Source organism: Lithobates pipiens, unplaced genomic scaffold (assembly GCF_037356315.1).
Source record: "Lithobates pipiens isolate NorthernLeopardFrog02 unplaced genomic scaffold, aLitPip1_a1.2 Scaffold_18, whole genome shotgun sequence".
NCBI classification, from domain to species: domain Eukaryota; kingdom Metazoa; phylum Chordata; class Amphibia; order Anura; family Ranidae; genus Lithobates; species Lithobates pipiens.
Window position 1 is genome coordinate 168291113 of NW_027507758.1, and position 288358 is coordinate 168579470.

General features: G+C 44.7%; 1 protein-coding gene across 3 annotated transcripts; it reads left to right on the plus strand.

Annotated features, from left to right (window-relative positions):
• Positions 1–54810: 54810 nt before the first annotated feature.
• Positions 54811–230504, plus strand: STRN (striatin). 3 transcript variants are annotated; one of them, XM_077486360.1, is made up of 19 exons: positions 54811–55353; positions 122040–122143; positions 130381–130454; positions 134201–134282; positions 134703–134870; positions 137130–137265; positions 138474–138609; positions 146765–146875; positions 162002–162088; positions 162438–162581; positions 177324–177460; positions 178695–178870; positions 197422–197469; positions 213395–213516; positions 213633–213800; positions 221904–222044; positions 222367–222474; positions 225912–225998; positions 229548–230504. In XM_077486360.1, the coding sequence occupies exons 1-19, from the start codon at positions 55081–55083 to the stop codon at positions 229715–229717; spliced, it is 2472 nt and encodes an 823-aa protein (XP_077342486.1). In that variant the 5' UTR covers positions 54811–55080; the 3' UTR covers positions 229718–230504. The 3 variants fall into 3 exon arrangements, with proteins under 3 accessions (XP_077342486.1, XP_077342488.1, XP_077342487.1); XM_077486361.1 differs by lacking the exon at positions 162002–162088 and having other exon boundaries at positions 54812–55353; XM_077486362.1 differs by lacking the exons at positions 146765–146875; positions 162002–162088.
• Positions 230505–288358: the final 57854 nt, after the last annotated feature.

Here is a 288358-nt window from a genome sequence, read left to right on the forward strand (position 1 = left end):
TTGGTCAAGTCATCAGATAGAAGATTGCTATCAGCTGAGCTAGCAGTTGGGGAGAGGGGGGTTACTAATGAGTTTGGCACAACTCCAAAAATAAAAAAAGGTCACTTTGCATGAATTGAAGCACACACATCACATTTGTAGACATTTTAGGGGGTGTTTAGAGGAAAGTACTACTATGGAGCTGACAAAAGACATTGTTAAGTGACTAGACTATAGTTTTATGGGCCAAGAAGAGCATGGTGGGGAAGTTAGTGAGGCAAATATGCATGAGGACAAAGGGGCAGAGCATATAAATTAGAGCATATTGCAATGATGGTAATTAGGGTATGAGGAAAGAAATGCAAGACATTAGCAACATGAAATACATAGAATGTGATGTTTAAGGATAAAACTTAGCTTCATATAGTCCTTCTGCAGGACCTGAATGATGGCAGAACAGGTCTCTGGAATAATGATCCCCAGAGCCTGGGGGGAGATGCCTGTAGAGAACTTGAGGTCCTGAAGACCTCTCCCTGTCGCCAAGTAGCACAACGTGGCGATGAGCCTCTGCTCCGGAGTGATGGCTTGCCACATGCAGGTATCCTGCCTGGTGATATAAGGGGTCAGCAAAGCCAGCAGACGGTGAAAAACGGGGTCCGTCATCCGGAGAAAATTCCTGAAATGATCAGGATTATTCTCGCGGATCTCACGGAGCAAAGGCATGTGTGAGAACTGGTGACGCTGGCGCAACCAATTCTTGGTCCACAAACGCCTCCCCTCCCTGTTCATGGACCGGGATTGTGTCAAAGTAAGAACCCCAGCACGAAGCCCCTGCACAGCACAAACTGTATGACGAGTACGTAGACGAAACATTGTTTGAAAACGGTCGGCTGGTCAGAACGGACACCAGAAAGCACCGATAAACAGGAAGGCCTGAAAGAACGACCTGAATAGCAGAAGCAAGCAGACAAGAAAAAATGCCTTTCAAAGCGTACTATACCAAGATATAGTCCACAATGATCAACAAATACTTAATGACTGCACGCACTGATTATCAGATACGCAAAGACAAGCAGAAACCGAAGAGCAGTAGCGATCTGAATCACTAATGTGAAAAGCGCGAATTGTCTCTCCCCAAACTTCTGCTAACACGAGACCAGCAGAAGGAGTCCAAAGGGTGCCGGACGTGGTGCTGAACTTCCCTTTTCTAGTCCCGCCGTACACGGCTTATGTCACCGCGTTCTTGGCAACCGCTAAATCCGACAACTGGGTCCGACCGTGTGTATGCAACAGTTTCGGACACAATCGGTGCCACGTCGGTGCCAGGAAACACACATTGGGTACGGGATTTGTTGGCTACATGTAGTAAGTTTAGGACCTTGGTGGTATTGTCTCTAGCTTCTCGGGTTGGGACGAATCCTACTTAATCTATATGGACTAGGTAGGTTAGATGAAGCTGAATCCTAGTTGCCAAGATTTTCGTGAAGAGTTTGAGGTCTAGATTAAGCAACAAGATATGTCGATAACTCCCAAAGGAGGGTGAGTCTTTGGAAATCACTGATATATGGGCCTGTAAGGTGTCTACATCAAATAATACCATGTTAAACAGTTTGACCATGAATAGGCCGAGAGAGGGTAGTAGGGCTTTAAAATATTGGATAGTAAGGCCATCTGAGCCTGGCGCCTTCCCTGGTTTAGTAGCCCCTATGGCTCCCTGGAATTCCTCTATGGTGGTGGGGTCTTCTAGGGCTTGAATATCCACATTCAATAGTTGGGGCATGTGGGGGGAAGACAGGTAGGAATTAATTTGTTCCTGTGATGGGGGCATAGTTTTCAGATTGTATAAGGAGTCATAACATTTCTGGAACGCCCATGCAACATCGTGGGACATTTTGACTTTGGGTCCATGGTGGTATTAGATATGGTACATAAGTTGCCAGTTTCTGTTCCCTCTGGGATCTAGCTAGAAATTTGCCACATTTATTCCCGGATGCGTACGATAGTTTTTCGACAAATCTGCAGTGCTGCTTTGGCTTTAAAGTGCAGTAGACCTGTAATTTGTGTACGCCGGGTGAGGAGGTCTTTCTCTAGGGAAGGAGAGGTGCATGTTTATGGTGCGCTTCTATGGCCTTTAAGTCCTCCAATAATGACGTCAACTGGTTAATACTTGTTTTTTGAGCCTTAACCCATGTTTGATAAGCACACTGTGAATGGCCGCTTTGTGTGCCTCCCTAACAATAACGGGGTCGCATTGTGACATGTTGTTGGTTCTGAAGTAAAAGTCTATCTCCCTAGTGACATCTGCAAGCACCTCTGTTTCTTGCAGGAGGCTTTCATTTAGTCTCCAGCACTTGGTCCTGGATGTCATGGAGTCAGTGAGAGCATAGCATAAGAACACCAGGGAATGGTCGGACCATGTAATGGAGCCTATGGTGGAGGCACGCACTGCATGTAGTTGAGCGTGAGGTACCAAAAAGTAATTAATGCGCGAGTATACCTTGTGAGGTAGAGAATAGAAATCCCTCTCAGTGGGATGTAGAAGACGGCTCTTATGCAAAGAATGAGCAATGCGTTTACGAGAGCCAGGGGAGACAGAGGACAGAGCCAAGGAGGTATCCCCAGATGGGATTAAGGGAACGTTTAAGTCCCCGCCCACAATTAGTTGCCCTTCAGTAAAATCCATTAGCTGAGCTAACGCCCCGCTTAAGAAGACATCTTGCTGGTCATTAGGGATGTAGAGATTCGCCAGAGTTACATGCCGTGTACACGTGACCGATTTTTCCGTCAGAATAAACTCTGACGTTTTTTCCAACAGATTTCCGACAGAGTTCCACTGAAACTGACTTGCTTACAGAAGATCACACCAAAATCTGATTGTTTAGAATGCAGTGACCTACATCTAGAAAAAGGAAGTTCAATTGCCAGAATCCAATAGTTGCCCTTGCATAGTTTTTGGTCTGTTGGAGCAGCATACAGATGAACGGTTTTACCGATAGAAATTGATTCCGTCTGAAAGATTTAAAACATGTTCTATTTCTAGGTCCGTCAGAATTTTCAAAAAAAAAAAAGTCCGCTGAAGCCCACACACGATCAGAATATCCGATGAAATGATTCCGTCTGACTTTTTCTGCCGGAAAGTTTGACCGTGTGTACACAGCATTACACTGCCAATCATACCTTTCAAGAACAGGAAACTACCTCCAGGGTCCATAATGGAATTTAGGCAGGACCATGGCACTCTGCTCGAAAGAAGAATAGACACCCCGCAACTTTGCCAATGGATTGGTTGACGGTAAGCCATTGGAAAAGATCGATTCTTGAGTATGGGCAATTTGTTGTCTCTAAAATGGGTCTCCTGGACAAAGGCTACATCTGATTTAAGATGATGTAAGTCATGCAAGAGTATCCGTCTTTTCTCTGGAACATAAAGTCTCTTAGCGTTGAGTGAAATCACATTGATAACCTCAATGGTTAGGGGTGGGATGGGACACAAAAAAAGGGAGGGGAGGAGGGGGGAGAGTAGAGAGAACAGATAAAGCGGTGAAGAGAAAGTAAGCAGAACAGAAGAAATATAACAGATCACTAAGATGGTAGCAAACTATTGCTAATACGCTCACCAGTTCGAAACTGGAGACTGAGCACTGGCCTATGTGGGGGTTTGGATAGACACAACCGGGAATGGAGCTCCGGCTGCCCCTACCCACCCCGACCTTGACACACAATAAAAACAGTTGAGCCAAATATCTGGTGCGTATAATTCAACATGCACAAACAATATGTGACAACATTACAGAAAGCAGCACATAAAACAAATTTGTTAAACAATGTTTCTAATAATGTGACAGGTGGTAAGATCATCCCCAGTATGTAACCTGATGCTCACAGGGGCTCGAGGCATATCAGCCCCCCAAGGCTCTGATCAGATGCATGAGAATACCCCCTCTCTCCAAAGGGAGAAGGGAACACCCACCCGCAGACAAGGATGTCCAACCCCCCTCATCTACAACAGGCAACTAGCAGTGTCTTAGAGGTATTTAGAAAGACCCATTGCAATTTTGAGGCATCTAAGGGAGGGGGAGGGAAATTGTAGAAGGTGGTGGGGTAGAGATGGAGGGAGAGTGGGTGAGGGGATGAGGGGGTGGGAGGGAGGGGTGAGGAAGGGGGAAGGGAGGGGAGGGGGGAGGGAGGGAGTGGTGGGTTAGAGGAGATGGTGCCCCAGAGGGTTGGGCTATTGCTTACAAGATACGTATCTCATACCAAGAGGGGAGCTACATGCCAGTCACAGGGCACGAGCATAGTAAGACGAAAACAGCCATGGTCAGCAGAGATACTATTCCGTGCAGTAACCCTTGGCAACATTGATGGCTGACACATACAACTCAACCCGTTAGCAGAGCTGGACGTGGTCTCATATACGGGACACAGGACCTGTACGTTAACGTTTGCAAAACTGCTAAACCCTGCATGAGCAGACCTAGGGGAGAATTCTAGCATAATGATAACTAGCAGGGACATTCAAACTGAAGGTAGTTAAATTTAAATATACACATGCAATGTCCCCGCAACACCAGCCCAGCATATATTGAGCAACTTATACCCCAGAATCAGCAGGTATAACCAAGATGTTATATAGACATTAAGCAAAGGCAATGAGATCACTGGAGGGCATCACTGGCGTGAAACATTAAGGCTCGAAGACCTTAAAAAACAGGTTGGAAGTCTCTGAATGTACTGCTGGATGGAAACCGTGTAGCAGAGGAAAAATTGGGGCACAAAGAACTTGCATTCATAATGGGTCTGGCATCTCATCCTGTAATCAGTATAAGGGTATATAGCTGTAGAGATCCATAGAGGGACAGGGGCATTCTAAAGTGCACTTAAGAGGGCAAGCCACCCCAGCCATATGTGAGTGACAGGGACTGCTAAGACCGTCCGCCATTAGTCCTGTAGTCACATACCTCACTGTAGCTGAAGTAGAATGGGTGCCAACTAGGATTCCTGGGGCTGCTCCCCGGAAGGGGCTCGGTACCTCCTCAATGTTCTTTGCTGGTATGCTTGAGGGAAACTCTGGGGCTAATTTGGAGCCAGTTCAGGATTTGGTTGGGTTCTACATCGAGGAAGGCAAATAACTCCGGTAAGTCTGCAGGTGTACGCAGGGTAAAGGAGGTTGAGGCCCTCTGAAAGGTGACCGGCAGCGGGTAGCCCCATCTGTAAGTGCAGCCCCAGTCTCTAGCCAGGTCAAGGACAGGGTGCAGACAGGACCTGCGCTGAAGCATTGCCCTAGATAGAGCTGGGAGAATTTTGATGGGGGCTCCGTCAAAGTCTATCTCTCCGGCTTCTCAGACTGTACAGAAGATTAGTTCCTTCTGGGTATAGTGATGTAGGCAGCATACCACATCCCGGGGCCTCTCTGGGCCATTAGATCTGGGGCCCAGGGCCCTATGGCTCCTATCCAATTCCACCATGATCTGAGGGGATTTTAGGACATTTTGAAAGATGGCACTCACCGTGGCTGGAAGATCTTCAGTGCCTGTAGCCTCGGGGAGGCCCCACAGGAATAACCTGCGGCTTCTGTCCTCTAAGGTCCTCCAGGTGGAGTTGAAGTTCGATCGCAGCTCAGTCCCAGCTCAGTCCCACTAGAATATCATGGCAAGCTCTAGACATAAGCAGCATCTCCGACTCAACAGTCCACATGCTGTCTCTCCTCACCCTTCACATGAGACTTATGCCCTGTAAACACAAAGTTTTTGGAATTTCCGATCGCCAAGAACGCAGTGACGTACAACGTGTACGACGGGACTATGAAAGGGGAGTTCAGTACCATGTGCACCACCCTTTGGGCTCCTTCTGCTGATCTTGTGATTATCGCGTGTTGGTAGAAGTTTGTTTTGAAGCCATGTTGCATGTACGTACTCGTTGTAGAGTTCGTGCTGTGCAAGGGCTTGGTGTTGGGCTTCTAACTTTGACACAAGCCCAGTCCATGAACAGAGCGAGGAGGAGTTCATGGACGAAGACTTGGTTGTTCCAGCATGGCCAATTCTCGCACATGCCTTTGCTTTGTGAGATCCAGGAGAATAATCCTAATGATTTCAGGAATTATCTCAGGATGACGGACTCCGTTTTTCACCGTCTGTTGACTTTGCTGTCCCCTTATATCAGCAGGCATCTCCCCCCAGGCTCTGGGGATCATTATCCCAGAGACCTGTTCTGCCATTATTCAGGTCCTGCAGAAGGACTATATTAACCACTTCAGCCCCGGACCAATTTTCAGCCTAAGGACCAGAGGTTTTTTTACAATTTCGCACTGCACTGCTTTAACTGGTAATTGCGCGGTCAGGCAATGTTGTACCCAAACGAAATTTGTGTCCTTTTCTTCCCACAAATAGAGCTTTCTTTTGATGGTATTTGATTGCCTCTGTGATTTTTATTTTTTGCGATATAAATGGAAAGACCGAAAATTTAGAGGAAAAAATGATATTTTCTACTTTTTGTTATAAGAAAAATCGAATAAACTCAATTCTAGTCATACATTTAGGGCAAAATTTATTCAGCCACATGTCTTTAGTAAAAAAAAATGTCAATAAGCGTATATTTATTGGTTTGCGCAAAAGTTATAGCGTCTACAAACTAGAGTACATTTTCTGGAATTTACACAGCTTTTAATTTACGACTGCCTATCTCATTTCTTGAGGTGCTAAAATGGCAGGGCAGTACAAACCCCCCCAAATGACCCCATTTTGGAAAGTAGACACCCCAAGGAAATTGCTGAGGGGCATGTTGAGCCCATTAAATATTTTTTTTCTTTTGTCCCAAGTGATTGAATAATGACACAAAAAAAAAAAAAAAAAAAGTTTACAAAAAGTTGTCACTAAATGATATATTGCTCACACATGCCATAGTTATATGTGTAATTGCACCCCAAAATATATTCTGCTGCTTCTCCTGAGTACGAGGATACCACATATGTGGGACTTTTTGGGAGTCTAGCTGCGTACGGCACCCCGAAAACCAATCACTGCCTTCAGGGTTTCTAAGGGTGCAAATTTTTGATTTCACTCCTCACTACCTATCACAGTTTCGAAGGCCATAAAATGCCAAAATAGTAGACACCCCAAGATATTTACTGAGAGGCATGTTGAGTCCATGAAATATTTTATATTTTGCCACAAGTTGCAGGAATATTACAATTTTTTTTTTTGCACAAAGTTGTCACTAAATGATATATTGCTCACACATGCTATGGGCATAAGTCAAATTACACCCCAAAATAAATTCTGCTGCTTCTCCCGAGTATGGGGATACCACATGTGGGGGAATTTTTGGGAGCCTAGCCACGTACGGGACCCCGAAAACCAAGCACTGCCTTCCGGATTTAAATATAAAACGCTACCAAAAAAAACTGTTTGTGTACCTATGTGTGCCTATGTGTTAGTGTAGTGTTGTTGCACACTTACTTTCACTTCTCATTGTAGTCCGGTCAATAAGACCGCCCCGAGGAGAATGACATCTCTTCCTCCCTGCCTGTGTTTACTATACACAGAGGGAGGAAGCTTCTCATTCGCCAGGAGCGATCGAGAGGGGATGGCCAGAAACCAACGGCCATCCCCTCATCCCGGATCGCTCCTGCAGCGAAACGGACTGCCGCATCCAGCGGGAGGGGGATCGATCAGACCCCCCACCCGCTGGAAGGCAAGCATGTACATGTACGTGCTTGTGCCTGTACATGCCATTGTGATGATGTACAATGGCATGCAGCGGTCCTTAAGTGGTTAAGGTAAGTTTTCTCCTTTTAACATCACATTCTATGTATTTAATGTTTGCTAATATATTATATTTCTTTCATCATTCCCTAATTACCATGATTGTAATATGCTGTAATATGCTGTGCCCCTTTGTCCTCATGCATGCTGGAATCTTTTAAAGTTCCTTTTTTGTCCTTCATGCATATTTGCCTTCACTAACCTCCCCAGCAAGCTCTCCTGGGCCCATATACATCTATAGCCTAGTCATTTAGCAATGTATTTTGTCAGCTCCATAGTAGTGTTTTCCCCTAAACACCCCCTAAAATGTGTCAAAATGTTATTGTTGCCCTTAAATTCATGCAGAGTGCCAGGGGCTTTTTTTTGGTGGCCCAAACTCATTTGGAACTCCCCCTCTCCCCAACAGCTGATACCAATCCTCTATCTGCTGACTTTGGAAACCCATACACAATATTCACCAAAGCATATGGTGCAAGGGCCCGCCTGAATACTTTCAAATAGTACCGTTTAAAGTTTGTTTCTCATATTATTATCTTGATAGGTAATAGCAGAATGTAAAAATGTGCTTCCATTTGTTCAGTGTGTATATTTATTTTTTAATTATGACACTTCTTACCTGTCCAGTGGGCTGCCAATAGTGTAAGTAAGGAGGGGCTGGCAAAAGTTCACACACATTATTTATGCATTCAGCTATCAATGAAGTGGAGAGGGTTACCTGTACAAAACATCTCCCCCCCCCTTAATTTTTTTAAATGGACCATCAGATGGGGCGAGGAATCTGATAAGTGGACCTTATACTTTTGTCTTTAAATACGAATTTCAATAAATGTTATACTTATGTTGGCCAAAAATGTTTGTGTATAATCTGCTTGCAATGTTTATGTGCAAAATTTTTTTTTTTTTCTTGTTTGACTCCACAGTTTCCCTCAATGCTACAGGAATGGCAGACTGTGGCCTTCCACTTTGCCACCCTTTGGGACTTTCCCAACTGTGGCGGTGCAATTGATGGGAAACATGTCCCCATAGTCCCACCCCTCAACTCGGGGTCATACTATTATAATTACAAGGGGTATAATAATCTAGTGATGTTGGCGGTGGTGTCAGCTACTTACAAGTTCCTCTATGTGGACATGGGGAAAAATGGGCAGTTGTCAGATGGTGGAGTGATCACCCAGACGGAGTTCTACTGGCGTCTCTAGAATGGCAGCTTGGGCTTGCCACCTCCAGAAGGCAATGTGGAAGGACTCCCCTTTGTCTTCATCGCGGATGAAGCCTTTGCACTGGGGGACCATCTTTTGCGGCCATTCCCTATGAGGACCCTCACCCCATTTTTAATTACCGGCTGGCCAGAGCCTGAAGAGTAGTGGAGAATGCTTTCAGGATAATGGCCAATCGGTTCCGCCGATTTTTGACAACGATCCACATGGTGGAATATAAACTGAATCATATTGTGCTTGCCTGCTGCATTCCGCACAATTTGAGGCCAACTTTGCAGATGGTACATCCCTGACAAACTTGAAGCTGGGCGCCCTGGCTTGCCCCCCCAAAGCGCCCACAAGGTCAGAAGAAGATACACAGAGCAATTTGCGGGTAGGGGTGCCATTGATATGCCAGACAATGTCTGAGACATTTTTTATATAGATTTATATTTTAAACTGGAATAATATTTTCTTTCATTTACTGCTTGGGTTTCTTTTAGCTGTCTCCTAGGTTTTTTTGGGGGCCTTTTTCTTCAACGGTGCAAACCAAATTTCTTTGAGACATGAGGTGACAGTCTCTTCTTCAGCTAATATTATTATTATGTTGTGGGTCTACTACACACACACCTTGTTTACGTTGTTAATGTATGTAGTTGTCAGGAAGATCCTGCCAGTAACAGGCATGCTGGGCTTGCCACTGTGCGTTCGCATGCCTGCGCACGTTCACGAGTGTGCGCGCACGGGCGCCAATGAGCGTGCATGCGCGCCTGTTGCAGTCAGACATTTAAACCTGACTGTCACTCTGGGTTCTTGCTGTCTGATATACAGCGTGTGTGTGCTCTGATCCTGAAAACCCATTTCCTGTACCTGAACTTTACCCGGCTTGTCTCTGACCATCCCTGTCTTCTGCCTGCATCCGACCACGGCTTTTCTGACTACTCTGCTGCTTGATCCTCTGGTACGTCTGCTGCCCGCCTGATAAACTGACCTGGCTTCTGACTCTCCGCTCTCTGTATCCTGGCTCCTGACACCTGCCTGCTGCTCTGCTCCCAGTTGTGGTCCAGCTCCTGCCTGCACTCCAGTTCCAGTCTGAGGTCCTGCTCCGGTGTCCCGGTTCCTGGTACCCACCTGCTGCCCAGTTCCTGTCTGCCACACCTGCGTGCCGATCCAGCTCCTTCCAGGCTCCTGCCTATCTTCTGATCCAGTCCAAGGTCCTGCTACACAGTGCTTCCTGGGTTCCTGATCCATCATTTCTGTTGATCCTGTCAGGCACTCGTGCCACTCCTGACTCTTGTGCTTCCTGTTCATGCTAACAGAGCCCTTGCGTCGGAGCCGCAAGAGAGATTACTCCCTGCAGGTCGGGCTTGTCCAATAGGTACATGACAGCAGTGCATTACTGACAAAAATATTCATCATTTTCAGCACCATGACAGAAATGTGGGGAGTCATGAAAATGGTGTGATTGGGGCAAATTAAAAAGCACCATAGGTGTTATTTACTAAAGGCATTTTGCACTACAAGTCCACTGCAAAAGTGAACTTGAAACTGCACTTGTAGTGTAAAGTGGATTTGCCTTTAGTAAATAACCCCCATTGTCACTGAAAACACCAACTTTACTACAAAAACTGCTTTTGAGCATTGAAAGAAGAAGCCACACATCTTTGATGATAATAAAACAAACCAACATTTTTGGTGTATGTAACATTATTTTTTGTAACATTAATACAACTAGCCTTTTTTATTAAAACAGGCATGTTTCAAAGCATAAATGTACACAACTCAGGAACTCAGAAGTTCAACTTTGAAAAGTGAAGGCAATATCAGTCATTAGTGATGGGCGAACTTCCGAGGGGACGCTTCGCGAATGCGAACCGCGAACCGCATTGACTTTAATGGCAGGCGAACCCTAAAAACCTACAGGTCATATTTTCAGCCACAAAATACTTACTAGCTGCGCACACATAGTCCCACGACATGGACACTGACATAACAAAAGTATTAAGTGAATCTGTTATTGACAACAACAAGCATTCTTTTTTTATCTGTGAAATTTTGACAATTCAGGAGTGCATGAAGGCCATGGATGAGAGGCAAGGTCAGGCCAGGCTATGAAGGGGATGCAGGAGATGATCAGTGCCACAATCAGGACAGCGCAGTCCTGTGCCAGTGTCCCAGTGTGCCAACCTGTGCTTGAGCGCCTCCCTCTGCCCGGCCCTAACCCCCACCTATGCAGGGCTCCACTGCGGTGGTCCGGAGGTGCCAGTCCAGTGCAGATCCTCAGCCATGGTGCTGGCACTGCCTGCTGACTGGCTTCTCCTCTGCTATCTCCCTCACTGTCTGAAACCAGCACCGCGATAGAGACTGAGCACTGACACCAGCACCGTGATAGAGAGTACTGACACCAGCACCGAGAGAGAGCACTGACACCACACCAGCACTGTGATAGAGAGCACTGACACCATCACCGTGATAGAGAGCACTAACACCAGCACCGAGATAGAGAGCACTGACACCAGCACCGTGATAGAGAGCACTGACACCAGCACCTTGATAGAGAGCACTGACACCAGCACCGAGATAGAGAGCACTGACACCAGCACTGAGATAGAGAGGACTGACACCAGCACCGAGATAGAGAGCACTGACACCAGCACCGAGATAGCGATAGAGCACTGACACCAGCACTGTGATAGAGAGCACTGACACCAGCACCATGATAGAGAGCACTGACACCAGCACTGAGATAGAGAGCACTGACACCAAACCAGCACCGTGACAGAGAGCACTGACACCAGCACCGTGACAGAGAGCACTGACACCAGCACCGAGATAGAGAGCACTGACACCAGCAGCGAGATAGAGAGAGAGCACTGACACCAGCAGCGAGATATAGAGAGAGCACTGACACCAGCAGCGAGATAGAGAGAGAGCACTGACACCACACCAGCACCGTGATAGAGAGCACTGACACCACACCAGCACTGTGATAGAGAGCACTGACACCACACCAGTACCGAGATAGAGAGCACTGATACCACACCAGCACAGAGATAAAGAGAACGCACTGACACCAGCACCGAGATAGAGAGCACTGACAGCAGCACTGATACCAGCAACTCGCTGCGGGACCCAAAAATATGACACCGCTCAACCTCTTCAAACAGGAGGGTACGGGCATATAGTACGGTGTGCTTTTTTTGTACAAGGAAGTGAGCCAAAGGTAGAAAAAAGGTCCGTGTGCTCGATTAAATAAATAGTTTATAGAGTTATGAATATACATGGTCTACTGGTCACATGTGTTGAACTCCTCCGAGATCCATACCTCATTAATTTTTTATAAATGTGAGGTAGTCAACACTGTCTGTGCTTGAGCCCCTCCCTCTGCCCGGCCCTAACCCCCACCTATGCAGGGCTCCACTGCGGTGGTCCGGAGGTGCCAGTCCAGTGCAGATCCTCAGCCATGGTGCTGGCACTGCCTGCTGACTGGCTTCTCCTCTGCTATCTCCCTCACTGTCTGAAACCAGTACCGCGATAGAGACTGAGCACTGACACCAGCACCGTGATAGAGAGTACTGACACCAGCACCGAGAGAGAGCACTGACACCACACCAGCACTGTGATAGAGAGCACTGACACCATCACCGTGATAGAGATCACTAACACCAGCACTGAGATAGAGAGCACTGACACCAGCACCGTGATAGAGAGCACTGACATCAGCACCATGATAGAGAGCACTGACACCAGCACCGTGATAGAGAGCACTGACACCAGCACCGAGATAGAGAGCACTGACACCAGCACCGAGATAGAGAGCACTGACACCAGCACCGAGATAGAGAGCACTGACACCAGCACCGAGATAGCGATAGAGCACTGACACCAGCACTGTGATAGAGAGCACTGACACCAGCACCGTGATAGAGAGCACTGACACCAGCACTGAGATAGAGAGCACTGACACCACACCAGCACCGTGACAGAGAGCACTGACACCAGCACCGTGACAGAGAGCACTGACACCAGCACCGAGATAGAGAGCACTGACACCAGCACCGAGATAGAGAGAGAGCACTGACACCAGCAGCGAGATAGAGAGAGAGCACTGACACCAGCAGCGAGATAGAGAGAGAGCACTGACACCACACCAGCACCGTGATAGAGAGCACTGACACCACACCAGCACTGTGATAGAGAGCACTGACACCACACCAGTACCGAGATAGAGAGCACTGATACCACACCAGCACAGAGATAAAGAGAACGCACTGACACCAGCACCGAGATAGAGAGCACTGACAGCAGCACTGATACCAGCAACTCGCTGCGGGACCCAAAAATATGACACCGCTCAACCTCTTCAAACAGGAGGGTACGGGCATATAGTACGGTGTGCTTTTTTTGTACAAGGAAGCAGGGCTGGTGCAAGGATCGTTGACACCCTAGGCGAAACCTAATTTTGCCGCCCCCCCCCCGGCTGCGCACATGACTCCACCTTACCCTGCCCTTGCTACACATGACCTATCTGACCCCTACACTGACCCCTTGACACAAACTAATCCACCTGACTCCTACTTCCTGCACTACTCACATCATGCTGACCCCTACACTGACCTACCTGATAATTACACCGACCTACCTGGCACCTACACTAACCCACCTGACACCTACACTGCCAATCACACTGACCATCACACTGACACCTACACTGACACATACACTGACCATCACGCTGACACCTACACTGACCATCACACTGACACATACACTGACGCATACACTGACCATCACACTGACACTGGAACATACACGTACACTGGCATGACATACACTGACACATACCCTGACATGACACATACCTTGACATGACACATACCCTGACATGACACATACACTGGCACTGACACATACACTGGCACTGACACATACACTGGCACTGACACATACACTGACACATACACTGACCATCATACTGACGCATACACTGACGCATACACTGACGCATACACTGACGCATACACTGACCATCACACTGACGCATACACTGACACATACACTGACCATCACACTGACACATACACTGACACATACACTGACACATACACTGACGCATACACTGACGCATACACTGACCATCACACTGACGCATACACTGACCATCACACTGACACATACACTGACACATACACTGACCATCATACTGACGCATACACTGACCAATACACTGACGCATACACTGACCATCACACTGACGCATACACTGACGCATACACTGAGGCCGCGTACACACGGGCGGACTGTTCGCCCAACCTTGTCCGCTGAACAGTGTTTGGGCGGACAGTCCGCTCGTGTGTGGGCTTTCAGCGGACAGTTTCAGCGGACAGTTGGACGGACAAAGTCTTTCGGAAATTCCGAAAAACTGTCCGCTGAAACTGTGTTTGAGCGAACAGTCCGCCCGTGTGTGGGCCTGTCCGCTGTACTTTCGAAATGAGCGGACTGTTCCCGCTCGGAAAGTCCGCCCATTTCGAGCGCGTGTACAGGTAGGCGGGGCCCGCGAGGGAGACGTCGCGGGCTCCGCCGCCTGGAATGGGCTTAAAGGGGAACCCCAACGCCGAAAAAAATCGGCGTGGGGGTTCCCCCCAAGTCCACACCAGACCCTTGTCCGAGCACGCTACCCGGCCGGCCAGGAAAGGGGGGCGAGCGAGCGCGCCCCCCCTCCTGAGCCGTACCAGGCCGCGTGCCCTCAACATGGGGGGGTGCCTTGGGGAAGGGGGGGCCGCGCGGCCCCCCCACCCCAAAGCACCTTGTCCCCATGTTGATGAGGACAAGGGCCTCTTCCCGACAACCCTGGCCGTTGGTTGTCGGGGTCTGCGGGCGGGGGGCTTATCGGAATCCGGGAGCCCCCTTTAAGAAGGGGGCCCCCGGATACCGGCCCCCCACCCTATGTGAATGAGTATGGGGTACAATGTACCCCTACCCATTCACCTGTGAAATAAAGTACAAAAAAAAACACAACACAGGGGAAAAAGTATTTTATTGCACAGCTCCGGGGGTCTTCCGTCTTCGGGGGTCTTCTCGCCGGACTCCTCCGCTATGTGTGTGTAGCTCTTTTACTAGCGGAGGAGTCCGGCTTTCTTCCTCCCCGCCGCCGGCCTCTTCTCCCGACTTCGGGGGTCTTGTCCCCCTCTTCGGTTCTTCTGCCGGGCCACCGCGCCTGGTCCGGTGGCCCGGTCTTCTGTCGCCGTCTTCCGTTCTTCTGTCGCCGCCTTCGGTTCTTCTGCCGGGCCACCGCGCCTTCTTGTAGCTCTTTTACAGGCGGTGGCCCGGTCTTCTGTCGCCGCTGTCGTCGCCGCCGCCGCCGCCTTCCGTTCTTCTTGTTCTTCTTCTTGTTCTTCTCCTGGAGATGTTGACTCGACGATCTCTCCGGCCGGAATGCCAGAGCCGCGCTGTGCGGTCACTTATATAGTGACAATGGGGCGGTGTCACATGGTATATGTCACATGGGTTGGTCACATGGTGACCCCGCCCCCTTACGATGTCATAGTCCCCATGTGACATCAACCCATGTGACCAACCCATGTGACATATACCATGTGACACCGCCCCATTGTCACTATATAAGTGGCAGCGGAGCGTGTCCCTGGCATTCCGGCCGGAGAGATCGTCGAGTCAACATCTCCAGGAGAAGAAGAAGAAGAACAAGAAGAAGAACAAGAACGGAAGGCGGCGACGGCGACAGAAGACCGGGCCACCGCCTGTAAAAGAGCTACAAGAAGGCGCGGTGGCCCGGCAGAAGAACCGAAGGCGGCGACAGAAGAACGGAAGACGGCGACAGAAGACCGGGCCACCGGACCAGGCGCGGTGGCCCGGCAGAAGAACCGAAGAGGGGGACAAGACCCCCGAAGTCGGGAGAAGAGGCCGGCGGCGGGGAGGAAGAAAGCCGGACTCCTCCGCTAGTAAAAGAGCTACACACACATAGCGGAGGAGTCCGGCGAGAAGACCCCCGAAGACGGAAGACCCCCGGAGCTGTGCAATAAAATACTTTTTCCCCTGTGTTGTGTTTTTTTTTGTACTTTATTTCACAGGTGAATGGGTAGGGGTACATTGTACCCCATACTCATTCACATAGGGTGGGGGGCCGGTATCCGGGGGCCCCCTTCTTAAAGGGGGCTCCCGGATTCCGATAAGCCCCCCGCCCGCAGACCCCGACAACCAACGGCCAGGGTTGTCGGGAAGAGGCCCTTGTCCTCATCAACATGGGGACAAGGTGCTTTGGGGTGGGGGGGCCGCGCGGCCCCCCCTTCCCCAAGGCACCCCCCCATGTTGAGGGCACGCGGCCTGGTACGGCTCAGGAGGGGGGGCGCGCTCGCTCGCCCCCCTTTCCTGGCCGGCCGGGTAGCGTGCTCGGACAAGGGTCTGGTGTGGACTTGGGGGGAACCCCCACGCCGATTTTTTTCGGCGTTGGGGTTCCCCTTTAAGCCCATTCCAGGCGGCGGAGCCCGCGACGTCTCCTTCGCGGGCCCCGCCTACCTGTACACGCGCTCGAAATGGGCGGATTTGCCTCCTCCTTACGTGGGCGAGTCCGTTCATTTCAAAAGTTGAGCGAACTGTTTGCCCAACCTTGTTCGTCAAACAGTCCGCTCGTGTGTGGGCAAGTCCGCTCATGCAAATTTTGAGCGGACTGTTTGCCCAAACTGTTTGACGAACAAGGTTGGGCAAACAGTCCGCGCGTGTGTACGCGGCCTGACGCATACACTGACCATCACACTGACCATCACACTGACCATCACACTGACGCATACACTGACCATCACACTGACCATCACACTGACGCATACACTGACGCATACACTGACACATACACTGACCATCATACTGACGCATACACTGACCATCACACTGACCATCACACTGACCATCACACTGACACATACACTGACCATCACACTGACACATACACTGACCATCACACTGACACATACACTGACCATCACACTGACGCATACACTGACACATACACTGACACATACACTGACCATCATACTGACGCATACACTGACGCATACACTGACGCATACACTGACCATCACACTGACACATACACTGACACATACACTGACACATACACTGACGCATACACTGACCATCACACTGACACATACACTGACACATACACTGACCATCATACTGACGCATACACTGACGCATACACTGACGCATACACTGACACATACACTGACGCATACACTGACGAATACACTGACGCATACACTGACCATCACACTGACCATCACACTGACCATCACACTGACGCATACACTGACGCATACACTGACGCATACACTGACGAATACACTGACGAATACACTGACCATAACACTGACCATCACACTGACCATCACACTGACGCATACACTGACCATCACACTGACACATCACACTGACGCATACACTGACCATCACACTGACGCATACACTGACCATCACACTGACGCATACACTGACGCATACACTGACGCATCACACTGACGCATACACTGACGCATACACATACCCTGACACTGACACATCACACTGGCATGACACATCACACTGGCATGACACATACACTGACACATACACTGACACATACACTGACACATACACTGGCATGACACATACACTGACACGACACATACACTGACACATACACTGGCACTGACACATACACTGGCACTGACACATACACTGACACACATCACACTGACCTACCTGACTCCTACTTCCTGCATTACTCACACACAAACCCCCTCCATACAGCTCAATGTAGATCGGGGATGATCCATCCTCCTCGGCTCCTCCTTACCTCTGCTCTTTGATGCTGCCTTCAGGGACCATCATCCGGGCCTCTCCGACTCCTCCGCACTGGGTGTGCAGAATTGTTCAGGAGTCCACGCCAGCGCCGTGCACCCGCTCCGCCTCCATCATATCCCCGCCGGGACCAGGCCAGCGCCGTCCACCCGCTCCGCCGGGGCCACGCCAGCGCCGTGCACCCGCTCCGCCTCCATCATATCCCCGCCGGGACCAGGCCAGCGCCGTCCACCCGCTCCGCAGGGGCCACGCCAGCGCCGTGCACCCGCTCCGCCTCCATCATATCCCCGCCGGGACCAGGCCAGCGCCGTCCACCCTCCTCCACTATGTCCCCGCCGGGCAGGAGGTCAGCTGACCGACGTCTCAATGCTCCCACCTCCACCGAGCCCCGCCCCTCCGCTGCACTCACACAGACACACAGCGCCGCTCCAGAGGGACAGGCTGGAGCAAAGGAGTCCCGGCTGTGAGATAAACACGTGTGAGCGCTCAGCGGGAAACATGGGGGATTGGTGGCGCCGGCGGCACACCACGGGGGGGGGGGGGCGAGAGAACACTGGACAGAGGCCGTGGTTGCGCCCTAGGTGGTAGTGCGCCCTAGGCGGCTGCCTACTTCGCCTAGTGGTAGCGCCGGCCCTGCAAGGAAGTGAGCCAAAGGTAGAAAAGAGGTCCGTGTGCTCGATTAAATAAATAGTTTATAGAGTTATGAATATACATGGTCTACTGGTCACATGTGTTGAACTCCTCCGAGATCCATGCCTCATTAATTTTTATAAATGTGAGGTAGTCAACACTGTCGTGAGCTAGGCGAGTGTGCTTATCGTCATGATCCCCCCCTGTTGTGCTGAACGTCCTTTCGGACAGGACACTGGACGAGTTGCAAGCCAACAGTTCCATTGCAAATTGGGCAAGCTCTGGCCAGAGGTCAAGCCTGCCCACCCAGTAGTCCAGGGGTTCATCACTCCTCAGAGCGTCCACATCGGCCGTTAACCCGATGTAGTCGGACACCTGACGGTCTAGGCGTTCCCTGATGCTGGATACGGATGACCTCATATCAGAAGTCACCAACACATCTTCAAACCGCCCTCTTCTTGCAGGCGCTGTTGGATTGGTACCCGCAACTCTTTCTCTGGGAGTGGGAATTCCTCCTCTGCCAGTGCACGCAAAAGCAGAATGCAGCATTTCTCGAAGCAAGGCATGGAAGTGCTCCATTCTGACAGCCCTCTGTGACGGTGGTAACATTTCTGCCATTTTGTGTTTGTACCGGGGGTCTAAGTACGTTGCCACCCAGTACTGGTCCTTGACCTTTATGCTTTTTATACGGGGGTCCCTTTTAAAACACTGGAGCATGAAGGCCCCCCTTTGCACTAAACTGGAAGCGGTGTGGTGGCCTGGCTCCTGCTCATCATCCAGGATAATGTCGTCCTCCTCTTTCTCCTCTCCCCATCCACGCACAACAACAGGGATCCCAGAAAGGTTTAAAGCATGCTCTTCTTGCTTCTCCTCATGCGCCCTGGCACCATCCTCTTCTGACTCCTCTTCAGACTCAGACTGTTGTTGACTTGTCTCAGATAGAGTAGCCCCCCCTGGGAATTCATCCAGCATTGCGACTTCCTCATCTTCCTGCTCCTCCATGGCTTGATCAATGACACGACGCAATGCACTCTCCATAAAGATGGCATCAGGTACGATGTTACTGATGGCGCCATGGCTGCGACTGACCAGTTTGGTGATCTCATCAAATGGCCACAGAAGTCTGCATGCGTCGCGCATGAGCAGCCACTGGAGCAGTGAAAAAAAAAACAAGCTCCCCAGAACCTGTTCTGCCAGAGAGTTCGTACAGGTAGTCATTCACTGCACATTTCTGCTGGAGCAGCCTATCCAGCATATAGAAGGTTGAGTTCCATCGCGTCGGGCAATCGCAAATAAGACGTCTGACCGGCAGATTGTGTCGCCGCTAATTGTCAGCAAGGCGAGCCATGGCCGTGTAAGATCTTCTGAAATGGGCCGAGATTTTCCATGCCTGCCCCAAGATGTCCTGGACCCGAGGGTATTGGACAACGAATCGCTGCACGACCAAGTTTAAGAAGTGTGCCATGCACGTGTGTTTAATTTTGCCCTGTTTCAATGCGCGTTGTCACACACCACTTTACCAACTGTCAAATTGAGCGGTCTTAGCCACTGATCTGCCTGTGAACGCAAAGCTGAAAGGAGTGCAGGGCCAGTGTGGCTCTTGGCCTCCAGGCACAACAGACGCAGCACAGCATGGCAACGTCTCACCTGGCATGTCGAATAGGTTCTGGGGATCTTGGGCGGCGCTGCGGAAGAGACGCTAGCAGCGGAAAAGGAGGAGTCAGCCAAGGAGGAGAGGGAGGAGGATGGAGTAGGAGGAGGAGAAGAAGAGGCAGGCCTGCATGCAATCCGTGGTGGTAAAACCAAATCTACACGGGTGCCACGGGTTACATGCTTGACGGCCATCAGAAGGTTCACCCAGTGGGCAGTAACAGTTATATACCTTCCCTGCCCATGTTTGCTAGACCACGTGTCTGTGGTCAGATGTATCTTGGCACCGACACTGTGTGCCAGAGATACATTCACTTGCCGCTGAACATGGCCATATAGCTCTGGGATGCCCTTCTGTGAGAAATACTTCCTTCCTGGGACCTTCCATTGTGGTGTTCCAATGGCCACAAATTTTTGAAAGGCCTCCGAGTCCATCAGTTTATATGGCAGTAGTTGGCAGGCTATCAATTCTGACAAGCCAGCCGTCAACCGTTGGGCAAGAGGGTTATCTGGCATCATCATTTTTTTACGCTCGAACATTTGGCCCGCGGAAGCCTGCCTTTTTGCAGAAAAACCTGAGGACAGCATGATGGAAGGTGGAGTGGAGGACAATTGTGAGGACAGAGGAGAAGTAGAAGACGAGGCTGGACCTATGCGATGCATAGTAGTCCATTATGCTTTGCCTTTGCAGGGAATGAAAGAGGAAGTAAACTCATCAGGGTTTACTTCCTCTTTAAAAGGACCTTTGTCGACCTAATAGTAATAGCTAGTGATTAAACTGACTGTCCCTGCTCCACACAGCATCCTGTCCCTGCACTGACAAAAGACAGCTGCAGAATTGGTCAGCAGTGCACTCAGCAATCATCAGCACAGCAGTCAGCAGCAGTGCACCAGAACCCTATATACTGTACACCTATAAATGTACTTTTGTGGAGATAATAGCTAGTGATTTGTGTCACTACAGTCTGCCCCTGCTCCACACAGCAACCTCTCCCTACACTGACAAAAGACAAAATGTAAAATGGCCGCCAGATCAGGTCTATTTATAAGGTAGGGGGAATGTCCAATTGTCCATGTGCTGAAATGTCTCAATTGGCTGTCCTGTACCCCATGATGGATGTGTCATCATGGGTCAAAGTTGTTTCACAATGTAAACGCATATATCAGCCGTGCGAACAGTGCCAGAAGTCCGCCGGTTTGGCGAAACGCGAACACGCTAAATTCCGACCGTCGGGCGAACCGCAAGGCCATCCCTATCAGTCATTAGTATGTCCAAACTGTGTTGATATTGCCTTCATCAGATGGGGTGATGTCACCCTTGTAAAAGCCAAATTTTGAAGATGCACACAAATTGGGATTCAAACTGGGCATTTTCCTGCTGATCCCATGCCTAATGTCAACATGTGCTATCTCCCATCATGGGGAATCAATGGATGTGTTTTGGGGGTGTATATTGATCTACCGTGATGGCAGATAGCACATAGCACATGTTGATACACTGTGTGTATCTTCAAAATTTGGCTTTTCTAAAAATTTTAAACTGGTTTTTAAAATCTCAAATCAATTCTAGATAGTTTTTTGTGTTTTAGATTCTCCCTAAAACATCAATTATATTCTTCATTTTTTGTTGAACATCATTGATGTTTTTCTTTAGCGTTTCGAAATCGCTATTGCACAAAATTATCTCCCCGATGAGGATCTAGGCAATTTCACTGGTAAAATTAGATTCTTCTTCCACAACATCCACATCACCTAAAAATAAACAAAAAATACAACATGTATTATAAAAATGCAGGCATTCATCTATTACCCAAAGCTGTGGTCTCAGACACTCACCTGTTGTGGTGACAATTTCGCCAATTTCATGAACCTCTCCCTCCTCCTCCTCGTCTGTTTGTGGTGTTGGTATTTCCCTTTCTTTGGAGGTGGGGGTTCTTGGTGTCCTCAGACATCCAGAGTCTTTTCTCCCCTATCAGAATTTAAAAAAGGAATGCTTAGCACACTGATATTTGAGGGCAGAAATAGGAATGTGAAACATTGCTTGGAAGTGTCGTACAATTGTCTTTTTTGGCAGAGTTTCAAGCTGAAAACATTATTTTTGACACTTTCTAAACTTGACTACTTACCTGTTTTGTGCAAGCTTCACAGATGGAGACACCCCTATAGTATCCACTGGAGCGAGTGTGTGGGACACCCTAATAAAAAGGGTGTTCTGGTGTCCCACGCTAGTGCTCCTGAGTCCAGATGTGTAAACTGCTGCTGAGTGTCCTCTCCTTTACACTGAATCAAGTTTGCATTTCATTCTAGTTACAAACCCATCTAGACAACAAACTTCTTTGAATAGAAATAAGCCTGAAAAAATGTAGCTAACTGCAACTTCCCAAAACATTGTATTTTAGTGGGCGTATGACTGAGGTTTATATGACCAATTGAACCAATGAAAGTTGCCATTTTAAACTGTACAACAGTAAAGAAAAGCACATGGAGCAGTATGCAAGTAATAATAATAATAATATGAACACACGACAAATACTTACTTTTTTGAAGAATTGCTTGATCTTTCTGTACTGATCGTGCTCCCTCAGTTTCTGGTCTGACTAGCGTTTCCTCAGTTGATCCTTGGATCGGCGTACCCCAAAATTCTTGTGCAGACTCTTCACAACTTTAGTCATGATCTTGGCCTGTCTCACATTTGGGTTTGGGTAAGGCCCATACTTCCCATCATAGTTGGCCCTCTTCAAAATGTCCACCATCTCTACAAAGGACATATTTGAGGCCTTAAATCTCCTCCTGAATCAGGACATTTCTGGCTCCGGGCTTTTCTTGTCCTCCTCGTTGCTGAAATTAGCACGCACCTGCTGTGTCTCCGCCATGTGCTCTCCCCACTGCGCTGAAAGAGAAGGGGTATATAGACTAGAAAGAACGTCATGGGCAGGCGGGCGGAGTTTCACGCATTCGCAGTGTATATAAAACGTAACGCGAGTGCGTCCTACATATGATCTGTGAGTGGAGGATGGAGTATTGGAATCGACGATCGTTATAACGAAGGTACAATTTAAATTTGGTGTATCACTGGCCTATACTGCTTATAAACAAGGGTGAACAGCGGAGCTAGATATGGTGATAACATAAAATTATATAACAACTGGAATATAGGTATACATAAAATGTGTGTGAATAAGCACACATGATATTAAAACATTTGTTTAAAACATAATGTCCATAAATGATCCGAGATCTTGTATGATTAGCACCTGGAGGCAGCTCCCTTAGAGTGAAGCGATGAGCTCTGTGTAGAAATGGGAACAGAGGGGCGCCAGACTGAGTGCAGTATAAATCATATATTTAATAAAAACAAGTAGTAACTCACAGGTTAAATTAGATGAGTTCAGTATGCAGTGAAAATCGCCAGTCCTGGAGTCTCATAAATGTCTTCCCTTTGCAGCCTGGGGCACTGGTGTGATCTTACAGGGATCCAGAAAATGCTGGGAACCAGGAGGCAGGAAACAAGAAGCAGCTGGTCGTGACTTCACAGGAACAGGAAGTGTGATTATTCACAGTGGCAAGGAATGGTAATGCATTTCGAAGCTACAGCTTCTTCATCAGACCATGGTACTTGTTTTTATTAAATATATGATTTATACTGCACTCAGTCTGGCGCCCCTCTGTTCCCATTTCTATACTGCTTATAGATTGAGGCCTATATTGGGTCAAGATTAGGAGAGTTTAGCCTGATATTAGGGTTTGTCTTGTGTTGTGTATTGCAGAGAAAATGGATGGGTTCAAAGACCACAGCTTCCTCCCAATCTTCATTGACAAGTACAGGGAGCTGCCCTGTCTGTGGCAAGTTAAACACCCCCATTATAATAATAAATTAAAGAGGCAGGCAGCGCTGAAGAAACTGCTGGAGTTGGTGAAGCCGGTGGTCCCCAAGGCAAACATACCCTATTTAAAAGCCAAAATTGGTGGCATGAGGAGCACATATCTTAGGGAGCGCAAGAAGGTCCAGGATTCCCAGAGGTCAGGAGCTGCAGCAGATGACATTTATGTCCCCAGGCTGTGGTACTATGAGAGACTGCATTTTCTGTTAGACCAAACTGAAGTCAGGGGATGCCTCTCAACCCTTCCTTCCATGCTTCCTTCCACCCCAGCTGAGGCTTCAGACACCCACCCTGGGACTTCCAGCCAGGAAGAAATGGAGGAGCCCATCTTGAGCCAGGTATAGTACTGTTCTACCAGTTTTTTTGGGTAAAAACTAATGATGTTAACTAGATGAGATTATTGATCACTAATTCCTGATTTAACAAAGTGTTTTACATATCAATAGACAGTAGTAGCCAAAAATAATTGGGACAAGAATGAAAAAAATGCTGGAGTCAGAATGATAGCCTTTTCTATTTGTTAATATTCAATTTGCAACAGTTATGAGCTGAAAATTGTGTGTGATTGATGAACCAAAAATGAAAAGTACCGTATTTCTCTGCGTATAACACGCACTTTTTTCCCGCAGGTGCGTGTTATACGCCGATCCTCTGCGATTTCTGGGCTCTGGGCAGATTTCAGCCGCCTTCGGCCCTTCTCTGCAGCTTTCGGCCACCTTCGGCCCTTCTTGTGGCTTTCGGCCGCCTTCGGCCCTTCTCGCGGCTTTCGGCCGCCTTCAGCCCTTCTCGCGGCTTTCGGCCACCTTCGGCCTTTCTCGGCCGGCGAGTACGGCCGAAGGTGGGCTAAATCCGCCGAGAACGACCGGGCACCGCTGAGATACACAGGACATCTCAGCGGCGCCATTTTTAAAAATGAAACCTAACACTGAGGGGATAACGATGCACAGGCTGCATGACAAGGCTGCAATGAGGACAGGCTGCAATGAGGACAGACTGCAATGAGGACAGGCTGCATGACAAGGCTGCAATGAGGATAGGCTGCAATGAGGACAGCCTGCATGACAAGGCTGCAATGAGGACAGACTGCAATGAGGACAGGCTGCATGACAAGGCTGCATGACAAGGCTGCAATGAGGACAGGCTGCATGACAAGGCTGCAATGAGGACAGGCTGCATGACAAGGCTGCAATGAGGACAGGCTGCATGACAAGGCTGCAATGAGGACAGGCTGCAATGACAAGGCTGCAAATGACACTGACAAGGCTTCAGATGGACACTGATAAGGCTGCATTGATGGACATTTAAATGTAATTTTTTTTTCCTTAAATTTCCCTCCTAAAAGTTTTTTTCCTTAAAATTCCCTCCTAAACTTGGGGTGCGTGTTATACACCGGCGCGTGTTATACACCGATAAATACGGTATGTCCCTTTTTCATACACAGGAAGACCTCAGCCAGGATGCCTCATGTGTGAGGAAATCATGTACCACGCACTAAATAAGGGGACAACTCACCAACAAAACCCACCTGCGTGAGTTGGACTATCCTCCTCCTCTTTCTGCCACACCTCCAACAACAGCCAAAGCCTGGAAGGAAGCGATAAAGGAAGACCAGAGAGTGATGGCCTGGGTTCAGTCTGGTCTGACAAAAGATGCAGACTCTTGTATGACCACAACCTGGGGACATGTATGCAGTGGCGTAACTAGAACCTTTAGGGCCTCGATGCAAGAAACCATGAAGGGCCCCCCTGAACCCCAGCCAGGGCCCTTCCCTCCGAGTCCGGCGGTGGAACTCCAGGGCGTGGTCACAGGTATGACCTTTGTGAGCCCTGTAGTTCCACCACTGGCATCAGTAGTTTTTTTTTATTATTACTTTTTTATTTTTAGGTGCCCCATTGGGGGACTGTCCCTAGGCAGGATGGGGTCCCGGTCCCCAGAAGAGATGAGGTCCTTTTCTCCAAGGCAGATGAAGTTACTGCCCCAGGTGAGAAGGGGTCCCTGTCCCCAGGGGAGATGTGGGTCCCTGTCCCCAGGGGGAGATGGAGGGGGTATGTAAGGGTGTGTGGGGATGGGGTCCTCTCGCTCACCATGACCAAGCTGCAGGCCACGCACTCATCAATGTTGGCCTGGGCTCCATCCATTGTGCTGGACGGGTGATCAGCATATCTCCCAGAAAGACCTTTCATCATCTGTGTATGACGGGGGAGGAGGGGGGCTGGCAGACAAGCCTGCAGTGTCCTCCGGGAGCCGGCTCTCATAGGGCTGCACTGCATCTGTGTGCTTAAAGTTTGTTTACCCAGGAGAAGTATGCAGTGCAGTGTGGGACTCGGGGGGAGCGGGACTCTGGCTGGGGAGAACAGACATCAGACTGAGCGGCAATGCATGGAGCAGGAGAGGGACAATCTGAGGAGCCAGCCGAGGACACAGGTCATGCGGGGAATGCACAACTAAAGAACAGCCAGTGCGATAGTCGAGCATGGAGCTCTGCTAGTCACCCTCCACCTCTAGCCACCCGTGTGCATGGTGCACTGGTACCCCTAGCTGCCTATGCTGCTGCCAGCCATATGTAGAGGGGGCTGCATGGGCCCCTTGCAGCACAGGGCCCAGTTGTGGTCGCGACTTCTGCACCCCCTATAGTTACGCCCCTGCATGTATGTCATCTGCTGCTGTTCCTTATCTCTTGGAATTCTGGATCAGATTATACTCCCTTATATATGGACTCCTTAGGCTACCAATTCTGCCTTAAAAGAGTTGATATGTGCCCTGGGGGCCAAAGGCTTTGCCAACTTCAGTAGTTTCTCCAGCGTTGCTTTCCTCTTTATTTGGTTATGACCCCTGATAAAGGTTTTTTTTGGTTAAAGAAATACTTGCCTATGTGTTTTACTTCAAAAAGGACAGTTTATTTGTGAGTAGGCAGGTACATTTCTAAAATACGAAGTCAAACTAACAAGGGACACCAACACCAAACAACCTCCTTGAGAATAAAAAATACAAGATAATAATGGTGTTGTAGTAACCCGACACACAAGACACACAAAAAAAATTATGGAGATCACCAAAATAAAAAAAAACAGTTGATCTTGATTAAAAAAACAACCACAAATTAAAAATAATATTAAAACATAACAATAAATTATTCGGGAGATCTGACGAATAAAAATATTATATTCATGAATTCAGGAGAAATAATAAAGAAAATAAGTTTGTGAGAAGCCTGTGTGAATGTGAGCAGCAAAAACAACATTCATTCTTTTAACATTATAGAGAAAAAGAGAATTAAACGATTATTTAACGATTTTTAACATTGCAGCGTGATCAATATGCTATATTCATTACAAACGCTAGTTTTAGCAGACCGACCGCTTCCATCTCGTAATTTATTGTGAGCATGCATGGCACTTTCTGCGTCGGACTTGTCTACACATGATCGGAATTTATGTGATCGGATTTTGTTGTTGGAAAATTTTAGAGACAGCTATCAAACTTTTTGTGTCGGAAATTCCGATGGAAAAAGTCTGATGGAGCCTACACACTGTGGGAATTTCCGACAACAAGCTCCGATCGCACATTTTCCATTGGAAAGTCCGACCGTGTGTACAAGGCTTTACCGAGGCTAGACTTCACTTTTCTTCTATCACCTCTCTCTAGCACACCTTTCTCCTGGGACTTGAAGTCCCTCTTAGTGTAGTGTCTCCAGGTGGGAGACCCACAAATTCCTGCTGTATCTAGCAGTGCTTCCACAGCTGGGAGGGCAACTATTCTCTTCCCAGACAGTGCTGAAACTAATCACTTGCCTCCTGTTGTGGTCCTGGGCAGTTGACAGAGCTAGAACAGGCAGCAACCAATGACAACCCTCCTGCCTGGTTGCTTGGGGTGGGTCCTGCCTCTTGCCTGTACTTACAGCCAATGATTTCTGTCATTCCTCTTCCTCCCTGCACTCAAGCATATAGGAGAGAAAAAAGAGCCCAGCCCAGTGCTACAGCTGCATGAGCAATGTGACTACAGTTATAGACATTCACAAGGAAAATACTGACTCCTACAAATTAGCAATTCAAAATCTTCATTGCACTGGAAAAACTGGAGGACATTGAAAATAGATCCAGATCAAATCTCCAGATAAGAGGTATCTCGGGGGCAGTAATTGACCTAAACGTTATGGTCACGGCATTATTTCAGGAACTTTGCCCTAAAATTCCAAGTGCAATACTGTAAATGGATAGGGTACACTGAGCTATCCTCAAGTGGATACCAGATGGACTGCCAAGAGACGTGGTGGAAAAACTCCATTATTACCTCACGAAAGATAGACTTATGCAATTGGTAAGAGGTTAGGACACCCTTTACTTTCAAAGCTACGCTTACCAGTTGTTTGCAGATCTTTCCCCATCTATATTAAAAAAAACAGCATGAGATGAGGCCGTTCATTCAGATCCTACAAAGTCACCAAATACACTATCACTGGGACTTTCCTTCCCAATGAAAGGACCACCTTCATTCATCCATCATCAGTCTGTCAAGAGAACAGGGCACTATATTATATGGACTGGGCAATTGAGCCATCCCACAATCCTTTTATGAGGGGATTTCATACTTTTCTAGTCTTTTGGGCCACAAAAGATTATGTTCTATACACAACCCAACAAGGCCTCCATCCTTTTCTAAGCGCTTAAACCAGCTCCACACAATTTTTATTTCTGCACATTAAGGGTCCAGTTTAACACTGCTGTAGCCATCCCTTTACTTAACTTTTATAGAACTAAATACTTTTGACAGGACTACCATTCACAAATTGTTATTCCATTTAAGAATTGAATTATTAAACAGCTTAGAAAGTTAAGCTCTCTAAAGCCTACTAGGTGCAGATTGTTTATGCCTATATTGATGGGTACTACAGCTTATTATTGGTTTATGCAGACCGATACCTTAAAGCTTCCCTGACTGTCCTGGGATCAATTAATGTTGTTCCTTCAGATAGTCAAGGAGACGCTAACTGGACTGTGAAATTATCTTCCCGGATGGTCCCCAGGACCAATCACATAAGCCTGTGTAAATTCACATAGACTTGTGAGTTTATATACTGTATTTTTCGCTCCATAAGACGCACCTGACCAAAAGATGCACCTAGGTTTTAGAGGAGGAAAACAAGAAAACAAATATTCTGAATTAAATGGTGTACTAAAATTTTTACCAGTGCCCATGAAATGCAGCCTGACCTGTGCCCATAGAATGCAGCCATACATGTGCCCATAAAATGCAGCCTTACCTGTGCCCATAAAATGCAGCCTTACCTGTGCCCATAAAATGCAGCCCGACCAGTGCCCATGAAATTCAGCCTTACTTGTGCCCATGAAATTCAGCCTGACTTGTGCCCATAAAATGCAGCTTGACCTGTGCCCATAAAATGCAGCCTGACCTGTGCCCATAAAATGCAGCCTGACCTGTGCCCATAAAATGCAGCCTGACCAGTGCCCATAAAATGCAGCCTGACCTGTTCCCATGAAATGCAGCCTGACTTGTGCCCATAAAATGCAGCCTTACCTGTGCCACCTCCACCTCACACAGACTGACATTCCTGTATGCATTCACCTGTCACTCAGATAGAAGACAGAGCAGCCCAAGTGGCGGCCGTTGCTCAGTATTCACTCCATAGGACCCAGAGACATTTTCCCAAATTTGTTTGGGGGAAAAAGTGTGTCTTATGGAACAAAAAATATGGTATATTTCATAGTCTTTACTTTACTTGAACCAGGGGAAGCTGAAACATCTCAATCATGACTGTTAAATGTTGTTAGTTCATAACAGAGTTACATTTGAGCATTGAAAATGCATGTTGTTAAATGGGCTTGCGGAGGAATAAGTACACTGTGTGGTGAAGCACCCTTCATAAGTTATGAAACTTGGTGCCTTATCACAGATATTATTATACATACTCTCAGTGGTACAAACTGTTGGCACTGGAGTGGCATCCTGATTAGGAGCAAGCCACATTTGAAAAACACAGTGGCCCTAGTTCCTGGACAAACATATGCAGCATGTGCCCTTAAAGAAGCTACTGAATAAATTGGATTCCCTGTTTCAGTACTCTGGTAGCAAAAGAGATACAAAACAAAAGCAATTATACTGCAAACAGTTGAACTACAGCAAGGAATATATTGCAAAAAGGGGAACAGTAAAAAGAAATATACTGGAAAACAAGCAATGGGTGTAGAAAACAGCTTCTCCTAAACCCTAAACTGGGGCAATTCTAACTAAGGAGAATTACGCCACTCTCATGCCCCGTACACATGATCGGCCATTGATCGGACATTCTGACAACAAAATCCATGGATTTTTTCCGACAGATGTTGGCTCAAACTTGTCTTGCATACACACAGTCACACAAAGTTGGTCGGAAATTGCAAACGTCAAGAACGCGGTGATGTACATGTATGACGAGCCGAGAAAAATTAAGTTCAATAGCCAGTGCAGCTCCTCTGCTTATTTCCGAGCATGCGTGGAACTTTGTGTGTCAGAATTGTGTACACACGATTGGAATTTCCGACAATGGATTTTGTTGTCGGAAAATTTGAGATCCAGATCTCAAATTTTGTGTGACGGAAATTCCAATGAAAAATGTCCGATGGAGCCTACACACAGTCGGAATTTACGACAAAAAGCTCCCATCTAACATTTTCTGTCGGAAAATCCGACCATGTGTAACAGTTCTGCAGTTTGTAATATACTATTTTCGACTGGCCAACTCATGGGGCCCAACTGTTAGGTTGAAGTGCTCAGGATAATGTATCTTTAAGCACTGATGATGACATTGACTTTGGACCATTTAAGCCAAGTCATTGACTCTGTGATACTTGCAGGCAACACCGTGCCTCTTTTGTCAAAGTGCAATGTGGATTTGGCTAGCAGTTTTGTAACACCTTCTTGTGATGGCAGGTGGTCTCCCTCTGTATACTGGGCAAAACACAGCCACCCTGCATCTGCAGCGCCCTTCCACCTTGATCAGCCAACAAGCTTTATCAGTATCCGTGGTACGCTCCAATGTCCCAGAATGTGTGGAACATTGGAATGTCTGGCAAAAAAAAAAAAGAAGAATTCCTCTCCTGTAGATTATTATTATTATCACTATACAGGATTTATATAGCGCCAACAGTTTGCACAGCACTTTACAACATAAAGGCAGACAGCACAGTTACAATATAATTCAATATAGGAAGAATCAGAGGGTCCTGCTCGTTAGAGCTTACAATCTACGAGGGAGGGTCCAGTGATACAAAGGGTAGTAGCTGTGGGGGGAGGAGCTGATGGAGAAAATTGTATAGTTGTTAGGTGAAGGCAGGATAGGCTTCTCTGAAGGGAAGGGTTTTCCGGGATTGTCTAAAAGCAAACAGAATAGGAGATAATTAGACAGATTGGGGTAGGGAGTTCCATAGGATGGGAGAGGCTTGGGAAAAGTCCTGGAGGTGAGAATGGGAAGAGATGACAAGGGAGCTAGAGAGCAGGAGGTCTTGGGAGGAACGAAGAGAATGATTAAGTTGGTATTTTCAGACTAGGTTAGAGATGTAGCTGGGAGCAAAGTTGTGGATGGCTTTGTAAGTTGTTGTTAGTATACTGTAGATGTGCCTATGTAAACGTCTCCTCTACTGCCAGACTCAGAATCCTTTTCTTGCCAGTGCTGCAAATTGGGCTGCACTTACGTAAAAAGGCAATGGCCTACACTTGTGAATGGCTTATATATTTTTAATTATTCCATATATATATATATATATATATATATATATATATATATATATATATATATATATATATATATATATAGTCAAAAGGGACATTTGAGGCACAACTTTTTATCTAAAAATATAGTTTTATGAATTAATATTTTTAAAATCTTGTAGGAGCATCATAATTACATATAAAAAATGTTATAACATCACAACACAAAATCATAAAGCATTTTTTTTTTTTGACAATATAATATATAATATCCAAAAGTGATGATCCTAAGTAGGGATGAGCCAAACACCCCCCCGGTTCGGTTCGCACCAGAACTTTCGAACGGACCCCAAATTCGTACGAACGTTAGAACCCCATTGAAGTCTATGGGACTCGAACGTTCGAAATTAAAAGTGCTAATTTTAACGGCTAATATGCAAGATACTGTCCTAAAAAGGGTTTGGGGACCTGGCTCCTGCCCCAGGGGACATGGGTCAATGCCTAAAATGTTTTTAAAAATGGCCGTTTTGGCAGGAGCACTGATTTTAATGACGATTAAAGTGAAAAAAGTTAAATATTCCTTTAAATATGGTGCCTGGGGGGTGTCTGTAGTATGCCTGTGAAGTGCCACGTGTTTCCCGTGTTTAGAACAGTCCCTGCACAAAATGACATTAAACGGAAATAACACCATTTAAAACTGCTTGCGGTTTTAATGTTATATCTGGTTCCTGCAATATGGTTGAAAATCATTGAGAAAAATGGCATGGGTAGCCCTCCCTGCCCATTACCAGCCTATTTGGGTCTTGTACGCATATTAAGGGGAACCCTGTACCCATATTAAAAAAAGGAAATGCGTGTGGCCCCCAGGCCCTATATACTCAGAACAGCAGTAGACAGGCGGTGCAAACAAGACAGGGACTGTTTAGGTTTGTTGTGTTAAGTTGAATCTGTTTGTAATTTTCAAATGGTACATTTTAAAAGTGTAGCTCCAGTCAAAAAAACTATTTTTAAGCTTTTTGGAAAACATAGGGAAGGGTTATCACCCTGTATAATTTGTTTTGTCGTCCATCTTTTTTCATCTCACTTGCTGTTGTCTCCTTCCGTTTGCAAGTAGGAGATGTTTGTAAGTTGGATGTTTGAAAGTAGGGGCCTGCCCTATATGCTCTGCAGAAATGGCGGAACAAGGTGTTGGTTTTGCCACAACATTGTAAGCCCTCAAAGTGACTCTTGGTGGGCGCTGGAGCGCCCTGCTGTGAACGATTATATCAAGAATTGTAATTACATGCCATTGTTGAACAGTGGTAGAAAAATTGACCTTTGGTGGTTGTGCTGCTGGTGTCACAACACTATAAGTCCTCACAGTTACTCTGGGTGGGCACAGGAACGGGCCCTCCTGTGAAATATTATATCAAGAATTGTAATTACTAGTCCCTGTTAACCAGTTGCCGACCGCCGCACGCCGATGTACGTCGGTAGAATGGCACGGGCAGGCATAAGGACATACATGTACGTCCCTTGCCTCCCGCAGGTCGGGGGCCCGATCGGGCCCCCGCCCGGTGCCTGCGGCGGTCGGTTTTCGTCCGGGAGCGATCCGGGACGAGGGGGCGGCCATTCATTCATGGCCACCCCCTCGCGATCGCTCCCGACGAATAGAAATCCCCGGTGACATCACTTCCTCTCCTGTAATGTAAACACAGGAGAGGAAGTGATGTATTCTCTCCTCCGTGTCTGTATTTTTCGTTCCGACACGGAGGAGAGCGGATCGGTGAGTTGCACCAACACTCTACACACACAGTAGAACATGCCAGGCACACTCACACCCCCCCTTTACCCCCCGATCACCCCCCCAATTACCCCTGCCCCCCAGTCACAGTGACACCAATGTCATTTTTTTTTTTTGCATTGGTGTCATTTGTGACTGTAATAACTGTTAGGGCAGTTAGGGTTAGCCCCCTTTAGTTCTAATGTACCCCCCTAACCCCCCCAATAAAGGTTTAACCCGTGATCACCCCCCGTCGCCAGTGTCACTAAGGCTGGGTTCACATTGCAGCGGTTTATGAGAACGAATGTGATTCGCACCGCACTGCAGTGCAAATCACATCCGATCTCTGTGCGATTCGAGTTCAGCCATTCGCCGCACCCGCCACACCCGCCGCACCCGCCTCAAATTCGCACGGGACCCTTTTTTTGGCCCGCAGCAGAATCGGATCGCATGGGTGTTCACACCATGCGATCCGAGTTTGCAGATCGCACTGCGATATGCGAACTGATCTGGGGGTGTCAGTAACATTTCACTGACACTCCCAGCAGTTGGCATAGGGCAGTGTGAACTGCCGCCGGGAGGCATGCGATGCGGGAACCCGCCGCGGATTCGCGGCGTTTCCGCATCGCTCCAGTGTGAACCCAGCCTAATAAGCGATCATTTTTCTGATCGCCGTATTAGTGTCACAGGTGACGCTAGTTAGGCAGGTAGGTATTTAGGTTCGCCGCAGCTTTTTATAGCGCCAGGGACCCCCATATACTACCGCATAAAGCCCCCTGATTGCCCCCTAGTTAACCCTTTCACCAGTGATCACCATATAACTGTTACAGGTGACGCTGGTTGGTTAGTTATTTTTTTATAGTTTCAGGGCACCCGCCATTTATTACCTAATAAAGGTTTAACCCCCTGATCACCCGGCGGGTGTCATTTGTGACTAATAACTGTTAGGGCAGTTAGGGTTAGCCCCCTTTAGTTCTAAGGTACCCCCCTAACCCCCCCAATAAAGGTTTAACCCCGTGATCACCCCCCGTCGCCAGTGTCACTAAGGCTGGGTTCACATTGCAGCGGTTTATGAGAACGGATGTGATTCGCACCGCACTGCAGTGCAAATCACATCCGATCTCTGTGCGATTCGAGTTCAGCCATTCGCCGCACCCGCCACACCCGCCGCAAATTCGCACGGGACCCTTTTTTTGGCCCGCAGCAGAATCGGATCGCATGGGTGTTCACACCATGCGATCCGAGTTTGCAGATCGCACTGCGATATGCGAACTGATCTGGGGGTGTCAGTAACATTTCACTGACACTCCCAGCAGTTCGCATAGGGCAGTGTGAACTGCCGCCGGGAGGCATGCGATGCGGGAACCCGCCGCGCATTCGTGGCGTTCCCGCATCGCTCCAGTGTGAACCCAGCCTAATAAGCGATCGTTTTTCTGATCGCTGTATTAGTGTCACAGGTGACGCTAGTTAGGCAGGTAGGTATTTAGGTTCGCTGCAGCTTTTTATAGCGCCAGGGACCCCCATATACTACCGCATAAAGCCCCCTAATTGCCCCCTAGTTAACCCTTTCACCAGTGATCACCATATAACTGTTACAGGTGACGCTGGTTGGTTAGTTATTTTTTTATAGTTTCAGGGCACCCGCCATTTATTACCTAGTCTCACTAGTGTACCCCTAAATTTAGGGGTGTCTACTTTCCAAAATGGGGTCATTTGGGGGGGGTTTGTGCCATCTTGGCATTTTATGGCCTTCAAAACTGTAACGCCCTTAGAAAGCCTGAAGGCGGTGCTTGGTTTTCAGGGCCCCGTACGCGGCTAGGCTCCCAAAAAGTCCCACATATGTGGTATCCCCGTACTCAGGAGAAGCAGCAGAATTTATTTTGGGGTGTCATTTCACATATGCCCATGGCATGCGTGAGCAATATATCATTTAGTGACAACTTTGTGAAAAAAAAAAAAAAAAAAAAAAGTTTGTAATTTTCCCGCAACTTGTGGCAAAATATAAAATATTCCATGGACTCAACATGCCTCTCAGCAAATAGCTTGGGGTGTCTACTTTCTAAAATGGGGTCATTTGTGGGGGTTTTGTGCCATCTTGGCATTTTATGGCCTTCAAAACTGTAATAGGTAGTGAGAAGTGAACTCAAAAATTTACGCCCTTAGAAAGCCTGAAGGCGGTGCTTGGTTTTCGGGGCCCCGTACGCGGCTAGGCTCCCAAAAAGTCCCACATATGTGGTATCCCCGTACTCAGGAGAAGCAGCAGAATTTATTTTGGGGTGTCATTTCACATATGCCCATGGCATGCATGAGCAATATATCATTTAGTGACAACTTTGTTAAAAAAAAAAAAAAAAAAAAAAGTTTGTAATTTTCCCGCAACTTGTGGCAAAATATAAAATATTCCATGAACTCAACATGCCTCTCAGCAAATAGCTTGGGGTGTCTACTTTCTAAAATGGGGTCATTTGTGGGGGTTTTGTGCCATCTTGGCATTTTATGGCCTTCAAAACTGTAATAGGTAGTGAGAAGTGAACTCAAAAATTTACGCCCTTAGAAAGCCTGAAGGCGGTGCTTGGTTTTCGGGGCCCCGTACGCGGCTAGGCTCCCAAAAAGTCCCACATATGTGGTATTCCCAAACTCAGGAGAAGCAGCAGAATTTATTTTGGGGTGTCATTTCACATACGCCCATAGCATGTGTGAGCAATATATCATTTAGTGACAACTTTGTGTAAAAAAAAAAAAAAATTTTTTTTTTTGTCATTATTTAATCGCTTGAGGCAAAAAAATAAAATATTCAATGGGCTCAACATGCCTCTTATCAGTTTCCTTAGGGGGTCTACTTTCCAAAATGGGGTCATTTGGGGGGGTTTTGTACTGCCCTGCCATTTTAGCACCTCAAGAAATGAGATAGGCAGTCGTAAACTAAAAGCTGCGTAAATTCCAGAAAACGTACCTTAGTTTGTAGATGTGACAACTTTTGCGCAAACCAATAAATATACAATTATTGACTTTTTTTTTACCAAAGACATGTGGCTGAATACATTTTGGCCTAAATGTATGACTAAAATTGAGTTTATTGGATTTTTCTAATAACAAAAAGTAGAAAATATCATTTTTTTTCAAAATTTGCGGTCTTTTTACGTTTATATCGCAAAAAATAAAAATCGCAGAGGCAATCAAATACCATCAAAAGAAAGCTCTATTTGTGGGAAGAAAAGGACGCAAATTTTGTTTGGGTACAACATTGCATGACCGCGCAATTACCAGTTAAAGCAGCGCAGTGCCAAAGTGTAAAAAGACCTCTGGTCATTTACCAGCAAAATGGTCCGGTCTGAAAGTGGTTAAACAGGGGCAGAAAAATTGGGCCTTAGGCACTGGTGCTGGTGCCACCACACTGCAACCTCTCCCATATACTCTAGTTTTATTGCAGGAATTAGCCCTGCTGCAAAGCATTGCATCAAAAATTGTAATTAAACGCCCCTGTTAAACAGGGGCAGAAAAATTGGGCCTTAGGCACTGGTGCTGGTGCCACCACACTGCAACCTCTTCCATATACTCTAGTTTTATTGCAGGAATTAGCCCTGCTGCAAAGCATTGCATCAAAAATTGTAATTAAACGCCCCTGTTAAACAGGGGCAGAAAAATTGGGCCTTAGGCACTGGTGCTGGTGCCACCACACTGCAACCTCTTCCATATACTCTAGTTTTATTGCAGGAATTAGCCCTGCTGCAAAGCATTGCATCAAAAATTGTAATTAAACGCCCCTGTTAAAGAGGGGCAGAAAAATTGGGCCTTAGGCACTGGTGCTGGTGCCACCACACTGCAACCTCTTCCATATACTCTAGTTTTATTGCAGGAATTAGCCCTGCTGCAAAGCATTGCATCAAAAATTGTAATTAAATGCCCCTGTTAAACAGGGGCAGAAAAATTGGGCTGATGGCATCACCCAGAGCCAGAAATGTTCTTCCAACATATCAGCGGAGGAGGAAGAGGATAGACAATCAACATAACAGGACAGTCACTCAGCATAGGCAGTCTTGAAGGGATGTGATATTTCAAAAAAATAATTTGGTTACATCAGCTTCAGGTGCTTGGTAGCTGTGGGTGATCCAAGACTGATTCATCTTGATGAAGGTCAGTCGATCAACTGATTCGGTGGACAGGCGCACCCTGTGATCGGTAACAAAGCCACCAGCAGCACTGAAGGTGCGTTCCGAAAGAACGCTGGATGCAGGACAGGCCAGTAGCTCAATTGCATACTGTGCAAGCTCTGGCCAGTGATCCATCCTCAAGACCCAGTAAGCCAGAGGATTTTCGGTGGGAAAGGTGTCCAAGTCTGACCTTGCCCCTAGGTATTCCTGCACCATGTAAATCAGACGCTGGCGATGGTTGCTGGAACCGATCATACCTTGGGGCTGCGGACTAAAAAATTGTCTGAAAGCATCAGTCAGACAGCCACCTTCTCCACCGCTCCTTCTGACCAATGCCTCAGCAACACGTTGTCCAGGACCAGGAGTTTGTAACCTCCCAGTCTCTGGGAACGCGTTGCACAGACCTTTCTGCAAGGCCTCCCGGAGATGTCTCATCCTCTGCTCCCTCTGCGATGGCAAGATAAGGTCGGCAACCTTACCCTTGTACCGTGGATCAAGGAGAGTGGCCAGCCAGTAATGGTCCCTCTCCTTGATCCGAAGAATACGAGGATCCTTCCGCAGGCTTTGCAGGATCAGGGAGGCCATGCAGCGTAGGTTAGCTGAGGCATTCGGTCCGGAGTCCTCTGGGTCACTAAGGGCAACATGATCCGCAGCTACCTCCTCCCAGCCACGTACAAGTCCACGTGTTTCTTGGGACTGTAAATCATCCCTACAAGACTGCTGCTGCTGCTGCTGATGCTGGGTGCCAGCCTCCACCTCCATGCTGACACAATCATCCTCCTCCTCCTCTTCCTCCTCCTCATCCTCTTCCTGTGTGATGGGTGGCACAGCAGGAACACTGTCTGGATAAAGGGGGCCTTGAGAGGCAAGGAAGTCCTCCTCTGGAGGTCCGGAGTCCTCTGGGTCACTAAGGGCAACATGATCCGCAGCTACCTCCTCCCAGCCACGTACAAGTCCACGTGTTTCTTGGGACTGTAAATCATCCCTACAAGACTGCTGCTGCTGCTGCTGATGCTGGGTGCCAGCCTCCACCTCCATGCTGACACAATCATCCTCCTCCTCCTCTTCCTCCTCCTCATCCTCTTCCTGTGTGATGGGTGGCACAGCAGGAACACTGTCTGGATAAAGGGTCCGGAGTCCTCTGGGTCACTAAGGGCAACATGATCCGCAGCTACCTCCTCCCAGCCACGTACAAGTCCACGTGTTTCTTGGGACTGTAAATCATCCCTACAAGACTGCTGCTGCTGCTGCTGATGCTGGGTGCCAGCCTCCACCTCCATGCTGACACAATCATCCTCCTCCTCCTCTTCCTCCTCCTCATCCTCTTCCTGTGTGATGGGTGGCACAGCAGGAACACTGTCTGGATAAAGGGTCCGGAGTCCTCTGGGTCACTAAGGGCAACATGATCCGCAGCTACCTCCTCCCAGCCACGTACAAGTCCACGTGTTTCTTGGGACTGTAAATCATCCCTACAAGACTGCTGCTGCTGCTGCTGATGCTGGGTGCCAGCCTCCACCTCCATGCTGACACAATCATCCTCCTCCTCCTCTTCCTCCTCCTCATCCTCTTCCTGTGTGATGGGTGGCACAGCAGGAACACTGTCTGGATAAAGGGGGCCTTGAGAGGCAAGGAAGTCCTCCTCTTCCTGCCTCTGTTCTGCCTCAAGTGCCCTGTCCATTATTCCACGCAGCGTATGCTCCAAGAGGTGGACAAGAGGTACAGTGTCACTGATGCATGCACTGTCACTGCTCACCATCCTTGTGGCCTCCTCAAACGGTGACAGGACAGTGAGCATCCCTGATCATGCCCCACTGGCGTAGTGAGAAAAAAACTAGCTCCCCTGACCCTGTCCTGGTGCCGTAGTCGCACAGGTACTCATTGATGGCCCTCTGCTGCGTGTGCAGCCGCTGCAGCATGGCCAACGTTGAGTTCCACCTGGTGGGCATGTCACATATAAGGCGGTTCTTGGGCAGGTTCAACTCCTTTTGGAGCTCAGCCAGCTGAGCACAGGCATTAAATGATCGGCGGAAATGCACACAGACTTTCCTGGCCTGCTTCAGGACATCCTGTAAGCCGGGGTACCTGCCCAAGAACCGCTGCACCACCAGGTTAAGGACGTGAGCTACACAGGGCACATGGGTCAGTTGTCCCTGTCGGAGGGCGGAGAGGAGGTTGGTGCCATTGTCACAAACCACCATTCCTGGCTTAAGCTGGCGTGGCATCAACCACCTCTTGGCCTGCCCCTGCAGAGCTGACCAAACATCCGCCCCAGTGTGGCTCCTGTCCCCCAAACAAACCAGCGCAAGCACGGCATGGCATCGTTTTGCCTGCGTACTTGCGTAGCCCCTGGAACGCCTACGGAGCACCGCTGGTTCTGAGGACAGAGCACTGGAAGAGGCCATGGAGGAAGAAGAAGAGGAGGGGGTGGAGGAGAGAGGTGTGTCACAACCAATAGTAGCATTTTGGAGGCGTGGTGGCGGAACAACCTCCAACACTACTGCACCTTGTCCTGCATCCTTCCCAGCTGCCAGAAAAGTGACCCAATGGGCCATGAAAGACAGGTAACGTCCCTGTCCATGCCTGCTGGACCATGAGTCAGCGGTAATATGCACCTTACCGCTGACCGCCCTGTCCAGCGAGGCAAGGACATTGCCTTCCACATGCCGGTAGAGAGCCGGATTCGCCTTCCGTGAGAAAAAGTGGCGTTTGGGGACCTGCCACTGAGGAACCGCACATTGTACAAACTCACGGAAGGGGGCCGAGTCTACCAACTGAAAAGGCAGCAGTTGAAGTGCTAGCAATTTAGCCAAGCTAGCATTCAACCGCTGGGCATATGGATGGCTGGGAGTGAACTTCTTTTGCCGGTCCAGCAGCTGGGGCAGGGACATTTGCCTGCTATAATCAGATGTGGGTGTACTGCTAGCAGAGTGCCCGGAAGCACTTGGCTGTGACACACCTAATTTTACACCTTCATTCCTCTCAGAGCAGGTTTCAGAGAGGACTGAAGGTCTAGTGGGGTTTGAGATGCCAGCTGTTGAGGAGCAAGGAGAGGTCCGCTTTGTTCTTTGGTGTGGGTCTTTGAGGTACGCTTGCCAACGAGCTGCATGGCAGGTCAACATATGTCTGGTCAAGCATGTGGTGCCCAAGCGGCTGATGTTTTGGCCACGCGAGATACGCTTGAGACATATGTTGCAAATAGCAGCGGTGCGATCTGATGCACTCGTCTCAAAAAAGGCCCACACCAAAGAACTTTTAGAATAACGCGCAGAGGTAGCGCCCTGCACAGGCGGAGCTCTGTGGTGTGATTCAGTCGGTGTGCTGCCCCTAAGCTGGCCCTCCTCCTCTCTCCTACCAGGCACCCACGTGGAGTCAGTGCCCTCATCATCCCCTCCCTCTTCATCGCTGTAGCATGTCAACATGTCCAGCTGCCGGAAAGAAGGACAAGCGTGTCCCATGGCCACGTGCTGATGACAATGCACCGCGTCCACGACCAGCACTGTTGTCTCTAGACACAGAGCCTGCTTGCCCTCTTTTATCGGCTCGCGCCTGTCTGCCTCTCCTTGCTGGCCTTCCAGACTGAAGGGAGTTGGGTAAAACAGCAGTGTAATGGAGTCACACAACACCCACTAAGCCCTGCAGATGGCTCTATTAGAGGACAGCAATAAACGGTAGATACAGGTGTATATTGTGCTGGAGTCACACTCCTGCAGATGCCTTTATTATAGAACACCAGAGATAAAGGGGTATACTGTAATTGAGTCACACAACACCCACTAAGCCCTGCAGCTGGCTCTATTAGAGAACAGCAATAAAGGGTAGATACAGGTGTATATTGTGCTGGAGGCCCCAAATACCCACTAACTCCTGCAGATGCCTTTATTATAGAACACCAGAGATAAAGGGGTATATACAGATGTATACTGTGCTGTGCTGGAGGCACACACAACTTCCAATAACTCCTGCAGATGGCAAGTGGGCTCAAATAGAGAAGAGCTATGTAGGTGGATATAGCGGTGTGTACTGGATACAGAGCACGCAGACAGCACGCACAAGCTCCTAACACTACTGACTGCAAGCTCTATTATAAAAGATAGATCACTAGCTATATAGGTGAGGTGAATATAGCGGTGTATACTACAGTCAGGGCACACAGACAACAACCACTACAGAAGAGCAAGATCGAAAATCGGCCGATAATGATCGGTGTGTACTGTGTTGAAGGTACACAGAACACCCACTAACTGCTTCAGACGCCAACACACTACACTAGGCCGCCGCGCTGGCGGCCTTATATAGTGTTGGGCATGTCTCTCCTCGCTGCTGGCGCTGTGATTGGCCAAGCATGCGGGGTCACAGTGCATGCTTGGCCAATCATGAGCCAGCAATGCACTGCGATGACGCAGTGCATTGTGGGCCGTGAGCGCCACACGAATTTGGTGCGAACGTTCCATAACGTTCGGAATTCGCCGAACGGGCGAACAGCCGATGTTCGAGTCGAACGTATGTTCGACTCGAACACGAAGCTCATCCCTAATCCTAAGGCTCAACACGTCCTGGACTTAAACCACTTCTTCAGAAGACATTGGTTTATTAATGCACCAAACAATCTAAATAGAATAATATACATCATTATTTGCCACTCATTATGGTATAATTAACAACATCCCATTAAAAATTTAGAGGAAAAACCCAGTGTGGCAAAAAAGGGGGGAGGGGAATTAGACCCATAAGAAGACAGCAATTTTGAGATCTCCCAACATACTGGCACCCCAAGTAATTAATACCACACTTCCCCTCTCCTTTACTTAAAATGTAGTTGTACATCCAAAAAACATATTGAAACTCATTATTACAAAACCCTGGAAATAGCCTAGTATATATAATGCTGTACTACCTTTTTTATGCAGTAGTTTATCACCATGAACAAGAAGCTCTCTAAATTGATCCAGAGGATAAAGCTTTCAAATAATCCTGCATATTTCAGATGTAAAACAACTCAGACTAGATCCAGAATAATCTACTTGGGGCTTATTTTAAAGGGATTGTAAAGACAGAAGGTTTTTTTTATCTTAAAGCGGTAGTAAACCCGCAATGTTTTTTTTTTTTTTTTTTAAACCTGCAAAGCAAAAGGCATAATGAGCTAGTATGCACCGCATACTAGCTCATTATGAAATACTTACCTTAGAACGAGGCCCCGACATCTGGCCCGATCCACGCCGAGGGAGCCGACATGCTCCCTCGGCGTCTCTTCCGGGTATCGCGGCTCCGGCGCTGTGAGTGGCCGGAGCCGCGATATCGTCACTCCCGCGCATGCGCGCGGGAGATTTCAGTCCGGCCGCACGAGCGCTGCCGGATTTTCACGGAGAGAACCCCCTTGTGCGCATGCGCCGCTGCAGTCAGCGGCGCATACCGAGGGGAATATCTCCTAAACCGTACAGGTTTAGGAGATATTTTTTTTACCTACAGGTAAGCCTTATTATAGGCTTTCCTGTAGGTAAAAGTTAAAAAAATGACCATACTACCACTTTAATGCATTCTATGCATTCTAGCCAGTGCCTCGGCCATTCGGAACTCTCCCTTCTGATTGGCTGAGATACAGCAGTGGCACCATTGGCTTCCTCTGCTGTCAATCAAACTCAGACAATCAGGGGGGGGGGGCAAACCGCAGCTCCCTGTCTGAATAGATACGCAGAGCTGCAGCTCGGCTTGGGTGCCCCCATAGCAAGCTGCTTGCTGTGGGGGCACTGAACCGGAGGCAGGGGACAGGAGCTCCAGCCAGGGACCCGAGAAGAGGAGGATCTGGTCTGCCCAGTGCCAATGACTAGGGTAGCCAGATAACTTACTACCCCAAAAATACATGTATACTATATTATAACTACTATTAAATAATAATGACACGGACACCTTCTTGGATGTAAATGGCCGGTTCGGCCTTTATTAACAATAAACCAATAAAATGTATTTAAACCATTTAAAATATATTCCAGTTCAACTCCAAGTAATTGGTTGCTGGTCCCTGATGACCCCCCTTTTACTTTTGAGTCTGTAATCCAGTGCCGAATTGCAAAAAGTACTATGGTCTACACAGACCATTTGGACACATTTTAAGGGGGGGGGGCTTATAAATTTAAGGACACACAGACCATTTGGACACATTTTAAGGGGGGGGGGGGGTTATAAATTTAAAGGACACACAGACCATTTGGACACATTTTAAGGGGGGGGGGGCTTATAAATATATTTAAGGACACACAGACCATTTGGACACATTTTAAGGGGGGGGGCTTATACATTTATTTAAGGACACACAGACCATTTGGACACATTTTAAGGGGGTGTTTATGGAGCTGACAAAATAGATCGTTAATTGACTAGACTAGGTGGATATGGGCCCAGCATAGCATGCTGGGGAGGTTAGTGAAGGCAAAGATGCAGGACAAAAAAAAAGAGCATTAAAAGATTAAAGCATGAATGAGGATAAAGGGGACATTCACAGCATATTGCAATCATTAGGGATTAGTGATTAGTAATTAGAGATTGAGGAAAGAAATACAATACATTAGCAAACATTAAATACAATAAAATGTGATGTTAAAGGAAAAAAAATCTTACCTTAATATAGTCCTTCTGCAGGACCTGAATAATAGCAGAAAAGGTCTCTGGAATAATGATTCCCAGAGCCTGGGGGTAGATGCCTTTCGAGCACTTGAGGTTCTGAAGGCTTCTCCAAATCGCCAAGTACCGCAATGTGGCAACTAGCCTCTGCTCCGGAGTGATGGCTTGCCTCATGCAGGTATCCTGTCTGCTGATATAAGGGGTCAGCAAAGCCAACAGATGGTGAAAAACGGGGTCCGTAATCCTGAGAAAGTTCCTGTAATCGTCAGCATTATTCTCCCAGATCTCACAAAGCAAAGGCATGTGAGAGAATTAGTCATGCTGGAGCAACCAATTCTTTGTCCATGAACTCCTCCCCACCCTGTTAATGGACTGGGCTTAGGTTGAAGAATGAACTACAACACCAAGCCCAAGCAAAGCACGAACTCTACAATGAGTACGTACACGCAACATGACTTCAAAGCGGTTGGCTGGTCAGAACAAACTTAACAGAACGCACTGAAGAACAGCAAGGCCTGTGAAGTGTGAGCTGAAAATCAGCAACAAGCGGAACAGAACACACTGGAAAATCTTTCCTTCACAGACCCTACTTGTAACTTCATACCTGGTCACAGCTCGATTTTACAAAGATGACATGTTGCTGAGAAGCGTAGTACAGGCAGATCACTGTCACACGAGGGGTGCACATGCACATAGTAGCCAGAGGTGGCAGTAAGAAGCTCGATGTCTAAAATCAATGACATGAGAACTGCAGAAATCGTGTGATCGTTTCTATACTGCACAGCACGTATCCCCTTCCTGTCCTGCCTTTTTCTGGCCCGGGCAGGCCCCTCGGGCGCCAGGGCCCCTTACAGTTGTAACGGCTATACCCCCTTGATGGCGGGACTGGGTGAATGTATACCCATCGATTGTTCTTTTGACAATTAATTTGTGGATACATTTTGCCAATAAGAGATAAACAGCTTCAGATACGTGACAGTCTGCTACATTGTTTATACATTATTTGGAGTGAGTGACAATTGCAGAATTTTTCACATTTTTTCACTTTAATGGTTATCAGTAGAGGTGTATACTAGGCATTTTCAGTTTGAAAGCCTAATCATCAAACACTTATATAATCGGAGTAGTAATAAGATGATGTACTATGTTGTTAACACACATAATTCTTTTTATTAGAGGGTCCGACTGTGCCTTGTAATGTGATGCTTTGACTGTCTTTTAAAATAGGGTTTTTGTTGTATCCTGAGAGATACATGAGGTGATTAATGGATCAATGTACTCGTTGAAACTATATTATCAATCTTCAGTTTACAATTTAATGCTTTTGTAATATTTTATCATTGCTTCATAATAATTTTTATATATGCATTTTAATATTAGATGTGGTCTTTTAGTATACGTGATACAATGTGATACATGATTTATAGATAGCATCCTGGGGTGAGGACCGGAGTGGAGCTGCACATTGTGTGTATGAGGAGTTAAATTACCCAAACACACGTATTATAAGAGTTGTGCGGCCGCCCCCTCTAGTCATGCCTATTGAGAGAGACGTTATGACGAAACGTGTCTAGGCGTGACCAGGCGGCTCTTTGTATCTGTCAGCTGCTACGATCTCCACCCGGGCATCACCATGGATGAGACATCTCCTGAACAGTCAGAGAGTATCGTTCTGTGCTGCACAGTCCAGATGATTATACCATGAAATATTTTTTTATATCTAACAGTTTGTAAGTGTAAATTTTAAAGGTGGGTTTGTTTTGCTGGAAATAAAACTTTTCAAAATGGTTTCACACTATGAGGATTTTTTTCTTTTTCCTTATATAATAAGCCTGTAAGACATGTGCATTAATTTTTGTCCGAATTTCGGGTACCGTATATACTCGAGTATAAGCCGAGATTTTCAGCCTCTTTTTTGAGGCTGAAAGTGCCCCCCTCGGCTTATACTCGAGTCATCGCTGTCTGCCCGCTCGATCAGCGTGTCGAGCAGACAGACAGCGGCCATTCTATAATTCAAAAGCCGCGCCTCCGGCTCCGCCTTCGCCTGTGATAGGCGGAACACTGAATTTCCCAGCAGCCTGTGTTCCGCCTATCACGGACATCGTATCATCCTCGTACTACGGACGAGGATGATACGATGTCCGTGATAGGCGGAACACAGGCTGCTGGGAAATTCAGTGTTCCGCCTATCACAGGCGAAGGCGGCGGCGCAGCTTTTGAATTTTACAATGGCCGCCGAGGCGCCGACGAAGAGGGCACGGGACGGAGGCAAGGCAAGGCACGGCACGGCACGGGACGGGACGGGACGGGACGGAGGCAAGGCACGGCGGCAAGGCACGGAGGCAAGGAGGCAAGGCACGGGACGGAGGCTCGGGACAAAGGCTCGGGACACAGGTAGGCTGGACACACACACACACACACACACACACACACACACACACACGGATGGATACACACACACACACACACACACACACACATGGATGGATACACACACACACAGGGATGGATGGATGGATGGAGACACACACACACAGGGATGGATGGATGGATGGATGGAGACACACACACACACAGGGATGGATGGATGGATGGACACACACACACACAGGGATGGATGGACGGACACACAGGGATGGACGGACACACAGGGATGGACGGACACACAGGGATGGACGGACACACACACAGGGATGGACAGGCATGTCTCACCCTCGGCTTATACACGAGTCAATAAGTTTGCCAGTTTTTTTGGGGGTAAATTGGGGGCCTCGGCTTATATTCGGGTCGGCCTATACTCGAGTATATACGGTATTCGGGTATTTTTGTTATCGTTTTAACAAAAGTTAACAAACGTGCAGAATCCAAAAACCAAAAGATCAGACATAAACAAATGCTTTATTTTTGTTGTGACAGCAGTTCCATATAGATAGGAGATTCGACATGACACTGACAATAGCAATCTGTGTCCATTGAACCTGTGGTCAAATGTGCCTAACCTTAGCTCTATTAGTCCAAGATTATTCTACATAGAGAGAAAAGATTTGACATGGAGAGAAAAGATTCAACATACAGAGAAAAGATTCGACATACAGAGAAAACCTTTGATATACAGAGAAAAGATTCGACATTATAGAGACAATAGCAAAAAAAGTCGAATGTGCCTAACCTAACTCTATTAGTCCAAGATTATTTGACATGGAGAGAAAAGATTTGACATGAAGATTTTACGAAGCAGTCACTGCGAGTGGACATTTATGGTCAAATGCTCCGCCCATAGGCTATAGAAGAATTCTAATGTTGGTTGACTAGTAACAATAATTAATAAATATAATTATTACTAGTGTCATACAACATTAGAATTCTACTATAGCTTGTAGGCGGAACATTCGACTGGAAATGTATGATTGCGGCGTTGTACAGTTTAGCTGCTCCATCGAATCTTCTTAGAACATTTCGACAGACACCATAAGCCTTCAATGACAGATCCAACCTTAATTATTTCGGATTTTTGGACGAATGCATTCTTTAATGAAACAAAATAAATAAAAACAAATTTCGGGAGTAACTAAATAAATTTATTTTTCGGATGAAAATGAAATTCAGACACAAAATATTTCAGTGTGCACATGTCTACCTGTAAGTGCAATTCCATTATGAGTGATCTTATCTGTCAGCAATGATGCACTAACCCCTTGTGACTACAAATAAAGACTTAAGGAAGTGGATTCACTGCTGGTTAAAGATCAATTTAGACACTAAAGCTGTGTTATCAGATCCTTCTGGTAAATGTTGAATTTGAGGGGAGCGGTGTCACGTGGTAAGGTGAAGGCCTGTCATCCTTTCTGACGAGATCCCATATGAACACTCTTTAGGATTAAAAAAAGTCTTTGCTAGACTTGCCCTTCACAAGGCTGTTTATGACAATCCGGTGTTTATTTATATCACCTTTAAGCGCTGCTTCAACCTATGAATTACATATATGAACTTCTTGTGTTGCTTCACTCTATATACTAGAACAGTGTTTCTCAACTCCAGTCCTCAAGCCACCTAAACAGCTCACGTTTTGAGGATTTCCCTCAGATGAAACCGCTGTGGTAATTACTAAGGCAGTAAAACTGATCAACTCATCTGTGCAAAATAATAGTAAGCCTGAAAACATGACCTGATGGGAGCCTTGAGGACTGGAGTTGAGAAACACTGTACTAGAAGGCCTAAAGATGGCCATGAGCCACAATTATTTTTGGTATAAGGCGGAATACTACACACAAACAAAAGTCGTGGCAATAGGAGTTAAACACGTACCCAGTGTAGCAAATCTGTTCTTGAACAAATGGGAAGAGAAGCAAATATATAGTGTAAAAGGGCCAAATCTGAAACACTACTGAAGGTACATTGATGACATTGTGATCACTTGGAAGGGCACAAAAGAATCGCTGCAAAGAGTTATATTCTGAAATGAATCAGAACATCCATTGTATTTCCTTCTCAGGAAGTTGGAGTAAGCATAGCATTGATTCTCTAGATTTACAAATCTGTAAGGAAAATGGAAGACTATGCATCAGAACCTTTTAAAAAAGACAGATTGAAAACGGATACATACTCACCAAAAGCTGCCCTCATCTCAAATGGATAGGAAATATACCCAAAGGACAATTTATTAGGATACATAGAAACTTCAGCAACCAAAAAGATTATGAGACCCAATCCAATGTATTAACGCAGAGATTTATTGAGAAAGGGTACAAGAAAAATGTCCTGTGAGGCCTTAAGGAAAAAGTGAGAAAGATTGATAGAGAAACACTGCTGGAAGGAAGGAAGAAAACTGAGAAAAACTAAAATATGGAGGTGGCTTTCCTCACAGGTTTCAACAGACAGTATAAGGCATTGAAGAAAGTTGTGAAAAAACATTGGCCAATTTTAAAAATCGGACAAGATATTAAAAACAATCCTTCCACAACAACCCACTTTTATTTAAAAAAAAGTGGCCACTTTAAGAAACAAACTTGTTCATAATAAACAAAATCCCCCAAACCAGTCAGTATGTTTACAAATCTGAAAGGGTCCTTCAAATGCAAAAAATGTCTACCACGTAGAACCAGTCAACAAACAAGCAGAAAAAAAGAAACCTTCAAATCTACAGTCACAGGCAAGGAATACAGGATTAGAGAGTTAATCACATGTAACGTTATGCATGTAGCTTATGTCATAGAGTGCCCATGCCGATTTCAATACGAGGGCAGAACAACCAGGCCACTATATGTCAGGATCCGAGAGCATATCAATAATATTAAAAAATAATTTAGTAAGCACACCGTATCTAGACACTTTAGAGAATTCCATAAAAAAATAAAACATCTGTCATGATGACCTGCTATGCAATAGACAAAATTAAAGGGCACTGGAGAGAAGATAATAAGAAAAAAATCTCACAGAGTGAGACAAAATAGATTTTTATGCTCAATACCCTCCAGCTAGAAGGCTTGAACACAGACATAGATCTGAATTGTTTTCTTTCTAATTTTTTAATAAAAAATATTTAATCTTAAATATGCCTGCTATTTTAAATAATTAACATAGATCTTTTAAACAACTAGCATAGACCTGGTAAAAAAAGGACCATCTCCGCCAGAAAATGGAAACCATCAGCGCACCTACGTGTTCTTGTTTAGGATACATTCCCCAATTAATCCTTAGTTTAGAAATAGTAGATATCCATTAATCCCATTCCCTCCTTTGACTTTTAATTATTAAAATTAATAAACCTCAAATCATTAATCCCATTTCCTCCCCTAACCATTTTAAAGCCAAATATTTTAAATAGAAATTTAAATGTATCTTATCACTTAATTATATTTTTCTTGTTATTTTTTTATGTTTCTTATATTTTATATAGTTGTAATTCATTAATGTGAAATCTGAAAAATTACACTTTATGAGATAAGTTCTGAAAGCTTATATAAGTAATAATGTATCTGCCTTTGTGGATCATAGAATTGAGTAATATATGTGGTGTCCCCTATATTAGCATGCATGGGACTCATTGGTTGTTTGACATGACTGGAGTGCCCTGTGCAGTATGCATTTTGTTCAGCTTGAATCAACATATCTAACATGAGAGCAGCATAAAAGAGTGGCTGTATACCACCAAGTCAAGTGGAGTAAGGTTAAACCACCAACAAATAGAAGAATGCTATCATAAAAACAAAAGTACAAATAAAACGGTAGTTTCGGCCTGGGACATCCAAACATGGCCACTGAATTTGCTTAGTTGGACTAACCAAAAATGGCCACCAATTATGCAGCGTGAAGTTGCTAGGTTACCACATACTATATATATATATATCCGGGAAGTGTAGCAAGATGGCGCTGCTCCTGATGACGTTGTGCTGACAAAACGCATAGGGCGGAGCTTCCAGCGTCATTGCGTCACTTCCTGCAGAAGCCGTGGAGCACATGGTGTCCTGGTTCTAAATGCTTATTGTTTCCTACAAAGTGTAAGTACATCTCCAACTGTTTGATTAATAAACACAGTGAAAAGGTACTGTGCTATTGGATATCATTTTTCTCTGCATGTGGAGGAAACAGAGAGGCTGAATCTTTATATGAGGAAGGAGAGAAAAAACATGATGATCTGGGTCTGCTACACAGTGGCATATACTGTGAATGCCTGATACCCCCTAGAGGTGAGTTTTTTCTGGTGAGTGCAGTACTATAGGGGGAGTACTACAAGAAGCACCAGCACAAGCATGAATTTTTGATTTGCTTAATTGAAGAGCACCTGTCACATAACCCATTGAGTATCCAATCAAGGAGATTTTACATTTACCAAAGACTTTTTGTTTACCTGTATATATTTTAACCACTTCAATACTGGACACTGGACACCTTCCTTCCCAGACCAATTTTGAGCTTTCAGCGCTGTCGCACTTTGAATGACAATTGGGCAGTCATGCTACACTGTACCCGAATGAAATTTTTATCAGTTTTTTCCCACAAATAGAGCTTTCTTTTGGTGGTATTTGATCACCTCTACGGTTTTTATATTTTGCTAAACAGATAAAAAAAGACCGAAAATTTTGAAAAAATATATGTTTTTTTTTTGTTTCAGTTTCAGAACTTTGTAAATAAGTATGTTTTCTCCTTCACTGATGGGCACTGATGGGGCTGCACTGACGGGCACTGATAAGGCGGCACTGATGAGCTGGCACCAATGAAGTGCCACTTATGAGGTGGCATTGATGGGCACTGATATGTGGCACAGATAGGCGGCACTGATAGGTGGCACTGATGGGCGACACGGATGAACACTGATAGGTGGCACAAATTGGCACTGATAGCTGGCACGGATTGGCATGGATAGGCGGCACAGATGGGCACTGATAGTTGGCATGGATGGGCACTGATAGGTGGCACGGATGGGCACTAATAGGTGGCACGGATGGGCACTGATAAGCAACATTGTATTGCATTGTTTTGTACTGATGGATGCCAATCAGTGCCAAACAATAATGCATGCCAACCAGTGATGACCATTGTGGGCACTGATTGGCATCCATTGCGGGCACTGATTGTCATCCATTGTGGGCACTGACTGGCATCCCTGGTGGTCTAGGGTGGATTACCTGGTGCTGGGCATTCCTGGTGGTCCAGTGTGGGCATCCTTGGGGGAGCTGTGTTGATAATCGATCAGCACAGACCCCCCCTGTCAGAGGAGCAGCCGATCGGCTCTCCTCTACTCACGTCTGACAGACGCGAGTGAGGAAAAGCCGATCATCAGCTCTACCTATTTACACTGTGATCAGCCGTGATTGGACACGGCTGATCACGTGGTAAAGAGTGAGACTCTTTACTGAGATCGTAGTTGCTGGGTGTCAGACTGACACCCCGCAACAACGATCGCCGCGATGCGCGCCCCCCAAGGGCGTGCAGCGGCTCAAAATCCTGAGGACGTCCTATGACGTCCGGTCAGGATTTTGAAACCACTTTGCAGCCGTTATTTGCCTATTGGCGGGCGGCAAGTGATTAAAGAGCACTGGATACTTTATTCTATAAATGTTTATTTAAAGTGGAGTTTCACCCAGAAATTTAACTTCTGCTTTAAGTGATGGGGACCCCCTGACATGCCACATCTGGCATGTCATTTTTTTTGGGGGGGGAGTGGATACCCTCTTTTTAGAGGCATCCAGCTCCCACTTCCTCCCGGGGCTCCACAGCACTGGAAGGAAATTCACCTCTCCCCTCTCCCTTCCTGCAATCTTCTGGGACACGTCGCAGAAGTTTGCCCGGCCATTCACATGTGCAGTGCGTGCCCAGCTATGAAGCCACAGCCGGGCGCACACAGTAAGAATGCCGGCGCCGTGGAGAGGAGGGGGAGAGGAGCGGGGCTTTGTACGCTCGCATCGCTGGATTCTGGGACATGTGAGTGTCCAATTATTAAAAGTCAGCAGCTACACTTTTTGTAGCTGCTGACTTTAAAAAAAATAAAATAAAAATTTTGGCGGAACTCCGCTTTAAGTAGTAGGTCCAGCCTCCCCACGAAAAATTAAAAGTCATCAGCTACAAATATTGCACCTGCTGACTTTTAATATATGGACACTTACCTGTCCAGGAAACCACAGTTGTTTACTCGAGGATATTTTCGGTAAAGTTCATCAAATTTTGCTGGTTTTATTCATTTTTTTTTTTTCAACTAAGAGCACCTGTCACTCTTTAATCTCATTAATAAGAGCAAATTCAAAATAAAAAAAAGCACCTTGAGGTATCAAACCGAGACGAATTAAACAGTAGACATTTAATTAAAGGGCACCACACATTTTAAACCAACAGAACAGTGCCATACTTACTACAGTTAAAGGTGTAAACCCTCATGATTTTTCACCTTAATGCATTCTGTGCATTAGGGTGAAAAACCTTCTGTACTGCAGCACCCCCCTAGAACCCCCTTTTACTTACCTGAACACAATCTTTCCAGTGATGGAGACGAGCCCAGCAGCTCCAGCTGCTGTCTCGGGTCCCCATTGGACAGATTGATAGCAGCAGGTGCCATTGGCTCTCGCTGCTGTCAATCAAATCCAGTGACATAGGGGACTGGGCCAAGTCCTGCTGTCTGTGTCAATGGACGCATCAGCAGGACTCGGGAGCACCCCCGCACGAGTGCCTTCTTGGAAAGCGGGTCTCTGAGAGGGCACTTGAGAAGAGGAGGAGCCAGGAGCACCGCTGGGGGACCCCAGAAGAGGAGGATCAGGGGTCACTCTGTGCAAAACCCTTGCACAGAGGAGGTAAGCATGACATGTTTGTTATTAAAAAAACAACAACAAACCTTTACGACCCCTTTAACCACTTGCCGACCAGCCGCTGTAATTTTACAGTGGCAGGTCAGCATATTCCCATAAATCGCCGTAGCTATACGGCAGTCCCTTTAACAGAAACAGCGGGGGCGCCCCCGCAAGGTGGAGGAGTCGATACGTGTGGCCGTGATGTCCACCGGCCACCCGCGATCGCTCTAAAGAGAGCCAGAATGGGGATCTGTCAATGTAAACAAACAGATCCCAATTCTGACAGGGGTGTTCAGAGTGATTGTCTGTTCCTAGCAATTAAGAACAGCGATCTCTCTGTACTCCCAGTCAGTCCCCTCTGCCCACAGTTATAAACACCTCCCATGGAACACATTTAACCCCTTTATTGCCCCTAGTGTTAACCCCTTCCCTGCCGGTGACATTTACACAGTAATCAGTGCATTTTTATAGCATTGATCGCTGTATGAATGTCAATGGTCCCAAAAAAGTGTCCTCAGAAATGTCACAGCCCCACTAAAAATCACTGATCACCATCATTACTAGTAAAAAAAAAATAATAATAATAATAAAAATGCCATAAATCTATTCCCTATTTTGTAGATGCTATAACTTTTGCGCAAACCAATCAATATATGCTTCTTGCGATTTTTTTACCAACAACATGTAGAAGAATACATATTGGCCTAAACTGATGAAGAAATTCTTTTTTTTACATTTTTTGGGGATATTTTTTTATAGCAAAAAGTAAAAAATATTGTTTTTTCTTCAAAATTGTCAGATTTATTTTGTTTATAGCGCAAAAAATAAAAACTGCAGAGGTGATCAAATACCACCAAAAGAAAGCTCTATTTGTGGGGGAAAAAAAGGACATCAATTTTGTTTGTCGCACGACTGCGCAATTGTCAGTTAAAGCGACACAGTGCCATATCAAAAAATGGCCCGGTCGTTAAGGGGGCAAATCCTTCCAGACTGAAGCGGTTAAGTGAGGTTCTGCTGATGTAACCAGAGCCTCACAGCTGCATCCTTGGTGGTTCCTGTCCTACATCCACAGCTCCCTGGGAAAACAATGGAGAGGGAAGAAAATGTTAGCAATAAAGAATATATAGTCTGCTATTATGTCTTAGCATCTGTTTGCAGATTGTTGTTACTAAACATTTTTAAAGGTTGCTGCAATGTTTCTAACAAGAGGGAAGTTCTCCCACCGCTTGTTGAAGCATTGTATGTATTTACGAGTATGAATAAAGTTATGTGAGAAAGAAAAAAAAAATCCAGGAAGGTTGGCGTGTAGGGTGGCTCCTAACCTGACGGCTTCTGGCCCTACGTGACGTCACGGCGCCGCTGTCAGAGAAGCAGGAGACCCGCCCAGGCAGCAGCAGCAGTAGCAGCGGCGGCTGGTCTCGGTTGGAGTGTGGGCGGCAGCGGAGCCCGGGGGTTGCGGCGAGAATAGAGCGGACTTATGTGACGTCAGGCGGTCATTCCGGAATCAGCCCCTCCCCGCCCCGGCCGTGTGAGGAGAGCGCTTCTTCCTGTCTCTTCCGCCTTCTCTGAAACCAGCGGCGGTCGGTCGCTGCTCACCGCGGCCCCTGCTGCGAAGGCTGCAATGGACGAGCAGGCGGGGCCCGGCGTCTTCTTCAACAACAATAACAATTCGCTGCTGTCCGCCGCTGCCGGAGGTCCTGGGGGAGCCGGCAAGGGATTCGAAGCCGGGGCTGCTGATGCGGCCTCGGCGGCCGGAGGAGCTGCAGGAGGCGGAGGAGGGACGGCCGGCAGGGCCCAGTACAGCATCCCGGGGATCCTGCACTTCCTACAGCATGAGTGGGCCCGCTTCGAGGTGGAGAGAGCGCAATGGGAGGTGGAGCGAGCCGAGCTGCAGGTAACAACCAGCACCGGGATGTGTCACCGATCATTACATATGCATGACACCCTGACAACACCGACTGCACTTGTCTCATGTGTATGGGGGGCAGAGATGGGGCATGTACATAGCTCCCCTGTCCCCCCTCTCCACGCCTCCCAACTATCCCCGATTTCTAGGCACCGTCCCCCCTCTCCACGCCTCCCAACTGTCCCCGATTTCTAGGCACCGTCCCCCCTCTCCACGCCTCCCAACTGTCCCCGATTTCTAGCCACCACCCCCCCTCTCCCCACGCCTCCCAACTGTCCCCGATTTCTAGCCACCGTTCCCCTCTCCACGCCTCCCAACTGTCCCTGATTTCTAGCCACCGTCCTGTCCCCCCCCCCCCAACTGTCCCAGATTTCTAGCCACCGTTCCCCGCCCCCCCCTCTCCACGCCTCCCAACTGTCCCCGATTTCTAGCCACCGTCCCTCCCCCCCCCCCCCCCCCCTCTCTACGCCTCCCAACTGTCCCCGATTTCTAGCCACCGCCCCCCCCCCTCTCCATGCCTCCCAACTGTCCCCGATTTCTAGCCATGTCTCCCCCTCCACGCCTCCCAACTGTCCCCGATTTCTAGCCATGTCTTCCCCCCCCCCTCTCCACAACTCCCAACTGTCCCCGATTTTCTAGCCATGTCTTCCCCCCCCCCCTCTCCACAACTCCCAACTGTCCCCGATTTTCTAGCCACGTCTTCCCCCCCCCCTCTCCATAACTCCCAACTGTCCCCGATTTCTAGCCACCGTCTCCCCCCCCCCCCCCCTCCACGCCTCCACCCCCCCCCCCCTCCACGCCTCCCAACTGTCCCCGATTTCTAGCCACCGTCTTCACGCCTCCCAACTGTCCCCGATTACTAGCCACCGTCTTCACGCCTCCCAACTGTCCCCGATTTCTAGCCACCGTCTTCACGCCTCCCAACTGTCCCCGATTTCTAGCCACCGTCTCCACGCCTCCCAACTGTCCCCGATTTCTAGCCACCGTCTTCACGCCTCCCAACTGTCCCCGATTTCTAGCCACCGTCTTCACGCCTCCCAACTGTCCCCGATTTCTAGCCACCGTCTCCACGCCTCCCAACTGTCCCCGATTTCTAGCCACCGTCTCCACGCCTCCCAACTGTCCCCGATTTCTAGCCACTGTCTCCACGCCTCCCAACTGTCCCCGATTTCTAGCCACCGTCTCCACGCCTCCCAACTGTCCCCGATTTCTAGCCACCGTCTTCACGCCTCCCAACTGTCCCCGATTTCTAGCCACCGTCTCCACGCCTCCCAACTGTCCCCGATTTCTAGCCACCGTCTTCACGCCTCCCAACTGTCCCCGATTTCTAGCCACCGTCTTCACGCCTCCCAACTGTCCCCGATTTCTAGCCACCGTCTTCACGCCTCCCAACTGTCCCCGATTTCTAGCCACCGTCTTCACGCCTCCCAACTGTCCCCGATTTCTAGCCACCGTCTTCACGCCTCCCAACTGTCCCCGATTTCTAGCCACCGTCTTCACGCCTCCCAACTGTCCCCGATTTCTAGCCACCGTCTTCACGCCTCCCAACTGTCCCCGATTTCTAGCCACCGTCTTCACGCCTCCCAACTGTCCCCGATTTCTAGCCACCGTCTTCACGCCTCCCAACTGTCCCCCTCTCCATGCCTCCCAACTGTCCCCGATTTCTAGCCATGTCTCTCCCCCCCCCCCCCTCCACGACTCCCAACTGTCCTCGATTTCTAGCCATGTCTTCCCCCCCCCCCCCCCCCTCCACGACTCCCAACTGTCCTCGATTTCTAGCCATGTCTTCCCCCCCCCCCCCCTCCACGACTCCCAACTGTCCTCGATTTCTAGCCATGTCTTCCCCCCCCCCTCCACGACTCCCAACTGTCCTCGATTTCTAGCTACCGTCTCCCCCCCCCCCCCCCCCATCCACGCCTCCCAACTGTCCCCGATTTCTAGCCACCGTCCACGCCTCCCAACTGTCCCCGATTTCTAGCCACCGTCCACGCCTCCCAACTGTCCCCGATTTCTAGCCACCGTCCACGCCTCCCAACTGTCCCCGATTTCTAGCCACCGTCCACGCCTCCCAACTGTCCCCGATTTCTAGCCACCGTCTTCCCCCCCCCCCCCCCCCTTTCCACGCCTCCCAACTGTCCCCGATTTCTAGCCACCGCCTCCCAACTGTCCCCGATTTCTAGCCACCGCCTCCCAACTGTCCCCGATTTCTAGCCACCGTCTCCCCCCCCCCCTCTCCACGCCTCCCAACTGTCCCCGATTTCTAGTCACCGTCTCCCCCCCCCCCCCCCTCCACGCCTCCCAACTGTCCCCGATTTCTAGCCACCGTCTTCCCCCCACGTCCTCCCAACTGTCCCCGATTTCTAGCCACCGTCTTCCCCCCCCCCCCCTCCACGTCCTCCCAACTGTCCCCGATTTCTAGCCACCGTCTTCCCCCCCCCCCCCCCCCCTCCACGGCCTCCCAACTGTCCCCGATTTCTAGCCACCGTCTTCCCCCCCCCCCCCCCCCTCCACGGCCTCCCAACTGTCCCCGATTTCTAGCCACCGTCTCCCCCCCCCTCCACGGCCTCCCAACTGTCCCCGATTTCTAGCCACCGTCTCCCCCCCCCTCCACGCCTCCCAACTGTCCCCGATTTCTAGCCACCGTCTCCCCCCCCCCCCCTCCACGCCTCCCAACTGTCCCCGATTTCTAGCCACCGTCTCCCCCCCCCCCCCCCCTCCACGCCTCCCAACTGTCCCCGATTTCTAGCCACCGTTCCCCCCCCCCCCCCCACGCCTCCCAACTGTCCCCGATTTCTAGCCACCGTCTCCCCCCTCTCTCCACGCCTCCCAACTGTCCCCGATTTCCAGGCACCGCCCCCCCCCTCTCCACGCCTCCCAACTCTCCCCGATTTCCAGGCACCGTCCCCCCCTCTCCACGCCTCCCAACTGTCCCCGATTTCCAGGCACTGTCCCTCCTCTCTCCACGCCTCCCAACTGTCCCCGATTTCGAGGCACCGTCCCTACGTCCCCCTCATTTTGCTCTGATCTGTATAGATGTATATAAAATGCACTTTTTATCTTTCAAAAAGTGTTTCCCAGTGCTAAACCTTTCATTCAAATTCTAAATTGCTACATGTGTAAATTTTAAAAGCCAATATAAAGGAATAGTAGAGGTGAAAAAAGCACTTGTGGATGTAATTAACTTTTTTTTTTTGTTATATCTCCTTTAAGGGGGTGTGACAGGGGGCGTGTCCTATGCTACATATGTTTGCTAGTAGGTGTCCCTCATTCCCATCTCAAAATGTTGGGAGTTATGCTTGTGGGGGGTGCACAGCTTCCTGTATAGTGAGTGGCACCTTCTGTCACATCTGCGGGGCAAAGAGGGTGGCAAAATTAGGTCTCGTCTAGGGTGGCAAAAAGAAGGCTCTCATCCTGTCATCTCTATCATTTTTAAAGTAGAAGTCCACCCTAACACTAAAATCCCTGCATCTATAGTTTTACAGGGACTTACACTTTAATACAATCGGGTTCAATAGGATTATTTATTTAAGCATCCTATACACAATACTATCACTACAATTGCTGTTGGCTTTACCAAAACTATTTAAGAAGGTCACATTTACTTAGGTGACCTACCTCAGTGCAAATGACAGCAGCAGCAATCTTCTGATTCCTGCTGCAGTTTTTCACAGGCTAGCTGCAACCACTGGCCCCTGTACATTTTCAGTGACAGGTTCACGGTGCCCGCAGCTATCCGTGGCTGTACCCAAAGCCAGTGATCACTGCTGATGCACTGGAAGGGTCCTTAGATCTACCATAAACTACATGGTAGAAGGCCATGCCTGGCTTGATCCTAAATCAAGGAATCGTTTAGGTTTTGTCTTATTTGGCTACATTCGCATGGGTGACTACCCCCGTTGTGAATGATGACAGCAGGAATCTGCTGTTTTTATCACCTGTGAATGGGTAGCTGTGGTCGTCAAGCCCTGTACGCTTTAATGGCAGGTTGCCGGTGGCCACCGCTCTCCTATGCTGTCAGCGCAGGCAACAATTTCCTGCACACTTTGTGTGCATCCAGCAGCAATCATGGCAGGTAATCGATGTGTAGTGCGAGTAGTTACAGAAAGCTGTGGCCACTGGCAACCTGTCTTTGGAGTGTACAGGGCTCAGTGGCCACAGCTAGCCACTCACAGGTGACCTGCTGGATACAGAATATTCCTTCCCCTGTCATTGGCACTGGGTCTAGTCGTCCAATTAAAGTTATATTTAAAAAAAAAAAAAAAAAAAAAAGGACTTTTTAAGTCTTGTGGCCCTACGTATGTGCAGAGTGTGTCGACATGCGGATTACAATTGCACTACACATGTTAAATATCGCTGTGGCTAGCAGTGAATGACTGGTCTGCGGTGACCGCAGCTATCTGTGGCTGTTTTCCGGAGCCAGTGATTACCATGCGATGATCACTGCTGGACACACCACAGGTCATCACTGGTTGGGCGGATAGCTACTACCGCCAAGGACCTGTCAATGAAGTGCAGATTCCTGCCGCTTTTGTTCACACTGGGGCTAGTCCCCTAAGTGAATGTTGCCAAAGACGACAAAACTTAAACAATCCTTGTATTTAGTATTAGACCAGACATGCCCTTCTGTGTAGTTCATGGTAGATCTCAGGGCCCTTTAGCATTGCAGTGCATGGTAAACATTGCATTTCAGCTTGCAGGCAGCTGTCAGTTTTTGGATGCAGGGAGGGAGTACACTGTTTACTTATTTTTAAAAGTTCACAAAGTCACACTTCCTTCATGACTTCACACAGCAGCACAGTGCTTTGCGCTGCTGTGCATTGACAGGTAGTGTCATCCAGTGCACTGTAGTAAAGTGCACCATGCCTTTTACCATAGCTTACTGCAACGCCGGCTTGTTACAGTGCACATAGAAAACAATTGTTTTCCATGTGCCCTAGTAGTGACTGGGGTTAGTGCAGTGACTGACATTTTTCCTCACTGGATCATGTGTATATGAGCCCTAAGGGCTTATTCAGATGGGCGCTGAGTCCCATCCTTCATGCAGAGCTGCTTTTTTCTGCATCCACCTTGAAGCTGCCTGCATGCAGGTTTGAAAGTGGTTGTAAACCCTTACAAACCACTTTGACCTACAGGTAAGCCTAGATTAAGGCTTACCTGTAGGTCCAATAAATATCTCCTAAACCTATACAGTTTAGGAGATATTTGCCCGAAGACAGGCACCGCTGTCTACGGCGCATGCGCCGTAGACAGCGGCGCGCAGGCGAACTGAGCGCGGCATTTCCAACAACGGTGCTGCCGCGAGTGTCGGCTCCCGTGCCCATGCGCGGGAGTGACGTCATCACGGCTTTGCCGAATGACAGCGGCGCAGCTGCGAGACCCCACCGAGAAGATGGATGCGCTGGACTACAGGGGACAGCGGTGACTTTGCTGGCTCCTGTGTCAGGTAAGTTACACATAATGGACTACTATACGATGCATAGTAGTCCATTATGCTTTGCCTTTGCAGGGAATGAAGGAGGAAGTAAACTCATCAGGGTTTACTTCCTCTTGAAGTGGATCCAGATGCAGTGACCACACAGACATGTCAAAATTGAATGGACGGGTGCATAAACCTGAACTCGGACACTGTTTGGGTCTGTGCACTTGCTCCTGCTCACATATCAGATTTTGACATGACTTTGTCCATGCAGCCATTGCTTCTCTATCCACTTCTCTGGGCTTACTGCATGCAGCTCCGAGATGGATGCAGCAAAAAGTGAGGCTACACTGAGTGCCCCTCTGAGTGGCTCTGTATATAACTTCCTGTTATGGGTCGCCAACGTTGCCCCTTAGATCCCTTTCACACGAGCACCTTCCAGTCTGCAACGCATGGGCTCTAAAGAGATCCCCTGCTGAATCGAACATCTGTATCCTTTCAGTGTTTATATTTTTAAAAGCCGGAGGTTTTGGGACACCTCTTAGATCTAGGGGCAGCTGGATGTAGACTGATTTGTATCCATTTACACCAGCCAATCTCTAATCCAGAATGATAGCTGAAAAGACAGAAAAGGGTGCTATACTTTTCCGTAATTTCTTTATTTTTTGTTTTTGGCCTTGAGAGGTAAGCAGATATAAACTTCCATTTACAAATGTTTGTCAATAAACATACGTGATGTTTTTACTCAGGCCTGCCTGAAAAACTGCTAGACATACCGGATTGGGCCACCAGTATGAAAAGGGGCCTTAATGTTACTTCATGAAGGCTCAGCATTGTCACCCCAGGATGCGTGCTTCTGTTGAAGTGCCACTGCGTAGCTGCCTGATGCTTTCGTCTTCTACTGAGGTTCTGCTATGGCGTCAGGAAGGCCCATGAGTAGCCATGAAGAACTGACATGTATTTTATGAACTAGGCTCTGGAGCTGAAGCACCATGCATGGACAGTCTCTTAACTATAAAAATGTAAATTCTGAAATTATTATTTTTTAAATAAAGGTAAGTGGGTCTTTTTAGAATAAGTTCACTATTTTGGCATGTTACATGCTACACCCTCATTTAAGGGTGTAACATGAAACCTGTTACTATGCATTGGTGAACCCTGTAAAAGTGGATCTTCTAATATTCTAAAAACAGCACAGCTGTGTGGAACTCCACCCACACAGCCACATCATTCATTCGCAGAGATATGTGAATAAATTAACTACAAGTCCCATGTTTGTGGCAGACGGCTTGTAGTTCTCAGCAAATTATGAGAGCACTGATTGGTGCCCTCCTAGTTTGTTGACTCTTCCTGCACAGTGCAAATAAATGCACGTTCTTTACATGCAAAATCATGTGCGTTTCTTTTATTTGATTTTTTTTAAGGTAAGCTTAGCCTTTAAAATGCTTTAAAGCCAGGAGTTGCAAAAAACCCACAATTGCAGTTCCACCCCCATTTGTAGAGCAATGACATGTAAAAAATACCTTATTCCCAACTCCAGCAGGCTTTGGTGCTCACCTCTGCTCCAGCTTGTGGGTGGACCCTCCATGTCCTTGCGTATAATGTAGATTGCTTGTGCATTGTACTTGATAACCTCTTGTAGAAGAGGCTTTGAGGGACCAGTTGCCCAGATGGAGGAAGCCTGCCACAACGAGGAAGAAGGTGAGTATTACACTTTGTTCCTCATCCCCTAAAGTTAACAAGCATGTAAGCCTTGCAGTACAGGGTGGAGGTGCTCTGTAAACCTCATACACGTGATCGAACTTCAGAAAAACGTTCATGTGGGCTTTTGTACAAAGTTGGTGTTGGCCTTGAACATGCTAAGCATACACACAATCTGACTTTTTCAGCCAACTTTCACCAAACCATGTGGTTTTTCTGCTCTTTACCGCCACCCTTTGGTCAACTTCTGTGTTGTTGTCTGATCTTTTGCATTGGTTCTGAACATGCGTGTTTGTAAAGTCTGATGGTTTTCTGTACACACGATTGGATTTTTCTCCATCAGACTTATATTGTCGAAAAGTTTGTCCGTTCGCACAGCCAACAAAAGTCAGATGAAAACAGAAAATTTTGTCTGATGGAGCGTACACATGGTTGGATGTTGCCTTTTAAACAGCTAATTTGGACAGCACAGTGGTGTAGTGGTTAGCACTTTCACCTAGCAGTAAGAAGGGTCGCTGGTTCAAATCCCAACCATGACACTACCTGCCTGGAGTTTGCATGTTCTCCCTGTGCCTGCGTGGGTTTCCTCCGCGTACTCCGGTTTCCTCCCACAATCCAAAGACATGCAGGTAGGTTAATTGGCTTCTGTCCAAAATTGGCCCTAGTATATGAATGGGGACCTTGGATTGTGGGCTCCTTGAGGGTAGGGACCAATGTGAGTGTGTAATGTACAGGGATAGGGACAATTGTAGACACTCAGGTTGAACTGGATGGACTGGTGTCTTTATTCAACCTAACTAACTATGAAACTATGAATTTGCATGTTTGTTGTCACAAAGTCCGATTGTGTGTACGGGCCTTAAGGGTGACTTATTTTTTTTTCCTAGTCGACACATAGGTCAAATCTGTAAACTAGTACCTTTTGCTGTGTTCAGTTCATTTTAAATGTTGGAGAATCTATTTGGGAAGTATAAACAAACTTTATGCTTCCCAGATCAAGTATAGTATCATATAGACAATGCATTCAGAGTATCTAATCTTCCCCTGGAGGCCTAGAATTCTATTTTCTCTAAACAGCTAAACTCGATAAACCTGTACTCGGTTAAAAGCACAGTGTGTATTACACCCTTTATTTAAAATATTACATGCATTTAGAAGTGTCCTGTAAATGCATATAAATGACTACTTCACATAGGTGAAAAGGCACAGATTCTTGCAGCTGGACATGCAGGTAGTTGCAGATAGCTGAGACTGCTCAGCCTGTACAAAACAATGACAGGCAGACAGAAGCCACAGCTGTCTGCCGATCTTTGCATGTATCCGTACATTGAGTGGTTTGGTACGGATATTCTTACCCGGGCAATCTGCATCTAGGCTTAAACATTGGTCCCTAACAGTGGGGAACTGCTGGGTGTGCAGTTACATGTGGACAGCTGTGACTCCTTTCAGCCTGTCGTTGCTTTGTATGGACTGAATGTCTGCAGCTGTCCGCAACCACCTGTCATGCTTAGCTGCGAGAATCCATTTATTCCCGTTACTGTTTGTGCCTATCCATGTCTGACAGTGTGCAGAAGGCCTCTTTGCTTCACTAATTAAAGTGAACCTGTGCCCAGACTGCATTTACTTATTCTGAACAAGCGGTAAAAGGGTTCTCATTCACCCCTGTACCTCCTAGGTACTGTAGGGAAATTGATGTTAAAAGTTCACAATACAGGCATTGAAATTGTGGCTTTATTTCCCCATTTTCTGTCATAGTAGCATGGAAGCCTGTCAGCACTCTAATGTAAACAAACAGCAGCGCTTGTGAACTGTTAGAAACCCACTGGAACTGATAGGGCCCCTCCATCACACTGATTGTGTCACTGGCGAGAACTCATTTGTAGTAGGGTTGCCATGCAGGACATGGCAGGCAATCAAAAAAACTCATCTGTTTCGTGTTTTACTGGCTGAATAAGTGAGGTGTCCCCTTCTTGCTGGAATCTTACGTTTTGCAGCACTTAAGTCGGTGATGGAGCAAAATGCACAAACGGGCAAGTGTTTTTCCCTGCACATTTTAGTCATCCTGGGCTGACGAGAACTCCTGGGCTTCATGTTTGTGTCATCGCAGTGTCAGCACGTCAGTCCAGGAGGAAGCTGTTGAAATGTGATCTCTGTGAGAGGTAATAAATACCTGGATGTTATTCTTGCACATTATTTAACATGCATGCACCTAACTGATGTAAAGTCCACTTTAATCACAACAAAAATCTTCATGTTATTTGACTGTCTTCTTTCAGGAAACCTTTGAGAGAAAGCTGGAGGCTGCCATTGCTCTCCTACTTAGAAAAATACTAGTTGCTTGGCTGTTTCAGTAAATGAGCTGCCTTTTCTCCTAGAAGGAAACACCCATTCACATGTTCTATGCATGCTTGATGTGGTGAAAAACCCTGGCCTTTCATAAAATTGTCTATACATGACCAGAATTATGGTACAACCCGGCTAAACAAAACTTGATTGAAAAATTTGAAGGAGACTGGAAGAAAACTTCCAGTGGAACAGTGGCTATGTTCTATCAGATGAAGTCACTGCATCTGATACAAATGCATTTCTGCATACACAATACAGACAAAATGCTAATGCTTTGTCTGAACCCAGCTTTATTAAAGCAGAACTATACTCATCTCAGCTCTAGAAATGCTGTGTCTCTGTGGCCAGTTTCTGGGTCTTGATAGCCGGGTGCTTTCATTGGGCGGGGATGACGTTGCTAATTAAGTCAGATTTGACATGCATAGTGAGCTGTTCATGCGCGGTTCACTGTTCAAAGGTGGACTGGCAGGTAAGTAACTTTAATGCAAAAGAGACAAAGCATGTGTCTCTTCTGCATTAAAATTCATACCTGCTCACCCATTTTTAATTTTGATAAAATCCTAATTAAAATCGTTGAGGGCTACCTAACAATCAGCAGCTTGAAAGACGAACACTTTGGTCAGTAGTATGTACTGTATGGCACAGCTTTCCGGGTGCAGCAGTCAGTAGTGTGTAGTGTACAGCACAGGTTGTAGCAGAAAGCATTGCACTCTGTGGAAACCTGTCCCTCTTATGTTGGTTGGTAAGGCCTCTAAGGACACTTTCACGTTCGCAGCACCTGGGTGTTGGCGGTAAAGCGCCACTATTTTTAGCGGCATGTATACACCGCTCTTAAAGCGCCTCAAAGAAGCTGCTAGCAGGTCTTTTTTTTATGTCCTGCCAGTGTACCGCTCCAGTGTGAAAGCCCTTGGGCTTTCACATTGGAGTGACAGTAGAGGCACTTTACAGTTGCTATTTTTAGTGCTATAGCACCTGTAAAGCGCCTCAGTGTGAAAGGTTACTTATCTTTAAGAGTACAGGCTTCATGTTTTGTGTAGCTGTTGTGCTCTGCTGAGTGTTGTCAGCTGGGAATCCTCTGCAGGGCTTATCAGGTGGGATCTGCTGATCATGTACCCCAGGTTCTGGTGACCCCAATGTAACCAGCTGTGGGCCTTTAAGATGTTTGTTTTTCTAACTGCAGTTTTATGATGAACTTGTCTCCTTTTGTGTTCTGGATAGATTTCACTGTGTGCCCTCCTCTCAAGACAGTACTGGACACCCTTGTGTGAAAAATGGTACTCCGGCGCACAAAATAAACTTAACCTACCAAAGCAACACTAGATTAATGTGTTTCTTAAAGAGGAAAAAAATAAACATACATATTCGATGTGATGCTGCAGATGTCCCCTCTTGGCTCTAAGACCAAGAACTAAGCAATCAATGACTATTGATTACTCAGTTCTCTGTCTTCACTGAGCATAGAGTAGTGACTGTCTGCTCTGCCCCTCCGGTGCTCACTGGAGCTCTGGACTGCGGAAGGGGCAGGAGAGTGGCTTTCTCAGGCTCTGTGGTATAATGAGGCTGAGCCAGCTGCTGGTCAGGCATCTGGGTGGATCCTGACTTTAAGTCAGGATTCTTCGAGGGGATTGGACTGGCTCTGTGACGTCAGCTATTTCGCTTTGTTTTAAATTGTATCAAATAAAAATGTTAGAAAAGTGAATAAAAAAAATGCTAGGACAGTATGAAACCCCCCTCCCCCAAATGCCCCCCTTTTGGAAAGTAGACACCCCAAGGTAAAGCCTTTTCATGTTGGTATTGAGGCAGCAGGATGAATGGGGAACACAGAGAACTTTTCAGGCAAGCGGCATCCGTAAATGTTCTTAGACAGGACTTTTTACACATAAATATGTAATACAATTACATTGACACGGTTAAATCAAAAGATCTCAGTGCTGTCCTGTGTCAAAATGAAGTAATGCCTGAGTGCATGTGTGGCAGTTACTTTATCCCGGCCAATCAAGAGTCCAAAGATGGAAACCTGGGAGAAAATGGAAGCAAAGACATTGCTGAGCTGGAGGATATTGCTTGCAAGGAAAGTCTTTTAGTGTATTCATGTTCTGTGTATACTAACACATTATGGCAAACAGCAGCTGGGGGCCCAAAATGTTTCTTTTGTTGTGGTGCTTTAGGCAGACTACATGTATTATATTACTGTTTGTAAGCCTCCCTGTTGCATTAAGATATTGATTCACCTGTGTTTTTATTATTCGTTTGTTTTTAAAATGATATGGGAGTAATGAGGTAGTGAGTAGCTTTTTTGTTTATCGATAAACGGGGAAGGCTACACTTGTCATATTTGGTGTTCTACTACGCAGTTGCTGTGTGTTTTTGATTTTTATGGCCTGGTGTGTTTTTCATTTGTCTATAGCATAAAAAATTCCAAGTCATGTGACTTTCCTGAACTGTGTGATCTTGTTTTTCAACTATATGCATGTTTGTTTAAAGATAGATGTGCTGGAGATTGCTGGGAATTTGTCAGGACTGGACAAATCTTACCTGAAGCTAGGAGCCAGCACTAAAAGCCACCATTACACAGCCTGCATATTTTACGGTTTATAGGTAACAGAAAGATGTGTAGTTTAACCTAAACTGGTCTAGCTAGAACCCATGTTGGTATCCATATCGGAGGGCCACTGGAGATGACAATCACTGTAGCAGTCTGCACTACGGCCCTGGTCATCTGGCTGCTGCTTCAGCAGCTTCTCCTCTGCACACTGAACACAGGGGGTCACTTGCTCAGCACTGGTACTGTTCAGAGACCTTGTATTTATTTATTTTTCTTCAATGAATTTGTGAAATTCTGATTTGACAAGGTGGAGATCATAACACCATGCTCTCCTCCTTGTCCATTCATACATTTTCATGTGTTCACATTGAATTCTGTGGGCCTCAAAACACATGAAAGCGGGCAAAAAAACAGACCTCCGCTACTTTCGTAAACGGTTTACTCTGATGGGAACAATCTCTATAACGCGGCCTTTGATTTCTGCATTTTAGGGCATTCTAATGTGATTGAATGTATAAGGCCTTAGTTTGTGTTCTACACCAGCTGGCAGGTTCTTATTTTTCTTTTCATCTTATGTATTTAGACTAGAATATATAATGTGTAACAATGATTATTAAGCCCAAAGCCTAAAAAAGATGAATTATGCTTATGTTCCCAGCTCTGAGGTTGGCATGTTCTGACCACTATTTTACAAAATGACAGCTGTACCAAAAAAGTAAGACTTTTGGCTGGCTTCATGTTTGGTGAGGCATAAGTAAACAATGAGATGTTGAATCTTGAGCCCACACAAGGCATAAAAGAAGATAAAAAGTGATTGAGCCAGGTTCAACATCGAAGTGAAATTAAAGCCTCGTACACACGATCGGATTGTTGGCCAACAGAGTGTCAGACTTTTGTCAAAAGGGCGTGTGCCCGGATCCATTGCAGTGGGGGGCAGGCACTTTGTGTCCAGTTATACCAATGTGCCCTGCAGATGACTTTGGTTTGGCATATGGTGTTTTGTATTGCTCTTGCTTATGACCAGAAGCAATTTGGAAATATATTATAGTGGTTGAATTTGGATCTGAAATGTTATGGAAACGGATACTGTATGGCTGGCGGCATTTGCTTTACTGTGCTTTTTTATTTGGAGTATTACAAACTTATAGTATCCCCTATGCTGCTGTTTTTGCACTGCTTCCCCCCCCCCCCCCTCAAGTCAGTGAAAATGCATTTCAAAGTATTATGCATTTGACTTGCTTGTGCTGTACAGCTTTCATACATTAGTCCTAAAAGTATGTACTGACTTGAATGGCATTGCAGCAGTTCAAATTCGAGCTGCATTTATGGCACTGTGGTCTATTACTTTCTGTGGCTCCTCTTACCAAGCTGAGTAGTCTAGATGTTTGTAGAAGACTGTCTTTGTAAAAGGCTTCTTGAATAAAACAAATGGTAGCAGCACGTGTACACCTCTGTCCAGCTGTCTTTGCAGGTTTAAGGGGGAGGCTGTCGATCTGAGGCTCAACCATCTGTTTTTATTGCAACCCCCCCCCCCCCCCCCCCCATATTCACAAATGTAAACAATCTATAAGATGCAAAAAAAATCATACTCCTTTTTGCATTTAGAAGGCAGTACCTCCACTAAACCATACACATTCAAGTGATTTGGGGCCACTTCACAACTGCCCTGCGAACACGGTTGAGGTGCAGTCACGCGGCATTTACAGGGGTAAAAGAGTTTTAACCACTTAAGGACCAGGCCTAGAAAATTACTTATAACCCCCAAACATTGTTTTTTTTTTTTTTTCCCTAACACCCTAGAGACTAAAATGGCGGTCATTGCAATACTTTTTTTCACATCGTATTTGCGCAGCAATCTTAAAAGCGCACTTTTTTTTTTTTTGAAAAATTCACTTTTTTGAATAAAAAAAATAAGACCACAGTAAAATTAGCCCTTTTTTTTTTTATTTTTTTTTTTTTTCATTTATAATGTTTTTTTTTTTTTTTGTGTGAAAGATAATGTTACACTGAGTAAATTGATACCCAACATGTCATGCTTCAAAATTGAGCCCGCTCGTGGAATAGCGTCAAACTTTTACCCTCAAATATCTCCATAAGCGACATTTAAAAAATTCTACAGGTTGCATGTTTTGCGTTAGAGGACAAACATCCCTTGTAATAGAAAAAAAGCATGACAGGTCCACTTAAATATGAGATCTGGGGTCAAAAAGTCCTCAGATCTCATATTTGGACTTAAATGCAATAAAAAAAAAAAGTAATTTGAAAAAATGACATTGAAAAAAAAATGTACCTTTTTAAGAGGTATGGGCAGAAGTGACGTTTTGACGTCGCTTCTGCCCTCCTATGGTATAGAGACGAGTGGGGGCCATCTTAGCCTCGCTCGTCTCCATACCCAGCAGCAAGAAGGACCCGATCGCCTCTGCTGCTACTGACAGCTCCGGTAAGCGGCGGGAGGGGGGTGGCACCTCTCCCTCTGCTGATAACGGTGATCTCGTGGTGAACCCACCACAGAGACCACCGTTATCGCACACAGGACCGCCTCCTGTAAAGAGAGAGATCTCGGTTGTGGCAGCAGCTGCTGCCGTTACCGAGATATCCTTCTTCAAAGTACCGACGTATATGTACATGAGGCGGTCCTTAAGTGGTTAAACTATGTAGGTTTTTTCACCTTAATGCATTCTAGCTATTAAGGTGAAAAACCACCTGTGGTGCAGCAGTCCCCCAGAGCCCCCTTTTTACTTACCTGAACAAGATCTTTCCAGCGACAAGAGAGCCCAGCAGCACCAGCCGCTGTCTTTGTTCCTCATTGGACAGATTAATAGCAGCAGGCGCTCCTGCTGGTGTCAATCAAATCCAGTGACATGGGTGGTGGGCCGAGTCCTGCTGTCTGTGTCGATGGACGCAGCAGCAGGACCCGGGAGTGCGCCTGCATGAGTGCCCCCTTGGAAAGTGGGTCTCTGATGGGGAACTCGATGTGGAGAGGTGCCAGGAGCACCGCTGGGGGACCCCAGAAGAGGAGGATCAGGGCCACTCTGTGCAAAACCCTGGCACAGAGGAGGTAAGTATACAATTTATTTTCTTGCTGCTCAATTGCAGCATCTAGTACAGAGGGAATCGGAGGCCTTTGCTGCTCTCTTGGTTTTCAGGGATGCCAGCCACTGCTAGCCCTGGAGGAGGCATTGTGGTGCTTTGCCTTCTCTAATATACCCACCCTGGTACTTGTATATAAGGTGTTTGGAATCTGTTGTGATTCAGAGACAAACTGCCATTAGATGGACCTCCCCCCCCCCCCCCCCCCCCTCTGACTGGATATCTGATTGGATATTCGATCTGAATAGATGCATTTTCTATATTTTCTTTGAGGAATTAATCAGAGGTTTGATACTGTGGAAGCCGTGGCTTGACCATATGGATACGGGATTGCGTTAAGAGCTACATTTGCCAGAATATAGATGTATGGAAAAAAATTGTTCTTGTAGGATAAAAGGATTGTGTATTGACTTGACAATGGAAAGTTTATTTTTTTATTTTTTTTTATTTTTTTTTATTTAATTTTTTGTGTGTACATGATCTTGTGGTATAAAATAATGGAAAATAAAATCTGATTTAAAAAAAAAAACAGAACCTTTGCAACCCCTTTAAAATGGGTAATGAGGAAGCGATCTCTCCCTGGCTGTCAACGTTGGTGAAAAGCAAGGTCTGCCACTAGTGTAAACGTATTCTAGCTGTACAGACCTATTTCATTCTTGGTTTAGTCCCCCCCCCCCCCCCCCCTTCTTCTGGGCCAGTTCACACCATGAAGCACGCAGGAACGCACTGTGTACTCCTGTGCGCTTCACATGCGATCTAGGTGCAGTGCGATTTCAGTATGTTTGTTTGAATGTGCTGAAAACTCCAACTCTCCAAAATCTCCAACCACGTCACTTCTGGTAACTCTCCAGCAGCAATAATTGGAGATTTTTGATGAGTTGCCTGTTAACACAGAGCAGCGTATACAGTATGGTACATGACTAGTTGCCTGTTTAGACAGAACACCGGGTAAAGAGAAAAAAGTTGTCAACACCTTGAAGGCGGCAATGTTGGTTAGTATTGGGCTGACTAACTATGTCTACTCATTATATGGTATACCGTAGTGTATACGCTGCCGCTGTTCTGTCAAAATGGCCATCTTGTCCAAATCTTCAATTATTGGTGCTGCAGAGTCACCGGAAATGATGTGGTTTGAGATTTTTGGCAAGCTGGCATTTTCGGCCGACTGCACCAAAAGCAGTGCATGCACTACTTTTATACGACTCAGGCATTGGATCACAGGGCACAATAGTACCATGCCATCCGGTTTCTGTGCAGGCAAACATGCTGTATTTGGGTTGTCATTGACAGACACCTGCTGCAGACCACAAGTGCAATGTGTGTGTTTTAAATGTGGTGTGGGAAACAGTGTTTTGTTGTGAACTGGCCCTCAGTACAAAAAATAAAGTACACACAAATCCTTTCATACTTAAATTAAGAGCTAACAGAACACAACGTGCCATACTAAGATTAAGATCATTCATTTGTTATATCATTTTCTTATCTCCTGTGTTTGTTAAAACGTTTATATCCTAGTTCAAAGCCAATTGCATTTTGCTGATGGAAAAGAAGTACACAATTTTTCATAACTTTTTTTTTTTTTATTTTTTTTATTTTTATTTTTTCTTTACAAAGTATATTACATGTTTTAAAAATTCTGGAGCATATCTGGTTTCCCTAGTAGAGTTACTGTATATCCTGTGACAGGTCATGAAATAACTTGTGTTTACTGTTTGTTTCACATGGACATGTTAATAGCAGCTGGCCTCATCTATAGACTTTGCAGCTGCCTTATGGTGCAGCTTGTGTGCTCCTCAGACCATTGTTTAGAAAACTGTTGGGGTGTTAGGCGTACGTTACAGGGACCAGTGGATATGTCAGTTCTAGAAGTTTATTTGTGGCTTTTTTTTTTTAGCAAGATCACGTTTGAGTATCAGCGTGAACTCTAGGATATTATGCATTTCTGTTTGTCAAGGTGACACTCCTTTTTGTGAGGCCTCTTTCACACCAACGTGCCGTTCAGGCCCGCCTGTCAGTTTTTCAGGCGGACCTGAACGGGTGCTCCATAGAGCTCTATGGAGCGTCGGATGTCAGCGGTGACATGTCCGCTGACATCCGACCCGCTCCGATCCGAAAAAGTGTGACGGAGGAAAAAGCTATTTTTCCATCCGTCTGCGGATCGGATCGGATGACGACGGGCACTGCGGTCCGTCGTCATCCGATCTCCCATAGGGGAGAGCGGCGCTGTGACAGGTCCGTCCCTGCACCCTGTCATCTCCCTGCTCAGCGGGGATCGGCGGAGTGATCCCCGCTGAGCAAACGGACATCCACGGGGCGGATCAGAACTGATCCGTATAAGCAGGGCACTGCAATTGTGTGTGACAGGGATTGCCTAAAATCAAACAACTATTCTTGGTAAACAAAATTTGAACTAGACTTGGTTAGTTATATGCAGAAGGTCGCTACTAATTTTTTGTTTGTAGCCTTTTTTCAAATCTTATAAAATGGGTCGGTCTTATCCCTATAGCATATTGTGATATAGCACATGCTTCACATACATATATGTATGAGTATGAAAACCCTTGGGGCGCCTTATTTCAGAAAGATATGATTAGTGTAAGAATGCCGGAGGTCTTTAGGACACAGTGGAGTATTAAAATAAGGTTTGCTGAATTCGTGAATGGACATGTTTGTTACTCACGGATGCCTGTTAAATTATGCAGGTATTATGTCACACTTGGTTATCAAAAGGTTTCATCAGTTTTAGAAAAGCTGTTAAGGACAAGCCCTGTTTTTAATCCCAAAAATATTTTGTATTTACTATTCAGTTTACTTCAACGTAATATAAAACAGTCACGCTTAACTGACATACAACATCAAACATCTCTAATAATGAACAGTCCTCCTTAATTGGAAAAGAGTGTGAAGCAGGGTGTTGAGTAGACAGTAGTGCCAAAATCTTAAAATTGAAATTTGTAGTCCATGTGTAGACTTTCAGACAAGTATAGTCCCCTTCAATCCCCTGTGTGATGGTCTCACTCTCTCTGGTGTAATGGCAATATGTCTGGGTTATTGGCTGCCCGCTCTGCTGTATGCAAGTTAGGGGGTGCAAATTACTTGGCTTGCCCCTAACGTTTTTAGGTGGCTCCTAGATAACAAAGCAGGTTTGTCAAGCCCAACATTAGACCTTACAACCTTCACACACCGGTCCAGAGCAAGAAGGGTAATCGGAGCTAATCTGCATATTTTGGTCGGTGGCTAAGTATATGCATTTAAAACTGCTGGTTTAGCATGACAGCCAGGCAACTAGCACAAAAAAAGGCTGGCCATACAGCAGTAGAATATTTTTAAAATATATATTTTTTTCCTAATGGTTAGTGGTGTCAATTCAACCTTTGTTTTCTACTGTAGTGATTGGCTGTCACAGCAGTCACATGATTGGAAAGCTCCCGTTCGCAATTATGCATCGGAGAGCTCACCGCTCCGCTCCCCACTGGTTACCGTGATGGGAGCGCGCTACACAGGACCGCATATATGCTTGCGACTGGCTTCAAGAGGTTAAAGGCAAACTTTTTTTTTTTTTTTTTTTTTTTTTGTACTTTTAAATATTTATCAAATCATTGAATGTACTGATAACAATTTTTGTACAAATATTTGTAAGAACTTCTAGTGTATGGCCAGCCTAACGGTCAGCAGACGCAGCCTCTACAACCTGGTTTACACTACTGTGCAGGAAATATTTGTATGCCTCTTACCATATCATAATAAACAGCCAATGCTGAGTATGTGAACAAAGCCTGAGGGTTTTTCCTGCCAGGAAGGGACAAAACGGGTCAAGCAGCTGAGGTGACATCCTTGCAATACATATGTTGGTGACTGTGTGGTATGTGGATATAGAGTATTGACTGCCTAAAAAGCACCAACAAATGTAAACTAAATGTTTGCTATATAATAGATTTATTTTGTATAGAAAACTGGACCAATGTGAATAACCAGAAGTGAATTTGAACCTTCTTCTTTTTTTTTTTATTTTTTATTTTTTTATTTTTTTTTAAACAATCTTTATTTATAGGAGATAGGGTATTACAGCTTGATATACAGTAAAAGAATGAAAAAAAATGAAAATGAACAGAGAGGTTAAACATTTGCTGTAGGTAATGCTGATACGTAATACTCCAGTCGTTCCTTTTTCGTTTTTCACTTGTAGTGGGAACAAGAACATGAATAGTCAACAGTCATAAATTAACTTCGTACTGATTAGGTTATTAAGAGAGTATTTACCACAGGGGTTGACAAATTTGCTTGGAATCTAGGAGCCAGCTTAAAAAGTTAGGAGCCAGGTCCGTGACGGCGATCCGGACCTGTTCCTGGCCTGACATGGAGACGAGTGAGGGGAAGATAGCAGCGCCGTCGCCGCCCCCCCCCCCCCCCCCCCTCCAAGTCATTGCCCATAGCTCTTAGGAGGGACATTTTATTTATTTTTTTCAAATGACAATTTTTTTTTCAATTGTATTTTAGTGTAAATATGAGATCCGAGGTCTCTCTGACCCCAGATCTCATATTTAAGAGGACCTGTCATGCTTTTTCTATTACAAGGGATTTTTACATTCCTTGTAATAAGAATAAAAGTGACACAACATTTTTTTTTTTAAAAGAACAGTGGAAAAAAAAAAAAAGTTAAAATAAGCAGAAAAAATAATAATTTTTAAACGCGCCCTGTCCTGCCCGCATATAAAATCGGTGTTCGAACCACACATAGGAGGTAGCGCCGTGATCGGTAGAGCGAGAGCAATAATTCTAGCCCCAGACCTCCTCTGTAACTCAAAACGTGCAACCTGTAGAATTTTTTTTAAACGTCGCCTATGGAGATTTTAAAGGGTAAAAGTTTGTCGCCATTCCATGAGCGGGTGCAATTTTGAAGCGTGACATGTTGGGTATCAATTTACTCGGCGTAACATTATCTTTCACAATATAAAAAATAATTGGGCTAACTTTACTGTTGTCTTATTTTTTTTATTAACTAAATTATTTTTCCCAACAAAAGTGCGCTTGTAAGTCCGCTGCACAAATACGGTGTGACAGACAGTATTGCAACAACCACCATTTTATTCTCTAGGGTGTTAGAATAAAAAATATATATAATGTTTAGGGGGTTCTAAATAAAGGGAAGAAGAGGCAGGTAATATAAAACAGGAAGCTTCATTAGCATTGCTGGTTTGTCATACCAACGGCGACCACAAGAGGGCGCCAGATTCCATAAGGAATCGTAGGACCGCAGAAGGCCTCAAAGCCGCGGCCTAAATTTTCGGCCGCCGGCGGAACGGCCCGACGCGATCACGCTGGGGGGGTCCACAGAGACAGGATACCCCCAGCTGTGCTGCCCCAGGTGCGAGGTCGCTATTTCTAGTCGCCAATGCGACCTGGCGCCCGGGTTTTGTCGAGCCCTGATTTACCAGGTGAAGGGTCAGCATGGTAGGTCAACTGATTGTTGGGCTGAGTAATCCCAGTCCGCAGTCTAGTTCGTGCAGTATAGGACTGGTCTGTCCTCTTGTAAGAGGTTCTCACGCGTGATACGCTTGGTCAGCTTTAACGTTCAAGGTAACTCACGTGGGGCCAACGGCTTCCTAGACGACCGCGTACTGGGGGAAGGGGGGCAGTCCTGCATAATAGCGGCACCAAAGTGCCATTTCCCTGTTCAAGTCAGGTTGTCCCATGGCGTCAGGTCGCCAAATTTTTGTTGGGCCACCCAAGTCCTCCATTCCTCACCCGTCACCTGGCACTCAACATATCAACCATCTGCCCGTAGGCAGCCATAACTATTCAAGTCATAAAGTGAATTTGAACCTTTTTAATATAGAGACCATCTATAGTTGTTGAGCTTTGTGGACGTTAAGGTTTTTCTTTATTTTTCATAATTTTGCTCTTTATTACAATTTTTTTTTTTTAATGCATTTTACACACGTGGAATAATGGATTTTCATTGCTTTATTTGTGAAGTATAGAGGTAACTTAGAGAAAAGTTGAAATGTTAATTTGAAAGTGAAATCATATAATATATAATATAATTTTTTTTTTTATTTGACCTGAGTTTGTTTTTTACAACATACATTTTTCTGTTCTAACTGCACAAAACGTGTAGAGGTAGCTGGAACAGTGGCAGTGGAAGATGCGGAATGCCATGCTTGCTTTAATGGCACAGAGAGCACTATATCTGTGCTGTTTTACACCTCTGTGGCCTATACAATACCACTGTGTGTACTGGGCTACAGATTACCACTGTGCAGAAATATCACTATAGCAATGCCCTGTTTTATAGTATACTATGTATTTTATAATATAACTGGTAAAATGGTATTGCTGCACAGAGGTGAATTATACAACAGTGCACTGATATCGTTTCTTTGAAGGTTTTCATTTATCCTTGTTCTAGTCTAGGCATTCACATTCGCTAAACTTATTCTGTAGTTTTGAAGATGTTTTACCACTAGCCTTGTAGCTTCCTTGGTTTATATAGTTACCAACAACATACATCAACAACATACACGCCTGCGCCGTGAGTCCAGGTTCAAGCCCCACCATCCAAGTGGACATAGAGTTAAAATAAAATAAAAAAGCCCTCTGTGCTCATGCACAGAAGCGAGCACATGCAAAAGTTGGGACCGCAAATGTAAACTGTCCAAACCACACTGACCATGATTGTTGAAGCGAGAGCAATAATTGCAGCGCAAGGCCTCCTCTAACTCTAAACTGGTAACCTGTAAAAACTTTTAAAGCCTTGCCTATGGAGTTTTTAAAGTACTGTACTTTGTTGCCTTTTCATGAGTGTCCACAATTTTAAAGCTCGACATGTTAGTTAACTATTTACTTGGTGTAACATCTTCCACATTATGCCAAAAAAAATAATTGGGTTAACTTTACTGATTTTTTTTTTTTTTTTTTTTATTTCTTTTTTTTTGTTTATAAAAGTATATTTCTTCCAAAAAAATACATTTGGAAAATCGCTAGGCAATTACAGTGTGGCATACAGTATTTCAACTATCGCCATTTTATTCTCTAGGGTCTCTGCTAAAAAATATACCTACTGTTTGGGGGTTAATTTTCTAGCAAAAATACTGATTTTAACTTTTAAGCAACAAGTATCAGAAACAGGCTTGGGCATGAAGGGGTTAATTACCGATCGCTTTAAATCTATATTTTTTTTGTTTAGATGAAGCAAAGAAGGGTTTACACACACTGCCAATATTGCTCTTAATAAACCATTCGTTAAATTTCACTCCGTTTTCTGTACAGCAATGCAACAGGAAGTTGGAGGAAATCCTCAAGTTAGTCAATTCCTTTTATAGACAGGTGTTCCCAGGAAGATTTTCCATTTTTGTTTTTGCTCTGGGAGTATCTCTAAAATACTGGATTTCCCCTAAAATCCTGCATACATGGATTGAGATTTGGCCAGTTCAGCGGGGACCTGACAAACTTCCATCCATGTATAGGTTAGCTGGTTGTACACAAGTCCACCTTTACAACCAGCAACACTAATCATTGTGTTTTTTTTTTTTTGCTAATCATACTTGCCTAGATGGATACAGCATCAGGCCGATGCTGCATCTGTCCCCCACCACCTCTTCACTGAGAACCGAGTGATCGAACGTCGCCGGTGGCTCGTTTCTCTCGCCTCCCCTTTGCAGAGAGATGCTGCCTGTCAGTCAGCATCTCTCCTGCTCCTCCATGCTCATTGGAACACTGAGCTGTGGAGTGGTGTGGAGCAGCTGTATCGGACGCTCGCTGAGAGGCTGAGATTGCCATCATTCCAGGCAGCTGGCCGATCCAGACTTCCTAAGTCGGGATGACGCTGTGCCTGGACTGATCCTGGTGATGTCAGCAGAGAGCGGACTTCAGACCGCTCACTGCTGAAAACGGGTCACAAGAGTGAAAAACGAATTGCAGAATTGCACTCCTGTGGCCCATAGGAGAAGCCCAGCCTTAAAAGCTCAGGCTGGACTTCACCTTTTAAGTGGCTGCATGTTAGGAATTGTGTAACCTTGAGGACATGTTAACAGCACTTTATTGTTGCAGTAACACATGCTGTGCAACACGCTTTATCCTGAATTGTGGTACCCTGTGTTATGGGCCCCTACAAAGAGCAACTGTTTCTAATCTCATTTGTTTTGACTGCAGGTATTCTGGAAAATGCAAAGTGTATTATTGTGCCCTGTGGTAATAGGTGTGTTTTACAGCTTATTACTGCAACTTGGCTGTGTGAATTGTTCTGCCTCTTAAAGTTCATAGTACTCATGGAGATGCTTTCATTTCCCTCTTATACAGAGGAATAGCACCATCTTTGTTTCCTGGAATATACTGGTGTCTATGCTATAGCCTTGATTTTTGCTGAGCTGTTTGTCACCTGTTGTCTTATGGTGGCCATACACACTTCAATTTTACTATCTGGTCAATGTGCAGTTTGTTTGAAATAATCAAATTCGCCAAACAATCCCCTAACGTCCCTTCTGATCAATTTTGAATTGGATTTGATCAAACTAGGTGATCAGGGTGGATGATTATCAATCGTTTTGCATTGATCAGCAGAGCAGAGATGCTTTGATTATATTTCGATCAATTGGTTCATCAGAATGCATGGTGAAACTGGAGATGGGATTGATGACTAACAATTTGTATCTTGATCAAAATCCACTTCCCCATTTACCTCATATTAATCAAACCGGTTGTCAATTATAGATCAGTTAGTCATATGGGGAGAGATCAATTTGAAAACAAATCCATAATTTATCAAAGCGTGTGTGGCTACCATTACACAGCCTCTGTGTCTGCCACTTACCTTGTGACTGTAAGGTTAGTGCTACAGTTACCAGGCGATCACTGGAACAACTGTGGAAATGCATTCATCTTGCCTGTAGAAGACCTTTTCCCAGAATGCACTACTTGGCCTAAACACCTGCAGCTCAAAGACTGCTTTTTAATGTAAAAAAAAAAAATGAACTATTCTAGACATCTCAGGATTTTTAGTTACTCTTAGTTACTGAAAGGTCCACTTTTTAAATCACCTGGAATAATTATTTTATTTAACCACTTTCAGACCAGACCATTTTGCTGGCTTAAGACCAGACCACTTTTTGCGATTCGGCACTGCGTCAATTTAACTGACAATTGCACGACGTGGCTCCCAAACAAAATTGACGTCCTTCTTCTTCCCCCCCACAAATAGAGCTTTCTTTTGGTGATATTTGATCACCCCTGCGGTTTTTATTTTTTGCGCTATAAACAAAACTAGAGCGACAATTTTGAAAAAAACACATTATTTTTCACTTTTTGCTATAATATACCCCAAAAACATAAAAAAAATAAAAATTTGTCCTCCGTATAGGCCGATACGTATTCTTCTACATATTTTTGGTAAAAAAATAGCAATAAGCGATTGATTGGTTTGCGCAAAATGTATAACGTTTACAAAATGGGGGATAGTTTTATGGCATTTTTATATAAATTAGTAATGGCGACGATCAGCGATTGTATATTTATTTTTTCTTTTATTTTTGTGATTGCGACATTATGGTGGACACATCGGACATTTTTGACACTTTTGTGACCCTTCAGTGCTATACAAATGCACTGATTCACTGCCAGTGTCATTTACACAGGAAGGGGTTAAGTGCCTAGGGGCCTGTTACTAACTGTGGGGGGCTGGGCTGTTAGTGAACACTGATCTCTGCTCCAATCACATAGAGCAGAGATCAGTGTCACTTGTTGCTAGGCAGAATGGGGAGATGCTGTTTACATTGGCATCTCCCCGTGAGGTGTTCGCGGGTATCCCCGCGGTGATCGACCCGCAAGCGGACTCGCGGGGGTCCCAAATGGCATGGGCGGCGTGCACACAGTGGCAGGGCGGCAAATACAAATGTACGTACCTGTACGCCAATTTGCCTGCCCGTGCCATTCTGCCAACGTACATCGTTGTGCATCGGTTGGGAAGTGGTTAAAGGCTTAATTCCCTTTTTTTTTTTTTATTTTTTTATTTTTTTTTTTTTTCATGTTTTTTTTATTTGGCATTGAACTTTTATTTGGCATTGAGCTAGTATGAGATGCATAATGGCATGTTATGCTTTTACTTTGCAGGGTAAACTGAAGTAGAACCCTTCCTCTTTAAAGTGTCACTAAACCTACATCATAAAAACTATAAAATAGTGTATTACATGCTGTTCATAATTCAGATATGTGGTGGCAACTCTGCACATGCAGTTTTCAGTGAGTTTCTATGCTAAGCATTTCCTCCCTATCCTATCTGAGCAGCTCATGTGACTATAGAAGAGGTGCTCCGAATTAAAAATTTTGGTGCCGAAACCAAAAATTCAGGATGCATTTGGCTGAAAACCAAAAATGACCTTTTTAAAAAATTTATATATTTTTTTTTATATGTAATTACCGTATATGCCGGTGTATAAGACGACCCCCCCTAATCTTACTGTTGTTTAAGCATTTTTTTCTTGTACTTACCGTATAAGACGACCCCCTTCCAAGGCTTCCGACGCTTGATATTCCGTCCTTGCTGGAGCAGGAGCTGGCGCCATATCCTTCTTCCTGCTTTTGCTGGAACCAATCACGGCGAGCGATGTATTCTATTAATGAATACAAAGCCTGCTTGGATTGGCAGAGGCTGTATCATCATCAGCCCACGCCTCTCTGACTCTCAAAGCCAATCCGAGCAGGCTACAGAGTAGCCTGCTCGGATTGGCAGAGGTTGTTACTCCAATCCGAGCAGGCTCTGTATTCATTTGAATACATCGCTCGCTGGGATTGGCTCAGCGGTATATACTGTATGTAGCCGAAGCTACATACAGTATTACCGAACCCTCAGCAGGCATCGGAGGGGCTGATCCGGCGTATAAGACGACCCCCGATTTTCGGCCAGTTTTTTTAAGTGTAAAAGGTCATCTTATACGCCGGCAAATACTATATATTTAACTTTTTAATTAATATCAGTTTAAATGAACATGAATTTGTTGGCCATTATTGGCACCTTTTTAGCCTAGGTTCACACTGACTGTGGGTTATAAATCGTGCAAGTTCATACCCACGTCAGTCCGACTGTGGGAGCAATTTTAGAGTCATCTGTGCGGGTTCTTGCACAGATGTCTATACAAGTCACCAAAAGTAGTACAGGAACTACTTTTGGGAATCGGTGCAGCGCTGCAAAGTCAGTGCAACACTGATTCGGATGGTGCCATTGCCAGCAATAGCCCCCAATTTTTGCATGAGATTTGACATGTCAAATCCCGATGTGAATATGGGCTCAGTGGAAGAAAAGCTAAAAAAAAAGTATCCCTTTTTTAAAGTGGAGTTCCACCCAAAAGTGAAACTTCCGCTTTAAGCACTTCTCGCCCCCTTACATGCAACATTTTGGCATGTTATCTTTTTTCTGGGTGGGAGTGGGTACCTAATTTTGACAGTTACCCAGCTCTCACTTCCTGCTCTTGTCACCTCGCCATCTGAGACTCCGCCTTTCCCCCTCCCTCTCTGCAATCTTCAGGGAAACGTTCCAAGATTGCATGGCCACTAAGAGTGCAGCGCAACTTACACCCGACTGTGAAGCCGCAAACTGTCACAGCCGGGTGCCCACACTTGCAGTGCCGGTGATGTTTCGGATAGTGTCCGCTCTGTACTGCGCTTGTGCAGTACGGAGGACAAGGAGACGCTGAATATCTCAGAAGATGAACGGCGCCTGTGCTGTGAGTCCAGGTTCAAGCCCCACCATCCAAGCGGACATAGAGTTGGAATAAAAAAAAAAGCAGAGCGTGAGTTTTTGACAGAACACCGGTGCTGCAGAGAGGCAGGGGAGAGGAGCGAGGCTTCAGGCGGCTGCATCGCTGGACCGTGGAACAGGGGAGTGTCTGCTTATTAACAGTCAGCAGCTACAAAAAGTGTTTTTAATAAACATATGAACAAGTGGAACTCTACTTTAAATTCTATGTATGTCTTCACACTAGCCCGTTGTGCTTCCATTGTGGTGTTAAAAATCCAGCTTGGTGTGCTCCCTTTTTTTTTTTTTTTTGGTCAATTAACCGCTTCCTGATCGGCGCACGCCGATGTACTTTGACAGAATGGCACGGGCAGGCATATTGGCGTACAGGTACGTCCAATCTTTATTGCCGCCCTGCCATTGCGAGCGCACCGCCCGTGAGTCCGGTCACGGGGACTCTATTGCCGCGGGCATACCCGCGATCGTCTCACGGGGCGGCTGAACGGAGAAATGCTGTTGTAAACATTATTTCTCCGTTCTGCCTAGCAACTAGTGACGCTGATCTCTGCTCCAATCACATGAAGCAGAGATCAGTGTTCACTAAATGAAAGCCCAGCCCCCCACTGGTTAACCCCTTCACTGCGAGTGCCATTTACACAGGAATCACTGCATTTATATAGCACTGATAGCCGTATTAATGACAATGGTCCCAAAAATGTCCGATGTGTCCGCCATAATGTCGCAGTCACAATAAAAATCGCTGATCACCGCCATTACTAGTAAAAAATAAAAATTAATAAAAATGCCATAAAACTATCCCCTATTTTGTAAACATTATAACTTTTTCACGAACCAATCAATTGCTTATTGCGATTTTTTTTTTTTTTTTTTTTTTTTTTTTTTTTTTTTTTTACCAAAAATACATATCGGCCTAAACTGAAGGAAAAATTTTATATATATATATATATTTTAAGGGGTATTTATTATAACAAAAATTAAAAAATTAGTTTTTTTCAAAATTGTCGCTCTATTTTTGTTTTTAGCGCCAAAAAATGAAAACCGCAGGGGTGATCAAATACCACCAAAAGAAAGCACAATTTGTGGTGAAAAAAAGGACACCAATGTTTGGGAGCCACATCGCATGACCGCGCAATTGTCAGTTAAAGCAACGCAGTGCCGAATCGCAAAGAGTGTTCTGGTCTTTGACCAGCAAAATGGTCTTGGGCTGAAGTGGTTAAAAAAACACACAAAAAAGCACCTCAGTTCAAATGTAATGAAAACGCAGTGAGAATGCATCTTTAACGCATCTGTTACGTTTTTGATGCTTTTTTTGAGTTGCGTGACCTATGATAAACACCATAAGCACAGTAATCATGGTAAAATCAGCGCAAAGTCTATATGAATTTGTAGTAAAATCGCAGCACGTTTTTGGGTGCCATTATCGGCACCTTTTCTCCTATCAGCATTCTGCCGATAACATCAGAAATGTTTTGAGGGCCGAAATTTTGGTGCATCTCTAGACCAGTGTTTCTCAACTCCAGTCCTCAAGGCGCCCCAACAGGTCATGTTTTCAGGCTTCCCATTATTTTGCACAGGTGATTTTATCAGTTTCACTGCCTTGGTAATTACCACAGCCCTTTCATCTGAGGCAAATCCTAAAAACATGACCTGTCGGGTGCCTTGAGGACTGGAGTTGAAAAACATTGCGCAACTATATAGAGTCACACCTGGGCATATACCCAGTGGTAAATTACAGCTCCCACCTCTTCTTCTATACCAGGGATATGCAATTAGCGGACCTCCAGCTGTTGCAGAACTACAAGTCCCATGAGGCATAGCAAGACTGACAGCCACAAGCATGACACCCAGAGGCAGATGCATGATGGGAATTGTAGTTTTGCAACAGCTGGAGGTCCGCTAATTGCATATTCCTGCTCTATACCCACTAACCAGCTAAACACAATGGTGGCGGGATATTTGCATGTAGATTGGAGGAGATATTACCTCCCTGTTATTTTAAGACGCAAGCTAGGGAGGGGTGTGACAAAGCCTGCCACAAAATAAAGATTTGCTTTCAAATCTAATATTTGTATGACTATTTATTTAAAATGGTTTATTTTTACTCTGTATCCCCAAGGCTTTCTTTTTTTATTTTTTTTATTTTTTTTATTTTTTTTTTATAACCTGTGACCAGCAGCTTAGGACTAGAGCAGGGGTAATGAATTAAAATTCAAGGAGGTCCGGTCGCCAAAATTTTCTTTGGGCCGAGGTCCGAATCTGAAGTCTGCGCTATGACTCAGAAAGATTGTAGTCACTGTATATCTATCAAAAACATGAGAAATGTACAATTTCCTTAGCATTTCAACAATATTATTGCTACGGTTTCCTCCACACACTTTGGTAATCTGTAAATGTAAATGTCCCCATTAGTTTTCCCCCTTACATCAGTTGCCCCTATTAGAGTAATTCATTAATTCATTGCCCCATCAGACTACCCCCAAAAATAAGTTGCCAAAGGCAGACTACTCTCTTACATCAGGCATTCTTGTCAGAGTGCCCACTTACATCAGGTTTCTGCAATGGAAAGCCCCCTTACAGCTGCTGTCTCCCATCAGTGTGCCCCCTTATACAATTTGTCACCATCAGAGTGCCCCATTATATAAAGGTGCCCTCTTGCATAGGGTGTCCACATCAGCGTGCTCCCTTACATTAGATGTCACCATAAGTGTGCCTCCTTACATCAGGTGTCCCCACCAGATCAGATGTGCCCATCTGATTGCACTTTAAATTAGGTGTGTTCTTCACAGTGCCCCTTTACATCAATTGTCCCCATCACCGTGCTCTTACATCAGGTGCCCCCATCACAGTGCCCCTTTACATCAGATGTCCCCATCACAGTGCTTCTTTAAATCAGGAGTCCCCATCACAGTGTCCCTTTACATCGGGTGTCGCCCCTTTACATCGGGTGTCCCCATCACAGTGCCCCTTTACATCGGGTGTCCCAACCACAGTGCCCCTTTACATCGGGTGTCCCAACCACAGTGCCCCTTTACATCAGGTGTCCCCATCACAGTGCCCCTTTACATCGGGTGTCCCCATCACAGTGCCCCTTTACATCGGGTGTCCCCATCACAGTGCCCCTTTACATCGGGTGTCCCCATCACAGTGCCCCTTTACATCGGGTGTCCCCATCACAGTGCCCCTTTACATCGGGTGCCCCCATCACAGTGCCCCTTTACATCGGGTGCCCCCATCACAGTGCCCCTTTACATCAGGTGCCCCCATCACAGTGCCCCTTTACATCAGGTGCCCCCATCACAGTGCCCCTTTACATCAGGTGCCCCCATCACAGTGCCCCTTTACATCAGGTGCCCCCATCACAGTGCCCCTTTACATCAGGTGCCCCCATCACAGTGCCCCTTTACATCAGGTGCCCCCATCACAGTGCCCCTTTACATCAGGTGCCCCCATCACAGTGCTTCTTTAAATCAGGTGTCCTCATCACAGTGCCCCTTTACATCGGGTGTCCCCATAACAGTGCCCCTTTACATCGGGTGTCCCCATCACAGTGCTTCTTTAAATCAAGTGTCCCCATCACAGTGCCCCTTTACATCGGGTGTCCCCATCACAGTGCCCCTTTACATCGGGTGTCCCCATCACAGTGCCCCTTTACATCGGGTGTCCCCATCACAGTGCCCCTTTACATCGGGTGTCCCCATCACAGTGCCCCTTTACATCGGGTGTCCCCATCACAGTGCCCCTTTACATCGGGTGTCCCCATCACAGTGCCCCTTTACATCGGGTGTCCCCATCACAGTGCCCCTTTACATCGGGTGTCCCCATCACAGTGCCCCTTTACATCGGGTGTCCCCATCACAGTGCCCCTTTACATCGGGTGTCCCCATCACAGTGCCCCTTTACATCGGGTGTCCCCATCACAGTGCCCCTTTACATCGGGTGTCCCCATCACAGTGCCCCTTTACATCGGGTGTCCCCATCACAGTGCCCCTTTACATCGGGTGTCCCCATCACAGTGCCCCTTTACATCGGGTGTCCCCATCACAGTGCCCCTTTACATCGGGTGTCCCCATCACAGTGCCCCTTAACAAAATGTGCACATCAGGGTGTCCCTTAACATAAAATAAGGGTCATGCTGATGGGCACATTTTATATTAAGGGGCACTCTGATGTGTGTGTGCCCATCAAAGTGCCCCTTTTAATATAAAATGTACCCATCAGTGTTGCTCTTAAAATAAAATATGCCCATCAGCATGCCCCTTAACATGAAATAAGGGTCACATTGATGGGCGCCTATTATGTTAGGAGGCACTCTGATGGACAAATTTTATTTTAAGGGGCATGCTGGTGGGTATATTTTTAATGTGCACATCGATGGGCATATTTTGTAAGGCACATTTTGTTGTGCCCCTTAACAAAATATGCCCATCGATGTGCACATTAAAAATATACCCATCAGCGTGCCCCGTAAAATTAAATTTGTCCATCAGAGTACCCCTTAACATAAAAGGTGCCCATCAGCGTGACCCTTATTTTATGCTAAAGGGCACTCTGATGAACACATTTTATTTTAAGGGGCATGCTGATGGGTATATTTGTAATTTGCACAATGCTGGGCTTTTTTTGTAAGGGGCATGCTGATGGGTATATTTGTAATTTGCACAATGCTGGGCTTTTTTTGTAAGGGGCATGCTGATGGGTATATTTTTAAGTGCACACTGATGGGCATATTCTGTTAAGGCGCACCTTAACAAAACATGCAAATCAGTGTGCACATAAAAAATATACCCATCAGCATGCCCCTTACAAAAAAAGCCCAGCATTGTGCAAATTACAAATATACCCATCAGCATGCCCCTTACAAAAAAAGCCCAGCATTGTGCAAATTACAAATATATCCATCACCATGCCCCTTACAAAAAAGCCCAGAATTTTGCAAATTACCAATATACAAATACAGTCATGAGCCCACATACCTCAACTGCAGGAGGGCACAACAGAAGCTGCCTCAAGGAGTCGGAGAGCCAGGACCCGGGAATTCGGAACCGCGGGCAGCATGGGGGGTGGAGCGCGCACCTGACGTCACACCCCCTACTGCCTGTGAGCGTGCGTGTCTTCAGCTCCGAGACGCGGGCAGGAGCAGGGGGCGGGCGCATGCGCACAGCGTCACTGGTTGCTAGGGAAACCCGCGGTCCCAGCAAACCAGTGATTGCTGTCATTTACTATGCTGGCGGCATAGCGGTCCGGGCGGAAGCCCTGCTCGGTCCGGACTCGGACCGCGGGCCGCCATTTGATGACGGCCGGACTAGAGGCTCCCCCTGCTTATGTTTCCCTGCAGACAGGATGGGTCATGTGACGGCTGTATATTGATTAGGAAAAAGGTACTTGGATGTGGTGTTTTTTTATTTTTTTATTATTACTAGGGCTGCAACTAACGATTAATCGAATAATCGGTAAATAACCTTAAAAAAATGGTAATTTTGCTGCGATTTGCATTTTTACATATTTTTTTTTGCCCGATTTGTGGGCAGATTAAAAACACAAATTGCCGCAAAAATGCATTATTACATGCTTTTCTGCAGCTTCTCCATTGAAGTATATTGAGGCAAAAAAACAAAAAAGCACAGTTTTGCGTTAAAAAAAGTCCTTATTTTTTCTAAATACGCAGCAGCTGAAAAAAATCATGGATGTGAACGTGTCCCACAGAAAACCATGTAAATGAACTGTAGTGCGTTTCTGCAAAAAGCACCAAACACAGAGGTGTGACCCAGGCCTGAGATGTTTAGTAAAATAATGGGGTTAAAAAAATTAAAATTAGTACAAAAAGAGCAAATAGTCGCTACTGTAAGGGGTTAATCTTTTACTATGGGACAGTGAAAGTAATATTTACAGTAGCGATTTGCTCATTTTGTACTATAAAGGGCTAATTTTAGATTTTTCGATTATGAAAATAGTAATCGATTCATTTCATAGTCGATTAGTTGTCGATTAATCGATTCGTTGTTTCAGCCCTAATTATTACAGTGCCATCCACATGCAAAAGGAGAAGGGATAATTTAAATTATGATAAACAGTGTGTGTTTTAATATTACCATAACTATGTGCCAGCAAAATTACATTGCTCCCTTTTCCCTGAATTGCGAAGGCAATGGTGGTGTGCTGAACCAGGCCCATACTATAAATCACTTCTTTTTTTTTTTTGCACTTATTGCCTTGGGGTTTGGTATTAAGTCAGATAAGTGTGTTTAGCTGCTTACTGCATAATTTATCTTTTAGCCATAAGAGCACCCAAACCAATTCTTGACTTGCCTTGCGTTTTGAATTTCTAACTGGTATCTGGATAGGTCGTCATGTGCACAATGCAGGATGGCAATGTCCAGAATTTCTGACTCCGGTCCACCCACCACCTTCGGCCACTGCTTCTGCCCACCTTGGAAGCATGGCAACTCTAATTCTGGGCTGTTCATTATATAGTCATATGAGAATGACACCAGGTCCAGGTCTCTGCATCATCTTCTTCCCTTTTTTTTTTTTTTTTAATTGACAGCAGACGAGATGCAGAGTCAATGAAGGGGGGTGGTGTATGCATATGCTGGTGCTAAGTGAGGGATATTAAATAGAAAGGGCTTGAGCAAAAATACTATACCAGCGGCTTTGTTACATACTTATATCTCCAATCTGGTACAAAAGGTGAAATATCTCTTCAAATACATGCAACGTTCTACCATTGTGACTCCTGGTGATTAAAAATGTATTTATAGCATGCTTGTTAGGGCTGGCTTCCTTCACAAACTACAGGAAGCTGACTGTCGTGTGCCTGAGGCAGGGTTTCAGATTAGTTATCACACCAAATATGTGTATTGTTTCCTCTCTATCCTGCAGTGAGCGGTATTTTAAAGCTGGTTGGTGAGACATCGCTGTTTTAGGGATGGAGAGGTGCTGGCTGATTTTTGCAAAACTTGGCACTTGGGTGGTTGGGAGTATTTCATTTATTTTACTCGGAGAATGGGCATATTTAAATCACTAGTGAGATCATGACTACTTTTTTTTACTTTATAATATCTGCGTTTGCAAAGGAATTTGGTGAATACATATATTTTGTGGCTACTGAGTTAATATATTTTGATATTTCTTGTGGCTGAGTTTGTTTTAACCAGGGTGGATTTGATTTTAAATCAACTGGGTTTTAAATTTTATAATTTTTAATGAGCAACTGTCATCTCTGTCCCGCAGGGGCTTCTCCTCTGATGTTGACTCACCGACGGTCCAGTTTGTAGTGTACATAGATTTGCGAAACAATGGGATAAAGGAGTATCTTTGTTTTATCTCATGGTTACTGTGAAATTGTGTGACTGCATCAATGCAGTGCATGTTATCTCAGCTTGCAGAGCTTGGATTCATTGGGTGAGTTTACCAAAAAATTTAATATTTCAGAATATACAGCCTCATGCTACATAACTAAGCTCCATTTCATGCGGAATAAACTAAATTATTAATGTATCTTTAAATAGAAAACTATCTTTAGATCGGTTTTTATTACAATACATATTTATTTTATTTTTTTATCATTAAAATTTTTTCACCCTGGGAAAGGGTGCAATCTCAAGGTCATTAAAAACCCTATCCCAGGCAAGGGCTAATGTGGGATGGAAAGGGTCACTTTAACCACTTGACATACACGATATGGCCGAATGACAGCCACAGGGCGGATGTGAATTCCCAGGAGGCCGTCATATGACGCCCTCCCCTGTGCATGCTCCCTGCGCACGCCCTACAGGGGGCGTGTGCGGAGCGCGCTGTGATCACTGAGTCGCTGAGACTCGGATGATCACTGATCCGAGTAAGGGGCCAGTCCCGACCCCTTACCATGTAATCAAAACAAAAGCTCGGTGTTTGCTTTTTTTTTTTTTTTTTTTCCTCTCCTCACGCTGACAGCGGAGGAGAAAAAAAGGCCAATCAGTGGCTCATCTTAAAGGGACATTGGTCCCAAAACGAAAGAGGCAATTATCCCTCATTTATGCCACCTATCAATGCCCACAAGTGCCACCAATCACTGCCACCCATCAGTGCTGCCTCATTAGCGTACATCAATGATGGACAAAAATTACCCGTTTTTAAAATTTTTATAACAAAATAAATTTTTTCATCGCACAGGTGATCAAATACCACCAAAAGAAAGCTCTATTTGGAGGAAAAAAAATGATAAAAATTTAATTTAGGTACGGTGTTGTATGACCGCGCAATGGTCATTCAAAGTGCATCAACGCTGAAAGCTGAAAATTTGTCTGGATAGGAGGGGGGTTTAAGTGCCCAGTATGCAAGTGGTTAAAGAATGTGGTCTGCGAGTGCACATGGGTTGTGAGTACCTGTGTATTGAGTATGTGTCAGCAAGCTAGTTGTTAATTTGGACAGGGTATAATCCCCCAACCTCATTAAATTAGTAGGTACGATGCCCGACGGGTGTGGAGCTGCGTCTCGATGTGCATCTTGTGTACATATGTGCGTTCCTTGATCAGCTGAGCGCGAATACTGTTGTGCAAAATGTAAGCGCATTGTTTCCCTGGAAGCTCAGATTCTGAATCTAGGGAAGCAACTGTCGGCACTGAGAGGACCCTCCACACTATAAAGGAGAGCTGGTAACATACCCGACAGGCGCAGGCAGGGCTCAGCTCAGAGGCCAGTGGAGACAAAGGTGCAGGCACTAGAAAAGAGTAGATGGGTGACAGGAAGGTTAGAGGGGAACTTGCCAAGGAGACCAATCCTGGGATGGAACATCCCAATAAGTAGGCTCCATTAAGTGACATTGATGAAACCAGTCAGGGACCAGCACTGTTGAAGCTGAGGTCCTCCCCTAGCTGCCAGGGGAAGAACTCTTCCAGTGAGAGTGGGGAGGGTGGTGGAGCGAGGGAAAGGAAAGACAGGTTCTGGTGGTAGGGGACTCAATTCTTATGACTGGGCAGTCTATGATGAAAACCTGATGCGCCAAACTGGCTGTCATGGTGCACATTGGCACCAATGACAGAAGCAGATGGAGTGTCCTATGGAAAGATTTTAGGGACTTAGGAGCTAAATTGAGTAAAAGGACCTTCCTTCAAAGTAGTGTTCTCAGAAATCCTACGGCTACCTCAAGCCACACCAGAAAGGCAGAGTTAGATTAGGGAAGCAAACAAGTGGCTGAGGAGCTGGTGTAGTAAGGAGGGGTTTGGGTTCCTGGAGAGCTGGGTCGACTTCAGTCGGTCACTAGTTCTATAGACGGGACGGAATGCACCCAAAAAAAATACGAGTGAAGATGGCCGAAAAGTTAGAGGGGTTTTTAAACTAAGGGGCGGGGGGGAGGGTCCAGAGGTAGAGATGGTCAGCAATGAACATATTCCAGAAGGTAGTATTGAGGGCATTAGTGGGTTGACCAAAACACATAAACCCAAGGAAAGTATAGTAACAAGTCCTATTTGCAATCTTGGAACATCCAATAAGAAGACAGTGTGCAACCGGTCTAAACTACATGACATGTTCACCAATGCCAGGAGCCTGGTGGACAAGATGGGAGAACTAGAGATACCATTGTACGAGTAGGATTTTTTTCAATTTTTGTGGGAATTTTAGAGAATTGGTTCAACAGCTCTCATAAATTGTCTGGCAACCGTTGAAGGGTATTTATTTTATTGCAGGTATAGAGGGGGTAAAAAAAAGGGGAAGGGGTATGCCTGTATATCAAGAATAATGTACAAGTTGATGTGAGAGATGACATCACTAAGGGAGCTAGGAAGGGGGTGGAATCCTTATGGGTAGGGCTCTTAAGGGATAAAACTAAGGGGAAAATACTGGGAGTATGCTATAGGCCCCCTAACCTGAGGGAGGAGGGGGAGACGGACCTCCTATCATAATTTTGATTAGCAGCAAGGATGGGAAGTGACATCAAATGGGGGGATTTTAATTATCCAGACAGACAGGACGGCAGGAACCGTGCTTTCATCTACGGCTTGCCAGTTCCTAATTGGGATAAAATCTTAGGAACAAAGAACATGGGGGAGTAATGTTTGCTTTAAGGGCATTGGCCAGTGCATCCCATTGGGAAATACCTTTTTAAAAGGGTGAGCAAAAGTCCTGGGTGGCTTAACTCCAATGTAAAAATGCATAGAAAGGCAAAGGAGAAGGCCTTCAAGAAATGCATGGCTCAGGGATCATCATCAGCATTCAGATTTTACAAAAAATGCAACAAGAAATGTAAGTGCGCAATTAGGGCGGCTAAGATGGAACATGATCGACGCATAGCGGAGGAGAGCAAAATCCCAAGTTTTCAGTATATAAACAGTAAAAGAGGGAGGACAGACCTTATTGGCCCCATAACCGCTTCAGCCCTGGAAGATTTTATTAAAATTTTTAGGTTTAATTTTAACAATTATTTAATTTTGTCATGAACGACCTGGGGGATGGGTTAAGCGGTTTAATCTCTATTTATGGACGATACTAAGCTAATCAGGGCAATAACTTATTCGCAGGACGTGGAAACCTTGCAAAAAGATCTGAACAAATTAATGGGGTCGGCAACTACATGGCAAATGAGGTTCAATGTAGAAAATGTAAAATAATGCATTTGGGTGGCAAAAATATGAATGCAATCTATACACTGAGAACCTCTGGGGGAATCTCGGATGGAAAAGGACCTTGGGGGTCCTAGTAGATGGCCAAAAAGTTCAATTTTAGTCTCACGAGACCAGAGTACCTTCCTCAATACATTTTTGGTATCTCCCACGTGCCTTTTCACAAAATTGGCCATTTTGTTGTTTGCTGAAAGTAATGGCTTTCTTCTGGCCACTCTGCCATAAAGCCCAACTCTATGGACCCTACGGCTTATTGTCATCCTATGTACAGATATTCCAGTCTCTGCTGTGGAACGCTGCAGCTCCTCTAGGGTTACCTTAGGTCTCTGTGCTGCTACTCTGATTTAATGCCCTCCTTGTCCAGTCCATGAGTTTTGGTGTGTGGCCGTCTCTTGGCAGGTTTGCTGTTGTGCCATGTTCTATTTGGTTATGATAGATTTGGTGGTGCTACTAAGGGATCATTAAAGATTTGGATATTTTATTTTTATAACCTAACCCTGACTTGTACTTCTCAACAACAGTGTCCCTTACTTGTTTGGAGAGTTCCTTGGTCTTCATGGCAGTGTTTGGTTAGTGGTGCCTCTTTCTTAGGTGTTGCAGCCTCTGGGGCCTTCAAAAAAGTGTGTATATGTAATGATAGATCATGTGACACTTAGATTGCACACGGGTAGACATATCACTAATTATGTGACTTCTGAAGGTAATTGGTTGCACATGCCAATTATCAGTTTTATTTCTGAAAAATAGTTTTATGTATATATTTTTCTAATTTTAGTTCACCAACTTAGACTATTGTGTTCTGATCCATTACATATAATTACACCCCCCGCCGCCGCTCTTCCTGGACTGGAACGAAGCCGGAAACAGCTTTGTTACAGTCTCCTGGATGTAAACATGGAAGCGATGTCGCAACATCACTTCCTGTTTACACGGCTGCCAATGGCGCCAGATTTTAAAAAATATACCGTATTCAGGTTCACCATTTTCGGTGATATGAATACTTTGAAGAGTAAGTGAGGGATTTGGAGTCTTTAAGACCCCCGATCCCTCTATAAAGAGTACCTGTCGCCATCTATTACTGTCACAAGGGATGTTTACATTCCTTGTGACAGCAATAAAAGTGATCCTTTTTTTAATAATTAATTTAATAATATAATAGAAAAAAAAAATATATTATATATATATATATATATATATATATATATATATATATATATATATATATATATATATATATATATATATATATATATATATATATATATATATATATATATTATAATTTTTTTTTTTCCCAAAGCATCACCGCGAGCTCGCGCTGCAAAGAAAACGCATACAGAAGTCATGCCCCCATTTGTAAATGGTGTTCAAATCACACATGTGAGGTATCACCGCGATCGTCGGAGCAAGAGCAATAATTCTAGCATTAGACCTCTTCTGTAACTCTAACCTGATAACCGTATAAAAAAATAAATATTAAAGCGTCGCCTATGGAGATTTTTAGGTACCAAAGTTTGTTGCCATTCCACGCGTGCGTGCAATTCTAAAGATTGACATGTTTGGTATCTATTTACTCGGCGTAACATTATCTTTCACATTTTACAAAAACAATTGAATAACTATACTGTTTTTTTGTTTTTTTACAATTCATGAAAGTGTCCCTTTTCACAAAAAGTTGCAGTTTAAAACACCGCTGCACAAATACTGTGTGACATAAAATATTGCCATATATAAACTACGGATTTTATCTTGTAAACGCCAAATGTCAGAAATGGGCTTAGTCATGAAAGGGTTTAAAAAATTGAACTAAAGGCAGTAGTGTAACAAAGTAGGGAAAAAGCCAAGGGGGATGAATACATTTGCAAGGCACTGTATATGTGCATGGCTACATAGGCTAACATAAAAGTGCTTTTTATAGGCATAAACTGCTGTGTGTTTGTTTATTTTTTTTGTTAAGTGCCATGTGCAAGAGGCCTCAAAGTATTGAAGTCAGAAATTTGGCAAGGCACCATTGTTGCATACAGATGTAGTCCAGCAATGGTAGGCTAATTTAGCTAATCCCATATTCTTTAAAGTGGTTGTAAACCCTTACAAACCACTTTGACCTACAGGTAAGCCTAGATTAAGGCTTACCTGTTGGTCCAAGAAATATCTCCTAAACCTATATGGTTTAGGAGAGATTTACAAAAAGACAGGCACCGCTGTCTACGGCATGATGGTGAGGGCAGTGTCCTGACTGGAAGCAAGGGATTACATTTCAGTAACCACAGGGAGGTTGCTTTCTTAAAACAAACTGCAATTAACCTTTGGGATAGGTTCATGTTTGCACGTTGCAGTAAGTGTGCAGTGTTGTGTGTTCTAGCAATGCACAAAAAAGTATTGCCCTTTCATTCTTGCTAGCACACCAATGCACCTTGGTAACTTTCCCTAAAGTGGTAACAAAATACCATGTGTTCTTTGGTGCAGTCCAATTTAAAGGAAAAAAACAAAAAAAGATTTCCACTTATTTTTGTTCTACCCCCCCCTTCTTTTTTTTTCCTTTGCTTGTAGGGTGGCCCATTGAAATGAATGGGTTGCCCTAATTGCAGCACACATGGATGCTCATGCACCACCATAGCTGTGAGAAGAGCCTTAGGATGTGTAGCGTGTCCAGCTTGAACTCTCTAAGTCAGCCTTTCTCAACCTTTTCTACAAAGAGGAAACCTTGAAAAATCATGTTCTTACAGATAGCTAAAAAGATCAGTGGTGTCTGTGGGAATTTATCTAAGAGGCAGAAATTAGTCGTTGCTCTAGCAATCTCCTGAAGGAACTGTGGTTGAGAAACCCTGCTCTAGGTCCTAGAATGCCTGAGTATGCTTGCTCCTCCTAGTGTTCACATTCCTTACAGTGATGGGAAAAATTATTTGACCCCCCCTGCTGATTTTGTACGATTGCCCACTGACAAATGATCAGTCTTTAATTTTATTGGTAGGTTTATTTTAAAGAGAGAGACAGATTAACAACAAAAATATCCAGAAAAACGCATTTAAAAAAAGTTATAAAATTTGATTTGCATTTTAATGAGTGAAATAAATATTTGATCCCCTATAAATCCACAAGATTTCTGCCTCCCGGGTTTGTTCTATATAGGGAACATCCTGAGATTAGGAGCTCTCTCTTAAAGTGCTCCTAATCTCAATTTGTTACCCGAATAAATGACACCTGTCCACAGAATCAATCGGATTCCAATCTCTCCACCATGGCCAATACCATAGAGCTTTTGAGGGATATCAGTGACATAATCATGGACATATCATCAGTGTCATGGTCTAGGCAGTCTCTAGACCTTAATCCTATAGAAAATATGTGGTGGGAGCTGAAGGGTTTGAGTTACCAAATGTCAGCCTCAACCTTAGTGATTGTAAAGCTTAGTTTATTAAAAAAAAAAAAAAAAAAAAGAAATTTTTACCTGCACTGTACAGTTCGTTTTGCATAGTGGCCCAAATCCTTGACTTCTGGGGTCCCCCGTGGGACTGGAAGCTCCTCCCCGCGTCGTATAGCCCCCTAGGAGAAGTGTTCAAGGGGGGGTGGTTACCTTGTGGGCACGCTCACGGAGTCCAGCATTTGCATCCATAGACTAGTGGTGCAACGGATCGTCGCCGATCCGTGATGTGAATGGGTCAACCTGTTCGGATCGGCACACCATGCGATCTGCGGAGCTCTCCGCTGCCTTGGCCTTAGGAAAGGCTGTGCCTTTGGCCTAGCCCTGGGGCGGTGGCCATCTTGGTACCCCCGGCAGCTGTCTGTGGATATACAGTGCGTGTGTAATGACCTATTCGGCTACATCTTGCTACACCCCACACTTGTCCACAGTAAGGATGCACTAAGAAGGGAGAAAGCAGACATGTTGCACCCTCCGGAGTTTTCCATTTTACACGTGTTTGTAACAGTAAACTGTGTTTTATATAGTGAAATACAGGACTTAGAATTCCGTCTGACTGGTTAGATGTTGGATTTTAAAAGCAGCAAACTTCTGTCAGATTAGTTAACTCTGAGGTGAGCAAGGATGCCGCTGATTTTAAAATTCAACATCTAACTAGTCAGACAAAGTTCCAAGTCCTGTATTTCACAATATAAACTCGCTATACTGTTATAAAATGTGTGTAAAATGCAAAACTCCGGTGGGTGTAATAAGATGTCCGCTTTCTCCCTTCTTAGTGTATCCTTACTGTGGACGAGTTTGGAGTGTAGCAAGATGGCAGCGAAGGAACGTCACGTAGCAAACTGAGATGGGTCGCCGAATATGTTACATGGGAGATGTCTGGATATTCCAGTGAGTGGGGGGGATGATGTGGATATTACAGTGGGGAGTCTTTTTTTATTTAATTTTTTTTATTTGCTGATCCAAAAAATGATCCGGTCCGTGACTCTGATCCGAGGAACTATCCGAAACGTGAGTTTTTTTTTTTTGATCCGTTGCACCCCTATCATAGACACAGAATGCCGGACTCTGCTCCGCCCCCCCAGCACCTGTCATTGGATTTGATTGACGGCAGTGGGAGCCAATGGCTGTGTGACACAAGTTTTTTTTTTTTTTTTTTATATTTTTTTTTATTTTTTTTTACCTTAATGCATGGTATGCATTGAGGGGAAAAAAACACAAGGGTTTACAACCCCTTTAATGACTTGGAGAGGATCTGCAAAGACAAGTGGGACAAAAATCCCTCCTGAGATGTGTGCAAACCTGGTGACCAACTACAAGAATCTTCCAACAAGAGTTTTGCCACCAAGTACTAAGTCATGTTTTGCAAAGGGGTCAAATGCATATTTCACTCATTAAAAGGCAAATCAATTTTGTTATTCTGTCTCACTCACTCTCAAACCTACCATTAAAATTATAGACTGATCCTTTGTTTGCCAGTGGGCAAACGTACAAAATCAGCAGGGGATCAAATGCTTTTTTTCCCCTCGTGTGTGTATTATTGAATTGATGTACATTTAGGCTGGGTTTACACTGCAGTTGGATGTGGCTGACAGCAGGGGGTCCGGTGTGTCCCTGTTCTCCATTTCAGTAAAGAATCGGGCCCAAATTTTTGCCTGGATTCAAATCTGAAACAGTCGGTCACAACCTCCTGTCATGCTAACTGGATGCGGAAGAATTCCACTTCCAATTTCCATAAGCATGTGGCAAGCAGTGCAAGACTATAAAAAAAAAAAATTAACATTGCTGTGGTCTCATGGTATGTTGAAGATATTGTGTAATGTTGATAATGGAAGCTGTCTGATGTTGAAAGAGTAAGTGATAAAACTTGTATTATATGTAATTTACTTTTATAATTAAAGGGCTGGAGGTGTTACACCCCGATTGTCATCATTCATATTTGCTTATGCACTGTCGAACATGAATGGTTGATGACCCATTCATACTTGTCTGTTTAACTGATAAAAGTGCATTTCAATTTACAAATCACATTCTTTTCTATTTGGCTAGTTCATATATATTCGCTGCAACTTGGTACGGCTGTGTGTGTGTGTTTGTTTTTTTTTTTTGTTTTTTAGAGCCGGGCCAGGTAGAAAAAAGATTCAAGGAAGCTTTGGTGGAGGGGATTGGGGTTTTGTGCTCTGTGCGCGACGTTCCCCTGAACCCTGCGCTCTGTGCGCGACGTTCCCCCTGAACTGTGCGCAACGTTCCCCCTGAACCCTGTGGGTGATGCACGATGTGCTCCTGATCCTCTGTGCCTCTCAGCTCTGCATTCTGTATGTAGCCCACCCCAGATATGACCGTCTCTTTGAGGGCAACCATACTGCTGATGTGGCCTGCAATTAAATGGTATGACATGACTGTACTAGTGTGTAGCCAACTTTAGGACTTGTTCACACTTTGTGGTGACAGGCATTTTTCTGCATCGGAAGACCGCCTGTCACTGCAAGGGCACATACACAGTTGCGGAAAATTCAGCATTTTTCTGTAGCACAGTGAATGTTGCTGCACTGCAGAACTGTGCGCAGTGGTATGAATGATGTCACTATATCACACTTCAAATAAAGTTAAGTAAATAGTTAAATGAGCTAAAATGTCATTGCCCCCTTGCCTGATGTCACACTGACAGCTGCCTACATGGTAAGGCTGATTTACAGTGCAGGCTAGTGGGATCAATCCCTTAAAAGACAGGTGTACCTTTCACACAACTTGTACTAACTGCCCCAAATCCTCTTAACTCTTTCCTTGCTCTGCACTTTAAACCTCAGGTAGTCAGACCATTTTTGCAATTTTTTTTCTCTCATGCAGCTTTAAGAGTTTATAAAAGACCCCCGAGCCATACATTCTCTGAATGCATAGGGCCAGTAAAATAAAAATATGATGCTACTGATTTTGTAGGTCCCGTGATAGTTGCACAAATCCTATATTTTCGATACAAATACACTAAAATCATTATTACTGTTCACAAACACAATGTAACTTAAAAAAAATATATATTTTTCCAAATCTTAAAGCTAAAACTGTATTGAGGTAATAAGGAACAAATATTTGTAAATGTTTAAATTGTGCCTTTTTGTGAAACTTTGAAAATCGAAGGTATTCAAACACTCTAAATAAGCAACACTAAAAATTGTGAGGGTGGGTTTGCAGTGCCATATGTGTGTTGTGATAAAATATTGCAAGCATAATACAATTTCTTTTAGGGTCCGTTCACCCAGGGGCAACTCGGATCCGACTTCAGGTCGCCCCTAGTCGCCTCAGGTCGGGCAACATTTAAAAATCAATGTAAGTGAATGAGAGCCGTCTTAATGCACACTACTGAAGTCTCTCCGACTTCAGAAAAGGTTCCTGTACAACTTCAATCCGACTTATAGGCGACCAGTACCCATTGATTTCAATGGAGGTCGCCTCCAAGTTGGATCTCCGTCTATACGGAGGTGACTCTGACAGAATTATCAGCTCTCAAGAGGGAATTCCACACCAAATTTCAAAAAAAAAAAAAATGCAAAAAAATGACCCCCGAAGTCGGAAGAAGAGGGCGGCAACGAAGAAGAATGCCCGGCTTCTCCGCTAGTTAAAGAGCTAGCAGAAGATAGCGGAGGAGTCCGGCGAGAAGACCCCCGAAGACAGAAGACCCCCGGAGCTGTGCAATAAACTATTTTAACCCTGTGTTGTTTTTTTGTTTTGTACTTTTTTTTTTTTTTTTTTTTTTCACAGGTGAATGGGTAGGGGTACATTGTACCCCATACTCATTCACATAGGGTGGGGGGCCGATATCCGGGGGCTCTCGGATTCCGATAAGCCCCCCCGCAGACCCCGACAACCAAGGGCCAGGGTTGTCAGGAAGAGGCCCTTGTCGTCATCAACATGGGCGCGGCCCCCCTTTCCCAAGGCACCCCCCATGTTGAGGGCGCGCGGCCTGGTATGGCTCAGGAGGGGGGGGTTGCGCTCGCTCGTCCCCACCCCCTTTCCTGGCCGGCCAGGTAGCGTGCTCGGATAAGGGTCTGGTATGGATCTGGGGGGGACCCCCACGCCGTTTTTTCGGCGTAGGGGATTCCCCTTTAAAATCCATACCAGACCTAAGGGCCTGGTATGCTCTCGGAGGGGGAACCTACGCCAATTATTATTCCATAAATTTGGCGTGGAGTTCCCCCTTGAGAGCTCATTTTCTGATTGGCCGCGGCAAAAGTCGCCTGGCCTGGGGCGACTTAAAGTCGTGTTCAGGTCGTGTCCAAGTTGCCTCCAAAAGTCGTGTTGAAAGTCGTGTTGCCCCTGTGTGAACGGACCCTAAATGAAGCACGCAAACTGTGTGGCAATGCTTCACAATGCTCTTCTACATAGTTGAATGAATGTGATTTAAAAAGTGTTTTGAAAAAACAAAATCGTGCACGCAGGTTGTGTGCATAATAAACTTGCTCACTGTAGTCAATGGGACCTTAGTGTATTGGTGTGCTGTGCCCAAAAGTCGCAAGTGTTTGCATACAGATCAGTGACAGGCAGACTGAAGCTGTGGCTGTACATGTATAACTAAACATCTGAGTAGTAACATGTGTATAGGGATATGTGAGCAACCCAATTTTGCATCCTTCAGGCACTCTCACTGGGATACAGATGGGTAATCTATAAGAGTAAGGTTAAGCTGCTAGTGATTTCTTAAAGAAAAATCTCTATTTAAAATTTCTATTTTTTAATACTCTCTAGCAGTTTGTCCAGTGTTCTTTCTTTAGGCAGTCATTATGATACTTTAGATAAAGTAACAGTAGACAGACTGTTCACAAAAACAGATTTATTGTACGTTAACCACTTCCAGCGCAGGCCTATTCTGGCACGCCTCTCCTACATGTAAAAATTATGTGGCAGTTTTTTAAGTCACAGTATTTTGCCCAGTGTCTTGAAATGGTACCAAACTTCGGTACTTAATCTCCATAGGCGACGCTTTAAACATATTTTTACAGGTTACCTGTTTAGAGTTACAGAGGAGGTCTAGTGCTAGAATTATTGCTCTCGCTGTAACAATCGCGGCGATACCTCACATTCTTCTTTGATCACCTTTTTATTCCTGTTACAAGGAATGTAAACAGCCATTGTAATAGGATTGGGCATGCCAGGTCCTCTTCACAAAGGGATCTTTGGTCTAGAAGTCCGCAGATCTCTCCTATATGCTGGCCTTTTTGTGAAGGCCAGGGAATTTTAAGACTGAGATTTAACAAAAAAAATAAACTAAAACTTATTTCCCAGCAAAAAAAAAAAGTTTACATATGCCGCCGAGTCATGAGGGTGAAAGAGATGGCTGGGGACCATCTAGTCCACAGTCGGCTCTATGGTAAACCAGGCCAGATTCACTCGCTGATCACACGGGGAGCTTGGTGCAGCACAGTCTTCTCTCGCCACCTGTAAAAGCAATTCAGCAGCTAAATGGCAAAACTAATGTTTTAGTCAACAAAATTAACACTGGTGGGAAGTAGTTAAAGCGGGAGTCTGCTGGGACTCTGCGTTTTTTTTTTTTTTTTTTTTCTTTAAAAGCCAGCAGCTACAAATACTGCAGCTGCTGACTTTTAAAATAGTGACACTTACCTGTCCAGCGCGCCCGCGATGTCGGCACCCGAAGCTGATTTCTCAATCGTCTCTCGGGTGCTGCCGCCGCCATCTTGGGTATGGGAATCAGGAAGTGGAGCCTTTCGGCTTCATTTTCCGGTTCCCCACTGCGCATGCGCGAGTCGCGCTGCGCAATAAGGACGGTCCCCGCTGCCTCTGGGATCTGTGTGTTTCCCAGCAGGCAGCGGGGGACTTTCGGAAAGGGGCGTAATCTACGCCCCTTTCCGCAGAGAGCTATCCCGGAAGTGGGTGCAGATACCTGTACTGTACAGGTACCTGCACCCCCCTCCCCCCTGAAAGGTGGCAATTGTGGCGCCGGAGGGGGGGGGGTACCGATGAGCGGAAGGTCCACTTTAGGGTGGACCTCCGCTTTAAGTTGCCTCCCATTGATCCAATGTTTCTTCTTCTTTTTTTTTTTTTTTTTTTTTTTATTTCTATCTCCTTGGACTTTGAAACATTTCTGAAGCTGTAAGGCTCGGTTCACACTGCTGTGGCTACGAGAACCGGATGTGATTCGCACCGCACTGCAGTGCAAATCACATCCGATCTCTGTGCGAAGAGAGTTCAGCCATACAGATAGTATGGCTGAATTCGCATCGCACCCGCCCCAAACTCGCATAGGACCCTTTTTTTGGTCCGCAGCAGAATCGGATCGCATGTGTGTTAACACCATGCGATCCGATTCCTGTCCGAGTTTGCAGATCGCACTGCGATATGCGAACTGATCTGGGGGTGTAATTAACATTTCACTGACACTCCCAGCAGTTCGCATAGGGCAGTGTGAACTGCCGCCGGGAGGCATGCGATGCGTGAACACGCCACGGATTCGCGGCGTTCCCGCATCGCTGCAATGTGAACCTAGCCTTAACATTATTTCTCGTTGAAAAGTTTTTATTTTATGTTAAAAATAAATTACATGTACAGAATATAAGACAAATTATGTGATACCAGAAATAAAAAGTAGACATATTGAAGTATGGATAATACAAAGCAAAGAAGAATTTCAAGATATTCTCATGGGAATAACAATAAATGGCCTTATATATTTTAGAATTTGAAAACATTCTTATAGCTGAGTTTTAAACCTTTTGATCCCAAGAAAATATAAATATGTCTAAAAGAAAACAAATATATGATTTTAAAGTTTTGACCATAACTTCTAGCTGTTAACATTATTTAAGCCCCTGGTTTGCAGGTTGGAATTGCATCTCATTTTCTTCCTGTCATTGCATATTGTAAAAGTACCATAACTTTCCAAGAATTTTTTTTAATTAAAATAGGAATTTTATTGTACACAGACTTTTATTTTTACATCTGTCACTTTCAGATTCTTAAAGAGCTTTATGTAAACTATTTAATTTGTTATGCTTAGATTACCAAATGTGGTTTTACAATATTTTGAGCAGTGTATATTTTACTTCTCTATCTGTTCCACTCTGTCTGCAAAAACTGCTGATGTCAGTATAAATATTTGTGGTACTAATTATGTTTTCTAACTAGTGAAGGGATTTTTGCACACCTTAAAGTGAATCAGAAATACATTCTACATTTTTTTAAGAACCCTTGGAAAACTGTATAATTTTTTTTACCATTGATCGCTGTATTAATGCCAATGGTCCCAAAAAATGTGTCAAAATTGTCCGATGCTCTACTCCTGCGTTCCTTTTTTTTTATTTTATTTTTTTTAGCTTGTCATGGCATGGCAAGTACACCTCTCGCCTTTACAATCGCCGGACATAGAGCAGAGCACCAGGGAGTACATCCCTCTGGTGTTTTAGCCCATATCAATTGTTTGGCTCCTGATGGCCTTAGTGGTGACATCTTGTGTCCATTCTTGCTAATTACACCCTAATAAATTCATGTATAATGTGATCTATGGTTTGGTGAAGTGACTAACTAAAGGCTACTTTCACACTGAAAAGTAACCTCTGCAAAGCGCCTCTCCTATCACTCCAGTGTGAAAGCCCAAGTTCTTTCACACCGGAGGGGTGTGCTGGTAGGACCATAAGGGTTGGTTCACTTGATTGGGAATCATGGAAAAACAGTTTATATAAATTCTACAACTTTATCATGCCCTCAGATCTTTTCCTGGATGCCCCTAGATTACCCATTTAAATTGGGATTTGGAATAGTTTCAAACCAGGATAAAAGAGGAGCTACAGAGCCTTGCGAAAGTATTCGGCCCCCTTGAACTTTTCAACCTTTTGCCACATTTCAGGCTTCAAACATAAAGATATAAAATTTTTATTTTTTGTGAAGAATCACCAACAAGTGGGACACAATTGTGAAGTGAAATTAAATCTATTGGATTTTTCAAACTTTTTTTAACTAATAAAAAAATGAAAAGTGGGGCGTGCAGAATTATTCGGGCCCCTTGCGTTAATACTTTGTAGAGCCACCTTTTGCTGCGATTACAGTCGCTTGGGGTATGTCTCTATCAGTTTTGCACATCGAAAAAATTTAATTCTTGCCCATTCTTCCTTGCAAAACAGCTCGAGCTCAGTGAGGTTGGATGGAGAGCATTTGTGAACAGCAGTTTTCAGCTCTTTCCACAGATTCTTGATTGGATTCAGGTCTGGACTTTGACTTGGCCATTCTAACACCTGGATACGTTTATTTGTGAACCATTCCTTTGTAGATTTTGCTGTATGTTTGAGATCATTGTCTTGTTGGAAGATAAATCTCCGTCCCAGTTTCAGGTCTTTTGCAGACTCCAACAGGTTTTCATCCAGAATGGTCCTGTATTTGGCTGCATCCATCTTCCCCCTCAATTTTAACCATCTTCCCTGTCCCTGCTGAAGAAAAGCAGGCCCAAACCATGATGCTGCCACCACCATGTTTGACAGTGGGGATGGTGTGTTGAGGGTGATGAGCTGTGTTGCTTTTACGCCAAACATATCGTTTTGCATTGTGGGCAAAAAGTTTGATTTTGGTTTCATCTAACCAGAGCACCTTCTTCCACATGTTTGGTGTGTCTCCCAGGTGGCTTGTGGCAAACTTTAGACGAGACTTTTTATGGATATCTTTGAGAAATGGCTTTCTTCTTGCCACTCTTCCATAAAGGCCACATTTGTGCAGTGTATGACTGATTGTTGTCCTATGGGCAGACTCTCCCACCTCAGCTGTAGTTCTCTGCAGTTCATCCAGAGTGATCATGGGCCTCTTGGCTGCATCTCTGATCAGTCTTCTCCTTGTCTGAGCTGAAAGTTTAGAGGGACGGCCAGGTCTTGGTAGATTTGCAGTGGTCCAATACTCCCATTTCAAAATGATCGCTTGCCCAGTGCTCCTTGGGATGTTTAAAGCTTGGGAAATCTTTTTGTATCCAAATCCGGCTTTAAACTTCTCCACAACAGTATTACGGACCTGCCTGGTGTGTTCCTTGGTCTTCATGATGCTCTCTGCGCTTTCAACAGAACCCTGAGACTATCACAGAGCAGGTGCATTTATACATAGACTTGATTACACACAGGTGGATTCTATTTATCACCATCAGTCATTTAGGACAACATTAGATCATTCAGAGATCCTCGCTGAACTTCTGGAGTGAGTTTGCTGCACTGAAAGTAAAGGGGCCGAATAATTTTGCACGCACCACTTTTCAGTTTATTTGCTAAAAAAGTTTAAATTATCCAATAGATTTCTTTCCACTTCACAATTGTGTCCCACTTGTTGGTGATTCTTCGCAAAAAATTAAAATTTTATATCTTTATGTTTGAAGCCTGAAATGTGGTAAAAGGTTGAAAAGTTCAAGGGGGCCGAATACTTTCGCAAGGCACTGTATGTAAATTACATTTTATTTTTATTTTTTTTATGTACACATGGAAGAGGTCAGCTTAATGTAAAAGACTGTGTATGTAATATGTTTTGAAATCCTTTTTTTGTACATGCATGTCATAATTTTGTATAAACAAACGAAAAAAAAAAAGTTCAGGATGGATTAACCTGATTTACATTGAACCCTATGGGAAAATTTGCCTTGGTTCACAACCAATTCGGTTCACTACCAGAGTCGTTTCACAAATTAAGTTTGTGAACCGAGGTATCATTGTATATAGCATACATAATTGCGACACAAGTCCTATAGTAATTGAATGCTGTTTAAAAATTACCTTTTCTTTTCAATCTGCAGTGTTTTAAAGAGGAAGTAAACCCTGGTGAGTTTACTTCCTCTTTCATTCCCTGCAAAGGCAAAGCATAATGGACTACTATGCATCGCATAGTAGCGCATTATGTGTCACTTACCTGACACAGGAGCCAGCGAAGTCACCGCTGTCCCCTGTAGTCCGCCGCATCTATCTTGTTGGTGGGGTCTCGCAGCTCCGCGATGACGTCACTCCCGCGCATGCGCAAGGGAGCCAACGCGCGTGGCAGCTCCGTCGCCGAGAATGCCGCGCTCAGTGCGCCTGAGCGCCGCTTTCTACGGCGCATGCGCCGTAGACAGCGGTGCCTGTTTTCGGGCAAATATCTCCTAAACCATATAGGTTTAGGAGATATTTCTTGGACCTACAGGTAAGCCTTAATCTAGGCTTACCTGTAGGTCAAAGTGGTTTGTAAGGGTTTACAACCACTTTAATGTTCTGTAAAATGCAATGTAATATGGCAACCTGGAGGCATTCTGTACACAAACTGTACAGAAGAGCACCCCCTAGATGGGTCATTTTCAGCTTTTGTGATTTTGGCTTTCTGATTTTCCCCAAAAAATCATGTACTAAGATACAAGTCAGTTTTTGGGCATCCATGGTAATAAAAAAATGATTTATAGTTAGACACACCCGTAGGGTCAGTTCACACCAGATGCAGTTCCGTGTGTTTTTTTTTCTGCACTAAAAATGCATGCACAGTGTTTTCCATGTATTCCAATTGCTCTAGTTTACACCAATGCAGTCAGTTTCTTGCCTGGAAACTGACTGGAGCTGACTGCACTGGTGTGAACTGCAGCCATTGGAATACATGGAAAACAGGCCATACCACAGAAATGCACTCTGGATATGTTTTGGATCAGTTTTTGCTTACAGTTCACACCACACACAGTTCCAGTGCATTTTTGATACAATTTGCTGGGTTCCAGTTCTGTGCAGAAAAAAAATGCAGCATGCTCTACTTTCTTTTTTGTGCACCAGAAACTGCACTGGTGTGAACTAGAACCATTGGAATACATGGGGGGAAAAAAAGCACACGGAACTGCATCTAGAAAATAAGGAAAAATAACATCTAAAGGGATGGAGACCCTGCTACTGTCCTCATTGGAGCCCCGCAGGTACAGCAACTGATTGACAAATATAAAACAATTTCCATTAAGGTTCACTACTTTTCACATGGACACAAACGGCTATTTCTTCACAATAACAAAGTAGGAATCTGCGCAGTTTTTTTATTTTTTTTAATTTTTTTTGCAATGCACACAGATCACCCAAATGACGTTTGTTTTTTTTCAACAAAAATAACTGTTTGCTATACCACTATAAATTTTAACAGTTAAAATGATAAAAATGTTTGCTTTTACCACGTTGGATATCTCGTGTAGTCAGATGCCGATTGTGTTCTATGGGAGATATTTAAGGGCTTGTATATACAATACAGTCCTTGGTTTTAGAAATGCCTCTACATCTGTGTGATGCTGACTTGCTTTCTTGATGACATTCAAGTGTTTGTTTTTTTTGGCAGGTACAAGTGGAGGTATGGGTGGGAAGATGTATAGTGAACAGACCTGTAGTATCAGGTGTGGCCTACTCTGCAGGCTGTGTTCCTGCATATAAACCAGTGTTTTTCCAGCAGAACTGGACTTGTTTCTGTCTTTGTAAACAGGTAAACATTCTAGTCAGGACTGGAAATTAAAAGGCTCATGCACACTGCAGCTTTGAAAAAAAAAAAAAACAAGTTGCTTTTACAGACATTTAATTTATTTCTCTGCCTAAAAGCTCGAAAAAGCTTATTTCTTTTTTCATTTTTTTTTTCTCTTACTTGCATTTTTGAGCTTTTTCAAGCTTTTGTGAGCATAACCATTTTTCTTTTTCACAAATCCACCCCCCCCCCCCCCCCCACTCATTTTTTTTCCTTTTTTTTTTTCCCCCCTTGAGTGATGCTTATTTTTAGGCATCTTTTTTGCTTGAAATCTCCTCATAAATGCAAGTTGTTTTTTTTTTTTTCTCTTTCTGCCTGTAAGCTCCTGAAAACTCCATAGCGTGCAGGGATACTTTGGCTAACGCGGAGGATAGCTTCGTTGAGAAGCAGTGTGCATGAGTCCACCTTATTTAAAAAATAAAAATAAATTTATGTTAATGGCATAGGTACAGGTCATTCATAGACCATAGGTTATATGCCAGCTACCGTCCCGACACTAACATGAAAAATAAATAGCTAGGGCCATCCCTAGTGCACACCCATTGCCACCCCTAGTGCATGCTACTATAAATGTGCCCACTCCGCGTGAAACCAGGTTTTTGCTAGTGTTAAGGACCCATTCACACCTGAGTGTGTTCAGCTCGGAAAACACTCATCTCAAAAGTTCCAAAACAGCCAACAAGCAAAATTCCATTAATTTAAATGGCCCTTGTTCACATCTGAGCGTTCTGTTGCATGAAACACATGAGCTTCTTTTTAGGCGATTACAGGCAGTTTTCTGCTTTTTATATTGGTGACCTTTTGACCTGTACAAAATCGCAGGACTTTCTGAAAGCGATATGCTCAGGTGTGAATGTAGCCTAAGACCCCATTCACACCTGAGCGTTTTGTAGCCCTACGCCTGAAGCTACAAAACGCTGGAGGGGAAAAAATACATTATTCTCAATGGAGATGGTTCACATCTCCACTCCAAGTCGCCTGAAGCTCAAACAAGTTCCGGACCCTTTTTTGTTGCGCGAATCGGGCTGATTTGGGCGTTTTCATTCCCATAGAAACTAATGGAAACGCTCGATTCGAGCGTTTAGCGCGACAATGAGCGTTTCTATGGGCGTTTTGACGCTGTATCTGCTCAATGCTTAACATTGGTGACCTTTTGCCCTGCACAAATTCGCGACAAAACGCGGCAAAAAACGACGCGAATCGCGGTAAAAAACGCCGCAAAAAACGCTTGAAAAAGCTACGCTCAGGTGTGAATGCAGCCTAAGTGATGGACGGACCTATGGGAAAGTGTGTTTTTTTTTTTTTTGTGACCTGAAGTGACTGTACCTGGACCCCACTGTATCAGGTCTGCAATGTTTGCTTGGAGCACTGTCTTTTTGGGTATGAGTCTATCAGCATGGCACATCTTGACTTGGCAATATTTGCCCACTCTTTGCGAAAACACTCCAAATCTGTCAGATTGCGAGGGCATTTCCTGTTTAGAGCCCTCTTCAGATCACCCCACAGATTTTCAATCAGATTCAGATCTGGGCTCTGGCTGGGTCATTCCAAAACTTTAATCTTCTGGTGAAGGATGTATGGTTTGGGTCATTGTCATGCTGAAAGATTAAGTTCATCTTCATGTTCAGCTTTCTAGCAGGAGTTTTTGTGCTAATATTGACTGGTATTTGTAACTGTTCATAATTCCCTCTAGCTTGACTAAGGCCCCTGTTCCAGTTGAAGAAAACTGCCCCAAAGCATGATGCCGCCACCACCGTTCTTCACTGTGGGTATGGCGTTCTTTTGGTGATGTGCAGTGTTTTTGCGGCAAACATATCTTTTGGAATTATGGCCAAAAAGTTCAACCTTGGTTTCATCAGACCAGGACACATTTTCCCACATGCTTTTGTGAGACTTCAGATTTTTTTTTTTTTTTTTTTTTTTTTTTTATTTAGCCAGGCCTGGATGTTTTTCTTCACTTGCCACTCTACCTCATAGCCCAGATATATGAAAAAAAACAGGAGATTGTGTCAAATGTACCACACAACCAGTACTTGCCAGATATTCCTGTAGCTCCTTTAATGTCACTGTAGGCCTCTTGGCAGCCTCCCTGACCAGGTTTCTTCTCATCTGTTCATAAATTTTGGAGGAATGTCCAGTTCTTGGTAATCTCAATGTTGTGCCATATTTTCTTCACTTGATGACTGGTCCATGGTATATCTAATGCCTTTTGTACCCTTGTCTTTACTGATGCCTTTTAACAATGAGACTATGAGCAATGAATTTTGCTGTAGGATGCGACTAAGAAAAGGTCAGGAAAGACCTATTACAACAGCTGAACTTTATCTGGGGTTAATCAGTCACTATAAATGATGGCAGGTGTGTACTGACTCCTATTTAACATGAGTTTGAATGTGATTGCTTTAACCACTTTCAGACCGGGCCATTTTGCTGGCTTAAGACCGGACCACTTTTTGCGATTCAGATGCAACATCCTGACCTAATATCGGGTGTCACTTCAGGCCACTTTTTGCTCTTTTTCACTCTTTTAAAAGTGTAACCAATTTTTAAGTGTCTTATACAATAAATGGAATTGGGCAAAGTGCATTCCCCCTTCGTTTCCTTCGTTATATGTGCCATGTAAGAAAAATGCGGGGAACACAGCACTTTAACCACTTGCCTACCAGACACAAACACCCCCTTCTTGCCCAAGCCATTTTTCAGCTTTCAGCTCTGTCACACTTTGAATGACAATTGCGCGGTCATGCTACACTATACCCAAACACATTTTTTATCATTTTCTTCACACAAATAGAGCTTTCTTTTGGCGGTATTTAATCACTGCTGGGTTTATTTTTTACAAAAAAAATTTGGGAAATATTTTTATTTTTTTTACTTTTTCTCTGTCAGTAAATTTTATAACTAAGTAATTTTTTGCCTTCACTGATGTGCGCTGATGAGGTGGCACTGATAGGCTGAACTGGTGGCCATTGATGAGGTGGCACTGATGGAGGCACTAATATGCCCACTGTTGGGTGACATGGATGGCATGGATAGGCGGTACAGATGGGCACCGATGCGTGACACTGGACACTGATGGACAGCACTGATAGGCGGCACTAATTGCCAGCACTGACTGGGATGGCTAATGGGCACTGATTTGTGGCACTTGTGGGCAGTGTGGGCTCTGATCACTGGCATTGGTGGGCACTGCATTTTTACACTTTATATATTATAATCAGGGCACTGATGATCAGTGCCCTGATTACTTCCATAGCTGTCCCCCTGTGAGGAGATGCCGCTGATCGGCTCTCCTCTCCTCACACTCTCAGTGCTGGGCGAGGAGAGACAATTACCGCCATCTGCGTGTTTACATGTGACTGGCTGTTATTGGACACAGCCGATCACATGGTTAAAGAGCTGCGGACGTGGCTCTATACACAGATCTGGGTCGCACCGTGTTTCTAGGACACGATCGCCACGCTAAAAGGCCCAGTGGGAGCGTCATGACGCGGCCCAGAACAAGAGCTGCCCCGCCGTCATTTGGCAGTGGGCGTGCAGCAAGCAGTTAATGAAATGGTATACAGCACTGTTAAGAGACTGCACCAAACTTTGTTGCATGAATGAAGAAACCCGTGGATATTGTCGCTGTATTTCTGTTGAGTTCATCTTTTTTATTTAAATTTGTTATGATTCACTTTGACTAGGCAAAGCTTGAAGTGATTGTAAAATGTCTATGAAATGGTTTTGCACAGAGCAGCCCAGATCCTCCTTTTCTCATTGGCCCCTCTTTGGCTCTCCTGGCCCCTCCCTCCTGTTGAGTGCCCCCACAGAAAGCAGCTTGCTATGGAGGCAGCCGAGCCGCCACTCTGTTTCCATTCAGACACTATGCCGAGGTCTGGCCCCACCCCCCTCTACTCATTGGCTTAATGAATATCACAGCAGCAGGAGCCAATCACGTTGCGCTGCTATCTCAGCCTTTGAGGAGGGAGAGTCCTGGGCAGCAGACACTCTGCAACATCGCTGGATTGATATGGGGCTCAGGTAAGTATTAGGGGGCTGCTGCACACACAAGGCTTTTACAACCACTTTAAACACTTAATTTATATGCATCTTTGTCCATATTAATATTCAATAGAATACGAGACCACATTTCTAATATTTAATATGGGTAAAGATACACACATAGCTAGACATTTCAGACAACCTGCTTCTGATTTACAGATCCCAAAGTAGAATATTACTCATTATTATGAGTGACCTCAATATGAACACTGTCCCCACCCCCATTCATCTATTGATTTGGCTGTTCTTGGTGTGCAGCATCCTATTCTTTCTTCTCTTGGCTGCGTGTTTGTTTAACCCCTTGAGTACCAGGATATCTATAACCTTACCTTGATAGACAAGTGAATAAAGGCATAAAACCTGAAGAAAAACGCATGCATTACAAAGGTGCTCTATAATTTTTTTTTTTTTTTTATCTTTATCTTCAAATGCGCTTGAATGTTCTTTAAATGTAATTGAATATTGCTGTTCTGTAACTTGCACAATTTCACTTTACCATATACTAAATATTCTGAAAAAGTATTTTATGTGTTAAGACTTGTAGACAGTTTTAAATCTATTATATATATATATATATATATATATATATATATATATATATATATATATATATATATATATATATATATATATATATATATATATATAAAACTAATTTTTTTTGTTATGTATCAAGAGGCTATATATTCTGCAATATTTACATTCAATTAATCCAAGTTTTGCAGCTCACAGTAACCATGAGATAAAACAAAGTTCAGCAATGTTCCTTTATCCCATTATTTTGCAAATCTATGTAAACTACAAACTATGATTGAATCTGTTCTAATTACCAGCAAGAATGAGCTCTTACATTTAAAGAGCACCTGTCATTCCAGATCCATCATGGCAGCACCTGTTAGCTGGCATCCACTCACCTGCTGCTGCCACATCACTCACCTTGTTGTCACTGCTGCATCATCAGCTGTCCCATGAAAGTGAATGGGACTGTCGGTGAGTCAACAGCAGATCAGAGGAAGAGCCGCTGTGGCACAGATGACGGTTGCTCTTTAACCACTTCCATACAGGGCATTTTCACCCCCTTCCTGCCTAGGCCAATTTTCAGCTTTCAGCTCTGTCGCACTTTGACAATTTGCGTGGTCATGTGACGTTGTGCCAAATAAAATAAAAATGTCCCCACAATTAGAGCTTTCTTTTGGTGGTATTTGATCACCTCTGCTTTAAATCTTTTCCACTATGAACAAAAAAAGTGTCAATTTTGAAAAAATAACCCAATATTTATTACTTTTTGCTATAATAAATATCCCATATAAGAATAAAAATTTCTTTCCTCATATATGTATTCTTCTACATATTTTTGGTTAGAAAATCCCTATAAGCGTATATTGATTGGTTTGTGCAAAAGTTATAGCATCTACAAAATGGGGGATTTGTCATTTTTATTATTTTATTTATTTTTTTACTAATGGTGGCGATCTGCGATTTTTATCATGACTGTGGCATTGCGGCGGACAGATCAGACACTTTTGACACTATTTAGGGACTATTCACATTTATAAAGCGATCGGTGCTATAAAAAATGCACCGATTACTGGTATAAATGTGACTGTCCTCTGTACAAGGAACATCCGATCAGTTCTCCTCTCCCCTGACAGGACGTGGATCTGTGTGTTTACACACACATCCACATCCCGGCTCTGTTATCAGGCAATCGCGCGTGCCCGGCGGACACACACAGTGTCCCAGCGATGAGGTGCGCGCTCTCCACAATGCTGGGAAGCAGAGGATGTCATATTACGCACAGCCAGAGGACTTTCACACTGGAGTGGTGCGCTTGCAGGACGGGAAAAAAAAAGTCTAGCAAGCAGTATTTTTGTGGCAGTTTAGGAGCGGTGAATACACCACTCCCAAAACGCACCTGCCATTGAAATCAATGAAAAGCGCTTTGGACCTTTTTTTTTTAATTTTTTATTTTTTGCCCCTAGCAAGGGTGAAAAGTGCAGCTAAAATGATGGTAAAGCGCCACTAAAATGAATAACCCCAATTAGTGGCTATTATTTAGTCTGTGAAAGTTATAGGGTCTACATGCTACGGTGCCAATCGCTGAAAATTGATCACACCTTATGTACTGATGGCTCATTTCTTGAGACCCTAACAAGCCAGGAAAGTGCAAATACCCCCCAAATTACCCCTTTTTGGAAAATAGACAGTCCAAGGTATTTACTAAGAGGCATGGTGTTTTTTTTTTTTTTTTTTGGGGGGGGGGGTTCTTTTAAGTTGGAATTTTTCCCACAATTCTGAAGGAAATTATTTTTTTAAAACACAAACTTGTCATATTACCAGGGTATTTCCCACACCCATACTTGCAACTACACCCCAAAATACAATCTGCTACTCTCCGAGTATGGCAATACCACACGTGTGAGACTTTTACACAGCCTGGCGGCATACAGAGGCCCAACATGTAGCACCTACAGGCGTTCTAGAAGCATAAATTATTCAACCACCTATTACACATTTTTTTTTTTTCCCTGAAGGTACCGCGGGCCAGAAGTTGTTTACGGACCCTGGGCAAACCTTCCAAAAGGTTTAGAAAAGGGGAGTCCCCAGATATCTACCCCCCTTTTTGTATTATCTGCTCTAATTTGGGTTAGCATTGTGTCTCGAGTAGAAAAGTTAGACTGACCTCTTTTGGAGGGCAGACTGAGGTAAATATTTCAGGTGTTCCAATAGACCGATGTGGAGTAGATTTTCGTTGTGAGAAAACACCAACTACACACTTTTGATAAATAGCTTTATTTGATCAGTTTACCACTTAAAAAGTGAATTTTAAATGCAGGCTACTAAGTAGCTCTTCAGAAAAGCAAAGACTTCCTTAAATCATTTGCGCTGTCTTGTTGTCTATTCCAGCAACAAAATATTCAAGGAATGCAGCATGAATGGGCCTGTGTAAACACACAAAGCTTCCTCCAACCAGTTTTTTTGCTTCTTATATCACGGTTGTTTTTGCAAAATACAGTAAATGAAGTTCCCCACATTGGAAGATAGACCACTTCCTGCTGGATATGTGCTTTGTTTTAATCAAATTGAAAGCTTGGCGTGTAGGGATACTGTTATGATGTAAGCGAGGATTAAGAATGCAAGATTTTCAGTAGTCTAGTCAGTCTGGACAAAACAAAGGGGAGGAAATGATGACAATCTGTGGGAGAGGTTAAAATGAAAGTGACATAATGGTTAACTAAGACAAAATGCAGATACTTGTGGGAGGTTGTTGGTATGCAAACATCTTGAAATTCAACAGTAATAGAGATAGTTTTGGGCATGACTAATCTCCTTGAATGCACATTTTTAATAGTGAGAGAGGGTTAGACTATGTATCGGTTTTATTTTCTTTTTTTGGCTGCATTAGCAAGATTTCCCACTTTAACGACTCAAACATCAAGATGAAAAATGTATTGGGGGTTCGCAAAAATGGGAAGAATCAAAATTTCACAAGATCCAACCTTTTCCCACAAAATATTTTTGTGTGTGTGTGTGTGTGTGTGTGTGTGTGTGTGTGTGTGTGTGTGTTTTATAGTGCTGTATTAAGACCGTTTTTAGAAATGGTTTATTCTATAAAATTGTTCCCGTCATGGAGTAAGTGTCAGTGGGAAACCAAGATGTTTTGGTACCATTTAATTACACGCGCCACACTTTAATGTCAAGCTGCTTTGTTGAGCTATGCATTACTGTGTCCAAACTGAAAATGTATTTAAAATACCGACACGCTTGTAAAAAACATTGCTTTTTGCACACACATATTTTTGTGTTGTTTGTGTATGTATGTATGTATGTATGTATGTATGTGTGTGTATGTATGTATATATATATATATATATATATATATATATATATATATATATATATATAAATTTTATATTATGCCGTTTATTTCTCTAAGGGCTCTTTTCACATGGCCGATCCGTTCAGGTCCGCCTGTCAGTTTTTCATAGACCTTTATGGAATGTCAGATGTCAGCGGTGACATGTCCGCTGACATCCGACCAGCTCCAATCCGAAAAAGTGTGACGGAGGAAAAGCCTACTTTTTCCATCCGTCATCAGATCGGGTGATGACGGACTCTGAGGTCCGTCATCACTGATCTCCCGTAGGGGAGAGCGGCACTCTGATAGGCCCATCCCTGCACAGTGTGCAGAGACAGACCTGTCATCTTCCTCCTCAGCGGGGATCGACGGAGCAATCCCCGCTGAGCAAGCATATATCCACGGGGCGGATCATTACAGATCCATCCTGTGTTAAAGAGCCCTTAAGGTTACCTTTGGACTTTTCTTTAAATTCCACTTAATTCTTTGGGCAGTTGTGGCTACACTTTCTTGGTCTAACTGACCTTGGCTTGGTATGAAGAGATCTCTGAATTTTCCACTGCTTAATAAGTGGTTGAACAGTACTGACCTGCATAATCAAGGCTTTTGATATCATTTTTTACACTTTTTTTTTTTTTTTTTAAATAAAATTTATGTATATATAAAAAAAAAAAATTTTTTTCTCCTTTACCATCTTTATAAAGTTCCTTTGCCTTGTTACGCAGGTCTTTTACGGTTTTATTCTCCCCATGGTGCAGTTTCTAGCCTGCTCAGTGTATCCTCAGAAGAGCTAACAAACTCATTGACTATTTATACATAGACACTAATTGCAATTTAAAAAGCCACGGATGTGGGAAATGAACCTTTTTAGGCTTGGTTCACACCTCGGCGTGTGGCTGCGGGTGTGGGAATCATATCTGTTCCCGCAGCCAAATAGTGCTGCTTTCATTCTGAATAGTAGCCCCACACATCTCGGCACACAGCTTGTATGCGGGAACTGCAAATGGTCAAAATAAAATACAATTTCCCTGCGGCCATATTTTTGAAAAGGAGCAGGCACAGCAGCCCATTCATTTGATTGGGCTTCCGGGCCCCGCACAAAACGCAAATATGTGAACCTAGGGTTAATTGCCATTTTAACCTGTGTGTGTCACCTTGTTGCCTGTACCAAGGTCAAACATTCCAGGGTATATAAACTTTTTTGCTCAGGGCTATTTGGGTGATTTCTGTTATGATTTAAAAAGGAGCCAAACAATTATGTGATAATGGCTTCATATGATCACCATCCTTGGATAAAAGACAATTTTTTGGCATGATCATAATTTCACAAATTCTGCCAGGGTATGCAAACTTTTGAGCACAACTGTTTTTTTTTTTTCCTCCTTGCTAGAAGAAAGAAGTGTAAACAAAACGGTGTGTGAAAAAAAAAAAGCTGGATCAGGGTTTTATCTAGGTCAAGTGTCGGGTATTTTGGGTAGGATTCATAAAAATAACTTTTTAAATTAGTAGTATTGTCGGGTGGTGTCCATGTGTTTTAGCTAGGATTAAAAAAAAAAAAAGCAAAATTCACACTTTTTCTGAAACCTATATGATGGGTACAGATGGCAAATAAAATGCACACATGGTCTTGGGAGCAGTAGAATTTCTATTTTGGAATGTTCTCTGGTTGTAGGCTATGGTAATAGCAAGAAATAGTTAAATTCAAATTTTTTTTTTATTTCTTTTCTTTTTTTTTTTTTGTGGCAGTTTTCCTTTTGATGATAAAATCAGATGTCCACTATTATCGCCAAATGAAATCCCAATTTGTTCTGAAAAAATTAGGTATATTTCACGTAAGTAGTTGCAATAAAATGTAGTTTTACTACATTGTAGCAAAACTGTATTCAGGCATTGGGACTTATTTTACCCTCAGTCAGTGGGGGATAAGATTTGTTTGATGCATTCTTTGTAAACTGTATCTATAGCCCAAGCTTTCCTTCTTAATTTACTTATTTTAGGGTAAAAAGAAGAATCGGAACATCTGCCGTTTTTTTTAATGTGATGTCTCCACTAGACATTTTATTTGCTCTGTGTCCTGTTACTTTATTTGGCTATGGGTATTCTTTAGGCTGCTGTATATAAAGCTGTAGTAGGCTTTTCATTGGCAGATTGCTCATATGAAGTGTAACTCGGGATGGCATTGCTTGCCTACATTCCTTATAAATTAAATTTCAGTCTTGCAAATCACACCCATCTTTTATTGTGCATTCTTTTTTTCTTTGAATGAAAGCTATGCATGGAATGCTGGCCATGATCAGGAATTGTAATCATTACAGCAGTGGGCCATGCGCTTGCTTGTAGATTTCTGTTCCCTATTTATAAATCTTTTTCAGTAGTTTTGTTTGAAAAAAAATTGCAATAAACACCATGTTAGCATAACATAAAGTACGCTATATAAATATGAAACCAAGAAGCTATACATTATGCAATTCATTAATCATATTTCATTCCAGACATATTAAATTAAATCATACTGTTATTGAGAGGCGGGTAAATAAGAAAAGAATAAGAGCCAGTTCGTATATATAGAATCTAGAAAGCAGCTCAAATAAGCTAAGGAAGGATTGCTTTCATTGAGAACTTCCTCTTTAAAAAGTCTGGCATGCCTTGCAGTGGCTGCTGGTGCTCAAAATGTTTGGGGGCGGGAAGAATTAAGAAATCTATCGCCAAATCTTGGAAATCGCCCGCGAATACATTTAATCTGATGAAGACCAAACTGTCATAGATTATGGTTAACAAACTTCTTTCGGCTATCTTACATGATAAAATTGCTCTGTTTAAGAAAGCATGGGATCCCTGGATCAAATCTTTATCTGAATAATACGCTTGAGATTACCTGGATCGGATGGGTTGCACTTTTCAATGTTCGCCTTTTTTTTTTCTTTCCCTTTTTCTTTTCCTGCCCATCTTTGGCCATTCCCTCAATGTTTTGGGTTGATGTCGTGAGGAGCACATGCAAGACAAAGGTCTGAGGGCCCAGTGCTTAGATCCTAGCCAAATTGAGCGCTCCAAGTGACTTGGCTACCTGCAGCTAAAGTGAACCCTGCCTACAACCTATAGCTCATCTAGTGTGCAGGGGAACTATTTTTCTAATAAAGATGTGAAAGAGTTGCCCTTTATACTATGATAAAACTGAGGCAGATGGAGAAATAAGCCCTTGTCTGTTTTGGTATTCTGGATGACTTGATCTTGCTCCTTCTGTACTGCATACTGGGAATAATAAAACTACCTCCTCCCCCCCCCCCCCCGTAATTGTACTCTTTTGTTTGATGCAAATGTTAAATGCTGTCATATGTAATGGCATATATATTCTCTGCTCTCTTTTCGAAAAAATAAAAAACCGAGGGCTTTTGCAGCCGCTATAGCATTAGAAATAGTGCCTGCAATCTGCCTGTAAACTACTGCTCCATTGTCTCCAGTGTGAAAGTCTGAGGGCTTTCACACTGGAGCGGTGCGCTGGCAGGACGTCAGGAAAAGTCCTTCCAGGAGCTTCTTTGGAGCGGTGTGTTTACCAACAGGGCAGTGCTGCAATACCGCCAGCAAAACGCCGCTATTGCAGGTAGTTTTAACCCTTTCTCGGGCATTACCGTTAGCTGCAAACTGACGGTAAAACGCGCTAAAAATAGCGGCGTTATACCGCCGACGCTATGGACGGCTTGGTGTGAAAGCCGTCTAAACAATGCATTTTGCTGTTACTGTAAAGTGATGTAAATTTTGACGCACCCCAAAAGGCTGGGGGGAAAGCCTGGCCACATGACCTTTCAGTCATGTAAGTGGCCACTCCTCCAATCATGGTGTCTTCTTCTTTTTTTTTTTTTTTTTTTCCCCTGCAGTGTTTAGCAGATATAACTCCATTGAACACTGCAGGCTCCACACCACTGCCTGCATTTCTTATCGTACATCACAGGACACAGAGCCATAGTAGTTACTATGTGGGTTATAGGCCACCTTCAGGTGACGGACACTTTCACACCCTAAGACAAAATGTCCACTTCGCCAGTGTCTTAGGTGTTGGTCACGAGTAAAGATGTGCTGAGCTCCACTGGAGCAATCCTTGCTGGGGCTAGCCATGCAGCCGGATCCATTCAAAGTGTCTTTTTTGGCCGAATTAAATGGTACCCGGGCCTTGTATCTGAAGAAACAAGGTCTTGCCTGTAACTCTTCTCTTTAGAGCTGGACCCCCGAGATCCAGTACTTTTTGGTATTAAGGCCATAAAGTTTTACTGTCGGTGGTGCTATTACAGGTCCAGGATTGTGGGTTTCCTCTAGGATCCCCAGCTCCTGAAGGTTTAACAGAACCCACCGTGAAGGGTGAAGATTGGGTCTGTTGGTTTACCACAGAAAACCCTGCGGCGCGAAAAGGTAAGTGGAGTGGAAATTTTTAAAGATTTTTTTCTTATGAATCTCTCCTTTCATTTAGTGAATGTTATGCCTATGTGTCACCACTGGGGGCTGTATAGAGCACTTGCCTTCTCTTCTCAGCTCACTATGTGTCCAGCAAAAGAGCACGTGCGAGAAAACCCTTTTTTTTTTTTTTTTTTTTTAAAGAAAGAGGAAGGGCTGTAGACGGGTAGGAAGGTGCGTTTTAAAAGGTACCATTGTTGCTGTTGCAAGCTGCGGAGGACACGAGCAAAGGTGGCATGCAAGAGGTTTTTGGTAACACAGGCATTCCTTTTGACACATTTACTACTGCATCAGGCTGAGCATTAATAGCAGTAGCAAAGCTGGACTATTGCTCAAGCAGTAGATGCATTCCTTCTGGTAGTACCCCTGCCTTGCGCATTGGGTAATGGCTGGAAGGGGGGTTAAAAACGCCTCAAAAAAGGGCTTTAGAAGGACTATAGTCACACGACAGCCTAGAACCATCTAAAAAAAAAAAAAGATGGCATTCTCCCCTGAGAATAATATGGCTGGTCAGAGTGAGCCATAAGGAGGGGCAAGTGTTGCAGCTGCTCTAAACGATTCAGCCTCTGTGTATATTACTAAGGAGGTTTTTTTCTTTAACCATTTTAAGTTTAGAGCAAAAAATTGATGCTTTAATCGCATCTCAGAGTGGGACCAAGCGTAGCAGATCCCTGTCCATTGCTCAGGACCTTGCTGAGGAACAAGGGAGCGAGTGATGAAGAAATTCTCACAAAGAACCAGGAAGAAGAATTTAATGGTTTGGCTATTGAGACCCACATTCTAAACGATCGTGGGCTGTTAGCTTCAGAACCTACTTTGGTTAATGCTAGGAAGCTGTCCTCCATAGTCATATATATATATATATATATATATATATATATATATATATATATATATATATATATATATATATATATATATATATATATATATATATATATATATATATATATTATAGTCTGGAAGGCATACGTCTCCTGGTGTGAATTCAGGGTTTGGCACCCCAGGAAATATGTCATAGGTAGAATCCTTGAATTCCTACATATGGGATTAGAAATGAAGCTGGCCCTGAGTACTATCAAAGGCCAGTTGTCGGCCTTATCAGTGTTTTTTCAATGACCACTTGCTTCACGCTCTGGTTTGTAACTTTATTCAGGGGGCAACACAGATTAATCCTCCAGTTAGGCCACTCCTGAACCCTTGGGACTTTAAATTTAGTCCTGTCAGAATTCCAAAAACAGTCTTTTGAGCCAATACGAGATATTTCCTTAGTCCTCTTGACGAGGAAAATCATTTTCTTGGTTGCCATATCTTCTGCAAGAAGAGTATCAGAGTTGGCTGCTCTTACTTGTTAAGAGCAATAATTGATTATTTATAAGGATAAAGTTGTATTTCAGACTCATCCTAAATTCCTACCAAAGGTAGTGTTGGGTTTTCATTTAAACCAGGATATTGTGCTGCTTTGATTTTTTCCAGTACCTCATTCTGTGGAAGAGAGGTCACTACATTCTCTTGATGTGGTGAGAGCGATCTAGGTCTATTTGAAAGTGACCGATCAGATTCGTGAAACAGATGTTTTGTTTGTGTTGCTAAAAGAGGACAGCCAGCTTTGAAATCTACTATTTCTAAATGGATTCATCAAGTGATTGTTCAAGCTTATGGTTTAAAGAGGAAAATTCCTACTTTACTGGTAAGCTGTTATAAAAATACGTTGCACCTAATAATGGCACCTAAAATGCAGGACATGGCGTGGAGTAAAATTTTGTTAGCTAAAAGTGGTATGCACTGTCTGTTGCATATAAGCTACAGATCCTTTTTTTTTTTTTTTTTTTTTTCCAATTGTAGTATATGATAACTGAGCAAGAGTAAACATTGTCAATAGTATATTTAAAACAAACAGTATTTGGGAATTTTGTTTTATTATGCAATATTTTTTATTCTTATTATTTTGTCTGGTTATTTATCGGTATGTTGCTTTTTTGTTTTATAGGCACAGATAGCCTTTCTTCAAGGTGAAAGGAAAGGGCAAGAGAACCTAAAGAAAGACCTAGTCAGAAGAATAAAAATGTTGGAATACGCTTTAAAGCAGGAAAGGTATGTATTCTTTCACAAGTAATTTCTCTCTGTATATCGTGTCTTTCAGTTTTTGATTTGAAATGACTACTACTATGCATGTCTTATCAACATCACCCATATAATTTAGACTTTACCTCCTGAGGTTCCATTTTCTTTATATAAATTCTCTTTTCATTGCATCACATTTTTTTTTCTTGCCCACATCTCCTGCAAAGTTTTAACAAATCAAACCATATCCGCTTCACCTGCCCATGCTATTGAAAAGCAGACCGGGTTCACACTGGTATGACACGACAGTTGTACCACTTTGGATCCTACTTTGCCCTGAGACTTGAAGTCTGACATCCATTGGACTTTGATGCCCGACAATACCATGGCACTGTCTGATATGAATCTTTAGGGGAAACACCAGGCACAATGTTAAAAAAAAAAAAAAAAAAAAGTTACTACTTAAATTGGTAGTAAACCCATTAAATTAACAGTTTCAAAAAGGTTACATTCCCGGCATGCCAGAAATGTAACTGTCACATTGGTTGTGCTCTCAACCAAACTGTTAAATCATCCAATGGCTGGTGTCCTAACTGATCACATGTGCAACAACATGGCAGTTGAAGATTAAACAGAGGTCAAGATGGCAGCTTCCTTGGCTGAAAATGATAGGAGGGTTTACTTCCACTTTAACCACTTCAATACAGGGCATTTTATACAGCTTCCTTACCAGACCAAGTTCTAGCTTTCAGCGCTCTAACACTTTGAATGCCAGTTACTCAGTCATGCAACACTGTACCCAAACAAAATTTTTATCATTTTTTTTTCATACAAATAGAGCTTTCTTTTGGTGGTATTTAACCACTTAAGGACCGCCGTATTGCCATTGTACGTCATCGCAATGGCACCGGCAGGCACAAGCACGTACATGTACGTGCTTGCCTTCCAGCGGGTGGGGGGTCCGATCGGACCCCCTCCCGCTGGATACGGTGGTCCGTTTCGCTTCAGGAGCGATCCGAGATGAGGGGATGGCCGTTGGTTTCTGGCCATCCCCTCTCGATCGCTCCTGGCGAGTGAGAAGCTTCCTCCCTCTGTGTATAGTAAACACAGGCAGGGAGGAAGTGATGTCATTCTCCTCGGGCGGTCTTTTTGACCGGACTACGAGGAGAAGACAAAGTAAGTGTGCACCAACACTACACTGACATGTAGACACACAAATCCCGCCCCCCTCCCCCCCCAGTCACAGTGTCACTGATTGCAGTGATCATTTATTTACTGATCACTGCATTCAGTGTCAGTTGTAAAAGTAAAAACTGTCAGGGCAGTTAGTGTTAGGTCCAGGGTAGCCCCCTACCACCCCCCAATAAAGGTTTAACCCCCTGATTGCCCCTAGAGTTAACCCTTTCACCCCCTTTTGCCAGTGTCGCTAAGCGATCATTTTTCTGATCGCTGCATTAGTGTCGCTAGGTAGCTAGTTATTTTTTAGGTTCACGGCCAGGTTTTTATAGCGCTAGGTACCCCGATATACTACCCAATAATGGTTTTAACCCCCTGATTGCCCCTAGTTAACCCTTTCACCAGCGATCACAGTATAAGTGTCACTGGTGACGCTGGTTAGCCAGTTAGTTATTTAGGTTCCCCGTCAGGTTTTTATATAGTGTCAGGGACCCCCATATACTACCTAATAAAAATTTGAACCCCCTGATTGCCCCTAGTTAACCCTTTCACCAGTGATCACCGTATAAGTGTTATGGGTGACTCTGGTTAGTTTGCTTTTTATAGCATCAGGGCACCCACCATTTATTACCCAATAAAGGTTTAACCCCCTGATCACCCGGCGGGTGATATCAATTAGGTTTTAGGGTCAGGGTCTGCGTCGCCCCAGGCAGCGCTAGGTTAGTGCCAGTACCGCTAACACCCACACGCAAAGCATAAACCTCCCGTAGTGATATAGAATCTGAACAGATCAATATCTGATCTGATCAGATCTATACTAGCATCCCCAGCAGTTTAGGGTTCCAAAAAAACTCATTGTTAGCGGGATCAGCCCAGATACCTGCTGGCACCTGCGTTTTGCCCCTCTGCTCAGCCCACCCAAGTGCAGTATCGATCGATCACTGTCACTTACAAAACACTAAACGCATAACTGCAGCGATCGCAGAGTCAGGCCTGATCCCTGCGATCGCTAACAGTTTTTTTTGGTAGCATTTTATATTTAAATCCGGAAGGAAGTGCTTGGTTTTCGGGGTCCCGTACGTGGCTAGGCTCCCAAAAAGTCCCCCACATGTGGTATCCCCGTACTCGGGAGAAGCAGCAGAATTTATTTTGGGGTGTAATTTGACTTATGCCCATAGCATGTGTGAGCAATATATCATTTAGTGACAACTTTGTGCAAAAAAAAAAAAATTTTTTAAATTCCAGCAACTTGTGGCAAAATATAAAATATTTCATGGACTCAACATGCCTCTCAGTAAATAGCTTGGGGTGCCTACTTTCCAAAATGGGGTCATTTGGGGGGGGGGGTTTTGTGCTATTTTGGCATTTTATGGCCTTCGAACCTGTGATAGGTAGTGAGGAGTGAAATCAAAAATTTGCACCCTTAGAAATCCTGAAGGCAGTGATTGGTTTTCGGGGTGCCGTACGCGGCTAGACTCCCAAAAAGTCCCACATATGTGGTATCCCCGTACTCGGGAGAAGCAGCAGAATATATTTTGGGGTGCAATTCCACATATAACTATGGCATGTGTGAGCAATATATCATTTAGTGATAACTTTTTGTAAACTTTTTTTTTTTTTTTTTGTGTCATTATTCAATCACTTGGGACAAAAAAAAATAATATTCAATGGGCTCAACGTGCCTCTCCACAACTTCCTTGGGGTGTCTACTGGGTTTGTACTGCCCTGCCATTTTAGCACCTCAAGAAATGAGATAGGCAGTCGTAAATTAAAAGCTGTGTAAATTCCAGAAAATGTACTCTAGTTTGTAGACGCTATAACTTTTGCGCAAACCAATAAATATACGCTTATTGACATTTTTTTTTACTAAAGACATGTGGCTGAATAAATTTTGCCCTAAATGTATGACTAAAATTGAGTTTATTCGATTTTTCTTATAACAAAAAGTAGAAAATATAATTTTTTTCTCAATTTTCGGTCTTTTTCCATTTATATCGCAAAAAATAAAAATCGCAGAGGCAATCAAATACCATCAAAAGAAAGCTCTATTTGTGGGAAGAAAAGGACGCAAATTTAGTTTGGGTACAACATTGCATGGCCACGCAATTACCAGATAAAGCAGTGCAGTGCGAAATTGTAAAAAGACCTCTGGTCCTTAGGCTGTTAATTGGTCCGGGGCTGAAGTGGTTAATCACCAGAAGGTTTTTTATTTTTTGCGGCATAAGTGAAAAAAGAGCGAACGTTTTGAAAAAAAAAAACTTATTTTAGTTTCTATGATAAAATTTTGCCACTAAGTAATTTTTGTTCATAAATTTGGGCCAAAATTTATACGGCTACATCTTTGGTAAAAATAAACCAAATTAGTGGATATTTAGTCTCTTTGAAAGTTATAGCGTCTACAAGCTATGGTGCAAATCATTGAAAATTGATCACATCTGATCACACTTGATGCATCTTATTTCTTGAGGCCCTGAAATCTCAGGAAAGTACAAATACCCCCCAAATGACCCCTTTTTGAAAAGTAGACAGTCCAAGGTATTTAGTAAGAGGCATGGTGAGTTTTTTGAAGTTTGAATTTTCATAAGTTATTTCTCATACACAGCATATGCATACTTCCAGTTACACCTCAAAATACATTCTGCAAATCTTCTCGAGCATGGCGATACCACATGTGTGGGACTTTTACACAGGCTGGCCACACAGAATTCCAAAATGCAGGGAACACTGTAAGGGTTTCTAGGAGCATAAATGACACCTCCTAATTTCCTAACGACCTATTACATTTGTGAAGGCCCTGGAGCATAAGGACAGTAGAATTACCCACAAAATGACACCCTTTTGGAAAGAAAACACCCCAATGTATATTCTATGAGGCATAATGAGTCTTTTGAACAGTTAATTAACAGGTCAGGAAAGGGGGGTGGTGGGGACGGGCGAGTAACTGGTTTGTAACTTTGTCGGGGTCCGTTCCTTCTTTCCCTATTCTTTCCCTATTCTTTTCTGCCCACAGTGAGGTGTTCAAGCTGTTTCCCATGAGGGGAGGCGTGGTCCGCGACCATTATTCTGAGGCCGCAGCAATTTTCATGTAGCCTTAGTGTATTACTGTCGACCATTTTCTAGAAGGTTCCATGGCCATTTTTCTCTGAGGTGTTTTTTTTGCTAGAATGGGCGGCGGCCATTTTATCGAAGCCTCAGCGTGGTTTACCTCTAGCACTGCTGACTGTATGCTTCCAGAAAAGCACGGTTTTTACTCAGAACACCTCGTAACTGACAAAGGGAGGAGTGGACGATGGCAGCACAGAGCAGTACCCGGGTCAGGGTGGTGAGTCCTGCTGGGATCCCCTCAGTTTATGAGCAGCTAGGAGGGTGGGATTTTGTGTACCTTGCCTTAAGTCCCTGAGTAGCGACAGGCGAGTGAGGGTCAGCATGGTGTCAGAAGCTGGCGCTTCTTCCCCAGACATCCCTGTTATTGCAACAGGCTCACCTGCATAAAATGCGGCACCTGTGGACGCTTTGCCGGCGATCCTGTAGTCCTTTGTTGCCAGGGTGGAGGAGGCGTGCGGGGCAACGGGGGTAAAAAATGCCAGGATCGTTCGGGCAGTGATGATGACTCTGTCCGGGTTAGTGCAGGAAAAAGCGGTAGTAGGAGCGGTGCGGGTTACCCTGAAGATGCAGGATACAGCAGGGTCATCTGCAGAGGTGATGGTCCCTTTTTAGGTCCCGCAAACCGGCCTGCACGCTTAAGGTGTTTCCATATTTGACTTATTTTGATAAGTTCATTTACAAGGAATGGGGAAGCCCTCAACGGGCCTTTTCAGCCCAGAGAAGAATGGTGGTGCGTTACCCTTTTGAGGAGAGCCTCCCAAAAAAAATGGGCACCTCCGTTCGTTGACCCCCCATATCCATATAAAGTGACTCCTGCCTTCAAGGACCCTGCCGACAGGAGGGCTATGGCAGTGGCCCGGTCCATGTTTACAGTGGTGGGGTAAGCGTTACGACCTATGTTGGCCATGGCCTCCCTTGGTGTCGCAGACGCTTACTGAATGGGCAAAGTTTTTGCACTGTGAATTGAAGAAGCAGCAGACTTCCCCAGTCTGCGTAGAACTGGTCAGTTGGCGCATGAACTTAAGTATTCCTGTGATGCGTCTGTGGATACAGTCCCTCCTGCTCTCTAGAGCATCAGTATCAACAGTGGTGCTACAGTGCCTGATTTGGCTGAAATGCTGGTCTGCGGACCAGGCATCTCAAAAAGCACTGGCGGATTTGCCCTTCCAAGGTGAGAGGCCTCGCTGGATGACATTATTAAAAATGTTACCAGTGGGAAGAGCATTTTGCTCCCACAGTCCAGGAAGGGTAAGGAGCCACGCCCGTAGGCAAGGGCCCTCTTTTTCCGCTCATAAACTGCTTTTTCACCCGCCTGGGTCGGCAAGTAAGCATTCCCAGTCCAACAAGGCGCCTGCTGAAAGACAAAAGCGCCCCTGGTTTCACAAGCCAAACAAGTCTGCGATCAAAAAGGTTACTGCATGAAGGTTTGCCCCCGCCTGACTCTCGGATGGGGGGGTCGCCTTCGGGAGTTTGCAGCTCGGTGGACCTCCATACTGTCCGACCAATTGGTCTGCAAACAGGTTTCATTGGGATACAAGATTGATTGTTTCTTTCTTGTCCACCAAACAGATTCTTTCCCTCCCAACCTTCATCTGCTTCTGGCTTGTCGGGAGGCCTTTTTTGGGGAAGTACAGGACCGATGCTGGAAAGGTTTCAGGGATTCTACTCCAATCTGTTTGTAGGGGGGTCTGTCCAATCCTGGACCTTAAGGCCCTCAACAGCTTTGTGAAAGTGCAAAAGTTCAGGGTGGAATCAGTTTACTCCGTGGTTGCTGCACTCCATTTGGGGGACTTCCTGGCGTCCTTGAACATCAAGAATGCATACTTACATGTACCCATATGCCTCAGGCATCAGGTTGCTGCAATTTGCAGTTGGGGAAGAACACTACCAATTTGTAGTTGTCCCTTTTGGCCTGGCATCAGCACCCCAAGGTGTTGGCCCCAATTCTGGCGTTGTTAAGGCAACGTTGGATCACCATTTTGGGTTACCTAGATGACCTCCTTCTGAGAGCAGCTTCCATCTCAGAATTAAGGGAGGATATGGCGATCACCATGCAAACTCTTTGGGAGTTTGGTTGGGTACTGAACCTAAAAAAGTCAGTGTTGGTGCCGACTCGACGCCTGGAGTACCTGGACTTGCTGCTAGACTCCTCAGAAGCGAGAGTGTCTACCTTCAGACAAGCTGCAGACTCTACAAGCTGCGGTGAGGATATTGGTGAACCGCAGGTGGTCGTCGCTGCGTTTCTGCATGCGAGTACTGGGTCTCATGGTAGCCACTTTTAAAGCGGTACCATATGCTCAATTTCACACTCGAGTCTTGCAGAAAGATTTTCTCAAAATGGGACAAATCTCCGTTATCCCTGGATTTTCCAATTCGGGTGAGCCAGTTAGTCAGGGATTCCCTGCTCTAGTGGCTGAGGTCTCCGGTTCTTCGGTCCGGGAAATCGTTCCTTCCTTTGGACGGTGATCACAACGGACGCCAGCCTGACCGGTTGGGGGGCAGTTTTGGCCCTACAGTCGGCCCAGGGCCTTTTCATTTTTATATTATGGCTTTGTTTCTAGTCTGTTTTTTCGGGCAACACTTCGCTCTGTATGGCTCATCGGAGTATTTTTCCCTTGTCAATTCCCTCTTGGGCTCTACTAATCCGATTTTAAGTGAGTAAATTATCAATAATATTTAATATTGGAGGATGTTTATCCCCATTGTTGCAAATACTTGCAACACTATTTTATAAATTTTTTTGATAAATAATACTTATCGTTTTTCTAGCTGGATTTTTCTAGCTTTTGCCCTCTATGGTTTTTTGGTGACAATAGATCTGTGGGGTTACAAAGTGGTTGTTTAATATCTGGCAGTGGTTTGCCTGGTCTGGGTAAGCAATGTTCACCTTCTAAATGGCGTTTTTCTCCCAATGTGCCCTTTTTATATTTGGTTGTTAATTTAATATGTGTATATATTTTTTTCTCATTTCTCCTTTTTAAACTTGGAGTTTATATTGATTGATTAAAACGCACATCCCCTGAGGAAGCATGTCTGCGAAACATGTCGGGATAATGTGCAGCAACTTACCTTCATTTAATCGATTAACTAGTCAGACCACAATTGTATAACACTACGGTCATTCAATTTTAATCATGTTTTGAATAAAATGTATATAATTCTGTATTGTACATTGTTTAATTTTCTTAATAGCTCACACCGTCGAAATCCCTATTCACTCTTCATTTACTATTCTGTTTAAATTGGGAATGTATTGCCTACCTATATGGGTGCTTTTGTCTATGGTTGAGCCTGGAGTACCTGGACTGTAATATCTGATAATAAAAACATTTGTCTCTAGGTGGTAAATTGGTAAAAAAAGCAAAACTTGGAATTTCAATGCCTGATGGTCTACACTACCGGGGGGGGGGGGGGGGGGAGAAACAGTCAATAGAGCAGGTGTGAACAGAAACCATAGTAATTGATATTTTTGGGGGTTGGAGCATTTTGTAGCCTCGGCCTAGGTTCCCATTGATGCAACTTGACATGTCAAATCGCATGACAAATTGGCGGCATGTGTCAGCAATGGCACCGTCCGAATTTGCGTCGCTGCACCGATTCCCAAAAGTCATTTCTGTACTATTATTGGCGACTTGTATAGACATCTCTGTAGGAACCAGCACAGATGTCTCTGAAATCGCCCCCGAAGTCAGAATTGCATGCAGGAATGAAATCGTGCAAGTTCAGGTGAACTCGCATGATTTCAATCCCGCTGTCAGTGTGAACCTGAGCTTAAACTACAAATTTACAGCTGGGAATGCAGCCTAAATGCATGCTGTATTGGGAAATAAGACCTCAGAATTTACTAAGGCAGTAGTTTGAAAGCATTGATGTATAATTTTTTTGTAGTAAAATGAACTCCTTTCCTAAAGATAATCATTTTGCAAAATAAAAGAATCTGAGTACCAAAGGTGATCTCTTCTTGTTTCTTTACTTTTCATCTAAAGGGCAAAATATCACAAGCTGAAATATGGAACAGAGTTAAATCAGGGCGATATGAAGCCTCCAAATTATGATTCCGGTAAGTTACCCTATTGTCTGTAATGTTCAATGGGTAAAGACGGGCAGGTGGCTCAAGTAGCTGTGTTTTTAAGGACAATTGTAAAGGTTTTAATTTTACAAATGTATACTTATGTGTGTGTGTTCAGATCATTTAGTATTCTAGAAATGTTCAAGGGATTACACAAAACTGTATTGGTCATTCTGCTTAATTAGTTAAACTATGCTGAATGAAATCAAGCAGGCCACTGACACATTCAGGCACCTGTCTGGTACACTTAAGCCAGCCATAGATGATTCAAAATGTGTCTGGTTTGCCAGGAACCGTCAATTTAGATTAGTCTATGGGCAGGATAGTTGTACTAAAGTCGATCCTTCGACCGACTTCAGTACAACCAGCCTGTTGTGTATTTTTCGCTTGATCACTGCCGACTGGCTATTATCACCAAAAGTGATTGTTGTATTCTGCTGAAAGAAAGGCTCCGCCCCAACAAAACACAATGGCACCGAGAGGGATTCCCCCATCAACACTTGATGGGGGAACTGAGCAGTTTTCCTTCTGGTTGAAGGAAAGAAAATTCCATAATATATGGCCTGCCTTTTAGCTAAGCAGGCCCAATGATACATAGCAGGGACCCGCTGATCATCAGAGTGAGTGACAGGAGAGAGCTTTGTGTATGTAAACAAAGCAGGAAATAAAAACCAACCGCCATTGCTTAGTAAAATCAACCCAAATTACACATAGTAAACATTGTTACGCACACATTTAACCCTTGTGATTGCCCCAGATGCTAACCCCTTCCCAGCCAGTGTCATTACTACAGCGTTTGTGTATATTTGCACTGATCACTATTAGTGGCAGTTGGCTAGTTCCCACAAAGTGTTTGTCAAAGTGTCCCACTAGAAGTGCTTTTTACCACCATCACTGGTATATAAAAATATCACTGTCAGTGAAGGGGTTAATCACTAGGTAGCACTGTAGGGGATTAAGTGTGCCATATGGTGTGATTCTAACGGGGGGGGGGGGGTGGGGGAGAGGGGCTGTGTGTGACGTCACTGATCACTTCTCCTGATTTACAGGGAGCGCTGATCAGTGTCATTAGTCAGAACGGGGAGATGCTGGTTTACATTAGCATTTCCCCATTCTTCCTCACCGTGAGACGATCGCAGGTATGTCCGCGGCCATAGTCCGTGGGACCCGCAATGACTGTCACGGAGCTCCCGATGCGCCCCCCCCAAAGAAGCCTCTTAAAGGACAACGTACAAGTATGTTAATCTGCCTGTATGTGCCCTTCTGCCGCAGTATATTTAACTTTTTGATATAATACATATCCAAATAAAATGTATTCATCAGTTTAGGCCGATATGTATTCTACATATTTTTGGTAAAAAAAAAATCACACTAGGGTTATATTGATTGGTTTGCACAAATGTTATAGCATCTACAAAATGGAGGATAGATTTATGGCATTTTTATTTATTATTTATTTTTACTAACAGTGACTTTTTTTTTTCCGGGACTGCGACATTGCGGTGGACAAATCAGACACTGTTAATTTTTTGTGACCATTGACATTTATACAGTGATCAGTGCTATAAATAGCCACTGATTACCACGTAAATGTCACTGGCAGGGAAGGGGTTACCACTAGGATGCGATCAAGGGGTTAAATGTGTTCCCTGGGTGTGTTCTAACTGTAGGGAGGAAAGGTTTACTAGAACATGAGAGAATACTGTTCCCAATCACTGGGAATAGTAAATCCCTCTCATGTCACCTGTTGGAACGTGGAATCGCCTTGTTTACAGAGGAATTTCCCAGTTCTGCCTCTGTAATAGGCAATCGCAGGAGAGCCGACCTGCCACCGTATAACAACAATGGCAGTGTGTGCAAGGAAAGGGACAGGAGAAGAGCAGTATGTTTAGTGAGGGAGTCTGTACATTCAGGCTCCCTCACTTGCCAGCGCTGACTGTAACTGTCGGCTTTTTTCTTTTTATTCTGGGGTTGCCATTTTTTGGGGTGAGAGGTTGTGGCAGAGGACAGGAGAAGAGATGTACAGACAGGCTCCCTCACTTGCGGATGCTAACTGTCATTGTCGGCTTAGTTGTCGGCTCTTTTTCTTCTATACTTAATGACGCCGGGAAGGAGCTGTCATTCCACCATTAAATTGAACAAAGGGGCGGCGGAGTCACCCAGTGACATCACCCGGTTACCCTGCCCCTTTAGTGGCAGGACTGAATGACCGCACCTTCCCGGCGCTATTATGTTGCCCCTAATAACCAATGCAAAAACAAATGAAAAACCGTCCACTTGTCAGTTTACATCCGTTTTTCACTCGATCGTCTTTTTTTGACGGATGAAAAAACAGGGCTTTCATCCGTTCAGAAAAATGGATGTTGGCGGAAACGGATGAAAATAGATGATCATCTGTTGTCTGTCTTTACATAGACATGCATTGTTATCAGTTTTTCATCTGTCAACGGATGGATAAAAAAAATGAACGAACGGTCCATATGTATGAAAGGGACCTTACACAGATGTACACTTGGATGTGCCTGTTTGAAAGAGGCCTTAGAAAGCTAGATTGTTTAACACCATTTCCTAAAAGTCCTGATACGCTAAGTAATCTGCCTTGAATAGAGTGCTGTTGTACAGTTACCTGCACAAAAAGAAATCTGATTTGACGGTTTCTAATCTGTTGTGATTCTTTTATTACGTTTCACCATCCACAGTTTTGTTAAATTAGACCTATTTTAAAGTGACACTAAATAACATCCTTATTTTCCAAAATAAATTTATACGCATCCACTACAGCACTTATAATCGATTTTTCACAAAATTGTTTCTTCTTGTGTATTTTGTGCTCTTTTGGAACATCTTCGGTAAATTCCTAAAACTCTCCTTTTCCCTCCTCACATCTGTTGAATATGCAGTGCGCATTGGTTGCAGTCGTGTGCACTGGGCACATTCCTACATAGAGTGGGACCATGGGGAATGAATGTAGCCTTTAATACAGGGATATGCAATTAGTGGACCTCCAGCTGTTGCAGAACTACAAGTCCCATGAGCCATAGCAAGACTCAAACAGCCACAAGCATGACACCCAGAGGCAGAGGCATTATGGGACTTGTAGTTTGGCAACAGCTGGAGGTCCGCTAATTGCATATCCCTGCTCTAATAGAATGCTGTATCACAGCAGCAAAAAGGGAATTTGGAGGAGACTGTAAATGCAGCCTGGGAGGTAGTAAAATGCACTTGTCTGTGAATGAGCTCAGAAGCATCTCCAGCCCATCTCAAATGCAAAAAGAATGCACCTGAAATGAGCGTTAGCCCTTCGAAACCAGCCCAAAGCCCATTGACACAGATCTTTATGACCCCATCATAGGAGCACTTTTGGCTAAGGGTCAGAGATCCACAGATCTGCACCCACTGTATTATGTTCTCCTTCTCCCCCTATCACCCTCATCTATGAGTTTATGAAATGATGTGCACAGTCAGCAACCAAAGTTTTCTGCACTTTGCATCCTACATGAAAAGAATAAGAGGCAGAACTTTTGTGTCTGTGGATGCCATCTGGTTCATCTGGAAAAATTGATTTTAATACCTTCTAGTAGGCAGAGTTTATTGGGGTCTTCCTGTCTTTTATTGTAAAGATGCTCTTATGCTCTCAACTAATCAGATGAGAAACAAAAACGGATACAGTACTAGTTGTTGACAGGTCTTCGTACTTTGAAATCAGACGTTCAGAATTCATGTTCTTTTCTTGTTAGATGAAACAAATGAGGCGGACGTCCAACCACCACCACAGAACAGCCAGTTTATATGGAAACAGAGTCGACAGTTACTAAGGCAGTAAGTGTTTATATTCGACTGAGATGACTGCCCTAAAAAGTTCATTTTGTGTTTGTTTTTTTTCTTTTGTTTCCCCCCCGTTTTTTCTCTTGGTTTTTGTTCATGGAATCTTCGCTACCATTTTTTTGTATACGTCCAAGTGTATTTCTGTCTTTTTTTTTTTTTTTTCCCCCTCTCCTTTGCCCGTCATCCAGTGAATAAAGAATTGTACCAGTTACTACTTTCCTTTGTCCAGTGACTGTAGAGGCTGGTACAGACAACCCTTGTAACTGGTAGCAGATGGTTTATTAGCCCAATACAGTACTGCACTATGTCTCATCATTGTGTACATTTAAAGTGCTGCTGGAAGGTTTGGCACGATTGTGATCTTTTACAATGAAAATCTATATAGATTATTATACAAGCCTTGCTTCTCTGTAGGTATTTGCAAGAGGTCGGCTACACAGACACCATATTGGAAGTGAAATCAAAGCGGGTTCGTGCTTTGTTAGGCCTTTCTGCTGATTCTTCAGACAGACTTACAGATACAAATCAAGACTCAATGGTCAATGGCACAGAGACCGAGCTTCCCAATCCTCTCATCATAGGGTAAGTTATAGTTCACTTTCAAATATACTACTTTTATTTTAATCAAACTAACTGCACCAGCAAGTTGGGGAGAGAAACTGATATGGCAAAAATGAACAGACTAGAAATCGTAAATCCATTTTTGTTTTATTATGCACTGATATGAATCCAGTTAACTTTTTATCTCGTGATTCTCAGGTGTGCTGAGATCATTACAGAAATGTTTAAAGTGAGAAAAAACATAAGCCACGTTTATTCAATTGGAAACGAAACTGTCAATGCTCTACAATATTCATAAGGTTGCAAACTAAACTAGAATACTAAACTTTTTTCCAGCTGATTTATTGTGCAGTAAAGGTGGCTGTAACTGTTTACTAGAAAGAGAGTAGATAAAAGCCATATTTATAAAGCAGAGAATGTGATATTCACAGGTTATACACCTTTTTTGCCATTTAAAACCCATAAGATTCACCTGCAGTGAATATTTATTGAATGTCATATGCGTTTCTTTACAAATATACCCCTTGCAAGACTATTACATGGCAATTACCTATACCCTAATTGTTATATTTTTTTTTAGATGTGTGTGTGTGTGTGTGTGTATATGTATGTATGTATATATACATGTATATTCGAGAGAGAGAGATATTTGCCTCACTTTCTGGTAGGGACAATGTTTTAGCAGACATTAAGTTCAGAATATCTGCAACAGGAAAAAAATACAAAAAAACTTGTTCCTGTTAGAAACTTTTACTTCACTTTTTGACCTGGAGAAAAACTTTTGTCTAGGCAGGAAGTGAAGGGATCCCTCTTAGGCTGGATTCACACCTATGCAGTTAGTGCTTTTTGCATTTTGCAGATTTGCACTACAGTCCATTTAACATGGTTTCCTATGGAACACGTGTAGTGCAAAAAGCACAAAAAATGCATAGGTGTGAATCCAGCCTAATGGAGCCACTGATGGCTGTAAAATGTGACAGTATTTTATGGTTGTTCGCTTAGGGAAGGTTAGAACTTCTGTCAGTCCTTTATAGGTTCTTTATGATAAAGGCACAGTGGTGCCTGATTAACTTTATTTTACCAAAAATAGTACTTCATATTGCTTTGGGGCATTGATATTTACTAGGCACTACTCGCATTCACACATCAGCCTGCGTTTGTTGCACCTTTTTGACAGCAAAACAAATTTTATATCTTCAAATGCAAAAGTTATAGTAACAATGTTGCTGTCCAGTTAGCTGACACATGCCAATACTGTTAAACTTGGTCTGGGCAACTAAGCTACCAAATCGCTGGTCATGAATAAGTTGTTGAACCTGTATATTGTAAAGTGTGTCTTTACTGACCTGTTGGATAGACTTGTTTTAAGATCCATGTTTCTGCTCAAATTTGCTTAGAAAGCTTTTTGCCTCATACAGGTTGCAGTGGATTATGGTATTAGTGGATTAGTTTAATTGCATTTTAATGGTGCAAATACTTTATGCATTGCAGCGAATCTGTTTGGTATTTTTGTTCAGGTTGTCACAATACCAACTATGTTAACACAGTTGTGAATCTGTTTTCTAATATATAGGACTAACAAAAAATATGATTGGGTGCGCAGTATCAAAGATAAATGGTACTAAACAAACTTGGTTAGGTGGAATGCATTCTTTAATTCTTCATGTTTTTTTTGTTTTTTTGCCCTGCACACTTTGTTAGGCTATCCTAGCTAGGCGCCTCTTATTCCTCTTCAGTATTCTCCTAATATTGTCAATAAATCTCTAGTCCAAGCTCCTTGGATTCATTTTCCTTATAATCTTTTATTTAAGTGATTGCAGTTGCTGAGCTGAAGGTGGGAATCGAGCCTAGCTAGGTAGGAGACTGAAGAGGACTTGACAAACCATAATTAAAGGTTCATTTGATTGGCATCTACTTTTCAGTCACATAAAAATCGCAAGAAGTGTGGTAGAATGTTGTCCTTCATAAATATACTTGTAAATCAATCCTTCCTAAGCAATAATGCTTTGTGTTCCCTCCCTCCCACATCTAATGCCAAGGTTAGCTATTTTCACTCTACAGTATACCACGCACACGTGTTTTAAAAAATAATGAATAATGATTTGATTTGTTTAGGAATACATTAGTAACATTGCCAGCCTCTGGTTTCTTTTTTTTTTTTTTTTTTGATAAAGTCATGATGTATCAATTTTTGATTTTTTTTTTGAATGACTCAGATGAAAGGTATTGTATTGTTAACATTGCCAATTAGACTTTTTTGTTATTTTCATCTGAAAATAGGAAACCAGATATGACAGACTCTGCTTCTGTTCTCGAGACCTTTAAATTTCTGGAAAATGCTGCAGCTGAGTTTAGCGATGAAGAGGATGATGAAGAAAATGATGGCAGAGACAAGACTGTGATTGATGCTGCAACGGTGAGCCACCTTAACTTCAAGCATGTAAACCTGAATGGGGTGTAAAAAAGCATTACTTATATTGGCCACTTTCATTTTAAAATACCAAATATAGATTTTTTTTATTTTCTGTATCCAGCCAAAATGGCAAGCTGAAAAGCATTGTAAATTGGTAAAATGTAAAACAATGATTATACATTTTCTATCAAGCGGTGCTTACCCTCCTCCCCTTACCTTCTCAGTTTAAAGTGATACTAAACACAAACAGTTTCATTTATATTGTCCCTTCTATTTCAGCATATGGATGATGGCATTGTAATTTAATTAAACCTCTAATTACCTTTTTCCTAAATGATATACAGCTGTCACATGACCCAGCTCTCACCCAGCCTGTCTGCATGAAAATATAAGCAGGAGCTTCTTGTCCTCTACTGCTGGTCACATGTTCAAAATACCCCCCCCCACCCCCCAAAAAAAACTACCTTTGGAATATGGAGTAAAAATAAATATCAAACAGTTTTAAATTGTCATACAAATCTATATTTAAAATGAGATCTTTATTATTTTTTGGAAATAACAAGGTGTGGGTGGATTTCCCCTCCAGGCTGTGTTTTAGCGTAAGAGGGAGGTAACGCCTCCATTAATCTACATGTAATATCCCACTTCAAATGCAAATCGGGCGATCCAAATGGGGTATTCCAAAACTAAAAAAAAATGTCTTTAGTTATACTTTAACGGTACAAAAGGGAGAACAAATGAAATACCAATGTTCTTGTACACACAAACGTGTAAGAATTTTCTTTTCAAAATACCTTTTGAAATGAAGGCTTTATCTGGTGCTCTCAGACTGTGGTAGCAAACTTTATTGGGATTTTTCTGTAGTCTGCAAAGCTCCAGTTTTCAATAGGCAGCAGAAGTTGTGAGGTAAAGTCAGTTGCTGGATAAGTTGCATATATTTTTTTTTATTTTCCTTCTGTCTGAGCTTTTCTAATGTTTTTCATTAAATGATCTGCAAAGTACAATCAATCTGATGCACTGCAATGAATAAAGCACAGTCAGTATATCTAGGAAAATGTGCTGCTCTCTTTTACATAGAATTACAAACTCTATATAGAAGTATGTTTTAAGACCTTAACCAACATTGATAAAAGTATATACATATTTTTGCGTCATGTTTGACATATTAATTTTCTTTTTAATATAGTGCCATTATTGCATATTTTTTGTAGATTGTAAGGAGAAGAGTTATGCCTGATCCCAATGAAGACCGGGACACAGAAGAGGCATTGAAGGAGTTTGATTTTTTGGTATCAGATGATACTGATGGAGGAGAATCAAGAAGTGCGGGTGATGGCACTGAGTGGGGTAAGGCTGTTAGTTTTTCTCCTTGTGTTCCATATTCCTTATAAATGCAAATTTTAGGCTGGGTTCACACATTTGCGAATTGGATGTGATTTGCCCCCGCATCCAATTTGCGATAGCGGGAGATTTTGACCGTCTCTCTATGGTATGCTACTGACCACCTATATGATATAATCTCTGACCTGGTCACGACTCGGTCTACAACAGTTCACTCTCATCACTGGATGCACTTGTTCCTCAAACTACACGCAGAATCAGGCTCTGACTGTTACAACCCTGAAAAACTGACAACACTAGAAATCTCAAGAGACATTGCCGTGCTCTTGAACGATTACAAATACAATTCCTGCCTCTATGCTGCCAAGCAAGCCTACTTTGTCTCTTTTTAATATCTTGTCATCCAGTCCTCATCAGGTTTTATCAAACCTTTAACTCTCTGCTTTGTCCCCCCCACCTCCTCTACCCACTAACTTTAAAGACTAGATTGATGCAATTCGTGAGGACTCCTCCACTGTGCGTACATCTTCCCCACCCAACATACCTTGCCTAACAGCACAGTCAACACTCTTCTCTTTTGAACTGGCTACTTCTGAAGAGGTTACAAAACTTTCCTCAGATGCCCACCTAACTAATTGTCCCCTGGATCCTGTTCCCTTACAACTAATACTAATACACCCTCTTCTATCCTATGTTCTCTCTCTCTGTTGGCACCTTCCCCTCCCCTCTAAAGCATGCGCAGGTCACTCTTATACTTAAAAAGCCCTCACTGGACCCCACCAACCAAAAACTTAAAAACCATCTCATTGCTCCCATTCACCTCTAAACTTCTAGAATGCTTAGTCTACAACAGTCTTGGCTCCTACCTCCGTGAAAATAACCTTGAACCCTTAGTCTGGCTTTCGCAGCAGTCCATGGAAACGGTCTTGCTAAAACTCACTAACGATTTTCTAACTGCTAAAACAAACAGCCACTGCTCCATACTCCTACTACTTGACCTCTCTGCAGCCTTTGATACTGTTGACCACCCACTCCTTGTCAGTAAACTCCGTTCCCTTGGCCTCCAAGATTCTCCTCTATCCTGGTTCTCCTACCTATCACAGCGCTCCTTCAGTGTTGCCTACAACTGTCTCCTCCTCTCCATTGACCCTTTCTGTTGGGGTCCCCCAAGGCTCTGTTCTTGGACCCATTTTCTTCTCTATCTACACCTCCTCCCTTGGTCACTTAATAACCGTCCATGGCTTCCAATACCATTTATATGCCAATGACACCCAGATCCATCTGTCTACTCCTCACCTCACTCCTTCTGTTTTCTCTCGCATTAATAACTGACCTATCAACATGGATGTCACACGACTTCCTTAAATCTCTAACACAGAGCTAATAATATTCCCCCCTGCCTGTGCCTCTCTCCTTGACTTTTCCATCAAAATCAACAATGCAACAATCATTCCTTCCCCTCATGCCATGGTACTAGGTGTAATCCTAGACTCTGACCTGTCCTTTCAGCCTCAAACCCAATTGTCAAGTTTGTAGCATTCACCTCAGTAACATCTCTAAAATATGCCCCTTTTTAACAAATTAATCCACCAAGCTCCTCATTCACTCCCATCTCTCGCCTTGACTTTTGCAACTTCCTGATTATTGGCCCGCCTCTCCATAAGCTATCCCTTCAGTCTATCATAAATGCTGCTGCCAAGCTTATCCACCTTACCAACCCTTCAGTATCTGCCAACTCTCTTCTCCTATCCCTACACTGGCTCTCAATCGCCCAGCGAATTAAATTCAAAATATCAACCACAACATACAAAACCATTCACAACTTCGCCCCGAGCTACGTCACCAATCTTGTCTCCAAATATCACCCAAACCATCGTCCACTCCTCCCAAGACCTCCTACTCTCAAGCTCCTCATCTCCTCCTTCCATGCTCTTCTCCAGGATTTCTCCAGAGCCTCTCCCATTCTCTGAGACTCCCTACCTCAACCTGTCCGGCTATCTCCAACTCATCTCTTCAAGGAAGCCTATCAAGCCTCCAACTAATCTCTTACCACTTCCATCAGCTCATTCCCCACAGTTGCAACCTTATGTACCATCTGCTCCTCCCTATTATATTGTAAGCTCTTCTGAGCAGGGCCCTCTTAACTATTGTATTTTATTTTACTTTAACTGTATTGTCTCCCTTTTAGGCCCCTTTCACACTGGGGCGGTTTTCAGGCGCTACAACGCCAAAAATGGTGCCTGAAAAACTGGCCTCTTTCACTCCAGTGTGAAAGCCAGAAGGGCTTTCACACTGGAGCGGTGTGCTGGCAGGACGGTGAAAAAAGTCCTGCTAGCCGCATCTTTGGAGCAGTGAAGGAGCGGTGTATTCACCGCTCCTTAAGCTCTCCTGCCCATTGAAAATCAATGGGGCAGCACGGCTATACCGCTGGCAAAGCGCCGCTGCAGCGGCGCGTTGAGGGCGTTTTTAACCCTTTTTCGGCTGCTAGCGGGAGTTAAAACTGCCCGCTAGCGGCCGCATACCGCTAAGACGCTAAAGCGGCGCTTTACCGCCAAAGCCCGCACCGCCCCAGTGTGAAAGGGGCCTTATTGTAAAGCTCTGCTTAAACTGCTGCCGCTATATAAATCCTGTATAATTATAATATGGAGCTGGTTCACATATCTCCCCTGCGGCTCTGATGCAAATTTGCACAGGAGACCTGTGCATCTTTTGATCCATTTAAGGTCTGAATTTAGGCAAAAATTCGGGCTGGAATTGTGAACGGGAACGCTGTGAGCCACACGCAGCAATGGTGTGAACCCAGCCTTAAATGCTCATACGTTGAATGCATGCAATGAATTTAGAGGTAAAGTGTCTCTATTCTTTTACACTGTCATCACCTAAATAAAATGGCAAGCTAGTTCTTAGTCTTTTGAAAAGTGGTTCCCAATGGCACATCAACGAGAGATGTAACATGCAAGAAAATACTAAAACGTCTTTCCAAACATGCATCTGATTACCCAAGCCGGCATCTTGATGGCTGTGAAAAGTTAAAGTGGTTGTTAACACACTTATATAAAATCATCTCACCTGCACTGTAATATACCAATAAGTGTGCCTGTGTTGGCTGAAAAATATGCTTCTCTATATCAGTGCGGCTCCCATCGCTCATCCTGACTCTGGGTTTCCTCCCCTTCCAACTCAGTTCCAGTGGGCGGGGCCAAGCTCTATCGCTGGTATTAGCTGGAGAGGAGAGAGAGCTGCGTCACCTGAGCGCCAGGGAGCTGTGCTGTTATAGATACAGATGAGCATATTTTTTTTCATAACAAAGGCACAATTACCTTTTTTGGTATATTACAGCGCAGATGTATGTTTGTCTGTTTTTTGTTTGTTTTTTATGAAATATGACGGGGGGGGGATGGTGCTGACACATGGAGAGGGGAGGGGGAGAGGAGACAGACTCAGAAGAGTAGGCTGCGGGTGTCGGAATCTTGTAAATGGACTGTGGTGTCAGGGCTCATTGGCCATCATACACTGTGGTCAGTTTACTGTGGGGGAGTATAGCCAGGCAGGATCAGCCAGGTGTTACAGGGTGCCAAATACACAACACCAGCACTGTGCTGTGTAACATGCTTTAAAGGAACATAATCTGTGTTTTGTGTTTTTTTTTTTTTTTTTTTTTTTTTGGGGGGGGGGGGGATTAACAAACGCTTTAACCAATCTGGTTGGTATTGGGTGTTGACCATATCAAATCCAGGGGTATAACATTATGCCAGGCTGCCATTGAATTTGGAATGTGATCAATATACTTGCAAAAGTCTGCATAATCGTAAACAATCATGGTGTCTGGAGCAGTACTCAACAAAGTTTAAAAAAAAATGGGTACCGTTTATTTATTTTTTTCTTTTTTTTTTTTTTTTCAAACTTTATGCAATCATGCCTTGTGACAGTAATAGGCAGTGATAGGTACTCTTTATAGAGGGATATGGGGGTATATAAGACAGGGCTTGGCAAATTTGTTTTGAGTCTAGGAGAGAGCTAAAAAAGTTAGGAGCCAGTTTGTGAGCGGCGATATGTAACTTATCGCAATTGATGTGTGTTTTTTTTTTTATGACTTTAGGCCCCTTTCACATGGGCACGTCCTCTAAGGATCCGCTTTCTCAGTGGGGAATCTCACTGCTGATCCCCGCTGAGTAGGCAGATGACAGTTCCGTGTTCTCTCCACTATGCAGAGCGAACATGGACACAATCTCGCTCTACTATATGGGTCAATCGGATGGAAATGGACGTCCTGTCTGTGTGTGTTTCCATCTGATCTGAAAAATAGGACCACCGTTTATCTGTTTGTGGCTGACAGGATCGTATGGTGATGGTGTCAGCTGACATGTGTCCGCTTTCATCCACCACTCCATAGAGGAGACTGGAGGATCTGATCAGGCCTGCCCAAAAAACTGAGACGAACCTGGTCGGACAGCCCGCGTGAAAGGGGCCTTCAGCTATGTGGCGTCTGTGGCATGGCAGGGAGACAGTGCAAACTGAAAATTAACAAAAAATGTAATAAAATTGATGGAAACTGGTCTTTCAGGGGGAGGGGTGTTTAGATGGAACCGAAGCCGCTCCAACCAGCTGCCCCACACTCCCTGTCCCCCAACTGTCATGGAAAGGGTGTCCGCAACACCAGGGAGCATGTATGAGATTCCCAAAGAAAAATGTCCAAACGCTGATAGATATGGGCTCCATTCTGTCTCCAGTGAAGACATTGTGGGCTTCGTATCCCTCTTCTCTTAGCACTTTTCAAATTTTTTTGTTCATTTAGGTTGCCTCTGACCAGCACAATGTTTGGTTGTATCTCCAGTACAGGCGTGAGTTCTAGTTGCAGAGCTGCTTGGACATCTCCACAAATTGTTTGATACCTAAGACCCTTTCACAAGTAGAGTTCATACAAAACACTTATAATCTTTACCTACATTCAGACCAAAATGGTTGCCCCCTAAAGTTGACCAGTCTTATTCAGTGTTTTGTTTTTTCCTAATAAATGATCTTCTCAGCCAGTGCTCCTAGTGCAAGATCCTCCTCTTCTGTCAGTGCACCTTATAAAGCTGCACAGCCTGCCCTCTTTTCCTCTATAAAGTCCCTATTCTCGCACAGCCTCTGCTAATTCCACTCTTCGCTGTGCATTGTCTGCAGACACTTCCTGCTTGTGACATGCTTCTGGTCATGTGACATGCCATGCTCAAATCGGTAAAAAAATCCACACCACAAGAGATTGATTTTTGATTTGGTATTTGGAAAATGTGTGAGGAAAATTTAGAAATGCATACGTGTTTCTCACCATGCACTGCTTCTTTGACCTTTAGCTGAAGGCTGATTTCTGTGCGAGACAAAGGCACTGACTGTCACCTAGGTGCACTTTAACTTTCATTAAAGCAGAACTAAACTCAATATACTTACCTGCTTTCTAACAGTCCGAAGTCCCTGGTCCCTTGCCAGCATCTCCTGCCTGGCTTCGTCTAGGTTTTTCGTCTTATGTCACCACGTGTTGGCCAATGAAGATGACCAATCTCCTGTGCAGAAATCAGTCATCCTGGCACACAGGGACTGTGCTAGTCAAGTAAACTGCTACATGTGCAGTTTAATTACCTGCTAAAGACTACAAATGTGCAGGTAGGTGTTTTTTTTTTTTTTTGTTTTTTTTTTTTTTGTATTGCGGAGCAGACATTTTTCACAAAAGCCCTTAATTCGGACTTATTTTGTATAAAAATACAGTGTCTATTTTTATACAAACTACTTTTTTTTTTTTTTTTTTGCAGAGTTTACGTTTGTTGGTTTCCTTCACTTCCTGTCTGGTGAAAAGTTTGTCCCTGCAATAGTAGTAAGGCCTGACAGGTGGCCTAATCCTTTCCCACACTATCCAAATGTGAAAACATACAACATTTTTTCATAAACTATAAGTAGGCAGGCTCTTTATTGCAGAAGAGACATACAATGGCTTTTCTGCAAGAAAATACACCTACCTGTCTAGTCGCAGCATTCTCCTCAGCTTACATCACTGGCATGGTCTCTGTGTGCTGGGATGACTGGCCAATGAAGCTGGCTGAAGACTGGTAGAAGATGATGTCCGTAAAGGTTGGGGACCATTAAAGAAAAGGACATTTTATCTTCTCTAAGCTTTTGCTACAGAAGAAATGTATTACTAGATTATCCAATTGTACAATAAAATGTGCTAACAATGGTCATAAATCTAAAGCACGATTTCTTCTGTGCATGTTTTTTTTTTATCATCTAGAAATTGTACATTTTATACTTCCTTCCAAGTAAAATCGTACTTGGCATCCCTTTTGTGCTCGTTTTAGTTTACTTTGTAGTTATGGCTCGGTTCACACTGCAGCGATGCGGGAACCCTGCTATCCACTGCGGGTTCCTGCATCGCATGTCTCCTGGCAGCAGTTCACACTGCCCTATGCAAACTATTGGGAGTGTCAATTAAGTTAATGGCACCCCCAAATCAGTTTGCATATTGCAGTGCGAACTGCAAATTCAGACAGGAATTGGATCACATGGGTATGAACACCCATGGGGTCCAATTCTGCTGTAGGCCAAAAAAAAGGGTCCTGTGCAAGTTTGGTTCGAATGAGATGTGAATTTAACCATACTATCTGTGTGCACAGAGATCCCATGTGATTTGCACTCGCATCTGATGTCGGACATTGCACCAGTGGCAACCGGCCCTGAAAGTGATGATAAAAATTTGTTTCTTCAGAAAAGGACAAACGTTATAGTTATCTGCTCTGTGCAATGGTTTTGCTCAGAGCAGCCCCAATACTCCTCTTCTCTGGACCCTGCCGGCGCTCTTGGCTCCTCCTCCTTGACCAGTGCCCCCAATAGTAAGCTGATTGCCATGGGGCCACCGGTGCCTGCTTGCTCCCAAACCCCGCTATGTGTCCATAAGATGCACAGAGCTCGAGCCCCCCCCCCCCCCCCCCCCCCCCCCGCTCTCCTCCTTGTCGCCAATGGCTCCCACTGCTGTCTGTCAATGAGAAGAGAGAGACCCGGGACAGCCGAGGCTCCAGTGGACATCACTGAATGGAGGGGGCTCAGATGAGCCCACTTCAGCACACTGAAGGTTTTTTGCCTTCATGCATAGAATGCATGGAGGTAAAAAGAAAAAAAATTCAGCCTATACAACCACCTTAAATTGTACTTTTGTGCTGGCTAATATGTAATACTTTTTCCCAGGTGCCCTTTGGAGCTTGTAATAGTTTATAACTCTAGAGTAAGATATTGTTGGAATGTGGAAATACTTGTTTGCCGCATTGTTAATGTCTGAATGTTTTCTAGTTTGTTCCATGTGCACTTAAAGGAATGTGAACCCTTGTTTAAAACTGGGATTTTTTTTTTATATATTTTTTAAGGTCTGCAGTTTTATGGGTTGTAGTTTTAATCTCCTTACCATAACAGTGTTTTTGATGCTAATCAAAACAATAAAAAATAGGCACCTTGCACTCAGATGTGTCTTTACAACCGGTGCTGTCTTGGCAACCACATGCATGTTGACATGTGTATAAGTAGCGGTTTTCTCTAGAAAGATGCAGATGTATTGTCCACTGAACTGGTCACTGCACACTGCACTGCCTGTGTTTACAATGGAGACTATGATGGGCTATAAACACATGAAAACATGCATCCAACTGCAGCTGTATCTGCAGTTCTGAACAGGAAGATGTGCCTGTGATCAAGGGACCTGAGAGTAAAATCAATTACATAAAACCATACTGGATGATTTAATTCTACTGTAAGTGGCTATACAGTGACCTTGATATTATGTGAACAGTTTGCTTAGCGAAATGTTGCCTAGCAATATGCATAGCATTGGAGTGTATTTAACTGTTATATGTATAGGTACCGTTTCCAGTCAAATGTTTTTTTAGACTGATATTCATCTTTTTTTTTTCATAACTTATAGCAAAAATGTGATGCGCTGATTACCTTTCTGCTTGTAGTTGACAAAATGGTCACATAAGCAGTATAACTTTGTAATGCCTTAGTCCTTTAGTATCCGTGTGGTATCTTCAGTTGCTTTTTCATTTGTGATGGTTGTCAAGGCAGGTTCTCCTTCAGACAACTGATCAGGTGAAGTCCACTGTATTGAAGAGGAATGTGTTTGATTTCTTTCACTGTTTAGAAAAGGAAGACCAGTGTCCCATACCGGAATCCTGGAATGTCGATCAGGGAGTAATAACCAAACTCAAGGAACAGTACAAAAAGGAGCGCAAGGGGAAAAAAGGGGTGAAGAGTAAGTGGAAAACATTGCACTTCCAAATCATCAATCCCACCTCTTTCATATCCTACCTTCCCTCCAAAGCTATTTTTCGTTATTTTCTTTCAATGTTTTCCTCAACCACTTACTCTTTTACTTTGCTGCTCCTCCTCTTTTTACCTGCTGTTCACCTTTTAACGGGCATTTGAGCTCTGTCACTTGTTAGACAAGCACATTGCTAACTCCAGCCAAGTTGATAATGATTCACACTATCTCTTTTGCTCATTCAGAATATAGTATTGGTTACTGGTGTGCTGTTTTACCTAGTTTTTCTTTGTGTCTTTATAGTGCAAAAAGAAACTTTTGATAAGTCGCAGTAGAAAATCTTAGATTTTTGTATGTGTGCTGCCATGCCATTTGTTTTTATTCCCTTACTCTTAAAATCTGATGATTTTCACCTATGTAACTTGTTTAAAATACATTTTAAAATTAATTGCACTCGAGGTCTTCTGCATTGTTGAGGTTTTTGACTGTCCCTTATCGGAAGAGCAACTACTCCACATTTTTAACAAAGTACTAATTGGCAGCTTAGACTTCCAACACTTAGTGACGATTTTTTATTTTTTTTTGCACTGTGAATTGTTTTCCTTGTGATTTTAGAAAATTTTCTGCATGCAAAAACATGTTTGTGTCCACCAAATCAGTAATACATTTTAACAATTAGATTTGCTGCACAATTATATCAAGCTTGGAATCATTCTAAAAAGTATACCGTTTACCTACTGGCATGAGAAACATTTTATAGAGGTAAAATTTGTTTTTAGATTTACAGTATATGGCTTACCTTGACAATTTAAGAAGTGTTTCTTTCCCTGTCAGTGTTTTAGCCTATGCAAAATATAATGCTCATTTTGTCTAGAGGAGACTAACAGAGAAATAATTACCTTAAAGTGTCCCTAAACCCACATCATAAAAACATCATTAAATGGTGTATTGCATGCTGTTAATACTCATACTCCCATTTTGATCACATCCCCAATTCAATTGGGGATTTTGCAGAGCAGTGGTGCCAGATCTGCATATGCCAAGTTTTCAGTGAGTTTCTATGCTGAGCATTTCCTCCCTATCACATCTGAGCAGCCCATGTGACTATAGAGTCACAGATGTGGGCATATACACCGTGATCAATGACAGCCCACCCCCTCCATGCCCACTAACCTGCATGTGATCAGCACAGGGTTCGTGCAGCCTCGGAGGACAAGTCGGAGGAGAATGAATACCCCTCTTAAAAACTTTAACCAGTGTTCGGCCAGACGCTGGTAGACTATGTACTGCTGATGAGAAAAGATGTGTATGTGTGTGTGTGTGTGTGTGTGTATATATATATATATATATGTGTGTGTGTGTGTGTGTGTGTGTGTGTGTGTGTGTGTGTGTATGTATGTATATATATATATATATATATATATATATATATATATATATATATATATATATATATATATATATATATAATGCATTTCCACCTTCTGTGTACTGTGGGAGACCGGATATAGTGAATGCAGGGTCCTGGGTTTCGTAACACTTTACATTATTATAATTATAGTGCCATTATCCATCTACAGAAATAGGGACAATGCAAATTAAACAGTGTGTGTTTAGTATCACTTAAAAGGCTTGGTTCACATTTTGTACCAGAATGTTAGTTTTCAGTATAAAATGTAGCCTTTGTTGGTGACTTTTTTTTTTCCTATTTTATTAAAGTTTACATAAAACCCCCTGCCCATGGTAAATCTGTTTGCTGTGCTCTGTCAATTTCAAAAGATGGGCTGGGCTGCCCGTATCATGTGCCCTGCTTACCTGACAGTGCAGAGTCTGCAGGGAAACTACAATTCCTGTGATTCTATGGTAGGCAGGAGTGGTGGCCCAGAACAATAAGACAGACTTGATACTGAAGTCACTACACTCAGAAAGAGATCTTCAGGGCTTCCTGCCTGATTTAGCTATCATAAAGTCCTTTAACTTAACCCCCGGACCATGTGGCTGGCCAAAGACCAGAGCGTTTTTATCTTTCGTTCGTTGATGGACACAGCATCTTCATCTTGACCTTGGCGTTGTATTGCCCCTTTAGGAGAGGACTAGGCAGAAAGTGTTAAAAATGGCAACACTTGCACAATACTGCCCAGGGGAGCGGTCCTACTGGCTATAACCCCTCACACTGCATCCAGCCGCTCTGGTTTTTTTTCTGCCTAGTGTAGAAGGACCTGGCTGCCTGTAGGACCATTGGTCCTGGGATTTTTTTTTCTTTTTTCTGCATTCTTGATTACTGTCATCTACAATCAACAGCTGGACTGGGTGACAGGCTGGATAATATAGATCCTTGTAGTCTCCCCAGCCTGGACATCGAGCGTGAGCAGACCCTAGCTTTGCGCTAGGTAGGCCACAACATGCCCCGTCTGATCCAGGGGCAGCCGGTGAGCTATATGCTCCGGGGCACAGACATGACTGGGCTACTGCTGTCCGTGACAGTGTGCCGTGGCCGACAGCCACCCCATACTGCTCGGGTGATGGGTCTGTCTGTGGAATGTGTCCAGCAGTCCCTGCAGGAGGGGCAAGTATGGTTCCACCTGTCTCGGCAGCATGGAGCAGCTGGGCATTCCCTGGGAGGTCAACTAGGGGGCCTCTCACTCTCCCTTCTCTCCCTCTCCCTGTCCCTTTCCTCCTCCCCATGCTATGGGCTGCTGTGTGATAGGCACATGGGGGGTGCAGTGCATGTACCTGGCCGGGGGTCCTTTGGGTGGGGGCCTCCGGGTCCTGGTAGGGGGCTGTGCTGGGTGTCCGCTTGTCCTCTTCCCTGTTTCTGGGCCACTGTGGGGTGTTTGAGCTGTGTGTGACAGGTGGGGAGGCCACTTCGCACTATGCGGCCGTTTTCCTGGGGCCGTGGACACAGACAGTTTTTGCCTTTCATCCACTTTCTCTGCACCCTCAGACATTTTTGCTGAGGCAGACATTTTCTAGTAGCCTCAGGTAGTTCTGCCCCTAGCGCTGGGTGCTTTTTTTCCTTCTAGAACAGAGCGCTTTTCACACAAACCTCGTGGATGACACAGGGGAGAGTGGTCAGCAGCAGCACAGTGCAGTACCTGGGTCAGGGTGGTGAGTCTTGCGGGGGGGGGGGGGAGGAGGGTGGACATTCTGTCTGACATTCTGTCTGACTTTCTTTAGGTCCCTAAGTGGTGACAGGCGAGTGTGGGTTAGCATGGCGTTGGAAGCTGGCGCTTCTTCCACAGACATCCCTGTTATTGCCTATGGACACACTGTCGGCGGTCCTGGAGGCCTTTGTTGCCAGGGTAGAAGCGGCGTGCGGGCACAAGGTGGGTTAAAACTCCCCCTCCCCCCACAGTCTTCTGGGGAAAGCTCTGATTCAGACTCGGGGCCCCGCTGTGACAGGCGGTCCTGTTCTGATGCATCAGAGGATGCGGACCAGGACTGTTCAGACAGTGAGCATGACTCCATGTCAGAGTCAGCGCAGGAAAAGGCGCCCTTATTACAGTGGTGCGGGATGCCCTAAAAATGAGGATACGGCGGGGGCATCTACAGAGGTGTCGGTCCCTTTCAGGTCCCACATTCCGGCCCACACGGCTAAGGTGTTTCCTTACCCAACTTATTTTGATACGTTTATTTACAAGGAGTGGAGAAAACCGCAGCGGGCCTTTTCAGTCCTGAAATGCATGGCGGTGGGTTACCCCTTTGAGGAGAGTTTCCTGAAGAAATGGACATCTCCGATTGTTGACCCTCCCCCCGGTATCCAGGTTAAACAAGGTACCCATGATTCCGGTGGAAGGGACTCCTGCTTTCAAGGACCCTGCCGACAGAAGGGCGGTTGCCTGGTCCATGTTTACGGTGGTGGGGTCAGCATTGCAGCCAGTATTGGCCATGGCCCTGGTGTCAGATGCTTAATGAATGGGCAAAATTGTTGCACCGTGAGTTGGAGAAGTAACAGGCTTCCCTGGTCTGCATAGAGCTGGCAGACCAGTTGGTGCAGGGCCTTAAGTATGTCTGTGACGTGGCCTTAGATACGGCCCCCTTGCTCTCTAGAGCCTCTGTATTAGCAGTAGTACTATGTTGCTGGAATGCTGGTCTGCAGACCAGGCATCTAAGAAAGCACTGGCGGACTTGCCCTTCTAGTGAGAGAGGCCATTTGGTGCCTCGCTGGATGACATTATTACGAATGTTACTGGGGGTAAGAGTACGTTGCTTCCACAGTCCAGAAAAGGGAAGGAGCCACGCCGTGGGCATGGGCCCTTCTTTTCCGCTCAGAAGCGGATTTTTCATCCACCCAGGTCGGCAGGTAAGCGCTCCCAGTCTGACAAGGTGCCTGCTGAGGGACAAAAGCGCCCCTGGTTTTGCAAGCCGAACAAGCCTACGAGCAAATATGTTACCGCATGAAGGTTTGCCCCCACCCAACTCTCGGGTGGGGGGTCGCCTTCAGGAGTTTGCAGCCCGGTGGGTCTTTCTAGTGGCTATTACATCTGCCAGGAGGGTTTCTGAGTTGGCGGCCTTGTCTTGCATGTCTCCCTACTTGATCCTCCACAAGGATAAAGCAGTGCTGCGTCCGCAGCCTTCGTTTCTGCCAAAGGTTGTTTCAGCCTTTCATCTAAATGAGGATTATTGTGCTTCCCTCCTTATGTCCTCAGCCGTCACATCCCAAAGAGGTGGCTTTGCACTCCTTGGATGTGGTTCGGGCTCTGCGGGTGTATTTGTCTGCTACGGCTCCTTTTCGGAGGTCGGACTCGCTGTTTGTATCGGTGGCTGGTCCGAAGAAGGGACTGGCGGCCTCATTGGCCACCATCTCTTGGGGGATCAGACAGATTATGGTTCAGGCTTATGCCATAAGGGGACGGGCGCCTCCCTTTCCTGTCACGGCACATTCTACCAGGGCAATTGGTGCCTCTTGGGCTTTCCGACATCAAGCATCCATTTCCTAGGTGTGTAAGATGGCGACCTGGTCGTCCTTTCACACTTTCCCAAAATTTTACAAGGTTGATGTAAGCGCATCTTCAGATGCTTGCTTTGGCCGCAAGGTTTTGCAGGCGGCTGTTTAAAGTTGCAACTCCTCCTTTGAGGAGCTCTGGTTATGGGTGGAGTTATTTTCTTGCTGCTCCCACCCCTTGTTTCTTTGACACTGCTTGGGGACGTCCCTAAGGTCAAGATGAAGGTGCTGTGCCCGTCAATGAACAAAAGAGAAAATAGGATTTCTTTACTCGCCGTAAAATCCTTTTCTCTGAAGTTCATTGGCGGACATAGGAACCAACCCCTCCTATTTATGTTTGTACTGCTTTTGACAAACTGAGCTGGAGGATGCAGTGTGAGGGGTTCTAGCTAGTAGGACCGCCCCCTGGTCGGTACTGTGCAAGTGTTGCTGTTTTTAACGCTTTCTGCCTAGTCCTCTCCTAAAGGGGTGAAATAACCCTAAGGTCAAGATGAAGATGCTGTGTCAGTCAATAAACTTCAGAGAAAAGGATTTTACGGTGAGTACAAAAATCCTTTTTTATTACGATTTAAGCACTGTCATAATAACTGACAATTGCGCGTTCTTGCAACGTGGCTCCCAAACAAAATTGATGTCCGTTTTTCCCCACAAATAGTTTTCTTTTGGTGTTATTTGATCACCTCTGTGGTTTTCTATTTTTTGCGCTATAAACAAAAAAAAAATTGCGACAATTGTAGAAAATAACTTTTATTTATTTTTTTTTTTATTTTTTTTTTACTTTTTGATATAATATCCCCAAAACTATATAAAAAAACATTTTTCCTCAGTTTAAGCCGATACGTACTCTTCTACATATTTTTGGTAAAAGAAAAATTGCAATAAGCGTTTGATTCTTTGCATATTGGTTTTATGGCATTTTTAGTTAACTTTTTTTTATTTGTTACTAGTAATAGCTGCGATCCGCGTTTTTTTTTTTTTTTTTTTTTTTTTTTTTTTTTTTTAGGACTGCAAACATCTAACACTTTTGGCGTGATTTTGGGACCATTCACATCGGTGCAATTAAAAATGTACTGATTATTGTATAAATGTGATTGGCAGTGAAGGGGTTAACCACTAGGTGACGCTGTAGGGGTTAAGTGTGTCCTAGGGAGTGATTATAACTGTGGGGGGAGGGGCTGTGTGTGACACAACACTGATCACCGCTCCCGATCACAGGGAGCTGTGATCAGTGTCATTAGGCAGAATGGGGAAATGCTTGTTTACATTAGCATTTCTCTGTGAGATGATCGCGTGTATCCCTGTGGACATCGAGTCCGCGGGACCCGCGATCACGCCAATGGAGCTCCCGGCGGGCGCGCCCGCAAGCTGCCTCTTAAAGGGCAATGTATAGGTACGTTAAAGAGGAAGTAAACCCTGATGAGTTTACTTCCTCTTTCATTCCCTGCAAAGGCAAAGCATAATGGACTACTGTGCATCGCATAGTAGTCCATTATGTGTCACTTACCTGACACAGGAGCCAGCGATGTCACCGCTGTCCCCTGTAGTCCGGTGCATCCATCTTCTCGATGGGGTCTCGCAGCTCCGCCGCTGTCTTTCGGCGAATCCGCAATGACGTCACTCCCACGCATGCGCACGGGAGCCGACACGCACGGCATCTTCGTCGTTGACGATGCCGCGCTCAGTGCGCCTGCGAGCCGCTGTCTACGGTGCATGCGGCGTAGACAGCGGTGCCTGTCTTTGGGAAATATCTCCTAACCCGTATAGGTTTAGGAGATATTTCTTGGACCTACAGGTAAGCCCTAATGTAGGCTTACCTGTAGGTCAAAGTGGTTTGTAAGGGTTTACAACCACTTTAATCTGCCTGTACGTGCCCTTCTGCCACAGCATATCTGTGTGAGGCGGTCGGGAAGCAGTTAAACAGAAGGCAACAGATGGATAAGGATGGGCCTGGAACAGAACTCAGACATTACTTTAGAAATCCTAGTTAAGGCATTCTTTAACGGCACATAGTTGGGCTCCAAATGACAAAAAGACAACGCAGCCTTTAATCGACGGTCCCACAGCAGCCAACACTCAGATCTCCTCTTCTGTCCAGTGTCAGAGTGTAGGCAGGCATGTGCCACTATCAGACACCCTTCATTAAGTGTAACGATCAGAGAGGAAGTCATGTGAGTGGAGCAGTAGAGCGATTTTAGGGTACTGGTCTTTATTACCAGGACCTGCAAAGGAAGACTATAGGATCATGAATTAAGGTAAGTATTACTCTCTGGTAAATCATCCCCTGGAAAAATGAGCATTATTATCTGAATTTGCTGGAGGCAACACATTCAATTTCGTGGCCAGCACAGGAGTTTTATTTTTAACCGCTATACAAATTAAAAAAAATTGTTCTAGGTTTTTATATATTACTTGTTAATTCCTGTATGTAAAATTGAAGTGCTTAAGGGATTAAAAAGTGAGCTCTGTATGCCCGGGAAAAGGACTTTTTTATTTATTTTTAAGCTATGCTTTCAGTCTGCATTGTTTAAAGAGAATTACAGTCTAGTTGTGCATTGCCAAAGGTGCACAGACAAAATTTGTATGATCATCTTTCCAAAAGCATTACATACATTGCATCATATTGAAGTACTTGGGATGTCTGTGTATGCTTTGTTTACTGTATGTACAGTAGAATTCCATGTTTAATTTTGACTGTAGTTTGTTTGGTCCAGCAGGCCAAACGTACTGCTTTTATTACATATCTGTGCGGCCAGTGTGTGCTCTGTAATATAATGTAGTAGCATTAGCTACAGCAATTAGGGCTGGAGAGGCAGGTGAATGACCTCGCCATTTCAACTTAAGATCTCCTAAATTGTAGAGTAGCACGCTGCCCAAGTCTATTTTATTCAGGCAGCAGATGTGAAGTTGCCAGTACTTCTGCAAGAACACAGCACCTCTTACTGTATGGAGCTAATGCTACTACGATATATTATAGCCCACACAGCGGCCTCATTATTCTGTGACAAAATTAGATCATTTAGGACAGTTTGGCCCAAACAAACTATTTAGGCTCCATTCTCATCTAGGCGTTGCTATTTTACAGGTGTTTTTTTTAGGCATTTTTGCAGTGTTTTTGTACAGGCGTTTTCAAGGTTAAAAGGTCACAAATGTAAAAGCAGTAAAACGCCTGTAATCTTCCAAATAAGGAGGCGCATGTACTTTTTTGAGCAACGGGCGTTTTTGCTTTAGGCGACACAGCGCTCTGATGTGAACAGGGGCCATTGAAATGAATGGGTTTTTTCTTGTTGGGTGTTTTTAGAGCTGAGGCTTAGAGCAGAAAAACTCCCAAAAATGCCTAGATGTGAACAGAGCCCTAAAGCCAAAGAAAATAAGGAATTCTACTTGAAAAGGAAACTTAATCACTTTTTTTTTTTTTTTGTTACCTAAAACTGAAATTTAGTGTGGTGGTTTTTTTTTTTTTTTTTTTTTTTTTTTCTTTTTTCTGTGCCGTATAACATTGGCTTAAATTTGTTAATTATGAGTAATGTAAATGAACAGCTGTGCTGATAGTTTATTTTTATTTTTTGTAACTCTAATAATGAAACTAATAATGAACACCTGATGTGTAGAAATAGTAGACAATTTGACTTGGTTCATACAGCTTGTAATGCTGGCCATACATTATACAATTTTCTTCTATAGATTTCCTTTGGATTTACCAAAACCATATAATATGAGGTCAAATCTAAACACTTTCAATTTGTGTGCAGTAAGACAGGCCCTTGTACCACACAGTTGAAGGTACAGTAAATCTAAAGGAAATTGAATAAGAAAATTGTATGGTGTATGGCCAGCTTTAGACAGCTTACTTCATTCTTCAGTTCAGCAAAACCCTAACCACCTTCTGCATTGACTTGTGGTCCCTATAATTGTGCATGTTCTAACAATACTGTACAGAAAGAAATGCCCTTTGAAACTTGTAGTCCTTTGCTAGTTTTTTTTATTTTTTCATAGTTCTGCTATTTTAATAGAACTGGGAATTAAACCCATTTCAATCAGCTTGGCTATCAATTCATATTTATGTAGCAACCTTACCCAAGTGGAATTTACAGCACAACCTTTTCCATACGCTTATGGTTTGAAATCTGCTGTAATGAGGGCATGGACATTTTCATGCATATCTCATAAGTTTTCTACTTTCTTTACTGAATGTCTATTTTATATGCTGCAGATCTTTTGTTACTATCCCTTAAACACTACAATGATTGAACGGCTAGGTTAGCTAGCATTATTAAATTCCAAAACTGTTTACGTCCTGAAATAGAAAGTTGACATCTGACTGATATTTGTTTTCTTTGGATTTTAATTGCAGATTTTTATCACCGTTAATCAGCAAAAGAGACCTTACTTATTATCCGTAGGGTGTGTCCCTTGTGCTGCTTTTCCCATGGTTTAGTTGAATTATTTCTCCTCCATTTCCCCTCTACCTCTGCCACCATAATCATCCAGTGCCGCAGGGGTCAGTAGAGCCGAGGGACATTTGATAAGTACTCAAGAGTGCCCAATTATGCCCATTCATAAAGGCTGCACTATAGCCTCTATGAATGAAAAAGAATGTATGGAGGAGGGCAGATTATTGAAACCTCCACTGCCTTCATTCTTAGATAATTTTTTCATTCATAAAAGGTAGGCTTTTATGAATGGAGGAGCTGGGTGGAAAGGGCGGGCATAGTTGGGCACTCTTGGTGAGTGCCTGCTAAAGCTAACATGCAGCAATTAAAAAAAAAAAAAAAAAAAAACTAAAACATTTCAACCAAATGTTGGGTCTTTCTCATAGGCAAAGCTCTGACATGTAGAATAATATTAAAGCTTACTTTTAGAGCTCACCCGAAACATTCCAGCCAGTATAATGGGCTGGCTTACTGGCCAGCAGAGCACAGGGGCAGTTCAGCATTCAGCCTCATCTACAGTGTTTCTGAAGCACTTGAGACCTGCAGCAGCTTTTCTATTTTAGTTCTAGGGATAGTCTTTTTAACCCCTGCTGGATTCACTCACGCACTAGATGGACAATTATTTCTTGGCAGACTATTTTGTGAAGCAGTAGTAATCTAGCTTATAGAGCGCCAGAGATGCTCTGAAACCACTCGGAGCCGATTGGATGCCTTTGGAAACACTCGGGAACTGAGTGTTTCCGAGTGCATTCGCGCAGCTCTGAATGTCACCGGCATGGTGTTGCTGGGGAAAAATGGAAACATTTGTGCCCTTTTTTGTTTTTGCGGACATAGTTGGATGTCATCCGTTCACGTCTCTCTCTGTAAATTTGAAGTATTTGAGGTTTAAACTTTTTTTTTTTTTCCCAAACTCAAAGTTGAACCCACATGAAAAATGGATGTAAACTGAACCAAATATGTAACTGAACATCACTTTACATCACTTTACATTAATTTACACGTCTATTTTCAGTTCAGTTTACATCAGTTTGCAGTTCATTTCAGTTTACATCCATATCCAAAAACCATTCAGATCAGTCTAAATGAAAAAGTTTGTAGTCTTCTGTTTATAAAAATGGACCTGACGGGATACGGATGTAAGCAGTAAATAGATTTATCTGTTTAGATTTGCAAGCCCATAAGAGTTGCTCTCCATTTTTCATGGAAAATGGACCTATGAATACCAGAAGAACGGCACTCCCATGTGAAAAGGCCCTTAGGATTAGTCAAGGAGCCTTGTGAGGACCATGGATTTGCAAGTGTTTACTCGTCTGACAGTAGGTTTATTTTAACAGTGAGCGACAATAACAAATATCCAGACAAGCGCATTTCAAAAAAAGTTTTATACATTGATTTGCATTTTAATGAGTAAAATAAGTATTTGATCTCCCATTGCAGCAAGATTTCTGGCTCCCTGGTGTCTTCTATACAGGTAACAAGCTGAGATTAGGAGCACTCTCTTAAAGGGAGTGCTCATAATCTCAGTTTGTTGCCTGTGTAAAAGACACCTGTTCACAGAAGCAATCAGATTACAATCTTTTTACCATGGCTGAGACCAAAGAGCTGTCCAAGGTTTTCAGGTACAAGATTGTAGACCTACATAAAGCTGGAATGAGCTTCAAGACCATCGTCAAGCAGCTTGGTTATAGGGTGACAACAGTTGGTGGAAAAAACACAAAATAATGGTCTATCTCCCTTGGCCTGGGGCTCCATGCAATATCTCAGCTCGTGGAGTTTTAATGATCATGAGAACAGTGAGGAATCGGCCCAGAACTACACAACGGAGAATCTTGTCATCAATCTCAAGACAGATGGGACCATAGTCACCAAGAAAACAATTGGTAACACACTACGCTGTGAAGGACTGAAATTCTGGAGCACCCGCAAGGTCCCCCTGCTCAAGAAAGCACATGTACAGGCCCATCTTTCGTTTTCTAATGAACATCTGAGTGATTCAAAGGAGAACTTTGTGAAAGTGATGTGGTCAGATGAGACCAAAATCAACCTCTTTGGTATCAACTCAAATCACTGTGTTTGGAGGAATGCTACCTGTGACCACAAGAACTAAGAACACCATCCCCATCGGCAAACATGGAGTTGGAAACATTATGCTTTGAGGATGTTTTTCTGCTAAGGGGACCGGACAACTTCACTGCATCAAAGGGACAATGGATGGTGCCATGTACCCTCAAATCTTGGATGAGAACCTCCTTCCCTCAGCCAATGCATTGAAAATGGGTCGTGGATGGGTATTCCAGCATGACAACGACCCAAAGGACTGGCTCAAAAAGACACACATTAAGGTCCTGGAGTGGCCCAGTAAGTCTCCAGGGCCATAATCCCACAGAAAATGTGGAGGGAGCTGAGTTGCCAAACGTCCGTCTCTAAACCTTAATGACTTGGAGAGGATCTGCAAAATGGAGTGGGACAAAATCCCTCCTGAGATGTGTGCAAACCTGGTGCCCAACTACAAGAAATGTCTGGCCTCTGTGCTTGCTAACAAGAAAGAGTTTTGCCACCAAGTACTAAGGCATGTTTTTCAAAGGGGTCAAATACGTATTTCACTCATTAAAATGCAAATCAATTTATAACTTTTTTGAAATTTGTTTTTTGGGTATTTTTTAATTGTTCTGTCTCTCACTGTTAAAATAAACCTACCATTACAAAATCAGCAGGGGATCAAATACTTTTTTCCCCTCACTGTATAATGTGCTGGATGTGGAAGATTGTGTCTAATGTTGTTCTCATCTTCACAGTATGGTTGAATTTACTCACATATGCCCAAATAATAAAAGTTGTTGAAGTTTGTCTTCTACTGATGCTAACCCACCTTTGTATGTTTTCTATGCCCAATATTTACCTGCATATCTTCATTTATACTAGTGTTTTTAGACAAAAAGAATCCGGATCCAAATTTTGTGTAGTTGTATTTAAAAATGCATATTTATTGATGACTAAATACATATTGATGGTTGCCCTGTCTAGATAATCGTATGCTCTGGGCACCTTCTCATTTCAAGAGATCGATGAGGGCTCTTTCAGAAATCCCTATATTTTAATCATTGGCCTAAACGCACACCTCAACATTATCATACAGTTCTAAAGTACACATCTGTAACCTATAACCAGGTGAACAAATGTCTGCACTAACCCAAAAAAACACACACAGCGGCTAGCACAGATTGCTGATTCATCAAACAATAATATAAAGTCAAATAGTGCAGCGCTACACAACAGTTTTAAATGTGATTGTCCATAAAAAAAACACATGTGGATAAAGACAATGATTGTCCATAAAAAATGTATGTGAATAAAAGAACTTTAAACGTGATTGTCCATAGATAGGTGACGGAAATCTTCCAGCAAGATTCAAAGTGCATATATGAGGCATACTACACCCTCGTGCTCTCAATCTGCTTACCAGAATGAAAAGAAGACGGGCATATAATCATGCAATCAAAGATGGCGGATGGCCCCCTCCAGACTTGATGGATCAAGTCTGGAGGGTTAACCAGGTACACCAGTGTCAGATGGAACATCAAAACTCACATCAGGGAATGGATTAAAGCAATCGTCTCCAGAACAGAAGAAAAGGAGTAACAATAGTGAAGACCATAAGGGTATAACGCTTAAAAGGTATTGTCGTCTACTTACAGAGTGACCGCAATATCAGAACATATAAAAATCCACGATATATAACGTGTATTTTAAGTGTTATACCCTTATGGTCTTCACTATTGTTACTCTGGCAATGATTGCTTTAATCTATTCCCTGATGTAAGTTTTGATGTTCCATCTGACACTGGTGTACCTGGTTAACCCTTTGATCCATCCATCAAGTTTGCGATCTGCCATCTTGATTGCATGATTTATATGCCTGTCTTCTTCTCATTCTGGTAAGCAGATTGAGAGCACGAGGGTGTAGTATGCTTCATATATGCACTTTGACTCTTGCTGGAAGTTTTCCGTGTCTATGGACAATCGCGTTTAAAGTTCTTTTATTCACATTTCTTTTTTATGGACAATCATTGTCTTTACCCACATTTGTTTTTTTATGGACAATCGCATTTAAAACTGTTGTGTAGCGCTGCACTATTGGACTTTACACATCTGTAACCGTTGGCCACAATTATAGTGGTTAATCAGTTGAATTATGTATGCAAGTACTAGTACTGTCCAGTGCCTATAGTGTGCGTGTTTGAAAAGCAAGTAATTTACAAAACAGCAGTGCATGCATATGCATACACACCTTTTTCACTTATTCTGGTACCTTATACTAGCCTGACATGCATCACTATTTGTCATTGGTGGTGGTTTTCTGCCTGCCTTAGGTGAAATCACGGTTGTAGTAGAGGAGTTTAGAGAGCTAATCATTTTGGCGTTCTTCTGAGACATACATAGGTTTGTATCTATATTCTATACATTTACCTTTATTTGGATTTTTTGGTGTTTGCTGGGTTTTCACACCCTGGTTTGTTGTGAATGCCCACTGTGAAATTGTCTTATGTGTTTTACCCAGATGGATGGGATTTTTATTTTAGATAATACGCACTCAGTGATAGAGCAGCAGCCCTGAGAAAATGAAGAGATTTTGCATTTGAAACTTTAATTATTCTCCCCGTTTCAAGCTTTTAGGGAAAAAAGTACCGTATTTATGGGTGTATAACACGCACAGGTGTATAACACACATCCCAATTTTAGGAGGGAAGTTTAAGGAAAAAACGTACATTTAAAAAAAAAAAAAAAAACTTTGAAGCAAAATTAGTCATAGCTCATCAATGCACCCTGATAAGTGCCCATCTGCAGCCATTAAATTGACCGACAATGCAGCCTGTTCAGTGCTCATCTGCAGCCTATAAATTGACCTACAATGCAGCCTGTTCAGTGCCCATCTGCAGCCTCACCTTTCCCATCATTGCAGCCTCGCCAGTGTTGGATTATCCCTGTTGTCTCCGAGAGAAGAGAATTAGTGTGTGCCGCTGAATTACATAGAGATGCGATCTCCTGGGTACCCGGCACTCTGTCACTCACAGCCGTGCCCCCTGGCCCTGCTCGTATGATAGACAGAGAAGTGGCCCAATGCGGGGCCAGGAGGCGTGGCTGTGAGTGACGGAGTGCCAGGTACACACGTGGCTCTGTAATTCAGCGGTACTCGCTCCTCTTCCCTCAGAGACAGCAGGGATCGGTGTATAACATGCACCCACGATTTCCCCCTGATTTTAATGGGAAAACAGTGTGTGTTATTCGCCGTTAAATACGGTATTTTGTAGACGATTTACATACCATTAGGCCTTTGTGCTTACGGTAGAAGTGATTCCAGTTAGCCTGCTTAATCTATGGCACTCTGCATGATTTACTCATAGTGCTGCATTTATGACATGGTCCATTAGCGGTTTCGCACCATTCTCCACCCTCATACATGAAGGGCCTCTTCAGTTATGGACCTGATGACATGCTGTCAAGAGTTTTGACAGAGAGCCTGTGCTGCTTCTTGCACATTTCAAGCACTTCCTAAATCTGTAAATGCATAGAATGTGTGTCAATATAACACTAAATGTACTTACTGCTACCAAGTTATTCTGTCACGAAACTGCCTATGTACGTATTGTTGAAGCACTTCTGATTTACCGATCTAGGAAATGCCTTACCAGTGGTTAGAGTTTCCATCTCTTAAAGAAACTTTTGTCCCTAAACTTACAACAGGAAAAACCTCAGAAGAAATGTCTCAGCCTGTGTCCCACATAAAACAATCAAAACAGGGATGTGGGAGCATGTTGGAGAAAAGCTCAGGTAAGAGTCAAGTGGAGTGTGAAGGTGCTTTTATCTGTGTAAGGTAAAAAAAAAAAAAAAAAAAAAAAAAAAAAAAATGTTGCCTTTAAACATGTTTCCAGGCAGGCTACTTATATGCCACTGTCTTTTATATTTGTTAATGACTTCTTTATATAGGTCTTAGACTAGGTATGGCTAAATTATGTATTGTGATTTTACATTAGTTTATACATTTAAATATATAAAAAAGTCTTTAACCTTAATCTGTAAGCAGTTGTAAACTACCTGCCAAGAGTTATAATATTGTGTAAAAAATGTTAATGGAAGAAGCTAAATATTTTCTGCTCCCACTTTTCCTTGGTGTGGTTAGGGCCAAACCGATCAAAACTTCAAGATATGCTGGCAAATCTTCGAGATGTGGATGAATTGCCATCATTACAGCCATCCGTGGTCTCCTCTTCAAGGCCAGCAAGCTCACGGCTCAGCGAACAGGAAATAAACAGAACAGATGAAGGTACGCTTCATTATTTTTGTGCCAAATTAAACGTGTTACTTATGAGGTGCATAATCTAGCAAAAAAGAATGTGTTTTTTTTTTTACTCTTTGCCATTATTATCCTTTGACTGTTTTAGGATTACGATGCACCATTTTCCAACTTAATAAATTCAGAGTAAAACAACACGAGTGCTAACGCAGCTTCTGTATCATGTGACAGCTGTTATTGGCTGTCACAGTGGTCACATGATCGGGAGCCTATCCCATGGACTCTCAATCAGAAGCCTTGACTGAGCACTATTGTTGGCGGCTCAGTCAAAGCGCTTGAAGTGCGCAGTGAGCATGCTCTCATGCTTATGCATGTGTATAGCGACTGGCCAATAAAACCTACCTTTCTTACTTCTGCATATATGCGTTACGCAGTCAGCAAGAGGTTTAAGGAAGTTAGTGGATCACATGTATGTAATGGTTTTGTCATGCTAATTGTATCAAGACGTTGGTCTTTACCTTTTCTCGTTGCTCCACTTAATAACATGTTAAAGTGGGCATTTGCCTTAGCACTCCTCTTTCCCAGTTCTGATTGTTTTGGTTGGGGTAGCTGTTTAACTAGAACCTTTTAACATATTGGCAATTTAATGTAATGGTGAATACACAAAAATAAACAATAGGCACCTCAATTGCTATAGTTTTGATTTTGATAATTCTTACACATATACAAAGGGAAAAGTTAAAGTATATTTTCAGTAAGTACACATTTTAAACAATTAGGTCTTTTTTATTGTTTATATTATGACCAGTCAACAGTAAATGGCTGTAAATAGTAATCCCAACAAACTTGGCATAAACCTAGATCTATAGTCGGGCAGCAAAGTTAACAAGAAAAAAAAAAAAAAGGGGGCAGACTCTAACTACTCCCTCTTTTTCTGCTGTCACTTACACAAAAAAAGAAATCCTACAATCCCATTTACACAATCGTATACCCACAGTTGATCCAGAGGAAGGTGAAAAACCCAGCAAAGCATGATCCGGTTTGCTACAGCATGATAAAAAATTCCTTTCTGATATTCCCTGGATCAAGTTTACCTATAAATGTTAGTACACATTTTAGGACAGAACCAGCTCTTGAGTTTCCACATTTACACAGCTCTTACTGTGAAGAAACCTTTCCATATTTGAAGATAAAATCTCTTTTCCTCTAGGTGTAAAGAGTGCCCCCTTGTCCTGTGATGACCTTAAACTGAATAACTAAACACCAAGTTCAGTTTATGGACCACTTATGTATTTGTCCATGTTGACCCCCTTAATCTCCTTCTCAGGAGAAAATAAATTCAGTTCCTCTAATCTTTCCTCATATCTGAGCTCCTCCATGCCTCCTATCAGTTTGGTTGCCCTTCTCTGCACTTTCCCAGTTCCCCGATTATCCTTTTTGAGAACTGGTGCCCAAAACAGAAGTGCATATTCCAGATGAGGTTTTATTAATCTTTTGTAATCTCCCTCTCCCATAACTCTTAATTCAAAGGATTTTGCTTGCTTTGTAAACCGCGGTTTGGTATTGCATGCTGTTACGCGTATGATTTACCAAAACCCCCAGATCCTTCTCCACTATGAATTTCCTCCTAGTATGTATGATGCATGCATGCATATTCTTAGCCCCCATGTGCATAACTTTACATTTACCACATAGTTGCTCAATTAAACAGTGCATTGAGTTTGTAGCTTGTAAGTTGGAGACATCCTGTAAGGGCATTATTCCACTGCATAGCTTGGTGTCACCTGCAAAGACTGAAATAGTACTTTTAATCCCAGACCCTATATCATTTTATAAAGATGTTAAAAAGTAAGCGTCCCAACACTGAACCTTGCAGTCTTAATTTAGTCGACTAAATGAATACTATTTTAGTCCACTAAAATACGACTAAAATACGAACTAAAATTAAAATGGAATTTTGGTCAAGACTAAAACTAAATTAACATTTTTCAAAATTAACGCTGGTGTGTAGTACATGGTAATACCTCAATACTATAAATAACTTACCGGTATTAGATTTTTCACTCCAGCAGTTTTATGAGTTTGGAAATTGTAGAGAAATGTTAACTAATGCATTACAGTTTAATTACACCCATTAGATTTTAGACAACTAAAATGTACTGGAGATTTAGTCGACTAAATACGAATAAAGCAGTTGCAGGTGTTGGGAACTGTCAAACACTTTTGCAAAATCCAAGTATACCATGTCCACAGACACCCCTATGTCCAAGGTTTTACTTGCTTCCTCATAAAAAGAAATCAGATTTGTTTGACAACTTCTGTCTTTCATGAATCCATGCTGTCTGTTGCTTAAAATATTTTTTTCCAGCAAGAACTTATCTATGTGGTCTTTATTAAACTCTCCAATATCTTTCCGACCATAGAAGTTAAACCAACAGGTCTATAGTTACTTGGTAAAGACTTTGATCCCTTTTTAAATATAGGCACCACATTGGCCCTACGCCAATCCAGTGGTACCATTCCAGTCATCAGAGTCCCTAAAAATGAGAAATTATGGCTTTGAAATGACAGAGCTCAATTATTTTAGTGTGGGTGGATGCCATCTGGTCCAGGTACTTTATCCACTTTTGTTCTGAATATTTTTGAGCCATTGTAGATTTGGAGCTGTGTCAATACCATCCCAGTTATGGACTTATGGAGCGCCTCCATGCTTCTTTGTATACACAAAGATGAAAGTATTTAACCACTTCCCGGCTGGGTGGTGGTTCAGTTATACTGACTGGGAGTGCTATGACGTCCTTCAGGATAACAGCCGCCGTAAGCCCATGGGGGGTGCACATCGTGGCGATCGATGGAGCTGTGTGTCAGTCTGACACACTGCTACGCTGATCTTGGTAAAGAGCCTCCGGCGGAGGCTCTTTACCATGTGATCAGCCGTGTCCAATCACGGCTGATCACGATGTCAACAGGGAAAGCCGTTGATCGGCTTTTCCTCTTTTGCGTCTGACAGTTGCGAGCAGAGCCGATCGGTGGCTCTCCTTAAGGGGGGCTGTGCTGATTATTAGCGTGTCCCCCCGGATGCCCACACTAGACCACCAGGACCACTAGGGAAGGGGGCAACATGTGGATGGCCCAGTATGTAACCCATGGCCTTCCACAAGTGCAAATGATGCCCAGTCTGTGCCAATCGGTGCCCGCTGACTGCCACCCATCAGTGCCCATTCGTACCACCCATGTGTGCCACCTATGAGTGCCCATCTGTGCTGCCTCATTGGTGCCACCTCATTGGTGCCCATCAGTGCAGCCATATCAGTGCCCGTCATTGAAGAAGAAAACATATACTTATTTACAATTTTTTTAACAGAGACGAAGAAAACTTTTTTTTTTTTTTGTTTTCAAAAATTTTCGGTCTTTTTTTTTTGTTGCGCACAAAAACAAAAAAAACGCATAGATGATCAAATATCACCAAAAGAAAGCGATGAAAGCTGAAAATTGGCTTGGGCGGGAAGGTGTCTAAGTGCCTGGTATTGAAGTGGTTAATAAACGTGCCTTCCTTGTCCCCAGTCACCCACTCTAGATTATAGCATCGATGGCATGTGCTGAAAAAAGTTTGGTCTATGGAGGCCACACCTCTCGACTTACGGGACTTAAAAATCTGCTACTGACGGCTTGTAAACCACGACATACCTTCATAGGTCTAGTGGCACAGGGTATATGGAGAGAAAGACGCAGCACAACATATTCATTATGTCGCATACATGTTTTTTTTTTTCTGCCCATGATTCAAACCTGTAAAAATTTACTGAAAGGTAGTAATTCTGATCATTCCTGAGTGTACAGTTGTAAATTGGCTTGCAGTGTTCACATATTGCTAAGATTAGGCTTAATTGAGTCACATAGAAACATAATAATTCTGTCTTTTTATCAACTTCTGTTACTAATGGATGCTAGATTCCAAGCTTTGCTGATTTAAATAGTAGGAAGTAAGAAGTGTAGGTGCCCCTGGCAAATCAGTGCTCTGATTCATCTGACTCCTCCACACATGTGCATGTTGCAGGAAACTAGTTACTAAGCAACTACCTTCAATAAATCTTTTCTTCTAATCTTCTACTAAGCATCTGTCACATTTGTTGTGGCTGTCGATATACTGAAGCATCTTCATTTTTTTTTTTTTTTTTCTTTTAAACTGTTTAATCAGCTTCCATGTTGTGCTTAATGTCTGATGCGAAACAGATTGTGGCAGAAAGATTATTCAGAAATTAAAAGTGAAGGTTTTCTTTTTAGTATGAAGATGACAAAAGTTGGCAATTAACGAAACGCCACAAGCAACTGTAATAGTGCAGGAACATGCAATCAAATGTCAATTTTTAATTCTGATCATGCAGACAGAAGATTAGTTGACGTGTTACTGCAGTTTCCCCCAAAAAATTTAGCGCATTATTAAATGATCCTTGGTGGATGTTTTTCCTATGTAAGTACTTTATACTATATCTGTCCAATACAGTTCCTAATACATTTAATTATAATGTTGATTTATCATGCAGTTCATTCAATTAGAATTCCTGGATAACCCTAACTAATTATAAAAATACTCCTTTCCACCTCCTAACACATGTTTGCTAACTTGTGAAAGCAAGATGCATATATTTACCTGTTTTTATGGTGCTGCAATCGGGCCATGTCATCTCCCCAGTGGTCCGCTACAGAGAGCACTTGACCATGCCTAGTAAATCCTGGAGCGGTAATGTCACCCATAAGCTAAACTGGCCCATCTCTTGTCGGCAGCCTCCACTGGCTGATACATGGGAGCCGATCACATAACCAGATCAGAATGAAAATAAATAAGTATATGCATCTTTCTTACACAGTTCATTAAGAATGTATCAGGAAGGGATGGAAGTATTTTTTTAGATTATTATCCCAGAATTCTGCTTTAAGCCCCATGTTTTCACTAGTACAATTTCTTCTACTGTCCCGCTGCAACGCGCAACAATTAAAATAACATTGTCTATGGTGCCATTTGCATTAATGCAACACAATGCAGTGTGACTTTTGAAAAGCTGCAGGAGTTTCTTTAATCATACATCATACATCATGGGACACAGAGCCATTAGTAGTTACTATGTGGGTTATAGGCCACCTTCAGGTGCTGGACACTGACACACCCTAAACAGGAATTTGCCTCCCTATATAACCCTTCCCATACTGGGAGTACCTCCGTTTTTTCGCCAGTGTCTAAGGTGTTGGACACAAGTAAAGATGTGCTGTGCTGAGCTCCACTGGAGCAATCCTTACTGGGGCCAGCTATGCAGCCGTATCCATTCAAAGTGTCTTTTAGGCCAAATTGGTTCCCGGGCCTTGTTTCCGAAGAAACAAGGTTTTGCCTGTAACTCTTCTCTTTTTAGAGCTCTGCACCCCGGGATCCAGTACTTTGGTATTTCCAGCCATAAAGTTTAGTGGTGGGGTGCCATTACGGGTCCAGGAGTGCCTAAGAGTCACCACTGGGGGCTATATAGAGCATGTACCTTCTCATGCTTTCCTCAAAGATCATGCTTTATCGGGAAGCAGCAGGCCTTTTCCTCCGGCTAGCAGGCAGAACTCCGGTAAGTTTGGGAGGGGGGGGTGTTTCTCCACCAGACATCCCCCACATAGACAAAGCACTCTGCCTGGAAAGGGGAAAGCTAAAAAACTATCAGCATGCCTCTCAGTTTTTCCTACCGCCCCTGCGCAGCCGCTTGTCTAGATCTCCCCCTCGCCATCCCTCCCTTACACACAAGCTGATCCTGTCGGATCGGAGGCCAGTGCAGTAAAAACTCTTTTGAAAGAGAGAGGGGGGGGGGGGTGCGATGGAGGGGCAGGGCGTTGGCGGCGTCCAACATTTAGTGCGGGAGTGTGTTTTAAAGAACTCAATTTTTGCTACTGCAAGTTGTCGGAGGGACACGAGCAAAGAGGGGCATGTAAAAGGTTTGGTGACAGGCTTTCCTGTTGACACATTTTCGCATCAGGCTGAGCTTTAATAGCAGCGGCAGTAGCTGAACTATTGCTCAAAGCAGTGGATGCGATATGGTCAGAAGGGGGAGGTAAAAACACCCCAAAAGAGGACTAAAGGGATCTCCCTCAAGCTCTGAAAGCCTAAAACTCATCTCTACAATGGCATCCTTCCTTGAGAGGGGGTGGCTGGTCAGAATGAGTCTTCAGGAACCATAGAATTTTTACAATACTGCAGCCCCTGCCTATAATTTCTAAAGTATTTTTCTCAGCCATGATGGCATAGGAAAAAGGTTAGTGGTTTTAATCACATCCCAGGTTGGGCTAGAATTTGACAGGTTCCATTCTATTACCCAAGGACCCTCAAACTGAGGATCAGGGGCGGGAGAATATGTTTTCTCTCAGGTGACCGTGAACAGGCTGATGATGACTCTTCTGAGGGGTCATATGCGGACGGACCAGCTTCTCATCGTGGATGCAATTCCTTACTGAAATTGGTCCGCTCAACTTTTTATGCTACTCTTAACTGAGTGTCAACTTCTTATTTTGGGTTCACTGAACCCTTCTCAAAACTGTGTTTGCCTTTCCTATCAAGTCATTGTTGGGAAAGTTTATGTATTCGGTCAGGGATCACACAGATAAGCATTTTTTTTCTCCTAAAAAGTTTTTTACACTTTATCCTATGGAGGAAAAAATGTATTGAAGGTGGAAGATACCAGCAATTGATGCTGCTATATCTTCTGATTAAACGTTTGAATTGTCTGGCAGACAATGCTCAAATACTTAGGGATATGTTAAAATGCTTGAGGGACCATTTTAAACAGGTGCTCAAGGTTATCCCTGTTCAGCAGGCCCAGGATCTGGCAAGCTCCTAGTAGCTTTATGTTGGCAATAGACACTGAGAGATTCTATCTTCAGGCATTTCACTAGGCTGGTACATATGTATAGAATACTATGGTTGAAAAATTGGTCAGCCAAAGCATCATAAAAAAAAAACTCCTGGCTGGTTTTCCTTTTTGCGGTGAATGGCTGTTTGGATATCTTGGATAATTCATCCAAAGAATTTCTATTGGAAAGGGTACCCCTTTGCCATTTAAGAAAAGGAATAAATGTATTCCATTTAAACAAGCTCCTTCTCCAGTGCAGGGGCAACAGCCTCCAAGCAGTCACAATGGCTTCCACCAAGTTCAAGAGGTAATCCTCGGGGTCAAGCCCAGGGACAAAAGAAACCTACAAACAAGATACTAAAGCCTCCTTAGGAGAGGGGGGGAGGAGGGAAAGGGACTGCTGCAGTTCTCAAGGGTCTGGCAGAAAGAATGTCAAAACAGATGGGTAGATTCTTAGCTCCAGAGTACAATCTGGTGTTTCCAAGAGTTAGCATCTACTCGTTTTCTCAGATCAAACGTTCTTAAAGATGCAGATAAAAAATTCTCTCTTGCTAGCATTGGACCATCCTTTGGCAAAGCGTGGTCATGCTGGTCCCCATGAAAGAGCTGGGGTTGCGGTTTTATTCAAACCTTTCTTCACGGTAAAATTGAATGGAGATGTCAAACCCATTCTGGATCTCAAGAATCTAAACCGGTTCCTGGATATCTGCTCTTTTTCGCATGGAGTCAATCCAATCAGTTGTCTCCATCCTACAAGGAGAAGAAATCTTTGACATCAAGGGTGCATTCCTCTGTGGGCATATTTCCCTGCTCACCAGTATTATCTACTTCAAGGTAGAAAATCTTCTTTTGGTCTAGCTACTGCACCTTGAGTATTTAGAGATTCTGACCCCTCCTCTAGCCAGATTAAGGGCCCAAGGTATAACTATTAGTTTACCTAGACAATCGGTTCTTGATAGTCCAGTTGGTAGCCTGCTTAGACCAAAGTATGGCCACCATATTCAACTACCTGGGATACATAGGTTGGATTCTCAACCTAGAGAAATCTTCCTTAAAACCATTAAGGAGGTTATGGGTTCATAGATACACCCAGAAAAGGGTATTCTTGCCCCAGGCAAAGATCAGCGCCATAAAAGGAACCAATTAAGGTGGTCTAAGTAAGATGAATCCTTCTATTCGGCTTGCATGAGGAAAAGATGGTGGCTTCATTCAAGGCTGTTCCTTGTGCTCAGTTTCATTCGAAACTGCTGAAAAACGGTATCTTATCAGCTTGGAAAAAGAGGGTTCAAGCTCTAGTTTTTCCAATGTGTCTGACTCCAAAGGTGCCCCCGGAGCCTCAGTTTATGGTTAATAACCAAAAATTTGCAAAGGGGAAAATCCTTCCTACAGTTACCTGGAAAGTGACAACAACATATGTCAACCTTTTTTAGGTTGTGGAGCAGTTCTGGAAGAGTTAACTGTCCAAGAGAAGCGGTACAGATCAGAAATTACCTTGCCCATTAACATGCTACAGATTCAGGCAGAGCGCTTGGTCCTGAGGGCCTGGACGTTTAATTTTACGGAGCTATCCTGTCAAGATCCATCTGACAATGCCACAGCGGTGGCCTACATCAATCACCAAGGGGGCACAAGAAGTTGTGCGGCCCAGAGAAAGATGAACCTTTCCTATCTTAGGCAAGATACATGGTTTTCCGCCCATCTGCAGTTTTTCATTCTAGGGATAGAGATTTGGCAGGCGGTCTATTTTGAGTCGCCAGCAGTTATTCCCGGGGAATGGTTCCTTCACCCTGATATCTTTCTGACAATAGGTCAAAGATAGAGGATCCCAGACATAGATCTGTTTGCATCCAGGTTCAACAGAGTTCAACATCTTTAAGTTAAGAACAAAGGATCCACTAGCATGCGGAACAGGTGCCTTGGTGTTCCCATGGAATCAGTTTTACGCAGTCCCTCCTTTTTCTGTGTGCGTCCACGACTTCTTCGCAGGATCAAGCAGGAAGGGTAGTTGGGGATTCTTGTGGTCAGGTGTGGTCCAGAAGATCTTGGTATGCAGAGTTCGTAAGGATGGCGGTAGGGGTTCCATCGACCCTACCACCACGTCCAGACCTTGTCTCGCAAAGGTCCAGTATTCTATTTTTCCTTACAAATGCTAAATTTAACGGTTTGGCTATTGAGGCCCACACTCTGAAGAAGCGTGGGCTGTCAGGTTCAATGGTATCTGCAAGAAAGCCAGCCTCCATAACTATATATTATGGAGTCTGGGAAGCATATGCCTCCTGGTGTGAAACCACAGGTTGGCACCCCAGGAAATAGGTCATAGGTGGAATCCTTGACTTTCTGCAGATGGGGTAAGATGAAGCTGGCCTTGAGTGCTTTCTAAGGACAGGTCTCGGTCTTATCGGTATTATTTTAATGACCACTTGCTTTGCATTCTTTGGTTCATAACTTTATTCAGGGGATAACAAGGTTTAATCTCCAGTTAAGTCACCCATGAACCCTTGGGACTTGAATTGAGTTTTGTCTGCATTACAAAAACAGCTTTTTTTTTTTTGCTTTTTTTTTTTTTTTGAGCCGATATGACATATTCCCTTGGTCCTTTTTGACAAGGAAACTATTTATTTTTTTGGTAACCAGATCTGCTGCATGAAGCGTATCACAATTGGCTGCTCTTGTTTGTAAAGAGCCATATTATTATTGTTCACAAGGATAAGGTAGTATTGCGTTCTCATCCTAACTTTTTTTACCTTAATTTTTTCCAGAACCCTGTTCTATGGAAGAAAAATCGCCACATTCTCCATGTGATGAGAGCAGTCAAAGTCTACATAAAGACTGATCAGATTTTGATTTTGGCAGTGCATCACTAAGCCTCTATGGCTCAAATCTGCAAGGCCGCAACTTGGTCTTCAATCCATACTTTTACCAGATTCTATCGGGTAGATGTAAAAAGGCAAGAGTATGTTGTCTTTGGGCGTAGTGTACTACAAGCAGCAGTATAACTCCTCTAGTCTCTTGTTGCCCTAATTCTGTTGTCTCCCTCCCTTCAGTTGGCATTGCTTTGGGACTTCCCACATAGTAACTACTATGGCTCTATGTCCCGTGATGTAAGATTAAAGAAAATAGAATTTTTATAACGGCCTACCTTTAAAATCCTTTTCTTTTGAAGTACATCATGGGACACAGAGGTCCCGCCCCCCTCTTTCTAGTATACACATGTATTAAAAACAAAGGGTGGTGTTGCACTCCCAACGTGACGGTATCACTATGAAATTGTGAATAACCTATAAATTAATATCCATCACAAAGTCAAAAATAAAAATAAAGTGAATAGTGCTAATAAAGTGCAAGTGTGCTAATATCTACAATCTGTGTGGAAAAAACAAAATCAATATCTAAAACAGATAACTGCAAAGCGTGCAAGTGTGCTAATGCCTGTCCACAATCTCTACAATCTCTGTGAGAAAATCAATATTTGAAATGGATAACTGCAAATATCAATATGTTCATCAAAAAAATGACATGCGTGCCAAAAAAAAAAAAATTCGAACCACACATGTAATATATAAATATAAAACAAGTCTGTGCCCCGCAATACAGCGGAGAATAAAGTGCAATGTGTCTTTAAAGTGAAGTCGGATAATTCTCCTATTGATAGAAGAAACTCATTCTATAGAATAGTGAAGATCACACATAGGTGGAAAACAGTGTAGAAAACTAGTGCTTCTTTGGGGTCTACACCCGTGGTAGTGCTAAATAATTACCTGTCATAAGGTGAACTACATGTACTTTTAAATCATCCACTTAGGGCTGGCTGCTGTCTCTGGCTTCTCGCATTCAAAACCACCTCCTTTTAAATCCACCGTGGATATCAGAAGTATCTTGAGGAACTCATAAATACATAATAGAGCCTGCTATGGTGTAGTATTTTCATAAAATCCAAGATTTATTTAACCACTTGCTTACTGGGTACTTAAACCCCCCTCAGTCCCAGACCAATTTTCAGCTTTCAGCGCTGATGCACTTTGAATGACAATTGCGCGGGCATACAACACTGTACCCAAATGAAATTTTTATCATTTTTTTCCCACAAATAGAGCTTTCTTTTGGTGGTATTTAGTTACAGCTCGGAGTTTTATTTTTTGCTAAACAAACAAAAAAAAGATGCAAAAAAAAAAAAAAATCATGTTTTAATAGTTTGTTATAAAATTTTGCAAACGGGTCATTTTTCTCCTTCATTGAAGTGCGCTGATTAGGTGGCACTGATGGGCTGCATTGGTGGGCACTGATGGGCTGCATTGGTGGGCACTGATGGGCTGCATTGGTGGCCACTGATGGGCTGCATTGGTGGCCACTGATGGGCATAGTTAAGGCGGCACTAATAGGCACAGATAAGGCGGCACCGATGGGCACAGATAAGGCGGCACTGATGGGCAAAGATGGGCACAGATAAGATGGCACGGATGGGTGGCACGGATGGGTGGCACGGATGGGCACTGATAGGTACCACAGATAGATGGGACTGATGGGCACTGATAGGTGGCACTGATAGGTGGCACTGATAGGTGGCACTGATAGGTGGCACTGATAGGTGGCACTGATAGGTGGCACTGATGGGCGGCACTGCTGGGCACTGATGGGCGGCACTGGGGTGCAGCACCTTTGAGGCAGATTGTGGGCACTGTGGGTGGCACTATGGGCACTGACGGGGGCACTTACTTTTACTTCAGGATGGCACTGCGGGAGGCAGGTGGGCAGTGGCAGGTGGTCCCTTGTATTGATGGCCGTGATCGGCTTTTTTTTTTTCTCCTCGCGCTGTCAGCCCGAGGAGGAATAATAGCCGATTACCGGCTCCGTTCTATCACATGATCAGCTGTCATTGGCTGACAGCTGATCACGTGATAAGGGGTCGGGATCGACCCCTTGCACGGATCGGTGATCAGGCGAGTCTCATGGACTCGCCGATCACAGAGCGCGCCGCGCGCGCCCCTCAGGGGGCGCGCAGGCCGCTCGTACACGGGACGACGTCAATAGACGTAGTCCCGGAAATGTAGGTCCGCGCTAATGCCGTCATTTGGCAATAGCGCGGATCCCAAGTGGTTAAAGAATTAACTACTCACTACTCTCTTTCATTCAAACAATATTCACAGTGAATGGGTATGAGCGATGCGCTCGTGTACGAACGTCACTTCCGGTGTCCATCTCCTACACATTAAGTCACTGTCACGTGACTTCGACATGTATTGCTTTGCTACAAAACTGAGGAATTTCTGGTATGGGAGGGGTTATATAGGGAGGCAACTTCCTGTTTAGGGTGTGCTAGTGTCCAGCTCCTGAAGGTGGCCTATAACCCACATAGTAACTACTATTGATCTGTGTCCCTTGATTAAGTTCAAAAGAAAAGGATTTTACAGGTTAGCTGTTATAAAATCCTATTTTTCTTTGGTGTGGCATAGTGCGTATGAAAAACACACGTGTACGTTTTTTGGCAGGATTTTGTGTTTAGCCACCAGTCTCCTCCTCCTGCATAAAAACGGATGAAATTACATAAACACTCTACAAAAATATGCTACCATTGACATAACAATTAAGTTTAAAGGCAAAGCATTATTGTACTGAACCCTAAAAATTAAAAATACAAGTCATCAAGATAATATATATAAAAAGTGTACACTGTAGTCGTGTACCTCCCTAGGGATTCAAATTGTTCATTATCACACATTGAGAAAAGGGAAGTAAGTGTCTGAAGTGAGCATTGTGGCTGATTAGAAAATTTGCTGCCTGCTGTTCTTGGCAAGACATGTACAACTTAGACACTGATATGAGAACTCTCCTAGCATGAGAGAAATATAGGTAGGCCCTAATTTCTGAGTTATGACTGCAAAACTTTGCTCAGATTTTGGCAAAATATATAGTTCTCTTGGAGAAACTTGTTTACTAAGCAAAAGCTGGGTGTCACTTTAAGCCATAGACTTTAACCAGTTGTGGAAAACTGTTGACATACGTAATCGAAGTGCACAAATGCGTGCCCTGTTTCTGCATAACCTTCTGCTCCCCAGCACTCGGCAGTTCCTGTCAAAAAGGTAGCCGGGCCTTAAGCCAGCCATGCATGGATCAAAATTTGGTCAGTTTCAGCTATAGCTATAGCTGGCAACGCTAATCAATGTATTCTGACGGTGGGGAATTCTCCCCCCTTTCAAAATAAAAAGGCTCAGGGGGAGGATCTCTGCCATTGTGAATTTCCAACTCTGCTATAGAATTTGGGAAATCATTCCTTCCTGGGAGGTGATAATGACGGATGGATGTCTGATGGGCCAGGACAGGGACTACAGTTCCCAAACTATTCAGGAAACCTGGTCTCCACCGGAGTTGATGCTCCTATTAACATTCTGGAACTAAGTGCCACAAGACTAACTCCCCTACACAAAACCCCACACCTGCGTGGTCACCCAGTCAAAGTGCAATATGACAACGCCACAGCTGTGGCCTACACAAACTATTAAGGTGGTACCAAACGTCAGCCAGCCTTCAAGAAGAGACAGATTTCTTTCCTGGGCATAGAATATATTCCATACTCCAACTGTCTCTACTGTCCACGTACCAGGAGTGGAGACTTGGCAAGCAGACTTCTGAGTCGCCAACACCTGGCCTCAGGAGGAGGCGCCCTTCCTCCTTGAGATCTTCATGACCTCCAGACTCAACTAGAAATTGGACAGGTTTGTGGCCAGTTCCAGGGATACTCTGGCCTTGAATGGATGCTCTGATTCCTTGGTCCCGATTCAAACTGGTGTATGCAACTCCTCCAGTGAAGATTCTCTCGACTGCTCTGCAAGACAGAGGTAGAACAGATTCTGGTGATCCTTAATGCTCTTAATTGGTCCAGAACAACCTTCTATTCCACTCTGCTTCTCGGCCAAGGAAATTTCACTCTTGCCTGGATGTGGTCAGAGCGATTAGGGTCTACCTAGCCACAAAATCTTCCTTTTAGAAAGCTCCTAAAAAGGACATCCTGCTGCTTCCACCATTGCTTAGTTCCTTCCTTATTGGGTCCCATTCCACCAGTCTTGTAGGCATTTCTTTGGCCTTTTAGTATCAAGCATCTGTTTTACAGGGTTGCAAGGCCCCCACCTGGTCTTCTGTTTATACTTTTTCAAAGTTGCTGCTGTGAGCCTGGGTCTGTTTGCTGCTATTTGCTAGGTTGTTGCACACTGTTTATTGCTTGAGGACATCCCACGGTCTGATTTCCTGCCCAGCATGGTACAATTAAGATAATGGAAATTTTCTTATTCGTGATCCGGATTGGTGGGGTTTGGTGGCGGTGAATATCAACCAACCAATCCAATTCACTCACGGGCCCGGCAGCAGATGACTGTGTTCATGTGAGGATTGCACACTTGCTGTGTGTGAAAGTCAGCACTATGCTGGCGGAACCTCGCGGCGTGGGGTGCCAGTGAAGCCACCAAAGGGGCCGGCAAACATGAATGATCGGCACACAGTTTGAGAAGCACAGATCTATAGTAACAATGTGTTTTTTTTTTTTTTTTTTTTTTTTTTTTAAATAACACTTCTAAAAGTAAACAAAGTTTTTAGTCCTGGTTTTTTTTTTGTTTTTTTGTCTCCTGGATTGCCAAAAAGTCAATAGTTCTGGTGACCTGGGAGTCCCAAGGAATTTGCTCAGTTTGGAGAGATTTTCTCTAATTTCCTGTTTGGCTATGGAACAGGAAGTGAAGTCAAATCTCCCCAATGGGACGCAGATGGCAAAAAAGTGTTTTGCTTTTAGTTCTACTTTACAGATGTTTTTTTCTCGACCCAAATATATACATATGCACATGTAAACATATATGCAAATACATATAAAACCATGGTTGATCTGAATAGTTGTGTGTGTTGTTTTTTTTCCCAGTTGAAGCATTAACATTTCCACCATCGTCTGGAAAATCTTTCATTATGGGACCCGATGAAGCATTAGAAAATGAACTGGGTTTAGGAGAATTGGCAGGACTTACAGTAGCCAATGAGGCAGACTCCATGACATATGATGTAAGTTCTATATTATATTAGTCTTTAAGCTTTAGGCCATGCCAATATTTTTATTTCAGTTAGCCTGGTTTTTTTTTAATTTTTTTTAGGAAATTTAAACCTAATTGGGCTGGCAGTGCACTTTAATGTATTCAAAAACAAGCCGTTTATAGTGTAGCGTGCAGCGCATGTGTGTTTATAGTGCTGTGTGTTTGTTGCTCACTGCTGTAATAGTACACCAAAGTGCAATTCCATATGAATAAACCCACACACTGGTTCATTTGGGAACTGCTTAACCACTTCAGCCCCGTAAGGATTTACCCCCTTCCTGACCAGAGCACTTTTTGTGATTCGGCACTGCGTCGCTTTAACTGACAATTGCGCGGCCATGCGACGTGGCTCCCAAACAAAATTGACGTCCTTTTTTTTTTTTTACCCACAAATAGAGCTTTCTTTTGGTGGTATTTGATCACCTCTGCGGTTTTTATTTTTTGCACTTTAAACAAAAAAAAGCGACAAGTTTGGAAAAAAATGCATTATTTTTTTTTTACTTTTTGCTATAATAACCCCCAAAAATATATAAACATTTTTTCCCCTCCGTTTAGGCCGAAACATATTCTTCTACAAATATTTTTGGTAAAAAAAAATCACAATATACGTTTGCGCAAGTTATAGCGTCTACAAAATAGGGGATAGTTTTATGGCATTTTTATAACATATTTTTATTTTTTGCTAGTAATGGCAGCCATCAGCATTTTTTTTTTTATCATGAATGCGACGTTATTGTGGACACATCGGACAATTTTGACACATTTTTGGGACCACTGGCATTAATACAGCGATCAATGCTATAAAATTGCATTGATTACTGTAAAAATGTTACTGACAGTGAAGGGATTTACCACTAGGAGGCGGGGATGGGTTAAGTGTGTTCTAGGGGAGTGTTTCTAACTGTCTGGGGGATGGGCTGTGTGTGACATGACACTGATCGCTTCTCCCGATGACAGGGAGCAGACGATCAGTGTCCTGTCAGACAGAATGGGCAGATGCTGTTTACATCGGGATCTCCCTGTTCTTCAGCTCCACGGTCACGGAGCTTGCAGCAGGCACGTGTGCATGGCAGAAAATTCAAAGTAACGTACGGGTACCTTACTTATGCTGACAGCACTCGGCAAGTGGTTAATTGTGAATAGGTACTTAGAGTTGATAATACGTTGATATATTTTTTTTTTTTTTTTTTTTTTTTTTAATACAGGTTGCAAACAATAAAGATGCCCTTAGGAAAACATGGAATCCCAAATTCACTCTTAGAAGTCATTTTGATGGAATTCGTGGCCTTGCATTCCACCCAATAGAGCCTGTCCTGATAACAGCATCAGAAGATCATACGTTAAAAATGTGGAATCTACAAAAGACTGCCCCAGCAAAAAAGTATGTGTTTTTCTGTTTCTTGCTTTTCAATTGTCCTTAACTGGTCCCCACATTTTTACTGCAGCAGAATGGCACGAGTGGGCAAAGTGGCGTTACCTTAGGTGGCCGCGACGATCGGATTAGTTTCATAACCGATCAGTCTCCAGGCCAATGATTTCTAGCCTGGTCCTGCTGATCGGTTCTGATGAATGAAATGCTTCCCCTGCCTGTAAGTGTAAACAGAGGCAGGGGAAGTAATGTCATCCCCCTTTCTGGAATTATTTTCCATTCCAGAGAGAGGACCTCCAAACGTGAGTTGTACCAACACTACACTGACACAGTACATGTAGGCACACATTTCACCCCCCAATCAATTAATCGCTGCTAATCCCCAGTTGACCCTTGCCAGAGATTGGAGACTTATTATGGTCTCCGAATTTAAGACCTTCCTGGGCCTTTCCTCCCTCATTGGCATCACTAAAAGTGATTTGCGGTTATTTTGGTTCACTTACCCAATTCACCATATGCCCCTGTTCTCTGCCTCATGATCAGGACATGATATGAGCATATCTTGCGGGTTCATGCATTTAAATGACAATGAACTCTGTTGTCCTCGTGTTGACCCTGAATACGAATGGCCCCTCGTAAACCACTTCAACCAGCGGTTTGCAGCCTTGTTTACTCCTGATCAAGTTGTCTGTGTTGATGAGTCCCTGATTAAGTTTTCTGGCTGCTTGTCATTCAAAAGTATCTTCCCAGCAAACGTGCCAGATATGGGGTCAAGATGTATAAGCTCTGTGACAGGGCAACAGGCTATACATATAGTTTTATGGTTTACGAGGGAAGAGATAGTCGCGTAGAGCCGGAAACCTGCCCAGACTAAATAGGGAGCGCTGGTAAGATTGTGTGGGACTTGGTGTCGCCCTTATTCAGAAAGGGGTACCACCTTGTATGTGGACAATTATTACACACTTTTTAGTCACCTGTTTGCTCACGGCATTGGCACATGTGGCACCGTGCGATCTAATCGCCGGGGCTTACCCCAACAGCTTTTAGATTCCTGTCTTGAGCTGGGGAAGAGAGCCTGCTTGAGATTTAATAATTTGCTTGCTGTGAAGTGGAGGGATAATGAAAATGTTTTCGTTCTGTCCTCTTCACACAGACATGACGGTCCAAATTGAAACGGCGACTGATGTTGTGGAGAAACCCCTCTGTGTCCACGAATACAACCTTAACATGGGAGGGGTGGACCACAACGACCAGTTGTTGGCACCATACCTAATTGCTCGTAAGGCCAGACGCTGCTATAAAAAAGTGTCTATATTTAATCCAATTGGCTCTGCTGAATGCTTATGTGCTATACAAAGCTTCAGGACGAACTGGATCCTGCTTTAAATTCCAGGAAGAGATCATCACAGCCCTTCTGTTTCCAGACAGTGCTGTGGCCCAGCTTCCCAATCCAAATGCAGTGAGCCGGCTGGATGAGAGGCTTTTTCCGTATGTTCTCCCTGGTACACCGTACCCAAAAATCCCCAAAGAAAATGTTGACGGCAGAAAACGCAAATATATGCGTGACACCCACTTTTATTGTCCCTCGTGTCCTGACCAACCCGGTCTTTGCATTGGTGAATTTTTCGAATGCTACCACACACTAGTGGTAGGTCAGCGTAGGGCACACTTACACAGGGTCCCAGGAAAGATGAGATGGCCATCACATTTTGAGACCCTAATTTGGAACGTTTACAGTTTATATAAAAGTGCAAAAAAAAAAAAGAAAACAAGCCAATAGTCGTGGTTTTATTTTTCTCGAAACTTGTAGCAAAATACAAAATATTCCATTGACTCAACATGCCTCTCAGCAAATAGCGTAAAGTGTCTTCTTTCCAAAATGGAGTCATGGGGGGGAGAGATGGGTTGTGCTATCTTGACATTTCATGGTTTCTGAAACTGATAGGTAGTGAGGAAGTAAATCACCATTTTACGCCCTTAGAAAGCCTGAAGGGGGTTCTTGGTTTTCAGGGTCCTGTACATGGCTAGGCTCCCAAAAAGTCTCACGCGGGGTATCCTATTTCTCTTATTTTCACTGACACATCTCCTCTCTTAGTCATTGGGTTGTTACGCCACCTTTAGGAGAAGACTAGGCATTACATGTTAAGAAGAAATCAGAACTTGGTTCCGCCCAAGGGGCGGTCCCTTGGGTAACAACCCCCCAGCCTGCCATGCAGCCATCAGTTTTATTTTGCCTAGTGAAGGAGAAGGACCTAGGAACCCTGACGGGCCCATCAGTCCGTGGTTTTTCTGCAGAAGTTTGGCTTTTTGCGCAAGATGAAAGATCTTGTGATCTGCTATCAACAGCCGGCTGGATACCCTTATCTTTGTAGTCTCCCTAGCCTGGCCAGCGAGCTTGTGCAGGTGACGGCCACGACATGCCTCAGCTCCAGAGGTGGTTGTGAGCTTTTATGCTCTGGGGCGCACATATGACTGGGCTACTGATGTCAGTTTGCCGAGGCCAGCAGCCACCCCGTACTGGTCGGTGAGTGGGTCTGTGATGGAATGTCTCCCAGCTCTTCAGGACTGGTAAGTACAGCTGTCCCTGCCTCGGTGGGGCTGGGCATTCCCTGGGAGGTCGATTCGGGGGTCCCTCACCTCCCTCTTTTCTCCCTGTCCCTGTCTTCCCTCCCCCCCCCCCCCCCCCTCTGTGGGGGATGCTGCATGTGGCTGCTGAGGTGTGTGTGTGTGTGTGTGTCAGTGTCATGTACAGCGGTCCTCCGGGGGGGGGCGGGGGGCTGTGTTTTTTTTTTTCTCTCCCTGAGGGTGTCTGTTGAGGCTATGTCTGTCATCTCTGCAGCGCTGATCACCGCCATTTTCTGGCACTGTCCTTCATGGTTTTCAGTGTTCAGCAGCCATCTTAGGTGAGGGCAAGGAACAGCATGCTCTCTGTATCTGGCGATCATTTTCCCTGTGATTTTGTCCTTTATACTGGATGCCGGCAGCTATTTTCTTGAAGCGTGAGCAATTTTTTCATCAGGCTCCAGGAACAGCATGCTTTCCTGTAGTTCGGCGGCCATTTTCTCAGTGCTTTATGTCCTTATGCTGGACGCTTGGCGGCCATATTCTTTGAGCCTGGGCGCATTGTGGATCGATTTCAGCACCATAAGCAGCAGCTTTGGATGACACAGTGACAATTCCTCTGCACCTGGGAGCTGACAGAGAACGCAGGCACTACTTGCTGGACAGCGCAGAACCAGTCGGTGGTGAGTCCTGTGGGAAAGAGCCCCTCAGCCAGCAGAAGTTAGGAGGGTGGGACCATCACTGTCCTAAGTCCCCTTCAGGTGGCAGACAGGGTAGGGTCAGCATGGCTTCAGAAACTGGTGTTTCTTCCCCTGAAATCCAGGCAATTGCAATCAGTTCGCCTGCGGAATGCGCTGTGCCCCTGGACACCTTGTCGGCAGTCCTCAATTCGTTTGTTGCCAAGATGGAGGCGGTGTGTGGGCACAAAGGTGCGATAAAGCGGTCCCTGCCCCCCCCCTCTCCTCTGGGGAGAGCTCTGATGCAGACTCAGGCCCTGCTGGGCCTGGTGACCCCTGTTCTGTCATTCAGATGACGCTGACCAGGACAGTGAGGATGAATGAGTCCCCGTCTGGATCTGGGCGCACCATTTAAGGATCCCACAGACAGGAAGGTTGAGGCAGTGGCTCATTCCTTGTTTACGGTTGTAGTTAGCCTTTCGACCAGTACTGGCATCTGCACTTGTGTCACAGACACTGAGTGGGCAAAACTGTTGCACCCTAAACTGGGAGAACAGGTTTTTCCTGTCTGCGTGGAACTAGCAGACCAACTAGTGCAAGGCCCTGAAGTACATTTGTGACGCGGCCCTGGATACCCTTCCTCTGTTATCTAGGGCTTCAGTGTCGGCAGTGGTGCTGAGGCGCCTGATTTGGTTAAACTGCTGGTCAGCTAACCAGGCATCCAAGAAAGCCCTGACGGATCTTCCCTTCCTTGGCGACTGGCTCTTTGGAGCCTCTTTGGATAACATTATTAAAAATGCCACAGGTGCTAAGAGTACACTACTCCCACAGGCCAGGAAAGCTAAGGAGCCACGCTGTAGGCAAGGGCCCTCATTTTCCGTTTATAAACTGCTTTTTCGTCTGCATGGAGCTTCGGCCGAACGTCCCCAGCCCGACAGGACGACTTTTGAAGGACAAAAGTATCCTTGGAACCGCAAGCCTGTGAGCAAAAGTGATACCGCATGAAGGTTTGCCCGCAACTTGGGTAGGGGTCGCCTTCGGGAGTTTGCAGCCTGGTGGACCTCTCAGCTATCCGACCAATGGGTCTGCTATCTGATTTCCTCCAGCTACAAGATGGCGTTCCTCTCTTGACCGCAAAATGGATTCTTCCCCTCCAGCATACCCGTACTCCCGGCTCGCCGGGAGGCCCTCTTGGGGGCGGTAAGGGACCTGCTGAATCGGGGGGGGTAATAGTACCTGTTCTGGAATCGGAACGTTTCCAGGGGTTCTACTCAAACCTGTTTGTAGTTCCCAAGAAGGAAGGGGTTTGTGAAAGTATAGAGGTTCAGAGTGGAATCAGTTCGCTCAGTAGCTGCTGCACTCCATCAAGGGGACTCCCTGGCATCCTTAGACATCCAGGATGCATACCTGCACATACCTATATGCCTACGGCATCAAAAAGTTTCTGCGGTTTCCAGTCGGGGAAGCCCACTACCAGTTTGTGGCTCTCCCTTTTGGTTTGGCATCAGCCCCCCGAGTCTTTTTTCTAAGGTTTTGGCTCCTGTTTTGGCTTTGCTGCGGCAACGCGGGATCGTGATCATGGATTACCTAGACTATTTCCTCCTGAGAGCATCTTCCACCTCAGTTAGAGGAGGATGTGGCAATCACTATGCAGTCCCTGCAGGAATTTGGGTGGCTGTTGAACCTAAAGAAGTCGGTGATCGTTCCGACTCAGCATTTGGAGTACCTAGGCTTGCTGCTGGACTCCATGGAAGCAAGAGTTTTTCTCCCTTCAGACAAGCTGCAGACTCTGAGCCGCAGAAAAACTGCTGATGAACCGCAAGTGGTCGTCGCTACGCTTCTGCATGCGAGTCCTGGGGACTCATGGTTGTCTCCTTCGAGGCAGTATCGTATGCCCAGTTTAACACCAGAGTTCTGCAGAAGGAGATTTTGACGAAGTGGGACAAATCTCCGTTGTCCCTGGATCGACAGATTCAGGTGAGCCAGTTAGTCAGGGATTCCCTGATCTGGTGGCTGAGGTCCCCGGTACTTCAGACCGGGAAGTATTTCCTACCTCTGAAATGGACGGTGATCACAATGGACGCCAGCCTATCCGGCTGGGGTGGAGTAATGGGAGTTCAGTAGACTCAGGGCCTCTGGTCGATCCAAGTTGCCGATCAATTTGCTCGAACTGAGAGCGATCAGGTTATGCCTCTCCACACGGTCAATGAGACTGCGAGGGCGTCCGATCAGGATCCAGTCAGACAATGCCACGGCTGTGGCATACGTCCATCACCAAGGAGGAACAAGAAGCTTGGCCTCCGCACGGGAGGTCGCTCACATACTTCGGTGGGCAGGGCAACAAGTACCGGCCCTGTCGGCCATGTTCATCCCAGGAGTGGAGAACTGGCAGGCGGCCACTCTAAGTCGCCAGATCCTGGACCCAGGAGAATGGGCGTTGCATCTGGAGGTGTTCAGGCTACTGTGCCTGCGGTGGGGCACACCAGACGTGGATCTTCTGGCCTCCCGTCTCAATGAGAAGGTGCTGAGATTCGTGTCCAGGACAAAGGATCCATGGGCAGACGGGCTGCTGGCTCCGTGGGATCAGTACCAGCTGATCTATGCCTTTCCTTCACTGAAACTGTTACGCAGAGTGGAGGCTGAGGGGATCCCAGTAATACTGATTGCCCCAGATTGGCCTCAGCGTCCTTGGTACGCAGACCTAGTGCACCTGGTGGCAGACTCCCCCTGGCGACTGCCATTGTGAGAAGACCACCTGTCTCGAGGTCCGATTCTCCATCCTGCTTTACCATCGCTGGCTTTAACGGCATGGCTATTCAGAGCCAGTTGTTGAGGAACCGGGATCTTTCGGACTCTGTGATCCCAACTATGTTGAGAGCACGTAAATCTTCTTCTCTGAAGATATATCATCATACCTGGAAGGCTTACATCTCCATGTGTGAGGAGAAAGGATGGCATCCGCATTCCTTTGCTATATCCAGGATCCTGCTGTTTCTTCAGCGAGAAGTAGCCCAGAAATTGGTCTTGAGCACCATTAAAGGACAAATATCCGTTTTGGCTGTATTTTTTCAGCGACCCCTGGCGTCTCACTCTCTAGTGAGTACCTTTTGTCCAAGGGGTCTGGCATGTTGTTCCTCCGGTGCGTCCACCGTTACCTCCGTGGGATCTGAATCTGGTGTTGTCTGCGCTGCCATAACCGCCTTTTGACAATATCAGAGAGATCCCTCTGTTGACTCTTTCCCAGAAAGTGGTCTTTCTAGTGGGCATCACATCGTCCAGGAGGGTTTTGGAACTGGCGGCCTTGTCCTACAAGTCGCCCTATCTGGTTATCCACAAAGATAAGGTGGTGTTGCGTCCGCAACCTTCTTTGCTGCTGAAGGTGGTCTCGGCATTACACATTAATGAGGACATTGTGTTACCCTCTCTGTGTCCTAAGCCGACACATCCTAAGGAGGTGGCCTTCCATTCCCTGGACGTGGTTCAGTCTCTGAGGATGTATTTGTTTGCCACGGCTCCCTTCCGGAAGTCAGACTTACTGTTTGTGACTGGTCCAAAGAAAGGCATGTCGGTCTCGACGGCCACCTTTTCCAGGTAGGCCAGGCAGATTGTAGTGCAAGCCTACACCTTGAAAGGGCAGGTGCCCCCTTTTCCGCTCACGGCCCACTCCACAAGGGCAATCGGAACGTCCTGGGCCTTCCGACATCGAGCATCTGTCCAAGTGTGTAAAGCAGCGACCTGGTCGTCTGTTCACACTTTTACAAAGTTCTACAAGGTAGATGTCCGTGCATCGGCTGATGCCTGTTTTGGCCGCAAAGTTTTGCAGGCGGCCGTATAGTTGCAACTGCGTATGCAATTTTTCCTTTTCCTTTTTTGGGTAAAAACACTGTACCTTTCAGTTAATACACTGTACCTTTCAGTTAATACACTGTACCTTTCAGTTAATACACTGTACCTTTCAGTTAATACACTGTGCATTTGTTACCGCAGTTTGTGGTGCAGTTTGAAGGTAGGGTCTCTGTTGAGGAGCACCCTGTTTTTTTGTGGTGGTTTTTTCCACACACTGCCCTTTTTGTGGGTAAAGTTATACTATTTCCCACTTGCCATGGTGGATGAAGTTTTTATGCTGTTTTCCCACCCCTAGTTTTGGCACTGCTTGGGGACGTCCCAATGGCTAAGAGAGGAGCTGTATCAGTTGGTGACTATAAGAGAAAATAGGATTTTTTGTACTCACCGTAAAATCCTTTTCTCTGTAATTCACTGACACAGCACCTGCTCCTCCTAATTTTCTTTACGTTATACTGCTTGTTGACGTACTGATGGCTGCATGGCAGGCTGGGTGGTTGTTACCTAAGGGACCACGCCTTGGTCGAACTAAGAGTTCTGTGTTTTTCAGAAAATTGAATGCCTAGTCTTCTCCTAAAGGTGGCGCAACAACCCAATGGCGTCAAAGAGAGCAACTGTGAATGTCGGTGAATTGCAGAGAAAAGGATTTTACGGTGAGTACAAAAAATTATTTTTGGGGTGTAATTACACATATAACCATGGCATGTGTGAGTAATATACCATTAATGCCACGTACACACGATTGCACATTCCAAGAACAAAATCCAGACACGTATACCATTTATAACAAAAAGTATTTTTCTATTTATATCACAAAAAAACAAAAATCTCAGAGGCAATCAAATACCATCAAAAGAAAGCTCTATTTGTGCGGAAAAAGGGACACAGATTTTGTTTGGGTACAGCATTGCATGACTGCGCAGTTACCAGTTAAAGCAGCACAGTGCCAAATTGTAAAAAGTACTCGGGTCATTGAGCAGCCAAATCTTCCGGGGCTGAAGTGGTTAAAGTGATTGTGAAAGTGGTTGTAAACCCTTACAAACCACTTTGACCTACAGGTAAGCCTAGATTAAGGCTTACCTGTAGGTCCAAGAAATATCTCCTAAACCTATACGGGTTAGGAGTTATTTACAAAAAGACAGGCACCGCTGTCTATGGCGCATGCGCCGTAGACATCGGCCTGCAGGAGCACTGAGCAGGCCACAGATCACGGCGATATGCCGCTTGTCGGCTCCTGTGTGCATGCGCCGAATCACAGCGGCCCGCAGGCGCACTGAGCAGGCCGCAGATCATGTGGATATGCCGCTTGTCTGCTCCTGTGCGTATGCGCCGAATCACAGCGCTGGAGCAGCGAGACCCGGAAGTCACTCCGGGATACATAGCAGAGGTGAAGATGAAGACAGAGGACCGCTTCGGGGGCTTCGTTCTCAGGTAAGTTATTCATAATGAGCTAGTATGCTATGCATACTAGCTCATTATGCCTTTGCCTTGCAGGTTGCATTTTTTTTTCTTCCTCTTGAAGGAAAGAATTTCCTAGAGGAAAAATAAACATGTTATACTTGCCTGTTCTGTGCAATGGTTTTGCACAGAGCATCCCTGATCCTTCTCCTTTTGGGTCCCCTGCTGGTGGTCCTTGCTCCTCCCCCCATGCCAACTGCCCCCAATTGCAAGCCTCCTGCATTCTAGCAGGTTTGCTGCCAAGCCAAACTGTGTGCCCATTCACACAGAGCGTGTGAATGGGCACACTTCTACTCATTACTACCCACACTACTACTCATACTTCTCTACTCATTGACTCACTGGCTGTGATTGACAGCACCAGGCGCCAATGGCTTCTGCTGCTGTGTTAACCAATGAGGAGAGAGACCCAGGAGAGCTGCTGCTCTCCTGCACATTGCTTGCTGGAGGGAGATAAGAATCGGGTAAGTATAGGGGAGGCTGAGGGGGGAGCCGCACCCAGGAGGGGGGGGGGGGGGGGGAAGAGTTGCAGTTGACAACCACTTTGTTTAGTTGAGTATCAAAGGAATTTATCAAACAAGGTTTATCTCTTAACATTTTATTTTAAATGTACAGATTCAGTTGTAAATGCTCTACTCCTATAGGATGTTATTATTTGGCTTTTTTTGCTTTACAAGACTAGCTTTACTTCAGCCGCTATATATTTATATATAGATATTCTCTTCTAGCCTCAGAATTTATTTATCTTACTATTGGATTCAAGGGCGGCTTTAACTTTCATTGAGAATGTCTTGCATCTCAGAGTGGTAGCAGATAAATCTGTATGACCTGGCACTGTGAACTATCATGTAGTAAACTAGACAGAATCAATACTGTGTATAATTGACCAAAGCAGCCTTAATGGGTGTTAATGTAGATTACAACTAGAAAACTCATCTTAAGGCTACAAGCACATGGGCAGAAAAAAAATACCACTTTTAGAAGCATTTTTCTTTCTTTATGCCTCTAAACACAGCTCAGTATTAGCCAATGTGTCCACAAACGGTGTGGTGTTTTATATTCTTATTTTAGAACAGTGTTTAGGGACATAATTTGGGCATATGTGCTTAATTTCAGGCTAGCTGCTAGAGCATATCTTCTTGCCAGTAGAATGACATTACTTGCATATGCCTTACACACATGAACCTGCGTACATATGTGCATCAATATACACATACAGTGGGGATCAAAAGTTTGGGCACCCCAGGTAAAAATGTGTAGTAATGTGCATAACGAAGCCAAGGAAAGATGGAAAAATCTCCAAATGGCATCAAATTACAGATTAGACATTCTTATAATATGTCAAAAAAAGTTAATTTTATTTCCATCATTTACACTTACAAAATTACAGAAAACAAAAAATGGCGTCTGTAAAAGTTTGGGCACCCTGCAGAGTTCATATCTTGTACTGCCCCCTTTGGCAAGTATCACAGCTTGTAAATGCTTTTTGTAGCCAGCCAAGAGACTTTCAATTCTTGTTTGAGGTATCTTTGCCCATTCTTCCTTACAAAAGTGTTCCAGTTCTTTGAGATTTCTGGGCTGTCTGTCACGTACTGCTCTTTTAAGGTCTATCCATAGATTTTCAATAATGAGGTCAGGAGATTGTGAAGGCCATGGCAAAACCTTCAGTTTACGCCTCTTGATGTAATCCCCCGTGGATTTTGAGGTGTGTTTAGGATCATTATCCATTTGTAGAAGCCATCCTCTTTAACTTCAGCTTTTTCACAGATGGCATCAAGTTACCATCCAAAATTTGCTGAAATTTTATTGAATCCATTTTTCCTTCTACTCGTGAAATGTTACCTGTGCCACTGGCTGCAATACAACCCCAAAGCATGATTGATCCACCCCCATGCTTAACAGTTGAACAGAGGTTCTTTTCATGAAATTCTGTGCCTTTTCTTCTCCAAACGTACCTTTGCTCATTCCGGACAAAAATTTATATTTTAACCTAATCGGTCCACAGAACTTGTTTCCAAAATGCCTCAGGCTTGTCTATATGTTCATTTGCAAAGTTCAAACGCTGATTTTTGTGGTGAGGACGTAGAAGAGGTTTTCTTCTGATGACTCTTCCATGAAGACCATATTTGTACAAGTATGTCTTTATAGTGGAATAGTGTACCACAACTTCAGTGTCTGCCAGATCTTTCTGGAGGGATCGTGCAGTCAAACGTGGGTTTTGAATTGCTTTTCTCACAATTCTGCGAGCTGTTCTGTCTGATATTTTTCTTGGTCTTCCAGATCTTGCTTTAACTTCCACTGTTCCTGATGACTGCCCTTTCTTAATTACATTCTGAACAGAGGATATTGACATCTGAAAACGCTTTGCTATCTTCTTATAGCCTTCTCCAGCTTTGTGAGCGTCAACTATTTTCAGTTTCAGTTTTCTAGACAACTGCTTAGAAGAATCCATGGTGCTGATTGTTGGGGCAAGGTCAGATGAGTCTGGCCATTTAAAACCTTTGAGATTGACATCACCTGGTCTTCCCAGACGATGATTAAGAACAATCCATGACACTGGAAGGTCTCAGCTTTGCAAAGGGGGCAGTGCATGCTATAAATTCTGCAGGATGCCCAAACTTTTGCATATGCCATTTTTTTGTTTTCTGTAATTTTGAAAGTGTAAATGATGGAAATAAAATTAACTTTTTTTGACACATTATAAGAATGTCTAATCTGTAATTTGATGCCGTTTGGAGATTTTTCCATCTTTCCTTGGCTTTGTTATGCACATTAATACACATTTTTACCTGGGGTGCCCAAACTTTTGATCCCCACTGTATACACACCAGATGCTGGATTTATCTGCCAGCTACTGGCAGAAAGATAAAGTGTACATTGACATTTATTACACCTGTGTGCATGTAGCCTAAGAGCCCATTCACACAGGGGCAACACGACTTGTAGGCGACTTGAGTCAGGCAACTTGGACACGACTTCACAGCGCGACTTGGGACGACTTCAAAACGACTTGTGATGACTTCAAGCGCGACTTGGGACGACTTACAAGTCGCCCCAGGCCAGGCGACTTTTGCCGAGGCCAAGCAGAGAATGAGCTCAAGGGGGAACTCCACGGCAAATTTCTGAAAAAAATTTGGCGTGGGTTCCCCCTCCGAGAGCATACCAGGCCCTTAGGTCTGGTATGGATTCCAAGGGGAACCCCCTACGCCGAAAAAACGGCGTGGGGGTCCCCCCCAGATCCACACCAGACCCTTATCCGAGCACGCTACCCGGCCGGCCAGGAAAGGGGGTGGGGACGAGCGGGCGCCCCCCCCCCTCCTGAGCCGTACCAGGCCGCGTGCCCTCAACATGGGGGGGTGCCTTGGGGGAGGGGGGGGCGTGCGGCCCCCCCACCCCAAAGCACCTTGTCCCCCCACCCCAAAGCACCTTGTCCCCATGTCGATGAGGACAAGGGCCTCTTCCCGACAACCCTGGCCGTTGGTTGTCGGGGTCTGCGGGCGGGGGGCTTATCGGAATCCGGGAGCCCCCTTTAATAAGGGGGCCCCCGGATACCGGCCCCCCACCCTATGTGAATGAGTATGGGGTACAATGTACCCCTACCCATTCACCTGTGGAAAAAAAGTAAAAAAAAAAAACACAACACAGGGAAAAAATATTTTATTGCACAGCTCCGGGGGTCTTCCGTCTTCGGGGGTCTTCTCGCCGGACTCCTCCGCTATCTTCTTGTAGCTCTTTTGCTAGCGGAGGAGTCCGGCTTTCTTCCTCCCCGCCGCCGGCCTCTTCTCCCGACTTCGGGGGTCTTGTCCCCCTCTTCGGTTCTTCTGCCGGGCCACCGCGCCTTCTTATAGCTCTTTTGCAGGCGGTGGCCCGGTCTTCTGTCGCCGCCGCCGCCTTCCGTTCTTCTTCTTCTTCTTCTCCAGGAGATGTTGACACGACGCTCTCTCCGGCCACAATGCCAGGGACGCGCTCCGCTGCCACTTATATAGGGACAATGGGGCGGTGTCACATGGGTTGATGTCACATGGGTTGGTCACATGGGTTGATGTCACATGGTGACCCCGCCCCCTTACCATGTGACATCAACCCATGTGACCAACCCATGTGACATCAACCCATGTGACACCGCCCCATTGTCCCTATATAAGTGGCAGCGGAGCGCGTCCCTGGCATTGTGGCCGGAGAGAGCGTCGTGTCAACATCTCCTGGAGAAGAAGAAGAAGAAGAACGGAAGGCGGCGGCGGCGACAGAAGACCGGGCCACCGCCTGCAAAAGAGCTATAAGAAGGCGCGGTGGCCCGGCAGAAGAACCGAAGAGGGGGACAAGACCCCCGAAGTCGGGAGAAGAGGCCGGCGGCGGGGAGGAAGAAAGCCGGACTCCTCCGCTAGCAAAAGAGCTACAAGAAGATAGCGGAGGAGTCCGGCGAGAAGACCCCCGAAGACGGAAGACCCCCGGAGCTGTGCAATAAAATATTTTTTCCCTGTGTTTTTTTTTTTTGTACTTTTTTTCCACAGGTGAATGGGTAGGGGTACATTGTACCCCATACTCATTCACATAGGGTGGGGGGCCGGTATCCGGGGGCCCCCTTATTAAAGGGGGCTCCCGGATTCCGATAAGCCCCCCGCCCGCAGACCCCGACAACCAACGGCCAGGGTTGTCGGGAAGAGGCCCTTGTCCTCATCGACATGGGGACAAGGTGCTTTGGGGTGGGGGGCCGCACGTCCCCCCTCCCCCAAAGCACCCCCCCATGTTGAGGGCACGCGGCCTGGTACGGCTCAGGAGGGGGGGGCGCGCCCGCTCATCCCCACCCCCTTTCCTGGCCGGCCGGGTAGCGTGCTCGGATAAGGGTCTGGTGTGGATCTGGGGGGGACCCCCACGCCGTTTTTTCGGTGTAGGGGTTCCCCTTGGAATCCATACCAGACCTAAGGGCCTGGTATGCTCTCGGAGGGGGAACCCACGCCAAATTTTTTTCAGAAATTTGCCGTGGAGTTCCCTCTTGAGAGCTGATAATTCTGTCAAAGTCGCCTCCATATAGACGGAGATCCGACTTGGAGGCGATCTCCATTGAAATCAATGGGTACCGGTCGCCTACAAGTCGGATAGAAGTAGTACAGGAACCTTTTCTGAAGTCGGAGCGACTTCAGTAGTGTGCATTAAGACGGCTCTCATTCACTTACATTGCTTTTTAAATGTTGTCCGACCTGAGGCGACTAGGGGCGACCTGAAGTCGGATCAGGAGTTGCCCCTGTGTGAATGGGCTCTTAATGTGTTCAACATTGTTTAAGTTGCTCTACAAATCCATTTACACCAGGTGTGATGGGGACTGGGTTGGGTGGCTATTCCAGCACAGTCCAACCACACTCTCCCCGAGGGCGGTATGCAAAAAAAGTACGACAGCCGATAGAGCTCTATAAAATGTCATGGTGTAACATTTCAATGAAGTAATAAAAAGAAGAAAAAAAGACAATGGCGTTGGTATCGGTGAATCAATACTGCACTGATCCGGATGGACCATACCAGCCGTTGCATTGCAACACAATAATTGGTGTGAATAAATATATATCTATTTTTTTGTATTGGATAGAGAGGAGAGGGATTATAACTCCAATCAGGTTTTATTGCGGTCTGTGCTCCTGTAGGATTCACCCTCTCCTGTTGCCCTGTTTTCCGTTATAATCCAAACTAAAAGAAAATCTAAAATTTTGGATTGACACTTTAGAACAGGAATAGGAGATTATGTCCTACATACCAGGAGTCTTCCGGAGAGGAGTGGTGCATGTGTGCTTGAGTTAAGGGTAGATGGATTCCAGGATGTAAATTTCACATCCAATCATTTGCCCTTACTCAAGATGGCCACAGCCAGAAATGCTAAGGGGGTGTTTTTCAAAGTGATTGCTCAACAAAATAAAGCATGGAGACATGGATGGATGGAGGAGTTAGTTTGCTTTAAATGTTAAAAATGAATTGGTGCTTTTGGTTTGTGGTGCTCAGATGCATTGAAGATCTGCTTTAACCACTTTCAGACCGGACCATTTTGCTGACTCAAGACAAGACCACTTTTTGCAATTCTGCACTGTCGCTTTAACCGACAATTGCGTGGTCGTGCGACGTGGCTCCCAAACAAAATTGACTTCCTCTTTTTTTCCCCCACAAATAGTGCTTTCTTTTGGTGGTATTTGATCACCCCTGCGTTTTTTTATTTTTTGAGCTATAAACAAAAAAGAGCGATAATTTAAAAAAAGCATTATTTTTTACTTTTTTTCTATAATAAATATCCCCCAAAAATATATAAAAACATTTTCCCTCAGTTTAGGCCGATACGTATTCTTTTACATATTTTAGTTTAAAAAAAAAAAATCGAATAAGCGATTGGTTTGCGCAAAATTTATAGCGTTTACAAAATAGGGGATAGTTTTATGGCATTTTTATTTTATTTTTTTTCCACTAGTTATGGCGATCAGCGATTTTTTTTTTTTTTTTTTTTTTTTTTTTTTTTTTTTTTTTTTTTTTTTTTTGTGACCGCGACATTATGGCGGACACATCAGACATTTTTTACACATTTTTGGGACCATTGTCATTTATACAGCAATCAGTGCTATACGATTGCACTGAATCCTGGGTAAATTACACTGGCAGTGAAGGGGTTAAACGGGGTGGCAGTGTAGGGGTTAAGTGTGTCCTAGGGGTGTGTTACTAACTGTGGGGGTCTGGGCTGTTTGTTAGTGAACACTGATCTCTGCTCCAATCACAGGGAGCAGAGATCAGTGTCACTTGCTGCTAGGCGGAACGGGGAGATGCTGTTTACATCCCCACAGTGATCAAGTGCGCGGCACCCGCCGCAATCTGACTCGCAGGGGTCCCGACCAGCACGCGATGGCAGGGCGGCAATTTCAAATGGACTTGCCTGTACGCCAATTTGTCTGCCCGTGTTATTCTGCTGACGTAGATCGTCGTGTGCCGGTCCGGAAGTGGTTAAACAAGAGTCTTGTCTTATTTTGCTTATTTTTGTGAACTAAATATGTTCTCTGTTCTTTGCATGTCTTAAAGTTGTTAAATACGGTGTAATGCCAAAGTATTGTGACACATGCCTTTACACGCACATGAACTATAATGGCATCCCAGTCTTCATTCATAGGGTTCAGTATTGAGTTGGCCCACCCTTTGCAACTACAACAGCTACAACTCTTCTAGGAAGGCTGTCCACAAGGTTTAGGAGAGTGTCTTTGGGAATGTTTGACCATTCTTGTTGAAGCGCATTTGTGAAGTCAGGCACTGATGTTGAGAAGGCCTGGCTTGCAGTCTCCAACCTAATTCATTCCAAAGATGTTCTACGAGTTGCGGTCAGGAATGTGCAGGCCAGTCAAGTTCTTCCACCCCAAACTCGCTCATCCACACTATTGCCAAACATGGTGGGCCACCCCTCCAAATCATTTGGAGGGGGGGTTATGGTGTGGGGTTTTTCAGGGGTTGGGCTTAGCTCCTTAGTTCAAATGAAAGAGGGCCAGATTTCATGAAGTGAACATGCGTGAAGGCCGACCATTTTGCCTGACATTTTTGAACCATTGCATAAAATATTTAATTTGCATTTTATTTTAAAGTTTATTGCAAACGGCATACTATTCATTTCATAACATTGATGACAATATATGATGATATATAGTGTGTGTATGTATATGTATGTGTATATATAATATATGTGTGTATATATATATATATATATATATATATATATATATAACTCTCGCTGGCTCTCTCTGTCTCTCTCTGTCTCTGGCTCTCTCTCTCTCGCTCTGTCTCTGGCTCTCTCTCTCTCGCTCTGTCTCTGGCTCTCTCTCTCTCGCTCTGTCTCTGGCTCTCTCTCTCTCGCTCTGTCTCTGGCTCTCTCTCTCTCGCTCTGTCTCTGGCTCTCTCTCTCTCGCTCTGTCTCTGGCTCTCTCTCTCTCGCTCTGGCTCTCTCTCTCTCGCTCTGGCTCTCTCTCTCTCGCTCTGGCTCTGGCTCTCTCTCTCTCGCTCTGGCTCTGGCTCTCTCTCTCTCGCTCTGTCTCTGGCTCTCTCTCTCTCGCTCTGTCTCTGGCTCTCTCTCTCTCGCTCTGTCTCTGGCTCTCTCTCTCTCGCTCTGTCTCTGGCTCTCTCTCTCTCGCTCTGTCTCTGGCTCTCTCTCTCTCGCTCTGTCTCTGGCTCTCGCTCTGTCTCTGGCTCTCGCTCTGTCTCTGGCTCTCGCTCTGTCTCTGGCTCTCGCTCTGTCTCTGGCTCTCGCTCTGTCTCTGGCTCTCGCTCTGTCTCTGGCTCTCGCTCTGTCTCTGGCTCTCGCTCTGTCTCTGGCTCTCGCTCTGTCTCTGGCTCTCGCTCTGTCTCTGGCTCTCGCTCTGTCTCTGGCTCTCGCTCTGTCTCTGGCTCTCGCTCTGTCTCTGGCTCTCGCTCTGTCTCTGGCTCTCGCTCTCTCTCTGGCTCTCGCTCTCTCTCTGGCTCTCGCTCTCTCTCTGGCTCTCGCTCTCTCTCTGGCTCTCGCTCTCTCTCTGGCTCTCGCTCGCTCTCTGGCTCTCGCTCGCTCTCTGGCTCTCGCTCGCTCTCTGGCTCTCGCTCGCTCTCTCGCGCTCGCTCGCTCGCTCGCTCTCTCGCGCTCGCTCGCTCGCTCGCTCTCTCGCTCGCGCTCGCTCGCTCTCTCGCTCTCTCGCTCGCTCGCTCTCTCTCGCGCTCTCGCTCGCTCTCTCGCTCGCTCTCTCTCTCGCTCTCGCTCTGTGTCTCTCTCTCTATCTTTATCTCTATCGGAAAGGAACCGCGTTTTGGTTTGATGTGGATGTTATGTTTGTTTTATGCTGTTAATAGATCTATCTTCTTTAGCCTGACAAATCCCGAGCTCATTCTTAGTATGAGCAGGGGCATGTGGCTTGGCCTGTTCACAAGTCTATGTGCCCAAGCCCGCAAGGACAGGACGCAGCGCCACTGCCAATCACAGGCACTGTGACATTTCCCCGATCTCTGCATCTGCAGTCCGCAGATGCAGACATCAGGAATAGTCACAGTGGCTGTGATTGGCTCTTCGCGCTGTCCGCTTCATAGCGGCTTGGGCACATAGACTTGTGAACACGCCCAGTCACACTTCCCAGCTTATAGAATGAGCGCAGAGCTTTGGATTTATCAGGCTAAAGAAGATAGATCTATTAACAGCATAAAAAAACACAACACGATCGAGCTTTGGGGGCCACAGATATGTGTGTGTGTATATGTGTGTGTGTGTGTATATATATATGTGTGTGTGTGTGTGTGTGTGTGTGTGTGTGTATATATATTATGCAAATTCCAAGTGGGGGCCACATCAAACCGTAACGTGGGCCGCACTTTGGACATGCCTGTCTTAAGGCATCAGCATGCCAAGACAATTTCATGCTCTCTTGTAAAAGTTTGGGGATGGCCCTTTTCTGTTCCAACATGACTGCGCACCAGTACACAAAGCAAGGTCCATAAAGACATGGATGAGTGAGTTTGGGGTGGAGGAACTCGACTGGCCTGCACCCTGATAGAACACCTTTGGGATGAATAAGAGCGGAGACGGCGAGCAAGGCCTTCTCATCCACATCAATGCCTGACCTATAGACACACTCCTAAATCATGTGGACAGCCTTCCTAGAAGAGTTGAAGCTGTTATAGCTGCAAAGGGTGGGACAACTTCATATTGAACCCTACGGACTAAGACTAGGATGCCATTAAAATTTATGTAAAGGCAGGCGTCCTAATACTTTTGGCACTATATATTAACGTTGCGGTGGCCCTTCTGTTCAAAAAGAATGTGCTGCAAACAGGTCAGATAATATGCACCGACACTCCAGTAAGTGTTGCAGGCTTGTTGTTCCAGCCTTGTCTCACAGTTCCCTCTTTCAGACCCTGACTTCTGTTGCTCTAGAGTCTTCTATCTTGAATCCAAAATTTGTCTAAAAATGTATATAGGTTTAAGAGCAGTGACTCGCATGCATCTGGTATAAATGTATACTTACTTTTTGTATTTCTTTCTTTTTTTTTTTTTTTTAGGAGTGCATCTCTTGACGTAGAACCCATTTACACATTCAGAGCACATAGGTAAGCGTTTTTCTTTATATATATATATATATATATATATATATATATATATATATATATATATATTATTTTTTGAGTGACGTTCTTACTATACCAGCGAAAATGTCCACGGTTGATGTAGATCTGTGTTTGCTGTTACTGCTTTATTATTACATTTAAAGCAGTATTAGGCCCAAGATTATATTACAGCTTACTAATTCTTAGATGTCATGGCTACATTTTCTTTTCTTTTTTAGGCTTTCTTTCCTTTATGTTCAAAAGGTGGTCCAGCCAGTAAGTCTGTTCAGTTTCAAAAGAACAAGCGGGCTTCTAGATGTATTAGTTTACATTGATGAGGCAAACCATTTACCACTAGCAGGGGTGCTTACAATGATAAGCTTTTATTTATGTAAAACCTTTATGCTAAAATGAAAACCTCTTTTTGCTGTACGTGATGATGGTGGGAGCTGAAGTTTGGAGATGTTCAGTTTGTTTTATTTCAATCTGTTTATCTACCACTACCCTGACTGACCATGTTGTCTGCTGTGCCCCCTATTCTCATTCATCCAGAGTGGGGGCACTCTAAAACAGGAGGTGTGCTACTGGCCAGATCACCTGGTGAAAACCGAGGGGGGAAAAAAGCCTTAAAAAAACAAAAAAAAACTAATATCATTGGTAAACAATGCAATATGAATGTTTGATTTTGGGTTTAATAACGCTTTGTTTTAGGTTAGCCGAGTGATTCTAACTAACCAATGCCTTCTAATATTGGAAGTTTTGCTGGAATCACTAAGCCTTAAATACTAAGAGGGAAAAAAGTTTCCTTAAAGAAATATAAAGGCTGCCATTGCTGACTTATTCTGGAAATGCTAGTGGCATAGTTGTCATGCTGACACTCTTCTTTAAATACTTTTAAGTCATTGACCTGAATCAATTATGCGGACAAGGGCTTGTGACTTTCCTGATCTGCATACCTGTTTCTGGGTCAGTGACTAAAGCCTGGTACACACTCAGGTTTTTCTGGGTTGAACGAAAAAAAAAAACATCGGTCACAGCTACTGTACTAACAAACCGACGTGCTGAGCTGTTGTGTTCTGACCTGGGGGACGGCCCCTCTGTCAGAACACTCTGACCAGCACTCTCAGCCATTGGCTAAGAGCGCTGATTGAAAGCTGGTCAGCAGCTGGTTTTCAATCCGACAGAAGCTGGCCAAATGGCTGGCTTCTGTCAGACCATCTGGCATACACATGGGCCGAATGGGTTTTTTTTTTCTTTACCGGTCGATGTCCCCTGACATTTGTCCCCAGTGTGTGGGGCTTAAAAGTATTGAAGACCGTGTAATAGCCAGGCAACTAGCATCTCTAGTAGGAGGTCCGCAATGGCAGCCCCCAGATTTCTTTCAGAAAAGTTTTTTTCACACAGTTTGTTGGTGTTCGAGCAGTGTGCAGAGCAAGCTTTTACAAAGTATTTGCAAAACCATCAACCAACTTAAAGCGGAGTTCCACCCAAAAGTGGAACGTCCACTTATCTACTCCCTTCCCCCTGCCAGTGCTACATTTGGCACCTTTCGGGGTGGGGGGACGGACAGATAACCTATTTTTGACAGGTACCCTTCCCAACATCTGGGTTACAGCGCCATCCCTCACAAGTTCGGCCCCCCCTCCTCCTTTCTCTGCTGCTGGGCCACGTTAGAAAGCACAGCGTGCTTCATGCATGCGCAGTAGGGAACCAACAGTGAAACTGAGGCTTCACTGCCGGTTTCTGTTGGTGGAGGCGGCAGTGGCAGCGGCAGCACCTGACAGCCGATCTGCAAATCAGCTGGGGTGCCAACATTGCGTGCTCCCTAGACAGGTAAGTATCCATATATTAAAAGTCAGCAGCTGTGGTATTTTGTAGCTGCTGACGTCCCTGCCTTCCCGCGGGTGGGGGGCCCGATCGGGGTCCCCCCCCCCCCCCGGTGCCAGCGGCGGTCGGTATCCGTTCAGGAGCGATCCGGGATGAGGGGGCGGCCATTCATTCATGGCCACCCCCTCGAGATCGCTCCTGACGAATGGAAGTGAAGCATGACATCACTTCCTCTCCTGTAATGTAAACACAGGCAGAGGAAGTGATGTAATCTCTCCTCCGTGTCAGTATTTTTCGTTCCGGCACCGAGGAGAGAGGATCGGTGAGTTGCACCAACACGACACTACACAGTAGAACATGCCAGGCACACTCTCACCCCCCCCCCTTCACCCCCCCGATCACACCCCCAATCACCCCTGCCCCCCCAGTCACAGTGACACCAATTGCATTTTTATTTTTTTTTGTATTGGTGTCATTTGTGACTGTAATAACTGTTAGGGCAGTTAGGGTTAGCCCCCTTTAGTTCTAAGGTACCCCCCTAACCCCCCCAATAAAGGTTTAACCCCGTGATCACCCCCCGTCGCCAGTGTCACTAAGGCTGGGTTCACATTGCAGCGGTTTATGAGAACGGATGTGATTCGCACCGCACTGCAGTGCAAATCACATCCGATCTCTGTGCGATTCGAGTTCAGCCATACAGATAGTATGGCTGAATTTGCGTCGCACCCGCCGCAAATTCGCACGGGACCCTTTTTTTGGTCCGCAGCAGAATCGGATCGCATGGGTGTTCACACCATGCGATCCGAGTTTGCAGATCGCACTGCGATATGCGAACTGATCTGGGGGTGTCATTAACATTTCACTGACCCTCCCAGCAGTTCGCATAGGGCAGTGTGAACTGCCGCCGGGAGGCATGCGATGCGGAAACCCGCCGCGGATTCGTGGCGTTCCCGCATCGCTCCAGTGTGAACCCAGCCTAATAAGCGATCGTTTTTCTGATCGCTGTATTAGTGTCTCAGGTGACGCTAGTTAGGCAGGTAGGTATTTAGGTTCGCCGCAGCTTTTTATAGCGCCAGGGACCCCCATATACTACCGCATAAAGCCCCCTGATTGCCCCCTAGTTAACCCTTTCACCAGTGATCACCATATAACTGTTACAGGTGACGCTGGTTGGTTAGTTATTTTTTTTATAGTTTCAGGGCACCCGCCATTTATTACCTAATAAAGGTTTAACCCCCTGATCACCCGGCGGGTGATATAAGTTTGAGGGTCAGATAAGGTCTGCGTCGCCCCAGGCAGCGTCAGGCTAGTGCCAGTACCGCTAACACCCACACACAAAGCATACACCTCCCTTAGTAATATAGTATCTGATCAGATCTATATTGGCGTCGCCAGCAGTTTAGGTTTCCCAAAACGCATTGTTAGCGGGATCAGCCCAGATACCTGCTAGCACCTGCGTTTAGCCCCTCCGCCAAGCCCAGACCAGCCCACCCAAGTGCAGTATCGATCGATCACTGTCACTTACAAAACACAACACGCATAACTGCAGCGTTTGCAGAGTCAGGCCTGATCCCTGCGGATCGCTAACAGTTTTTCTTGTAGCGTTTTGGTACAGTCGCTGACAGCCTAGGTGCTTTTTTACCTGTGAGTCTCACTAGTGTACCCCTAAATTTAGGGGTGTCTACTTTCCAGAATGGGGTCATTTGGGGGGGGGGTTTGTGCCATCTTGGCATTTTATGGCCTTCAAAACTGTAATAGGTAGTGAGGAGTGAAGTCAAAAATTTACGCCCTTAGAAAGCCTGAAGGCGGTGCTTGGTTTTCGGGGCCCCGTACGCGGCTAGGCTCCCAAAAAGTCCCACATATGTGGTATCCCCGTACTCAGGAGAAGCAGCAGAACTTATTTTGGGGTGTCATTTCACATATGCCCATAGCATGTGTGAGCAATATATCATTTAGTGACAACTTTGTGAAAAAAAAAATAAAAAAAAATAAAAGTTTGTAATTTTCCCGCAACTTGTGCCAAATATAAAATATTCCATGGACTCAACATGCCTCTCAGCAAATAGCTTGGGGTGTCTACTTTCTAAAATGGGGTCATTTGTGGGGGTTTTGTGCCATCTTGGCATTTTATGGCCTTCAAAACTGTGATAGGTAGTGAGGAGTGAAATTACAAATGTATGCCCTTAGAAATCCTGAAGGCGGTGCTTGGCTTTCGGGGCCCCGTACACGGCTAGGCTTCCAAAAAGTCGACCACACATGGTATCCCCGTACTCAGGAGAAGCGGCAGAATGTATTTTGGGGTACAATTCCACATATAACCATGGCATGTGTGAGCAATATATCATTTAGTGACAACTTTGTGTAAAAAAAAAAAAAAAAATTTTTTTTTGTCATTATTCAATCGCTTGAGGCAAAAAAATAAAATATTCAATGGGCTCAACATGCCTCTTATCAATTTCCTTAGGGTATCTACTTTCCAAAATGGGGTCATTTGGGGGGGGTTTTGTACTGCCCTGCCATTTTAGCACCTCAAGAAATGAGATAGGCAGTCATAAACTAAAAGCTGCGTAAATTCCAGAAAACGTACCTTAGTTTGTAGATGTGACAACTTTTGCGCAAACCAATAAATATACAGTTATTGACTTTTTTTTTACCAAAGACATGTGGCTGAATACATTTTGGCCTAAATGTATGATTTTGTAAATTTGCAAATTTTGTTTGGGTACAACATTGCATGACCGCGCAATTACCAGTTAAAGCAGCGCAGTGCCAAATTGTAAAAAGACCTCTGGTCATTGACCAGCAAAATGGTCCGGTCTGAAAGTGGTTAAAAAAAAAAAAATTCCCATGGGGAACACTTCTTTAACCAACTGTCCCCTACCTATTGTCAAATGACGAAGGGGCGGCGCGGCTCTCATATTGGGACAACCTCATGACTTCGTCCCAGAAAGGTCGCTCTCATGTGCCCAGCGGGGGCTAGGTCACGGCGCGACCTCAATCTCTGTAAAGAGCTGTGGCCGCGGCTCTTTAACTGATCAGCAGCATCTCCTCACAGGAGGACATCTACACATGTAATCAGGGCATTATTTATCAGTGCACCGATTACAATATAGCGCCAAAAGTGACAGAAAGCAGTGCCCACTAGTAGACACCAGTGCCAGCAATTAATGCCCACAAGTGCCATTAATCAGTGCCCATTAGTGATGCCAGTAAGTGCCGCCTATCATTGCTATCCATCACTGTCACCTATCAGTGCCCATTAGTGCCACCTAATCGGTGCCCATAATTCCACCTCATCGGTACCCATAAGTGCCACTTCAATGCCAATCTGTGCAGCTTATCAGTGTCCATTAGTGCCGCCTCATCAGCACACATCACTGAAGGTGAAAGAATACTTATTTACAAAATTTACTGACCGAGAAACTAAAACTTTTTGTTTAAAATTTTTGGTCTTTTTTTTTTTTTTGTAAAAAAATAAAAATCCCAGCAGTGATTAAATACCACCAAAAGAAAACCCTATTTGTGTGAAGAAAATTATAAAAAATATTCACATAGTGTAGCAAGACCACGCAATTGTCATTCAAATTGTTACAGTGCTGAAAGCTAAAAAAAAAAAAAAATGGCCTGGGCAGGAAGGGGGTTGTAAGTGCTCAGTATTGAGGTGGTTAAATCAGTATTGTTGAAGACTTTAACCACTTCCCGACTGGCGCACGCCGATTTACGTCGGCAGAATGGCACAGGCAGGCACATTGGCGTACAGGTACATCCATTTTTATATGCCGCCCTGCCATCACATGCGCGCCAGTCGGGACCCCGTGAGTCCGGTCGCAGGTCCCGCGGACTCGATCGCCACGGGGATACCCGCGATCATCTCACGGGGTGGCTGAACGGGGAGATGCCATTGTAAACAGCATCTCCCCGTTCTGTCTAGCAGCAAGTGACTCTGATCTCTGCTCCATGTGATTAGATAAGAGATCAGTGTTCACTAACACACAGCCCACCATCCCCCCCCCCCCCCCCCCCCCCCCAGTTAGTAACACGCCCCTAGGAACACTTAACCCCTACACTGCCACCCCCTGGTTAACCCCTTCACTGACAGTGTCATTTACACAGGAATCAATGCATTTGTATAGCATTGCTGTATAAATGACAATGGTCCCAAAAATGTAAAAAATGTCAGATGTGTCCGCCATAATTTCGCAGTCACAATAAAAATTGCTGATCGCCGCCATTACTAGTAAAAAAAAAAAAATTTATAAAAATGCCATAAAACTATCCCCTATTTTGTAAACGCTATATCTTTTGTGCAATCCAATTAGTCGCTTATTGCGATTTTTTTTTATTTATTTTAATTTTTTTTACCAAAAATATGTAGAATACATATCGGCCTAAACTGAGGGAAAAAATGTGTTGTTTTTTTTGTTTTTTATGTATTTTTGGGGGATATTTATTATAACAAAAAGTAAAAAATAATGCACTTTTTCAAAATGGTCGCTCTATTTTTGTTTATAGCGCAAAAAAAAAAAACGCAGGGTTGATCAAATACCACTAAAAGAAAGCTCCTATTTGTGGGAAAAAATACGTCAATTTTGTTTGGGAGCCATGTCGCATGGACGCGCAATTGTCAGTTAAAGCGACGCCGTGCTGAATCGCAAAAAGTGGTCTGGTCTTAAGCCAGCAAAATGGTCTGGTCTGAAAGTGGTTAATGTTTGCATCTTGTTACACCCTAAATGCTGGTGCAGCATGGTGCAAAAGGTTAACCAGAGCTGCAGGATAGCATGACTGTCTTTACATTCTCAATTTCCTCTTAAGATGCATGGTTTTTGGACTCAAGTGGTTGACCCCATCTTGTGCAAAAATTGAACCTCTTGCATATGCCATTGCGTACCTTTTTGTGGTTCTCCGATATCTTGGGCATGATTATGAGAGCGGCCATATTTTGAGAGCGGTTTTGGTGTTAAAGAAGTCCTTTGGAGGATATACAAATGCACGAGGTTTATCTGATATTTTAGGAGAAATTATTTTTGGGCTTCTAGTAGTGCTTCTTCCCATTTTTCATCTCCAGGCCTAATTTTGTCTCCCAGGAAGCCGTCTTGGAGAATGGCAGATGGCTGTCTTTTAGAACAGTCAGTAGGGAGTAAAGATAGGAAAGCGCTGTGCAAAATCTTGCTGAACACTTATACAAGTTGAAGCCTGTGTATTAAAAAAAAAAACTACCTCAAATACGCTTGATATTGGGCTGTCATTAGACAGTAGAGATCACAGGCAAAATGCACAAAGCTTAGAGTGGCTCTGTGCCTTGTAACCACTGTGATGGCTAAATCAGTGGTCACAAATGTAGACAGTCTTCTTCCTCTTCGTCCTCTTTTCATGCGTGCCTGTGCTTTTTGTGTTGCATTATGAAATGCAAAAGAGGTTTACCATGATTCTGCACACTTAGAATTTGCCTGTTGGCAGTAATTTAATGCTTGTTATTTTGCCTGAACATGTTTTGCTTCAGCAACAAAAATGAATACAGTAGAGCAAGTGCTATTTTTATCACACATGGCCAGTTTTCTCAGATTTTGAGTTAATGGAGAGCTGGAGCTAGTGGAGCATAGTGGTTAGCATTGAGGACTCCTAGACTATATGACTTCAGGGTTTTTTTTCACCCCAAGGCCACTCTCTGAAGAGAGATGGATTACTCTCCCTGTGTTAGTAGATTCCTCTAGATACACTGGTTCCCCCCCTAGTAGCTTGCCATTCATCCATATCAGGCTAGAGGTTGATGGACATTACAGGGAAAATCCAGTTGTAAGCTTCTTCAGAGCAGAAACCAATGTCAATAACTGTGTATAAAGCTTTGCAGAATATGTTGGCACTGAATAATTAACAAAGCGAAGGTATTCAAACTGCAAAAGGTAAAGTGGAATTGAACTCAAAAAGTGAACATTTTCTATGTAGTGGGGAATAACTAGTATTGTCAATTGTGCCTATATTTAAAGTGGTTGTGAAGTCACATCTATTATTTTGTTTATCCTTTTTTTTTTTTTAGGAATATATTGAATACAGTGTGATATATATATTTTTTTTTAATACTATAAAAACATCAGTCGCGTTAGCTGTCAAATTAGTTTTGCAGTACCATTTTTCAGCTCTTATGGCTCCAACTCTGAATTGCTGCATTTTTCAGCAACTTTAAGATTTTATCAGAGTTAGAACGTTTTTACAGCTGAAAAACTCCTCTTACAGCCCACTAGTTCTGGGGTCAGAAAATGCCCCTGCCAAAATACGCTGATAACAGCCTGTGTGTGCATGGACACATAGGATAACATACCGGGGAGTTTACTGGCTGTAGAAAAAATGCCTGATTCTAAAAACCGCAGCAGTAAAAACATAAATTGAAGTAAATAGGAATGTGACGCTTACTAAGCTAAAACTAAATTAACATTAATGATGATAAATAAAAATATATTGGCAAGTATAACTATCAAACTATCCACTGAAAGTAATTGTGCAAAAAAAGTGCAAATAAAGTGCAAAGTGCTGCGATCTGGCAGACAATATCAATTGTGCAAACGGTGACAGCATAAAGTGCAAATGGAAATCCGGGACTTCCAACAGTGCAAAAAAAAAACATTCTATAAAGTCAAATGTGTAAACAAGTCTCTTTATAAAGTGCAATAATAAACTATAAATAAAATAATAATAAAATAAACACTAAACAAGGTGCTAGATCCAAACATGCAGGCCACTTCATCTGATGTAATGTGCATGTGCCACAATCTAACACGCTTCCTCCATCCAGTGTGGGTAATACACATGCACTTTACATCGGATGAAGTGGCATGCATATTTGGATCTAGCACCTTGTTTATTGCACTTTATAAAGAGACTTGTTTACACATTGGACTTCAGTTTGTTTAGTGTGTTAACACCTTTTTTTTGTTGGCAGCTACTTTAGTTTTAGGTTTTATTACCTTATGTGGTTTGCGCAGGAGTACAAAAGCATGAGGCCTAAAGCTAAATATTTTCTTTGCCCAGCTGCTGTGTCACCTGTCCTCTCTCTGCTCTCCTCCTTGAGCCAAGGAGTACAGTGGGAGGGGCTGGGATTCCCCTCTGACTATGCAAGCTAGCAGAGGGAGGGCACATGACCACACAGCAGCTCTGGGAAATGAAGGTATGTAGCTTTATCATTTAAAAAAACACACACCGTACTTAATATGTTCCTGAATCAGAGGCTAAAAGTATATAATATTATTTTGCTTTTTACCAAAGGGAGGAGCAGCTGCAGCAGAATACTCAATCATGGAAGGAGGAGATTGGCTTTACAGTTCACACACAGACTACAGAAATGAGAGGGAGGGGGAAAGGGAGAGATGCTGAATACACAGCCGGTTAATGGAGGCACGTAATGTGACTACACTATCAGGGATTAGCAGCCATGATAAGTGTGGTCAGATTACAGAAGGGAACACAGGAACAGGCCAGACCAACCAGTTATTGTACAACATAGAAAGGGACAATTGACATGGCAAAAGCACTGTGCTATATCTTGTGCCTTAAAGGGACAGAATCTTGTTTTTTGTTTTTTCCCCAGGATTACGACCACTTTAACTACCATATAAAGTATGCATGAAACTTTACCTAATTAAAAAAAATATATATGTATATTTCAATTTTGCCAAAAGTATTGGGACACCTGTCTTTACACGCACATTAATTTTATTGGCATCCCAGTCTTGGTCCGTAAGGTAGAATACTTAGTTGTAACTCTTCTGGGAAGGCTGCCCACAAGGTTTAGGGGTGTATCTATGGGAATGTTTGACCATTCTTCCAGTAGCACATTTGTGAGGTCAGACATGTTGGACTGGATGCTGTGGCTCGCAGTCTCAGCTCTAATTCATTCCAAAGGTCTTCTATTATGTTGAGGTCAGGACTCTGTGCACGCCAGTCAAGTTCCTCCACCCCAACTTGCTCATCCAGGCCTTTATGGACCTTGCTTTGTGCACTGGTCCAAGTCATTTGGTGGAGGGGGGACTATGGCGTGGGGTTGTTTTTTAGGGGTTGTGTTTGGCCCTTACGACATGTCAGCAGAAGTCTGACGATTGGAGTACAGCAGGCTGCTCTCTCAAGTAGAAGGCAAAGAAGCAAACTGACCATGCTGGAATTGATGCTCCCATGTCTAGTATGGTCATTTTGAAATAGGACTGCTGGTAGGATCATCAGATATTTTACACAAAGGAAACAAAACAAAGAGGATACTTTTCTTATCGTACATCATGGAACACAAAGCCATAGTAGTTACTATTTGGGTTATAGACCACCTTCAGGTGATGGACACTGGCACGCCCTAGGACAAAAAGTGCACTCCCTATATAACGCCTCCCACTACTGGGGGTACCACCAGTTGCCCGTCTGTGCGGATTGTCTTCTCCTCTTCTTGGGGAGTCTGCTCGGTGGCTCACAGACTCCCCCGCGCCAATCTGTTCCATCCCGTGGGTCCCATAGGACCTTTAGCCCGCTGCTCACGTGGTAAAAGGCTTCTTTTTAAAAGTAAGAGGAAGAGCTGTAGGCAACGGGGGTTTAGTGCAGCGTTGGTGTCCTCCGACGTCCAACACAAGAAAGAATGGTTTTAAAAGCACCATTTGTGTTGTTACAGGCTGTGGAAGGACACAAGAGCAAAGGTGGCATTAAGAGGTTTGGTGATGGAGGCATTTCCTTTGACACATTTTACTGTTGCATGAGGCTGGGCATTAATAGCAGCAACTGTTCTGGACTATCGCTCAAGCAGTGAATGCATTCCTTCTGCTAGTACCTCTGCATCGGGCTATGAGCGGAAGTAAAAACACCTCAAAGGGCTCTGAGGGTCTGTTGTCGCACGACAGCCTAGATCCATCCCAAAAAATGTCATCCTCCTCAGAGTGATGTGGCTGGTCAGAGTGGGACATCAGGAGGGGCTGGTGTTGCAGCAGCTCTTGACACTACAGCCCCTGTGTATATCACTAAGGAGGTTTTTTTCTTCTACTATTTTAAGTTTGGAGCAAAAGATTGATGCTTTAATCGCCTCCCAGAGTGGACTTAAGCATAGCAGATCCCTGTCCACTGCTTAGGACCCTCATGCTGAGGAACAAGGGGAGAGAGTTAAAGAATTTCTCTCAAAAGATCAGGAAGAGACTGATGACGCCTCTTCCGAAGATCCTAATATGGAAGGATTGGCTTCACAGGGGAGACTGTTGGTACACTCTCTCACTCAATTTTTTTGCCTGTAACTCAGTCAGTCGATGAGCCCATCTCTGGTTTGGGGCCATTAAAGCCTCCCCAATCTGTTAATGCCTTTCCTATCCATTCAAGGCTAAAGAAGCTTATGTATTCTGAGTGGGAGCACCCAGATAAAGTTTTTTCCTCCTAAAAAGTTTTCTATACTTTATCCTATGGAGGAAGAATTCTATAAGAAATGGGGGTTTCCAGCAATTAACGCTGCTATATCCTCTTTGAACAAGAACCTGACTTGTCCTGTAGACAATGCTCAGATGTTGAAGGATTCAATTAATACGTTGGAATTTCTCTTTAAAAGCATTTCTCTCGCAGGTTCAGTCGTTTAGCCTGCTTTGGCAGCGATTGGGTTTGTAGAGGTACTCAAATGTATTCCTGATCAGCAGGCCCAGGAGTTGGCCGGTATATCAGAAGCAATGTGTTTCATGGTAGACGCTATGAAAGATTCTATTCTCCAAGCCTCACAGCTCATGCTAGGGCTGGTGCATGTGCGTAGAATCCTATGGTTGAAAAATTGGGCAGCCAAAGCTCCATGTAAAAAGCTCTTGGCCAGTTTCCCATCTCATGGTGAACGGTTATTTGGAGACGATCTGGATAAGTATATCCAAAGAATTTCTAATGGGAAAAGTTCTCTTTTACTAGTTAAGAGGTTTAAGCGTTTTCCGTTTTAAATGTGCGTCGTCTCCAGGGTCGGGGCATCCACCTCCAGGCAGTCTCTCGACGGCCTCCACCGTCAGGTTCAAGAGGTAGACCTCAGGGTCAGTCCCAGGGCCGCTCGCTCCAGTGGGGGGAATGCTTCGACAGTTTTCAAAGATCAGACAGGAACAATGTCAAGACAGATGGGTGGCTTCTTCAATTTCTCTAGGTTACAAGCTAGAGTTCAGAGAATTCCCCTCTCCTTGTTTTCTCAGATCAAACGTTCCCAGAGACCCAGGGAAAAGGAAGTATTCTCTTACTGGCTTTGGATCTTCTCTTGTCTCAAAGGGTTATATCAGTGGTTCCCATAGAAAAGCAAGGGTCGGGGGTTTTATTCAAACCTCTTCACAGTACCAAAGCCAAACGGGAAGGTCAGACCCATTTTAGATCTCAAGGATTTAAACCAGTGTTTTGAATATTTGTTCGTTTCGCATGGCGTCAATCCGATCAGTAGTCTCCATCCTACAAGGAGGAGAATTTCTGGTATCAATTGACATCAAGGATGCTCATCTCCATGTGCCAATTTTCCCAGCTCACCAGAAATTTCTGGGCTTCGAGGTAGAAAATCTTAATTTTCAGTTGGTAGCTCTGCCTGTCGGTCTAGCTACTGCGCCTCAAGTGTTCACAAAGATCCTGGCCCCTCCTTTAGCCAGGTTAAGGGCTCAGGGTATAACGATACTAGCCTACTTAGACGATCTACTCTTGGTAGATCAGTCGTTAACCCTCCTAAAACGGAAGTTTAGTCTCAGCAGTAAGTTACCGAGAATTCCTATGCTGGATTCTCAACCTAGAGAAATCCTCCTTAAAACCATCAAGAAGGTTGCAGTACTTGGGGCTGATCATAGATGCAGTTCAGAAGAGGGTGTTCTTTCCCCAGGAAAGGATCAGTTCCATAAGGGAACTGATTCAGCTTGTCAAAACAAAGTCAAGTCCTTCTATTTGGCTTTGCATGAAGTTGTTATGAAAGATGGTGGCTTCTTTCGAGGCCGTTCTTTATGCGCAGTTTCATTCAAGACTGCTGCAAAACAGTATTGTCAACTTGGAACAAGTTCCGAGCTTTGGATCTTCAAATGCACTTATCCCCCGAAGTGCGTCAGAGCCTCAATTGGTGGTGGAAAATCCTTTCTACCAGTCTCCCGGAGGAGAATGACAGATACCAGCCTTCTGGGCTAGGGAGCAGTCCTGGAAGAAGCATCTGTCCAAGGGAAGTGGTCCAAATCAGAGAGGACCTTGCCCATCAATATTCCAGAGATTCGTGCAGTAAGTCTGGCCCTAGGGGCCTGGACACTCAAACGATGGAATTGTCCTGTCAGGATCCAATCTGACAATGCCATGGCTGTGGACTACATCAATCGCCAAGGGGCACAAGAAGCCGAGCAGCCCAAAGAGGTGAATCATGTTCTATCTTGGGCAGAAAACAACATTCCTTGCCTAACGGCGATTTTCATTCCAAAAATTGTCAAGCGGACTACTTGAGTCGCCAACAGTTGTTTCCGGGAGAATGGTCCCTTCACCTCAACATCTTTCTGTCGATATATGTCAAAGATGGGGTGTTCCAGATGTGGATCTGTGTGCATCCAGATTCAACAACAAGGTCGACAACTTTGTGTCAAGGACAAGGGATCCGCTGGCATGCAGGACAGACTCCTTGGTTTTTCCATGGGATCAGTTTTCACTGATCTATGCGTTCCCTCCTGTTCTGCTTCCGCGCCTTCTTTGCAGGATCAAGCAGGAAGGGAAGGAAGTGATTCTTGTGGCCCAGGAGAGCTTGGTTTGCTGAGATCATAAATATGGCAGTGGGGGGACCCTTGGACCCTACCACTATGGCCAGACCTTCTCTCGCAAGGTCCGGTATTTCATCCTACCTTACAAACGTTAAATTTTAACAGTTTGGCTATTTGAGTCCCACATTCTAAAAGGTCATGGGCTGTCAGCTTCAGTAGTTACCACCTTGGTTAATGCTAGAAACCGGCCTCCAGGGTCATATGAATGAATGAAATGTATAGCGCACAATGCGAACTGAATCGCCTCTAGGCGATATATGCTATATATGCTCTATATGTTATAGAGTATGGAAGGCATATGTCTCCTGGTGTGAATCCAGGGGTTGGCTCCCTCAGGAAATATGACATAAGTACTATCAAAGGCCAGGTTTCAGCCTTATTGGTGTTTTTTCAATGACCACTTGCTTCTCACTCCCTGGTTGGTAACTTTATTCAGGGGGTAACATGGATTAATTCTCCATTTAGGACACCCCTGAACCCTTGGGACTTGAATTTAGTCCTGTCAACATAAACAGAAACAGCCTTTTGAGCCTATACGGGTTATTCCCTTAGACCTCTTGACGAATAATTCCTACCGAAGGTAGTGTCAGGTTTTCATTTAAACCAGGATATTGTTCTGCCTTTTTTTTCCAGAACATCGATCTATGAAAGAGAGGTTACTACATTCTCTTGATGTAGTGAGAGCGGTCACGGTCTATTTAAAGATGACCGCTCAGATTCGCAAAACAGATGTTTTTTTTTTTTTGTATTGCCAGACTGTCCTAAAAGAGGACAGACTGCATCTAAATCTACTATTTCCAAATGGATTTGTCAAGTGATTGTTCAGGCTTCTGGTTTAAAGAAGAAAATTCCTCCTTTTCATGTTATAGTGCTCTCCACCAGGGCTGTTAGTGCTTCTTGAGCAGTGTACCACCAGGCCTCCATGGCTCAGATCTGCAAGGCCGCAACTTGGTCTTCAGTCTATACATTAACCAGATTCTGCCAAATTGGTGTAAAAGGTCATGAGGATATCGCCTTTGAGCGCAGTGTACTACAGGCTGCAGTATGACTCCTCTCGTCTCTTGGTGTCTCCCTCCCTTCCGTTGCCATTGCTATGGGACATCCCACATAGTAACTACTATGGCTCTGTGTCCTGTGATGTACAATAAGAAAACAGGATTTTTATAACGGCTTACCTGTAAAATACTTTTCTTTGACGTACATCAGAGGTCCCACCCTCCTTTGGTATATACGTGTATTGCTTTTCTACAAAACGGAGGTACTCCCAGTAGTGGGAGGGGTTATATAGGGAGTGCACTTTTTGTCTTAGGGTGTGCTAGTGTCCATCACCTGAAGCTGGCCTATAACCCACATAGTAACTACTATGGCTCTGTGTCCCATGATGTACTTCAAAGAAAATAATTTTTCAGGTAAGCTGTTATAAAAATCCTGTTTTTAATACAAGTGCATGCTACCACAGATACATCAGAACTATAAAATGGGGTAACATACATGTCAAGTTACAAAATGGCTTGTGTAGCAGTTTTATATGCTATATAATTCACCGAAAGTTGAATGCTACATTATGCATCTGTACTTACAGTATTCTTGGTCCCCCTGCAAAGTCCACATATACCTGTTGATTCTGCCAGAGAAGTCCACCTCTTCGTATGATGGGTAGTAGCAGTGCTGCACTGCTCCTGAATCCAGATCAGAGCTTGTAGGGTGTCTCTGCTTGCCATACATTGGGATCAAAAAAATTTGCAGGTGGCATGACTATGCTGTTATCAATGAGAAGCCTGTAACTTGGCACCAGACTTTGTCTATTCCTGACCCCTGCTTTTTGGATTGACAGTACTGCCTTTGTTAATGAAATGTGAATTGCTGTGTTTGAGAGGAGTCGTCTGAGACACAAATTTAAAATTTGCCTTTCGGAGTTCTGGATCACACTGAATGCGGCTTTGAAATCGTGTAATTTCACTTGAAATTGCATGATTTCAAAGCCGCATGTCAGTGTGACTTGGATGACATCTGTGTGACTTCATGCACAGATGTCTATGCAAGTGGCACTTGAAATCAGCAAAAATAGTGCAGAAACTTTTCCAAATTGGTGCAGCACCGCAAAGTCAGCGTCGCACCGATTTTGACCGGTTCTATTGCCGACAATAGGGTGCGGCTTGTCATGCGATTTGAACTGTCACATCGCATGACAAGTCGCACCATTGTGAACGGAGGGTAAAGTACCTTTTTGTTTACTTTAAGGCTCGTGCATCGCATAGTAAGTTTATTTGGTACTTAAGGCTGTGTCATAAAGAACCCTTTAGTTGTATTTTAAATGTATGACCAGAAATATGGGCAGGATAACCCCTCCACATGCTATTTTTCAGGGGCCCTGTTCTATGTGTGGTAATGAGCAATAACGGGGAGCAGTGTTACAGTGGAGGAACAGATGGCATTATCCAGAGTTGGAATACACCAAACCCAAATGTGGATCCATATGATTCTTATGGTAAGTTACCATTATAGCCCTTTTTACAGTTTGTATGAATATTGTAGCCAGATACATTGCTGTACACTGTAATGTGACCTAAATCTGTTGTTTTTTTTTCTCCCCTCCCCAACAAGATCCTTCTGTACTACGAGGGGCATTTGAAGGCCACACCGACGCTGTGTGGGGCTTGGTGTACAGTGCGAGCCACCAGCGCTTGATGTCTGCCTCGGCAGATGGTACAATAAGAGTATGGAATGCTCTGGAAGCCTCTCCTGCATTAACCATATTTAACGATAACCAAGGTAACATTAAAGTTAGCAGTTGGACAAAATATTTTTATTTTTTTCATGTTGCTATAGTGTTTGCTTTTACGTACATGAGTACTCCTTCAGCTGTGTGAAAGACTGTTCACATAAAATATGGTAGCTGTCTGAGTGACACACATAAAGGGAGTAAAAACAAAGTGGATGTAGAAATAGCATTACCTCTGCTGTTTGTTCATTTAGAAGATTTTTTTCTATCAACAGCTACTGATAAATTCATGCTGGATGTGTTAAACTCTGAACGTGTCTGGCAGCCACCAAGCACAAGTTTTTCCTGGTGTTCTCTCTGCGACAACCCCTTTTCAAAGCATCTCTAGTCTTTCACAGTTTCTTGTAGATTCAGGCTTGGATATCATTCTGGAAGGTTCTCATTAGTCGATAGCACATATTCCCAGTTTATTATCGATGCTGGTGTTCCAGTTCAGATAAGACTGATATTCAAGTCAGGAGTTCTTAGTCCAGAGCAGGATTATTAGTGTTGCCCTAAATTTTCAATAAGCAGCGCTTTAAATACCTATACAGCTGGTCAGTTTAGAGTTCACTATGAGGGACCTAAAATATTTGCACCCAATATGTTGTGCAGTTTACATACATAAGCCTGGCCTTTGCATGCTCATGTTCAGTTTTATATATATTATTTTAAACTTTTAACAACTTATTTTATTAGTTAAAATTTGACTTCCTTTATCATACATAATGGGACACAGAGTGAGGCTAATATTAATTACCTACTGGGTTATACTTCATGAATGGAATCTGGTAGACCAAAGGTCTTTAGACAGGAAGTGATACCCTATATAACCCCTCCCATAGAGGAAGTACTTCCGTTTTGTTTTTACCAGTGTCTGCAAGATTGATAGGCACATTTGTCTGAGCTCTCTTGAGTTCCAGGCCTTGAAGTCCCAGCATGGTTCTAAAATCAAACGATTGACCGATCGGATCCATTTGAAACAAGCTTATATGCTAAGATAAATGGCACCCGAGCCTCGCAAAGAAGATGCAAGGATCCTGCGAGATTTTACCTGACACTGGATCCTGCGTAGTGGAGTCCTGTACACCACAGAGCTAAGGCATTCCTGCAGGGTGCTGTACAGGGACCCTAAAACACTAAAAAAGTACCCAGTCTTTGAAGGTCCTCAAGTGACAGTAACCCGCCCTGATGGGTGAAGATTGGGCTCTTAGTTTCCAGGGTTGCCCTGCGCCTGGATGGGTAAGTAAACCCCCCCCCCCTTATTTACTTATTGTGGGGTGCCCTATGTGGGGTGCCCTATTGTGGGGCGCCCCTGTGTAGCGCTGACCGCAGGGGAAAGTTTTGGGCTGACTGTTGGAAATAGTAGCTTTCTTGTCTTTTGCAGTCTTGTTGTCTTTGCAGATGGTCCATGCACAAAAATTTGTTGTCGCACCAAAAAATTGCGTACATGGGACCGCGCAGGTGCAGAACACCTCAGCACACAGCCATCTCCCAGGGGACAGCTGTGGGACACGGAGCAGGCTCTGAAAACCTTTCGCTTTCAGCAGTTCATTCCTGCTTACCCGGGTCACGTGAGTCCCCAGGTGTTGGTTGGCAAGCTAAAGAGCTTAGCAAGATTGCATAGGGATTTGGTGAGCCCTATTAAGGGGTCTCCCTTCTTGGGTTAAATACTTAACCCAGGTACTCAATTTTTGTGGCTTGCGATGTCTTCAAAAAAGAGGAATGTGGTTTACATTACAGCTAAAGGCACACCTATGTCAGTAACTCCTAAGGAGCCTATTCAAAACCCTAGTGTTGTATCCCCTGAGAGACCAGAGGCTTCCGGGCAATCTGAGACACTGTGCCTGTCTGGTATTGTGCCTAGTCAATGCTGTTGCTTCAGCCTTAATCACCAGGGATGAATTGTCCTCAGCCCAACCGGGTTAGAGCACAGGATTGCTGCCATGATTGCCTCCATCCTGCAGGGTGGTAAGAAGAGTGACAGATCCCCCTCCTCTAAGCCTCCTAATTTGGGGCAGGAATGGATTGAGGAAGGGTAAGAGCTAGATGCTAAGGACTTGGGAGCCCAGCAGATGAGTCTGCTTCTTGGCAATCTGGGCGAGATGATGTACAGTTGATATCAGCCTCTTAGTCACAGAGGCTTTTGAGCCAGACTCTAACTAAGATGGTTCATTCTGCCTTTAAGTTACCCCTGCAGAGGTTTTCTCTTTGGGGTCCCTGAATCCTCCTCAGGCTGCACAGGCTTTCACCTTGCACCCGCTGTTAGAACAGGTGGTGTATGCTGATTGGGAATATCCTGACAGGATTTTTGTTTCTCCTAAAAGTTTTCCCTTTTTATATCCATCACATGGAGGAAAAGTTTAAGAAATGGAGAATGCCAGCTGTAGACGCGGCAGTCTATTCCTTAAACAAGAACTTAACTTTTCGAGTGGATAATGCACAGGGCTTGAAAAACCCTGTTGACAAGAAGCTATAGTTATTATTAAAGACTTCCTTTTATTTGACCAGTTCAGCTTTTCAGCCAGCTGTCACAGCAATTGGAGTCTGCCAGTCCTTAAAGGATCAAGTCAGACCGCTTGATAGGCCTTACCAGGAGGCGGCTGTTATGGCTGAAAATAGGGCAAATATTCCTCAAGCACTGTGTTTTTCTGTAGATGCCTTAAAGGAGTATATACTAGAGGTCGACCGATATGGGTTTTTCTCTGGCCGATATTTATAAATCATGGTGGCCGATGGCCGATATGTTAGGCCGTCCCCCCCCCCCCCCCCCCTAGCTACGACGGTAAAACTAGCAGCGTTTTACCGTCAACACCTGCCCACTCCAGTGTGAAAGCAGCCTTAAGTAATAAGTGATACAGAAAATTTCTAACATTTTAACATTTATTAAACAAATCTCCAATTAGTTCACTTGTATGTATAATTTAGATAAAAAAAAGCTATATATTAAATACACAAAAACAGGTAATCAAAACTTTTGAATGAAAAGAAAATGGGCTAACTACTTCTTTTTTTTAAATCATTAGTGTATTTTTTCCCCAAAAAATTGCGTTGGAAAGACCTCTGCGCAAATACCGTGTGACATAAAATATTGCAACGACCACTATTTTATTCCCTAGGGCATCTGCTTATATATATATATATATATATATATATATATATATATATATATATATATATATATATATATATATATATATATATATATATATATATATATATATATAAATAATTTTTGGAGTTCTAAGTGATTTTCTAGCAGAAAATACAGGATTTTTACTTGTAAGCATCAAGTGTCAGAAAAGATTTAGTCTTTAAATGGTTAAACTGAGAACTCCTACACACAGAGTTCAGTTCAGCACCCCGAGTCTTTACCAAGGTATTGGCTACAATTTTGGCGTTTTTGTGACAATGCGGGATTGCAATTGTAGGTTACCTAGACGATCTCCTCCTGAGAGCATCTTCCACCTCAGAATTAAAGGAGGATGTGGCAATCACCATGCAAACTTTGCACGAATTTGGGTGGCTGTTAAACCTAAAAAAGTCAGTGCTCATACCAACTCAGCGCTTGGAGTACCTAGGCTTACTGCTGGACTCCATGAAAGCAAGAGTTTTTCTCCCTTCAGACAAACTGTGGACTCTCAGCCGCGGTAAAACTATTGATGAACCACAGGTGGTCGTTGCTGTGCTTCTGCATGCGAGTCCTGGGCCTCATGGTGGCCTCCTTTTGAGGTGGTACTATACGCCCAGTTTCACACCAGAGTCTTGCAGAAGGAGATATTGACAAAATGGGACAAATCTCCATTATCCCTGGATCGGCAGATTCGGGTGAGCCAGTCAGTCAGTGACACCCTGCTCTGGTGGCTGGGGTCCCCGTCACTTCGGTCCGGGAAGTCATTCCTACCTCTATATTGGACAGTGATCACAACGGCCACCAGCCTGACCGGCTGGGGTGGAGTATTGGGAGTACAGTCGACCCAAGGCCTCTGGTCAGGGGAGGAATCAAAGTTGCCGATCAGTGTGCTCGAGCTCCGAGCGATCAGGCTACGCCTCTCCACATGGTCGATGAGACTGAGGGCGTCCAGTCAGACAACACCACGGCGGTGGCATATGTCAACCTTCAATGAGGAACAAGCTGCAGCATGGGAGGTCATTCACATCCTTCAGTGGGCAGAGCGACCAGTACCGGCCTTATCGGCCATTTACATTCCGGGAGTAGAGTCGCCAGATGCTGGACCCAGGAGAATGGGCGTTGCATCCGGAGGTGTTCAGGCTACTGTGCCTGCGGTGGGGCACACATAAATGTAGATCTCCTGGCCTCCCGGCTCAGTCGGAAGGTGCCAAGATTCGTATCCAGAACAAGAGATCCTTGGGCAGATGCATCAAACGTGCTGGTGGCTCTGTGGGGTCAGTACCGTCTGATCTACACCTTTCCTCCGCTAAAACTGCTACCACAACTGCTCCGCAGAGTGGAGGCTGAGGGGATTCCAGTAATACTGTTTGGCCCAGATTGGCCTCGGCGCCCCTGGTACACTGACCTAGTACGCCTAGTTGCGGACACTCCCTGGTGACGACCGTTACGAGAGGACCTTCTGTGTCAAGGTCCAAATCTCCATCTTGCTTTACCATCCCTGGTTTTAACAGCATGGCTGTTGAGAGCCAGGTGCTAAGGAATCAGGGCCTGTCGGAGTGTGTGATTTCAACTGTTGAGGGCTCAAATCTTCTTCCTGGAAGATATGCCATCATACCTGGAAGGCCTACATCTCCATGTATGAGGAGAAAGGGTGGCGTCCAAGCACCTATTCCGTTTCCAGAATCCTGCTGTTTCTACAGCGAGTGGTAGACTAGAAATTGTCTTTAAGCACCATTAAGGGACAAATATCAGCCTTAGCTGTTTTTTTCCAACGACCCCTGCAGTCTCGCTCTCTAGTGAGCACTTTTATTCAAGGGGCCCTGCATGTAGCTCCTCCGGTGCATCCACCTTTACCTTCTTGGGATCTGAACCTGGTGCTATCGGTGCTTCAGAAACCGCAGTTTGACAACATCAGTGAAATCTCTTTGTTGACTCTTTCTCAGAAAGTGGTCTTCCTAGTGGCCATTACATTGACCAGGAGGGTTTCGGAACTGGCGGCCTTGTCTTGCAAGCCACCCTATCTGGTTATCCACAAGGATAAGGTGGTGTTGCGTCCGCAACCTTTTCTGCCGAAGGTGGTTTCGGCGTTTCACATCAATGAAAACATTGTGTTACCATCTCTGTGTCCTAAACCAACACATCCTAAAGAGGTGGTCCTTCAAATCCTGGACGTGGTCCAGGATCTAAGGGTATATTTATCTGCCACGGCTCCCTTTCGGAAGTCAGACTCTGTTTCGGTAGCTGGTCCGAAAAAAGGTATGGCGGTCTCGTCGGCCACCATCTGCAGGTGGATCAGACATATTGTGGTCCATGCCTTTGCCTTGAAGGGGCAGGTGCCCCCCTTTCCTGTCACGGCCCATTCCACCAGGGCAATGGAACCTCTTGGGCTTTCCTACACAAAGCGTCAGTCGCTCAAGTGTGTAAGGCTGCTACTTGATCGTCTGTTCACACCTTTACCAAATTCCACAAAGTGGATGCCTGCTTTGGCCGCAAAGTTTTGCAGGTGGCCGTGTAATGTTGCAATTCTGCACTCTTTCTTCTGTTTTTTAAAGTAAATTTTGAGTATTGATGCACTGTTGCATTTGTTGACTGCAAGTTCTGATGCGGCTAGTTAAGATGGTGACTCCCCTGTTAGGGAGCACTTTTGGTTGTGGGTGGAGTTTTTATGCTGTTCCCACCCCTCGTTATGACACTGCTTGGGGTCGTCCCTACGGTCAAGACTAATGGAGCTGTGTCAGTCAGTGAACGAAAGAGAAAATAGGATTTTTGTACTCGCCATAAAAAATCCTTTTCTGTGAAGTTCACTGACTGACACAGCACCCTCCCCCTCCTATTGGTTTACGTTATACTGCTTGTTGACGTACTGAGCTGCAGGAAGCAGGCTGAGTGAGGGGTTATTACAAGAGGGACCGCACCCAAACCCACCCCCCGCTCCAACCCCCCCATCCCCCCCGCGGAACTGTAAAGTTCTGTTTTTTTTTTTTTTCACATGTATTACATGTTCTGCCTAGTCCTCGCCTGAAGGTGGCGTAATAACCCTACGGTCAAGACTAATGGAACTGTGTCAGTCAGTGAACTTCAAAGAAAAGGATTTTACGGTGAGTAAAAAAAATCCTATTTTCTTTGAGTACATCACGGGACACAGTCCCTCCCCTTTTTTGTTGAGTAAGTGCTTGCTACAATATTGTACTTCCTGTATGGGGGGGGGGGGGTTATATAGAGGATCACTTCCTGTCTAAAGACCTTTGGTCTACCAGTGTCCATTCCATTCACCTGGAGATGAAGTATAACCCAGTAGGTAATGAATATTAGCCTCACTCTGTGTCCCGTGATGTACTTAAAGAAAAGTAGGTAAGTATGACAAAAAAAAATCCTATTTCTTGATATAGCAAGGCTAACAATCCCCCTGATTTGATAGCATTGGGCAAATGACTGTTTATGGAGACCTCGGGTATCTGGTACCCCTAATGTCTCCCAGCATGCACAGGAAAAAAAAAAAAAAAATTTTGGCCTCTCCCGGAACAGTGATGAGAAATATTTCAATGGGAACTCTAGTTCTGGTGACCTTGGTGGATCGTTAGGAGAAGCCAACAGTTAGATTGCTTAATAAGTATGTGTCAAGATTAAAAGAGAAAAAGGTTTTATATGCAGTGTTGGATTGATCTATAATGGCTAATAGTTAGGATATCCTTCTCTATATCAGGATCAGGATTAGGATACCTTGACCATAGGTCTTTTATACTCCCGAAGAGGAAGTAACCCTGTAAGCAAAAAACATTTTCCCCTTCCCTGCAAAGTAAAGGCATAATGTGCTAGTATGCATTGCATACTAACACATTATGTGACACTTAGAAAGGCCGCGCCGTCCCCATCCATCTTCGCCCCTCTTTCTTCCAGGGCCGCGGACTCCGGCTATGTGACTGACCGGAGCCGCCAGTCACGGCACTTGCTCTTGAAGAAACAGCACGGGCGGCCGATCCTTCAGAGCGCATGCACCGATGACCATTTCGGCACAGTATACAGTAGGTATCTCCTAAACTGCGCATGTTTAGGAGATATTTACAGTATCTATAGGTAAGCCTTATATATATATATATATATATATATATATATATATATATATATATATATATATATATATATATATATATATATATATATATATATAATATATATTTACCTATATATTTACCTATAGGTACAAGTACTGCAGGGACGTTTACAACTGCTTTAAATGTGTTTTAGTTGAATGAGCTCTGTTCTGCAGATTCTAGCTTCTATCAACTGTTTTTGAAATATAAGGCCAAGAGGAATGTGAAACCTAGGTGGTTATAAAAATGTACCGTATTTATCGGTGTATAACGCACTTTTTTTCCCTTTTTTAAAATCGGGAAAATCGTGGGTGCGTGCTATACGCCAATCCCCGCCATTCTCCGCTGATTGTAAGCGGAGTGACCGCCGCCGATATACACATAGCCAAGTATACTCAGCTAGACTCGGCTCCTCTTGGCTCCGCTCATAGTCATGCCCAGTCTCGCCATTGGACGTGTTATGCCCATCATAGGGGCAGGACCGCAAGAGAAGCAGTGTATATCGGCGGCACTCGCTCCTCTCCGCTCAGTCAGTGGAGATCGGCGACAATTTTAAATAGCCTTCAATGAGGCTGGGCAATGCTGCAATAACAGAAGGCTGCAGAGACGCTAGGCAAGGCTGCAGATGGACACTGATAAGGCTACATTGATGGGAATTTAAATGTAATTTTTTTTCCTTAAACTTCCCTCCTAAACTTGGTATGTGTGTTATACGCTGATAAATACGGTATATTGTGAATTTCCATACTGTTATTTTTGTAGTTGAAGGTCTGACCCAGTGATGTATGTACAGCAGCTAAATCGGTAAAGCCTTCATATAAATGGTATCAAATAATTGATTTTATGATGATGTGCTGTATTGTACATTAACGTTTTACTTTTTTATACAGAATTAGGAATTCCTTCGTCTTTGGACCTAGTAAGTAGTGACCCAGCCCATATGGTTGCATCATTTAGCACTGGTCACACAAGCATCTTAAACATGGAAACACATCAGAAAGTCCTAACGTTAGAGTCTTGCATAGATACAGGTATGTCTCAGAATCTCAGATTTCTGCTTGATTATTAAAGATGTGTTAAAATCTCTAATAGTTTAAAGAAATAAAACCTACGGTCTATATTGGTGGCAGTGGAATAAGATGGTTATTTCCATTTTACACAAAGTGCTTAGATGTTATGAAAACTAGCCAAGTTTTTAAATGTGTACTACCTGCTAAATTTTGAGTAATAAATACTGTTTGTGAAGTTGATTTTGTAGAATAATAAACTATAATGATAAAAGCTAAATTTATTCAAAAAGTCAACAGAGGCATTTTTTTTTCAGTAGATTTATGTATGTATTGTTCTCTCTAGGTGTTAATGCTAGCTGCCAGATAAATAGAGTAATCAGCCATCCGACTCTTCCAATCAGCATCACTGCTCATGAAGATCGTCACATTAAATTTTATGATAACAATACAGGTATGTGTATCATTTTTGGAAGTAAAGTACAAAAAAAAATTTAAGTTATGACCCCCCCCCCCCCCCCAAATTTCAAGGATTCTTAAATGTAGGAAACCCTCCCTAATGACTTTTGTTTATAGTATATAGGGTAATGGAATTATCCATGGATGATTTGAACATGGAGGTGCTCGGGAAATGGTCCCATAGAAATCTACAGGAAACCATTTAGCAAGTGTGGCCAGCACAAAGATTTATGTAACTAATTACTTTGATACTGTATAGCCTTTTAAATATTACCTTTAGAGCTGTTTAGGGGATTATCGCATTTAATTCCTATTTCCAGCGTGATTCTTGCTGCAGAACTACTTTGAAATTTTCCCCTCTTGGGTTCACATGAATCCTATTGAGTGCCAGTAAGGAAAGACAGGAGGTGTGAAAATTATGTTTCAATCCCACACAACGTCTAATGGGAGTAGTCCTCTTTCCACACAACGTTGCTGATAAGAGGATTTACTGTAGCCTCTTGATAGTAAACAATCGCGTAGCAGTTTTGCTTCATTCTCAATCTTCATCCATTGATCAGTTCCGCCCTTAATCTGACGCATTGACTAAAAGGGATACTGTCAATAAGCAGGGTCGGATATGCACTATGTGTATGTAAAATAGTATTTCATGCCGTTGACTTCCTATGGAGGGTAGTGGTAAGTGAACCATCCTTTTGTACCATGATCTGCCGGTCCAAAATAACATTTTCTGAACTGCACTCCTTTGTGAATTTTAAATTAATAGTATTTTTGCTATGTGCCAATAAGATGTGGCAGGGGTACATAGAAAGGGCTTCATCTGAGCAGAAAAGCTGTCTGGCACAATCATAAGTCCTCAAAACCTTTGCTTTATTAGAACAGAAGTAGAACAAGGCAATCGGTTAACCTGTTTCTGCCTCACAGGGCCTTAATCATAGCTGGATTATCAGTCTTAGACCTCTTTTTAAAAGTAACCACCTGCTATAGGCGAAGACTGCTCTTGATTGGTAATAGGCATCAGGCAAAAATAAAGACCCAAATTCAAAATCAAGCAATTGGATAATCAGGTAAAACACTGTCTGACACAGATGAGTAACAGGACTTATAACACAATAACTACCAAGGGCCAAGCTCGTTTTAGTAATACGTTAACGTCTCACCTGTAGTTAAGACCCAGTGGTCTCTTGTCTCTAAATGACACACCCACTGGGCTTCTCTCTCACCAGTCCCTGCCCTCAGGAAGCTTACAATCTAAGGTCCCTAATTGACATTCATGCATAGACATATTAGGGCCAATTTAGACAGGAGCCAGTTAACCTTCCAGCATGTCTTTGGAGTTTGGGGAAACCAGAGTACCCGGGGGAAACCCACCCAGGCACAGGGAGAACATGCAAACTCCATACAGGGTAGTGCCTTGGTTGGGATTGATAAGACTTCTATGGAACTCAGAGTTCACAGCTCCCTTACTAGACCCTAGAATGAAAAGGAGGTTGTGTCTTAATTATGTATGTCCCTAAAACCTTGGCACACATTGTAACTTTTTGCCTTCACTGGCCAACCTTTATATGGGTTAATGGCATAGCCCCTTTGAAGATAATCCACAAAGTTTTTAGGACATGGTGTGATCTTTTTATTGACAACTCCTGTTGATTTGAAGTGGGACAAACAATGATCTTCAGTGATTTTTGTTATATATTAATGATGATTTGAATGTCATTTACGTGCAGGTGGAAAAATGTAGATGTTACTTTAATAAGTGATACTGCCTCTGGGGCTGTGAACACCCCTACCTTTCACAAGCTTACAGCTGGCAAGTCTATTGGGAATGCCAGCAGATATTCCCCCAAGTCACACAATGAAGACTATCCCCACTGGGGAGTTTGTTAAAGTTCTCCATAACTGTTCTTCCATTGTATCATTTGGGGCAAAAACTGAAGCCATTGCATAATGTTTGAGAACTGGAGGGGTACCCTAGCTGGTTGAAAGAGAAAGGGAAGAGATTAACCATTTTCAGATTGAGGAGGCCAAGTCCAAGAAGTCCAGTGTCTCTTCCAAAAAAAAAAAAAAAAACATGTAGCAGGTACACTTTCTTTGCTTAGTAGGTATACATATGATACAATTGTACAATGAGGTAGTGGACATCAAGAGAAACCTTCCTATAGTATATGCCAATCCCTATAAAAGGCTGCAGATTTGTCAGTCTCATAACCCCAATTCTAGAATCCAGATTTTCAACCTATTTTTTTACTGATTTAAATATAAAAAAATACAAGTAGCACTTGGTTGTCAACCCACGGTTCTTATAGATGTGACTTAGCCACTTGTAGATACTGCCGAAGTTGTAAGGGAGCTAAAGAGGTTTTTCATGTTCTTTAAGTGATGGCTTCCCTATTGATCATTGTGTTAATTGTAGAACTAAAAAATTTAATTTGTCATTTATTGCTTGCAGTGCAGTATGTAGTATGTATTATCTGACCTCTCAATAGTTTTGGCAAGCACTGGTGTGGAGGTCAGGGCACGTTGCTATCAAAAATTTCCAACATGTCTTGACATTTTAGGGACATACATAATGGAGACATGACCTCCTTTTTAATTCCATGGCCTGCAAAGGGTGCTGAGAAAAACTGCATCAGAGATAGCCATAGAAAGCTATTGCAGAGAGATATTCTGTGTGCTGGGAATATGCCCTTGAACACATAGGGCCCTAAATACAGGTACCATTTAGTGTGCATCCCTGTCAAACCACAGTGTATTTCGGTCTGCCATAGACTTTGACAGGTATCAAGCAGCAGGTTCGGATGCTGCATCTATGCCTCCCAGGCACGCTAAAACACCAAGATAATGCTTGGTGTGCAAGTAGTTGTAAATGTTGTGCAATAAAATATTAGGCTAAGGAACCCATCCTTTTTTGTCCATGGCATTTTCATTTGTTTTATTAAAAGCATTCTTTTGACTCGAGCAGTATGATTTTTAACTATTGAATAAAAACTCACGGATGGCATCTGTATTTGCAACGGTACCTCGTGCAATAACCAGCCCTCCTCAGGAATGATAACTATAGGGTCAGATCCTGAAATCAACCAGCTGATTCTCTAAGGCAGACCATATATGGTGCAAATGTCTTTCCTGCAATCATGGGTTGCAGGAAAGAAATTTGCATGATTTCCTCATCAACACAGGCAGTGTTGACAATGCAATCGGCAAATGTCAGCTATAGTAGCCACCAGCAATAATTGCAAGAGAATCAGGCAGGCTGGTTGTACCCAAGTTGATCAACTTGGTACATTAATGGTGCAAACCCCGTATGATCGACCTAAGGGTCATAAATGAGAATTGTGCTGTAAATCTGGTTTATGCTTTGACTTGACTTGCTCTTCACATGTGCCATTTCTTTAACTTTATTAAGATGTTCTTTTTCCATGTTTCCTCTAGGAAAACTGATTCACTCAATGGTTGCTCATTTAGATGCTGTAACAAGTTTAGCTGTTGATCCTAATGGATTGTACCTGATGTCTGGAAGTGAGTATTGTTGGAATTTACAATATAAATTTTATATATTTGACTATTAATACCATATATATTTTTGACGCAAAAACTGTTGATACTTGTTTTGTTTTCTTTCCTTTTTTGTATTTGAACTGAACTGTCTGAGAATCTGTCTAGGAAAATAATTGTGCTGCAGTTTGTTTTACACCCATTTCAACAATCTTTCTTAACTATAAATATATTTGTGCTAATTAGAACAGTGTACGCTCCAAACTGTGTTAAATACCATATATATATATATATATATAATATTTGAAATATAAACTAAGTTCTCAGTGTCCATTCTTTTTATTCTTATTATTCTTCTTTTTTTCTTCCACTGCTTTATTTGGACACTGGGAACTTTATTTATATTTGATAGACATTGCAGAAGTAGTATTATATCATACGTTGTTTGATTTTTATTATATGTATGCTATTTAACATGGTTTGGAGTGTATACTGTGCCAGTTAGCATGTACAGTTGTGCTCATAAGTTGACATACCCTGTCAGGGTATGTCAACTTATGAGCAGAACTGTATATGTTTATAGAGGTATTGGGTGCAGCAGTGTCCCATTTTAATTGTATACACGCAGGATGTGGGAATGCACAATACTTCTAGCAGCCATCACACCATTGGTTTAATAATTTTTTTTTTTTTTTTTTTTTTGGATCTTTGCATTTACTCTGCACAGAACACACAAAGGGTTACACGGGATTGAGACAACACTCTTATCTGCTGATTGCCACAGCGGTCACTTTATCGATGCTCCTGATCATAAGTATGCATTGGAAGCTTTCCATAACATTTTACTTGCTGTGCCGGTAGCGTGCATTGAAAGTGCTCTCAGCACAGGAAGCCATTCCTTCTGGGTGCATATACAGTATCTCACAAAAGTGAGTACACCCCTCACATTTTTGTAAATATTTTATTATATCTTTTCATGTGATGGCACCAAAGAAATTACACTTTGCTACAATGTAAAGTAGTGAGTATACAGCTTGTATAACAATAAATTAGCTGTTCCATCAAAAAAAAAAAAACTCAATGCACAAATTGGGCCCAATTAGCCATTTTCCCTCCCTGGTGTCATGTGACTCAGGTGTTGCAAAGTCTCAGGTGTGAATGGGGTAGCAGGTATGTTAAATTTGGTGTTATCACTCTCACTCTCTCATACTGGTCGCTGGAAGTTCAACATGGCACCTCATGGCAAAGAACTCCCTGAGGATCTGAAAAAAATAATTGTTGCTCTACACAAAGATGGTATAGGCTATAAGAAGATTGCCAAGACCCTGAAACTGGTTTTGCCCACTCTGCTGCAGCTCATACAGCAGTTTAACAGGACAGGTCAGGCCTCGCCATGGTCGACCAAAGAAGTTGAGTGCACATGCTCAGCGTCATATCCAGAGGTGATCTTTGGGAAATAGACGTATGAGTTCTGCAAGCATTGCTGCAGAGGTTGAAGGGGTGCAGGATCATCCTGTCTGTGCGCAGACCATATTCCACACACTGCATCAAATTGGTCTGCATGGCTGTCATCCCAGAAGGAAGCCTCTTATAAAGATTATGAACAAGAAAGCCTGCAAACATTTGAAGACAGGCAGACCAAGGACATGAATTACTGGAACCATGTCTTGTGGTCTGATGAGACCAAGATAAACTTATTTGGTTCAGCTAATGTCAAGCGTGTGTGGTGGCAACCAGATGAGGAATACAAAGACAAGTGTGTCTACATTCAAGAATGGTGGTGGGAGTGTCATGGTCTGGGGCTGCATGAGTGCTGCCGGCACTGGGGAGCTAAAATTCATTGAGGGAACCATGAATGCCAACATGTACTGTGACATACTGAAGCGGAGCATGATCCCCTCCCTTCGGAGACTAGACCACCAGGCAGTATCCCAATATAACAGCCCCAAACACACCTCCAGAATGACCACTGCCTTGCTATAGAAGCTGAGGGTAAAGGTGATGGACTGACATAGAATGTCTCCAGACCTAAAACCTGTGGAGCATCCTCAAATGGAAGGTGGAGGAGCGCAAGGTCTATAACATTCACTAGCTCTGTGATGTCGTCATAGAGGAGTGGAAGACCTGTGAAGCTCTGGTGAACACAATGCCCAAGAGGGTTAAGCCAGTGCTGGAAAATGATGGTGGCCGCACAAAATATTGATGCTTTGGGCAAAATTTGGACATTTTCACTTAGGGGTGTGATCACTTTTGTTGCCAGAGGTTTAGACATTAATGGCTGTGTGTTGAGTTATTTTGAGGGGACAGCTAGTTTACACTGTTATACAAGCTGTACACTCACTACTTTTCATTGTAGCAAAGTGTCATTTCTTCAGTGTTGTCACATGAAAAGATAAAATATTTACAAAAATGAGAGATGTGTACTCACTTTTGTGAGATACTGTATGCAGCCGCTCAGTGTTAAAGCCCACGTGCCAAGAAGCCACATATATGCGTACAGCCGTTGGGAACAGGTTAAGATAATCATTGCCTGGGAACATGTGAAGGCAGTGATGACCTGAACTTACCCACTGTCAACATTGCCAGCTTATAACGGATGGTGGGACATCAAATACTAAACAGTAGCACATGTATGAATTGATGCATAGTGTCTCAAATGTTCTACAGTGCAGATTTCTTCCGTGACAGCCAACTGTTACTTCAGAAAATTAAATTACATAATTTGTCAAAAATAGATTACTGTAGCGAAAGTACAGGGCAAAGGGTCATGCTATAAGTTTTGCTCATTGTGAAGGCTTTAAAATGGCACAGCATTGACTTGATTGTTAGAGCGAGGCACAGTGTGTCCATTATATACTTTCCATGCCTGACTCATGTTGGTTCAAGGCAAATGAAATTGTAGGGCAGGGGGGCACATGAGTGGCTCAGTCTCCACTTTGTGAGCTGCTTGCGTTGATAGCTAGCAACCACTGAAAATGAGAAATTAGTTATTGTTATACAGGATTTGTATAGCGCCAACAGTTTGCGCAGTGCTTTACAAAGTTGGGGCAAACTACAGTTACAATACAATTTGATACAGGAGGAATCAGAGGGCCCTGCTTGTTAAAGCTTGCATCCTAAAAGGGAAGGATCAAGTGATACAAAAGGTAATAACTGTAGGGGATGATCTGATGGAGAAAATAAAAGTACAGTTAGGTGGAGGCAGGATAGGCTTCTCTGAAAAGTTGAGGGATCACCTAAAAGTGCAGAGTAGTAGATAGTCGGACAGATTGGGGTAGGGAAATTCAAAGGATGGGAGAAGTCGAGGAGGTGACAAAGGATCTAAAGAGCATCTTGGGAGGAACGAAGAGAACAATTTGGTTGGTATTTTGAGACTAGGTTAGTGATGTAGCTGGGGGCCAAGCTGTGGATGGCTTTGTAAGTTCTTGTTAGTATGTTAAATTGAACTGGTTGGGTAAGTGGCAGAGATTGGCAGAGAGGGGCAGTCTTGTAGTGACTATTTCAGAATCCTTTTGTCAGCCAGTTGCGTTCAGTTATTTTTTTACTAAGGTCTTTTTTTTACTACTTTTACAGGCCATGACTGTTCTATACGTTTATGGAACTTGGAAAGCAAGACGTGCATACAGGAATTTACAGCTCATCGAAAAAAATCTGATGAATCAATCTACGACGTAGCATTCCACCCATCAAAATGCTACATAGCAAGTGCGGGCGCTGATGCCCTTGCCAAAGTTTTTGTATGACATCAATATTACTAGTAGCTTTTAATTTACCCAAGCAGCCACATGAAACCAGAGACATTCAACTAATGCCAGAAGATTTGATTTAGCCAGACTTTCTTCTCTTCTTGTGTTCAGCGATCAGGATAAGATACAAAAATAATGTTTTGGGTTTAGTTTTGTTGGGTGCTGTTTTCTAATCGAATGGTTTGTTCAGGGTGCTGTGAACTCATCTGGTGCTTGGCGCCAAGATTCTGTCTTGCAAATGATATTACAGTAGCAGAGTTTTATTTTTAAGAGTGCACATTTGACCAGGCAGGCCTGGATCAAATTAGCTCCCATCTGCCAGTATGTATGGTGGCTGTGGCAACGAACAGATTATGGGAACGCTGACCATTGGAATGGCAAGTAACTACATGAAAGGAAACATGCCATGAGAGTTCTTACCATTTCTTTTCTTCACCAACCGCTCTAGCAAGTTTTTTTTTGAAAACCTGGAGCTGCCCAAATCTATTTGTGCATCTTTCTGTTAAGCAACTGTTTAAGAAAGAGAAAATGAAAGTTCCTATCTCTTGGACAGATAATAGCACCTCAGATCAGTGTATAAAAGTACAATAGGACATATATTTGAACTGTTTTTTGACTACCGAGGTTTGTACCCTTCGAATGTACTTCTAGAAAACATATTAGGTTTCTGAGAGGGTGAAATGCTTTTAATATAGTACCCATGACATGCACCATCGCAGACAGTCATCTCCTCTTCTTTAGTATTGGCTTATAAATGTATAACTTTTTATTATTTCCCAAGTGATTTTGCTGCTGTTTTGTTTCCGTGTACCTTTGGTACCCTAAAAAAAGGTTGTGTTTTTAGGATTGCTTTCAGTCCATGAATCTACTCCAGCACTTGACCTGTACGGAGAAAAAAAAGGTTAAAGCTAGAAGTAAGATATTACATGAGTATCTTTGGTAGGTTTTCCTCCCAGATGATAATGCATGTATGACAGCATCTGAGGGTATCTCATTCACTTTTACACAGAGAAAAGGCAGAGAATAGAGACTCAATAAATACTTTTCACAAGGTGATCAGTTGAAAGGAAAAGTGCTTGTGTGACATGAGGTTCAAAGCATCAAATCTCATGCTTGCCATGCAAGGTGACATAAATACAGTGTAGGGTTGTTGTGTTGAGTCATGGTATCACATCCATTAATGTACCAGAATTTTTACAGGTAAGGAATCAGACTTTGAGGTACTGGAGTACAACCAAATCTATAAAACAAATGAGATATATATATGTATTTTTTTTTTCACAGAAAAGTTAAAATCACATAGGATAAGACTATGTGCCAAAAAAGTTTTGCAAAGCTTACTAAATTGGATCACACTTAAACCCTATGTGGGAAGCTGAAACTATCACAAATGCATTATATAGGAGTATATTCCTTGTCTTAAGATGCTATGTAAATGTACAGTAAAATGGGAGCATCTCAACCGTTTTCTCAGATAAAACAGGATCTGCTTCATCAGGAGAGTATTGGAGGTGTATGTGATGTAAGTATTTGTCAATCAATTGTACCACAGTTGAAATCATGAAAACCTCCCTCAGGGCAAATGCAAGGGGCAATATAGGAAAGAATGGATCACCAGAGATGCTATACCATGTTTAACACTCATTTAGCAGATATATGTATGGACACTTTAGAAGCAATGTTCTTGTACAATGCAGTATAAGATCTTTCCTGGAAATTGGCAGGACCAGATTCTCCAATGCTTAAATGTAGAGCACATGGAGGGGCGTTAAAGGGCAATATGCACCTCAGGTCATAACAAAAGTCAATTATGGTGCAGATCAGATTCTCAGCATATGGGAAACTCCAAAGCAGCCCCATTGTTCTTATACGTAGCTAGTCTAGATATATGGAGGTTTAAATATAATACAATTTAGTAAGCTTTGAAAAAAAAACATTTTATGGCACATGGTCTTATGTGACTTTTTAAAGTGTTAACAAAGGCTTACTATTCTTTAAAAATGCCCCCTGCCCCCTTTTCTCCTATCTATCCTGCATACACTGTATGAAAATCTGCTCCAGTCACGTGATTCAGTGGTTCTGGCACCTTTGAAAAAGGGAGCAATTAACAATAGCTTTGAATTCCCAGAGCCGTAAAGCCACACATAGGCTCCCATGGTCCATTTGTGGTTGGCGCTCCCTGCAGAAGCTGCTCCCTGATACAGGTGAGCTGGAACTGCTGGATTATGTGACTGGACAGGATTACAAATGGGGTATGTACACACCTTTTTTTTCATACAGATTATTAAAACATTAACAGATTCTCCAATGCTTAAATGTAGAGCACATGGAGGGGCGTTAAAGGGCAATATGCACCTCAGGTCATAACAAAAGTCAATTATGGTGCAGATCAGATTCTCAGCATATGGGAAACTCCAAAGCAGCCCCATTGTTCTTATACGTAGCTAGTCTAGATATATGGAGGTTTAAATATAATACAATTTAGTAAGCTTTGAAAAAAAAACATTTTATGGCACATGGTCTTATGTGACTTTTTAAAGTGTTAACAAAGGCTTACTATTCTTTAAAAATGCCCCCTGCCCCCTTTTCTCCTATCTATCCTGCATACACTGTATGAAAATCTGCTCCAGTCACGTGATTCAGTGGTTCTGGCACCTTTGAAAAAGGGAGCAATTAACAATAGCTTTGAATTCCCAGAGCCGTAAAGCCACACATAGGCTCCCATGGTCCATTTGTGGTTGGCGCTCCCTGCAGAAGCTGCTCCCTGATACAGGTGAGCTGGAACTGCTGGATTATGTGACTGGACAGGATTACAAATGGGGTATGTACACACCTTTTTTTTCATACAGATTATTAAAACATTAACATTGATGGCTAAACCGGCTGTAATATATTAATACAGTATGTTTTTTCAGCATAGTGCTTCAATATAATTTACTTATGATTTGTAAAATAAGTGCAGATTGCCAACAGCCAAAATGTTTTAGAGCTCATTGCAAATGTCCCTAACCTTTGTATTCCACACTGAGACATAACAAGCCAAGGTTTATTAACCAGTCTAGTTCCAGTTTGATACTGAAGAGAAGCATTTTTTTTTTTTTTAAGCTTTCTAAGTATTTTAAAAGCAACTTGGAAAAATTGTTTCTTACTTTTTGATCAGCTTTCATTTTAAAAAATGGTGTTAAAGCTGAAGCTCGGGCACAAAAACTTGAATGTATATATGTTCCTCAGTCAACAAAAAAGGATATAAATACACATTTTGTGCACCAAATGCCATTCCAAACCTAAATATTACCTTGTAAAAATAGTGGAGACATCATCCCTGTGTTGCATATAAGCCTGTACATAGAGTAGAGCTGTGGGAGGGATCTAACAGGTTCACCTACTACAGGCTTCCTACTACAACAGCACCATGTGTGTGTACAAGACCACTCACCTTGCCTAGGAACACCGAGCAGCAGTGATTGGTCTTAATGCAGGAAACTCCTTCAGAGGCAACGTTACACACAGCTAAAAGAGAACACAAAACACGCAAGAATACACAGGACTGTTGCATTAATGTTTATGCCGGAGTTCAGCTTTACTTTTAGTCTGTAAAGTGCCATTTTCCTAAAAACACCATTTGGCATATGTTTCTTTAACTTTTACGCTAAAAAATACTTTTTTTATTAATTTCTTTTGTTTGTATCAGAAATTTGTATGTAAAATAACAATTAATATATTGCAATTAGCTGGTGTTTGCTTACATTTTACCGTGCACAAAGCAAGAGCACCTGGGTGCTTAAAAAGCAGCCCTGTTTCACAGGTCTGGACTTCAGGGAGTCCTAACCAGCTACATGCGGGTATTGGCTCATCAGGGAACAACTGTGTGACATACAAGCTACAGCCTGTGTCTTTAAACTAGGATCTATACTTACATTTGGCTGACTATCAGGAACTATTTAGCATGATCTAAAATGGTAGGACACTTATTATTATTTTTTTTTTTAAAGTTTGCGCATACCATTCCTGATTAGAAGCAGCACAGCATTTTCAGATGTGACCGTGTCTAGGCACTCACCTTTCACTGGATTACAATGATGGCATCATTAAACAGCCAGATCTAGGAACAGAAGGGGCTGCCCATTGATGACATGTGGCCCCAATAACATGTTGGCCTCCTTGGGCCTAGACAAATTAGAAGAATGCCTACTGTAAGTGCTGTATCAATTACAACTGACCTTGCAGTGTTTGAATGAGAAGGCTGCCTATGTTTATATCCAGTCTTTACTGTTTAGGCTAGATTCGCACAGGTGCCAAACTGGTGGCTCTCTGGCTGTTGTGAAACTACAAGTCCCATGAGGCATTGCAAGGCTCAGTTACAAGCATGACTTCCACAGGCAACTGCATGATGGGACTTGTAGATCTGCAACAGCTGGAGGGCCGCCAGTTTGACACCCCTGGGCTAGAACGCAAGTAAGCCTTAACGTCTATCCAGAATTATGCTTTCTTGGATTTAGCTGCAGTTACTAAATGTTACCATGGTTTTCTTTCATCATTGCCTTTTGCACAGTCTTCATTGAATAAGCCTACTTGCATAAAAAAACAGCACTCCAAAACTTTGTTTAGTATACTAATTCTGTCAAAAGATTAGGGATTTTCTGCTTGTCCTTAAACATATAGGAAGTGTATTTCAGCCAATGTTCAGGCAGACAAAAACTTTGACCGTGCTGAGACTGCCTAAAGTTGCATAGCAAGGGACTGAATCAATGGTTGGGGATCAGTGCTTTAGTAATAAAAATAACAAATTAGTCATATTGTTTCCATTTTTTCACAAACCATTTTGTTTCTCCAGAATAATTTACCTCACTTATATTGCTTTGTAAAGATTCAAACTGTTTATATATGGTGAATTAAAGGGATATCCTAAATCATGGCATTACATAACTTTATAAAGAAATATTGCAGCATTTTGTAATTATGCATGGTTGTGCTCATGCTTACCAAAGTTCTGCTTTCAAATACAGAAATACAATTTATTCCCTTTTGAAAATATATTTCAGACATTGTAAATGTTTTGCTGACTGATAAATTTATAGTTATTGTCAGTTTTCCCATATATCCAATTTTGCTGGACTGATATGAAGTGCTGGAACACCAAACCCATTCCAGCTGGCTGCATCATTTTATTAAATTACATGAATCCTTTTATACTATAGAAATGGACTATAAATCAAACACACTGATCTTTGGCTGTTGCCAAGAGATGCTCAGAACAGCTTGGGTAATTGAGAGCCTCTGTAACGTCATATTTATGTTGAAATAAATTGATAAACATCTATGAGTATATTAACAAATTGTACTGAAATACCACTAAATTAACCTAATTTTTTTTTATTGTTTCCGGTTTGTTAAAAGGAAAGTACAGTATGTGGCTTTTTACTTAGATGTTGAACTTGTGGATTATTTGTGTATTTGACTTTGGGTTTTTTTTTTCTTCTTTTTAGATAAAGTAATTGCAAAGATTTATTTGAAAATTCTAAAAAGCTATGTATATTATATATAAATATATATATATTGTAAACATATATTAAATGTGTCTAGTATGGGATGACTCTAAGGGGTTCATTTTAATCTTTTTGTATTGAGTTCTCATGTGTACACAAAAGATGATGGTATGGGTATGAGTATTTTGCTGTTACATACTATATACAACTACAGCTGTTTCAATTTGGTGTACATACATCTTAAGTTGGCATGCTTGTTTTACTGACTGTAACATTTAGTTGATTAGAATTTGAATGTAAGTAAAAACTGGCTATGTAAACTCAAACCACAAAACCACCTGTTGCTATATTGTCGTTTAGTTAGAAGGGCGATTGAAGGGAATGGAAGGTGCCTTTTTATTAGAAAACGCCTTATGTTTAAGGTAAACTGCGGAGTTTATCATCTTCCATTAGAATTCAGAATCTGTGATGTACACATACCAGGAATAAACACATGGGGGAAAAAACCTTCTCTAAAGACTTTGAAACTTGGACAATAAATGTACACCTGCCCCGGCCACCTTTATTTTTAATATTGATTAATTGAAAATAAAACTTTTTTTTTTTTTTTCCAAGTGTGATGTATTGCCATATATTTTGGTTGAATCATGAATTGCACACTTCTACATCCTTTTTGAGATTTGAAACATGCAGGAAATCCTGCATTTTTCTTAGCACCATTATTTTGTGAATCTGTACATAGCTAACAATACATTTGAACTGTAGAAATTTAAAAGCACTGAAATTTTAGTTTTATTATCTACGATGTTAAATCAAACGGCTCACAGTTTTGTTAAATATCCTTTGAATTTCTGAGTATTGGTGATGTGAACTGAAATATAGACAAGCGCTGGGTTAACTGGCAGTGGTTTATTTTTAATTTGCAAATCAATAAAGGGAAAACACATTCAAAATATGTATTCTAATCAATACACTTTTTTTATAGCATTTGTTTTGAAATGAATATATGTTGATAAAATGACAAGTAATGTTACATGTTCTTGTTGTGTAATTTATTTACTTGCACACATCGTTGTTTTTCAAAATTTTGAGTGGAGAAGCTCCCACTAGGTCAGTCACATTTTCAGTTATATATAAACGGGGGAAGAAGAAAAAAAAAAAAAACCCCCTCTTGACAAATACATAGAGATGAATGCTTCCTGTGTTCCTTTCTAGAAAAAAAAATGTATAGCTCTTAAAATACTTCCTCCTTACCACACAGCAGTAAATCCATGGTTGACAGGCCAATTTCTCTTCTCCTAGTGGGGAGGCTAATAATTGTGCCTCATGCTTGAAAAATGCCTTCTGCTGATATTTTAGGAATTAAAGCATTAATATCAATTCTATAAAATCTCAGCCTTACTTTTTTTTTTTGTATTCCTTAAAATTGTAGCAAGTCCTCTCCTGTGCTTGAACCATTTATTATTTCCTGTAAAATTGCATCTCTACAATAAAACCCGTTGAAGCTGCAGCAGCTACCTTAACCTCTTGCCGACCAGTCACCGCAGTTTTACTGCAGAAGAATGGCATTGCTTGGCGAAACGACGTAATGTTGCGCTACTTTGACTTTTTTGGGCACTAGGGGCGTGCGCCCACTGCATGTAGACAGAGCGTGTGTTCATACTGTGTATGAACACCGATCTCTCTCCTGCTAAACAGTCCAATCCCCCCACAGTTAAAAACACATGGGGAACACAGTTAACCCCTTGATTGCCCCTAGTGTTAACCCCTTCCCTGCCAGTGACATTTGCACAGTAAGTTTTTATAGCACTGATCGCTGTATAATTGTCAAGTGTCCACCATAATTGTTGAAGTCCCAATTAAAAATTACTGCCATTACTAGTAAAAAAATAAGTAAATAAATGTAATAAATCTATCCCCTATTTTGTAGACTCTATAACTTTTGCGCAAACCAAATTTAATATACGCTTATTGGAATTTTTTTTTTTTTTTTACCTAAAATATGTAGAAGAATACATAGCCTAAACTGGAAAATATTTGTTTATCGTACATCACAGGACACAGCCATAGTAGTTACTATGTGGGTTATAGGCCACCTTCAGGTGATGGACACTGGCACACCCTAAGACAACAAGTCCACTCCCTATATAACCCCTCCCACTACTGGGATTACCTCAGTTTTTTCACCAGTGTCTTGGGTCACGAGTAAGGATGAGCACCAGTGTTTTTGCATACTCCACATTGCCCCGATGAGTGGCTGCAGAGATTGGGCAATGTCTCACTGCCTGTGATTAGCGCAGCACTGCGCCGACGTCCTGGCGGGCTCTGCACGTGGAGTGTGCGAACACGCCGGAGCTCATCCCTAGTCACGAGTAAAGATGTGCTGTGCTGAGCTCCACTGGAAGATTCCTTTGCTGGGGCAAGCTATTCAACTGGATCCATTCAAAGTGTCTTTTCTAGGCCTAATTGATTGGTACTCGGGCCTCGTGTCTGAAGAAACAAGGTTTTACCTGTAACCCTTCTCTTTTTGGAGAGGGGGACCCTGGGCTCCAGAGCTTTGGTTTTTTTCAGGCATAAAGTTTTTTACTGGTGAGGTGCTTTACAGGTCCAGGAGTGTGGGTTCCCCCGAGGGTCTCCCTGGTCCCTGAAGATTTGGTAACGGAGCCCGTGAGGAGTGAAGATTGGGTCTGTCGGTTTTACCACAGAAAACCCTGCGGCAGGTAATGGAAGTGGAGACTTCTAAGAAATTTTTTTTTTTTTTTTAAAGAAAACATTTTTCTTATGAAATGTCTCCTTTTAAAAAAGTAAATGTTGTCATGCCTAAGAGTTGCCACTGGGCTCTGTATAGAACACGTACCTTGCCATGCTTTCCTCAGAGATCACGCTGTGAAGCAGAAAGAGCAGGCTTCCCTCCGACGAGCAGCTCAGACCTCCGGTAAGATTGGGGGGGATTTCTAAACTGAATCACCCCCCACCTGGTCCAAGCTTCCCCTCTTCTTAGAAAGGGATAAGCAAAAAACGAGCGGGGATGCCGCTCCGTTTGTTTCACCGCCCCTGCATGGCGGCAGGTCTTGGGTCTCCTCGCCATTTCCCTCCCCACACAAAAGCCGATCGTGTCGGATCGGAGGCCCGCGTTCACATGGGAAAACCCTCTTTAGAAAAGGGGGGAGTGATGTGACAGAAGGGGTAGGGCTTAGCACTGCTTTGGCGACTTGCAACGTCCATCGCGGGAGTTTGTTTAAAAATTCTATTTTTGCTGGCTGCAGATGTCAGAGGGACAAAGAGCAAAAAGGGGCATGTAAGAAGTTGGTGACACAGACATTGCCTTGGCACATTTACTAAAAGCACCAGGCTGAGCGTTAATAGCTGCGGCAGTGGCTGGACTATTTGCTCAAGCAGTGGATGTGATTTCTTCTGGTAGTACCTCTGCATTTGTGCATCAGGCTATAGTCAGACGAGGGTGTTGAGGGTTTCCCCTCAAGCTCTGGAAAGCCTACTCCTCTCTACACTGGCATCCTTCCCTGAGAGGGGGTATCTGGTCAGAGTGAGTATCGGGGGCCATGAAATGTTTGCAATTGTTTTTAACGCTGCAGCCCCTGTCAATTTTACTAAAGAGGTTTTTTCCCCAGCCATGAAAGGTGTGTAAAAAAAAAAAAAAAAAAAAAAGGTTAGCGGCTTTAATTGCATCCCAGTGTGTGACAAAATGCGACGGGTTCCCTTCCATTACCCAGGACCCTCAAACTGGGGTGGGAAAAGATGAATTTCCCTCAGGGGACCATGGTGAGGCAGATGACACCTCTTCTGAGGGGTCAAATGTGGGGGGATCAGCTTCACAATCTGTAAGATTGATGGTGCAATTTTTTACTGAATGGTCCACTCCACATTTATGTACCCTTAACTGAGTGTTTGGGTTCGCTAAAGCCTTCTCAAGCTGTGCATGCCTTTCCTGTCCTTTCATTTCTGGAAAAGCTTTTTGTATCTCAGTGGGATCAACCAGATAAGCATTTCCTAAGGAGGAAAAAATTCAGGTGTGAATTGACGCTGCTCTATCCTCTGAATAAAAGTATGACTTGTCCGGCAGACAATGCTCAAATGCTTAGGGATCCAACGGATAAAAGGTTGAAATTTTTTTTTCTCTGGTAAGTTGAGTGTTTCAGCCTGTGCTGACAGTAATTGGTCAATCCTTGAGAGACCAGTTTAAACAGGTGCTCAATGTTATCATATTCAGCAGGCCCAGGATCTGGCAAGCTACTAGCAGCTTTATGCTTGCAATAGTCGCTATGAGAGATTCTATCTTTCAGGCCTTGCTCCTTTCCCTAAGCGCCATTTAATAAGCTCCTGGCTGGTCTTTTTTTTTGCGGTGAAACGGTGGGGATGATTTGGGTGATACATCCAAAGAATTTGTAGTGGAAAGTATCCCTTTGCCATTTTAGAAAAGGAGCAAACATATTTCATTTTAACAAGCTGCTCCTCCTGTGCCAGGGGCATCAGCCTCCAGGCAGTCACGATGGCCTCCGTCATCAAGTGCAAGAGGTGATCTTCAGGGTCGACCCCAGGGACAAAACAAGTCTTGGGGGAGAAAACCTACAAAATACTAAAGCCTCCTTATGAGGAGGCGCTTGCTCGAGTAGGGGGAATACTTCTGCAGTTCTCAAGGATCTGGCAGGAAGAGTGTTGAGACAGATGGGGGACTTCCTCAATAGCTCCAGGGTACAAACTGGAGTTCCAAGAGTTTCCCGTCCTTCTCATTTTCTCAGATCAAATGTTTCTAGTGATCCAGAGAAAGAGGTTTTTCTTTCAGGCATTGGATCATCATGGCAAAATGTGATCATGGTAGTCCCCATGAAAAAACAGGGGTTGGGGTTTTGTTCAAACTTTTTTTCACGGTGCCAAAAACCGAATGAAAATGTCAAACCCATTCGAGCTTTCAAAAATCTAAACGGTTCCTGAATATCAGCTCTTTTTTTTTTTATTAGCATGGAGTCAATCCAATCAGTTGTCTCCATCCTACAAGCAGGAGAACTTCTGGTGTCAATCGACATCAAGGATGCATACCCCCATGTGCCTATTTCCCCACTCACCAGTAATATCTACTTTCAAGGTAGAAAACCTTGAAAGCCTCAGTTTATGGTTAATAACCAAAAATCTGCAAAGGAGAAAATCCTTCCTACAGTTACCTGGGAAGTGGTAACAACATATGCCAACCTTTTTTTTTTTTTTTTTTTTTTAAGTTCGGGAGCAGTCCTGGAAGGAGGCAATGGTCCAAGAGAAGTGATCCAGATGAGAAAATGACCTTGCCCATTAACATTCTAGAGATTCGGGCAGAGCACTTAGCCCTAAGGGCCTGAACATTCAGTTGATGGAATTGTCCTGTCAGGATCCAATCCAAGAATGCCACAGCAATGGCCTATATCAATCACCAAGGGGGCACAAGAAGTTGTGCGGCCCCAGATCAAGGTGAATCATATCCTACCTTGGGCAGAAAACCATGTACTTTGCCTATCGGCGGTCTTCATTCTAGGAATAGGAAATCGGCAGGGGGACTACTTGAGTCGCCAGCAGTTGTTCCCAGGAGACTGGTTCCTTCACCCTGATATCTTCCTGTCAATGATGGGGGATCCCAGACGCTAGATCTGTTTGCGTCCAGGTTCAACAAAGAAATCAACAACTTTGCATCAAGAACAAAGGATCCGCTACATGCGGAACAGATGCCTTGCTATTCCTCTGGAATTGGTTCTCACTGATTTATGCATTCCCTCCTATTCTGCCTGCATCCACGACTACTTCGGAGGATCAAGAAGGAAGGGAAGTCTGTGATTCTTGTGGCCCAAGAGATCTTTGTATGCAGAGATCATAAGGATGGAGGTAGGGATCCCATGGACCCTACCACCACCACGTTCAGACCTTCTCTCGCAAGGTCTGGCATTCCATCCTACCTTACGAACGCTAAATTTAACGGTTTGGCTATTGAGTCCCACATTCTGAAGAAACGTGGGCTGCCAAGTTCAGTGGTATCTGCAGTGTGCTGCAGGCAGCAGTATAAGTCCTTTGATCTCATGGTGTCCTACTTTTGTTGTGTCTCCCTCCCTTCAGTTGGCTTTGCTATGGGACATCCCACAGAGTAACTACTAAGGCTCTGTGTCTCGCAATGTACGATAAGAAAATAGGATTTTTTTTAACAGCTTACCTGTAAAATCCCTTTTCTTTGAAGTACATCACGGGACACAGGGTCCCTTCCTCCTTTCTGGTATACACGTGTATTGCTTTGCTACAAAACTGAGGTAATCCCAGTAGTGGGAGGGGCTATATAGGGAGTGGACTTCCTGTCTTAAATTGTGCTATTGTTCATCACCTGAAGGTGGTCTATAACCCACATAGTAACTGCTATGGTTCTGTGTCCCGTGGTGTACTTCAAAGAAAATGATTTTAAAGGTAAGCTGTTATAAAAATCCTATTTTTTTTTTTTATAAAAAAAAATGTGGGAAATTTATTATAGCAAAAAGTAAAAGATAATGGGGGTTATTTACTAAAGGCAAGTGCAGTTGCTGTGGATCTGCGGGGGACATGCAAGGAAAATAAAAAAAAAAACAGCATTTTTGCCTGCACATGATTGGATGATAAAAGCAGCAGAGCTTCTCCTCAGATCTACAGTGACTGCACTTTCAAGTGCACTTGTAGTGCAGAGTTGATTTGCCTTTATTAAATGGCCCCCCTTGTTTTTTTTTTTTTTTTTTTTTAAATTGTCACTGTATTAATGCACCATGGGTCCTGTTAACTAGGACCATGCTTTGGTGTTGCACCAAAAAAAGTGAAGGGTAATGTTTCTATGTGTTGATGGTGTAGAACAAGCCATGACAAAAATCTCCAGAATGGCGTGGCTAAAATGATATGTCAGAGGGGGAACTCAGTGTTTGGATATTGTCCAATTAATATTTACTGACTCATGAGATGACACCAAAATTATGCATTAACAAATATATAAGAAAGCCTCTCTATGGCTACCAGGTGAACAACTGAAACCCCTTTGGCTATTGGCAACCTGGACCTTTAGAAAGATAGATACGTCATCTCTGGCAATAAATGTGCGATCAATCAAAATTTAGCAAAGAGCTTTACAGTCGAATAAAAAGAGTAATTTTGCAGTAAAATAAATGTTTTTGCCTTTGATTGTATATTTAAACGGTTCCTGTCCGGCCTATTGTAGCTGGGTGGGACTGCTGTTCTGGGAAGGCGTCATATGACAGCGCATCACCGATCAGTCAAAAGAGCCAATAATGTTGTCCCTTTCCCCTGTGATCAGCTGTAAACAAATGCTGGTTATTGGCATTTCCTTTCCTCAGCACTGTCACTGTGTGAGGAAAGGAAAGCTGATAACCGTCTTTCCTGCGATGGAACATTTACACTGATGATCAGTGGTCATTAGAGCAGCTTCATCAACACACACCAGTGAAGAAGAAAAATTACTTATTTGCATCATTTAATAACGAAGAAAAAGGTTTTTCTCTTTTTCAAAATGTTTTTCTTTTTTTTTGTTTTGTTAGCAAAAAATAAACTCCAGTGGTGATTAAATGCCACGTAAAGAAAGCTCTGTCTCAAAAAAATAATACAAATGTCCTCTGTGTACAGTATTGCATAGCTGTGCAATAGTAGTTCAAAATGTGATAGCACTGAAAATTTGCCTGGTCAGAAAGGGGTAAAAAACACATCTTCACCATATCCATTAAACTTAGTGAGCATTAGCTTTGCTAAGTGAACTCTCTCTGTTGCTTTAGTAAAGCAAGGCCACACTCCATATTTCCAGAACTGTCACCGCTTTTTTTTTTTTTTTTTTTTTTTTCAGTTTGCCTCGGGGTCCTTCTGTAATGTAAATGTTCACCTGTGTTTTGCTTCATGTTTTGGATGCAGTTAAAAGAAAATGTTCTCCTGCACAAACATTTTGTTCCTCCAGCCGAAACAAAAACAAACTTGTGATAAAATGATTGTGTGGGGATTGCTGGAGAAATTAACCACAGAATGGAATTTTAATATAACTTGGAACATTGTTTCCCAGCTTATTAAACAGCAAGACAATCCTCAAAGAACCTTTTAAACCACTTCTCGACCACCGCACAAAGATATAAGTCCTTACTTTGAAGGGGGATATCATTGTTATGGCGGTAGCTACCTGTCATAACCCTTGTATGCGCTTCTTCAGCCGGTGGTTTCCGATAAGAGTGGTCTCTGTGGCGGATTTTCAGTGAGATTACTTTTAGCGGCACCGCCCTCCACTTACCGGAGCCGTCGGCAGCAGCGGAGGATGTTTCCACTTTTTGCGATTCGGCACTGCGTCGCTTTAAAATGGACGTCCTTTTTTTTCCCCACAAATAGAGCTTTCTTTTGGTGGTATTTGATCACCTCGGCGGTTTTTATTTTTTGCGCTATAAATAAAATGACAATTTTGAAAAAAAACTAATTTTTTACTTTTTTGCTATAATAAATATCTTCCAAAAAATATAAAAACACATTGTTTTTCCTCAGTTTAGGCCAATATGTATTCTTCTACATATCTTTGGTAAAAAAAATCACAATAAGTTGATTATTGATTGGTTGGCGCAAAAGTTATAGCGTTTACAAAATAGGGGATAGTTTTATGGCATTTTTATTACATTTTTAATTTTTTTACTAGTAATGGCGACGCTTAACATTTTTTTTTATTGTGACTGCGACATTATCAGACTTTTTTTTTTTATTGTGACTGAGACCACATCAGACATTTTTGACACATTTTTGGGACCATCGTCATTTATACAGCAATCAGTGCTATACAAATGCACTGATTCCTGTGTAAATGACACTGGCAGTGAAGGAGTTAACCAGGAGGTGGCTGTGATTTACAGATCACTGATCTCTGCTCCAATCACAGGGAGCAGAGATCAGTGTCACTTGTTACTAGGCAGAGTGGGGGGATGCTGTTTACATGGGCATCTCCCCGTGAGACGATCGTGGGTATCCCCGCAGCACTCGAGTCCCCGGGACTCATGTCGCACGCGTTTGCACAGTGGCAATTTTAAAGGGACGTACCTGTACGGCCATTTGCCTGTCCGTGCCATTCTGCCGATGTCGTGCGCCGGTCGGGAAGCGGTTAAATTACCATCTAATTTTATTTATTTATTTTTTTATTGCATTTAAGTGTAAATATGAGATCTGAGATCTTTTTTTTGGAACAACAATGAAGCCCGTAAGGGTATAACACTTAAAATTTATTGTAGTCTACATACAGAGTGACAGCAAAATCAGAACATTAAAAAATCTGGGATATATATAATGTGCTTGCATTAGCCAGCCTGACCTGTTTCATTTTATGTGGATATCATCAGAGGCGATGATTCTGATGATATCCACATAGGATGAAACAGGTCAGGCTGGCTGATGCAAGCACGTTATATACCGCGGATTTTTATATGTTCTGATTTTGCTGTCACTCTGTAAGTAGACTACAATACATTTTAAGTGTTATACCCTGACAGGTTTCACTGTTGTTGCTCCTTTTCTTCTGTTCTGTCAATGATTGCTTAAATCCATTACCTGATGTGAGTTTTGATGGTCCATCTGACACTGGTGTACCTGGTTAACCCTGTGATTCATCTATCAAGTCTGGAGGGGGCCATCCAACTTTGCTATCTGCCATCTTTGATTGCATGATTATATGCCTGTCTTCTTTTCATTCTGGTAAGCCGACTGAGAGCACGAGGGTGTAGTGTGCTTCATATATGCACTTTGAACCTTGGTGGAAGATTTCAATCGCCTGTCTATGGACAATCACATTTAAAATTATTTTACTCACATTTGTTGTTTTTTTTTATGAACAATCACATTTAAAGCTGTTGTGTAGCGCTGCACTATTGGACTTTATATTATTGTTTGATGAATCAGCAAAATTGTGCTGGCAGCTGTGTGTGGTTTTTGGGTTAGCGCAGATATTTGTAACTTAAACATGGAACCTGTAGAATTTTTTAAATGTCGCCTATGTAGATTTTTAAGGGTAAAAGTTTGTTGCCATTCTACGAGCGGGTGCAATTTTGAAGCGTGACATGTTGGTTATCAATTTACTTGGTGTAACAATATCTTTCACAATATAAAAAAAATTGGGCTAAGGTTACTGTTGTCTTACACTTTTTTTTTTTATAAAAAAAAATATTTCCAAAAAAAAAGTGCGCTTGTAAGACCGATGCGCAAATACGGTGTGACAAAGTATTGAAACAACTATTTTATTCTCTAGGGTGTTAGAAAAAAAATGTATAATGTTTGGGGGTTCTAAATTTTCTAGCAAAAAAAAAAAAAAAAAGTTTTAACTTGTAAACAACACATCTCAAAAAGAGGCTTGGTCCTTAAGTGGTTAAGGTTTAGGTTTGGCAATTTTTCTATAGTTATATTGTACACCTTGGACCGGTGTGGGCCATACCTGTGTGATCCCTATGGAAGCTGCAAATCACTCTAGGAGACACCTCTACTACAATGATCTCCACTAGCTTCCAGGTCCCATGCTGAGCATCTGTCTTGCTTCTTAGTCTGGTTTAATGTAAAGTGTTTATTAAAGCGGAGGTCCACCCTAAAGTGGACCTTCTGCTCATCGGAACCCTCCCCTCCTCCGGCGCCACAATTGGCACCTTTCAGGGGGGAGGGGGGTGCAGGTACCTGTACAGTACAGGTATCTGCACCCACTTCCGGGATAGCTCTCTGCGGAAAGGGGCGTAGATTACGCCCTTTTCCGAAAGTCCCCCGCTGCCTGCTGGGAAACACACAGATCCCAGAGGCAGCGGGGACCGTCCTTATTGCGCAGCGCGACTCGCGCATGTGCAGTAGGGAACCGGGAAATGAAGCCGAAAGGCTCCACTTCCTGATTCCCATACCCAAGATGGCGGCGGCAGCACCCGAGAGACGATCGAGAAATCGGCTTCGGGTGCCGACATCACGGGCGCGCTGGACAGGTAAGTGTCACTATTTTAAAAGTCAGCAGCTGCAGTATTTGTAGCTGCTGGCTTTTAAAGAAAAAAAAAAACGCGGACTCCCGCTTTAATTGGACAAGGTGCAGATCGTGACATTACTGCCCAGACTCTCCACCTTGTCCAATCAGGGAATGCTTTGCATACATTGATAAAAATGCAAATTGTTCCCTGAATACTGCCCATACCAAGCTCCAGTGTTCATAATACAGCAGGATGGCAGTTTGACATGGGACTCAGAAGCTAGTGTAGATCATTGTAGTAGCGGAGTCTACTACAGAGATTTCCAGCTTCTACAAGGATCCCACAGTTTACCGTGGTTTTAGCAGCGCTATTCGGCTGCTAGCGGGGCTCCAAAGAAGCTGCTGGAAGGACTTTTTTTTTGACGCCCTGCCAGCGCACTGCTCCCGTGTGAAAGGAGGCGCTATTTTTTAGCACTGTAGTGCTTGAAAAACGCTGGCAGTGTGAAAGGGGTCTAAGAGTTACTCCCCACGAGTTACCCCACCCAACCCCTACCTTGCCCCGCCCCTAACCTCGAATTGCATTACAGTGTAATTATAACCCCCAGCATTGGTGTCAGTGAACGTTATAACCTCCAAAACAGGTATCAGAGGCTGTGGTAATAACGCTTATGTTCTACTATGGAAGAGTCCAGAAAATCAGTGAAGGTGATGGGAAGTCACCTGCTAACCCCAACTGGCATGGTTCACTTTTTAAAAATATATACAGTGGATAAAAAAAAAGTCTACACACCCCTGTTAAAATGTCAGGTTTATGTGATGTAAAAAAATTATAAAGTTAAATAATTTCAGAACTCTTTCCACCATAATCTGACCTAAAAAACTGTACAACTCAATTGAACAACAAACTGAAAACTTTTAGGTGGAGGGAAGTAAAACAAAAACTAAAATAATATGACTGCATAACTGTGCACACACTTAAACTAATACTTTGTTGAAACACCTTTTTTTTTTTTTTACCAAAATATGTAGAAAATTACACATCGGCCTAAACTGAGTAAACATTTTTTTTTTTTTTTAAGTTGGCATATTATAGCAAAAAGTAAAAAATATTGTGTTTTTTTTTAACCAGTTCCCGACCAGCGCACACCGATGTACGTCGGCAGAATGGCAGGGGCAGCCATATTGGCGTACAGGTACGTCCAATCTTTAATGCCCTCCTGCCATCGCGAGCAGGACCCCCGTGAATCCGGTCGCGGGGCCCGCGGACTCGATTGCCGTGGGCATACCCACGATCGTCTCATGGGGCGGCTAAACGGAGAGATGGCATTGTAAACAGCATCTCCCCGTTGTGCCTAGCAACAAGTGACGCTGATCTCTGCTCCATGTGATTGGAGCAGAGATCAGTGTTCACTAAATGAAAGCCCAGCCCCCCACAGTTAGTAACACACCCCTAGGAACACTTAACCCCTACACTGCCACCCACTGCCAGTGTCATTTACACAGGAATCGCTGCATTTGTATAGCACCGATTGCTGTATAAATGACAATGGTCCCAAAAATGTGTCAAAATGTCCGATGTGTCTGCCATAATGTCGCAGCCATTACTAGTAAAAAAAAAAAAAAAAATATATTAATAAAAATGCCATAAAACTATCCCCTATTTTGTAAACGCTATAACTTTTGCGCAAACCAATCAATAATCGCGCATTGCGATTTTTTTTTTTTTTTTTACCAAAAATATGTAGAAGAATACGTATCTGCCTAAACTGAGGGAAAAAAAACTTTTTTTTATATATTTTTGGGGGATATTTATTCTAACAAAAAGTAAAAAATAATGCATTTTTTTTCAAAATTGTCGCTCTATTTTTGTTTATAGCGCAAAAAATAAAAACCGCAGGGGTGATCAAATACCACCAAAAGAAAGCTCTATTTGTGGTTAAAAAAAGGACTTCAATTTTGTTTGGGAGCCACATCGCACGACCGCGCAATTGTCAGTTAAAGCAACGCAGTGCCAAATCGCAAAAAGTGGTCTGGTCTTTGGCCAGCAAAATGGTCCGCGGCTGAAGTGGTTAAAGTTGGCACTCTTTTTTTTGTTTAAAGCGCAAATAATAAAAACCGCAAAGGTGATCAAATACCATCAAAAGAAAGCTCTATTTGTGGGAAAAAAATGTATTTGGGTACAACGTTGCATGACCACACAATGAAAATTGACCTGGGCAGAAAGGGATGAAAATGCCCGGTATTGAAGTGGTAAATTAATGAAAGTGTATTTCTTCCAAAAAAATTGTATTTGAAAAACAGCTACATAAATACAGTGTGACATAAAATATTGCAACCATTTTATTCTCTAGGGTCTCTGCTTGGGGTTCTAAGTAATTTTCTAACAAAAGATTTGTTACTTGTAAACAAGTGTCAAAAAAGGTTTAGGCATGAAGGGGTTAATAATATCAGCTCCCAGCTTGAAACAATGGGAAAGAAGTGAGAAATCTTCATAGTGTAAGACCTTTTAATAAAAAAAATAAAAAAACCACATTCACCAAAAAACTTACATTATCTCTGCTATGTCCTCAGGATCAACCTCATGGGGTGACAGCTCCCCCACAGCCTCTCGTTTGTCCTCTTCCTATGGGCAGGCTAGGAAATTTTTTGCGCCCCCCAGGAATTGCTATTGGGCCACCGGCAATAGGGACTACATGTCCCACGATGCTTTGCAGCTGCTGGAGGCTTGGCTGATGTGCTCCCTCCCTCTACCAATGAGGAAGCAGGGGAAGGAGCAGAGTGGGCGGCCGCTCACATATGCTGCAGTGTTGGGAGGAGAGGAGGGGGGGAATCCCCCACACGAGCTGATAGGTTGGCTCTCACTCCACTGTCAGTGGATTAGTGTGAGCGCGACCGACGGGAGGTGCGGGAACAGTGTGGCCTCCACTACATAAGCGAGTGCCTCTTGAGTTTCCGTGCCCCTCCCTCTGCCTCAGCTTGCAGCCCCTGCCCTGACCCGAAAAGAAAAAAAAATCGTGAGAGGTGGCCGCCGGCCATTATGCGTATATTGTTAGGGCAGCCGAGGGGGGAAATTGCCACCCTGCCCCCTGGCCCAGCCCGCCCCTGACTGTGTTCCATGGTATATCTAATGCCTTGGAAATTCTTTTGTACCCTTCTCCTGACTGATACCTTTTTAACAATGAGATCACGCTGATGCTTTGGAAGCTCTCTTCGGGCCATGACTTTTGCTGTAGGATGCGCCTAAGAAAATGTCAGGAAAGACCTTCTAGAACAGCTGAACTTTATTTGGGGTTAATCGGAGGTACTTCAAATGATGCGAGGTGTGTACTTAAACCTATTTAACATAATGTGATTGCTTAATTGTGGGCACAGCTACATTATAAGAGGGTGTGCGCACTTATGCAACCACATTATTTTTTTTATGAACTGTTCCAAATACCAGTCAATATTGGCACAAAATCTTCACGCTTCTGCTAGAAAGCCGAACATGGAGAGGAACTTCATCTTTCAGCATGACAACCACCCAAAGCATACAGCCAAATCAACAAAGGAGGGGCTTCACCAGAAGATTAAAATTTTGGAATGGCCCAGATGTGAATCCCATTGAAAATATGTGGGAAGATCTGAAGAGAGCTGTGCACAGGAGATGCCCTCGCAATCTGACAGACTTGGAGTGTTTTTGCAAAGAAGAGTGAGCAAATATTGCCAAGTCAAGCTGTGCCATGACTCATACCCAAAAACACTGAGTGCTGTGATAAGATTAAAAAGGTGCTTCAACAAAGTATTAGTTTAAGTGTGTACAGTTATGCAACCATGTTATTTTATTTTTTTGTTTTACTTCCCTCCCCCTAAAATATTTCAGTGTGTTGTTCAATTGAGTTGTACAGTTTATAGGTCACATTAAAGGTGGAAAAAAGATTTATCTTTGTCTCATTTTATTACATCACAGAAACCTGACATTTTAACAGGAGTGTGTAGACTTTTTATATCCACTGTATGTATTTTTTTTTTTTTTTATTCGTTATAACTGTTGTTACATGCACTAGTGCTGCATTCTTTTTAGCTATTACTTGTGCTATATGTTAAAACTGAGCTCCAGGGAAAGTAAAAATGATTCCCTGCATGTTGGGCTGCCCTCGTACTGCAAACATTAAGCCGTTTTACTTGCCTGATCCTCTGGTCCTGCAGGCTTCTCGGGTTGTAAGACCAGTCCCTGCAGGCCCTTCTCCACTATGCTCCTGCAGTTGGATGCCCTCTGATGCTCTGGTCATCCAGACCAATGCAGAGTCCATTGTTCTGAGTATGCCGAGGGACAGTCCATTGTTGGAGCGTAGAGAAGAATGCCAGCTGCTGGGGAAGAAGAGGGTGTGTAGAACAGTCCTCTAGACCAGTGTTTCCCAATTCCAGTCCTCAAGGTGCACCAGTAGGTCATGTTTTCAGGCTTTCCATTATTTTGCACAGATGATTTGATCAGTTTCACCGCCTTAGTAATTACCACAGCCCTTTCATCTGCAGGAAATCCTGAAATTCAACATTCCCTGTTGGTGCGCCTTGAGGACTGGAATTGCGAAACACTGCTCTAGACCCACAAGAACATTTAACTCTTGCAGTGCAGAAGCAGTCCTACTGCAAGGGAATATTTTTACTTTCCCTGGAGTTGGAATTTAAAAACTTCAATTTTGGTTTGGTGAATTTGTGTATTGCACTGTATTTATATAGGTGTGTCTCCTTTTAAATTCAGAAACAAAAAGAGTGTGAATCTCCAGCTTAGAAGACCATTGCTTCATTCACTATTGTACAGCTAGATGGAGACTCACTGGAGAAAGATAGGCCTTGGAGACTCACTGGAGAAAGATAGGCCTTGGAGACTCACTGGAGAAAGATAGGCCTTGGAGACTCACTGGAGAAAGATAGGCCTTGGAGACTCACTGGAGAAAGATAGGCCTTGGAGACTCAAAGTGGAACTTCACCCAAAAGGGGAAGTTCCGCTTGTTTGCATCCCCCCTCCACTGCTACATTAGGCACTTTTTGGGGGAGAGCGGGTACCTTTTTTTAACAGGTACCTGCTCCCACTTCTGGTCAGATGTGCCATGGCAATCTGAGTGGGAAGTTCACCCCTCCCCCTCCTTTTTCATTGTTCTGGGATACATCACAGGTCCCAGAAAACCACATAACCATTCCCAATGCACAGCAGGAAACCGGCTGGGAAGCCACAAGTCTTCAGTGCCTGCTTCCCTTACTCGAGATGCCAGTGCCTGCGCCTGAAGCCATTTAAAGAATCTGGTCGGGTGAGAACATATTTGTAGCTGCTGACTTTAAATATTTTGGGGTGGGGGGGGATCCTGGAGCCCCTCTTTAATTTTCGAACCTGTGTTAGAATCTTCCAAAATAATATAATGATGTCATACATGAAATGTATGTATGAATAAAAAACATTCAACTTACTTCACATAGTTCTAGTGCTCCTTTGTTCCACAAGACACAAGCATTAACACCCCTTTCACACCAGGGCGTTTTGCAGGCGATATAGAGTTAGAAATGGCGCCTGCAATCCGCCCTAAAGAAGCTGCACCATTGTGTGTAGTGTGAAAGCCCCGAGGGCTTTCACACTACAGCGGTGCGCTGGCAGGACGTCAGAAAAAAGTCCTGCCAGCAGCTTCTTTGGAGCAGTGTGTTTACCGCTCCTTCACCGCTGCTCCCCATTGAATTCAATGGGGCAGCGCTGTAATGCCGCCGGCAAAACGCCACTATTACGGCGTATTGCCTGCGGTTTTAACACTTTCGCAGCCGCTAGCGGGGGTAAAAGCGCCCCGCTATCGGCCGAAATGCGCCGCAAATCGCTTAAAATAGCGGCATTTTACCGCCGACGCAATGGGTGGTGTGGTGTTAAAGGGGTCTAAGTGTTACTAAATCTACAACAGTAAAATTAATCTGTATATGCAGTAAAGCATGCTTGTTATACTCCTCCGTGGAACCTAAGGGGTTCATCCTCTGCATTGTGCAAAAAGGCTGTTTGATCCTTGTCTTCTCTTATTCTCCCCCTTCTTCCACTATCCTCAATCCATCTCCTGATAGAACAGAACCTTGGAGGCAAGCTGCACATGCTAAGTTTGGTGTGTATTGCTATAGAGTTGTTTTTTTTTTTTTCTTGAGAGGGTGCATGTGATCAGCATAGGGCCCTAGCACTGTGCAGGCAGAGGGTCAGTGATCCTGCATCCTCATAGGACAATCAGGGAGAAAGAAAATTACTCCAAAAAGCTTTACCAGACACTGAGAGAAGGCACAAGACTGCTCGAACTGCTGATGAGAAAATGTATTTAGCAGGTAATACTTCCTAAAAGTATTGCTTTTTCATGTTCTACTTACTGTGGGAGACCAGCTGTAGTGAATGCAGGTTCCTGGGTTCAGTAACCCTTTTAATTGTAGTTTTAGCTGTAATATTACAGGGTCTGCCCTGAAGTCAGTACCATCTGATGCATAGTATTTTACTAACTACTGGAAGGTGAAGTCTGAGTAGAATCTGAACTATTACTGTAAAAAGCTTTGACATTTGCTGCCACTATATTAGAGTGACACAGACCTCTGGTTTAAAAAAATGATATATACATATTCATAATATATAAATATATATATATATATATATATATATATATATATATATATATATATATATATATATATATATATATATATATATATATGCATATGCAAGTATACATGGGCGTCCGCAGAACTTTTTCCAGGGGGGGGGGGGGGGGGGGCATCATTTCAAGGCCACTCATGCTCCGCCCCTTTTCGACAATCTCATGAAAATCTTTCCACTGGTAATACATATGTGTTATATAACAGATAATTCATCTTCACTTTGAATTGGAAGTTACTCTGGCGGCTGTGTTCCATGCCCATATATCCTAGAGAATGTACATCTTTTTACATTGCAATACATCTGTTGTGGCCATATTTTGATCTCATACTGTCACTGTATAGCTGTTTTCATCAAGATAAAAATATGGCAACAACAGATGTATTGCAATGTAAAAAGATGTACATTCTGTAGGCTATATGGGCATGGTACGCAGCCACCTGAGTAACCTTGCAGACGCCCATGCTTTCAAAAACCAGCCCTGGAATTTTTTTTATACCAGCCTCACAGCATTATTATACCAGCCCAACAGCATATCGTCATTACTTTCTTGTTCATGAAAGGGAAAACCATACATTTTAAAGCACATTTGATGAAGAGAGTTATAGATATGAAATCACATAGGGCTTTTTATATATATATATATATATATATATATATATATATATTCAAATTCCAGTTAATAGTGGTAAGTGATCAATCATCAAGGGGGACCCCAGAAACTCAGAACATGGGGGGGGGGGGGAACCACCTTCTGCAGAAAGAATACTCTAAGGTAAGGGGGGTGGGTTACTAATATAAGGAGGAAACCCTTTATATCAGTGCCCCTTACATTATCGTATTCACTCCCCCCTTACATCAGTAAACCCCCCCCCCCCGACTGGCCTGGCGGTGCTTTCACTGACCTCTCAGGTGCACTGTGCAGGGCTCAGTCAGTTGGCTCCAGCTTGGAGGTTTTATCCTATAGTCTCCTGTCCACAGTCCACACAAGTGACTTCTGCCATGACCCCCATCCCGGCAGTGCTCCCACTCTTGACTCCTCTCCAGACTCCCTCAGAGACCACAGACATGCTACAGGAGATGGACAGAGACTGCAGACTTGATGCAAGAGCTCAATGCAGCCTCACCAGTGCCCATCAAATTCAGCCTCACTGTGCCCACCAAATGCAGCCTCACTGTGCCCACCAAATGCAGCTTCACTGTGCCCATCAAATGCAGCCTCACTGTGCCCATCAAATGCAGCCTCACTGTGTCCGTGAATGCAGCCTCACTGTGCCCACCAAATGCAGCTTCACTGTGCCCTCCAAATGCAGCCTCACTGTGCCCTCCAAATGCAGCCTCACTGTGCCCTTCAAATGCAGCTTTACTGTGCCGTGAATGCAGTCTCACTGTGCCCATCATTGCAGCCCCTCCTGTGCCCCATGTCCCAGTCTGCAGTCCCTGTCTGTGGGAAGGTGTGTTGTTGATGCTCGGTACAGTACCTTGCATGCCAGCAGGATATCCATGACGGCCAGCAGCAGGCAGGGTCTGTTCTCGTTTTGGATGGGGACGGTGCTCCTTCCAGAGGATCTGTCTGCTGTGAGATGGAGTGGTCCCTGGCCACCTGCACCTTCAGCCGTCCTCATTTTCTGGCCCCAGTCAGCCTGCCCTCTGGTCCTGGGGAAGTGGAGAGCACTGAGTGGGAGTTGGAGAGAAGGGGGAGCAAAGAGTACTGGCGGGATTGGAGAACACATGGGTGGGGGCAAAGAGCGAGGGAGAGTGGAGATCTCAGGGGTGGGGAGCGGAGAGCGCTTGGGGGGAACTTGAGAGCACTGGGGGGGGGGCAACAAGAACAGGGGTAGAGAGCACAGTAGGCTGAGAGCACTGGGGGGGCTAAGAGTGTGGGGTGGTGAAGAGCACTGGGGGGGCAGAAAAACAGGGGTGGAGAGCATGGGGGCTGGAGAGTACTGGGGGGGTACAAAGAGCAGGGGGGAGTGGAGAGCAATGGGGGGGATCTTGAGAGCACCAGTGGGGGCCAGAAAGAACAGGGGTGGAAAGCACGGGGGACTGGAGAGCACTATGGGGGGTGGAGAGCACATGGGTGGGCGCAAAATGCAGGGAGAGTGGAGAGTACAGGGGTGGGGAGTGGAGAGTGCTGGGGGGAACCAAAAAGAACAGGGGTGGAGAGCACGGAGGGTAGAGAGCACTGGGGGGGCTGGAGAGCACCAGGGGGGCGGAAAGAACAGGGGTGGGGAGTAAGGGGGGCTGGAGAGTGATGAGGAGAGCTGAAGAGCACTGGGGGGGGAAAGAACAGGGGGGAGTATTGGGGGGAGTGGAGAGCACTGAGGGGGAAAAGAACAGGGGGAGAGAGGTGGGGGTGATGGAGACCACTGGGGGGGCAGGAGAGTGTGGCGGTGGAGGAGAGCACTGGGGGGGCAGGAGAGTGTGGCGGTGGAGGAGAGCACTGGGGGGGCAGGAGAGTGTGGTGGTGGAGGAGAGTGTGGTGGTGGAGGAGACCACGGGGAAGGGGGGGGGGCAGGAGAGTGTGGTGGTGGAGGAGAGCACGGTGGTGGAGGAGAGCATGGGGGGGCAGGAGAGTGCGGTGGTGGAGAGCACTGGGGGGGCAGGAGAGTGCGGTGGTGGAGAGCACTGGGGGGGCAGGAGAGTGCGGTGGTGGAGAAGAGCACTGGGGGGGGCAGGAGAGTGCGGTGGTGGAGGAGAGCACTGAGGGGGGCAGGAGAGTGCGGTGGTGGAAGAGAGCACTGGGGGGGGGCAGGAGAGTGCGGTGGTGGAGGAGAGCACTGGGGGGGGCAGGAGAGTGCGGTGGTGGAGGAGAGCACTGGGGGGGCAGGAGAGTGCGGTGGTGGAGGAGAGCACTGGGGGGGGGCAGGAGAGTGCGGTGGTGGAGGAGAGCACTGGGGGGGGCAGGAGAGTGCGGTGGTGGAGGAGAGCACTGGGGGGGCAGGAGAGTGCGGTGCTGGAGGAGAGCACTGGGGGGCAGGAGAGTGCGGTGGTGGAAGAGAGCACTGGGGGGGCCAGGAGAGTGCGGTGGTGGAGGAGAGCACGGGGGGGCAGGAGAGTGTGGTGGTGGAGGAGAGCACGGGGGGGCAGGAGAGCATGGGGGGGCAGGAGAGTGCGGTGGTGGAGAGCACTGGGGGGGCAGGAGAGTGCGGTGGTGGAGGAGAGCACTGGGGGGGGCAGGAGAGTGCGGTGGTGGAGGAGAGCACTGGGGGGGGCAGGAGAGTGCGGTGGTGGAGGAGAGCACTGGGGGGGGGGCAGGAGAGTGCGGTGGTGGAGGAGAGCACTGGGGGGGGGGGCAGGAGAGTGCAGTGGTGGAGGAGAGCACTGGGGGGGGGCAGGAGAGTGCGGTGGTGGAGGAGAGCACTGGGGGGGGCAGGAGAGTGCGGTGGTGGAGGAGAGCACTGGGGGGGCAGGAGAGTGCGGTGCTGGAGGAGAGCACTGGGGGGCAGGAGAGTGCGGTGGTGGAAGAGAGCACTGGGGGGGCCAGGAGAGTGCGGTGGTGGAGGAGAGCACGGGGGGGCAGGAGAGTGTGGTGGTGGAGGAGAGCACGGGGGGGCAGGAGAGCATGGGGGGGCAGGAGAGTGCGGTGGTGGAGAGCACTGGGGGGGCAGGAGAGTGCGGTGGTGGAGGAGAGCACTGGGGGGGGGGCAGGAGAGTGCGGTGGTGGAGGAGAGCACTGGGGGGGGCAGGAGAGTGCGGTGGTGGAGGAGAGCACTGGGGGGGGGGCAGGAGAGTGCGGTGGTGGAGGAGAGCACTGGGGGGGGCAGGAGAGTGCGGTGGTGGAGGAGAGCACTGGAGGGGCAGGAGAGTGCGGTGCTGGAGGAGAGCACTGGGGGGGCAGGAGAGTGCGGTGGTGGAAGAGAGCACTGGGGGGCCAGGAGAGTGCGGTGGTGGAGGAGAGCACGGGGGGGCAGGAGAGTGCGGTGGTGGAGGAGAGCACGGGGGGGCAGGAGAGCGCGGTGGTGGAAGAGAAGAGCACTGGAGGGGGGCAGGAGAGTGCGGTGGTTGAAGAGAGCACTGGGGGGCCAGGAGAGTGTGGTGGTGGAAGAGAAGAGCACTGGAGGGGGGCAGGAGAGTGCGGTGGTTGAAGAGAGCACTGGGGGGGCAGGAGAGTGCGGTGGTGGAGGAGAGCACTGGGGGGGCCAGGAGAGTGCGGTGGTGGAGGAGAGCACAGGGGGCAGGAGAGTGCGGTGGTGGAAGAGAAGAGCACTGGAGGGGGCAGGAGAGTGCGGTGGTTGAAGAGAGCACTGGGGGGGCAGGAGAGTGCGGTGGTGGAGGAGAGCACGGGGGGCAGGAGAGTGTGGTGGTGGAAGAGAAGAGCACTGGAGGGGGGCAGGAGAGTGCGGTGGTTGAAGAGAGCACTGGGGGGGCAGGAGAGTGAGGTGGTGGAGGAGAGCACTGCAGCCCCCCCCAATCCTCCTATCCAGGCACTGTAGCACGGATGGACATCTACTCCTCTGGATCACAGCGCTGGATGGCTGTGTTCGGCGGCCGCTCTGTAACACAGCCCCGCCCCCCCCCCCCCAGACCAGCTCATGTGATAGACGGAACATTGATTCTCTCTACTATCACACGAGCTGGTCTGGGGGGGGCGGGACTGTGTTACAGAGCGGCCGCCGAACACAGCCATCCAGCACTGTGATCCAGAGGAGAGAGCGGACTCAGAAATAAAAAATGCAGCATGGCGGCGGCGGCGGTAGCAACACCTTGGGGATTCCAGGGGGGGGCACTTGACCCCCCTTGCCCCCCCTTGCCCCCCCTTGCCCCCTGCTGCGGACGCCCATGCAAGTATATATTTCTAACTCAAAAAAGTTTTTTTCTGCTGTGATCTGACTTACTGCTAGAGAGTGGTCATTCACCATGGTCCCACTGTAAGTAGGAACTTAGCCCTCTATTGCTCATTTCTGAGATGGACTTGGGAGTACGCACTGTGGGATGTGTAGTGTGCATAGAGAAGTGCATGTGACTGCAAATAACATGCATTGCTCATTCCAAAAAAGAGAGCAGAGGTTTAGAAGCGCACAAGGCTGTTACAAGGAGGCAGAAAAAAAAACACACCAAGAAACAGTTTCATGAAAAATAGATTACATGCCCATTCAGTAGTGGAAGTTTATTGATTATGTTTTGAAGAATAGGAAGATTGTTAAATGTCAATTATATAACATGGAACCATATATACATGGTTCCATGTTATATACAATGCTGAATTCTAGCTGTAGAGCAGGTATGGCTTTTACATTTGAGAGTTTGAAAGCTTCCAATTATCACCACTAGATGGGGACACTACATTAATAGTCTGAATTGAAAACAAACTAGTGTTATACAGTTTAGAATAATTTTATTTTTTCTTTAAAAAAAATTAACTTGGTAGCAGTGCATTTGATACAGTGCATTATTAACCGATTCCTGACCGGCTCACACAGATATACTGCAGCAGAATGGCTCTCCTGGGGAAATGTCCTTTTCCCCTTTTCAACCACCAAAGGGTGCACGCACGCCCACTGCACAGGGGGGAACCGGTGAGCATGGCGAGAGGTTGCGATCACCGCCGGCCACCTGCAATCGCGTACATGAGCGCCAGCATGGGGATTTGTGTGTGTAAACGCACAAATCCATGTGCAGTCAAAGGGGAGGAGATATGTCGTTTGTACCTAGTAAGTAGGAATAGCGATATGTCTCCTCTCTTACTCAAACCGATGCCCATACCATTAGAACACACTGAGGGAACACATGTTAAACCCCTTGAGTGCCCCCTAGTGTTAACCCCTTCCCTGCCAGTGACATTTACACAGTAATCAATGCATTTTTATAGCACTGATCGCTATATAATTGTCAATGGTCCCAAACATGTGTCAAAAGTGTCCGATCTGTCCGTAGCAGTGCTGCTAAAAATTCCAGATCAACGCCATTACTAAAAAAAAATATAATAAAAATTCCATAAACCTTTCCCATAGTTTGTATATATATATATGTTTATTGTGATTTTTTTTTTACCAAAATATGTAGAAGAATACATATTGGCCTAAAATGAATGAAGAAATTTTTTTTTTTTTTTTTTTTTTTTTTAAACGTTTGGGGGATATTTATTATAGCAAAAAGTAAAAAATATAATTTATTTTTTTTCAAAATTGTCGTTAATTTTTTTGTTTACAGAAAAAAAACGCAGAGGTGATCAAATACCACCAAAAGAAAGTCAATTTGTGGGAAAAAAGGGAGGCAAATTTAGTTGGGTACAACATTGCATGACCACGCAATTGTCAGTTAAAGCAACGCAGTGGAAAATTGTAAAAAGTGCTCTGGTCAGGAAGGGGTCAAATCTTCCAGGGCTGAAGTGGTTAAATGTACAGGGAAGAGGAGATGAAGGGGGTACAGGTCACCTAAGCAGGATAAGGGACATTAAGGAATTAATGTGGGTGTGGTTAGTGTCTGAGATGAATGAGAGATAAAGAAAGAGGGAGGGAGGGATGGAGAGAGAAAGAAGGAGGGAAGGAGAGTGAAGGCAGGAAAGAGGTATGGAGGGACAGCAGGCTCAAATCCTACACCACAATAGAAATGTGTATTCCAGAGTTTAACAAATCAGCTAGATACTCCAAACACCTGGTGTTAGTGCTTCAATCACCCCAGCACCATGGTTGTTGTGGTGTCAGGATGATTGAAGTGCATTATTACTAGTATTACATTGCAATGTAGAATGAAATCATTCAACTCACCATAATCCAGAATCAGCAGGTCCCTGAGCGTGTCATCTGCCACCAGATGCCATCAGGTGTCCCCACCAGAGTCTGTCCTTGCATCAGGTGCCCCCAGCAGAGTTTGTCCTTACATCAGGTGCCCCCAGCAGAGTCCATCCTTACATCAGGTGCCCCCAACAGATTCCTTCCTTATATCAGGTGCCCCCAACAGAGTCCATCCTTACATAAGGTGCCCAAAAAAGCAGAGGCGCTCCTTACAGATCTGTGTCCCTGGCAGCGGAGCCCCTCCTTGCATCTGGTGTCCCCGGCAGCGGAGCCCTCCTTTACATCTGATGTCCCCAGCAGCGGAGCCCTCCTTTAGATCTGATGTCCCCGGCAGCGGAGCCCTCCTTTACATCTGATGTCCCCGGCAGCGGAGTCCTCCTTTACATCTGATGTCCACGGCAGCAGAGCCATCCTTTAAATTTGGTGTCCCCAGCAGCGGAGCCCTCCTTTACATCTGGTATCCCTGGCAGGGGAGCCCTCCTTTACATCTGGTGTCCCCCTGCAGCGAAACCCTCCTTACAGATCTGTGTCCCCCAGCAACAGAGCCCTCCTTACTTCAATGTCCCCAGCAGCTGGCAGTAAAGGAGCCCTCCATACAGAGCGATCTGTGTCACCAAGCAACAGAGCCCTCCTTACTTCAGTGTCCCTGGCAGCAGCAGTGGAGCTCTCCTTACAGTGCCATCTGTGTTCCCCAGCAGCTCGGCAGCTACAGTTCCCGGCTTTGTCGTGTGTGTGTGTGTTCAGTGGAGAGGGGAGAAACTGACTGGCTGCCGCTCCCCTCTCCACTGAACACAAGGGGAAATAATCCTCGTGACGGCAGCGGTGGACAAATTTTCCTAAAACATTCCAGATTTTCCCAGAACAAAATCCCGGGAAATTAATCAGGACAAGCTCCAATCGGGACGAGGGTCCCAAAATCGTGATTGTCCTGGGAAAATCAGGACTTTTGACAAGTATGCAATGGTGTCCTGGGGTATTTTCTCCCAGATCTGGACCAGGGCATTACTGAGCTCCTGAAGAGACTGAGGTGCAACCTGGCGGCATCGGATGGACCAAAACATAATGTCCCAGAGGTGTTCTATTGGATTTAGGTGGTATCAATTCCTTCATCCTCCAGGAATTGGCTGCATACTCTCGCCAAATGAAGCCAGGCATTGTTGTGCACCTGGAGGAAACTACTGCACCATCATAGGGTCTGACAATGGGTCCAAGGATTTCATCCTGATACCTGATGACAGTCAGGGTAACATTGTCTAGCCTATAGAGGTCTGTGTGTCCCTCCATGGATATGCCTCCCCAGACCATCACTGCCCCACCACCAAACTGGTCATGCTGAATGATGTTACAGGTCACGTCTGTCACGTGCTCAGGGTGAACCTGCTCTCATCTGTGAAAAGCACAGGGCACCAGTGGCGGACCTGCCAATTCTGGTGTCCAATGGTAAATGCCAATCAAGCTTCACGTTGCTGGGCAGGGAGCACAAGCCCACTAGAGGGTGTCAGCCCTCAGGCCACGCTCATGAAGTCTGTTTCTTGTTGTTTAGTCAGAGACATTCACACCAGTGGCCTGCTGGAGGTCATTTTTGTAGGACTCTGGCAGTGCTCATCCTGTTCCTTCTTGCACAATGGAGCAGATACCAGTCCTGCTGATGGGTTAAGGACCTTCTACCTGTTCAGCTCTCCTAGAGTATCTTCCTGTCTCCTGGAATCTCCTCTATGCTCTCGAGACTGTGCTGGGAGGCACAGCAAACCTTCTGGCAATGGCACATATTAATGTGCCATCCTGGGGGAGTTGGACTGCCTGAGCAACCTCTTCAGGGTCCAGGTATTGCCACATTCTACCAGTATTGACACTGACCCTAGCCAAATGCAAAACTAGTGAAAACAGTCATAAAAGATGACTGAAAAAAATATCAGTGGCCTCCACCTGTAAAACCATATCTTTTGGAGTTCGTCTCATTGTTGCCCATCTAGTGCACCCGTCATTAATTTCATTAACACCAAAGCTGCTGAAACTGATTAACAACCCTCTGCTAATTAACTGACCAGATCAATATCCCAAGAGTTTAATTGGCTTGATGTTATACTCTGATTTAAAAGTGTTCCTTCAATTCTTTTGAGCAGTGTATATATGTAGTGCCCCATACCTTTTTGGTAGGTGCTTAGTGGTGTTTTTGATAGTGTAGGATTTAGAGACAGGTAAATTGGGCCAGGGCGGATGCAAAGGCTCTCACAGGCTCCCTAGCGGCACGGACCCTCAGTCCGTGGCCGAGTGACTGATGTGTCAGTCCCACCCTGGAAGGGGGTGTGGCCGTCTACACTTGGGCTCGGAGATACCTTCTCTGCTTGACAGTGGACTCTGCTGGCAAGAGAGGATGAGCTGAGACCTGAGTGGCAGAAAATCCCATGTGGGAGAATTGAGCAATGGTTCATTTTTGTGGTCAATGGGAGGTCTCTCATAAAAAGGGGGGTCACATGTCCTCGGGAGGTGCAAGGAAGGGAGTTCGAGGTCCAGAGGTTCGGGACCAGAGGCCCGGGGGTTCAGAGACCCCGGAGTCTCCGGGAGGAGGCTTGAAGGCCCGGGAGTTCAGAGATTCCGGAGCCAGATAGCCGAAGGTGACTCCAGGGAGGCCGAGGTCGGGTCCCCTGGAGCAGGAGTCATCGTGTAACGCAACGCTGGAGGAATACCGGGACGTCCCAAACGAGGATGTGCTGGATTGTGAGGGAGGAGGAAGTAGGAATCAAGAGGTGGAAGAAGACTGGGAAACAACCTTCTGTGAGTAAAGCATGGACTGTTGTTGGGAAAGTGCAAAGGGAGTGCAAACCCAGTGGAGCTATTCAGTAATGCTATGCTGTGTATCCAAGGACCACAGTATTAAACACTTCTCGGGGCTAGTGAAGGCGGTTGGATACTCCCCTGGGAATCCATCTCTCCTTCGCTGAGGAGCTTACATTACCCTTTGCCTCACCCACAAATGCGTGCCTAGAGAAGCTCCGCAATACCTAATGGAGAAAATAAATCATTACACACCAAACCGCAGTCTTCGATCAGCCAACAAAAACCTCCTCCTCGTGCCCAAAGCCCGGTATAAATCCAAGGGGGATCAGAGATTCGCTGTCCAAGGGCCTCGGCTATAGAATGCTCTACCAATCAACATCCGCCTGGAAGAAAATCACCTGGCTTTTAGGAAAAAACTCAAGACTTTCCTTTTTTAGCAGATGATCAAAGCTCGCCACAGCGCCTAGAGGCGATTCAGTTCGCATTGTGCGCTGTACAAGTATTTCATTCATTCATTCATTCATACTGCAAGTCACGGAAATAGGTGGTGAGACCCAGTACTTTGACTTTCAACATCCTCAGCATTATTCAGAGTGATGCTCAGCTGCCCATAGTGAGAGTGTGCTAAAGAAATCAGAGAAGGATCGCTGACAGGGAAATTTTATCCAAAAAGCTACGGCTATGATTTAACATTCCCTTTCATTACAAATTTGGGATTTAACAGGGCATCTCATATGCTTCACTATACTGCCCTATGGATGTATTCCCAAATAAAGCACCTTGAAAAGTTCAGAGTGTGAAGTGCTACTTTGTTATGGAATCGCATGGGAGGATCGGGATCGGAGCAGGTTGGCAGAGGTTAAATGAGCAAAAATCAGCAGCCTCCATGGGGGTAGTGCGCTACATGGAGGTCCCACCGAGATCTTTGCCTTTACTGTCAGCCCACTAGCTGCAACTCATAGCAACCATCTACCGGAAAAACCATCTAAAGAAAGTCCAGCATTCCGTGACTGTAACCGGTAGACTATCATGGGGCCTCCTGCGGTCCTGTTGGGGCTCGGGCCCCCTACATCTGTACTGTCTGCCGCCCGCTCCTGCCCCTGCACCCGCGATGGTGGCCATGGTACCAGGTGATGTCATGTACAAGCACCTGGGGTGGACGGCAGGGAAGGACGAGCCGGCAAGGAGCAGCGCGCTATGAGAGTTATTAACTATCATAGCCATTGATGCGGATGCAGAGGCTCTCACGGGCTCCCTAGCGGCATGGGCCCTCGGTCCGTGGCCGAGTGACCGATGGGTCAGCCCCACCCTGGAAGGGGGTGTGGCCGTCTACACTTGGGCTCGGAGATATCTTCTCTGCTTGACAGTGGACTCTGCTGGCAAGAGAGGATGGGCTGAGACCTGAGTGGCAGGAAACCCCATGTGAGAGAATTGACCAATGGTTAATTTTTGTGGTCAATGGGAGGTCTCTCATAAAAGGGAGGGGGTCACATGTCCTCGGGAGGTGCAAGGAAAGGGAGTTTGAGGTCCAGAGGTTCGGGACCGGAGGCTCCGGGGGATCAGAGACCCCGGATTCTCCGTGAGGAGGCTTGAAGGCCCGGGAGTTCAGAGATCCCGGCGCAGCAGTCATCGTGTAACGCTGGAGGAATACCGGGACGTCCCAGACGGGGATGTGCTGGATTGTGCGCGAGGAGGAAGTAGGAATTAAGAAGAGGAAGAAGACTGGGAAACAACCTTCTGTGAGCAAAGCATGGACTGTTGTTGGGAAAGTGCAAAGGGAGTGCAAACCCAGTGGAGCTATTCAGAAATGCTCTGCTGTGTATCCAAGGACCACAGTATTAAACACTTCTCGGGGCTAGTGAAGGAGTTTGGATACTGCAAGTCACGGAAATGGGTGGTGAGGCCCCGTACTTTGAGTTTCAACATCCTCAGCATTATTCAGAGTGACGCTCAGCTGCCCATAGCGAGAGTGTGCTAAAGAAATCAGAGAAGGATCGCTGACAGGGAAATTTAATCCATAAAGCTACGGCTATGATTTAACATTCCCTTTCATTACAAATTTGGGATTTAACAGGGCATCTCATATGCTTCACTATACTGCACTATGGATATATATTCCTAAATAAAGCAACTTGAAAAGTTCAGAGTGTGAAGTGCTACTGTGTTATGGAATCGCATGGGAGGATCGGGATCGGAGCAGGTTGGCAGAGGGTAAATGAGCAAAAATCAGCAGCCCTCAAGGGGGTAGTGTGCTACATATATATATAATATGTAATGTGTGTATGTGTATATGTATATATATATATATATATATATAAATATATATATATGATGAATGTATGTGTATATATAGAGAGAGAGCGTTTATGAATTATTTATAGTAACATGAACTGTAGTACAAATACAAATGTAAGTGGTGCATATACAAAACAGATGTTAGTATGTGTCATATTTTGTTTTTCCGTGTGGATTCATACACTTAAAAGGATGAAATTGCCTTGATTCGCCTAATCTCCTTAATCTTTAATTCTGAAGCTCTGCCAAGTGACCTTTATGTCATGTTTGTGTCACTTCAGTGGATTTAGGTCATGTGATGCTACAAAGCAGATAGTGACTTTCTTCCTCCTGAGAAAATTTCATCTGCATTATTACAATTAGGGATGAGCCGAACACCCCCTGGTTCGGTTCGCACCAGAACCTTCGAACGGACCGAAAATTCATACGAACTTTAGAACCCCATTAAAGTCTATGGGACTCGAACATTCAAAATCAAAAGTGCTAATTTTAAAGGCTAATATGCAAGTTATTGTCCTAAAAAGGGTTTGGGGAACCGGCATCTGCCCCAGGGGACATGGATCAATGCAAACATTTTTTTTAAAAACTGCAGTTTTTTTCGGGAGCACTGATTTTAACGAAGCTTAAAGTGAAAAAAAAAGCAAAAAATTCCTTTAAATATCATGCCTGGGGGGTATCTATAGTATGCCTGTGAAGTGGCACGTGTTTCCCGTGTTTAGAACAGTCCCTGCACAAAATGACATTTAACGGAAAAAAAGTCATTTAAAACTGCTTGCGGTTTTAATGTAATGTCTGGTTCCGGCAATTAGGATGAAAATTGGTGAGAAAAATGGCATGGGTAGGCCCCCCTGCCCATTACCAGCCCCTTTGGGTCTTGTACGGATATTAAGGGAAACCCCGTATCCAAATAAAAAAAAGGAAAGGCGTGGGGCCCCCAGGCCCTATATACTCAGAACAGCAGTATACAGGCGGTGCAGACAAGACAAGGACTGTGTAGGTTTGTTGTGTTAAGTAGAATCTGTTTGTAATTTTGAACTGGTACCTTTTTAACTGCTTCGTGCCCGCCCTATAGCCAAAAGACGGCTACAGAGCGGACGCTATCTGCCGGGAGGCCGTCCCTGGACGTCCTCCTGTTTACTTCCCTAATGTGCGCTGCCGTGGGCGCGCATCGGGGAAGTTCTGTGTTGGCCGTGTCCCTCAGACACAGCCAATCACAGATCGTGCTAAATGGCCACTAAGGGGCCATTTAGCACTCGATCGGACTATCCAATGAGTGGTGATCTCATATGTAAACATATGAGATCATCTCTCATCGCCGGCACCCGTCCTCACACTGAGACAGCGTGTGACGAGGGAGAGCTTCCATGCTGCAGCTGCAGCGACTGACAGTGAGTGTATACACACACACACACAGTGAAACACACACACACACACATGCCCACCTGTCCCCAGTGCCACCTATCAGTGCCATCTGTCCCCTGTGCCACCTATCAGTGCCATCTGTCCCCAGTGCGACCTGTCCCCAATGCCACCTATAAGTGCCATCTGTCCCCAGTGCCACCTGTCAGTGCCATGTGTCCCCAGTGCCACCTATCAATGCCACCTGTCCCCAGTGCCACCTAACAGTGTCATCTGTTCCCAGTACCACCTGTCCCCAGTGCCACCTATCCGTGCCACCTGTCCCCAGTGCCACGTGTCCCCAGTGCCACGTGTCCCCAGTGCCACCCGTCCCTAGTGCCACGTGTCCCCAGTGCTACCTGTCCCTATTGCCATGTATCTCGAGTGCCACCTGTCAGTGTCACATGTCATCAGTGCCACCTGTCAGTGTCACGTGTCATCAGTGCCACGTATTAGTGCCATCTGTCTTCAGTGTCAGGTGTCATCAGTGCCACGTATTAGTGCCATCTGTCATCAGTGCCACGTATTAGTGCCATCTGTCATCAGTGCCACATCAGTGTCACGTGTCATCAGTGCCACAGATTAGTTCCATCTGTCATCCGTGTGAAGTGTCATCAGTGCCATGTATTAGTGCCATCTGTTGTCAGTGTCACATCAGTGTCATGTGCCATCAGTGCCATGTATCAGTGCCATCTGCCATCAGTGCCACGTCAGTGTCACGTGTCATTGTCCTGGTGCTCCAGGGCCTTCAAAAGTGTAATCGGTAGTCAACAATTTCGATGTGTAATTTATGCTCCTACGTGACGGCGCTCCCTGCATGTTGGGCGTCTCTAAGTGGCCAGGCTGTGAAAAAGTCCCACACATGTGGTATCGTAATACTCAGGAGGAATATCAGAATTTAATTTGGGGTGTCATTTGTGGTATACACATGCTATGTGAGAGAAAAAAACTCTTCAAAACTGTAATAGGTGGTTGAGAAATAAGATGTGTAATTTATGCTCCTAGAACGCCTGATGGTGCTATTTCAATATTGGGCCTCTGTATGTGGTCAGGCTGTGTAAAAGTCTCACATATTTGGTATCGTTATACTCAGGAGGAGTAGTAGAACGTATTTTGGGGTGTCATTTTTGCTATGTACATGCTATGTGTTGGAAATATCTTATAAATGGACAACTTTGCGTAAAAAAAATGAGTTTTCATTTTTTTCCACATTTTCCCAAAACTTCTGGAAAAAAAATGAACCATTCAAACGACTCATTATGCCTCATAGATTATACGTTGGGGTGTTAGCTTTCCAAAATGGGGTCACTTTGTGGGCATTTCCATTGTTCTGGTGCTCCAGGGCCTTCAAAACTGTAATAGGTGGTTGAGAAATAAGATGTGTAATTTATGCTCCTAGAACGCCTGATGGTGCCATTTCAATATTGGGCCTCTGTATGTGGCCAGGCTGTGTAAAAGTCTCACACATTTGGTATCGTAATACTCAGAAGGAGTAGCAGAACGTATTTTGGGGTGTCATTTGTGGTATACACATGCCATGTGAGAGAAATAACCTATTACATTGAAAATTTTGTGAGAAAAAAAAATAAAAAATCTTCATTTTGCAAAGAATTGTGGGAAAAAGATGACAACATCAAAAACCTCACCATGCATCTTAGTAAATACCTTGGAATGTCTACTTTCAAAAAAGGGGTCATTTGGGGGGTATTTGTACTTTCCTGACTTGTTCGGGTCGCAAGAAATTAGATAGGCCACCAGTACATCAGGTGTGATCAATTTTGTGCGATTCGCACCACAGCTTGTAGACTCTCTAACTTTCACAAAGACCAAATAATATCCACTAATTTGGGTTATTTTTACCAAAGATATGTAGCAGTATAAATTGTGGCCAAAATTTATGAAAAAAAATTATAATTTGCAAAATTTTATCACAGAAACAAAGAAATATGCGTTTTTTTTTCAAAATTTTCGGTCTTTTTTCATTTATAGCGCAAAAAATAAAAACCCCAGAGGTGATCAAATACCACCAAAAGAAAGCTCTATTTGTGGGAAAAAAAAGGACACAAAATTCATTTGGGTACAGTGTTGCATGACTGAGTAATTGTCATTCAAAGTGTGAGAGCACCAAAAGCTGAAAATTGGTCTGGTCAGGAAGGGTGTTTAAATGCCCAGTAAGCAAGTGGTTAATAAATACCTTGGATTGTCTACTTTCCAAAAAGGGGTCATTTGGGGGGTATTTGTACTTTCCTGGCTTGTTCGGGCCGCAAGAAATGAGATAGGCCACCAGTACATCAGATGTGATCTTTTTTGTATGATTCACACCACAGTTTGTAGACTCTCTAACTTTCACAAAGACCAAATAATATCCACTAATTTAGGTTATTTTTTACCAAAGATATGTAGCAGTATAAATTATGGCCAAAATTTATGAAGAAAAATTAATAATTTGCATAATTTTATCACAGAAACAAAGAAAAGTGTTTTTTTTTCAAAATTTTCGGTCTTTTTTCATTTATAGCGCAAAAAATAAAAAACCCAGAGGTGATCAAATACCACAAAAAGAAAGCTCTATTTGTGGGAAAAAAAGGACAAAAAATTAATTTGGGTACAGTGCTGCATGACTGAGTAATTGTCATTCAAAGTGTGAGAGCACAGAAAGTTTAAAATTGGTCTGGGCAGGAGGGGTGTTTAAGTGCTCAGTAGGCAAGTGGTTAAAGTGTAGCTCCAGTCAAAAAATCTATTTTTAAGCTTTTTGGAAAACATACGGAAGGGTTATCACCCCTGTATCATTTTTTTGGCAGTCCATTTTTTTTCATCTCACTTCCTGTTGTCTCCTTCCGTTTGCAAGTAGGAGATGTTTGAAAGTAGGGGCCTGCCCTATATGCTCTGCAGAAATTTGGCCCTAAGGTGTTGGTGTTGACACAAGTTAACACTGTAAGTGCTCAAAGTGACTCTTGGTGGGCGCTGGAGTGCTCTGCTGTGAACTATTATATCAAGAATTGTAATTACATGCCATTGTTGAACAGTGGTAAAAAATTGGGCCTTTGGTGGTTGTGGTGCTGGTGCCACAACACTGTAAGTCCTCACAGTTATTCTCGGTGGGCTCTGGAATGGGCCCTGCTGTCAAATATTATATCAAGAATTGTAATTACATGCACCTGTTAAACAGGGGCTGAAAAAATGGGCCTTAGGCACTGGTGCCACAACACTGCAACACCTCACAGAAACTCTAGTTGGAGAGCAGGAATGAGCCCTGCTGCAAAGTATTACATCAAAAATTGTAATTACACACCCCTGTTAAACAGGGGCAGAAAAATTGGGCCTTAGGCACTGGTGCTGGTGCCACAACACTGCAACCTCTCCCAGATACTCTAGTTGGAGTGCAGGAATGAGCCCTGCTATAAAGCATTGCATCAAAAATTGTAATTACATGCCCCTGTTAAACAGGGGCTGAAAAATTGGGCCTTAGCCAGTGGTGGCGCTGCCCAGAACCAAAAATGTTCTTCCAAGCTATCGGCAGGATCATTGAAGAAGAGGATAGTCACTCGTCATAACAGGATAGTCATTCCGCATCAGCATAGTCTTGAAGGGATGTGACATTTAAAAAAAAATGATTTGGTTACATCAGCTTCTGGTGCTTGGTAGCTGGTGGCGATCCAAGACTGATTAATCTTTATGGATGTCAGTCAATCAAGGAGTCGGTGGACAGGCACACCCTGTGATCAGTTACAAAGCCTCCAGCAGCACTGAATGTGCGTTCCAAAAGAATGCTGGATGCAGGACAGGCCAGTAGCTCAATTGCATACTGTGCAAGCTCTGGCCAGTGATCCATCCTCAAGACCCAGTAACCCAGAGGATTTTCGGTTGGAAAGGTGTCCAAGTCTGACCTTGCCCCTAGGTATTCCTGCACCATGTAAATCAGACACTGGCAATGGTTGCTGGAACCGATCATACCTTGGGGCTGCGGACTAAAAAATTGTCTGAATGCATCGGTCAGATGGCCACCTTCTCCACCGCTCCTTCTGTGACTGACCGAAGCCACAGCAACACGTTGTCCAGGACCAGGAGTTGTAACCTCCCAGTCTCTGGGAACGTGTTGCACAGACCTTTCTGCAAGGCCTCCCGGAGATGTCTCATCCTTTGCTCCCTCTGTGATGGCAAGATAAGGTCTGCAACCTTACCCTTGTACCGTGGATCAAGGAGAGTTGCCAGCCAGTAATGATCCCTCTCCTTGATCCGAAGAATACAAGGATCCTTCCGCAGGCTTTGCAGGATCAGGGAGGTCATGCAGCGTAGGTTAGCTGAGGCATTTAGTCCAGAGTCCTCTGGGTCACTAAGGACAACATGATCTGCAGCCACCTCCTCCCAGCCACGTACAAGTCTACGGGTTTCTTGGGACTGTAAATCATCCCTAAAAGACTGCTGATGCTGATTCTGAGTGCCAGTCTCCACCTCCATGCTGAAACAATCCTCCTCCTCCTCTTCCTGTGTAATCGGCGAGACAGCAGGAACACTGTCTGGACAAATGGGGCCTTAAGAGGCAAGGAAGTCCTCCTCTTCCTGCCTCTGTTCTGCCTCAAGTGCCATGTCCATTATTCCATGCAGCGTATGCTCCAACAGGTGGACAAGAGGTACAGTGTCACTGATGCATGCATTGTCCCTGCTCACCATCCTCGTGGCCTCCTCAAATGGTGACAGGACAGTGCATGCATCCCTGATCATGCCCCACTGGCGTGGGGAAAAAAACAAGCTCCCCTGACCCTGTCCTGGTGCCGTAGTCACACAGGTACTCATTGATGACCCTCTGCTTTGTGTGCAGCCGCTGCAGCATGGCCAACGTTGAGTTCCACCTGGTGGGTATGTCAGAGATAAGGCAGTTCTTAGGCAGGTTCAACTGCTTTTGAAACTCAGCCAGCCAAGACACTGGCATCATATGATCGTCGGAAACGCACAAAGACTTTCCTGGCCTGCCTCAGGACATCCTGTAAGCCCGGGTACCTGCCCAAGAACCACTTGGTTCTTGGGCAGTGGGGCAAAAAACAAGCTCCCCTGACCCTCTCGTGGTGCCGTAGTCACACAGGTACTCATTGATGACCCTCTGCTTTGTGTGCAGCCGCTGCAGCATGGCCAACGTTGAGTTCCACCTGGTGGGTATGTCAGAGATAAGGCAGTTCTTAGGCAGGTTCAACTGCTTTTGAAACTCAGCCAGCCAAGGCACTGGCATCATATGATCATCGGAAACGCACAAAGACTTTCCTGGCCTGCCTCAGGACATCCTGTAAGCCCGGGTACCTGCCCAAGAACCACTGCAAGGACGTTAAGGACGTGAGACACACAGGGCATATTGGTCAGTTGTCCCTGTCGGAGGGCGGACAGGAGGGTGGTGCCATTGTTGCAAACCACCATTCTTGGCTTAAGCTGGCGTGGCGTCAACCACCTCTCAGCCTGCCCCTGCAGAGCTGACAAAATATCTGCCCCAGTGTGGCTCCTGTCCCCCAAGCACACCAGCGCAAGCACGGCATGGCATCTTTTTGCCTGCGTACTTGCGTAGCCCCTTGAATGCCTACGAAGCACCGCTGGCTCCAAGGACAAAGCACAGGAAGAGGCCATGGAGGAAGAAGAAGAGAAGGGGGTGGAGGAGAGATTTGTGTCACAATCAGTAGTAGCATTTTGGAGGCGTGGTGGCGGAACAACCTCCAACACTACTGCACCTTGTCCTGCATCCTTCCCAGCTGCCAGAAGAGTGACCCAATGCGCCGTCAAAGATAAGTAACGTCCCTGTCCATGCCTGCTAGACCATGAGTCAGCGGTAATATTCACCTTACCACTGACCACCCTGTCCAGCGAGGCATGGACATTGCTTTCCACATGCCAGTAGAGAGCCGAAATCGCCTTCCGTGATAAAAAGTGGCGTTTGGGAACCTGCCACTGAGGAACCGCACTTTGCACAAACTCACGGAAGAGGGCCGAGTCTACCAACTGAAAAGGCAGCAGCTGAAGTGCTAGCAATTTAGCCAAGCTAGCATTCAACCGCTGGGCATGTGGATGGCTGGGAGTGAACTTCTTTCGACGGTCCAGCAGCTGGGGCAGGGAAATTTGCCAGGTACAATCGGACATCGGTGTACTGCTAGCAGAGTGCCAGCAAGTACTTGGCTGTGACACACCTAATTCTACATCTTCATTCCTCTCAGTGCAGGTTTCAGAGAGGACTGAAGGTATAGTGGGGTTGGAGATCCCAGCTGATGAGGAGCAAGGAGAGGTCCGCTTTGTTCTTTGGTGTGGGTCTTTAAGGTACGCTTGCCAACGAGCTGCATGGCAGGTCAACATATGTCTGGTCAAGCATGTGGTGCCTAAGTGGCTGATGTTTTGGCCACGGGAGATACGCTTGAGACATATGTTGCAAATAGCAGGAGTGCGATCTGATGCACTCGTCTCAAAAAAGGTCCACACCAAAGAACTTTTAGAATAACGCGCAGAGGCAGCGCCCTGCACAGGCGGAACTCTGCGGTGTGATTCAGTCAGCGTGCTGCCCTTAAGCTGGCCCCCGGAGGGCATCCTAGTTCGTTGGAGATGTGTCTCCTCCTCCTCCTCCTCTGTCTCCTATCTGGCACCCACATGGAGTCAGTGACCTCATCATCCCTCCCTCTTCATCACTGGAGCAAACCTGGCAGTATGCTGCAGCGGGTGGAACATGACTGCCAGATTGCTGTCCTTTTTGAGCATCCCCTCTTTCTGGGCTCACGCTACTGCCTTCCTCTAGCTGGGTATCATCATCAGAGCCTTCAAAATGCTGGGCATCCTCCTGGAGCATGTACCCAACACTGTGCTCAAACAGTTTGGGGGACTCCTCAAGAGGACATGGTGGGTCTAGGGAAGGAGTGACTGATGACATTGAGACGAGGACGCATTGGCAGCTGCTTTGCCAGTACCCTGAGCCTGGGTGAGAGAGGATGAGGAGGATGAGGATGGCTTGGTCATCCACTCTACCAAGTCTTCGGCATGTTGCGGCTGAACACGCTGCCGAAAATAAGGACAAGTGTGTCCCATAGCCACGTGTTGATGAGGATGCACTGTGTCCATGACCAGCACTGTTGCCTCTAGACACAGAACCTGCTTGCCCTCTTTTATTGGCTCGTGACTGTCTGCCTCTCCTTGTTGGCCTTCCAGACATACTAATGACCTGCAGGGAGATGAGAACACCAGCAATTGGGGCAGCTTTAGGTGCACACTGAGCAGATGACACAGTACACCGACTGTAATTACTGCAGCTGCCTGCCTGTGGTATAGGATCTGAAGAACACGAGCAATTGGGGTAGCTTCAGGTGTATACTGTGCAGGTGGCACAATACACCAACTGTAACTGCTGCAGCTGCCTGTGGTATAGGCACAGAACAACACCAGCGATTGGGGGTAGCTTCAGGTGTATACTGTGCAGGTGGCACAGTACACCAACTGTAACTGCTGCAGATGCCTATGGTATAGAAAACAGAACAACACCAGCAATTGGGGGTAGCTTCAGGTGTATACTGTGCAGGAGGCACAATACACTGTCTGTAACTGCTGCAGCTGCCTTTGGTATAGGAACAGAACAACACCAGCAATTGAGGATAGCTTCAGGTGTATACTGTGCAGGTGGCACAGTACACCGACTGTCACTGCTGCAGATGCCTGTGGTATAGAAACAGAACAACAACAGCAATTGGGGGTAGCTTCAGGTGTATAATGTGCAGGAGGCACAATACACCGTCTGTAACTGCTGCAGCTGCTTGTGGTATAGGAACAGAACAACACCAGCAATTGGGGATAGCTTCAGGTATATACTGTGCAGGAGGCCCAATACACCCACTGTAACTGCTGCAGATGCCTGTGGTATAGGAAATGAACAACAGCAGCAATTGGGGGTAGCTTCAGGTGTATACTGTGCATGTGGCACAATACACAGACTGTAACTGCTGCAGATGCCTGTGGTATTGAAACAGAACAACACCAGCAATTGGGGTAACTTCAGGTGTATACTGTGCAGGTGATACATCACACCGACTGTAACTGCTGCAGCTGCCTGTGGTATAGGAACAGAAAAACACCAGCAATTGGGGGTAGTTTCAGGTATATACTGTGCAGGGGGCACAATACACCAACTGTAACTGCTGCAGATGCCTGTGGTATAGAAACAGAACCTGGGTATAGCTTCAGGTGTATACTGTGCAGGTGGCACAATACACCCACTGTAACTGCTGCAGCTGTCTGTGGTATAGGAACAGAACAACACCAGCAATTGGGGTAGCTTCAGGTGTATACTGTGCAGGAGGCACAATACACCAACTCTAATGCCGCGTACACTCGGTCGGAGAATCCGTCGGAATGCGTCTTATCGGACCGTGTCGTCAGATAATCCGACTGTGTGTGGTATGCATCGGACTGATTCCGTCCGAATCTCCGTTGGACCCAATTTTCCAGCATGTTGGAAATATTTCCCGACCAACTGGGCTGGTCGGACCTAATCCGTTCATGTGTAGAGAATTTTGATCGGACCAAGTGCCACGCATGCTCAGATCAAATTCCTACATCAAAGCTATTGGCTACTAGCCTGAATCTAGTCCCATCGTAACGAAATTACGTCATCACGTTCTGAAAGATTGGATTTTTCGACAACTTAGTCGGACCGTGTGTATGCAACAGTTTCGGACAAGATCCGACGGAGAAAATCCGACTGAGAAAATCCGACGGATTTGGTTGTCGAAATCTCTGACCGTGTGTACAGGGGCTAACTGTGCTAGGTTCAATCACAAGAAAAGAAGACACTGTCCCTGCCTATCCTTCTCTCTCTCTGAACGCCGCAACACACTACACAAGGCCGCCGTGCAGGCAGTCTCATATAGGGTGGGCCGTGTACTAAACCCCCTGAGCTATAATTGGCCACAGGCATCCTAAAACTGTTGACATTTCTAAAATACAATGTCAGATTAACAAGGGACACCAACCTCCTTGAGGTTAATAAAAAATACAAGATAATAATGTTATTGTGGTAACTTGACATCTAAAAAATACAATTATATATGGAGATCACTAGAAAATAATTTTTCAATAATCCAAAAAAAGGAGATCATGATGAAATTAAAAAAAATAAAAGATGACTATAAAAAGTAATTGTAAACATTATTATAGAGATTGTAACTTCAAAAAATAGAATATTATTCATGAGATGAGGAGAAATAATGAAGAGATAAGTTTGTGAATATGAGCAGCAAAACAACTTCACAGATCACAGAATTTGCTGCATGAGGAATGTGCTAGCTCCATTACAAGCGCTAGTTTTACCACACTGAGCGCTTCCGTCTCGTACTTGGTTCAGAGCATGTGCCGTTTTTGGAACAGCATACAGACGAGCAGTTTTCCCAATAGGATAGGAATTGGTTCCATCGGAAATATTTAGAACATGTTCCATTTCTAGGTCCGTCAGAATTTTCAACGTAAAAAGTCTGATGGGGCATACACACAATCGGAATATACGATGAAAAGCTCTGTCTGACTTCTTCTGTCAGACATTCTGCTCGTGTGTACGCGGCATAAGAGATTGGTAGCAGTTTCACTGGGATCAATCACAAGAGTGTTCTGATGGTGGAAGAATACAGATCCATATATGGACAATTTATTCAGATTTGTATTATGTGTTTATGTGTTCACATTATTATGCACCACTTATTTTATGTTGTTTATCACTTTATGCTTGCAGCTCTTTATTATTGGTGTGTGCGAGATTATATTTGTTATTATATAATAAATATGTGTTATGCTAATCACATACTACAATCTTCTACCAACAAATATGTAGTGCAAGCGCTAAACATTATTCCATACAAAAATGTGACACTTCTACGACATTAATTACTGTACATGGGTGTCTGCAGGTAGCGGCAAGGGGGTTCAAGTGCCCCCCCTGGAATAAGAGATCGGATCAACACATTCAGCACAGTGGCGTTGCTATAGGGGTGCGGGCAGCCAGCAGAGTGACACCATCCAGGCGCTGTCAAGCCCCCCCATCAGTGTAGTGTGACTGCGGGCTCTTTTCCCTGCTCAGTCCAGCAGAGAACTCGGCAGCACTGTGTCAGGAGAAAGGCGAGTTGCGGGCTGTCAGAGGTTTCCACCACTCCCCCCCCCCCCTTTTCCTGTTAGGGAGAAGAGATGGCAGCTCTCACCAGGTTCCCCACTCAGTTTCCTTTCCGTTCCTTCCCCATTGGCCATAACTGAGGGCCAATCAAAGGAGACTAGAAGAGGAGAGCATTATGGGGCATGTAGTCTCGAAGATTGATGGCCCCATTTTCCACAGGAAGGAGGCTACAGCTCAATCAAGAGAGAGATTGAGAGACAGCAGCCTGGAAAAAAGCTGAGGGAGTGAGTGCTACAGGACAAAGAAAGAGGTGTGTGCTGGGCAGAAGTCAGAGAGAGAGTCACGCTGCCAAGTGTCACCAGAGAGTGAGCCATGCTGCCCAGTGTCACCAGAGCGAGAGACACGCTGCCCAGTGTCACCAGAGAGCCACACTGTTCAGTGCCACCAGAGAGAGAGCCACGCTGCCCAGTGCCACCAGAGAGAGAGCCACGCTAGCCAGCACCACCAGAGAGAGAGCCACGCCACCCAGCGCCAGAGAGAGAGTGCCATGCCACCCAGTGCCAGAGAGAGAGAGCCACGCTACCCAGCACCAGAGAGAGCGAGCCACGCTACCCAGTGCCACGCTGCCCAGCACCACCAGAGAGAGAGAAAGACTGAGCCAGGGTACAGACTGCCAGGGTACAGACATGCTACACTACTGACCAAAATCGCCCCCAGGGAACCCAGAGTGAGCGATCGTCTAGCCAGAGGGATCACTGATGTAGTTTCGCTGGGTCTGGTAAGAGGGCCTGTCGGCCATTATCCATTACTTATCCTAGGGACTGTTCTACGCTTGCAGTCTCTGACCATGACAATGTGATAATGACATTGTCGAAAAGAGGCAGCTCATGGGTGACCCTAAATGATGCCCCCCTAAAAAAAAGTTCTGCGGACGCCCATGCTACTGTATATGCAACATTTAAACCATACATAATAAATACAGATTAATATACATAAATAACAGAAAAGGGCCTGTGCCACTTTTTAAAATCTGTGCCCCAAGTGAAAACCAGCTGTTATTGCTTCTCCTACTTTTCCACACCATGCAAACCAGTTTGCAAGTGTCAAGCATTTTTTTCTGCCAAAACTCTGCGGCCAGGAGGAAGGGAGTCCAGGAGAAATAAATAGCAAAACATTTTGTGTGCATGAGGCCTTAAGGTCCAGCCCTCCTGTAAAAATGCTGAGTTGTTGTAATTAATTAAAAAAATAAAAACATTTATTAATGCAAAATCCATATTTTATGTAATTATTCCTTTACATAAGGAACATTTTCTCCTATCAGCCATGTACCTTATGTCAATAAGCACAAACAAATTAAATTATTTTTACATATTATCTATACATTCTTTTTAATCCTGATACATGCCAAATTCTCTATCATCGGTATGTAATTTTAATAGGAGAATATACAATATATCGTTTGACGCCCTCTATATTCTATACCAGGGGTCTCCAAACTTTCTGAACAAAGTTTATTGTCCTTTTGGCTATAGAGCGGCCAGACTGTGGCCAGTGAGATTAGAAAACACTGTTGTGTCGGTAAAAGCAAACAGTGTCCCATCATTGGTTTTAGTGGAAGGAATAGTGCTCTATTGTTGGTATCAGTGAAAGGAATGGTGGCCCATTGTTGGTATTTAAGTTAGGAATGGAACCCCATCATCGGTGCAGTGGCGTCGGGGGGGGGGGGGCTGGAGCCCCGAATGGGTCCCCGAAAAGCCCCGGGTCTTAGGCGTGCACAACTGTATTAGTAGCCCAGAGCGCCGTCGAGTGCAAGAGAGTCACATAGCAGGTCCCGCCTTCTGAAGCTTGCAGCGCCTATGATGAATGACTCACTGGTCCAATGACGGGCCCGCCGGAAGTGTGACGTCCATCGTAGGTGCTGCAGGCTCCAGAAGGCCGGAATTACAATGAGTTCACCATGCCACATCACTGTGAGATCCCCGCTCGGCAGGCGGCTCTCCTCTCCTCCTCTGGCTGCCTGCTGTGATGATGGGCACACTACACACCGCACACCACGGCTGAGCTGAGCGGCTGTACGACACGTCATGAAGTCTATGTCCTGGTCAGGTAGGTCAGTGTGTGTCACTACCATCAGTGTATGTATGTCAGGTAGGTCAGTGTGTGTCAGGTAGGTATGTAAGTATATGTATGTCAGGTAGGTAGGTCAGTGTATGTATGTCAGGTAGGTCAGTGTGTGTCAGGTAGGTAGGTCAGTGTATGTATATTAGGTAGGTCAGTGAATGTCAGGTAGGTAGGTCAGTGTGTGTCAGGTAGGTAGGTCAGTGTATGTATGTCCGGTAGGTCAGTGCGTGTCAGGTAGGTAGGTCAGTGTATGTATGTCAGGTAGGTCAGTGTGTCAGGTAGGTGAGCTTATGCCACTGGTAAGCCAGGCAGCAACCAGCAAGTGAGCGTACCCCCACCACACAACCCCACCACCCAGCCAAAAAAACCTGCGCCACTACTGCCGCCGCAACTCTCCCCCCCCCCCCCGCCTGTGCCGGCCTTGGACTTCGGGCTGAAGTGGACTTTGGGCTGAAGCCCCTGGTCTTTTTGCCACCTAGCAACTCCCCTGTTGGTGTCTGTGGGAGGAAAGGTGCCCATCATTGGTGTTAGTGGATGGCATAGTGTCCCAAGGGCCAGACAAACGCAAGCTAAGGGCCTGCAGTTTGGAGACCACTGTTCTAGAAGGACAATATTTTACTATTATCTTTCAATATATCCACTATGGCAGTGACCTACTGGGTTGATACTAATTAATCTATATATAGCGATACCCTCACTTAAGAGGGCCGCAAGTTTGGTTTGGGCCCTGAACACAGCTCCGCCAACCCCCCGGCAATCTGTTCTACCCACTCTGGCACAGTTAGTATCTAGCAATACACATTAAATCGCTTATACTCTAAATATGTGTGTGTGCGTGGGTGGATAACTCAAGCTCATAGACAATCTTTGAAAGTATATATAACTGACTTTACTTGTTGTTTTTATAAAAGGAATAACATGAATCGAACATTTGGTTTGCAACACATAAGCAGGTCCCTGCAGTAACCAGTAATAAAGATAAACAGAGTAATCAGCATAATAAAGTATTGCTATGCAACTCTAGCGCTGCCCTTTTTCAGCTACTTCCCCGCATGAGTAAACTAACACCCAGCACTATCTACCTATGCAGTCAGGCCTGACTGATCTAGATGGAAGTCCAGTGAAACAAGATTCGCTAGCAATCTTTCGGTGGTGCACTTGAAGAACAACTTTGTAATCCAAACGAATAATAAAGATAAAGTATCTGTCTTTAAACAGCTCTCACCACCCGGACAGGTCCAAGTCCGTTTTTCTCCGCCGATTCGTCTAGGAACAGGAATCCACCAACCTCTGAGTCTTCAATCCTTCTGGTGTACTGCAGCAAGGATGAGAAAATGTCTCTCAGGTGCAGCTAGGCTGGCAAAGGGCTCTTTGGAAAAGGGCACAAGGCCCAGGCTTCAGGCCTTGTGCCTCCAGCAGTTCAGCACAAAACCTCCTCTTGCTAGGAGAGGGGGGGGGGGGTGTCCAAAGAGAGCGAACTAGGCCTCTCCCCCTCCTTATATGTCCTCCCCCATGAGTCTCTGGGGCATAACTCCAAACATCCTGGGAACCAGCGGGGTTCTGGGAACAGTAGTTTTATAGTCCTTAAAGAGACCCCGCTACATATATTTCTCATGTCATCCCTTTGTAGCCCTGGTGAAAGGGAAATCTTTGAACCCAAAAAACGTGTTGGCTGAAACCAAATGTATCTTTCAATAAAACAGATTTTTTTATTATTATTATTTTAAGAGCGCGTCTGGTACTTTCTTCATCACACACCAATACATGGTCTAAGTTAGAATTTCCCTTCAATGTTTGGAAGTTTATTATCAGGCCGCGTACACACGCGCGGACTGTTTGCCCAACCTTGTTCGTCAAACAGTTTCGGCAAACAGTCCGCTCAAAATTTGCATGAGCGGACTTGCCCACACACGAGCGGACTGTTTCAGCGAACTGTTTGCCAAACAGTTCGCTCAACTTTTGAAATGAACGGACTCGCCCACGTAAGGAGGAGGCAAATCCGCCCATTTCGAGCGCGTGTACAGGTAGGCGGGGCCCGCGAAGGAGACGTCGCGGGCTCCGCCGCCTGGAATGGGCTTAAAGGGGAACCCCAACGCCGAAAAAAATCGGCGTGGGGGTTCCCCCAAAGTCCACACCAGACCCTTGTCCGAGCACGCTACCCGGCCGGCCAGGAAAGGGGGGCGAGCGAGCGCGCCCCCCCCCTGAGCCGTACCAGGCCGCGTGCCCTCAACATGGGGGGGTGCTTTGGGGAAGGGGGGGCCGCGCGGCCCCCCCACCCCAAAGCACCTTGTCCCCATGTTGATGAGGACAAGGGCCTCTTCCCGACAACCCTGGCCGTTGGTTGTCGGGGTCTGCGGGCGGGGGGCTTATCGGAATCCGGGAGCCCCCTTTAAGAAGGGGGCCCCCGGATACCGGCCCCCCACCCTATGTGAATGAGTATGGGGTACAATGTACCCCTACCCATTCACCTGTGAAATAAAGTACAAAAAAAAACACAACACAGGGAAAAAATATTTTATTGCACAGCTCCGGGGGTCTTCCGTCTTCGGGGGTCTTCTCACCGGACTCCTCCGCTATCTGTGTGTAGCTCTTTTGCTAGCGGAGGAGTCCGGCTTTCTTCCTCCCCGCGGCCGGCCTCTTCTCCCGACTTCGGGGGTCTTGTCCCCCTCTTCGGTTCTTCTGCCGGGCCACCGCGCCTTCTTGTAGCTCTTTTACAGGCGGTGGCCCGGTCTTCTGTCGCCGCTGTCGTCGCCGCCGCCGTCGCCGCCGCCGCCGCCGCCGACTTCCGTTCTTGTTCTTCTTCTTGTTCTTCTTCTTCTTCTCCTGGAGATGTTGACTCGACGAGCTCTCCGGCCGGAATGCCAGGGACACGCTCCGCTGCCACTTATATAGTGACAATGGGGCGGTGTCACATGGTATATGTCACATGGGTTGGTCACATGGGTTGATGTCACATGGGGACTATGACATCGTAAGGGGGCGGGGTCACCATGTGACCAACCCATGTGACATATACCATGTGACACCGCCCCATTGTCACTATATAAGTGACCGCACAGCGCGGCTCTGGCATTCCGGCCGGAGAGAGCGACGTGTCAACATCTCCTGGAGAAGAAGAAGAAGAACAAGAAGAAGAACAAGAACAAGAACGGAAGGCGGCGACAGCGGCGACAGAAGACCGGGCCACCGCCTGCAAAAGAGCTACAAGAAGGCGCGGTGGCCCGGCAGAAGAACCGAAGAGGGGGACAAGACCCCCGAAGTCGGGAGAAGAGGCCGGCGGCGGGGAGGAAGAAAGCCGGACTCCTCCACTAGCAAAAGAGCTACACACAGATAGCGGAGGAGTCCGGCGAGAAGACCCCCGAAGACGGAAGACCCCCGGAGCTGTGCAATAAAATATTTTTTCCCTGTGTTGTGTTTTTTTTTGTACTTTATTTCACAGGTGAATGGGTAGGGGTACATTGTACCCCATACTCATTCACATAGGGTGGGGGGCCGGTATCCGGGGGCCCCCTTCTTAAAGGGGGCTCCCGGATTCCGATAAGCCCCCCGCCCGCAGACCCCGACAACCAACGGCCAGGGTTGTCGGGAAGAGGCCCTTGTCCTCATCAACATGGGGACAAGGTGCTTTGGGGTGGGGGGGCCGCGCGGCCCCCCCTTCCCCAAAGCACCCCCCCATGTTGAGGGCACGCGGCCTGGTACGGCTCAGGGGGGGGGGGCGCGCTCGCTCGCCCCCCTTTCCTGGCCGGCCGGGTAGCGTGCTCGGACAAGGGTCTGGTGTGGACTTTGGGGGAACCCCCACGCCGATTTTTTTCGGCGTTGGGGTTCCCCTTTAAGCCCATTCCAGGCGGCGGAGCCCGCGACGTCTCCTTCGCGGGCCCCGCCTACCTGTACACGCGCTCGAAATGGGCGGACTTTCCGAGCGGGAACAGTTTGCTCATTTCGAAAGTAGCCTACACACGGGCGGACTGTTCGCTCAAACACAGTTTCAGCGGACAGTTTTTCAGAATTTCCGAAAGACTTTGTCCGTCCAACTGTCCGCTGAAACTGTCCGCTGAAAGCCCACACACGGGCGGACTGTCCGCCCAAACACTGTTCAGCGGACAAGGTTGGGCGAACAGTCCGCCCGTGTGTACGCGGCCTCACTCTTCATCTGTTTTTCTGGGTCCAGAAGTGAAGGGAAATTCCCCCAATGGGATACAGATACCAAAAACCCCTGAAAAATGAAAAGCATTTTAACCCTTTTTTGCTCTAGCCAAAACAAAAAAAGCTTATGCTGTTGCAGACTAATCACTTGTGGATAGGGCAAAAATAATCCTAAACGTACTTACTTACAGATTACTATAAAACATATTCCAAATGGTGCATATTTTTTTCTTGCTATTGATATGAATTGCCATTTACCTGAAATTAATTTGATTGCTAATTAAATTGGTTTGCTAAGCCAAACATGAAATTTCAGTTGTCTCATTATCAATAATCATATGGCTTAGTGGCTGTTGTACCCTATAGCAATGACAGCTGCAGAGCGTAAAGGAGAACAAAAGACTGTCTGCACTGCTGCTGTAACAAATTATACCAACTCCACTTCCTCAAATATTTTCCTATACCATTGGTCCCAAATAATTGATCCTGAGCCACCTAAAACTATTTTTTTTAATGCACTTTTGCTAAGCAGGCTGTTCTCTAATTTCTCTCTATTTCCATTTTTTCACATGCAAGGGGCAGTTAGGTTTGCTTATGTATTTTCTTATTTATTTTTTTTCTGAATTATTAGATTGCTGTTATTTCGCTACTTGACATGGCTATGTTGCAATTGTTTATCTTGTTCTTTTCTGTATTATAAAGATAGTGGAAAACCTGCGCTCGGGTAAAGAGTAGTTAACTGCAGCAGCAACCACTATAACTCAACTATAAACCTTATGGTTATAATGGTTACAGGACAAATAGAAGTGTAACCCTAGTGGGGACACAGACAGCAATAAAAACTTGACAGGAGTCCAGTGGTGAAGAGAAACAAATCTCCAGCGCTTGAGAAAGGTATGTGGCAAAGGACAGTTAGGCATCTTCGGCTAATCCAACTCACACACAGGCTTTGTTGCCCAGTGGTGGAGTATTGTGATCTCTTTGATAGGTAATATAATGATGCATCAACACAGTGGCATACCTAGGGGGGGCCCCATGTGCCACACATTGGGGGGTTGTCAGACTCTGTGCCACTGTGACAGGAGAACAGTGAGCTGCAGGCTGTCAGAGAGAGACACTCTGCCCATTACCACCAAAGAGAGAAAGACTGAGCAGCTGCCAGGGTACAGACATACTACACTACTGACCAGAGTCACTCTGGGCAACCCAGAGTGAGTGAATGTCCAGCCGGAGGAATCACTGCTGCAGTTTTGCTGGGTCTAGTAAGAAGGCCCGTCGGCCATTATCCATTACTGCTCCTAGCAGGGGTGGACTAATAAAAAACACTCAGGGCCCCCTGTCAGGCCCCATCCACGACCCACCCCTGTCCCCGTCCCTACATATTGCACAAAGTACAACTTCTGCCTTTTGTTTTTTAAATGGGACCTGAAGGGGGGTCTCTCTCTAACAGTGTCCATCAGACAGTCCAGGGGCGTAACTATAGGGGGTGCAGCAGTCGTGACCGCAACTGGGCCCTGTGATGCAGGGGGCCCATGCAGCCCCCCCTACATATGGCCGGCAGCAGCATAGGCAGCTAGGGGTACCAGTGCACCATGCACATGGGTGGCTGGAGGTGGAGGGTGACTAGCAGCGCTTCATGCTCGACTATCGCACTGGCTGCTCTTTAGTTGTGCATTCCCTGCATGACCTGTGTCCTCGGCCGGCTCCTCAGAGTACCCCTTCTCCTGCTCCATGCATTGCCACTCAGTCCGATGTCTGTTCTCCCCAGCCAGAGTAACACCCCCCCCCCCCCCCCCCGAGTCCGGACCACACTACACTGCATACTTTTCCGGGGTAAACAAACTTTAAGCACACAGATGCAGTGCAGTCCTATGAGAGCCGGCTCCCCGGCGAACACTGCAGGCTTGTCTGCCAGCCCCCCTCCTCCCCTGTCATACACAGATGATGAAAGGTCTTTCTGGGAGATATGCTGATCGCCTGTCCAGCACACTGGATGGAGCCCAGGACAAAATGGATGAGTGCGCGGCCTACAGCTTGGTCATGGTGAGTGAGAGGACCCCATCCCCCACACACCATTACATACCCCCTCCATCTCCCCCTGGGGACAGGGACCCCTTCTCACGTGGGGACAGGGACACCCACCTCCCCTGGGGCCAGGGACCCCTTCTCACCTGGGGGCAGTAACTTCATCTGCCCTGGAGAAAAGGACCTCATCTCTTCTGGGAACGGTGACCCCATCCTGCCTAGGGACAGTCCCCCAATGGGGCACCTAAAAATAAAAAAATTAACTAATAAAAAAAAACTACTGATACCAGTGGTGGAACTACAGGGCTCACAAAGGTCATACCTGTGACCACGCCCGGGAGTTCCACCGCCGGACTCGGAGGGAAGGGCCCTGGCTGGTGTTCAGGGGGGCCCTTCATGGTTTCTTGCATCGGGGCCCTGAAGGTTCTAGTTACGCCACTGAGACAGTCTGTTAGAAAGCATCCCCTCCAGGCCCCATTAAAGTCTACAAAAGAGTCTAATGGGACCTGAAGGGGGGGGGGGGTTTCTAACAGTGTCCATTAGAGATTCTCTGTTAGAGAGAGATCCCCATCTAGGACCCATTAGGGACTACAAAGGAATCTAATGGGTCCTGGAGGGGGTCTCTCTAACAGAAGCACTTAAAGTGTCCATTATAGAGTCTGTTAGAGTGCCCCACAGGTCCCATTAGAGACTACAAAAGGGTATAATGGGACCTGGAGGGGGGTCTCTTTCTAACAGTGTATAGTGAACACCTTTGTGCCATGAGTCTCACCGCTGCCCCAACCTCTACAAAGCAGAAAAAAATAGCCACAAACTGGTAGTGGGCTTCCCCAACTGCAAATCGCAGAAACCTCTGACGCCGAAGGCATATGGGTATGTGCAGGTACGCATCCTGGATGTCCAAAGACGCCAGGGAGTAATTGAGGGCTTTTAGGTCCAAAACTGAACCTTTTTGGGGACTACAAACAGGTTTGAGTAGAACCCCTGGAAACGTTCCGATTCCGGAACAGGTACTATCACCCCGTGACTCAGCAGATCCCTTAATGCCCCCCAATAGGGACTCCCAGCGAGCCAGGGGTACAGGTTTTCTGGAGGGGAAGAATCTGTTTTGCGGCCAAGAGAGGAACTTTATCTTGTAGCCTGAGGAAATCAGATCGCAGACCCATTGATCGGACAGCCGAGAGGCCCACCGGGCTGCAAACTCCCGAAGGCGACCCCCACCTGTGTTGCGGGCGGGGGTAAACCTTCATGCGATAGCACTTTTGCTCGCAGGCTTGTTAGGCTTGCGGTTTCAGGGACGCTTTTGTTCTTCAGAGGTCGTCCTGTCGGCCTGGGGACGCTTACCCGAAGCCCCGGGCGGACAAAAAAGCCGGAAAATGAGGGCCCTTGCCTACAGCGTGGCTCCTTAGCCTTCCTGGCCTGTTGGAGTAGTGTACTCTTACCACCTGTAGCATTTTAATAATGTCATCTAATGAGGCTCCAAAGAGCCGGTCGCCAAGGAAGGGAAGATCCGTCAGGGCTTTCCTAGATGCCTGGTTAGCTGACCAGCATTTGTGCCAAATCAGGCGCCTCAGCACCACTGCTGACTAAGGATGAGCTCGGTGTTCGAGTCGAACGCATGTTCGACTGGAACACTGGCTGTTCGCCTGTTCGGCGAATCCAGAACTTTGTGGGTTGTTCGCGCCATATTTGTGAGGCGTTCACGGCCCACAATGCACTGCGACATCGCATTGCATTGCTGGTTCATGATTGGCCAAGCATGCACTGTAACCCTGCATGCTTGGCCAATCACAGTGCCAGCAGTGAGGAGAGCCATAATTGGCCACAGGCAGGATGCCTACGTGGCGGCCTTGTGTAGTGTGTTGGTGAGCAGGGAAAGAGCAGGATAGGCAGGGACAGTGTCTTTTTGCTTGTGAACCTAGTGCTTTTACAGTAGGTGTAGTGTGCCTCCTGCACAGTATACACCTGAAGCTACCCCTTATTGCTGGTGTTGCCCTGTTTCTGTAACACAGGCATCTGCAGCATTTAGAGTGGGTGTTGTGTGCCTCCTGCACAGTATAAAACTGAAGCCCCTTATTGCTGGTGTTCTGTTTCTGTAACAAAGGCATCTACAGCATTTACAGTGGGTGTAGTGTGCCTCCTGCACAGTATGCACCTGAAGCTACCCCTTATTGCTGGTGTTGTTCTATTTCTGTAACAGGCATCTGCAGCATTTACAGTGGGTGTAGTGTGCCTCCTGCACAGTATAAAACTGAAGCCCCTTATTGCTGGTGTTGTTCTGTTTCTGTAACACAGGCATCTGCAGCATTTACAGTGGGTGTAGTGTGCCTCCTGCACAGTATACACCTGAAGCTACCCCTTATTGCTGGTGTTGTTCTGTTTCTGTAACACAGGCATCTGCAGCAGTTAGAGTGGGTGTTGTGTGCCTCCTGCACAGTATATACCTGAAGCTACCCCTTATTGTTGGTGTTGTTCCGTTTCTATTCCACAGGCATCTGGAGCAGTTACAATCAATGTATTGTGCCACCTGCACGGCATACACCTGAAGCTACCCCCAATTGCTGCTGTTGTTCTGTTTCTATACCACAGGCATCTGGAGCAATTACAGTCGGTGTATTGTGCCACCTGCACAGTATACACCTGAAGCTACCTCCAATTGCTGGTGTTTTTCCATTTCTATACCACAGGCATTTGGACCAGTTACAGTCGGTGTATTGTGCCACCTGAACAGTATACACCTGAATCTACCCCCAGTTGCTGGTGTTGTTCCGTTTCTATACCACAGGCATCTGGAGCAGTTACAGTCGGTGTATTGTGCCACCTGCACAGTATACACCTGAAGCTACCCCTAGTTGCTGATGTTGTTCCGTTTCTATACCACAGGCATCTGGAGCAGTTACAGTCGGTGTATTGTGCCACCTTCACAGTATAAACCTGCAGCTACCCCCAATTGCTGGTGTTGTTCCGTATCTATACTACAGGCATCTGGAGCAGTTACAGTCAGTGTATTGGGCCACCTGCACAGTATACACCTGAAGCTACCCGCAATTGCTGGTGTTGTTCCGTTTCTATACCACAGGCATCTGCAGCATTTACAGTGGGTGTAGTGTGCCTCCGGCACAGTATACACCTGAAGCTTCCCCTTATTGCTGGTGTTGTTCCGTTTCTATACCACAGGCATCTGGAGCAGTTACAGTTGGTGTATTGTGCCACCTGCACGGTATACACCTGAAGCTACCCCCAATTGCTGGTGTTGTTCCATTTCTATACCACATGCATCTGGAGCAGTTACAGTCGGTGTATTGTGCCACCTGCACAGTATACACCTGAAGCTACCCCTAATTGCTGGTGTTTTTACGTTTCTATACCACAAGCATTTGGACCAGTTACAGTCGGTGTATTGTGCCACCTGAACAGTATACACCTGAAGCTACCCCCAGTTGCTGGTGTTGTTCCGTTTCTATACCACAGGCATCTGGAGCAGTTACAGTCGGTGTATTGTGCCACCTTCACAGTATAAACCTGCAGCTACCCCCAATTGCTGGTGTTGTTCCGTATCTATACCACAGGCATCTGGAGCAGTTACAGTCGGTGTATTGTGCCACCTGCACAGTATACACCTGAAGCTACCCCCAGTTGCTGGTGTTGTTCCGTTTCTATACCACAGGCATCTGAAGCAGTTACAGTCGGTGTATTGTGCCACCTTCACAGTATAAACCTGCAGCTACCCCCAATTGCTGGTGTTGTTCCGTATCTATACTACAGGCATCTGGAGCAGTTACAATCAGTGTATTGGGCCACCTGCACAGTATACACCTGAAGCTACCCCCAATTGCTGGTGTTGTTCCGTTTCTATACCACAGGCATCTGCAGCATTTACAGTGGGTGTAGTGTACCTCCTGCACAGTATACACCTGAAGCTACCCCTTATTGCTGGTGTTGTTCCGTTTCTATACCAC

What these genes read in the sequence shown, in the direction of transcription:
- STRN (XM_077486360.1), top strand. Translation starts at nt 55,081, where the DNA reads ATGGACGAGCAGGCGGGGCCCGGCGTCTTCTTCAACAACAATAACAAT. An exon ending in AAGACTGCCCCAGCAAAAAA is followed by an intron (nt 178,871 to 197,421) that starts GTATGTGTTTTT and finishes TTTTTTTTTTAG; the next exon opens with GAGTGCATCTCTTGACGTAG. An exon ending in GGATCCATATGATTCTTATG is followed by an intron (nt 213,517 to 213,632) that starts GTAAGTTACCAT and finishes CTCCCCAACAAG; the next exon opens with ATCCTTCTGTACTACGAGGG.